This window comes from Simochromis diagramma, unplaced genomic scaffold (assembly GCF_900408965.1).
Source record: "Simochromis diagramma unplaced genomic scaffold, fSimDia1.1 OVJJ01000304.1, whole genome shotgun sequence".
In the NCBI taxonomy this organism is placed as follows: domain Eukaryota; kingdom Metazoa; phylum Chordata; class Actinopteri; order Cichliformes; family Cichlidae; genus Simochromis; species Simochromis diagramma.
Genome location: NW_024387030.1, coordinates 8,135 through 296,492, shown reverse-complemented (window position 1 = coordinate 296,492; position 288,358 = coordinate 8,135). Strand labels below are relative to the sequence as shown.

Sequence of the window (288,358 nt, the reverse complement as noted above, 5' to 3'; positions counted from 1 at the left end):
ACAAAAATGTATGTTTTAAAACTATTGCCTGAGGGGGGAAAAAACCCAGCCCTGTGATGAAAGTACTTTGTGATGGCTTTGAGTCATTGTGAAATTAGATACTGTTTCTTTAGAATACAGTTACCATTACAAACAAAAGGTAATTTACACAGTGTCCATTGTTATTCTCATGACATTAAGGAATAATTGTGCTTCAAAACCTCAGTTGAAAATAGTACATTTCAGTAGGAAAGGTTAAGGGCATTTTAAAATAACAGGCTTAAATAATGTCTGTTAATGCTATTGAAAATTAACTGCCCATCCAAGCTGGAAGGGATTATAATAATACAATACAGATCATATAATAACAATATTCTGTATGCATGATCCAAAAATGGTTTCCTCAGTCATTTATTTTAGCTCATAACTGTTTTGCTAATGTCTCATCCACTGGATAATCTACTGTGGTGTTCTCCGGCTTTTGTCACTTCTTTTTGTATACAAAAGGAAAAATCTTCAAATGAACCATTATAATGGTTCATTTGAAGATTTTTTTCTTTAAACTGTGCATTCTCCATCCCTTTGAAGCTGGTCTAGTCACATCTGTTTTAAGTGGATCTTTCAGTGCCCTTTGGTCGAACTGGACTCTTGCATCTGTGTTGAGAACACACCTCTTTAAAGTATTCAACCTTTATTTGATCAGTTATTTCTGGGATCTGGAGCTGAAGTGAATGTGAAGTCTGGAGAGCGAGACTTCAGTGCAAAATTATCAGTCAACCTGGCATGGCTGGGAAGCGAGCTAACAGATTAACAAACTCCAAATACTAGAATTTCTCTCACTAAATGAAGCACAAACTTTGTGGATATGTTGGCAATGCTGTACCACATAGAAAAATAACACTTTACTATAAATTATTTAATATGTTAAGCTTAGTTATGACCATTATGATAGCTGCTACAATTTGACAAGATGACAAACAAGGACTAATTTAAAAATCTGGACGATCGCTTGAGGATTAGTGTATGCACTTGTATTTCCTGAAAGTATAAACCAGCTAAGACTTATGTGTAGCCATGGTGGGCTGGTTTTCACATGACTATCAGGAAGAAGTCGTTTTCTGGTCATTATATAAAACTGACAACAACAGAGCAAAAAGTCCAGCTGCTGTACTGTACTGCTGTAGGGTTTAAGGAATAACAACTACAGTCTTAAAGAGTAGGGACACTTCAGCTATCCATTATATCTGGTATGTAATACACTGTAGAACCACTCTTGCAACATTCAGTGTGTCCTAAAAAACATTTTCTGGCTAAATAACCGTAATGAGATGAAATGAATTGCCTCTCTCTTATTTTGTTTGTTCTTCCACTCTTCTCAAGCTGGGTCAGCCACAATCTGTGACCTCTCTGTGTGCGGAGATTGTTTCATTTTTTGCTTTGCTCTGACACGCTTGTCTCAGGAATCTAATAATCCCCCAGCAGTGACCTTTAAATTCATTGATAATGATTCTTTAGATTTTTTTTTTTTATTATTATTTCAACATCCCTTGAACTCTGTATCATGAGAGGCTTTTTGTTGATGGCTTTACCTTTACTGCATATAAGTAAGGCATCAAATAAGTAAATAATATGAAGGAGTACTTATTAGTTCTTGAGCTTTGGTTGTGTTTGTTGATTTGTTTAGCAAGGAATCATTAGTGTCTGGTTTCTACAAAAAAAAGCTTAATAAATAAACAATTAGCATCACATCCTCGATGCTAAGATCACTAGTTCAAAATAAGACTGACTCTTATTATGTCTCGATGCATGCTAGATCATCCAGGTAAGAAAATATTACTGATGTTGCATTTTCAGTGAGAGAAATGTTCAATAGCCATGAGTACCATTCATATAGAGTTGGGGAATGGCTGTAATCACAGCACTGTAAGATGGTGAAAGCTGTAGCATCTAAGATAGGCCCCCTCCTGGTTTCAGAGATGGTCTTTCTGACTCCTCTTTCAAACAGCATTCCTCCCCATCCAGGATGTGTACCCTACGCTCTCATCATTGAACGAGTGGTCACTGCCCTGTAGGTGTTAATAGACTGTGGAGTCCTGGCCTGCAGGTTTTCTCAACCTTCAGAAGAGGCAGGTCTTCTGAAGCAGAAGAAAATCATATCAAAAAGGCCCGGGGTAAAAGAAAGACTGTTAACTGTTACCTAAACAAAAATCATTAATGATCCCTAATCTGTCAGGAGTAAGAGAACAGTTGAGCTACATTTTCTCAAAACACACTACTCCACAAACAGGTCCACCCCGAGGATCGGGTTCATCAGAACAGAGTAATTTAGTGCATGCTGTTAAGTGCAGGAGGATGGATGTGATATATACATCGGGGAAACCAAACAGCCTCTGGCTAAATGGATGGCACAACACAGAAAAGCGTTATTTCAAGTTGTTAATAGAAGTGGTTATACAAGCAATGAAATCGTTAGAGGCGTACTTAATTTTTCTAAATTTTGCTTTCCGTTCTCTGTAACGCAGAACACAAAATTCCATAATCTTGGCATATATTTTTGTTTTTTGTGTATTGTGTTACCACCCTTCAAAAACAACACTCACAAACCTCATCTTTTGTTGCATGGTGCAACACTAACCCAGCTCCTCCATATCAACATTCCCAGAGGCTCAAGTTCTCCTTTGCTTGGTTATAAAACAATGAAACACACACACACACAGCATGACCTGAAGGACTACAACATGAAAGAAGGCACAACGCCTCTTGCATCTCATTTAATCCACTCTTCTATCACTCAATTATAGTTGCTTCTCTGCAAAAAACAAAAAAATAAGTCTCATCTTGCTCTTGACTTTTTTTCTCTCCTTAGCTTTGTTTTTTCCCCTTCATCCTCTCCTTTTGCTCGATCTCCTAATTTACCCTCATCTGTCCTTTCCATACATTGTTCTCCTTTCCTCATCCCCTTTACATCAACGCTCTGCTCTAATCTTTCCTCCACCCCTCTGCCCTGCTCTCATCACCTCGCCACTATAGTGTCTTCTTTTTCTCCTCCAAAGGCTCGTGGTCTTGTTTAATAATTGATTCTGGCTGTCACAGTGTGCTGACAAAGACAACAGCAGGGCCATTAAAAGTTCCTCGCCTGTTCTTTCTTCCTGTTTTTTTTCCCCTTCACTTTACAGACATACACACATACACACCAACTGTCTCTCGTCTCCCCCTCTGTTTTCTCACTTCATTCAGTCTCCTTTTCATCCTCCCCTCTTTCTCTCCACCTCCTCTCCGCCTCTCCATCTGCTTGTTCAAAACAGTCGAAGCTGACTACTCCCTCTGATCCCCTTTTCTCTCTTTTTTTGTCTTTACCTCCATCATCGCCTTCATAGCACGCTTCCCAGTTCATCCCTATTGTTGCACCCTTGGTTATCTTCAGTCATGTTAGTAACAACTGGGTGATGCTCTTTTTGATGCACAACAGGCGGATGACACTGTAAATTGTACAGAAGCACACTCAACCACTGTTGTTACACATCACACAGAAATACAAAAATATACCTGTCATTCTCTTTTGTACTCGACTTATGGAGTCACTGATTCAAATTTATTTTATTTTCTGTACTTCTTGGATTGTGCAGTTGCACAGTTGTTCCCTTTTCCTTCTTCTTTTGGCTTTTCCTTTTAAGGGTAGGTGGATCCTCCACCTCAATCCTGTCCTAATACCCTCTTCTGTTATACCAAAACTCTGCATGTCCCCCTTCAGAACATTTATTAATCTTTTCTGTCCTCTTCTTTTTTTGTTGCAGCCGGGCTATATCTTTCTCCCTCTCGTTGACGGACACATGTATTCTATCTTGTTTCTGCTGACTTCCATTCCCCTATTCTCCAGAGCATACCTCCACTTCTCTTTTCCACCTGCTCCCTACTCTCACTAGAGGTCCCAATGTTGCCTGCAAACATCATAGTCCATAGAGACTCCTGCCTGACCCCATCTGTCAGCCTGTCCATCATCACTGCGGATGTAATGGTGATGGACAGGATGATTAGCATGAAACATGAGAGAGCGAGAGAGAGCGAGAGAAAATTCAAATTCAAATTTTATTTGTCACGTACACAGTCATACACAGTACGATATGCAGAGAGAGAGAGAGCTTATTTGACCACATCCTCCCATCTCTAAAAGTCTTTTTTGTTCTTTTGCATTTCCTCCACTTGCTAATACCTTACTAATGTTTATTAGTGTGAGTGTGACATTATTATAAAGTGCTACCCCCAAACATTTACAGGCTGTTGATAAAAGAAGATGAGCTGCTCCAAAGTGGTAAACATGGTTGTGCTCCAAGTTTTTTTTTAAATTAATTAATTTTTTTTTTAAGTATTGCTGCCATCGAATTGAAAATGAGCTAATGTTTTCTTAAAATAACAAACTTTCCCAGCTCAAAGAGTTAATGTGGCATCTATGATGTTTTGTGAATAAAACATGGGTCTATGAGATTTGCAAATCATTGAATCTAGTTTGTATTTCAGGCAGCATCACAACATTTTTGTAATTGGGGTTGTAACATTTTAGTGATATATGCACTCGCACACACATACACAACATTTTACACTGATACAGTATACACTAACATCCTCGTAGGGCTATCTGCAGCCCATTTTAACCACAGCTTATAGTGTTTTATCCATCCAGGGACTCCAGATGGAAATTAGCTACTAGCCAAAACTGGTACAAAGCATCTTTTTCTCTTTTGTGTGATTAATGCATTTGTAACTAGTCCCTGAAAGAAATACGGAATAAACAAACAAGCAAAAATAATGCACACATGCTACACACACCTGTCTCTTCTTATATCCGGACACAAACACACGCAAATGCTGTAATACAGACACAGACACACACTGACTGCCTTTTATACACACTCTCCCCACAATTCAGGGAGAGGCGTAACAGCACTAATCTGTCACGCACTGTCTCTCCCATTCATTACAGACACTATAATCCAGCACACCTCCGATGTGATCAGCCTCCAATTAGAAATCCATCAAGCCCAAGGTGCGTTTAATTGCCTTGTCGGAGCCACACTTCCCAAGCCACCACCTTTCTCTTGCCCAACTCTTTGCTTCACCTCACCGTGAGGTGTACTCCTCCCCAATAGCAGGATGTAATTTCACATTGACAGTGTTGCGCTATTGCTGACAACAGTGTTTATCTATCAAATGTTTGTACTAACAGATTGAGAACTGAGTTCCCTGCAAATGAGTTCACTGATTGAGGTAATGTTGATACTCTAATGTAATTGACTCTATGTCTGTCTGTCGGTATGTTTTAAATAGTGACATGAGAAACATTAGCGTTCTCTTACACATAGTGTTATAGGACATTAATTTGAATGCCTTAAGTTTGGAGTGATTAGGATCGTGTTTTCACATTAGCGTGCAAAGTTTAAGCTCAGAACACAATCAACATTTCTGTTTCTTTTTATTTAATTATTCAAAGACTGCACCCTGTGTAAGCCTAAGAAGTTTAAAGAACCTTAAGATAATAGATTAATGTTGTTTAGTGAAACATAATTTAAAAAGTGAACACATTTTAGTAAAATAAGCATGTTTTGGAACATCAGGTGCTTCAGTTAATGGACATAAATGTCATTCAAATAAACCTCCACAATACTAAAGGACTTTGAGTTGTGCGTGTCCATCCCGCTCAGATGGTGCCTGATAATGACGTGAAAATCTGCAGCACATTTCAATATTTCTCTTGCTGAAATCATCCATCAAATCAGCAATGTTACCATGTTATTCAGAGATCTGAACCACAGTGGATATTTTTCCAACCATGCTTCAGTTTTTGCATAGATTAGCTATGTATTTTTACCCAGATGTCTTGTACTCAAATAATGAAATTAGTCAAAAAAATTATTATTTTTTTTGTCAGCAAAGTAGAGTCCTTGTTTTTTCTTTTTTCTTTTTTTTTTGCAAAAAATGTTTTTGCAGCAAAAAATAATTCTCTATAAACAAACTGCTTCATAACATTATGTACATTTTGTGAAATGGCAGTAAAACACAACCAAACCTATTGCCTTTTCCAATAAATAGAAAAAGATAATTCCCAAGAAACATAATAGCCAGAACAATGAAGATATAATGTGATTTCCCAAATTAAAGCACAACCAAATGTGTTAAGCAATGATTGCGTCAACTGCCTTTAAATTCTTGACCATAGGGCAGCAAATGCTAAGTACATCACTGTGAGCTGAGTGAAAATACAACAGAAAGGTACTTCGATCACCTCTTAGAAAACCACAGAGTTAAAGTCTGCTGCTGTCAGTCAGTCAGTGATGACAGCAGAAGGGATAACATTAGGGATGGGTATCGTTTAGGTTTTATCCGATACCGGTGCCAAACCGGTACTTTTGAAATGGTGCCGGTGCTTAAAGAATGGGGAACACAAAATTGGTCCCAAAAACCTCCCATGTTCAGCTGTTTTTTTTGTAAAAAGATAACAATGTTAGCCTTTTCTGCAGCTATGGGGCATATATGGTATCACTCTTGGCTGGAAGCAGTGCTTAATCAATGGAAAAAACACAAACTTTGTCCAAAAACCTCTCATGTTTAACTGTTTTCCACTTTTTCTTTGGTCATTTTAGCCTTTTTGGCCAGGGTGAAGGGAGCATCTGCCATCAAACAAGAAGACAGCCGCATGTAGCTATGATGATGTTTGCTAGTTCACCTTACATGCATTAATGTAATAACGTGGTTAGCCTACTCAACGTAAATTACACACGAACAACATTAAGCTACTCACGCAGAGAAGAACGGCTGCTGCTGCCGTCATCATCCGTCATCATTTCTGCCACACTGGCAGGGCTAGGGGCCAGGACTGGCCATCATGGCACCGGATACCGGTACCCATCCCTAGATAACATGCCCCTGGGGGAAACACCTATGTGGCTCAGTTGGCAAAAACACTGTTATCTCAACATTTTATTGGGGTTTGTATTCAACGTGGTAGCTGAGTCACATATTATTGTTGTTTTTACTGTGATCTGTTATTTATTACACATTAGTTTCACAGTGAGATAACACACTGCAAGAGCATGCACACTGTCCAGTTAAACCCATTACTGGAAGCATGATACCTGCTGGACAAACCTGTAATCATTCCTTAAACACTCAATGAGCTTATTAGCAGTTAAAGCCTTTGCAATCTTGACACATACTAGCTTTGAACTTGATGTTAAAGAATCATACATGGGGATTTGAAATTAATCCAAAACATCACAGTCACTTTGATACCCACAATAAAATGAGGCTGGTTTTTTTTATTCATTTATTTTATAAGGAATTTCATCATAACTTGTTTTAATGTTTTAATGCATGAAAAATGACAGATTACCACTAGCTTCAGGAAATCACTGAACGTTTAGATAAAACCATAATACCTGATATGTGTTACTGCTTTCTTCAAGGACTGTTTGTATGATTAACAGGAAACAGAAAAACTATTTTTAGAACATTTGTGGAATGTAAAATAAGAAATACCCACCTTTTTAAACCAAACTGGGTAAATTACTATGAGTCTAACAAAGCATAACTTCACACCCTTTCTCTAACCTCACCTGCTGACTTGTTTGCTAGCTACCTTAATAAATAAATGATCTGTCAGTCATGCAATGTGAGGTGGGACAGTGTTAGTTGCTAGTAAAATTTTTCATGATGAATGTTGGTTTACAACTGGTTTACAACCACTTTTCACAAATTCCTAGAAGTTTAGCAAAAGAGCAAATTTGCATGATTCTATCAAATACTGTGAATATTAGGACCCAAATCTTTAAGATACACAACTGGCAAAACAAAAGACTGGAAACTACTTAATAAAAAGGCAGCAATAAACCCTCCACCAATACATACCAAAGTGGGAAACATCTTAAATAGTACATTTGTTTTTATTTCTTGCATTAATTCAGTCAACGCAAATCTAAATTTCATCTTTTTCCTTATTATCTCTTTGGGGGTGTTGAATTTGAATCAGATTATTAAGCAGCATGATTGATGTATATCGTGATCTATGTACTGAGTCTATTCAAGCTGTAATCTTAGATTTGTTTGTTGTTATTGATAGACCACTGTTTCATCCTCAGCTAAGCTTTTACAGAATACTGAAGAGCTGACGTCAGAACTTTCAGATGTTTGCTACAGCATTTTTAATATTCTTTAGATTAAGTTTATTTTGATTTGAGGAAGTAAATATTGCAGTAACAGTTTTTAAAATTCCACATTGGGGAAAAAAAATAAAAAATTCTCAGCCTTGTTAATAAATTGATTTATAACACAAAGCTTTAAGCAATCTATTCTGTGTGAACAAGCTTGGAACTATTTGTGAATATCGTAAAAAGAACAGTGGTTGGCTTATCTTGCTATGGCAAAAAAAATATCAAGAAAGAGAAGATAAAGTTTTTCAGATGTCATCCATATACTCACTAAGAGTCCTTCTGGAAAACAAGAGGGAAACGACCATGGGAAACAAAGAGAAAAGCAGGGTGAGTGGCAAAAACAAAGAAATGAATAATTGAGAGGTATTGACATACGGTAAATAAGAGGCCAGACAGGAGAAACACGCGGACAGGAGAATGAAATTATACACCTGCATCATGAAAATCTTTGAGAGATAGATTGCATGTTTCACTTCTATTACCCATGGTGTGCTACAGGATTCTGTTTTAGGGGCCTTATTATTTATGTTATATGCGGCATTTGTTATTGCTGCTATGCATATGACTTTCATCAATATATCTATTTTAAGCCCCCGGATGTTTCTAAGCTGCTTATCCTTAATTGGTGCTTAGAGTATTAAAAGTTGGATGGTGGACAACTTGTTCAATGTAATTTAGAAAAAACTCAAATCCTCGTTTTTGCCCCTTTCAGATTTTTCAGAGGCAATGGAAACTCTTGGTCCCCTGGCTAGATGTGCAAAATCATGTATCAATTCTCTAGTTCACCCTTGTTTTTTATCCATTAAGAAATATTGCCCCATTATAAGTCCTATTGTTTAAGGCTGTGACATTTAAATAGTTATTCATGCATTTATTTAATCTCATTTAGACTACTGTAATTCAATATTTGCTTGTCCAATAAAAACTACTTGGAACGCCTGCAGTTTTTTCAAAACACTGCTGCTAGTATTCTGACAAAGTCTTCCAAATACTCTGATATTACACTGTTGCTGACCCAGCTGCACTGGATCCCCACTGAATTCAGAGTCCATTTTAAGATTCTGGTTTTGACCTTTAGAACTCTGCATGGACAAGCAACATCTTACATCAGTGAACTTTTACATCCATACGTCTCCAGCATGTCCCTGAAGTCATGTGATCAGAGCCTATTGGCTGTGCGTCACATGAGGCTAAAAACTGAAGGAGACTGAGCTCTTGCAGCAGTTGAACTTTGGAACTCTCTCCCGCTGACCTTGAGATCTGCAGACTTTATGGCCTCTTTTAAAAAATATATATAAAGACAAGTCTTCTTTTTTTTCACTTTTTAGAGAGTTTTTTTATGCCCTGATGAAGAACTTTGTGATGTTTATCTTGACAAGTGTGATTACTATATTTCCATTGCTATGCTATATTTTCATTTTAATACTGTATCTAAAAACTTTATAGATATATTTTTCATCATAGATGATGTTTTTTGAACTGTGCAGTGATTTTAAGCACCATGGTCCCTCTCCTGCTTAGCTTTAAGCACATTTATCCTAAGATTTAAAATAAAAAAAACTTTGAAATGCTGATTCACTGGACTACACGGTGCCCTCTTACATATAGACATATCTCTTGATGATATTATGTAGAACAGACTCTGGTCAATTTTACCTGAGAAATGTTCTGAACAACTTAACCATGCTGTATTTCACAGAGAGAGAAAGTCCTTCACATATTTTTCTTTTGAAAGACTGCTGATCAACAGATCAAATGCATCACTGGCTCACTGCTTTTGCTTGATCATATTAAGCTCTAAAGAAATGCTCATGCTTTAAGGAAGTGTGTGCGTGTGTGTGTGTGTGTGTGAGCTTGCCTGAAGTCAATAAATTGGATAACTACTCATCCCTTTGTTAGCCTGAGAAAATGTGGAAATAGCCTTTTTGTTCACTCTATTTAGTACAATGATTTGATAAATCTCTACTTGCATCTCATCAATGTCTAATCCACCTTAATTAGATTAATTTATTTTCATGAGCTGCTGTAACAAAATTTGTTTTAAAAAATATTTCTTATGGTGTTATATGGTGGAGTGACTGTTTTGTTGAATATACTCCTATGGCTGTCCAACATGAGATGGAGAGGGTATGAAGAATTGTCTGATACTGTCCAAACATTGGACAGAATCCTCCATTTTAAAAACTCAGTGTCAACTTCTCACACCAAACCCACAGCATTAGAAGATGAGATAAGATAAGACTTTATTCATCCCACGGCGGGGAAATTTGTGTACTACCACAGCTCAGGTACAGATAGCAGAAAAATATAAGAGTATACCAAGAATATAAAGTCAATTGGACTTGCAGATCAGTTTATTGAATCTATATTATTGGTAGGCAAACTGGAGGGGGTCTGTCACTGTGGCCTGGAGCTTGTCCAGAATGAGTTTATCCAGTGTCTTCATGATGTGTGATGTAAGTCCCATGGATGCATAGTCCTTAGGGCCACTAGGATGTGATTTCTTCAAAACAGGCATGACCTCTTCCAAACCATGCAAATTCAGGCTCATCCTAAAAATGTGATCAAATGCTTCACTTGCTGGGGGGGCACAAGCTGTGAGAACCCTGAGGCTCATGCCAACAGAGCCTGCAGACTTGTCTGAGCAGAATGTCATCATGCATACAAAGTCTGGCAAAAGCCAAAAAAGATGAATGATGTAAAATATATATACCAAATATAATCTGTTTTAAAGTCAGTGTCCACAATTTGAATGTGACATATTACAACTACATATTCAAAAGGAAAGATTATGGAGTAAGGAGGAATCTATAAATATTGAAAGGTAACTGATGTGCAGAGGGGATTGCACTTTATTTTATATTGTCCTCTATGTAATGATGTATATGTAAATATTGTTTTAAAAGTTGATGTTCTTTAGGTTTATATAAGTTTTAAGAATTGATAATTAAATATGTATTTGATAAAAAAAATTGAGAAAAGAGAAACGTAACATCTTATGTAATCGAAAACATTCTGTTGCTGCTTTAATGAGAAGTAGACGACTTTTTGAGATTGTTGCAGATCATGAAATAAATAGACCAAGAATTCAACTCCAAATTTAACATTACCACGTATTGTTGATCAGGAATCTAAAGTACTTCTAAGGTACTATCATCGACCAACAGATAACAGGAATACCAGACTGCATTCCATCAGAACATTACAGCATTTCTTTGATTTTTTTGAAGTGTGCAGTTGTGGTTGTTTGAGGCTATAAAAGGACAGGAGTGCCTTGACCTTTAATTGTATATACATATACAACCAGTTTTTGCAATCAAATCTTATTTTAATTTTCATGGTCTGACCTAAAGAGAACCAATATGGGGGAGGGATACAAAAAGGAGATACAAACCTTTTTTTCCAGTTTCTCCTGTTTCCATTGTCTCATTTGCTTATTCTGGCCTATTGAGTCACATCGACACATAAACAAAACTGGTTTCAGGGATGACATATCATTTTTATAAAATGAAAGGCATTGTCAGAATTCCCTGTGATACTTCCGATTAAAGAGCTATATTAATGTGAATATGATAAGCAGATTTCCACTGTGACAGCTTAGGTATTGTCTGTCAGATTGAAGACAAAATGAAATCTGCTTTCCATCAGCTCACATTTCCCTCAGTTCTTACTGTTTTTTATGTCTGTCGAAGAAAAATTGTAATTTATTATAACTCACAACAATTACACTAAATACTTGTTACAGTACACCTGCCCCCAGATACAGTGGTTGGCAAAAGGTTAGAAAGAGGTTATTTCCTGCTCATTAAAGCCTAATAAATGTCCTGTACATATCATTGGGTCATCTGATTAATACTGTTGAATTGAACCATAATGTTAACAGTACTACACTGTATATTTTATATGCTTAAAAAAACTCAACTTAGTCTTCCTAGATGAATGCACAGAAAATAACTCTGCTACACTTTTTTTTTTAATTTTAGTTCATCTTTACACTCGTTATTTCACTTAAGGAGAAATTGATTTGTGCATTTCTTTCTTGATTCCATTGTTCAGTTCACCTGGACCTGTCACTGTTACTACTTATGAAGCAGTGGTAACAGCAGGTCAAGTGGAGGCTTCAGCTTCATGAGTTAAACCAGACCGTTGCCCTTTACACCAGAGCTTTTCACATTGCTAAACCAAAGGATCCTTTAAACTGCATCTGATCTCTGCACTACTTTGGAAGCAGAAGGGAGAATACTTGTGGAGGAGGGGGTTAATGGACCTCGCAGGACTGAGTTAGCCACCATGGCAATAGTTATGGCATGCTTGACAGGGTTGTTAGCTGATTGTCTGGTCACAACAACTCCCTATGGCAGAAGCTGATTCAGCTGAAGGTGGTGGCAGATCCCTGAGGTTGTACCCAATAGCAACACTGGAGACTGCAGAGGAGCTGGAGGTTCAGATCAGACTTCCACTAGTTCTGTCCCCGCATGAACACTAACATCCAGGCCACTAATCGACAGTGTTGGGAAGGTTACTTTTAAAATGTATTCCACTACAGATTACAGAATACATGCCCCAAAATGTAGTTTGTAACGTATTCCATTACATTACTCAATGAGAGTAACGCATTCTGAATACTTTGGATTACTTAATATATTGTCATGCTTTTTACAACTACATGAATGTGATTTTGTCACGGACCCGGTTCCGGGGACTCGGGGTTCGTGAACAGTGTGGACCTTTTATTGTTATTAGTGTATTGGATGTATGTTTGCTGCACTGTGCTCTTGTGTTCCATGCTGGTGTGTAGTGTGTGTGTGTGTGTGTGTGTGTGTGGCTGGAGGATGAAGGACAGCCACCTGCAGGCTTGATGGGTGTGGCCCCGCCAGCTGCTGGTCACGCCTAGCTTCCCACACACCTGCTTTTGATCAGGATCGTCGGGGGAGCTACTTAACAGAGCGATGGAGCTTCCTCCGGCGCAGGATCGTTGAGTCAGACTCCACGTCAGTGTCTCTAGTGTTGTTAAGTGTATGCCTGCCGGAGTTGGTGCCATAACGGCTGTGTCTGTTTTTCCTCAGGAGGACAGCGGAACACAGGACTGCAAGACACACGGGGTGTGTGAAGGCACAGGGGCAGAGAGCACGGGATACCAGCACTTGGGAGAAGACACGTCACGGGAGTCGAGGGAGCACTTTGGAGAATTATTGTGTGGTGTACATTTACCTCACTGTAAATAAACCCACTGTTCATTCCTCTAAGTCCAGCGTTTGGGTCCTTTCTCCAACACCCCCCACGATCTGCCCCCCAGACCGTGACAGAACGATCCTGCCACTATGGACCCAGCGGACTCACCGCGGAAGCGCAGCTCCCGTTTCGACGGGACCCGACTAGTGCTTGGAGGGCCTCCGTGCTGCCGTTCCTCGCTGGCAGCCTACCCGTCGGCCCACTCGTCTGTTTCCTCCCCGCGGACGCCTCGGTCTCGCAGAAAACGCTCCAGCCGGTCCCGGGAGGATTACTACGAGCCTGCAAGCAATCTGCTTACACCTGCACAAGCTTTTTACAAAATGTTGGGAATTATCATCGTGCCACCTGACTCACCCAGCATTTCCACATCACAGCAGGAGCCAGGGATTCAGCTCAAACAACCGCCTAGGGTGAGTGACAGAGCCTCCCTTCATTCACCTTTCGTGCCTAGGGATAAACAGACTGTTTCCCCCAAGGCTGTGAATGCCAGCTCCGTGAACCCTAGAGCTCGTGTTTCTCCTGTTTGGGAGAATGACAATGTTAGTTTTGAGAACGAGTATTTTCCTCCTGGTTCAAGAGACTGTGCTCCTGATGTTCCTTCGGACCCAGGAGTTAGGACCGTTTTATCTAGAACTGTTTATTCTGGGGCTATGTTTATACAGCCAGTTGCCCGGCCTGTAGCCGTACCACAACCTATCGCCCGGCTAGTAATTCAGCCATCACCTGCTGAATCATTCCCCGTGACGCCTACCTCACCGCCTGCCGTCTCATCCCGGTCACCATCCACATCACCCGCTCAACCATCTTCTTCACCTCCGGATCACCAACTGTCTATAGCCGCTCCGCAGTCGGAGGAGCGGCTCGGCGCGTCGCCAGCTGTGGAGCTCAGTGAGCCGGAGGAGCTCGGCGAGCTAATGCTGGAGGAGCTCGCTCTGCCCGAGCAGGAGCTCAGCGAGCGGGAGCCGGAGCTCAGCGAGCGGGAGGAGCTCACTCTGCCCGAGCAGGAGCTCAGCAGGAGGGAGGTGACAGACAAAGTAAATCGCCTATGTGAACTGTGGCTGGAAGCGCACGCGGAGAGTTTACGTTGTGCTGTGGAGAAGCGGTTGCAGGACACACTGACTTGTTTTCCCTGGGTGTTGGACACTCTTTTTCCGATTGTGGCGGATTTCCTGCTCAACACCCTTCACCTCCGCTCTCCGATCCAGGCTGCCCCCCTACTCGGCCAGCCTGAGATTCTTCAGCCTGATACGCCGGCCTCGACGTCTACCCGGAAACGACGTTCGCGCCGCCGGCGTTCCTCACCGCAGCCGCCCTCCCGGACTTCTCAAGAATCGGCTGTGGTGAGTGATACGGACACTTTTTCATTTCTCACCCCATCTGCTTTTTTGTTTTCAGTGAATGGTGACACCGCTGACGCTGCTGCAAGCCGGCCTACAGTACGACTAGCGTCGCCTCATTCGGCGGTCTCCACGCCGCTGGCGGCTTCACCATCTGCGGTTGTAGCGCCGTCATCATCTCATCCGCATGCGGTCACCCCTCAGCCATCTTCTTCACCGGCTCTACCTTCACCTTCCCCGCCTGCGTACACCGCATCACCATCTTCGCCTCCGGATCGTCCGTCTGTGGCTGAAGCGCTGCCGGAAGTGCCCGCACGGCCAGCTGTGGAGCCCTGCGAGCCGGAGCAGGAGCCCAGCGAGCGGGAGGAGCTCGCTCTGCCCGAGCCGGAGCCCAGCGAGTGGAGGAGCTCGCTCTGCCCGAGCCGGAGCTCAGCGAGTGGGAGCCGGAGCTCAGCGAGCGGGAGCCGGAGCTCGCTCTGCCCGAGCCGGAGCTCGGCGGGCGGGAGGAGCTCAGCATGCCCGAGCCGGAGGAGCTCAGCATGCCCGAGCGGGAGCTCAGCGAGCGGGAGGAGCCCGCGTCGCCAGCTGTGGAGCTCAGCGAGCGGGAGGAGCCCGCGTCGCCAGCTGTGGAGCCCAGCGAGCCAGCGAGGAGCCCAGCGAGCAGGAGCAGCTCAGCGAACCACCAGCAGAGGAGCTCGGTGAGCGGAAGGAACAACCGGCGCTGCCAGCCGAGGAGGAGCTCTCGCTGCCAGCCGAGGAGGGACCCGCTCAGCCGGAGCCGGAGGTCAGCGAACCGGAGGGACCTCCACGTCTAGCGCGGCCTCCACGCCATCCACGTCCAGTGCGTCCACGTCAGCGACCGGCGCGTCATAGACCATGTGCCACGCCTCGCTGTTGCTCACTGGAGCAGCGACGTTGCCATCGGACCCGGGGCAGGCCGCCAGAACCGTTCCGCCGCCGCCACCGGACTCGTGGCAGACCGCCGGAGGAGCAGCGCCACCGCCGCCACCGGACCCGTGGTAGGCCACCAGAACCGTTCCCCCGCCGCCACCGGGCTTGTGGCAGACCGCCGGAGGAGCAGCGCTGCCGCTGCCACCGGACCCATGGCAGGCCGCCAGAACCGTTCCCCCGCCGCCACCGGGCTTGTGGCAGACCGCCGGAGGAGCAGCGCCACCGCCACCACCGGACCCGTGGCAGGCCACCAGAACCGTTCCGCCGCCACCGGACCCGTGGCAGGCCGCCGGAGGAGCAGCGCCGCCGCCACCGGACCCGTGGCAGGCCACCAGAACCGTTCCGCCGCGGCTGCCGGACCCGTGGCCGCCCGCCGGAGCTGCTGCGTTTCCATCAAGGGGTTAGAGGTAGGCCACCTGAACTGTTTTGCCGCCACTGTCTAACCCGCAGCGGGTCCCGCTTGTTTTGCCATCCTGCAGGTCGGCCGCCGGAACTGTGTTTGCTGCCGCTGGACCGGGGGATTGGACTGTTGAACTGTGTTTTTCTGTTGTTGCTTTGTAGTGGCTGTTTAGCGGAGTGGTTTTGGGGCCCTCCGTCCTGGACCTCCCACCGCCCGCCCTGGGTTGGTTGTACTGTTTTTGGTTTGTGTTTTTGGGTCGTCGGGAGCCGACCCTTAGAGGGGGGGTACTGTCACGGACCCGGTTCCGGGGACTCTGGGTTCGTCAACAGTGTGGACCTTTATTGTTATTAGTGTATTGGATGTATGTTTGCTGCACTGTGCTCTTGTGTTCCATGCTGGTGTGTGTACACGTGTGTGTGTGTGTGTGTGTGTGTGTGTGTGTGTGTGTGTGTGTGTGTGTGTGTGGCTGGAGGATGAAGGACAGCCACCTGCAGGCTTGATGGGTGTGGTCCCCGCCAGCTGCTGGTCACGCCTAGCTTCCCACACACCTGCTTTTGATCAGGATCGTCGGGGGAGCTACTTAACAGAGCGATGGAGCTTCCTCCGGCGCAGGATCGTTGAGTCAGACTCCACGTCAGTGTCTCTAGTGTTGTTAAGTGTATGCCTGCCGGAGTTGGTGCCATAACGGCTGTGTCTGTTTTTCCTCAGGAGGACAGCGGAACACAGGACTGCAACGACACACGGGGTGTGTGAAGGCACAGGGGCAGAGAGCACGGGATACCAGCACTTGGGAGAAGACACGTCACGGGAGTCGAGGGAGCACTTTGGAGAATTATTGTGTGGTGTACATTTACCTCACTGTAAATAAACCCACTGTTCATTCCTCTAAGTCCAGCGTTTGGGTCCTTTCTCCAACACCCCCCACGGTCTGCCCCCCAGACCGTGACAGATTTATTACTATTACTGAAGGATGCTCGCCATACCAATACCAACTTTTTTTAAAACTTTTAAATCTTAAAATTAAATGAGCAACAATAGGGTGGACATTAGGTAAGGCTGCACTTTTTGCAGAGATCTCGTATAGAAAACTATTCTGTGCGTATATAAAACAGGTCCACGGCTCTGGACTGTAATAAAAGGACCTCTGGCTAATACGTCAGGTTCCGTGTCGGGCTCGTAGCCGAAAAATAGCTTTACTTTGTTGTCTGGGTCAACTTTGCTACCGAGAGACAGAGCGGGGCGTTGAAAGGCTGCTCCAATGGAACTTATTGTTTCGGAGGAAAACACGAACAAAGTAAACAGTCGAGTCTTAAGAGCTTACTTAAAACTGGGCTACACTGCCCATGAGGCTACATTCTTTAAGGCTATGCCTGTAACACTCTGCCTATTGCCTTCATATTTAATAAGTATTTGAATAGTAATTTCAAAAAATATTTCAGTCACGTTATTATGCAAGTAGAGGTGACGTGGGCCGCGAGATTGAGACAAAGGCATGAGAGCCTCTTAATGCGTGTTTTGTTCGGGTTTCCAACGGCGTGGAATTACCAACAACAGAGAGGGCATAGCATAACATATGAAACAGGACAAGACAGCCGTGTAATCCCTTGATTACAAAGTAACTGTATTCTAAATACCACCTTTTTAAACGGTAACTGTAATGGAATACAGTTACTCATATTTTGTATTTTAAATACGTAACACCGGTACATGTATTCCGTTACTCCCCAACACTGCTGATCGAGATAGATTGGCTGTAAAGGGCTATGTAACAGCCTAAGAGTATATATCCAATATAATTTGGACATATTCCATTCTTACTGAGAGCAGCAAGAAGTAAATCTTGTTTAGGATACAACAGCTGCTGTTTTTTGTTTGTTTGTTTGTTTGTTTGGCTAAATCACGATATGTCTTGAGCCCCAGCGCCCCAGGGTACTGGGGGCAAAGGGGGTGAGCTGCAGTTTAAGCCTCAGTGAAGTCCAGTTTTTTTTTGTTTTTTTTTTATGTAAATATGTGTGGTATCCACAGAAACCTCAAAATCTCAGCTAAAAGCTGATATAAACAATTTCTACAACCACCAAACACCGCGAAAGCAACAAACAATTACAATGGCAGTTACAAAATTTTGCAAAATGTGCCTAAACACAAACAATGACGCCACAAACTCACTTATCTTTATGTAGCCAAGCAAACGACACATTGTCTAAAAGCAGAGATCTCACAGATTCCAAAACTCTAAGTTTCATCACGTCACGACCAAAATTCACTGAACCAACCGCAAAAGAAGACCACAAATATACTTCATGTTCGATAAACAATAACATGGACTCAAACCTCCCGTGCCGTTTCTCTTGCTGAAACTCGCATCATAGCTGGTTTATTTAGTTTACGTTCACATGCGAAGTTTAAAACACTCTTAATTTTGCAATGGATGACTTTTCACCTGGTGGAATAATTTTGTGGTACTGCTGCCTTTTGCGGCAATACTTTTACGGCATGATTTGCAAATTACCGCATTTTGTTCTACATCTTCCTTGTGAAATCCAAACAGCGAGTCTCATTCTCTCACTCGTCTGAAACGCCCACTGTCACCATATTTTCCTCTATTTTGTAGTATATAAACACAGAAGAAAAACAAATGAGAACTATGACTAAAGCCTGTTTTAACATTTTAGCTATAAACAAAGTTTTTGAGCAATCGACCTGCTGGCCAGTCTTTAACAACTTCAACATTTCTCTGATGATGTCACAATGATCCAAGATTTGACTTTACACTTTACACTCTGTTCTGATTCACAGCTACACTAAACAAACAGAATCTACTTGACTTGTAGGTGTGTGGTAGCTCTCAGTTTGGTGTAGGCTGGATAATAAACAGTTAAAACTCCATGATAAGCATGTGTAATTATTTGTATCTTCCTGCTTCTTTCTCCATCTGCGTGTGTTTGTCTTCTTTCAAAATTCTTGCATGCCAGTACACTCGCCTCTCTGGCTATATGTGTGCACACACGCAGCATCTGCTCAAATTAGCAATTCAACTATACATTGAAAGCATACAAACACTGCAACACACCCATACTCAAACACACCTGCAGAGTGCATTCTCTGACTCTCACATGAGTGATTGGCCACCAAGTGATTAATCAATTCTTGATCTTAAATGACATGTTTAAAATGTAGGATTGAGACTATAATTAAAATGCATATGTTAATCATAATATAACTGCATTTAAATGTTAATGTTTAACAATTAGAATCAATAATTAACATCTGCATGTCGAATCGGGATGTTATCGCATGCAAAAATGATATTTAAATAACTGACTGAGAAACTGACTATAAAATATGTGATTTTGTACCAGATATGGAAATTTAAAAAAAAAAAAAACATACAGTAGCATAGCACTTAATATTATTTTGTATTTTAATTCTTGCAGTCTGGGAAAAATGATTAGTACTGTAAATTTACCACATATAATTAGAAATGACAGCGTGAGATTGGTGCATATTGATCTATCAAGTGTTTTTTGAAGATGAAAAGATTTAAATGCATAATACATGCAACTGGTAGCATCTTCATAAAAAAGACATAATTCTACCACATGATGTGAAATTAGCCAGTAAAATTGTGTACAAACAATTAGTTAATTGAGTAGCGCCATCTATGAGATGAATACAAATATGCAACTTTTACACACATGCTGCGTGCACATTAAAGAGAAACTTTGAACGTCAATAACATGCCATCTTGACACCCAAATACTAGCTTTTTCTAGCTGGTCACTAGACTGATTTTGTCCTACCACAAATTCCATTTTCAATGCATAGACACAACATCAAGATCGTTATCGTATTTTCTGAAAGAAAACAAACTGTGGCCTATTACACGTGAAAATAGAAAAATAATAAATCAGGAAACTACCAGACGTTTTGTCTGTTGTGCTTTAAGGACACACCTAACTTGGGCCAAACATTCTACTGTGCATAAATTGCTAAAAGCTAATTTTCAGCATTTCAAATTTCTTCTTTGGAAAGTTGAAGAAGCATTTTTGATACTGTGATTGCAACAGAAATCTAATCAAAGTCTAATTTGTCAGAAAATGACAAGATAAAATTGATGGATAAATGTCACAGATGTGCTTTATTTTATTCTTTTCCTTTTTTCAAGAAGCTTGTACTTTTCACGAATACTCTGACTTATGATTTTGGTGTGATTGGCAGCATCAGAACTCGTGGCAAATCTAATTCTAGGGGAAAAAAACATCATACAGAGTGAATTCTGATCAGTCCTGTGGTTAGCCGCTAACATGCAGCATGGTTGTGTTTTGACAAACGTAACCTGGAAGGATTTCTCTCCCGATTATCAGGAACAATTCACCTTACAGAGGTTAAAATGGTTTTAATTACATTTTAAAATCAGCAAGCAAACACCGACCGAGTCGGTTGCACTGCTCCACATACAAATGCATCGGACCAGGTTTAATTTGACTTAAGGGCCTGAGGGAATAATTTAGAGTCAGGTTATTCAGCACACATTGCCTTTTGTGTGTTCAAAATAATGAAGCTGATAATCTAAAACGTTTTTCTGTCTGCCCGGCGGTAATGAAAGGCTGTGTATGGAAGAGTAGGTTTATACATGTATGTCAACAGGATTTGAATTTGAGCAGGGAAAACTAGCTAATCTTTTCTTTCCTAGATGCAAATTTATTTACTGCATAGCATCTACTCGCATGTTGAGACGGAAGAATGTCAATGAGACTCGTGTCTGTGAGTATCATGTAAACATCTTACCATGTCCTGAGGGCAAAATAGCTTGGAGAGGGGCTCTGTGTACCTGACAACAATGTCAAAGCACACTCATCCAAGCAAAGTGAATTACCATCATGTGGCTATCTGGTATTCCATGTTATCCATAGGGAGACTTAAATATTCCCATTACAGCATATTTTGCTTTCATAGGCGTAATTTGCAATGCGCCGCTGCTACTTATACTGCAGAAAGAAAAGACGCTCATGTAATTCACCTGCTCATTGCTATGCTGATATTATGCAGAGTGAAGGAGAGTGATTGCTCCGCCAAACATATAATTTACTGGATGCTTTTAGCCAACGTAACTATAATGATCCTAATGTATGGTTTTTGATGCGTGCACTGCAAGATGGTTCTTTGCACTGTAAATGAATTCTTTATGGTGCTATGAAAATATTTTAGCATAAAGAGCATTTATGATGGCAGAAGGTACTACACTAAAAGCATTCTTCTTCTTCTTCTCTTTTTAGCCGGTCCCTTTAGGAGTCACCATAGCAGATCTGCGTCCATCTCACCCTATCCCTAGCACCCTCTTCTGTCACACCAACCCCCTGCATGTCCTCCTTAACTGCATCTATGAATCTTCTCTATGGTCTTTTCCTCCAGCTTGGCAGCTCCATATTCAACACCCTTTTCCCAATACATCCACTGCACATATCCAGACCATGTCAGCCCTGCCTCTCTAACTTTGTCTCCACACTGCCCAACCTGAGCTGTCCCTCTGATGTATTCATTTCTACATCTGTCCATTTTGCACCTTACCACTGTTGCTGTCCTCATAGACAGACATGAGGAGCACACTGCCTTGTGTCCCCTTTGCTAGGTTGTTGTTGTTTTCCTAAAACTAAAAAAATGAAAAAGCATTTGCCTTGAGATCTATTCAAGTTAGTCTTTTGTGCAACTGACTGGTATTTGTTTTTTTGTTTTTTGTTTTGTTTTTTGTAAACTCACTGTTTGTGCATGTTTCTATTGCTGACATTGTTTGGCACCACTTTGTTCCACCAAACAACTTTTAGATGAATTGGAATTTGTTTTTGCTAACCTTCATTGTCTTCAACTGAATGAATTCTACTGACTTGTGTTCCACCGTGAGTTTTTTTCACAGTATGCCTTATTCTTAAAGTTTAGAGCTAAATGATTTCTAAATGATTTGCACTAAGTGTATAAACCATAATTTAAGTAAAAACATTACATGAATGGAAAAAAAAAAAAAACAGTTGTAAATTGCACTTGTGTGTGTGAATGGGTGGATGACTGGGTGTGTAAAGCGCTTTGGGGTCCCTAGGGGGGGACTAGTAAAAGTGCTATACAAATACAGGCCATTTACCATTTACCACTTTGAAAATTTGTAGCATGTGCTTTTTGTAAATGTTGCATTTCCAGATGATTTCCACTAACGTTTTTGCACCCAGTCTTGTATGTGCTTTGTCTTGAGGGGACACTTTGGTAATACAAGATTAAGCTGAACAAAGTGTGTACAAAGTGTCATTAGGTCACACTGTTTATAGCATTTAGCTCACAGCACCACACTGCATGCTTGTATCATTCATTACCTTGTTTCCAAACAGCAGGGAAGCCAAAAAACCTCACATCTTGTGTGCCAAAAGAGTTTTCTTTAGGCACTAGGAAGGAACAGGTGCCATGTATTTCCCTGTGTCACTAGCTGGTATTTCCTCATTCTCTTTCCATCCAGGTACTCCCCCACATTTCCTCTGCACTTCTATTTCTCATTTAATTTTTTTTCCTCATCCTTTGTTTCTGCTTTTCTTAACTCAATTTTTTCATCCACTGGAAGTTGTAAATGAAGCCTGGGTAGTTATACAAGCATGAATAACCTACTCCAGTTGTGGTTTTGTTTTGTTTTTTTCCTGTGCAAAAGCACCCACAGCTTCTAATCTCCATTCACAAAACAAACACACACACACACACACACACACACACACACACACACACACACACACTGCCTGTTACGGCCCTAGCAGGGCCTCCCCCTGAAGGTGCCTGTGTGGGCGTGTCCTTCAATCTCTTCTGCCTGAGGTGCCACCCTTTCTCTTTTACACAGCTGACTCCCATCAGTAATTAAAAGTATTTAAGCCCAGGGAAAGGTGAGCTTTGGGGCAGAGTGCCATGTGAATGGTTGCAGCTAGTGAGCGTTCTGTTGCAGCTTGCAAGCTGTGTGTTTGCAGCTAGTGAGCTGCTCTCTCTTTTTGACTTACGTTTTACTTTATTGACCAACGCTTGAGTTTTGTTTGTTTCCTTAAATGGTGATAGCGGCTTGTCAGTCTCTTTTAGTTGAATATTAATAGAAACTTTAATAAAACTCTTTCATTTAACCATTTTGCCTCTGTCTCCTTTTTCTGACCCGGACACATTTTGTTACTTCCCCCTCACCGCCTAGACCCCTCAAGGGAACGTAACAATGCCACATAAGCCATCTGGTGCTAATACACAATTATATGAATAACAATGTGTTACGTCCCTCTGCAGCCTCTAATCTGCTCAGTGTGTTCAGCTGGTGCTAATTGGCCACACCTAGTCAGGTGTGGATAAAAGCATACCTGAGGCAAGCGTCCGGGGAGCTCACTTGTCTTTGCCTTGGTAGCATCAGTCATTTGAGCCAACCTGCTATTCCATTTTAAGATAAAACCTCTTCTCACCCATACTCTGGTATTCATCTCCTTTTTTATGTTGCGGCTTTTGAGCCGGGTCGTAACAAATGGAAACAACATCTTGATCAGATTTATGAGCTCTACACACATTTTCTTCTGTTCATCACTCTTTCCTTTTCTATTCTTGGCCAGAATACAAGAGGTCTCCTGGCCTAGATTGGCTTTGGGTCAAAGCGAAACAAGGAAACAGAGAGCGAGTTAAAGAGTAAAGTTCCCTCAACCTCTCTTTCTTTATCTCTTCTGTTGAAAAGTCTGTGAGTCTATGAGTGAAGTCTATAACGATGTAAGCCAATGCCAGTTGTCGTAGTTGTAGTTGGCGCATATTTCTGCTTCTGTTTTGAATCATTATATCATATCATGTCACTGTTCAAAATTAGTCCCAGAAGAGCCCCTTACTTCTAAAATGAATATCTTTTTATTAATTTTCCTTACCAGCTCCTTCCTGCTCACTGTCACTACGGAAGAAAGCTCATGCTGCAGTGAGAAAGCTGTGACATTCTCTTGACAGGGTCGCAGACATATTTACAAGCTGCTAAAAACAGTTTAGATTTATTTGTACAAACATACAAATCAGTAGATGATGAATAATACAATTAATTGAACCCTTATCACCTGGGTTAAATTACACTGCAATCATACATTTCTTGCAAAACTAATCTAGCTTGTGAAAAATAAAGTATTTTCATCAATGCTGCACAGACAGACCATTAAGCATAGCAATCACCAACTACACACTCAAAAGTATAGATGAAGAGTACCTGTGGCTTTTGCTTATTCTGTATGTACGGCATAGCAGTATGCAGCAACCTTTAATCAAGCATGAAGTAAATGGACATGGACACAAGTACCAAACTGTCGACGCACAGATTTGTATTCAGAACATTGGGTCAACTCGTGAGATATTGCTGTTCTTGCATTATTGATTTTTCAGTCAATATTATCGATCATTTAAAATTGAATCCCATGTGGTCCGACTTTCTCTTTATATTCTCCTAAGCACCAAAACTTGCTTTAGATGTTTTTAAAAATCTGCAGCACATTCTTTAGTTTTAATGACCTTCTTTTTTTTCCTGCTTTTTTTTGTTTGTTTCAGAATCAGATATTTCAAGTCAGATACGACAATATTCTATAATTAATTGTATAAATGTAACAACTGACTTAATTATGTGATAATTAATTAAACCATAGCGAGAATGTATTGGGGAAGAAACTGAAATACCAATTTTCCCGTGTCTCCTTAAAATATAAACATCCTTTTTCTTATGTTGCTGTTGTGGATTATGGAGTTGCTCACTTCAGTGGTAATTGAGGCTCAGTTAGGGAAGAAGCAGTGTAAATTTAGACTTGGGAAAAAAAAAGGAACACAAGTGACTTCCTATCATTTAGTCATCCAAAGGAACATGAAAAGTTATATTTATTTCTTCACTCTGGAGCTCACTAAATGAAGCAGCGTTATCCTTGTCTGAAAAAGTAGAGCAGCGAAAAGTTTGGTTGTAATAATCGTATCAGACACTTCATCAATGTCCTCAATAATTGGAGTGAAGTTTAATTTGGAGGTCATTAAGCATTACCAAAGTAGGACAGTCATTCACGGAGATGTGATTGCTATTTTTAATGCAGTTTCCACAAAAGCATCGCTGGCACTTGTCAGTTGATATCAATGAGAAAGGTGAAAACAGAGCATCAGACGTAATGATAGAAGATTGATTTGTACTGATGACCTCAGAATGTTGACCTTGCTTGACCCAGTTACCTATAACGGGCTTGTTTTATTCATATTGTGTGAAAATGCAAAAAAAGGTCCACAATGCACATGACACAGAATGTTCAAAAGAAATTTTATACACAACATAATACCGTCAATAATGCTTGACACTGTGTCGAGTGTGAGTATTTCCTTCTGTCCATTTTTGCATCTTTAGGAAAGTGCTTCATCACTCTAAATGATGTGGATTCATACAAACTGCTTAAACACCATCCTACAGGAACGGATAGATGTACATAACATGATACTGAATGTACCACCACTCGACTTCTTGCATTGTGCCTCATTTCTTGCCTGATCTTTTTTTTTTTTTTTTTTTTTTTTTTTTAGATGCTTCATTTGAGTTTTCTAGAGAGCGCTCAATGATTAGTAATGATCAATGGAAAGTGTAACTAGCATTAATCCTTATTTAAAACTCTTAATCCTTAATATAACCCAAGTTTGCTTGTGCCCGGCGATATTTTTTGTAATTCTTTACCTAAAGACTGTTTCTTTTTGCTCCTGATTTGATTTTCTTTCCACACAGTTATTAACACAATCCAACAGCATCATAGAAAGGCCTTGTGAGCCCTCACCATGCTCATTGCTTAGATCTTTTTGGGTTTACATGAAAAAAGCTAGAAAAAATGAAGGTCTGGAAAAAAGCCATTTGCACTTACATTTCACTGGTCCATTCTCTCTAGCTGTCAGAGAAACTCAATTTTGCACATCTATGAGGCATTTAGTTCAAATCAGAATAAAAAAAAAAACACTCAAGTATGATTGCGTTCATAATTATTATACTATGAAGGGAAATTACTTTGACTCATCTAGGCTAAACCAGGTCTGGCAACAAAATTCACGTCACACAAAGGCAGCTGAGAAGCTTTGTTTTGTTTTTGTGATTTTTTTTTTTTTTTTTTTTTGTTTGTGTGTGTGTGTGTGTGTGTGTGTGTGTGTGTGTGTGTGTGTGTGTGTGTGTGTGGTTTAACAGATTCACGCAGCTCTGCGGATAAGAATTAATTTTATGTCATATACTGGTCAATTCCCTTTGCGAAATATAATTTCAAGGGATTTTCCGTTATTTGATTTTGCAATAATAAATTCCTTTCTGCAGCATATCCAAAAGTAATGTCAATCTTAAATTAAAAATAAAGGCCTCCTGTGGAAAGCTGAGAGAGTTACAACTCAATAGAGAGTCTAATCAGCAACAGAAAAAAGGAAATTGGTGTGTGTGCGTGCGTGCGTGTGTGTGGGAGGGGGTGAAGGAGTGAGGGGGGACGACTCCTTTCAAGGAGATGAAAGAAGAAAGAGAAAGAGGGAATGGGGAGATGAAGAATCAGCCACTGTTTTGAAATGTGCCCCATGCAGAGTTTGTGATGGGCTGTTACTACATGGAGCAAGCTTATACAGCAGGCAGACCCTGAATCAAATATGAAAACCTATTCTACCAATGCAACTTCCACACTGACGCTGTCTTTATCAAAACTCTGAGTTCTTCATTCAGCTCACAGAGACAGACTGCAACATTATTATACGTGCTGTCAATACTTTTGAAATCCAGTCTTTCCTCATATAATTTCTTCAGCTTTAGGTCAGTTAAGACCAAAGATTACCTTCTGATGATGACAGTAAATGTAACTTCAAAGCAAAAAACAACATGTATATATCTAAGGAGTGAATTTAATGAAAAACTTTTAAAGCATTCATTTGAGATCTTACTATGGAAGCAGAGAGCTGCCACCCAGACAAAAGAAAAATAGAGCTATATCACATTATAACATGAAAACGTTATTGTTCTAACAATATCCTTTTCATGTTAGAACAACATAATATCACATTATTACAATATACATAATTATCACGTTCGTACAATATAATATTTATATTGTAAGAACGTAAAATGTTTTTGTTATAATGTGATAATTATGTATATTGTAATAAAGTGATATTATGTTGTTCAAACGTGAAAAATATATTGTTATATTGTTGTTGTTTTCACGTTATAATGTGATATATGTAATCCGTTCATGTGTTACGCCTGTCTATGCATTGTGTTCTGGCATGAAAGTAAGAGTCAGGAGACACCAGTGGGTCTTTGGCTCTTTACTGTACATCTGCAACACAGAAATAAAGGTAGGCAGCTCTACACTTCTGTATGTTACTTTCATTTTCTCTATGAAACAATATTTTCTTTATGGTTAATAATATAGATTTTCGTGAAAAACATATACAAGCCCAACATACAAAACTTAGAGTTAAAGTAGTCCATTTTTCAGGTTTGTAGCTTGAAAGTCTCCGGTGGCTTTCCCTTCCTTCTCTGACAGAAATAGTTATAGGCTTCTTAATAAAGTTTGGTACTAGGTTCAATTTGACTGATTTAATGAGCTGTGAGTTTTAAGTGCTTTGCTGTGGGGTGCAGATTTTCTGTCACCATGTACTCTTGTTCATTTAGCAACTTTTAAGAACTTTTCTCTCTAACTTTTTCTTTAATAGAAATCTTAATAACCACATGAAAGCTTCACTTTTTTGTGTTAATGTAATTCTGCTCTGGATTATGCAGTAAGCTCAAACGAAGCTGTTTTATAAAATGATGCAGATTAAACATTTCATTCAAAAAAGCTCTTTAAAGGAAATAGGACAGCAATTCAAAAAAAAAAACAAAATGTAAAAAAAACCCACAATGTTTTACCAGGAGCAGTTTCAACTTCTGCTGCTGCAAACTGGACAAAGTGAGAGGTAACTTCAAAAGAAAGCCAAGAAGCAAAACGGCGCTTCACATGCAAATTACTTGAATGTGATGTATAGAATACTACAAATTCTAAGCCAAGCGTCTTGTTGCTTTCATTTAGACTTGCTGTTATGGACTGCACAATTCTGTGAGCTGATTCTTTATAAACTCCAAGCAGGAAAAACACTTTACAATATCTATCATTTGCCCACGCATAATCATACAGCCTGGTTCAGGTTCTCTGAGAAGAAGGCAAGCGCACAAACCCACACAAAAAAAGTCAGGTTGATGTTTATGCTGTATATGCTGGATTTCAGCACTACTTATTTAGTCTTTATTTCTTGCTTTTAAGACAAACAAAGCCCACTTGTTTCTAGTTTCTCTAAAACCTTTAGGAGTAAACTTGCAGGAGCTTTCCTCTCTTCAGGAACTCTCTCTGCAGGAAGGGGAGATACAGGAGAGGTGGAGGAAGATCTCAGCCTGGGCGTCTATTGTCTTATGTAGTCTGGAAGATGAGTGGATGGTGGGGTGGGTGCAGTTTTCTCTGTGGTGGGGTTGGGTGGACTGTCCCGGGCGCTGTGGGGCCGGGAGGCGCTGCTGCACTGGGCCCCGGTCTGGATGGGCCTGGGCCCCCTTTCCCTGGCGGGTCGCGGAGTATGGGGGTGCCTACTGGGGCCAGCGGGGGAGCTGGCCCCAGGGAGGGGTCACTTGCCCCTCCCTTCCTTCCCTCCCCATCTCCAGCTGCCTCCCTCTTCCCGCTCCACCACAACCACCCACACATGCAGGGCCTTGGAGTAGGGGTATGTCACCAGGGTGCAGAGGAGGCTATCCCCCCCCCCCCCCCCCCCTCTGTCCCCTTCTGGCTGCCTCTGCCTCAATTTTATCCCACAACTTAGACATTCACATTACTCACACTCTCATTACACATACATATAGGATCTTGGGGGTGGGCACGATACACATTGAGAGTTGCCCACCTCTCAATTTTAAATACACGTAGACATTGAGGGCTAGCAGGAGGGGCTATGCGCTTACCTGCTGCTCTCTGGCAGGTAGCTCCATGCCCTCCTGGGTTTTAAATGCACCTTAGAACACACATGCATCAACACTACAATGAGCGGGTGGAGGGAGGTTTGGAGTCTTCTCTCACCCCCATTCTCTGCGGCCTGCTGGAGCGGGGGGGCTAGGAGGAGGAGTTGGCCGTCCGACTGCGGTCTGGAGTGTGGGGCCTCCCTGCTGCTGCGGAGTCGGGGAGGTCTGCCTCTCCCCACCGCAGGGAAAAGGGTAACACCACCTGGGTCTGGGTGCAGTTCCCCCCTCCAGGGGCAAGGGTACCTAGACCCGGTTCGTAGAGTACGCTTGGGGAGTGTGATCGTGTGTACAGCGTCTCTTTATGTCTGTCTCCACGTTGGTTGAGTGTGGAGTAATTGCATATGAGAGCATGAGGGTGGGAATGGATGTTTGTATATGTGTGTGCCTGTATTTCTGTGTCTATATGTCAGGTTGGGTATCAGGCGCCACCTCCCTGGGGACATCTCAGGCCCTCCAAGGTTTGGAGGCCTATCTCCCCCCACCACCACTTCCCCTGCCGGTGGCGGACTCCCTCAGACGTCGGTGCGTTGGTGGTTCTTTGTGTCCGGGGATGGGTGTCCAGGTACACACCGGCTCACTCCTTGGCGGCCGCTTATCGGGGCCTGGAGCCTGGGGCTCGCTCGGGCCACTTCGGAGGTGGGGTGCCCCCAGGCCTCTCGGCCTGGGGCTCGGTCACTCAGGCACGGCTGGCTGCCGGCGGAGCTCACGGGTGCGTCACTGCAACTCCCCCTGGCTTCTGCTCCGCGGCTGCTGAGTGAACCCTCATCTGGGACTCTCCTCAGCTCTTTCTGGGACAGTGGCGCGGCTGCCCCTCTGTTGGTCTTCCTTGGTCTCTTGTGTTCTGGGGGCCTCTGGATGTCTGGAGTTTTGATCTCCTCCATACCTGCTTCATGCCCTGGAGGACGGGGCTGTGGCCCCCCCACACCCTCTAGCAGATCATTACATGAAGGAACCTTTTAAAAAAAAAAAAAAACAAGCGCGTCCATGCTCACAGGTGTACACACGGGTGATCACACCCACAAACTACACCCTTTTTGGCTCCTACCTCAAAGCACACTGTGTTCTGTTGATCTTATGTGCTGCACAATAATGTTTAATATTTAGTATTTACTGTCATATTCCCATATATCATTGTGATGTTGTTTATTCTATTACTCTTGTTCTCTTCTGCTTGTTTTCTTTTTTCTTTCTCAACAGGTGATCCAGGTGATTGATATATGCATTTTCTTTTTCTTTTTTTTTCTGCCCATTCTGTTGGTTTTTATTTTTTGCCCTTCTCCCCCGTCCCTCTTCTCAGCTGTTTCTCTTTCCCTCTTTCTTTCTCCCCTTCTTTCCCCCAGTCAAGTCTATCCCGTATTCAGCAAGTGAAAATAAAATAAACAATAAAAGGTGAATCAAATGGACCATTATGGCAAGGCTGGGATGGTCAATTTGGTAAAGTAAATCCGTTGGGCATCTTTCTTTGCCTTTAGACAATAATTCTGATGGCAAAAGAGCCAAACGGGACAGGCAAAAAAAAAAAAAAAAAAAAAAAAAAGGAGTAAACTTGCTCATGGAGGAGTAAGCAAAAATACGCACGTGTTTGTTTGCTTCCTATCTGTGCTATGTGTACTTGACCCCTACTGTCCTCTTCACAGTTTAGTTTGGCAGAATCTACTGAATGATGGTTGTCCTTTGAATGCTACTTCACTTGTGTCACTCAGTGGATTCTTAGAAAACTGCTCGACACATTTGTCACACTGTAATGTGGTTGACCGTGTGGCATATGCAAGTGACCTTTGCAGCAACACTTTTGTAGATTTAATGAAGCAGAGCATTGCCAATATCAGGATAAAACAGTGGCGTGCACTCTTAGCCGTCAGACAAGGACATAAACATAATACTTCATTGCTTTCCAAGTAAAGGATAATTGCTTACAAGAACCTGCTTGTCATTCTCAATCAAAAAAAACACTTGTATTTTTTGAAGGTTGTAAAGAACAGATTTTTTTTTTTATGTTGAGTGGGCCATTCATCAGCCTTCACACAAATATACTGTAAACCAGAGCTAACACTGCTGCTAATGTTATTTTCCTACTCATACATGTTTTTCTGTATTATCATATTTTTAGTCCTCAAGAGAAATGTGTAAGTTGATACAGATAATGCAAACACTTGCAAAGACATTAAGTCTGCTTTTTTTGTCATATGGCCTTCTTTCTCATCTCAGCATTACTCCATCATGATAACAATGGTGTTGCTGCGATTTTATGTGTTGTATTACTTATGTAACAAAACACTATCAAAATGCTGTATGGGTAAAAGATAATTGAAATTCAAGCAGCACATGGTGTGCAGGGGGGTTGCTGGCTCTATCAGTGTATCTCATTGTGGAGTCTGTTGCAGCATCTTGCAGTGGAGTCTATTAGGAGTCATTTATTTGAGCTGTATGGCAGATTGATGCTAATTGTAGCTCTGAATCCATTTACTGTCAGTAAGCAAGAAAGACGGGGTGAGAAATAAAATGGGAGAATAACCCTGATATCTGGGCAAAGCAGCTCAGTGGTGTAGACTGTGTAGTTAAAAAAAAATAGACTACCTTTTTTTTTTTTTTTTTCTTACCCAAACAAAACTTGTAAAACTTCACTTAGGTGACAATGCAAAGTTCGAATGCAACCTTATATAACAACAAGATTGCCCTGTTACATCATGCCAGTACAAATCATTATGTACAAGTTATGCCCTTTAAAAACTTATAATTTTTGACCTTTGGAACATTAGAACAGAGATATTTAAGGTCAGGAGGGATTTTGTGAGTCATTGGAAAAATGGCACCTCCACAGCATGTGCTATCTCACAGGAGAGAAAAGGATGAAAACAAACTGATGTCAGGTTTGTAAGATTAAGTAAGTCTGAATACATTGAAAGAAAACTAGAATGGCACAAAGAGAAACTGTGTCGTCTAAGAGAATTGTGTTTGAAAAAGTGCCTTTTATTATTAAACATCTATAATATGATGTTCAGTCAAAACTATCAAGGTGTTGAGGTACTAAGGTACACATGTCAATAGCAGATCATGATGTCTTAAAAATAGCACAAATTCCCTCCTAAATAAACAAGCCTTTGAATAAACATGCTGCCCATCAGTATGCCACAAAAGCTAAAGTTACAAAGGATTTATTCGTGTCACTCACTCTAAATAAGCAATAAAGAAACAGAGGTACTTCATTTAACACTAATGAAAAATGACTGGATTAAATACTTTAGATTAATAATATGAATTCAGCAAAAGCACAGTCTCGCTTTGGAAACTTGTTTTAAATCAAATACAATGTGAAAAATAAATAATAAGTTAAAGAGCCAAACTGTGTGCCTGTCTGTATTTATTGGACCCACCACTACTACAGCTATCAGGACTGAATGATTAGCTGACAGTGACTCTTTCATGTTTGTGATGGAGTACAGCAAAGCCGGCTAAAGATGCAGACTGAGAATCAGAAAATCTGTGCACACAAAAACAATCAAGCATTGAATGCAATCATGAACAACTAGATTTTCCAATTTTGTAAATGCTTGTTATCGTCACTGTTTGCAGAATCTCTCAAAGCTACGTCTAAAATTGCAGTTTATTGGACAGTTTCTGTTCTGATGTATAAACTACAAATAAACAATGTAATAATTTGTCCCAAATCCTCTTCCGGCAAACCTCTCAGCTGTGAGGTGAAAACCCCAGATCAGCACAGCCAAACAAGCCTGGAGGTGTGACTCCCAGTCAGTCAGCAGAACCTCCACCCTTATTGATGCCTTTGTTGTAAACCTAGTTTTTGATCTTTAAGAAGAGTTTCTTGTATACCTAATGTGGGTTTTTTTTTTTCAGTGGTTTAAAACAAATGTGCCATCCAGAAATACAGCTTAAAACTGTGTCATGCAAAGAATAAGTGAGATGTTAACAGGATCGCAGCTGTCTTTTCTGGACCACAGTTCAGTAAAAACTGACTGAGGCAAATGGACACTTGTGGTCAGTCTAGTTGAAATTTTCAATTCTTTTTGGAAAACGTTGATGCTGCATCCTCTGTTTTAAAGAGGAGAGAAACTACTCAGTTTGTTATCAGCATTCTGTTGAAATACCTGCATCTCTGATGATATGTGGGTGCAGTCCCAACTTTTATGATGTGCTATCAAATTAAATTCTTTTTTGCGTATTAGCTCAGTTTAAACATCTGAAATGTATTAATGTTTTATTGCGAATAAAATATGTTTTTGAGATTTACAAATCATTACATGCATTCAGATTTTATTTACATTTTACACAGCATTTTTTGGAAATGGAGTTATAATAAATATTTATTTATAAAATCATAAAACCAAACCAAAAATGCATAAGCCCCATCGGGGATGTTCTGTAGTGAGATTAAAAAAATAAAGAAAATCTACAAAAAAAAATAGTAACACATTAACGAGCTAACAGCGCTAACGCGTTGACGCCGTGCAGCCCTCGCACGGGGCGATCCACGTTAACTCGCTAACAGGGATTTGCCGCGTTAAATCGGTTATGGCATTAACGTCGTATTAAAGAGATTAACGCTGACAGCACTAGAAAAAAATCTAACTAAAATCTAAATCTAACTGTGATTACAGAAATCTAAAAGTAGTAAAGTTTTGTTTCTTTGGCCATATTTGCATGTCAGTCGGAGCACATGTACAGTACAGTGTCCGAGGCACAGATATCTACTGGGTGCTGTATGACAGATAAAAATGACAGCATGGCTGCATCAAGGGATCACTTGTCTTTGTGTGTCACATGACTGACAACTATCACTGAAGCGGTGCTCTCTTTGCAGTTGAAAGGCTTTGCTGTCATGATTGGTGACCAGCATCGATGAAGAGCTAGTCATCGTCAGTCAGTTATTTACAAGTCTTTTATATAGTCTGCTGTTCAGTATCCACATTCTGAGAACTGCTGGTGAAAGAGTTCAAGTCCAGCAGCATGCATGAATATTTTGCTATAGCACAGTTATTTAATAAAGTGCCAAGAACTTCAAATATTACTTTACCTCTATTGAGGCAGGTAGGCCACATAAAAATTACAGTGGAAATAAAACAATATGCTTCATCATCCAGAAAAGATTAAGCTGTAGTCTGCCTGCATCACCCAGGCTTGACAAAGTCTGTGCACAGCCAGGAAATGTTTCCGCATGCAAACAAATAACCAGTGTTGGGTAAGTTACTTTAAATTCGTAACTTAGTTACATTACTAGTTACTTCTATCAAAAGTAACTAAGTTACTTCAAGTTACTCGTTACTTTCAGAGTAACTAGTTACTAGGGAAAGTAACTTTGGTTTTACTCAGAATTCTCTTGTTAATGTGTTGCATCCGTAACTGGATACCCAGCAAGATTGCCAGTCTTCTAGCTTGCTTACTTGCCACAAGTGCACTGTGCCACCTACCAATAGAAAGGAAAAAATAATGTGCACATTTCCACGAGAGAAATCCCACGCCTGATTCTATCCTAGCCTGCTTTTTACATCCAACACAAAAACTGCAGTCGTGGTGCTTTCGATTGTACTCAGAACTTGGAAATTCTGCCTTCTGAATAGGAAGATGTAGTACAAAAAAAATCGTCCCGGGCATTTTGACTAGAGACCGGCCCACCATTATAGGAAAAATCATAAAGCCTTTGAATGAAAATAAACACTGTTGTGACAGTGATGTACACTGTTCTGATGGTATATATGTATCAATCTATCAATTGTTTGTTGTAAGACTCAGATAATTATTTTTTTAAAAGTGAGACATTTTAAATAAGAATAAGAAAGAAAAGTATTTCCTTGTGCCCCCCTTTCCCTTTTAATTCCCTATATGGACCCCTGGCAACACTTTGCTAGACCCGCCCCTGCACAGTTACCAGCTGTCAGCTACTTAGAAAAGGATCCTGGTGTTATTTGTCTCTCAGAAACAGTCCATAACTTCCCTTCAACTCATTCATGTCACCTAAAAGGTAAACCTGTTTCTCCATCACCTGTTCAGCTCTGATGATTCAGTAAGGACATCTCCTGGTTTCATCTTCATGTTTCCCTCTCACCACATAACCAAACCATATCATGACCAGCAGCTTTACAGCTGTGGCTCCAGCAAACATCAGCTGATACTAGAAAGTAATATTAAATAAATTCTAACAACAGCTGATCAAGCTTAAAAGTGCTGCTGTTGTTTACCGCGATATCCGCTGGTTTCCTCTTTCTGGCGCAAAGTGGGCGATAAACAAACAAGAGAGAAAAGCCGATCAGCTGATCATTGATCAGTTTCATGATTGAAGTAGAAACAGGAGAGGGAGGGTGAGAGAATGAGAGAAGAAGAGGCAGCTGTGCAGCAAAGACACAGAATAACTCCAGCTTTGTGTCTTTTTCATTGTAGCTGAAGTCCGGGACAAACTGTGTTCCTTTTCACCTCAATACGAAACCCGTAATATTTTCACTGAATATGAGACGATTCCGTTTTTTACGGGACGGTTGGCAACTCTAATAATTAACCTTATGAACAAAATAAAGTTCAACATCAGTAACATAGCACCCACCCAGCTGTATAGAAACTCTGTCATGCTAGCTAGCACGCAGTACGAAAAAGTCAGCATAACGAAAATAAACTCCACCTAAACTTGGTTCATATCTGACCCAGATAGACTGCAGGTCATAACTTCTTACCTGAAGTTCAGTTCACCTGACACTCGAACCAGCGGCCGCTTCGGGTCTCTCCTCTTGCCTCCCTTTTCCTTCATCCACCTGCTGGCTTCCACCACTTGCTAATGTTATTGAATCTGTGGAAGCTCCGCGATAGCCACCACACGAAGTAACGAATAACGAGCCTATCTAAAGCCCAGTAACGAGTAACGCGTTCCCGGTTTTGGCATAATAACTAGTTACCGTGCTCGTTACCACAATAATAACGTAGTTACTGTAACGCGTTACTTAATAACGTGTTAGTCCCAACACTGCAAATAACTGTACTAACTCTAGTACATGAATGGCAACCCTTGAAGCTCCTTAGTGGTCTGTGAAGGCCATAAAGCATGTATGTAATACTAAATGTATTACCACTAGAGTTTAGTCTTGAGATGTTGGCTCAGAGTCGGTTGAATCCTGACAAAAAGTCCTTTCAGCTTTTGTCATGCCATGCTTCTTTTTTTTTTTGCTTTTTTGTTTTTGCACATTTTACCTGAAGTAGAATTTAATGTTCGTTATTAGAGACCAAACGACCATTACAGGGGCACTACTATGGATGTTTACTTAAAGCAGACTGGGAAACTGGTATAATTAGAACAACTTTTCATCCACGGTGTTCACAGCTGTCCACATGGGTCTTTACAAGGCACAGAAAAACCCAGCTTTAATGCACAGGGTTTGGCTTAAATTGCTAATGACCTTTATTAGAATGCTCGTGTGTCCCTTGCAGGCCAGTGATGCAATGTAAAGATGTCAGGCATCATTGTGGATGGTAATCTGACATCTCTTTCAGTATGACATCATTATTATTGGCTTAAAGAAAGTAGGAAGTGCAACAAACCTTCAGAGAGAATTGAAGCAGGTACAGGTCTATGGAGTTTTTCAATACCTTTATTGATTTTTTTGAAATTGCATGAATATTATGTTCTATATGTATGTTTTGTTCAGATCTATGGCCTGTCTGATCTCTGCCTTTTTATCAGTGTTGTGCTAGTGATTAGGTCATCTTTAAACATAGTTCTTTATCTGCCATCAAATTGACCAGATTGCTATCTGCACATTGAAGTCCTGAGCAATGTTTTCCTGTGGATTGCCTGGTATTAATACTCAAAAAATACACTAACCCAAACTATATTCCAAAAATATGTCTGAAAATGTCTGAAAAAGTAAAGTTAAACTTTTATTTGTGTTACAAATAAAGTCTTCTGGATTTGTTTTATCATTTTCATGAGTCCTGTTTACTTATAAATAATACAGAGGCATTTGGACTTGCACCTTCTACAGCATCCACTGGCAGAGGGCATAGATCTGTAATTTGGTGTGCAGATGCATCAAGTCATCAAAATGCCTTAGGCAAGAGATTCAATGATGTGCTGGCAATGAGGATAAATGGTTCTTATTACCTCTGTGAGTTGCATCTCCAAGTTAAGGATTCGTCCCTAAAGTCAAGTCTGTGAGCAGGAGTCCATCCCCCTCCTGTGAAAAGTCACACAGGGGCTTTAAGCCATATGAGTGCCTAAATATGCCTCCTGAGGAGATACTGTGTTTTATAACTATTCACATAGAGACTATGATGTGGAGATTTGAGTGAAAATTAGTTCAGGTTTAGGTTCATCATGCCCATTATACCATTGCTTGTCATTCAATGAATCTCCACATTGTCAGGTCACTGTCCTCCCTAAATACCCTCATACATAGTGATGGATGTGGCCAGTTTCCAATAAGTTTACCTAGTCCAGAATGCATAGTCAGGAGGTGCCATTAATCTGAGTAAACTCCATTCTATTGATCTGCTTTGCTCAGAGAGCACTATTTGGGAGGGCAGTAGTGGTTTCTGTCTGTCTAAAGCACTATGAAAATGTACACTCAGACAATAATTTAACATTAGGGGCCACACGAATACTTATTGTTCACAAAGTATTTACAAATACTTACATATACAGTATTTAGGAAACATTATCATTCATATATTATGTGCTGCAAAGTCTTCACTTAAATCCTGTGTTATTATTGCTAGCAGGTTATCTGAGATCCATGCAAACTGCAGAAGTGAAATCACGAACAGAGTGAAACACAAACCGGAAACAGCCACCGTTTGTCTTCAAAGTCAAAGTTGCTGCTTTTGAAATGTGTTGGATTTATCATTACAGCAGAACTTATACTGTAAAGTTAAACATTCTGTTTCCAGTTAACGTTGTAATATTTCAATTTTTTAAGTATCAGTACCACTCTGCTGATTGAATAAATACACATTTTTCCCTACCACCTAGATATTTCTCTGGGGTCACCGACCCATCTCTAGGTCTGTGTGACTGAGGCTGCGGATGAACTATTTTTAATCTATTCTCATAGCGTAGCTTTAAGGTTAGTGAATCAGGTAGCTGTCGGTAGGCCATTTTGATCCAGACTGACTGTCTTAATAGATATTGGATTAATGTGGAATCGCCAATCCCTAGAGGATGAATCTCATTTTCTTTTGTCTATTAGATGGCCAGCAACAAAGTACTGATTACAGATCCTCAGACGTTTAAACTAGGACATATATTCATTTAACTAAAATCCTTGTTTTTATCAATCTCCTTTTAATGTTGTGACTTTTGATTGGGGTCATAGCTGTTTTTATATGTGCTGATACAAAGACAAAGAATCCTAACTGACACAGTCTGCAGCTTGTGTGTTACAGATTTAACAAGGATAGTAAAGAATAAATCAACCCCCTTTTTTGGCATCTTTTATTTTTGGTAATTATTGCACTCACTTGCAATGACTGTCTCATTTGCAACCTGGTAGTTGTTGAAATGAACCATAGTGACTGAGTGTAATTTAAATCTCCCTGTATTTAAAGCTCACTGTTAGTGAGGTCGTGGATCATTAGCTGTTCTTCATCTTCAGTCCTGTCTATCACAATCTAATGAATTATAACAATGTATAAATATATACTGTGCCTAAGTCATATTTTAGATCCAATTATAGAATTGTCTCATGAGTTCTGACACCCTTATTAGTAACGCTCAGTGTAAAAAAAAAAAAAAAACAACAAAACATTTAAGTAACACCTTTTAGCACCTTTAGCTGGTATTGTGTGGTGCTTATTGTCTGGTGCATCACTTCATAACAGCAACACTGATGTATGATTAGAGTAAACTGAAGTTTACTGTAATTCTGCACTCAAACACAGAGCCTTCTTCAGTCAGAACCATCAAAATAATCATCATATCATGGAAGAAATTAAAGTTTTAGTTTAGACTCTTTTAGTTTAGATCAATGTAAACAAATTGTGAACCTTAACGGAAGCTTCTGAAATCATAAATCCATAAACCATAATTTCCAAGCCCTATAAGGAATTCAAACTTCAAACAATAATTAGGATAAATGAACCTTTCATTTAACCCAACAGTTACAGCTTAGAGGACATGGTGTTATTTTCTTTTACAGTACACTCAAATGTAAATTATCTATTTAAGAATTCAAATCCATTTTTGGGAAAGATTTTAGGATTTTAGGCATTTATGCAGGGGCCAGCTGTTAAAAAATGTTTTTACCATTCCTCTGTTTTACATTGGATCCACAAATTTCATTTAATAGTTATCTCTGTATCTCTACATTAGCTTAAAATTGTGATACAAGAATGCTAACAGAGAGAAATTACTCACTGTAATTTTCTCATACTTTTGTGTGCAAATGTTTACTTTCTTTTTGTTTTCATTTAAAAGTTAATAAGAGTAACATTTCCTAAATTCCTAAATTTAGTGTAAGAAAAGAAATAAACAAGAAGTGAGATGGGGGAGGCTACAAAGATCCCTGTCAGAGGTGTCAGAGGGACAAGTTGAGAAAAGCAATGGTGAACAAGAAAGAGATTAGAAGAGAAGTTCTCCAGGTTTAATTTACTATCTGCCTTTATCCTGTAATGACCCCGCTGGCTCTCTTTCTGCTGTGACTTCAGCTATGAATATAGACAGACCTTTAATCACTGCCTCGTGTATCCCACTGCAGATAATGTTCATCCGCTGAGTGCAGTGATAACAGTCGCAGGGCAGAAGCTTACGCGAGAAGCTTTACCCAAAATGTTCATTCATACATTACATTTACTTCACAGTACACTTTTTTGACTGTGGTTAGCAGCAGAAGCTCATAGCAGAAAGTTTGTACCTGTAAAGCGTGATGCTGTGGCAAGTCCAGCTGTCAATTGTGTTATCCAATACCAGTGATAAATCAATGAGCTCCCTCTGTGAGGAGCAGCCTGGGAATTATTCATTTGTCTTTAAGGCAACCTTAAGTTGAACATTGCTTCTCAAACCTTGCAGCAATTAAATGCAACCAAGAGGATACATTTACTGAATTGGTATAAATTAGTAACGGACCAAATGACAACAGAACAAAAATGGATAAAAATAAAAGCTCATATTCAAGTTATTTACCTAATTTATGTGCACTAGTCTCACTTAAGCTCAGTGTCATAGGCAACATCATGCTGCTGTTTACGGTCACATTACTTCTTCCCTTCCTTTTTCTCAGTCTGAGTGCCCCTCCCTTGGCTGTTCCTCGATACACACACACATCATGTAAAGCTGAACCGATAAGAGATGAAGTGAAATATTAATGGAGCTGGTGAAAACACATAATGTTACTGCACATGAATGAAGTGAGATAGACGTCCCTGTTTTTCCAGTGTGAACTCACTTGACTAAAACTGCTGAAAACATACAAATAAGCTTCAGTGAATTAGCAAAACGCTGTGCTTTGTTATTAGCTTCCTCTACGCCACATTAGCTTTTGTGCTAGCTACTGGGATGTTGCTGGAACAGAAAGAGAGAGAGAGAGATTATTTTTATTTCTTTTTATTTCAAGGAACCCTGAAATGATTAATCAACACCCGCAACAGAACAGATGTGCATCATATGAATACATCATTTTATGAAGAATAATGAATAAACTCAAAAACATATCTCAGCAGCCACAGTGACAAACATGTAATGAAAAATAAACCATATACTTTTTATAACATCAGACTATCCCTTTCTTAAGACACACTTGCAGGCAGCCACATTGACAGCACTGCATTACCAATGTAAACAGTTGCTCATACTGATGCAGGCACATGACAAAAGTAAATGGAAAATGGGAGCAAAAGGAAATGCTGTTCAAAATATTTTATTTGGCACTTTAAAAAATGGCGGTGTTGACATTTGCTGCTCCTGTTTGCTTCACAAAGATATAGTTCAAATTGTGCTGAATTTAAATGGTTTCAAAAGAACAGTGCAGTAACCGAGGGCCAAGTGTATTGAGTTCATAAGCTCGGGAAAGTCTGCCTGTTTACATTAGTTTTATTTGAATACTGCACTACTGGGTAGGGATGGGTATCGTTTAGGTTTTATCCGATACCGGTGCCAAACCGGTACTTTTGAAACGGTGCCGGTGCTTAAACGGTGCTCAAACCGGTGCTTAAAGAATGGAGAACACAAACTTTGTCCAAAAACCTCTCATGTTCAGCTGTTTCCCTCTTTTTCTTTGGTCATTTTAGCCTTTTTGGCCAGGGTGAAGGGAGCATCTGCCATCAAACAAGAAGACAGCCGCATGTAGCTATGATGATGTTTGCTAGTTCACCTTACATGCATTAATGTAATAACGTGGTTAGCCTACTCAACGTAAATTACACACGAACAACATTAAGCTACTCACGCAGAGAAGAACGGCTTCTGCTGCCATCATCATCCTCATCATTTCTGCTACACTGGCAGGGCTAGGGGCCAGGACTCTATTCTTCGGGTTTTTGGGGGATGTTGCTCCAGGGTCCGATAACAGGCAACCCACCCGCAGTAGATGCGCTCGGTGTGAGGTCTCGCAGCAAGCTATCAAATACGGCGCATTTCTCGGCTTTTAAAAAAAACGCTATGCGTCGCCAGGTGTTTCATCGGATTTGAGGTGTTACCTCCTTTGACAGTATCACAGTATCACCTTAAAGCACTTGTTGCAGGCTGCTGAGTTTGCATATTTTGCTGTGAAGTACAGCCAGACTTTTGACCGCTTCGCCTTGGGCATTTTTAATCTGTAGCTCTGCTCTAAAAGAACGTATGTACCTGGACCCGCCTACTATCCTCGGAAATGTAAAATGATTGGCTAGAATCTAAAGTGTATCACAGCGCAGGAAAAAAAGCACAGAAATAAAGCACCGAAATGTGCGCTGCTTTTCGGTCTGGTTACTACCGTTTATGTCAGAACCGGTGCCATGACACCGGTACCCATCCCTACTACTGGGTGTTTTTTTTTTTTTTTTTTTTTTTTTTTTCTTTTCTTTCTTTACCACTATAGTGTTGTCATTCTGAAAACGCAATGTTGGTTTGTCAGCTCATGCACAATTTTGGGAAGGATTAAAATATACGTAAGATAACCATCTATTGCTTTACAAACTCCAGCTCTAGCCAGAGGTTTAAGTCTGCATCTATGCTTTGGACATCCTTTTACTCCTCCTAAAGTGTCGCCAAGAAGTTTATATTCACCAAGGGCTGCTAGAGAATGCAGCATGATAATTTATAGGTCAGAAGTTTTTCATGATTTAACATCTACAGTAAGGCATGGATGAATGGATAGACAGACAAACAGATGGTCGGGCAGGCGGACACATAGATTAACTTGGATATTGTATATGCATTTTATTATGACATTCACTGTTCTCAGGGTCTATTTGATGTGTTTTGAGTCATCGTGAAGATTACCATGAAATCTGTTAATACAGAGTTTGCATTTCAGTTATTTTGCCAATCCTCTGACTTTTCATCTGCCATGTAAGAACTGGATAGTGAAATCAGGTATGCATAGCAGGTTTTTTTTTTTCTTTTTTTATATCAATAAATGATCGAGAATTAGGATATACATTTTATTGAATGAATTTCTCTGTGTTACATAGGCTTAAGCAGTTTACAGTGATCAGCAAATAGAAACATAGTGATGCATGGAACCGTCATGAATGAGAAAAGATATATGACATTCATGTAGTACGAAAGAGGCTGCACAATTTTGTTTAGTATGTCTTGGTTCTGAATAGTTTGCTCCAACAGCTGACTCACCCACTCCTGTTTTCCCCTTCTCCCACTCACTGCCTCTTCTATAGTTCAGAGTTTCTGTTCAGTGTCTAGTGAAGATGTAGAAAGCATTCTGTGGCATCGTGGTCATGCTCAAGTGCCTCTTTTATGTGAGTGTACTGAGTTTGAGATAGATTACATATTTTTTAATCTGAATATACAGGATCGAATCGAAAAATGATCTATAACCTCTGCTAATTCTAAGCTTGTGTGGACGCAGTAAACATGATGATGTCTTAACATAATGTATACGCAACAAATGACATATTACACTTTCATTATTTATTTATTTAAGAAATATATAATATAAGCCAAAGTGCAGAAGCAGTGTGTGAAAATTACATACACTCAATGATTCACTAGCTCGTAAAAAAGATTTTATTGCCAATAATTTGAAGCAACTTGAAGTAAATGTTTTCTGCATGACTTTATCAGTCACTCACATTCTTCTGAAGGAATTTTAGCTCACTCTTCCTTAAAACGCTGCTTTAGTTCATTTCGGTTTTCAGGCATTGATTTATTCACAGCTTTCTTTCCCACCACATCATTTCTGGTATGCTGAGATTTGCACTACTGTGACTCTTTTCCTTTGTGGCTTTTCTTTTTCTGTAGTGGATTGTGCTTGGGATCATTGTCCGGTTTCATGACTCAGTTTTGTCCTAGCTTTAGCTGTTGGACAGATGGGCCCACGTTTGACTCCAGAGTACTTTGGTATAGAGGAGTTGGTAGTCAACACGATGAATGTAAAGTGCCCAGGTGCTATGGCTGCAATACAAATCCACATCAGCACCCCTCCACCACAGTACTTCACAGTTGGTATGAAGTGATTGTGCTGGTATGGTGCTTCAGTTTTGGCTAACGTGGTGCTGTGTATTATGGCTAAAATCTCCACACTACTCTTGTTTGACCAAAGGGGAATTGTTCCAGAAGTCTAATGGTTTGTCCGGATGCAATTTTACAAAGGTAAGTCACATGAAACGATAGAAATAATCTCACCACATTGCAGAACATGAATTAGCAAATTCAAGATTCTTTATTTGTCACATGCATGGTTATACAAGTACAACACGCTGTGAAATGTATCCTGACACACTCCTCGACTGTGCAAAAGGGGAAAGAAGAACATTATTTACATTAAGTGAATATATATATGTGGGGGGCATTATGTGCAGTAAGTGGCACTATGTGGAACAAAAGTCGGAACAGTTTGTTGCCAGGATGGGACGGGTCCTTTAGTATCTGAGCTGCTCTAGTCCAGCATCTCCTGGTGTAGATGTCCTGAAGGGGGAGAGCAATCCTGCAGCAGTGTTCTGCTGTCTGGATCGCTCTCTGAAGAGCTTTTTGGTCCTTAACACAGCTGTTCCCAAACCAGTAATGGATGTTCTGTGTGAGGATGCTCTCCACAGCGCCTATATAGAAAGTCCTGAGGATCAGTGGCAAGACCCTGAACTTCCTCAGTTGTCAGAGGTGGTACAGGAGCTGCCTAGCTTTTTTGGACTGTATCTGAATGTGGGCAGACCATGTCAGGTCTGAGGAGATGTGGACACCGAGATACTTGAAGGACTGCACCCTCTCCATTGGAGCTCCATTGATAATAATGAGCTTGTAGTCCCTGTGCTGACTGAAATCCATCACTAGCTCCTTGGTCTTGCCGACGTTCGGCTGGAGTTGGTTATCCTGGACACAATGATGCTAGATTCTTCACTTCATCAATGTAGGCCGCCTCATCGATGTTGGAGATGGCCCCCAACACCACAATGGTGTTGGAGCCATGGGTCTCCACACAGTCTGAAGTATAGAGGGAGTAGAGCAGTGGCGAGAGTACACACCCCTGTGGTGCTCCCGTGTTGATGGTGATGCTGTTAGAGACGCATGCTGTTAGAGACGGATGGAGGAGGATATAATGTTCTTCAGCAGCCTCTCGAACACCTTCATTACTACCGAGGTCCGTGCAACTGGCCGGTAGTCGTTCAGGCATGAGGGCTTGTTGTTCTTGGGCACAGTGATGATGGTGGATCTCTTGAAGCATGTGGGGACCACAGATTTTTGTCAGGGACTCATTGAGGATGGAAGTGAACACACCTGCTAGCTGGTTAGTGCAGCAGACGGCCGGTGTTGCCTTCTGGCCCCGACACTTTCCTTGTGTTCACTCTCCTCAGAGCCGCTCGGGCGTCGTGCTCCGCGATGCTGGTCACGGGTCTCTTGCTTATGATGTCACTGTCCTCAGTTGTCAGGCGGTAGTTAGCATTAGCCGCCTGGCTAATCTCGAAATGGGCGTAGAATTTGTTCAGGTCATTGGTGAATGCAGAGTCTGCGTTGATTGGCGCAGTGTCCCTGGTTTTGTAATGCGTAATGGTGCGTAGTCCCTGCCACATGCTTCGTGTATCACCCTGGTGGAAGTGAGCCTCCACGCGCTCTCACCACCAGCATTTTGTATCTCTCACGTGCGCCGCGTGCTTAATGAGGCCGCTTTGTAGGCGCTAATATCGCCAGTGGCGAGACCCGCTTTGTAGGTGGCGGTCCTGGCATTCACTGCAGCGCAAATCGATCTGTCCACCCACGGTTTCTGGTTTGGGAATGTGGTGACTCTCGCAGTGGGGATGATCTCCCCGCTAGCATGTTGACAAAGCTTACTGCTACTCCCGTAAACTCGTTGATGTCGACTGCGCATGCTCTGAACATGTTCCCAGTCTACATCGTTGAGTGCGTCTTGTAGCTTAGCTTCTGATTGGGCAGACCAGCGTTTCACCTCCCTCATGGTTACTTCTTCCCTCTGTATGTTTTGTTTATACTGAGGAATGAGGCATTGTGGTCAGACTTCCCAAAAGCCAGGTGTGAGACAGCTTTGTAGCCCTGCTTGTATGGCGTTACTGTACAATATGTAGGAAACGTCCTGAAAATGTAGTCCCAAGCCTAGATATTCTCCAGCTTTACTTAAACATAGGCTGGACAATTGTTGTATACTGTTTTTACTGCTTGATTGATACAAATTGGTTACTTCAGTGGCCATGAGCGTTCAAAACACTGCGATTTAGGAAAATATGCAAAAACACTTTATAAAATCCCTTTCCACAATTAGTAGTGCTTTCACATTCAGGCATTTAGTCAGCAATTATTAAAGCTGAATTACTCTCAGGAATGACACAATTTGAAATTATTCTAAATAAGAACCAGCTCCTGATTATCTCTTGTAATTATCAACCCCATTTTTGGCAAATGAACATTTTGGTGTCATTCATTGTGTCATGAAACATTATTATGTCAGTTTTAATGAAATATAAAGTTGCTGTTTAAAGTGCTTTTACAAGGTAATTACCCCAGAAATGGACACAGTAGTCATAGATTCTTTTATTGTGTCCATGTGCAGCCTCTGACAGAAATGGAAATCAATGGCCTGTTTTTACTTTATGCTGTATAGGAAATTATTTCCACAATAATATTATTTTCTTGAGGGTGTAAAGACTCAGACTAATTTTCTGACATTTTCTTCCCTTTTACTTAGTCTCTCTCATGCTTATGTCTCTCGTGCCAATGTTTTGGAGCTTACAATGTGTCAGCCATGCCCGTATGAGCCTCTTTGAGAAACTCTAAATTCGTTGGTCATATCAGAGCATAGAGTTTATTAGTAATGCCAGCCTTGCTGTTGTTCAGTGCTGAACGAATAAGAGGCTTGCAGGGGAGGCTTATCTGTCAGGGTGCACACGCAGCAACAGACACATAGCCCCGTACGCAAACACAAAGTCAATACAAAAAGGCAAATATGTCGGCAGAGGCTCAAAAAAGCCAAAGGAGCATGCATGTAAGCACAGATAGTAACACAACTGTTGGCATATGTAATGTATGGCATGTAAAGACAAAGGCACACTAAACATGCAGACACACAGCTCCCTTTGGTCATGATGAAGTGTAAACAAGTAAAAGACGGTTTCAGAGTGATTGTGGCCTTGTCTTGTTAGGTACAGCATGAATAAGAGGCTTGCAGGGAAGGCTTATCTGTTTGCCAGCGCACACACACACACTCTTTTCTCACTCACATGCGCACAAACACACATCTATCCTAACTCAGATAAGGCTTCTAAAACTGTGTAGATAACATTGCGAGGCAGCGTATGGCACAGATTTCACCATGAAAAGAACATGTATATGGCAGCATACACACACAGACACACGCACGCAGACGCACATTCCAGTGTTTCATGGTGTCATGTTAGGACAAAATGTTCAGGACTGTTCAATAAAATAACACATTCAGGCAGTTCTCCTTAACTTTTCAACATCTCTTATCTTTTTGTTAAGAGACTTTGATCCTTAAAAGAGTATTTTATAAAATATCACAAATGTAGTGAGCTTTTATAAAGAACACTGGGTTTGCCATCTTTGAAAAACTTTATTTTCCATTTTGCAGCCACTTCTTTTGCAGCTATTGTGTAAGAGGTTTTGCAGGCCAGTATATTCTGCTGATAATTTGAGCTGTTTTTTGTTGTATCATCGTTTACTACAATGGGCTAGAAAGTGTGACATTACTGAAAATCTGTAGCTCAACACTAGGATCCAAAATGCTTAGTAATTACAATTTCATTATTACACAAACACACACACACACACACACGCACACACAGAAGGGAAAATTATATTTGTATAGAAACTGTGTGGTGTAATGTTTGCATCTAGCTTTATTGCGGTAGTGCAAAGATAACTCTAAGAGTCTGCTTCCTTAAGTGTGTGTGCGTGTGTTTGTGTGTGTAATTTAGTATGGATAAAAAGTGTTTCTCAGCCTTATTATTTTCTAACAAAGCTGACTGTGTCAGAGCTGTCAAAACTTTGGCTGATAATGAACCTCATACTGTAGACTGTCTGTAGATGCTTCAAGCACTATAGATGACTCAACAGTATAAAAAGCCTACTTTAGTGCCTTAGTGTCTTACCGATAGAATTTTTTTTTCAGGCTTAACACTAGAATTACTGAGCCTTTTTTTTCCCTAGTGCAAGTCCCTACTACTAGATTTACTAGCCCTGCGGAAATTTGCGGAAATTCCCCTGACCCTAACATAGAGATTCAGGTCTTTCCTTACCTGTAAAGCTACTTTCCTTCCTTACCTGCAGCGTACAATACACCATGGTAGTTTCTATGTGCAATATTTCTCATATGCAATATTAGCTCTTGTCAATCCTTGTCACTACATTGCATGCCTGTCCATAAACATATATACACAGAGTTGTACATATATTTATATTGCCACACCTTACATAATATACATAAAGTCTAGTTACACACACACACACACACACACACATATATGTGTGTGTGTGTATACATACACCAATATTTTTCAATACACGTGTCCATATTTATGTTTCCAGATTGTTTGTATAGTGCACTTTCTATACTGTGCTCTTTGTAACCATGTAATAGTTTTATTTAATTGTATTTTATAGTTCCCATTAACCTGTCTTCCACCATATTGTGTGGCTATGTATGTTTTTAAGCAGGTTGGTCTGTGTTCACATACTCTAAATTAAACTGCAATATTAGCATACAGCTATATTTTTAGCAAGAACATCTGTTTTCATTTTTAAATTATTCTTTTATCCCCTTTCAAACAATAGCAATAACATAGTATATTGGAATATACTGTCAGTGAAAGTATAGACCAAAAAGAAACCACATACTGTGGACACAGTAATGTTAACTGTATAAAATAGGGTTGGTTTTTTTTTTGGATACTAGTGGGGTTCGGTTCACTGTTTCACTAATGCTGAGGCATCTAAGACTGCAGAACCAGCTGACTGAGTCCCTGCATTGTGCTGAAATAGTTGAGTTCTTTGATCAAAGCTCTCTGACTTGTTTAAAAATGTAGTAAATATCAAAACAACTTACTTTTGATCTCATTATAAGTAATAAAATTCAGGCAAGTACTGGTGTCGTTCATTTAATAAGAGCATCAATGCAGTCTTGTTGTGACTCTAACACTATCCACTGTATTGAAAAGCTCTGATCTAACAGCCTGAAATGGCTCTGCTGCCTTTTTTTTTTTTTTTTTTTTTTTTTTTTGACTGCTAACTCCTTTGCACAGCAGGGCTGTCTGTCTGCGCTGGCATATTGTCCAAGATGCTTAAATTACCTCCAGTTTTAGCAGCTATACTGAATTTAATGAGGGTGAACTCTCATTAATTCAAGTTCCACAACAGAATAAAAAAAGGGCAGGCAGGGGATTACTCATTAGTCTGCTTTCTGTATTAATAATATGCAGCCCTAAGTCGTCAAAGTATATTTCTTTTTTGTTCTTGCAAGTTGCAGTTAATTATCAGAACATTTAATAATGTCACAAATAATTACATTATTTCTTAGTAGTGTTGTGTACTACCATCAAAGCATCATGGCTTCAGAACTGAATGAAGCAATGTGGTCAACAGGACCCTGCAGAGGAATTTCAAAATAAATCCCTAAGTGTAACATTTGTTTAAAATTCTATCTTTGTAACTTATATTCCTAATATGTATAATAGAGTGAATATGTGGACACACTCACCTGTATAATTCAGGCTTCATTGTGTCAATTAACTCTGGTGTTTAACAGGAACACTTCCAGCTTTTGGTTGTGTTCGCTTTCTAAATTTGGCACACAATGATCCAATTACATGATACCAACCAGCTTGAAATTTTCATATAAATTCACCGTACTGTAGGGGATTTATGTTCACTCGATCAACTGTATTATGTGAAGGTCATGCTGCACAGCCACTTTTATCATTTACAAACGAGATTCAATCATAGCTATAACCTGGTAATAAGTAATTTTACAAGACTGATCAGAAACACAGTATCTAATCCTATTTTCTTTATAGTAGGATATCTTATATTCACCTATATAATTATAATAGGGATAAAATACTGTTTAACTTTTCAAATTACTGAAAATTTTCAGCGGTCTGATTCCAAAAGCATCCCAGGGCTAAGACGATCAAAAAATCTGTGTTATCAGTCCTCCTAAGCTTAAGAACCGTTTCCCTGCACCACTATAGCTTAAGATGCGCTTAGAGATGATACCAAACCTGCAGGAAGCGGGAACATTACACTTTCATTTGATTCATCTGCCAGTTTCTCCCCTCGTGATCCTCAGCTCCCATTTCCTGCTACTGTAATCATCCTTTCTCGATGAAATACCACTCTCCCAATACGTTCTATTTTCTTTTATTGGGTGTTGCACATTGTATGCCTACAGAATGTCATTTACAATGGATGAAAAGCATACTCGCAAAACTCACACCACCACTGCTTTTAAGTATTTTATGTGCAGGAAGGAAATAACTTCCTGCAAGAGCAACTAAACTGATCAAAGTTTTCTGTCTTATAAAAAGCCGTAAACAGCAGTAAGCTGAAAGCTGCTGAGATACAAAATGTGTTTCCCCGTGTGCAATTAGACATGCAGTTTGTGATCTATTGTCTTTTTTTTGTTGCTGTTTTGCTATTTTACTAAAGCTAACATATAAATGGCCTGCATTTGTATAGCGCTTTTTTTGTCTAGTCCCTAAGGACCCCAAAGCGCTTCACACTACATTCAGTCATTCACCCATTCACACACACATTCACACACTGGCGATAGCAAGCTACATTGTAGCCACAGCTGCCCTGGGGCGCACTGACAGAGGCGAGGCTGGCGCCACCGGGCCCTCTGACCACCACCAGTAGGCAAACATGGGGTTAGTATCTTGCCCAAGGATATTTGGCATGCAGCCAGGAGGCAGCCTGGGATCGAACCACCGACCTTCTGATTAGTGGCTGACCTGCTCTGCCACCTGAGCTACAGCCACCCGGCCCGGACACGGAAAGGATTGACAGATTGATAGCTCTTTCTCTATATACAGTACAGTAGCTTTTTGTTAAAATGCTTAATATTCATGTTGTATAGTACATACGTTGTAATGATTTGAAAGTTTTAGTTTGATTAGTTTTGTCCATTGGTGTACATTAGTGCAAGTCCTTTTTCCTGTTGCCTTGAGCAGGGCATCTAGTGAGATCATTATGCATGCTCTAATTGTTTTTATTTAATTTGTAAAAGAAAAAAATCCTAGATTGGGTCACTCGTGAATAGGTAGGCCTACACCCTTGACCACTCATCTCATCTGTGTGCAAACGGATTGCAGTCAGTATTACCTGCTGCCATCTGCAAAAGCCATAACAGCTAATCAATAGCTTGATCCATAGTGACAGAAGGCTAAAGCTTCGGCAGCTTATGTTGATACTTACAGTGTTTTTGTGCTCCCATCACCAGGTTTTGCTCCAGTGGATCGAGGATGACACAAACAGTACTTGTCCTGGGGATTTTTGTAGCTTCAGTTACAGCCAGTTCTATGAAAATAATGTGTGACCAAGTCACATTCTGGTAAATGAAGAGAATTTAAGAGATTATCTCAAGAGTCTACGCTGACAGCTACAACAGGTTGGACTGTTCTAAAAGGCTATATCTGAAAAGTAAATGTTCTGAGGTGATACAGAATAATAATACAAATATCACTGAACTACAGCTGCTTACACAGCCTCACACCACATCAGACCTTATCTTCAATTGGTTACTGGATGTCTACCTCTGTGATCACTGATCCAAGTCTCAGTGAGCGGATTTTTATCTAGCCATCCAATTATTTCCGTCTTACCACTGTTTCCAACATGGTCCCCGGATGATCATACAATCAATGCACTGATCGGCACTACTGGAAGTCTCTGCTTTTCTGGCTCAGTGTCAAGAGGATCGGTCAGTGACTTTCCTTATTATATATGAAACTGCAGGTAGGACTGATTTTAGTTTCAAATAAAAAGGACAGAAGATTAAAAAAAAGAAAAATACTGTCTATAATTTGACAGGACATTTGTCAAAATTTGTCCTACTTTATCCAAATTCACTCATAAACCATGTCCCATGGTGATTACCGGTAATGAAAATAACAACATCGCCACCATCTAGAGGGACAGCCAAAGGATTACTAAAGTCACGATGATGTGTTTGTCAGGACCATAAATGTGTATATATTATCCTTGTACAAAACTAAATGGGAATTTTATCTGAAGGTGTTAGCATTCATTTGATTATACTCATAAAGTTAACCTAACCACAACAAAGTGACACTTCGGGATCTATGCCATCACTGCATAGATTATCATGATTTTTAAAAATGCCGTAGTAGATGAGTCTGATTAGGTTTCAAATGATTAATCGATTGTTGATTTCAAACATTTGTGGACTCTTGGCTAACAAATGGATTGTGATTTCAGCAGGGAGCAATCCCATCAGCCAGCTGACAATGTCTCACTGATTTTAACATCTGTTAAGAGCTAATCAATAAACTGATTGGCAGCAGCAGTAGCCTGAAGGTTAGACTTTGTCCATTTATTGTCACGGCCAGTCAGTCTGTGGCACTGAGGTCACACATGTAACGGTAAACATTCAGCTCTATTAAGCTGACATTCTGGAGGGATGTAAAGTAGTTAGTGTAGCTGACATCAGCAGTTCTTAAGTGCTATTTGAGTCATAACAGGAAAATGACCTTATTTAATCCCTCAGATATGACTTCCGTCTAACAGGACATTCCAATTCAGCATTTTTTAATAGACTACAGCAGTGTTCACTCATAACAGCTTTACAACTCTTTAACAAGTAAATCACATAGAAAAAGATACTTTTGCACAACATTTTGGGTTATCGCTCATTCACCATGCAAATTTAGCATGGCCAATAGAGACTAAATAGACAAATTATTATGGAACATGCCAGGTTAAATGAAAACTCATTAGCCTTCAAGGCACCTAACCCAGCAACCCTGTTGATGATTTGGAAAGACTAGCCCACTGATTAATTAAACATTAATGATTACAAAATGAGAGAATCCATTAGTCAGTAATGACATCTTGACTGTATGGCAAAGCTACACAGAAAACTGAAAGTGCTCACTGATTTATTCATTTATTTATTTTTATTTCCTTTCTGCTCCAGCAATCCTAACCATAGACCACCCAGTCTCTGATTCCATGGACCACCACCATTTCTTATCAGTGTCCTGCAGAAAAGCCATATCTTAAATTTTGGCTTTTGTGGAATGGAGAGCTGATAAGACCCCATGCATCTGAGCGGATCCCCTGTGAACCACTGAATCTGATATCCCTGCAACCTAGCCTTAACAGCTTTAATATATTTAAGGTATGTGACGCTTTGCAGTCTGGATCATGTTCTCAGACTACATATCCACTTGTCTCAGAACATCATGTCGACTGTGAAGTGGGTACATAAAAATCAGAGAAGATCCACTTCAAACTGTATAAATTCTCTAATCTCTGTCAGCAGCTTCACCTCTCCCTTCCATGTCCTTATTTTCTCAGTGTTCTGCTTATCAACCCAGAGAGGGGTCACTTGATTACTCACTTCTTTCTTTTCTTTAAGCCACAACCATCTGTCACATAGAGACATAGGAACAAGGAGAAAGTGAGTTGAATGACAACATGACAGGTGATGCATATTTGATGTTTAGCGTACTGTGGACTTCCAAATGAGCCAGAACAGATTGACGACCACCGTCAAGACTAACTGGCACGGGAGAGGGAGGCATAGACAAGAAAAATAATTTTGATAAAGAGGAGAAAAATATATGCTCGTGCGCTCCACACATGGAATAAAAATGTTTCAAATAAGAACTTCCACGCACCTGTTCTGAGCATTGTAAAATACCACAGGGTTATCGGTGGGTATTCCGGAAGTATAGTCATTTTATTTCAGAATAAAAGCACAACAATTTCATACACAACCATATTCTGGTACTCTGGTCATCAGCGTTAACGTTGTTGAATATTATGGTTAGAAACTAACAATCACACCTACCAGGCTCTCTTTTGCTCTCTCTTAAATTGATAGCATTTTGTTTAAATACAAGTTAAAGTTAATTTACCATATTAAACAGATTATTTTAGTCTAAGTGACTTAATGCGTTTGTTAATTGGCCCACATTGGCTAAAGATAACCCTCAGTTCTCTGCATTGCATAGTCTGCAGTCCCCTTAAAGCAGGGTGGGCAATGAATTTTCCCAAGGGTAACATTTGAAAATGGGACAGAACTCAGTTCTGTTCAGTATCTATTTATGTCTTTATAAGCTTGTTGGCGCAGTTCTCCACAACAGCCTGGTTTATTGTGTAAACCAGGGGTGTCCAAACAACTTACTCCGGCCCGCGGTCCATTTTTAATTGGCCCGCAAGTAATTTTATAAATAGAATAGAATATGGCCCGCACTTCAACTTTTGCTTGAGTGTATTGCACTTCTTAGTTTTAACACCAGGGGAAACTACTGTTGATCAAGGCAGTTGCTCCACCAAAAAGGACAATCACAGAAGAAATTTACCCCCAAGTTACTAAACATGGCAGAACCAAAGAAGCGAAAGGTAGAAAGTGAATGCAGAAAATTTCAGACACGGTGGGAGAGTGAATATTTCTTCAAAGAATTCAAGGGGAAGTGTGTCTGTTTGATCTGCACTGAAACTGTGGCAGTTATGAAAGAGTATAATGTACGACCTCGTTATGAAACCAAACATCAGGCCTATGCATCCTACACTGGTGCTGAGCGAGAGCAGAAATTAAAACAAATGGTAGCTGTCCTGCAGGGTCAGCAACAGTATTTTTTTTTGTGCTCAAATTGTCCAGTAAAAGGCTCCAATAGCCAGCTATGAGGTCGCCCAACTCATCGCAAGACATGGCAAGCCTGTTTCAGATGGAGACCTCATAAAACACGGCCTCGTTAAAGTCACCGAAATAATGTGCCCGGAAAAAGTGCAGGACTTCAACAACGTCAGCATGTCCAGAGATACAGTTGTGCGAAGCACTGAAGACTTGTCAGCCAACATTAAACTGCAACTGTCTGATGAAGCTGTGCTTTTGATTTTTACTCCATCGCATGTGATGAGAGCACCGACGCCACAGACACCGCACAGCTGCTAATTCTTTTGCGGGGAGTGGACGAGAGCGCTTTAGGTGAGTAAAAAAATATATTCCACAGTACCCGTGTGTTAATAAGCATGCATGTGCAGGTACACATGCTTCAAATATCAATAATGCGCATCAATTCTGTCACTACCCTGCTTTTGCGCACCACTTTCTTATATGCACAGCGCACGCATACGTAGTCAGCTGTTCTCATCTGATGCAGATCTGCTCCTTGATCAAGTGACATTTGTCCGGATTTTTGGCACGAGTGGCGTACGATCAGCATCGCAGCTGGATGGCCCGATTTACATACCCAGCGCAGCTGATACTCACCAGAATAATTTACTAAAATTATATACACTCCTGTTATTAAGTCCAGTTCAGTCTGTTAATGTTGATAATCATTTCAAACGAACGTTAATAGGTGTGTTGCTAAGCCTAATAACTTAAATAACAAGCTTGAAATGTACCCGTCCCATTTTCCCCTTTATTGTTTTTTCTCTGTGCTGTAAATCTTCTAAGAAGAAATCTGAGGCTGCTGTTCTGAGAATGAGCTACCAAAGCTTTTTCTGGATAAATCAATAAATTTCTATTTCCATTTATGGAAAGCTGTGATGAAGGCAGTTTTGTCTTTAATTATATTCAACAATATAACATATTTGACCACTTTTAAGTGATTTTTCTAACTTTAATACACTAAAGTTAAGGTTATATACCTAATTTCTAGTAAGTGGCCCAGCCCCTCCTATATTTTTATGTATGTGGCCCTCAGTGAAAAAAGTTTCGACACCCCTGGTGTAAACCCTTGGGAAGATTCATTAAGTGATTGGTAGCAGAATTCATGTTTACATAGGAACATGGTGGAAGCAAAGGGATCTTCTATGGGCAGACAATGACAATCAGACACTTAAGGGCAGCCTCAGACATTTTTATATGACTACTTTATCAAGAGCGGATGTAAATTAAACTTCACATTCATGGTATGGAGGGTGCCTGGGGGGGGGGGTTCTATTACCATTCAAAAGTGAAGACTTTTAGGAATTTGGGAAATTTTTGGAATGCATTTTAAATGACATGCAGACTTGCATGGGCGGATAGATTCCTCAAATGGTATTCCAGCCATCTGCCACTGTAACACCAGTGGTGCAATTTTATAAATGTTCCTATATCCAGTCACACTGTCAGATTCTGTCCTTATCCTAAAAACCAGTCCCATGTGGTTAAAAAAAGTACTTGAAAAGCGCCACTCTCTGCTTTTATTTTGAAATCTGTATGAGGAAGCGATGTTCTCCTCTCAGATGAAACATGGCACTTGTCGGACCTGACACGCTCCGGGGATTAACGGTAACAGAGCAACGACCTGCGAAGAGGATCGCGAAGCAGGTTAAGCTTTCAGTGAGCGAGTAACCGGGCGGCAGCTTGGCCGGGACGTTACTGCTCTTTTTATTGTGCTTCATTTTCTGCCCTTTTATACATTTTCCTCTTCTCTTTAACTCCTGACTGCAGCGGAGACCCACAGAGTTGAGAGAGGGTGAGCGACGGGAAGAGAGACTCAGAGACAGAAAGAGAGAGAGAGCGAGAGAGAGAGGACAGCAAGAAAGAGAACGGGAGGGAGTGGGTGTAAAAGAAAATCCCAAATTCGATATTAAAAGCTTGTCGAACAAGCCAGGAAATGTACTGGTTTGGCTTTTAAGTGCTTAATAACCAACAAACTCTCCCTAACCCGCGGAATTTTTCTGGATTAATTTGAGTTTTCCACCCCTTTTTTCCTACCTGGGATATTTTCTGCCTTGCAGCGGAATTCTCCCTGTTTCACCTGCCCTAGGTGAAAGAGGGAGGAGAAGGAGCGGAAGAAGAGGCGAGAAATAGAAGACAAAAAGAAGGAAGATAGAGAAGAGGAATGAGACGGGCGGAGGGCTGAGAGAATCACTCCAGTTTTCTCTCGGATGGGATTCTTCCCTTACCAAGCGGATGGAGGGATGAAACCGGGAGAGAAGAAAACGGGGGAGAGTGTGAAAGAGAGAGGAGCGAGAACAAGAGGAGGATGTAGTCGTCGGGCGCTGTGAGAATGCAAAACGGACGCACCCCTCCGGAAGATCGGATTGAACTATAAACCTAAACGGAATTTACAGACAACCAAAGGATATTACGCACATTTGCTTCGATATATACGTATATGGGGCATATTTTCATATTTGGAGCATATTTGTGTGGAATTACAACTATAATTGCCACTATCTTCGCAATAATGGGATTTGGAGAAATAATTGCGCGCTGACAGCCGGTGAACGAAGAAAACCTATCCTTGAAAGAGGTAAAGTTTAAACTCTTTTATTTCTTGTTTAATGCACAAAATGAAGGCTCGGCTTTCTTTTGCCCTCTCTATCTATCCACCTATGCCTCCAACTCTTCCTTCTCTGTGCCTGGGTCTGCTGGAGCCGGGGAATGGTCGTCTGTTGAGGGGTAAAAGAGTTATTTCTAGACTCCCGTGCGCTGACATTTAGTCTGGATGCTGATATGCTGCGGGAAGGAGGCAGAGGGGGTGTAGTTTGATAGCATTGGGTAGGTGGCTGGAGGGCACAGAGAAGGGGCTAGTGCATTAAAGAAAACCACCACTGAGAACATTGCAAGGTCAAAATTGAACCTGGCGTAAGTTACAAAGGCTCTGTGTGAGTCTGTGGAGGTAAAGCCTATATTTTGAGCAGCAGCTCTCTCCGTGTGTGTGTGTGTGTGTGTGTGTGCGCACGCGGGCGTTCGAGCCCGCGAGCCCAACCAGAAAGAATGAACAACTTGAGCGTGCGCGCAACGTGCGTCTCCAGCGAGAAGAAAACCCACTAAAATGTCCATGCAGCGGTTATTAAAGCGCGCAGGTATCTGCACTTCAGCACGCCTTTTTGTGCAGTACGCGCCACACCTTTACCTGATACCTGAAAATAAATAAAATTAAATCATGCATCAGTGTTTGTGCGCGTGCGTAAAGCAATTAAACCCACACACAATGTAACTACAACACCACAACGATTTAGCTTTAGTATCCACCGTCTGTCAGTTTCAAATAATGACAGGGATGTTTTGTGTATGTGTGCGTGCGCGGGCACGCGTGAGACAGCGAAAGGGGGGGGCGCTACCGCTGAATAGCATAGGCCAGTATAGTTTGTGTGCACAACATAAAAAGTACAATATCTAAATAACAAGAAATTGTATCCATTTATTGATTAATTTCAAGGTTTCTTGCATTTTCAACCCATTGCGCTGATCTTGACTCTGCATCAGAGCAGATTCTGTGCTGGCCCATCAAAAGCTGCTCGGCTGCTGTAAATGTGCTCTTCGAGCTGGAACTGTGGCATCCACAAAGATATAAAGTCTACAGTGTGATAGTAGATATGCTTACACAACAGAAGCAAACTGCTAAAACCACAAGCCTTACACATATTTGCTCAGCTCTGGAGTGTGGTCCACTGGCGCTCCATGTAAACATGGTCATCCATGCCTGCAGTTCAAAAACCATCAGTTAAGTTTAATGTTTGTTTTACGTATCATTTTTGACAGTGTGTAGCTGGAAGGTTGAATATCCCTCCAGCCCACAGGAAGTATTTGTATAAAGAAATGAAAGCAGTTTTGAGCTGGCATTGTGCTCCATCCCTTGGCTGAGACTCATTCCTGCATTATAATGTATGAAACACAGAAAAAACACACACAAAATGGCTGCAATGAAAGTGGCTCTAATAATAAAATAACGTTTATGATGGGATATGCTGTTGTTTGTTGCTGTCATTCCAAAAAAAAAAGAAAAAAGAATCCTGTCCACAGATGTCCTTTCAGGGGGTTCATTTAAGGCAGAATGAAAATTATTCACCAATTATGTGTATTTTTTTTTTAATTAATTATGCCCGTCATAGAAAATTTTACTAATCTAACCAAATTTGTTCCCATGTCATCATTACTCTGTCTGTGGGGTTTCTTCTTTTGTCTTTCCCACGGTTCTGCATTTTGCTGGATTGGAGTTTCGTCAGTTTGTACTAGTACAGTAGCTTGCATTGATTGATCAAGGCAATAAATTTATGCACACGAGCCACTCGTGCTGGTGCTAATGGCCCGTGGATATGGAGGCATTATGCAAATGCATCCCCTGCTCTAGAAAAAGAGTGTGGGTGAATGAGCGAGGAGAGAAACTGGTGATTTTTGGTCCATTTTAGTTGTGTTTAGCCTCCTCTTTATGCCTGAAAGGAGTGGTTTACCATGCCATTAGGTTTTGGATAAATGACACTGCATGTGTGTTACAAACTGAGTTTTCGTTTTGAAAGACTTGGAATGAAGAGTTTCTATTAAAGCTACTTCAGAATAGTTGCTGAGGTTTGATTTACCTGGGTTACATCAGTGTAAAATTTGTAGCATTTGATGAGCATCTGATGGGCTTGTAAGGCTTGGTTTATGCTTTTGTGTGTGGTGATGTCTATGAAATTTCTCTCAGGCGTAGGTGTGATTCAGAAGCATTATTCTTTACCTTGCATTACCACAACCCCAAAGCGAGGTGGTGAGGCTGTTATTTATTCTTTATTAAGCCCATCTTTTTTCCCTCTGTTTATCTGTCTCCAACTTTTTTCCTCTCTCTTTCCTCTCTCTGTTTAGCTATCTGACAGAGGGCTGCAGGATCCTGCAGAGTGGGTGGTGGAGCTCTAATTCAATTTATTCTACTGCTCAGAGACAGACAGAGAGAGCAGGGGAGATAGTGAGAGAAAGAGGGAGAGGGATGGAGACCACAGATGTTAGGGAACATTTCCTATTAGCAGAGGAGAGGGAGGCCTTATAGGGAGCTGGCCTGACGATGTGACATCTGGAATGCTTCTGCGGCTGTCTGAAATTATGTGTGCATGAGTGTGTGGTCATTATCGAGTGAAACAACATGTCCTTAAAATGCCATCAGAGTCTGGAGGACCAAACAAAAAAAAAACCCTATTCTTCTGTCTGCTGTTCACTAAACTGTCAGCTGAGGCACGCATGAGTGACAGCTCAGAGCTGTCAGACAAAGTGACCGGTGACATTCACTGAGCTCGTTTCTTCCAGTAAAAAACAAGCAGCTGAGATCCTGTTATCTTACAGTATGTTGTCAAAATACCGCGTGGAAAATAATCTATTAAATGACTTTTCTGTCATAAACCACAGAAGTAAGTAAACTCCCAGTCAAGACTTTTTATTGGATCTTAAAGTAGCTCTTAAAAAGCCAGTATGACTGTGTCAGAGTCACTGTTTCCTAACTGGTTGAGATGTTTCTCATTATGTAATTAGAGCTATTCTTTCTGATTGGTATTGGAGTCTCACGTGGCATTTGTTTGCATTAATCTTCGCTGATAATACCTTATCGCTGAAGTGTGTCTGTCTTATTGCCCCTTAATATGCCCCATAATTAAGCATTTTTCTCAGAGACTGTCGGTGTTCTCTTTATTTTATTAGAACATGTCAAGTGTCAAGTTTAATTAGGTGCATTCAGCTATGTATCTGCAATCAGCGATGATGTGCCTCACGATTTGATTTGGGTCCTCATTTCTTGTGTATATGCTTCCATTAAGTGAATTATTATGGAAAGCGGCTGATATACAAATAACACAGCAGCTGGAGGAAGCCAGAGGGAGTGTGGGTTGGAACTGTGCCTCACATATCATATATTTCCATGTTTTTTTTGTTTTGTTTTGTTTTTTTATCTCACCAAAATATTGTTGTTTTTTTCACTCTGACATTAACCACAAATTTGCCTACAATGCATCAATCATTTGTTTGAAGAATATTATACATAATTCCTGAATGTTAACCCAATTCAGTGGTTTCTGTTTGAGTTTAGAAATTTAGCATTTCAGCTCTTTAACTACAAAATTCACTGCTCCATTTGCTTAGAAACAAAAGCAAATCCATAAATAATAACTATATAGAATTTACCAGTTAACTAGTTAGCTTCTAAGTTACTTAATTAATAGTCTTTCTCTGTAAGGCAGGATTAGTCTTTGGCTGATTGGTAGCTCTAGTTAAGATCCTGATTGAAACTCATTACAAGGTCTGTAATTATTGTTGAATAGATTTGTATAGATTTGTAAAGTTATCTCATCAGCTTCTTAAGTGCAGCTTCAACACACCGTCTTTGTTTGTAGTAAAAATGTACTATTTTTCTTCTCATATGGTCTCTTTCTTTCTTACGTAAGTTACATAATGTTCACACCCACATTAGCCACCCCACCCCTCCCCATGCTACCTTTTTCCACACACCTGCTGCTTCACAATCACCTGTGATGTGTCTGACACTGCATCCTGCTTTAGGAAGCCGGTGGGGAGGGTGTTTGGGTGTACGTTTGGCTGTGCGTGTATGATGGTGTGAGCATGAAGACTGTGTGACATGACAGATGTGAGGCATGTTGGGCAATAATGAGCTGTGTGCAGCACAGATAACTGAATGTGACACAATACAGATTTCTGGCTCAGTGCCTACAGCACTGTTACCATGTCTGTGTGTGTATCTGTCAGTCTACTACTGTGAATGACACATATGCATTAGGTACAGGCTGATTAAGTAGACATTCACATTAACCTATGGGCCAGATTTGTTAAGTGGGAAGCATTGGAAAAATGTGATTCCACTCACATGGGAATGCAAAGTTGTGATCTACTTAAAATGTGCTAATTTATAAGCGAGTAATGTAATAGCCAGCATTCAACCAAGACCAGGGGGCAGCTAAAGAAGAATTGATTTGTTTTTGATTTTAAATGTAAACTGTTAAAAATTGCTTGAGGTTGTGTGTTAAGTGTTTGTGCTCTTTGGGTAAATCTGTCTGCTCCAGAGGAACTCAGGACTTAGCCATAGGAGGGCATCAATTACAGTACAATCAGATTCTGACCCATCCATTTATTAATCCAATTACTGTTATTGTAAATCTGTGAATCACATTCATGTACTTGGGTGATGAGGGCGATGATTTAGTGAAGAGCTGCAGAACAAAAGTGAAGTTTTGCCACTTTGCTCACAGCTTCAAGCCATCCATATGTGCTGATTATGCATCTATCCAGCAATTGTTCCCCATCTTTGAAAACACCAGCAAGTGCAAAAACAAGACTTGTTTTTAAAAAAAGATTCAACACAGTAAATACTGAGCCATGAATTTAGTAAATCACGCTTGTGAGATTCATTTAAATGCTCTTCTTCTAAAATTTTGTATACTGAAAGCACAATTCTTTATTTCTTGTTGAACGCATATGTAATAAATCCTAAAATTAAAAGCTTTAAACTATTAGCTACCAAGGAGTAGCACCATTAATTCATTCTTATAGGCTTAAATATTACCAGGCTGTTACACATTAACATTAACATGCTGTAAACATTAAACAGACAAATTTGAAATCACGCAGGAAAAATTGATTAATAACAAACCCCTAATGTTTTATTTCCCAACGTGCTGATCACCTTTAATCAGCTTACAATCTCTTGAGTCTGTCATTTCTGGTTGAACGACCAATCCCCCAGCTCCAGGCCTCTGCTGCCACCTATCAAAGATATGTCTCTGCAATTTAAAACTGTGAAAACCAAAATTCCAAAAGCATTTCTGTCTGGAGAAATGTGTGTGTCTTCACTAAGTGGGCATTTTTAAATCTTCATTTTAAATGACTTTCTGCTTCCTAAGTTAAAGAGCATCCTTTGTGGTCCTGTGATGATTAGATATTGTGAGCCCTAAGCTCTTACTCCTGAACTAAGTTTACCCTTGTGGATTCTGTTACTGAGTATTTTCAAAATTAGAAACTGCATTTTCAACATTTTGCCTCCATCAACCTGATGTACATGACAAAGTTAGTGATAAAGTTCATTATCCGGAGTAAATGCATGACTAATTATGTAAACTAATAGGGTACATAAATTAAATAACCAGCACATGCAACCTCATTTTCAGTAATTTGAATACAGTGAGAGAATTGCCAAGTTGCAGCACAAGCATTTTAGCATATGCATAACTGTTTTTACTGTCAACACAAGACTAATTACAAATATTGCAGAACTGTTTTTATCAGGACACTTCAGCAGACATGCACTCCATCTGTGAAACTGGACCACACGCTGTAAAACACTGCATTAGCTTAACACAGTCCTATGCACAGTCCTATGGTATAGTAGCTTTCTGAACAAGTCCCAATAGTGAAGTGTGTGGAACATTTGATAAATCAGGATGCTTTGTAGCATTTTCTTTTCAAAATATTATGAAATTTCTTCTCCAGACATTGACGAGAGGATAAGACTGAGACACAGATATTTGATAACATCTTCTGACCTATAGCACCTTGGAAGTAATTTTTAATGTCAGTTCAGTCAGATATTACCTGGACTTAATGATTTCCCATGGAGCATTAGCCATGTCCAGCCTCACCATCCTCTGCCTACAGAACGGCTGACAGAATTGAGTTTGTGCAACTCAGTCCTCAGCCTCCGATAACAAAGCATTGAGACAATGTGTGCGTGGTTTGTTTTGCTAATCCTGTTTTACAAATTTGTATTTGCATGTTCTCCCCAACTGTCATGTCTTGTGTACCATGCAGGAGTGTCACTTCAGTGTCTTACATAAAAAAAAAAAAAACTTCTTGCATGAAAAGTTTCTTTCATGACAGTACCACTTTTTTCACAATAGAATACACATCAGAAACACAGAAAATGATGATATATTTTGTTTAATTAGAAGCATGTGTAGTTCCCCAGCAGACTGTGCTTTTTTTAGTTATCCAAAAACACACTTACCTGAAAAAAAGTATACACTTGCTTGATATAGAATCATGAAACGAGTAGCCAAAAGGTGAACAAACAACACCAAACACTTGGCATTTAAACAGGGACCACAATCCACTGCCAAAGACAACATTTGAGAGCACTTACTCACACTGTGTTGAAAGAATAGTGTTTAAAGTGGTTAATTACTCCACAGCCTCATCCCCTTTCTGCGTAAATGCTTTCATCAAGGTGGATTCCTAAATATCAGCTTTTGCAGTATACAACACTGCATTGCTGGCCTAACTTGGTGTATTTTTTTTAAACGTGAAGTTTATATCTATCCTGAAACTTGTTGGAAAAGTCTCTGCTAGGCCATTCCCCTAAAAGAGGGATTTCACAGTTAGCTTATCAAGTAAGATGAAAGTTAAAACCACTATGAATATTCCTTCCTGTTCACAAAGCTGGTTGTGAAAGTTGGAGATTTCAGAAAATGAATAAAATGCTATATGCTGTGTTGGACCTTGAAGATCAGATATATGCTATATTTCCACTGGTTTACATAGACCGATCAGGCATAATGTTATGGCTACCTACCTAATATTGTGTTGGTCTCCCATGTGTTGGGGGAACAACACGTTATGTGCCAAAGCATCCCTGCCCTGTCAGGAGCACTCCTTCACTAGACCCCTGAACGTGTGCTGTCAACATGTTAGCAATAGACCCTGGGACTTCCATGGATTGGACTTGTTTATCCAGCTCATCCCACAGATGCTCGATTAGATTGAGAGCTGGGTATTTTGGAGTCAACACCACAAACTCTTTGCTGTGCTCCATTTCTCAGCCATTTTTACTTTGTGAGTGGGCTCTTTATCCTGCTGAATGAGACCACAGCCACCAGGGAGTAATCTTTCTGTGAAATGGTGTACATGGTCTGCAACAATGCTTAGGTAGGTGGTACGTGTCTTTGTCCTGTCTTCATCCGCTCACCCCCAACCGCCCCCAGATGGTCGCCCCTCCCTGAACCTGGTTCTGGTGGATGTTTATTCCTGGTGAAAGGGAGTTTTTCCTTCCCACTGTCGCCAAAGTGTTTGCTCATAGGTCATATGATTGTTGGGGTTTTCTCTGTTTTCTTTGTATTGGGTCTTTACCTTACAGTATAAAGCGCCTTGAGGCGACTGTTGTTTTGATTTGGCGCTATATAAATAGAATAGAATTGAATTGAATTCAGTTGAATTAGATATCAAAGTAAAATGCACATGGATGGCAGGACCCAAGGTTTCCCAGCAGAACTTTGCTCAGAGCATCACACTGCCTCTACCACTTTGCGTTCTTTCCATAGGGTATCCTTGCGCCAGGTGTTCCCCAGGTAAGCAACGCACATGCACACAGCCATCCTCGTGATGGAAAAGAAAATGTGATTTATCAGACTAGGCCATCTGCTTCTATTGTTCTGAAGCAGGGTAGGCAGTTAGAGCTAGGCCAGTCTCCTCGCTACTGGCTAAAACTAGTTTCATAAGCTTAATTACAGAAGAAACAACAAATACATCCAAAGAAGATATTGACTACTTGACTGTCACTTCTTTTAAAACTAGATTATAAAAAAAAATTAAACAACTTTGTGTAAAAGTACTGAAGCCCACAAGTATAGTTTGTTGCTCTTCACATGTATACCAAGGGCTATAAAGGGCTACAATTTCTACACTGTACAGAAAGGTGGATGGCTTAAAACAGCACAGTCAAAAGACAATGCAATAATGCCTTGCCTTCTTTATGGCTTGTGCTACACAACATTTAAAGCTATATTATGGAGCTACACCTTTCAGGACAATGGACGTTAACATGAAGCAAGTAGTCATTTCAGCACCACGGACAGCTCAGTGTGTGCCAGTAGTTTGACTGTTTGAGGCTACAAACAGGTTGTAAAGGCTTTAAAGAGTTCAGTGATGGTCAACTGATGTTTTTATTTGTTTGTTTATGCTTTTCTCTCTCTCTCTCTCTCTCTCTCTCTCTCTCTCTTTGACGCAGGGCTGAAAACCGAGTAGATTAAATGGTGCATTTAATTAAGAGGCTTGGGATCAGGAAGTCAGAGATCAGTGTTGGTTCTTGCCAACAATAGCTACATTTAGCCTAGCTTGTTAGTGCATGCCATCTGTTCACACGCGGATTAACGCTACACAGCAGGCCGGCCCCTAGCAATAGGTGCATTTTGCAGTGCGGCAGAGTATAGGTTGCTGTTTAGCAGACTTGAATTCCTTGGGAAGTCTTTGGGTTAAGTGTACTAAAAGGTCACCTTTTTAAGTTGTAATTATTAATACAATACAATGGAGGTCATGACTGTGTTGTTTCTTCCTTTTGAGCTATGACATTGTGTCTCATTAAAGTCCCCAACTCCAAGTTAATAAAATAAATGCTTCTTCTGAAAGTGCAGAGCTGAAAATATTATATTCAATGCACAGTTAAATCTCATTTGCATCCATATGTGCTGGTTGTTGTTTAGGGTTCCATGCTGATTTGTTTTCTTTTACTCTTATGTGAAGCCTGCACATAATAGTATGTTTTAGGGTGCTTTTGCTTTCACTTGAGGTTTTATTCATCTGCTTTATAAGCAATAACGACCTCCAAATCACTGCATCCCACTTAGCTAGCTTTTACACCAAATACTATAAATAGCACCCAGCTAATCCTAGTTGCTGGCTATATCTTTATTTATTTTTTTACTCTTTCTGCTTGGCAGTAACCTGAGCTTAGCAAGCTGCATCCCAGCAACAAACACTTCAAAATCTGATGACTTGATATGTTTGGCTAAGGGATATTGATATGGTTAGAGGCATTTTCCAAAAACTTTGAGGATGCTGAGCAGTTAATTATTTTGGGGGAAAAAAACAGCTGGGGCACAGTGTAGCAAGTCTAAAACAGATTGCTTGGACAGCGACTGAGCTGTGCGTTTGCATTAGATTAGAAAAAACTGTACATATAGAGGTTGAAGTTGTGGAAGCATTTTTGCAAGTATTTTGTAGGATTTAAATCTCCTTCAAGGAATGTGATTAAGCATATTCGCCCTGCACAGTTCACTTGACCATGTTGCAATCTTCAAAAATACATATTTCTTTAACTTTGTGTTGTTAGTGTAGAAGACAGTAAGGCAGGATTCACGCAGTCTAATGCGTGTTTGCTCTCACTTAGTTTGAACAAGGTGATATTGTGTGTTGTCGAAATGAATCATTGATCCAAGACTTTGTCTTGCATGCTCTGCTTGCACTCAAAGTTGAAGTTTTTTTAGGCAGCTGCTGCTAGCCAGTCAAATTACAGAATGAAAATAACGCCACAGGAGCAGGGCTCCTGCAGTTCAACAGAATATGTAAATAAGCAAATAGAGAGCTGAGACAAGATACTTAAATATTTAAAAATGCCATGATTTTTTGTTGACAACAAACTATTACAGCTGCTCTTTTTGGTGGTTAGATCAAATGAATCCATAGACCAGCAGATACTCTTTATGGTCTCTCCCCCCGCCTCTGTGTGTGTGTGTGTGTGTGTGTGTGTGTGTACTCATAGCCTTAGGGGCTGTTTGTCTGTGATAATGAGCTGTCATTTTGTCAGTCAGAATGGCTTGATCTAGCTACCACTCTGCTTTCTCACAAACATAAGCACAAACAGAAACAGGAAAAAAAAAAAGAGTTGTTTTAACATGCTTCTATCTTTATAGCCTTATCTGCACTTGTGCTCTTAGTACAAAACAGACAATTTACACACAGGGAGCCGTGGCTGAAGTTTCGCATTTTGCTCTTGGTCTTAATTATTTGGACCTGAAGAGCAGTGGGATCAGTATTTAGACGTTTTATGGTTACATAAGCTTTGAGGGCCAATGAATATTCTAATCTTGCAGAGTAACAGATGTGAACCATGTCCAAACGTATTTTAAAAACACTAACTTGTTATTAAGACACAACAGTTGCCAAAGGGCGTAGAGTGTGGCTAGACAGCTTCCAGAATGAGGAAGCTGTGTGGTATTAAGAATGGGTTTACTATTCTCATGCTTTGTGTCTGTTGCATAACATTTTGTGGAATAACAGATGGGAATTATAGTGATTTATTCGTTGGCAGTTAATGCTGTAACATTAAAGCTTACATATGAATAAACACAATTTGTTTTTCCATTAATGCAGCAGACTTAAAAAACTGCTAATAATCTCCACTCCTTGAAAATGGTAGACCGCTCTGCCTTTTATCTTTTGCCATACATGATATCATGAATCCTTTAAATGTAAGTGTACTTAATCTTTTTTCTCATTATGCCAATAAAGTTATGTCACATGTGGCACAATGCTTGATGAGACACTTTGTATGTAAGAACATTTGTCAGGGCTCTAGACTAAGTTTTTGCCACGGTTGCACTGGTGCACCTAAATTTTTTTTGTTAGGCGCACCCAAATTTTTCAACCGCATCGCTTAACATTGCAGTTTTACATGTGCACTTTCCATGCAGACAAAATTGATTTGTAAATGATTAAGTAACAATCTTGTGCTTGTGCTTAAAGTGCTTTAACATTGCCTACAATATTGCCAAAGAGTGCCAAACCTAATCATAATCTCGGCCTCCTCTGATGACCTGGTTGCTGCTGCCTGCCGCTGAAAGGCAGTGGGGAGAGGGGACACTTGGGCAGTGCATTTATCGCAGCAGATAATGTGTTTTCTGGATACACTGTGCTTTTTCAGCGTTCAAAGATTGATGGCACCGTGTCAGAGCACTGGCTATGAATTTCAGACGTATTAGGCCTTAACAAAAAAGTTATCAATCGTTCTTTTCATCTTTTCTCATTACCCACAGCTACATCCACTTCTGTCGGGCCTAGGCTGCTCACTAGGGCTGGGTATCATCACTGATTTCTATAATCCATTCGATTCTGATTCACGAGGTCCCAATTCAGTTCGATTCAATTTTGCCTCAGATAGTCAGAGATATTATAATTCTGATCATTTATCAACTGACACTTGTGAGACTTCATCAGAATTGTGAGCATCACATCAGATGCCTTTGTGTCAAAGTAACTGAGAATAAATCACAGAAAAACATGAAGATTTTCATGGCCTGGCTTTTTATAGCAGATAACCTTAAAAATAGTCTGCAATATAAAGAAAGTATAAATTTCTTCAGTATTGAACAGCAGAAATTAGGCTTTCTGAGGTCATTTAAGTAAAAAAAAGATAGCGGTCGACAGCGCTGTAAATAATGTTAGACTGGTGGGTAATAAGCGAATGAATAATGTAGAAAACAGAGATTTGAGATGGGAAACTGTTCTTGAAGTACACACAGAGAAAGAGAGCTGTGCGTGAAGTGCGATTTTTATCGTGGTGGAAGCAAGACAGCAAAAGTAAGAGGGAATTCATGACGATGTTTATCAAATGTGAGGCGTAGTTTGCTGCTTCTTTTGCTGCTGGTTAAGTGAATTTTGGTTGGAGAGAGATAAAACCTGCAGCTCAGAATCTAGCGCAAAAAAAGACGCAAACACAGCGCGGACCCGACGCATCAGAATCAGTGAGCTGTTGACTTTCAGCCCCAATGGCGTGTCCGTGTACGTGCCGTCGGGTGAGAAAGCCGAGAAAGAGAAAGCTGATTCTGATGCGTCGGGTCGGCGCTCTGTGTCTACGTCTTTGTGTGGAATCCGTTTATCTGCTCTCATTTGCTGTTTGGTGGTTGTTGAAATAGTTTTGTGAGCTTTAACCTGAGACTCTGGTGTTTTTGGCAAAATACATTTATATTCAGCAGTCGATTCACGATTTAATGAATCAATATCGCTTTATTCAAGATACTCACTCTCTCTATTCGCCAGCACTTTCAAACGTACAGACGGACTACATGAATATCTGGACCCCAACCAATCAGAGAGGTCCCGCCCCTGACTATCTCTGATTGGTGTAGACCACAATAGGGGCATGTGTCTGTTGTTGACCACACAGAGACGTTCAGAGTTGCAGAGACTTTTTTTTTGGTCGCACTCTAGAGCCCTGTTTGTACATTAAAACAGCGGTCCCCAACCCCCGGGCCTCGGACCGGTACCGGTCCGTGAGTCGTTTGGTACCGGGCCGCGAGAGTTGAGGCTCAGGTGTGAAATGTATAGTTTTCAGGGTTTTTATCGGTTTTCAGCGTTATTTTGTTATCGTTTACTCGGCTTTCCTTGGTCTTTTCACGTGTGGTATGAATAAATTTTCTTTTTTTCGGTACCGGTACTAGTCTTATTTTGTTGTATTTATCCGCGACACCTTAAAGGCCGGTCCATGAAAATATTGTCGGGCATAAACCGGTCCATGGCGCAAAAAAGGTTGAGGATCGTTGCATTAAAACAAATATGTTATTATAAAGGAATTCATGTTAGGGAACTGCAACATTGTGGTTTGTATGAGCAATCCACTACTATAGTTTGCAAACATTAACTTGTGTGCAGACTTGTATCACAATGCCCAAAATAGATTTTCACTTTTTTCAGATTAAATCAGTAAGGTGCTAGTTTAAAATTGATGGAGAGGCCTTGTAAGATTGATATCATGACTTGCAATCTGTATCAGGAGTGTCTGTTGTGCAGGAAGGGCTGAAAAAAGCATGATTAATGGAGAAGATGCAGGGAGTAGCAGAGTGTGGATTCATGAAGCACAAACACACATTCTTTCCTGCAAGTGTGTATACACACACACACACACACACACACACACACACACACACACACACAAAGCATCTACTTATGTAGGCAACTATTTGCACACGCACAAACATAGCAAGTAGGCTGATAAAAGGATGTACCACATTGCTGCAGCTGTCCTCTGGGAACTAAAGTGGAGGCTTGATTCAGCCATTTACCATCACCACACAATGACTCAGCACATTTACAAGATATGGACTGGGCACACTTTTTCGCATACATTAAGAGTAATCCTTGGTAGGTTTTGATCTCAGTCTTGATTACAACTGGGTGTGGTTATTGTAGTAGACCAGAATAACATCTAATGATTCAAAGTTGTGGAAGGGTCGTGTGTTTGCTGGAAATGCAAGAAAGTGAAAATCTTGTTCTGGTTGACCTCTGGTGGTTTATCCTTTCCCATCTGTAGCACTGTGGTGATAAAGTTGCTACGTGACATTTTCAATTGTGGAAAACAGTAAAATACTGATTTTCACATTGGTCTATCTACCCTGGAGGTCCTTTTATTGAGACCAGGCCTGTGTCTCTCAATAAAATGTAACCCAACACCATTGTTAGATGATTTCTATGCTTAAACAAACTAAAGTGAGTATAACATCCAGTTCTTTATTTCTGCTGCACTCAGTGCGTGGTAGCATCAACTAATCTGGCTGATAATAAATGAGGTGTTGAATTGAGAATTTTTGCACACCGAGGTTTCATTTTGGCCTCACAATTGTGATCACTGATTGAATGTTGAAATGTTTTTCAGGTGGAAATTAAAATTCCTGAAGCTTAAGGTTTAGCAATGTTAAGCTTTTCTTTTTCCTTCACGAAAAAAAATCTCAACCGGCAGTCTAATTCCTTATGTGATGATTTTGATCGAACTCTCAAGGTGTCAGATTACAATCTAATTTTTTGGTAGTTTTAAGTAAATGCTTTACAAAACAGCATTCTCTCCCCTTCACAGTTCTTCAGGGCTGCATTCAGCCCAAACAAAATGTATCAAAACGTAATCTGCTTTACGTTCAATTCAATTTCAATTCAGTTTTATTTATATAATGAAAAATTCATTTATATTCTAAGGTAAAGACCCTATAAAAATGAATAGTTTACTATTAACTTCTATTGATAGTAACTAGTGATTGAATATAGTTGTGGTGTATAAACACACAGGGAGGGAAAAAGAAATGCTCAGTGCACCCCCAGGGAAGCCCCCAGCAGCCTGAGCCTATTGCAGCATAACTAAAAGATGGTTCAGGATCACCTGGACAAGCCGTAACTATGAGCTTTATCAAAAAGCAAAGCTTTGAGCCTAATCTTAAAAGCAGAGAGTGTGTCTGTCTTGAAAATCCAAACATACAGTTATGTTGCCACAGTCTGAAACCCATCTACTGCTCTCTTGACCTCCGCTCTAATGGCAGTGCTCACTACTTTCTAGGCTTCTGTGCAGTCAGTGATATCCAGGCCAAGACCTTCTGTTCTGTCTTCCAGTCTCTATTTACATGACTTATAATTCATGACTCACATGAATTATAAAAGCTTGTAAAAATTAAATGGTTGGCATACAATTTAGCCCATGGTGTCAACATTGTCCTTCTTTGTTCCCCACAAAGAGTTTTGCATACAACTTGCAAGGTCAAATATACGTGATTAGTACTACTTGGACTATAAATTGAAACCAGAAAGCTTCTATGTACCAACAATGTTGTTTATTCCTTCTGATTTATATGCAAGGAATGCAGATCATGCCTGCCAAGCAAGCTTTTATGTTACAGTGTTTTCATACACACCACTTTTGATAAAGCCTATTTTCTACACTTACACCATTTTGGCCCGATCCCATTGAAAAACGCAGCTCATGGTTGCAGATTCAATGTTCACGCTCTGACCTTTGGTATTGGAATGCTACTTTTTCCTTAGCTTTATGCACATTTATCTTTTTGTGGAAAATAAGTTAAAAAAGTTATAGTATACATCGTGGTCTGCACCGTCCTACGTTGACTAATGGCTACATTGCAATACTGACCTTTGTTAGGGTTTGCTGAGGGAGAACCTCAGCATAACACAACAATTTACATCTCCTCGTCTTGCTCCCAAAGACAACAAGTGGCAAGACAGAGCTGCAGTCCACAGAGATTTGATTTAATTGTTAGTGTGAGGATCGACCAAAACAAATAAAACGAACTCAGGTTTCATGAAATGAAAAGAAAAGAAAACATCTTACCTTCCTCAATCCAGAAAAAAGAAAATACAACAAAACAGGCTTCTCACTGCTACCAGGATGGTTCTTTTATAATGTATTTACCTTATACACTACAGATGGCTGTCAGTGAGCTTTAAAAGGGCATCAGTGAAGCTTCAGTTTTAACTATTGTAATAAACACAACATACTCATCTGGAATCACAAATCGCTCACAAATAAGCCTACATTTGGATAAGCCGTTAAGTTAAAGACTAACTGCAAACTTTCATTGCTCCATATACCGAGTAAACCAAAATGTTTGACAGTAATAATTGCATAGCAGTGGAAGTCAGAGAGAGCTCTGTGCTGACGCCACTTTGCTGGGTTAGTTTTAATGAGTCCAGGTATATTGCAACATACAGTGAGTCACAGCCTGTGACCCAGTTGAGCTTTGTTGCTCAGCATGACCTCATTCTGACTGCACAGTAAAAACAAATCTGATGCTACTGCAGCTGTTTGATTTGGCCGTAACACAATCTGGAGAAAGCTAAGAAGTTACCTGAGCTTTTCAAATGAGTTGTGCCTAATTTCACAGATCTTTAATGTGCTATGTAAAAATGTCACTCCTGCTTTCAAGCAAAGCCATAAATGCATTCAGTCATTTCTGGTGTCAAAACAAACTGCCCGACTTTTCAAAATGAATATACAGCTCATGTATTCCCATATGGAAAAGATATATATATATATATATATATATAAATCTTATAAAGTTTGTATCTGTCTTCTGTGAAATTTGTATGAAAAACATACAAGAGTGAAAACAGATATAAGATCCCTTGAAAAATTACATAAATGAAACTTGTATGTTTTGGATACTTCCTAAAACAATATATGAAAGTAATGAGAAAGTGGCCACTTTCATGAGTAAATCATATAAGCCTTAAATGATTTACTATATGAAGCAAGCTAAAGCGGATGCAAGTCTTTTATAAGTTTTTTCTATTTCTTTTCCATATGGGTTATATGGAAAAAGTGAAGTGTGTGTGTGTGTGTGTGTGTGATCTCAGGTGATGTTGAGCTAACAGAGAACAGGCTAGTTGGCCTTAATCCTACCCTGCATGTGTGTGTGGTAGCATTAGATGTGTCATACATACAGTAGCGGGTAACCAGTGCTCACAAGACCACACGCATATGCACATACACATGTTCATAGCGTGCATGATGAGATAAGCTTGTTAGCAAGGCTTTGGCTCAAAGGAAATATCTTATTGTGCCAACAGTATCTAGGCAGGTTTTATTTCCTTGCATGAGTGGCAGTAGGAAGCAGCGTATACGATCACAGCCATCACATGAAAAGGAGTGAAAAAGTATGTCTGATGTCAGCTTAAAAACAAGTTTTAATTAAAGATTTACCTTTGACTTATATTAAAGTAAGTTGGCAAATACTTTAAACCATATACCCATTTAACATCACTATGACAGCATTGCCAGTAGCAATGTCATTTGAAACTTGCATGGGCTTAACTATAAATGCCAACCCATTTCCTTACATGGTTCCTAACATGTTTGCTATGCTAACCCAGTCTTGGTGGTACATCCTCTAGATGTCAAAATCAGGTTTTTCATGCATTTGTAATCCTCTTCCCCTTTCTTCTTTTTGATGTTTTTTTTTTATGCTTTTATGTTTTTCCCTTCTTTCAGTGTGAATGTGTGTGATCATTATGTCGTGATCTCAAGCCATCTGGGTTGGCTGGCTTGTTTGCATATCTGGTGTTAACTGTTATACATATTCATGACCAGGGTCTAAACTGGCATGAATATTCATTTTGTCTCCGGGCTGTAGACGGGTGGAGTGGGTGTGATTCCAATCAGCAGAAAAGAAATTAACTCAACCTTTTGTGTGGTGGACAAGAACACTTGATGATTGCCATGGGCCTGTTGGTATGCCTGGTGAGCGTCCCGTGTATGCGGGCTATTGCATTTATTTAAGTCATGTGGCGGCCATTGGCAAACAGTGTCTTTGATACAGGAGAAGATGAAAGCAGAAACAAAACAACCTCATGTTATGACACAAACATTTAAAGAGACATATCCTTCCCATGAAAGGGTATGGAAGCTGCTGGGCAGAGTTAAAGCAAAGTCCACCTCCATTTATCCAGTTTTGGGTTGCAGGTGGGCTGGAGCCTGTCCCAGCTGTTATGGAGTGAGAGGAAGGGTACACCCTGAACAGGTCGCCACTCTTTCGCAGGGTTGATGCATACAGACAGACAACCAGTCACGCTGGCATTCACACATAAACACTTCACAACCACATTCATTAATTAGTAGACTGTTTACTTACTGTTTGAGGGGATACGCATCTACCGCACTTGTGGACTATTGTATAGATGACAAAAAAATAAATTTCAGTTGGTTTATATCAGCCGAAGGGCATCCAGAGCTGATGTTTTCCTTTATTCCTCTTGCTAAAGCCTGCGATTTGGGCCTTGACATCTCTGTTCGCTGTGGCAGTATCAAAGGAAAATTTGTTTCTATATTTAATGTTACTTGATTTTCATCCAATGTGCCTGACGTGTTTCTGTCTTTGATGTACTCTTCTCTCACAAGTTTGGATCCTCACTTCTGCCTTTGTGTTGGAGGAAAAACTGACAAACCCAATGATGATAAATGTGTGTGAAAATAGCAACAAGCAATGTTGGATGAGTAGATATCACCAAGAAATGTGTGATTAATTAGCAATAAAAACAAGTGTATGACTGCGATAACCAAAAGCAGGGCTGTATCACTTTGAAGCTGCCCAAACTTGGACCCTGAAGTATAAACCCCAGGAGACATATTCTCTCACAGGACTACACATTCAGCAAAGCACAATATCAAAAAGAGCCTTCGACCCTGTTTGAAGGAATAAATTATATTATAATTAAATACATTTTAAAGGTTAAGACAAAACTGATCAAAGAAAGAGAACCTGAGTGACACAATGCTAAGAATAACCCAAAGCCAACGTTGATAATGTGCCTTTCAATCAAGCAACAATGCAACACTCAAGTTAGAATCTGTAGGATTGTAGTCGTATCAAACAGAATCACTTATACTAAATTAAAAACGTAACAGCTGGGACAAGCTCCAACCTACCTGCAACCCAAAACTTGATAAGCGGAAGAAAAAATGGATGGATGGATGGATGGATAGTTCCAGGGTCTTCAATTCCTGTTTTAGTGTTGCATGGCATGCACAAGACATTTAGAGAAATGCAACATTTATGCTCTAGAGGAAATTTGTAAGGCAAGAGCTGGCCCAGGCATGTACCGAAAGCTTTCAGCTGTTCCTTTATTCACAATGGTTCACCAGACTGGGTAGCTCCATGTGGTGTTCTTTTGTTTTTTTCTTTGGTAGATGTTTACACTGGATGCCCTTCCTGACCCAACCCAACAGGTATTTGTGTCTCCTCTTAGTTCCATTCAATTCAGTTTTATTTATATAGCACCAAATCACAACGATAATTGTTTCAAGGCGCTTTATATTATAAGGTAGAGACCCTATAATAATACAAAAAAAACAGAGAAAACCCCAACGATCATATGACCCCTTATGAGCCATCACTTTGGTGACAGTGGGAAGGAAAAACTCCCTTTTAACAGGAAGAATCTTCGAGCAGAACCGGGCTCAGGGAGGGGCGGCCATCTGCCGAATGTTTAAACCAGTAAATTTGTATGGGTACAGTTATAACTGAAAAATACTTACATTTTTACTGACATGCGCTTTAATTTACCTGATATAAATGCATAGGCAACTGTAACGTATGACCATAAAGTTTTGGGAATGGTTCTAAATAATATCAATGTATGTGTGCTAAATCCTTTCCAGTGTGTCAAAATGATCATCCTTGAACTTAATTTTTATTTCTGCAAAGTGGGCCAAGTTGCTGGGAGCAAATCTGGAGAGTGGAAAAGGTGGTGAGCTAAGATTGTGTTGTCAACACACTCTGTGCTGGCACAAGCTGGCACACACCGAAGGGTGTTTCCATCAAGTGTTCTTTCTCAGATGCCTCAGGACATTTAGGAGAATTTTGAAATTACAGTCCAGCCTGGGGGACAAATTGAGGGTTCAGAACCCCTGGAATGTTAAAGAAAACAATTATAGTCCTTGCTTTGCTCAGCACCTGGAAAAAAAATGCCTTTGGGCTTGGAAACTGTTGGACTGAAAAGTGCTTGCTCGTAGCTGGAAATCCAGCGTCCATTGGCAGTGATGATTACTTCAAATAAAATTCAGGCCAGTTTGAAACAGAAGTTGATGTTTGTTCACCGCACAAGTTTGAGGTCCACAGTGGCATTGCAAAGCACCCAGTGCAATCTATAAATAGTAGCCTCAATGGGATCTGTCTAGACATGCACAACAAGATCATCTTGAATGTGAGAATGGCCAGTTTTAAATTAGGTCAGGTGTTTGATTTTTGAGTTTTGATTACACCTCATATTTCTAACATGGTAGCTGAAAGGAGTCTTAACACTATGTTGCATTGCTTTTAAAAAATGTGATTGAACGGTTTAAATAATTTCAAATTGTGGTTAACTTTAAAATATGCTAATAAACTGAATCAAAGGTTTTCTATATCAACTACAAGTGGAATGAGGGAATAACTAGATGTAGCTGTTTAATGGCATAATATTTTATATAATGCCTTTTTTGGACAGTACAACAACAACTGACTACTGGTTATGAGCTGTTATTGTAAAGTTAAACATCTAACACATGCATACACTGTAAGGTAAAAACACTGTTATAGGAATTTTAATGCATTCATTTACTGCAGTGAGGCTCTTGTCCTCAGTTCAGCTGATGATTTAAATGTAAAAGTGTCTCTGAGTGTGTTTAAGTACATACATCAGTATGCAGGACAGAGGGTTTAGATAGGGATGAACTAAAACGATCTCTCAGGTTCTGTAATGCATAACCAAACTGCATTGTTTTCTAATGCTGAGGTGAATACTGATAAAAACCATATTTTAAGATGGTTTCTCCCATTTGGAGAGAAATACTCGTTTACTCAGATACACAACACACTCACTTAGGCATGCTTTATAGAAGACATAATAGTAAAATGCACACTTTTATGTGCTTTCACGCTCGCAGTGCATACCCATATTTGCAAGAGAACAACACCGGCAAGCACATCACTAAGGCACACCCACACATTTACCAGCATATAGAATTCACATTTGATATTTCTTTCTTGTTTGACAAAAAAAAAAAAAAAATGTTTTCGGAAATATGACTTGGTTTGTTTTCTGTGTTTGTGTGTGTGAGCATGCATGTATGTGAATAAAAGGGAAAACTCAGAGTTTAGCTTTGTTCAACCACACAAATGCTGCACACATACACACTATCCCAAATGCTTTAAAAGAACACACCAGGAGGGAGAACAAAGAGCCTTCTTGAAGAATAGACATGAATTATTCACTCAATCAGATAAGAGGACAAAAGAGAGAATGAGAGAGAGAGACATAGAGAGAGAAATGGAGATGGAGTGTGGGTGATACAAAGAAAGAGACAGACTGATGGATTGACAAGGACAGTAGGATTTTATGCTGTATTACCAGTAATGACAAGAAGGCCCTCAGGAGATTTGAAATTAAACAACACGGCTTGCTATCGTCCTCTAAACTGCTCCCAAAAAACCACAAGGTATAAAACTAATAAATGGCTTTAACTAAATAAATAGAATAACTCCTTCTTGAGGTACATTGCAGTACTTATCAGTAAAAGCCAGATGCTTTGGAAATCTGGGTCTTTTTCTTAGCGGTGAGGTGTTTACTTTAAGGAAAAAGTTTATCCAGTGTAAATCCACAGGCAGCAACAGCTTAGCTGTAGAATCTTTGCTGCTTTTCAGCCAGATATGCTTTATCAGATCTAATATGGTGCTTCTTTTGTGTTCTACTGCTAATGCAGTGAGGCTGTAGTAACTTCAGTAGCAGCAGACAATTCATCTATTCTATCTAAACTAGTGACAACAAAGTGTAGCTGCCTTATCAGCTTAGCACAGTTGTTGCCTGTATTTTAGTGCTGTGGTGGTTTTTCTGGTGCAGCTGACTTGGCCTATTTTATGTGCTGGAGAGTAAATACATATTTAATTAGGTTACAGTCTGTTTTTACATAATATTAATTGTTGTGTAATATTCTTGGTTGTTAGCCCAGTGTTACATTTGCGCTTATAAAACATAAATACAAGATTTATTGCCAAATAACTATCCTGGCCTGTGTAGATACATATATAGGTCAATATACAAACATTTACTAAGTACTAAGAGGAGGACTAAGGGTGACAGAGTTTTTGCCACTGTGGCCCCGAGACTGTGGAACTCTCTCCCCCAAGCATTAAGAACTGTGGACTCAGTAGCTGTTTTTAAAAAACAACTCAAAACTCACCTTTTTAAAACTGCTTTTGGTTAATTTTATACCTGTTTTATTTTCTCTTTTTAAATCTTTTATGTCTTGTAATCTTATGTGCAGCACTTTGTGATTCTGTCTTGAAGGGTGCTATATAAATAAAAATAATTTTATTTATTTATTTAATAGGATAAAACAGTAAAAGTTAGACAAAAAGTTAAAAAAGCTCACATGCGACTGAACGCTATTTCAACTTTAGTCATTTAGCTGATGTGAGGAAAAAACTCTTAGGAGGCAAGAAACACAGACTCAAAGATTTTACATGTAAATGGACGATGCCCCGACACGTTCCGATCTGCTCTGCACCAACGTGTGCACTATGTGTGTGTCACAGAGGAATCGCGCGGGGCGTCAGTACTTCCTTTATTTTATACTCAAACAACAACAGGCGTGGCATGTATAGAATTCAATAACAACTCCTAAAAAGGAAAAACCGTTAGCTTATCTGTTGAAACAGGAGGTAGCTGTTTAGCTGTCACAGCACATATTTTCTGCACACAATGTCTCACTTCCCTTTCCTGCAGTTGTACAACTCATAAGCTCTTCTTCCTTTAAATGAAGCTACAAATAATGTCAGGCTCAGGAGGGACTCGGAGGCAGACCGTCACTAAGGTTCACAATTTTATTTACACGTAGACACCAGGTGCGGGTATATACAAGTGAGGGGGCACAGGAAGAGGGTCTCCGGGGAACACAGGCACGGGAAGGGAACGGCTATATACACAATCCACTGAAGCTCAGGTAGCTCGGGCTCCGGTCTTTAGGTCACCGAACGGCGGTCCTCAGGCTGGCGAGAAATCTGGCACAGAGAGGAAAGGCAGGTAAGTAGTGGCACGACAGAAACTCGGAAAAAGGGCTCAGATAGGTGATGACACTGACGAGTGTTACACAATAATCCAGCGAGGAAGCACTCTCAGCAGCTGCCTTAAGAAGTGAGTGAGATGATTGTTTGCAGGTGTCCGAGCCAGGGGCTGGAGCCGTCATGACTCCGCCCTGGTAGAGCGCAGTGCGCGGAAGGGGAGAGAGGGAGATGCAGCACAACAAAAACACTTGTAGCCATACAGAGTCAGCCGAGAAGGCACAGGGTCATGACAGTACCCCCCCCTCAACGGGAGCCCCTCGGCGACCCACCCGGCTTACCCGGATGCTGCCGGTGAAACTCGCGGAGCAGACCAGGAGCCAGAACCGCTGACCGGGGCACCCAGGAACGTTCCTCTGGCCCGTAGCCCTCCCAGTCCACCAGGTACTGAACGCCCCTCCCCCGCCGCCGAGAGTCCATAATGCGGGTGATGTTAAACACTTCCTGCCCATCCACGAGCCGGGTGGGTGGAGGGGGCCCGGAAGGAGGGCACAACGGGCTGGAGAGCACGGGCTTGACCTGGGAGACATGGAAAACATTATGGATACGCATGTTGCGAGGCAGCTTCAGACGGACGGATACTGGATTGACCAGGGCCTCAATCTCGAACGGACCGATGAATGCCAGGGAAAGTTTCTTTGACTCGGCACGAATGGGAACAAAGCGTGAGGAGAGCCATACCTGTTGCCCGACTGTATAGGCAGGTGCAGGGATCCGGCGGCGGTCGGCGAGCACCTTATTGCGCTCCGCCGTCCGCAGCAGAGCGGCTCGGGTGGACCGCCAGGCCCGGCGGCACCTGCGGAAATGATGTTGCACTGACGGGACGGTATGCTCACCTTCCACGGCCGGGAACAGGGGTGGTTGGTAGCCCAGCGAGGCTTCGAACGGCGACAGTCCAGTGGCTGAAGAGGTCAGGCAGTTGTGGGCGTACTCAATCCAGGGGAGCTGCTCGCTCCAAGTGGTCTGGTTGAGAGAGACGACACAGCGGAGTGCCGCTTCGAGCTCTTGGTTGGTACGCTCGGCCTGTCCATTGCTCTGAGGGTGGAAGCCCGAAGAGAGACTGACCGCGGCGCCGATCTGCATGCAGAACTCCTTCCAAACCCGAGAGGTAAATTGGGGTCCCCGGTCGGAAACGATGTCCATCGGAATGCCATGAAGCCGGAAGACGTGGGTGGTGAGCAGCTGGGCGGTCTCCAGGGCTGTAGGGAGCTTCGGGAGGGCGATGAAATGAGCTGCCTTGGAAAAACGATCAACGATAGTGAGGATGGTGGTGTTACCTGATGATGGTGGGAGCCCCGTAATGAAGTCCAGCGCTATGTGGGACCAGGGCCGTCCTGGCGTGGGGAGCGGTTGAAGAAGCCCAGCGGGTGGTCGGTTGGGATGTTTGTTCCGGGCACATGTGGTGCATGCCATAACGTACTCCCTGGCGTCCTTCTCCAAGGAGGGCCACCAGAAAAACCGCTGGAGGAAGGTGATGGTGCGGCGGGCTCCTGGATGACAGGTGAACCGGGCAGTGTGGCCCCAGTGGAGCACCTGAGGTCGGACAGCACTAGGGACAAACAACCGACCGGGGGGGCCCGTGCCCGGGTCGGGGTCAGTATCCTGGGCCTCGCGCACGAGAGCTTCGATCTCCCATGTGACAGCGCCAATAACACAGGTAGCTGGAAGAATCGGTTCTGGATCGGGGTCTCCCTCCGTACTGGAAAACTGACGGGAGAGTGCATCGGGCTTCACGTTGCGCGACCCTGGTCTGTAAGTGATGGAGAAGTTGAATCTTGTGAAGAAGAGGGCCCACCTGGCTTGTCGTGAATTTAGGCGTTTGGCGGACCGGATGTACTCAAGGTTCTTATGGTCGGTCCACACGATGAACGGGTGTTCTGCGCCCTCAAGCCAGTGCCTCCACTCCTCCAGGGCCAGTTTGACCGCTAGCAACTCCCGATCACCGATGCCATAGTTCCGTTCTGCGGGTGAGAGATGACGAGAAAAGAATGCACAGGGATGGAGCGTACCTTCAAATTGCTGCGACAGAACTGCTCCCACTCCAGAGTCCGAAGCATCCACCTCCACCACGAACGGTTGCCTGAGGTTGGGCTGACGGAGGATGGGGGCGGTAGTGAACTTCTCCTTTAGCAGGGAAAAAGCCTCCTGAGCAGAGAGGCCCCACTGAAAAGGAACATTGGGGGAGGTAAGTGCAGTGAGAGGTGAGGCAATCTTACTGTAGTCCTTTATGAAGCGTCGGTGGAAGTTGGCGAATCCTAGGAACCGTCGGAGTTGCTGGCGGTTCGGCGGTTGAGGCCAGTCCACCACGGCCCGGACCTTCTCGGGGTCAGGTTTGAGACCCCCCCGAGAGATGATATAGCCCAGGAAGGCCACCGTGTCGACGTGAAATTCACATTTCTCCGCTTTCACGAACAACCGGTTCTCCAGGAGGCGCTGCAGGACCTGCCTCATGTGGCTCTCGTGCTCCGCCTGGGACTTAGAGAAAATGAGAATGTCATCTAGGTACACAAAAGCACATCGATCAATAAAATCCCTCAGAACATCATTAACTAGGGCCTGGAAAACCGCGGGCACATTGGTTAAGCCAAAGGGCATAACGAGATACTCATAGTGTCCAATATGCGTATTGAAAGCGGTCTTCCACTCATCTCCTTCCCGGATTCTCACCAGGTGGTAAGCGTTTCGCAGGTCTAGTTTGCTGAACACCGTGGCCCCCTGGAGTAGCTCGAAAGCAGAATTCAGGAGGGGAAGAGGGTACTTGTTCTTTACAGTGATCTTGTTGAGGCCGCGGTAATCAATACATGGCCGGAGCGTCTTGTCTTTTTTTGCAACAAAGAAGAATCCTGCCCCCATGGGGGAGGATGACGGGCGAATTAACCCAGCAGCCAGAGAGTCGTTGACATATCTCTCCATGGTTTCCCTTTCGGGCTGTGTGAGGCTGTAGAGGCGGCCAGAGGGGAGAGGCGCTCCAGGGAGAAGATCAATGGCACAGTCATAGGGCCGGTGTGGGGGAAGCGAGCCCGCCTCATCCTTACTAAAAACTGCTGCGAGGTCATGATAGACGGAAGGAACCGAAGATAGCTCCAGCGACTTTGAAGGCTTCCCGGGGGGGGGGAAGAGGGAGCAGACGGCGTGGCGGCCCGAAGGCAGGTCATGTGGCAGCCCATACCCCACTCCATAACTTGCTCTTTCCTCCAGTCGATGTGTGGGTTGTGTTGTGAAAGCCATGGATAACCTAGTACAAGCGGGGTCACTGGTGCCTTAAACACACAGAAACAAACGTTCTCAACGTGGTTACCGGAGAGAGTGAGTGTGACAGGTAGGGTGATGTGCGTTATGTCAGGCAACCGGTGACTGGACAGGGCGGACACGCGGAGAGGATGAGGCAGTGGCCGTGTGCCAATGTTGAGCTTGGAGACTAGCGACACATCAATGAAATTCTGTTCTGCACCAGAGTCAATTAACACAGAGAGGGAATGGGACAACGACCGGAGGGTGAGTTTTGCAGGCAGCAAGAGACGGGGAAGAGGCTTGTTGCTGGACAGGTCGCCCACCAGTACCCTCTCAATTACTGGCGGGCGCCTCCTTTTGCCAGCGCCGGGCAGGCAGAGATGAAATGCCCCTTGCGACCGCAATACAAACACTCACCCGCGGAAAACCGGCGTTGTCGCTCCGCAGGAGTGAGTCGAGAACGCCCCAGCTGCATGGGTACCTCCTCCTCAGTTCCAAACGCTCCAGCCTCCCGTGCGTCGGGCTGGGGCTCCCGAGAAGCCAGAGGCTCGCGAAACTGCCGCCTTCGTGAGCTCTGGCGCGCCCGCAGGCGATCATCCACCTGAATACACAGGGACATTAATGCATTCAGAGAGGCAGGAAGCTCCCGCATCATTATCTCATCCTTGAGCTCTTCGCAGATATTATTTAACAGAGTGGTCTTCAGAGCCTCAGGTCCCCATTTGGTCTGTGCAGCTAGGGTCCAGAAATCAACAGAAAAGTCAGCCATGCTTCGCCTACCTTGCTTCAGATTAATCAAACGATAGCCAGCTGCCTCCGTACTAGAGCCTTTATCAAACACCGACTTGAAGCGCGACAGGAAGTCGTCATAAGACATTCCGGGGCAAGCCTGCAGCTGGGCCTGGGCCCAGGCCAGGGCTTGATCACGTAGTAGCTGGGTGACGTAAGCGATCTTAACCCCGTCAGAAACAAACACATGGGGCAGTAATTGAAAGTGCATAGAACACTGCAACAAAAATCCCGCACATTTTCCCATCTCCCCAGAAAAAGCCTCAGGTGAAGGCAAAAGCTTATCCAGCGAAACCGCGGAGGCTACTGAAGCTACCGCGCTAGCAGCCTGGGTAGCTGTGGCTGTTGTAGTGACGGCAGGAGCGTGTGTTACCTGGGGAGAGGCCGCGGGAGGCTGGTCCTCGGCCAGCGGAATCCGTTGGGCGAAGGCCTGCGTTAGACACGCCACGTCTCCGCTGAGCTTCACCAGCATTTGTTCGTGTCGGTGCAGAAGCTCCTCCAGAGACATGGGGGACTGTCGCTGCCGAGGCTGGGCCTGCTGAGTCCATAGCGGTGGCTGGATTATTCTGTCAGGCTCAGGAGGGACTCGGAGGCAGACCATCACTAAGGTTCACAATTTTATTTACACGTAGACACCAGGTGCGGGTATATACAAGTGAGGGGGCACAGGAAGAGGGTCTCCGGGGAACACAGGCACGGGAAGGGAACGGCTATATACACAATCCACTGAAGCTAAGGTAGCTCGGGCTCCGGTCTTTAGGTCACCGAACGGCGGTCCTCAGGCTGGCGAGAAATCTGGCACAGAGAGGAAAGGCAGGTAAGTAGTGGCACGACAGAAACTCGGAAAAAGGGCTCAGATAGGTGATGACACTGACGAGTGTTACACAATAATCCAGCGAGGAAGCACTCTCAGCAGCTGCCTTAAGAAGTGAGTGAGATGATTGTTTGCAGGTGTCCGAGCCAGGGGCTGGAGCCGTCATGACTCCGCCCCGGTAGAGCGCAGTGCGCGGAAGGGGAGAGAGGGAGATGCAGCATAACAAAAACACTTGTAGCCATACAGAGTCAGCCGAGAAGGCACAGGGTCATGACAAATAAACATAACACAAAACTCAAAATCTCCCAACATTCCCTCCTGTTGTAGCTGCATTTAAAATATACAGCAGATACATCAATGTGTTTCAGACACAGACCCTTCATTGTGAATGCTTTCGGTCTAGTTGTCATAAAATGTGTATCATTCAAACATAATCATTCATCATATTAGTTTCATACTCATCGTCTTCTCCTTCTTCCTCGTCTGGCACAGTGACATATGCAACAAGAGATTGGGATATCATTCTTGATACCATTCCTCTCACACAAAACTCAAAATCTCCCAACAGCTGACATCATTTCCCCTGCCTAGTCATTCATCGACATGTGCAGGAAGTTAACTGTGATTCGTACATTTCCACAGGCAAAGTGTGTGTTTCTCTTTGTCTTTATGCTTCATGCAGCACTTCCCCCAATCTGACTTTGTCCACATCAGCAGCAGTATGGCTACACAAAGTTAGTAGTGAGATTTCCATATTCACCACAGGGCATGCATTATGACAGGTGAATACTGATACAGCTCAAACCCCTACAGTCATGACTGCTAATGGGCCATTGGCCTATTACAACCTACATAAACAATTGCATGAAAGACTTCAAAATCTCATCCTTTATTCAATTGCTGGAATTAGGATGAGAGGCAGTAGCACAGAGCGAAAAAGAAAGAGAACCAACAGACTGGAGTGATTGCAGAGTCAGATTGAATTTCATGATTTATTCAATAGTCCCGGAGAATGAGAGAGAAAGCCAGGACGGTAAAGTGAGAGTGATTCAGAAAAAGAGAGTGAAAGAGCCTAAGAGGTTTTAAGAGACCCTGTAAGAAGTTTAATATCAGGTTTCCTAATCGTCTTTCTCCATTTCATCCATCAGCCCCATAGCTGGCAGAGGGAGGACGGCAGATCTTACACTACTACAAACAGGTAATCATGTTAATGGTAAACAGGGTGCACTTTCATTGCTGCAGGATGAGGCAGTGTCACAGGATTATGATGTTAGGTGGCACAGGACACCACATCTCTCTCCTTTAAATTCTGTTAATGCAGTTTAACTGCACCCCTCTCACCTGTCACACGCAGACATGAAAATCATATTGTGGTAGTTTACAGTTTCAAAATACGACGTATATGTGGAAGTGACTCACGTTGCAAGTTTTTAAATGGAAACTCTGAACGAAGCAGTTTTGGCCAGAAAGCTACAATCCATCGAGTTTAGCTGTGTGGCACAGTTATACTGTGTCAGTCGGGATTCAAAGGTATCTGGTGGGTGGCTGTGGCTCAGGTGGCAGAGCAGGTCAGCCACTAATCAGAAGGTCGGTGGTTCGATCCCAGGCTACCTCCTGGCTGCATGCCAAATATCCTTGGGCAAGATACTAACCCCATGTTTGCCTACTGGTGGTGGTCAGAGGGCCCGGTGGCGCCAGTGTCCGGCAGCCTCGCCTCTGTCAGTGCGCCCCAGGGCACCTGTGGCTACAATGTAGCTTGCTATCGCCAGTGTGTGAATGGGTGAATGACTGAATGTAGTGTGAAAAGCGCTATACAAATGCAGGCCATTTACCATTTAATTCGTGACACACACTTAACCCATTCAGAAAAAGAAAATACACTAGTTAGTATCTGAGTTAGGGCTTACCATTTGTATCTGTAGGACAAAAGTAGTGAAATTATGTAAAAGGACATATAGATACAAATTCACGTCACTCCATTGGGAACATAAAAGGCTTTCTGAGCAAGTGTAAGCTCAAGCCAGACTTGCTTTAGATTAAATAGATTGGATGTGTGAATGAGCAGCTGGACATTTAGTTAATGGAAAAGGATACATAATTATATCCACAATAATAATATAATCATAACTCACGGGGCTTTAATAAATCTGATGCAAAATCAGTAGGACTTCTTCATTTTTGGCTGTCTGTTTCATGATCCACACGTCTGCAGTTTTTAGAGTTGCTGATTGGATAAGATTGTGATAATTCACCAACACGCGGCCATTTGTTTCATCTGAGGCTCCGGGTGACACAGGAAAGGTCCTGACTGAATAATGTGACTGCGTTCCTACAGTAATCTGTCTCCAAATCTACGGGGAAGCCAGCTACTTGTTTTCCGTTAGCAGCTGTTCAGTTCGGAATGACAAGAATCCAGTGGAACACAGATGAGGCACATGGTCCACAACAGCTCCAAACACACACATACCCACACACTGGGTCAGGCTGCCAGATGCTGCCCAGACAAGGTAATTGAGAGGAAGAATGGAAGGACAAAAAGAGCAACAAGGGGAAATGAGAGAAAAGAAAGTGCGAAAGAGAGAGAGCAGTGCTCGTTAAGCCCTGAGGAGGAAGGTGCGAATGTCAGGAGAAAAAGAAACAGGAAACACAAGAAAGTCATATTTGAGAAGTGTGAAAGGATGGAAAGGGACTGAGTGACACGGGAGAGGAGGAAAGTCACATGGGGTGGCGCAGTCAAATGGAGAGAGAGACTTCGGAGGAGGAGCTCCAGGGGTCAAATTAGAACAGTATGCATCATACTGCATCACCCATGAGGAGGAGTAGGTGAGTACAAAGAAGGTGACAGGGGCACTGCAGGATGACAGAAAGCACAGTAAGTCGTGAGGAGTAGCTAATTAATGTTAAATATATATTTCAAAAGTGATTTTTAAAATTTGCCAAATAAGAACATGCAGGGATGTTAAGGAGAAAAAGAAGACAGGGAAAGGGCGGAGAGACCGCAGAGACAAAAAAAAAAAAATGCATACTGATGTACAGGTTTGTATTTGCTCAGTAGATCTACTTGTTTGATTTATGATTTTTCTTTATTTATGATGACTAGTAGGGGGTTCATTTAAGAGTTACTATATTACTTTCTACAATTCCATTCTTAATTTTGCTGAATGTCAAATGAATGAATGAAGTTGCATTATCAATCTTAACTTAATGAAATGCCATACCTGTTGTCTGTACTTGGCTCTTGAAGGATGCCATTGTCACAGATCATCCATCAGTTTTCTATCCAAGTCAGGGTCTCGGGGGGGGGGCTACAGCCCATCATAGCTGTCACTGGGCGAAAGGTGGGATACACCCTGGACAGGTCGGCAATCTATTAGAGGGCTAACACAGAGGGACAGGCAACTAGACCTAGCTCCAGTTTAGAGTCTTTGGACTGTGAGAGGAAGCTGGACTACCTGAGAAATAAAAGGTTCCAGCTGGCCATCAGATTCAAACCCTGGAACCCACCTCTTTTTTATTGGGCATTTCACAATGAATTAACCATTATTTTATTGAGAGCAGTGTCACGTATAATTATAATTTTTTTTAACCAACTAGTGGGGCAAGTGGCTGAAGTAAAGTATCTTCCCCTGCCTTCTTTTTCCTCCTTCCTCGTTTTTCCATCTTAAATAATTATGTTCACCAATTCCTTCTTCATTCTTGGTGCTTAAACGCTCAACACTGCACATCATATTTGTCTCACTTCCAAAGACATAATGAACACACACACACACGCACATGCTCACGCGGGTATAACCATCTAAACGCTGTTTGTACAGCTCAATTCTGCTCACAGTGGGCAAGCTGGGAGCAGCCTCACAGCCAATTCTCTAAATGCTCCTACTGTGTGTGTGTGTGTGTGTGTGTGTGTGTGTGTGTGTGTGTGTGTGTGAGACTGTTTGCTAATGGGAATATGGCTGTGGGTTAACTTTGCCACCAGTCTCTTCATTTGGGTTGTAATGACTCAATTGAGAAAATGTTTAATTGTGTTCCTGCCGTTATCCTTACCAAACTTTTAGCTGGTCGGAGTGAGAAAGCATCAGACATATAAGAGAAAGCAGAGTGATGAAGACTGTGAAGTAGCTCTGCTTTCATTCAACGTTTCAGCACACACATAAATGCGTGCAAAAATACTTAAATAGACACAAAAGTCGGTTTGTTACCTCCCTTGTTTGCATAAATTATTAATTGAGCCCCGGCAGTTAATTTCATCATGATTTAGGGGAAAATGTGACAGAAAAAAACAAATTGCCTTCCTACTATTCCCGTGTTTTAGTCTGAATAAATTTTCCTTTGAGTGAAGCAAAAACACCCACACACATGGATGCATTTGATAGGTCTCAGTCTTGGCACTGAGCCCTGCCTCTGTGTTCCTTGACAAACCGGGGCCATAATAGATCTTGTGTAACACCAGCACTCACACTCAGGGGACAACACACAACTAAGGAGCCATAATTGAGATGTTTCAACGTGAGATAGGGAGAATCAGTGCATGGTGGTATGTATGCAAATTCAGGCAAACAAATCATGCTCGTAGACACACAGCACACAGCATACACACAAAACAAAGCTATATTAGCCCAACCATTAGTCTCTTCAATAAAGAGATGGGAGCTTAATTTACAAAGGCTTTTAGTGATTATAACCATGGGAAAATGTTAAGTGGATTGGGTGTATGTTCTCTATTTCTCAGTACTTAATGCTCTTACAAAATACAGAGTGCTTTTCTAACATTTAACAGATACATCAAAGCTTGTTTTGTTTGTCTTTTCAGCTACTATGCCCCTTAGAGCTCGGTAGCCCATAAATCACATTGCACCTCGCAATTTATGCCAACTGTTCTTTTTTATGCTCACTTTATGTTGAGGTGTAAAGTAAGCTAGTGGAGGTCATCATGATGGATCGGTGCTTAGCGCCTCTGAGTTTTATGTGTGTCATATGACTGCAATTATAATTCAGTCATTTTCTAACCCACCTTAACTTTCCTAGCATTGATCTTACCTTTACAGCAATGTATTTGACCATGACACTAATCCTTTTCTATCCTAAAAAGGTGTGCTTTAGTAATTTAGCACTGTGCCAACATATTTCTATTAGCCATTTAGTTTTTAGCCCTATGCATGATTAAAGTTTAAAAACTGTGGAACCTAAACTTGCCAAACAAGACTTCATTCTTGCCATTCTTATCAAACAACTAGTTTGGAAAGGGTACACAAATCTATAGACTACAAACTCTTCTGAAGGCTGCATCTTATGTATAAAAGTCTTGCAGTACTCTTTTAAGGTTAACTACATTTAATGTGGTTAGATGTGGAAATATTGCAAAAACCACATTTATAAATATTGAACTCAAACTGAAAACAAAAGAACATTTTCTAGAAACAGGAATTACCAAGATCAAATGCACTAGCAGTATTAGAAATCCTATTCTGTCGATGTCTGTCTCCTGAAGTCATGTTTCCAAGTAATAACTTTAATAATTTACAATTCTTTTAATGTCTTTGTGTCACCCAGTTGCACTGAAGTCAATTATTTTAGGCTAGCTTCAGGCTTCTTCACTTTCCCTCATCTCTCTTTTGTGGTTATGAAGAAAGTAGAAGCAATGTTCTGCAGTTCTCAGACATAGATGAACAATAACAGTTTCTTTTGATTATTGCAGATTTGGGTCACAGGAGCGTCCCGCAAGCCTCGCAGTTGCTCTTGACCAGACGTCTGGCCACAACAATGTTGAGAGTTGACTCGAAAAATCAAATATTTGCTAAATATCTTATCAGATGGGGCCAGATGTTATTAAATAATCACATTTTTGGTCAATCTATTGCTGAACAGAGACCTTTGGCTTATTTATAAATATTATTGCTGCATTAATATAACATAGGCCCCTACAATCAAACATTTGGACACACATAAATTCAAAGATTTTCCTTCTTTATGTTTACTACTTTCTATTTTGTAGAACTATACACGAAGAAACAAAAATGAGTTTAAGTAAATAAAATAGTTTAAAAAAAACCCAAATAAATGTTTTATTGTTTAAAGTCCTCAGTGTTGCACACTGCTGGCAATATCTAAACATATCCCATATGAAGTATGTTAAGATATTCCCAGATTAACAGGTGAATCTTGCCCTGTCGTCAAATTGCTTCCCTCCAGTTGTCTTGTGTCCATGTTATTTAGCAATTAGCATTATTTAGATACTGTTGTGACCAGTATCATGGCAACACCCGCTGCTACAGATAAGTTTTATTTTAGTTACCAGCCTTGAATTATTTCAAAATCATCGTATTTCCTTCTGTTATACTTCTAGCCTGTTTTCAGATTTCAGTTGCTAGACACCCCTGAACCCCAGACTGGACTCTGTGTTCCCTGAATGCTAACACATCTTTCCCAGCCTTTACTTCTCACAACAACTACAACCTGTGCTGTCATGTTTATTATAATTTTTTTTCAGGGAAAGTGTTTTTTTGCTGAGCCATGGTGTTCTTTTCCAGCAAATGTTGTGACTTTCATTCATTCATAGCACTAAAACAACTTTTACACTATTCTGCTAGCAGAATGGTATCCAAACACTGTTAAGTATCTTGCTCCGTGGATTCTTAACAGTATTTATTTTCTTCCATATCAAATATGACACTTTTGTAGTCTACATTAGGAGAATTTTAAACATGTTTTTTATTCCCCGAGTAGACCCGCGATAGATCCGTAAGGTTACTTACTAGGTATTAAACTGTAGAGCTGTTTAAAACCGGTGAGCGTGAAATCATTCTCTAACCCGTATTTTCAGTCTTGCTGATTTAGGCGCCACTGTGTACAGAAAAGGATGAGTTCAGTGGAGGAAAGGGGGAGTATATGGCAGAGTGTTTGTGAAGTTGACAGGTGTTAGAGTTACAGGGTCATTAGCACCATAATTACCCAGTAATGACACAGTGAAAAGGATGTGAAGAAAACACTAACCTTTGTCCTTTTCTGTCTCTCTACATCTCTTCACCTCTCCTCCTTGACATTGCAGCAATCAGTCAGTATGCACGATCCCTCCCTGCGTGCACGGCTGTCTATGCATGACATAAAATAAGTGCAGAACACTATTTGGCGATTTTGAGCTTCGTGTGAGTGTGGAAGCGACTGCTTGAAAGTGCATGTTCAAGTCTATGCCTGATGACTCAAGGGGAAAGTGGTTGTGACATGTGGCATGCTTGGTGGGCAGCAGCGTGACAGTAAGTTGCTAGGAAGTTGGACGCACACAAGTGCAGCGAACAACCTGTCAGCATTGCATTAAGAGCTTTTAGCACTTCTTAGCAAAGCAATCTTGCTTTTGACTTTGAAAAGACACATGGAAAAAAAACTGCATAGCCACACACACGTACTGTGTTTGGTGGGAACAGAAATGGAGTTGGAGTCAGAAAATGTGTTTATGTTCAAATCGACTTTTGGGTTCAGTACCTCAGCTGCATTCAGAACAGAGTGACAGAAGTGTTTCCTCAAAATAAGAAGGCTCTCATGTTCTTCCAGCAATTTAAAGTGACTTTGCTGTGGAACAAAGCTGCTACAACTGAAGACAGTCAGACAACATTTTACCAAATCTGAAACTACTTCCATTTGTTTATCAACATAAATGATTTTGAATCCCATACTGAACCATCCTAAATGTTAATTGGCAGATTGCCTTGATGTGTTAAAACCATACTGCTTTCATTTAGCTCAGAGATATTCAATTCAATTCAATTCAGTTTTATTTGTAGAGTGCCAAATCACAACAACAGTCGCCTCAAGGCGCTTTACATTGTAAGACCCTACAATAATACATACAGAGAAAAACCCAACAATCGAATGACCCCCTATGAGCAAGCACTTTGGCGACAGTTGGGAGGAAAAACTCCCTTTTAACAGGAAGAAACCTCTGGCAGAACCAGGCTCAAGGAGGGGCGGGGCCATCTGCTACGACTGGTTGGGGTGAGAGAATGAAGACAGGATAAAGCAACCCGTTCTCACTCCCAAAGCGTAACATTTTACGCTAGGTGACAAATCGTCACCATATTACATTTTCGGCTACCCACCACGTTCCTAAATGACGACCTTCGGAAAAAGAGGAAATATGAGAACCGTCTGGACTGAACCTACACATGTTCACTCTTTTTCTTGAAATCGCTTAGAAACACGCTATTTAACATCATTAAAGTCATGGTTAAGGTCAGGAATAAGGTTATGGTCAGGGCTAGGGATAAGGTTAGGTTTAGGGCTGGAATACAGGGCTGGAACGTCTACTACCGCGGGAGCGTCATTGCACTGGATTCCAGCCATAACCCGCCGCGTACCATAAGAACGCCGAAGGTCTCCTTTCGCGTTCCTCAGGAACGCCGCGGGACGTGACAAAACGTCCACATGTTACGCCTCGGGAGTGAGAACGCTCTGGATAAAGACATGCTGTGGAAGAGAGACAGAGATTAATAACAAGTACGATTCAATGCAGAGAGGTCTATTAACACATAGTGAGTGAGAAAGGTGACTGGAAAGGAAAAACTCAATGCATCATGGGAGTCCCCCCTACGTCTATTGCAGCATAACTAAGGGAGGATTCAGGGTCACCTGGTCCAGCAATAACTATATGCTTTAGCAAAAAGGAATGTTTTAAGCCTAATCTTAAAAGTAGAGATAGTGTCCGTCTCCCGAATCCAAACTAGAAGCTGGTTGCACAGAAGAGGGGCCTTTAAACTGAAGGCTCTGCCCTCCCATTCTACTTTTTAAATACTCTAGGAACAACAAGTAGGCCTGCAGAGCGAGAGCGAAGTGCTCTAATGGGGTGATATGGTACTACAAGGTCATTAAGATAAGATGGGGCCTGGTTATTTAAGACCTTGTATGTGAGGAGCAGGATTTTGAATTCAATTCTGGATTTAACAGGAAGCCAATGAAGGGAAGCCAAAACAGGAGAAATCTGCTCTCTCTTTCTAGTCCCTGTCAGTACTCTTGCTGCAGCATTTTGGATTAGCTGAAGGCTTTTCAGGGAGTTTTTAGGACATCCTGATAATAATGAATTACAGTAGTCCAGCCTGGAAGTAATAAATGCATGGACTAGTTTTTCAGCGTCACTCTGAGACAGGATATTTCTAACTTTAGAGATGTTGCACAAATGGAAGAAAGCAGTCTTACATATTTGTTTAATATGTGCGTTGAAGGACATGTCCTGGTCAAAAATGACTCTAAGGGTCCTCACAGCGTTACTGGAGGCCAAGGTAATGCCATCCAGAGTAAGAATCTGCTTAGATACCATATTTCTAAGATTTTCAGGGCTGAGTACAATAACCTTAGTTTGATCTGAATTAAGAAGCAGAAAGTTAGAGGCCATCCAGGTCTTTATGTCTTTAAGACATTCCTGCAGTTTAACTAATTGGTGTGTGTTATCTGGCTTCATGGATAGATAGAGCTGGGTGTCATCTGCATAGCAGTGAAAATGTATGCTATGTCTTCTAATGATACTGCCTAAGGGAAGCATGTATAATGTAAACAGAATTGGTCCTAGCACTGAACCCTGTGTAACTCCATAATTGACCTCAGTGTGTGAAGAGGACTCTCCATTTACATGCACAAATTGGAGTCTGTTAGATAGATATGATACAAACCACTGCAGTGCAGTACCTGTAATACCTACAGCATGTTCTAATCGCTCTAATAGGATATTATGGTCAACAGTATCGAACGCTGCACTGAGGTCTAGCAGGACAAGCACAGAGATGAGTCCACTGTCAGAGGCCATAAGAAGATCATTTGTAACCTTCACTAAAGCGGTTTCTGTGCTGTGATGAGCTCTGAAACCTGACTGAAGCTCTTCAAATAAGCCATTCCTTTGCAGATGATCTGTTAGCTGTTTGACAACTACTCTTTCAAGGATTTCTGATATGAAAGGAAGGTTGGAGATTGGCCTATAATTAGCTAAGACTGCTGGGTCTAGAGATGGCTTTTTAAGTAAAGGTTTAACTACTGCCAGTTTGAAGGCCTGTGGTACATAGCAGATTATTAGCGATAGGTTGATCATAAATAAGACTGAAGCATTAATTCGGGACTTCTTTTATATATTGTGCTATGCTTGCAAATGCTGGTTTCTGACTTTCATTAACTCTTTAAAGCAGGGGTCCCCAATCCCAGTCCACGAGGGCCGGTGTCCCTGCAGGTTTTAGATGTGTCCTTGATCCATCACAGCTGATTTAAATGGATAAATTACCTTCTCAACATGTCTTGAAGTTTTTCAGAGCCCTGGTAATGAACTAATCATGTGATTCAGGTGTGTTGACCCAGGGTGAGGTCTAAAACCTGCAGGGACACCGGCCCTCGCGGACTGGGATTGGGGACCCCTGCTTTAAAGTCTCTGCTATTTTAATAGGGGAAAAAAGAAAAATCTCTAATGTCAGTAAAATTTCACAACTAAAGTCAAATGATCTGCTGCCTGGCACAATAGAAACAAATAAAGTCCTGGGATTTTCTTGCCTCTACTTGACCCCCACTCTTTGTTATGGTAATTTTTAAAAAAGATTATTATGGCTTAAACTGAAGTAATGATTATTATTTGTTCACTGATTAATTAAAAAATGAAGTAGTCAGAAGTGCATAGCAGGACCCAGTGATACTGAACATGCCAATCGCAGTAGACTGTGTGGTTACATTTCCAGGGAAGTGCACATGAGGTTACACATCGGAGAGTTTTTGAGGTTGGTTCGTACCTACAATGTAGAATTCCAGCTTAAGTATAAATTGTCCCCGGTATGTTAAGAAAGATTTTCATCTTGAATATTTCATTCATCAAGAGCCAATGTGTGATTCAAGTCTTTCCTTGATTTTTTTGAGCTGTATATATTAGCACATCAAAAGTGTGAAAAAGCAGATTTGAGATTTGTAAATGAGTTTGTAGAGCCGATACTGAAGGAGGCAGTGAGCTCCAGCAGTTTAGACTTTTCCATCAGCAAACTGAGCTGTGTTCTAGTGGGCTTTGACCAAGTTTGTCCTCTGCCCACAGCTGTTGTTGGTCCATATATTATATATATTTTCATGAAGATTGGAATGATACAAACAATAACAATGATTACAACACTATTTTTCATTTGCCTGATGTAGTGAAAAAATACAGTATAAGAGCTTTTAATTCTCTTTTTAATTCTCTTTGATAATACCAAAAAACAAAAAATATTTTAAGGTTGTTTGAGGTAATGTTGTGCTTTTGGTAACTTTGCATCATATTTTGTTTTGATCAAATAGTTGCTACAGCAGCCTGACACAGTTTCTGCCTACTAGCTGGAAGATCTTTCTCAGCTTCAATCTGGGACTTTAAGATAAACATAACACTTTTTAGACACAAATAATTGTGTTATCCTGTTACTCTAAAATTGTCTATTAACATAACAGATGGGCAGGGCTGATAATATTTGCTACCTAATTCCCATATTATGATTTTATTTCCAGCCATAGCCTCTAGCTGCTACCTTCATGATAACAGACAGCTAATGTGGCTTTTGAGTAGTTGGTGATAGTTGAACTGTTAATTGTAACATGCACCGGCCAGGCTGACATTTATGATAACTTTAAAACTTAAATGTTGAAATGGGAGCCTTACTTCCTAAAGAAGTGCTTGGGTGGCTTGGCTGCCTGTCTGCAGTGGTGCTGTGTGAAGATGGCACTGTTGGCATCAACACTTTTGAAAATGAGGATCAAATCGCATAAAAAACCCCAGTATTGATTAGTATCTGAATATTGAGTTTTTGACGACGGCTAAAAAAAGGTAACAAGAAATCCAATGGAGGCTGTTACTGGGCTGAACAGGACTTATCTCCAACAGCACTGCAGGTCTGTTATAAGAGTGAAAGATGGCTGGCTGTTACTTTCTTGAGGTGAGGAGAATCCTTTTGATCTTCCAAAGATAAATCCTGGGAAGAGCACAACTGTGTTTAACTGCCGCAGGAGAAATGGTAACATGGGTAAACCAGTTAGACAGACATGGTGTGGCAGAAAGAGATTTAGCCGGAGATTGCTTATTTTCACTGACGGTCACATTCTCTCATTAAGATGCACTTTAAAAGTTATGCTCAGTGATCTGTTTTGGGACTGTAGCAAGGAAATTCTTTTAGTGTGGAGATTTACAGCTCAGAGTGGACTGAAGTCATTGTGTGGATTGGGCATAAGTACACCAGCTATAGTAAAATCACACCAGTCTGTGGATTAAATCGCTCATTACTCAAGCCAACAAAGGAGACTTAATTACAACTAAGATACTAACTAGTGTATTTTCTTTTTCTGAATGGGTTAAGTGTGTGTCACAAATTAAATCCTGTTAGTTGTGGATATACACAAAATGTTTCAACACACCTCCTCGTTGAAGCGCTGTCTTTATTTTCACGCTGTAGAACAATAAGGAAAACATGAAAATTACACAGCAACACATGCGGGAGTATATAGTGAGCCAAATATGTTTTCATTCTTTGATTTTTCAAAGTAGCCATCTGCTTTGCTTTGATAACAGATTTGCATACTCTTCCCATTTTCACTGTTGGCTTCCTGCGGCAGTCATCCTGTATTGAAGAGCTCCTGCATATGCTGCTTTTTTATTCATTTTATGATCCAACTCATCCTAAGCCACCTCGACTGGGCTTAGATAAACATTTCCACTTGTCAAATTTTCATTCCTTTTGTTTCTTGGGTCTAGCGAGTTTTTTCTTTTCAGTCTTGATCCTCAGTTAAACTTGATATCAAGGTAAACTGGTGGCGCTTTGAGGAACTTTGAGGAACTGTACTACATCATTAATAGTAGAAAGCTGTAGAAATAGAGAAAAAGCACAAAAGAGGAGATATTCGCGCAGCATAAAGTAGTACTCTGAAATTTAGGACAGCTGTGTACAGTGTGTGTTTGTGTGTGTGTGTTTATGTAAACTGTGTACGTCTGCTCTCGTTTGTGTGTGCATGTTTGTAGGGCTCATATATCATCTGTGGGCTGACAAACTTCTCTGATTAATCACCTATACACACATATGAACATAAACTAAAATACCCTCCCCCAAACACACACACAGACGAATAATGTAATTCAAGGTTGTGGTCCAGTCATTTTTACCTCTGAGTACATGAGAAGGTGACATTATATTTGCAGCCTGCTGTGTATGCGTGCATATTTTTCCCTGCAAATCTGTGCCTGCTGAACATTCTGTGGGCAAACATCAGTAATGACATATTACTGATGTATATTACTCTCATAAGCAGTGTACTTATCTTGTACCTTAGTTTCAGCCTAAGGAAAATTGGCTTCTGGTTGTATTATGTTTAGAATGAAAATGAAAGCGTGGTAAGAAGCAGAAAGGTCAGTGGAACAATAAGTGCTCAATCCTACTAAAGAGGGTCACACTGAAAATCTGAAGCTCGGCAGAAAAGTAAAGAACACCACAATCTGTTTGTTTTTTCTGTGCTAAAGACAAGGAGGCAGTTTTCATTGACATAGTGATGTAGAGTAGGCAATAATAACAGAACAACAAACTGAGAATTTAAATGGCCAATGGCTTGCTGCTCTGCAGGAGCAGAGTAGCACGAGTTTTAAATTTGGAATCTTACTGCTAGATAATCCTAAATGAAAGCCCTACCACAGGAGCCTTTCAGGGTATACAAATGCAATTCATTTTGTGTGAAGTAATGTAGTTCACATAAATCAGGGTGCAGGGGTGACACAACAGAGACACGGTTTGCTGTTCTTTTTCCAGAAACATTTTCACACTACAGGAGTCAAAGATAAGCTTGCAGTGTTGTTTGTACATTTTACAAATGTATTTACACACATTACTGTAAAAAGATTTTTTTTTTTAAATTTGAATTGAAAACCTCCTCATTAATTTTACAAACATCAACCCATAATACTTGCAAAAGCATGTTTTGATTTTTTTTTCCTTTTTCTAAATTGCTGAAATCTCTGACTCAAAAGTTTGTTTTTAGGGAACTTTTAGAGCAAAAGCAAAATAATTATCCAGTTTGATGGGTCTAAAACAAAACCATGCAGGCAGAATTTCCAGTATGATGTTTGGCAGACTCCAGCATTGCTCATGATTTAACTAATCCATTGAAACATGCTTTGAAACATGGTGGTAGCAGCATCATGCCATTGAGATTCATCTGTGCAGCAAAAATATATAAATATTATAAATGAGGGCAATGATGAAAATACATCAAGGCCCGCGAAGAAAAACTTCTCTAGAACTTACTGACTGAGACAACAGATTACCTTTAATCCTACAATGACCTACAAGTATTCTGCCGAGGCAAAGCTGGAATGACTCCAGGGCAAGTCTCCGACTATCCTTGGATTGTGTGGCAAAATCTTCATAAATCTGCTACAGACCTTAAGCCTATAAGGTCTGTAGCAGATTTATGGAGTGACCAGGGGTCCGTTCTTCGTACCTCGCTTACTACATCCAAGATCAAATGACACATCCAAGATCAAATCATCGTGCCAACTTTGAGCTCGCTATTCCGGTTCTCCGAACACACCTGTTGTTGACGATTAGTATAGCTGGATGAAGTAATGTGAGATCACTGGGTGGCTTAACAGGGGCTACGCATCGATAGTAGAAACAATGATTGGCAACCCTTTGATTGGTCGGCGAAAATGTCGAAGGAGCGCGCTCAGTATTTTTCGGCAGCAGAGCAAGAACTCTTGATTGAGGGATTTCAGGAGTTTCAGAGTTTAATTAAAACGCAAGGGAACACTGCAAAGGCTGCAAAAGCAAGGAGAGAGGGCTGGCAGAAAGTTGCTGACAAATTAAACTCGTAAGTAATTTTATAATAATAATAATAATGGATTGGAATTATATAGCGCTTTTCAAGGCACCCAAAGCGCTTTACAATGCCACTATTCAGTCACTCTCACATTCACACACTGGTGGAGGCAAGCTACGGTTGTAGCCACAGCTGCCCTGGGGCAGACTGACAGAAGCGAGGCTGCCATATCGCGCCATCGGCCCCTCTGGCCAACACCAGTAGGCGGTAGGGTAAATCTATTATATTATATTACATTATATCATATTATATTATATTACATTATATCCTCTTTCACATTAGAGCCACAACAGGAACCACTAGAACATGGGAACAAGTAAAAGTGAAATATAAGAATATTCTACAGAATGGTAATATTTATCACTTATATTGCTTTTAGTCTCTTGAAAAGAGACCCTGAAATAATCTGTTTGTTTGTTTATAACAGCAACCAAGAAAAGGGCAGAGCAAAAAAAGACAGGTGGTGGTCCTGCACCCCCTCGTCAACAAGTTGGTTAAGTAAATAATACCCTCACGGGAAAATCGCTATCTCTCTATGAGCACACTGTCGCGCTGAGCTAAAGGATCCTGTCTATCCCGCAATATACGCTGAATTCTGAGAACTCTCCTTATCAATCTTGCTCCTTCCGCAATGGGTGGCTCGCGTATACGGACAGGACATGGCTGCGACAGGCTTCCCAAATCCACCTTAGTTTTTATAGCCGTGGTCTCCCATCTTGATTACACGAAGTAATTTACTATTACAACTCTAAAATATGAATTACATCTGAAATAACCAAATACATGAAATAGAATGATTAATAGTACATTTCCCTTTTTTTAGGAAATGACCTGTATGCATCTGTATGAAATCAATAAAAGGATCAAGTACTGCATTAACTTTAGTTACATTGATAATATTTATTTATGGAAAAACAGTGGAAAAATATCGCTGTTGCTTTCGTATAGATGAAGCGGACATACCTGAGTGGCCGCGATCTAATCCTGTTTACATAAAGTAAGCCTGCTCCCAAGCAGGTTTACGCTTACGGATCTGTTGCTATGACAGCAAGTCCTGGATGAGCTTCGGAGAACCGAACGATCCAAGATCACGCGAAATCGTCAACAATCAAATCCAGCTAACTTACTTAGCGAGGTACGAAGAACGGACCCCAGAAGATGGAAAGATCTCATAGAGCTTCAGAGATTCTGTCACAAATAATGGGATAAGCCAGCAAAATCCTGCTTTCCAAAGCTTCTAAAACTCATATCTGTAACTACTGACAAAGGACTAGAGTAAATGGATAAATACTTACAAGTGTAAGTTACAAATGTTTACAAAACACTTCTATTGAAAGTCATGTAGGGGTGTCACTATATATATTATATAATATACAATATATATATAATAATATTATATATATTATGTTCAACACCAATAAATAGTCTTTTTGTATGTTTATCTACATTTGTAGTTACAGACCCCTCTATGTACTTATATTTTGAGTTTAATAAATATGCTATATGCAACACAATGCATAACAGATACAAAATGTAAATACATTACACAAAAATAGAACAAACAAGTGAAGTGTTCAATAAATCTAAATATAAATAATATAATAAGGAGCTTCATAATTCAAATCTAACACATAAATCCTGGCATAGTTCAATTCAGGTCCTTTTTATTTATATCATGTCAAATCACAACAGCAGTTGCCTCAAGGTGTTTTATTTTGTAAGGTACAGAACTGACAATAATACAGAGAAAACCACAACAAACAGATGACCCAAGCACTTCTCACTGCTGCCAAGCGCAAGAATGGGAAGAGAAAAAATCAGTTTTAACAGGAAGAAACCTGCAATCGGTTGGGGGTGAGTGAAAGAAGACAGGACAAAAGACACACTGTGAAAGAGATCTGGAGATTTATAATAACTAATGATTAAATGCAAAGTGGTGTAGTGATGTATTGTGGCATGAAATGATAACGATCTATCCTTGTGGCAGTGGAGCTAAAACAGAATCTCCCACTGCCTGTTAAGTAAATGGTGCTGAGGATAGTCAGGATTCAGCATAGCAGAGTCACTTGGATGACCTCTGTTAGCCCGTGGAGAACAAACAACTGTATTCAAAGTAAATTCAGACTATAACAGCAATGATGGAAGAGAATTCTGTTAGTGAGTCAAACAGCCACATTCTACAGTTGAAGTTTGATATTCAGGGATTTCTTTGTAGCAACATATCTCTTTTAAGATTTCAGATATAATCTACAGGGTGGGCCATTTATATGGATACACCGTAATAGAATGGGAATGGTTGGTGATATTAAAGTCCTGTTTGTGGCACATTAGTATATGTGAGGGGGCAAACTCCTCAAGATGGGTGGTGACCATGGTGGCCATTTAGAAGTCGGCCATCTTGGATACAACTTTTGTTTTTTCAATAGGAAGAGGACCATGTGACACATCAAACTTATTGGTAATGTCACAAGAAAATGGTGTGCCTGGTTTCAACGTAACTTTATTCTGTCATGAGTTATTTACAAGTTTCTGACCACTTATAAAATGTGTTCAATGTGCTGCCCATTGTGTTGGATTGTCAATGCAACCCTCTTCTCCCACTCCTCACACACTGATAGCAACGCCACAGGAGAAATGCCAGCACAGGCATCCAGTATCTGTAGTTTCAGGTGCTGCACATCTTGTATCTTCACACCATAGACAATTGCCTTCAGATGACCCCAAAGATAAAAGTCTAACGGCGTCAGATCGGGAGACTTTGGGGGCCATTCAACTGGCCCACGACGACCAATCCACCTTCCAGGAAACTGTTCATCTAGGAATGCTCGGACCTGGCGCCCATAATGTGGTGGTGCACCATCTTGCTGGAAAAACTCAGGGAACGTGCCAGCTTCAGTGCATAAAGAGGGAAACACATCATCATGTAGCAATTTCAAATATCCAGTGGCCTTGAGGTTTCCATTGATGAAGAATGGACCCACTATCGTTGTACCCCATATACCACACCAAACCATCACTTTTGTTGTTCCAACAGTCTTGGAGGGATCCATCCAATGTGGCTTAGTGTCAGGCCAATAGCGGTGGTTTTGTTTGTTAACTTCACCATTCACATAAAAGTTTGCCTCATCACTGAACAGAATCTTCTGCGTGAACTGAGGGTCCTGTTCCAATTTTAGTTTTGCCCATTCTGCAAATTCTGTGCGCCGCTCTGGGTCATCCTCGTTGAGATGCTGCAGTAGCTGGAGTTTGTAAGGGTGCCATTTGTGAGCAGCTAATATCCGCCGAAGGGATGTTCGACTAATGCCACTCTCCAGTGACATGCGGCGAGTGCTACGCTGTGGGCTCTTGCTGAATGAAGCTAGGACAGACACTGATGTTTCTTCATTAGTGACCGTTTTCTTGCGTCCACATTTTGGCAAATCCAACACTGAACCAGTTTCACGAAACTTAGCAAGCAGTTTGCTAACTGTAGCATGGGAGATGGGTGGTCTTGTAGGGTGTCTTGCATTGAAATCTGCTGCAATGACCCGGTTACTGCGTTCACCAGATATCAACACAATTTCGATCCGCTCCTCACTGTGTTAACCTCTTCGACATGTCAATGGCTGTGAACAAAGAGAAACTTGTAAATAACTCATGAAAGAATAAAGTTACGTTGAAACCAGGCACACCATTTTCTTGTGACATTACCAATAAGTTTGATGTGTCACATGGCCCTCTTCCTATTGAAAAAACAAAAGTTGTATCCAAGATGGCCGACTTCTAAATGGCCGCCATGGTCACCACCCATCTTGAGGAGTTTGCCCCCTCACATATACTAATGTGCCACAAACAGGACTTTAATATCACCAACCATTCCCATTTTATTACGGTGTATCCATATAAATGGCCCACCCTGTAGTTGAATAATGACTGCAGTAACAGCTGCAATGTTTTCATTGTTAGTAACAGAGTAAATATAAACATAAATTGGTCATCGTCCATTGGAGAGTAACAGACTAATATTATTACACCACTGAAAAAATGAAAAGAAATGTTAGAGAAGTGTTGTGTAATAGCAAGACGGAATACAAGCTGACAGCAGTGGCAAAAGTTGAAGGCAAATTTAATGTCACTGGGACAAAGAGATGCACAAATTAAAAAAAAAAAAAAAAAACGTAAAAAGTTACAAGTCAATTCCCTTAAAACAGACACAGTCACTGTCACCCTGGCAAGACTTCAGTGTCTGCCTTCATGACAGAGCGAGACTGAGAGAGGACAAGAGTAAGAGCTAGGTAGAGCGAGTGTAATGTCATCTCTGAAAGTGAAAGAGGTAAAGGCTACAACCTGTGTATAGCTCACAGTACCTGACACAATGACTGTTAACAATGTAATTACATCAGTCTCTGGCAGACAGCCCAGCTCTGCCTAATCCAATAAAACAGAACCAGCATGGTCAAAGTAAAGTTTTGCTAGAGAAACACTGGGAAGACAAAAAGTGGAAATCACAGCACTGCAGTTCAATACCAACACTGGTTCAGGAAGATTTCTGCTTCCTTGTCTGGTCATCTGCCATGTGTGCGGCCACAGGAATATACAACAGACTTGGGGGCTTTGGGAAAAAGTAATGGTGGACCTTCTAAAAAGAAACATCAGTTTATTTAACATATCCATCATGTATCTTTGATTAATAGAAGGTAATACTCCTCTTTTTGTGAATCATCTCAACAGTGATGGAAACTGAGCTCCCTGGCTATCTGAGATCCATAAGTTGCCTAAAACTAAATGGGGTTTTTTCTAGGAAATGTGCATTTCACATTTATAGTACAAGTAAACCCATTTAGTTACATGTGTGATGATGCAATTTTCAGTTTGAAGTCAGGTAGCTGATGTCAGCTTTTAGTCAATTTACTATATTTTTCTACAACTTTGCAACCACAATATCTTCAGCATGTGCATGCCCTTGTATATCAATATATAGTTTGTTGCATCATCACAATAATTACACATTCTCCAGTAAATGTGGGTTTCACATTTGCAAATCACTAAGACATGTGATACTGTGATATCTGGATTGCTTTTGCTTATTCTTTTATTGTAGGGTCTCTAACTTAAAATATAAAGCGTCTTGAGGCAACTATTATTGGGCACTATATAAATAAATCTGGATTGAATTGAATTCAACTGAAGATAGTGAAAGATGGGATACTGTGTTGGATTCAATAGCTGGAGTAAGAAACAAGTTGACTATTAGTTACTAACGTCATTGTAACCAGATGGTTGGTATTTCCATCATGATCTTATGTAATGTAGGTACTGTTGGCCTCTATTATTGTGCAACATTAGTGCATGGATTAAAGAGTCATCTGTCACAGAATTTGTTGTAGATTTATGAAAACCATGACGGTGGAAGCCTGAACATAGGCCACTGGCAAAACAGACATATTAGCGGTTAGTGTTAGCTATTAAAACTTAAAATTAGTGACGCAGCATTCTTCATTTACGTTAGAGGCAAGACGATAAAGTTCACTAAAGATTAGCAAAGAAGTTGATATCATACAGTTTTCTGTCACGGTCAGCGGGGGCGGACCGTGTGGAGGGTGTTTGGAGGACCCAGGTGCGGACAGACGAAGGAGGAAAGGGTTTTACTATACTCAAAGCGAGCCTTTATTAGGGCCGGTAAACAGTAAAGCAAAAAATAGCCAAACATAAACTAAGGCAATGACCTAAACAAAGAGCCTAAACTAGGAAACCGTTTAGGCTAAGGCAAACTAAGACTCTGACTTGAACTGTAACTATGAGCTATGAACACAACATGAAAAAGCTAAGAACAGAATTCTGGACTGGTACATGAAAGACTATGAAAACATGACAGGAGCAGATTACTATGAACATGACCAGTAACAGAGTCTGAAAAACTATGAATCATGACATGTAGCTAGAGTGACAGAAATGGTAACAGATGACACGACACAGACTGAATGAAACACAGACTAAATACGCACAGGGATGATCAGGGGAAGTGGAAACACATGAGGAAGAACAGCTGACACACATGAACCTAATGACAGGACAGGGGAAGTGAAACTAAATACAATGAACAAAGAACACCAAACTCTTTCAAAATAAAACAGGAAACATGGAGACATAGACATAACAAGGACCACACAGACATGAAGCATGATAGGTAGATGCATGGACCAGGGAGACAGTACAGGGGGAGATGACAGAAACAACTAAGAAACAAAGGACTAAACTGCAACCTAGAAATTAACTAGATGAGCTAAACTAGAACACAAATGAATACAAAAGATACATAAAAACTCAAACACTGGGTCACACGACCCAGTAACATGACAGTTTTCCACTAAATAAAGAGCACGAGGTGTAGCTGACACGTTTTGAAGGTCAAATTCCAATTTAGGTTAATTGCCCCCTAATGTGGCTAACTCTGGACACACACATAAACGTGGACATCTTTTTTTTTTATTTACTCTGTGCTGACGGAACCAAGATGAGCAGTAAACAGGAGGAGGGGGTCTGGCTGTGTTTGTAAATGATAGATAGTGTAACACTGGGCACTTAACTATCAAAGAGATGGTCCACAGTAAGGACATTGAGCTGCTAGGTGCTAGCATGAGGCCACATTATCTACAGCAGGAATTTACACGTTATCATGATGATGATCTTTGCTGAATTGTATGTGTGTGTGATGTGTAAATAACTGAATTGGATGCATCCATACTGAACTTGAACCATACTGAAATTATGTACAGTACCCAGTGAACCTTTCCAGTCCTGAACAAAAAGCCCCAGTTTACAGTAATTATAACAGTTTTTATAGCATAATAGCATCATTTATCATGAAATAAACATAATTCTGTGTGGTCATTCATATGTAATGAGTCATTGTCATGCATTTGTTTCATTTTGTTCCCCATTCAAGCACTTTTACTGAGATGCACTGACTCAGAACAAATTCAAAGCTATATTATTTTTCCCATGGTGCCATGAAAAAAGAACTAACAATGTTAGTTGCATATGGAAGTTAACTTGTTTGCTAGATGCTCACTCAGATTTAGCATGCAACTGATTTCACACCATATAGCAGCTCATGAGGCAGTTGTTTTTTTTCAGTTTGTGAACATAAACAAAGCAATACCTTCTCATAAATGCTCACAAATCTCAATGTAATTGTGCAGAGTTGATAATGACTAAATGGGAAAATTCTGTGGTGTATTTTTCCCCTCTGAGTATTTTAATATGTATGGGCCTGCTGGTTTATAAACGAGATGCAAATGCAAGTGGAAAAGCAGTCAGAAGCACTTTAACTACTAATGAGACTTGTGAGTATTGGAATGTTTGGAATGGATTTCTGGCTCTAAAGTTAAGCATTTTCCAATGGTCTTGGTTTAGAAAAAAACATATCCTAACTAATATGCAATAACTCAGAGATTTGGTCTGTTGCTTGTGAATTACAGAATTGAGTTAAGATTGAAGTAATGAGTCAGTATGTGAGAAATAGACTATCAGCTGTTGGATCACATTTGCAATCAAAAGCACATTATGCATAGAAATTGTTTTCATTGGGCTGTTGCTTCATGTTGTCTGTGCATTTGTTAGGAATATAGAACAAGCAGGGGCCATGAGTTCAAAGTTTTCAACTAGGTTAACTAAGTTAAGTTAATCAAGAAAGGTGAAAATCAGAATCATTAGAATTAGAATACTTTAATAATCCCCAAGGAAATTATGTGGCAATTATAAAATTGCTGGCAATGTTGTTGTACACTTGCAAAGGCTGTGTTTGAAGCTCCACATATATTAATGCAGAAGTATAATTTAGGCGTAACTGCAGATGCTTCTCTAATATGAAAAATTCCCATCAGCAAAAAATCCAAAGGCTTGATTGGAATTTCCCAAAAAATATAGACAAACCAGAAGGGTTCTGAACCAGTTTTCTTGACAGATGAGACCAAAATCAACAGAAAGTCCAAAGTGTGGAGAAAGATAGGAATCCAAACAATTCAAACTCATCAGTGAAACTTGGAGAAGGCATGGCCTTGGCATGTGTGGCTGTCTCTGGCAACTGGCTCAGTGTCTTCATTGATGATGGCAGCAGCAGTTGGATGAATTCAGAGGTGTACTGACACATTTTGTCTGGCAAATCCTTCAGTCTCATTGGCCAGACCTTCATCGTACAACAAGACAATGAGCCCAAAGACACAGTCTGCCAGCTGAGGCTTCTGTGATACAAACTGGAAGATATTAGACTGGCCAAATCAGTCATCATATGTAATCCCTATTGAGTGTTTTAAATGCGGAAAAGAAGGCTAAAAACACTGAGCCCCTGCTGACTTCAAAAGTGCAGGCAGGTACTTCGAAGGGCTAGAAAAAATGAATAAATTCTGTTTAGTAATGTAAGTGGGTTGTAGACTTGATACTGTTATTATGTTGTCTGTAACTATCTCTTACATTATTCCCTATGTTTATTCAAATTGCAATGTCATTTAGCTCATGATCACAAACGTGTAAGTAATCAACAATCAAAGAACCAGAGTGATGAAACAATGTATGTCAGAGGTGTCAAACACCCAGCCTGGAATATAATATCGCATGATAACCAAGATTTCGTTTAATGTAAAGAAGTACAATTTACATTTAATTTAATGAAAGATCCTTATATAAAACAGATGAGGAACATACTGAAATATATGTATTTTTAATGAGTACGGTTTTAATAATGAGTTTTTATTTTTTATAATTCCAAAAGTTTGTCAAGATTCATGAATACTTTCTGTACATTTTCACTCAAGTGAAGAAACACTGGCATCACCTCACCAGAATGGCGAGTGTATTTTATTGAAAAATTTAAGACATCCCTGCAATTTTTACACTTACAAAGCCATCTAGTAGTCTAGCTTGGACTGTTGGGCTGGATTTGGTTCCCTATGTTTTACACCACAGGTAGAGATAACAATAGATAGTTTACTGTCTATCCCTGTTAAAGGCTCAGTTCAGCTTTAGAATTGCCTGACAACTGTAGATTTTTTCATCTGTTGCCCAAATTTCCAATAAACTCAGTTATGAACAGGAGGAAGCTATTGATTGTGTAAATGGCACCTTTACGGTTGTTTTAACCCTTTAAAGCCTCTAGAGTTTATCATATTAGATACATAAGTTTTTGTGAATTTTTGAGATTTCTACATCATCAGTGTGATTTTATTTTGGTTTTTCAGGGCATCATACTGATGATTTTTAAGGAAAAAATATTTTAAAAAATGTTGTCACAAATATGAAATATAAAACTCATAGATGCAAATCAATATTTATTTATTTAGTTTCAGAAGGTTCAATTAACACTCCATTTTTCCAAAAAAATGAATGTTCATGGTTTAACATGGCCTCTCTTAACACTATCACAAGGTGATGGAAAGTTAGTGGTGGTTTTCTTTCATAAACTGACAAATGACACTTTGCATTACAGCAAAAAACCATTGTTTGATTAACAAGATTGGTGGCAATCTTTCTGTATGACTCTCAGTGGGTGTTCACCGTTTTCTATGGATGGATAGAGCTTATGGCCCCTCCTTTCTGACACACATCAGCTCATCCAATTATAGCTTTTTTTTGCAATTGTTCTTGTTGATTTATAGACTGCTTCTCACAGTTTTGTCTATTTCTGTTTTGAGACATAAAGAATTCAGTGATTCTCATGGGACTTGACTTGCTGCCTAGCAACCGGCTTCAAATATATCGTATCTATTGCCAAATGTGCATTCTACTCTCTTTCTTTGCTTGGTTGTTGATTGTGTGCTACTTCCTGACAAGCTGTGCAAGTTGGAAGAATTTCGTGGTTTGTTAATTCTGATCCACTTTAGTCAAATTATAAATGACATACCCTATGGAACTTGTACTATGACATCAGCATGTAAAACCTGGGGTAATGAATCTGTGTATGTCATTGCATCAACTTTCCATTCTTGAAAATGACTTTTTTTCTCTTTGGTAAAAGATGGAAACATAACTGGAATACAGACACTAATTCTGTCCTAGATACACACACGGACACACACTCACATCACACACCAGAAGAGTATATTCTGGGCTATTTCACAAAATAATGGGATATGCAATGTGTGTGTTCTGTGTACTTGTCTGATGTCCTTTGAAGTCCACTGACATTTTGCAGAGAGAGATACATAATTATGCATAACACAAGCACACACACACACATCTATATATGTACCCATGCACTACAAGGGTGTAAGATAGGCTGGCCAGTTTCATGGGGCTACAGATCAAAGGCATTTGTGTCTCTGTGGTGAACTGTCTTCTCCCTGTTTCCTCTCCAACTATTTGCAGTATATATATATATATATATACACACAAACCACACTCTTTTATTTATTTATTTATTTTTTCAAAGGGACCAACCAAAAGTAATTGACTCATTGATAAAGCTATTTCATGGGCAGGATGGGCAATTCCTTGATTTTGTCATTATCAATTAAGCAGATAAAAGGCATGGAGTTGATCTGAGGTGTGGCACTTGCATTTGGAAAATTTTGCTGTGAACAGACAACATGCAGTTAAAGAAGCTCTCCATGCAGATGAAACAAGCCATCCAAGAAATTGCTACAATAGTATGAGTGGCAAAATCTACAGTCTGGGTCGTTCTGAAAAAGAAAGAAAGCACTGGTGAACTCAGCAATGCAAAAAAAAAAAAACCATGGAAAACAACAGTGGTGGATAATCGCAGAATCATTTCCATGGTGAAGTCAAACCCTTTAACCCTTTAAAGCCGGTCGGAGCGGGCACGCTCTGTTTTGCGTAACTATTTTTAAATCCCGGTAGCACTGCAACCACGTAAGCTAGCGCAATAATTTTTTTTGCATATGAAACCGGAGGAGTTGTACTTACATCTTATGCCATCAGCTTGTCCTTGGTCACAGTTTCCTTCCACATATAGCTTTGCAAAAACTGCATAAAAAGCGCTTGCAGCAACAAAAACATAATATTCCAGAAACACGCTTTGCCGATCCGATCAGCTGTTCATAACACTTCCTATGTTGGAATAGACGTCAGCGCAAACTTTTGCATGTCCGCCATGACCTGCCCGAAACCGGAAGTGACGTCATTTTCGCGGAAATGTAGTTGTTTTTTTTTTACCACCAGGGCCTCATGAGCCTATACTGGTGTTTTTAAAAGTTATCTTTGACTTTATGACTTTCTGTGTCGTTTCTGGGATGCTTAGAAGTCATATTGCACTGCTGGAAATAGTTTATTTTGATGCATATGCTGCTTTTTTGCAAATTTATTTATAATATTTATTTTCGTTTTTCCTGCAGTATATAAAAATTGGTGTATTTCAAAAATAAAACTATGAAGACACTCAAAATAAATTTCCTGTGGTGGGAAACTATTTTGTGCAACTTTTTTGTATTTACAGTTTTGAGGGATAAGCCTCTTAAATTTCTCTAACTACAAATATATGTTAAAAAAGCAAAAACGATTTTCAATTTTTTTGTAGTTTATTGCACTTTTTTGCAATTTATGTAATTACTATGCACTTAATGCATACATATTATTAAAATCTGGGCTATAATGGTTGTATTGATGTATAGCAACTTGAAATGCTCCCAAAAATGGCTCTACAGCATGTAAAAATATAATATAAGCTCTGGCGGACTTGGTTCTATGGTAGATCTTAAAGGGTTAACAACAGCCAACCGATTGAACAAAAATCTCCAATAGGTAGGCGTATCGATCTCCAAGTCTACCATAAAGAGAAGAGTGCACGAAAGTAAATACAAGAGGGTTCACTGCAAGGTGCAAGGCACTCATAAGCCTCAAGAATAGAAAGGCTAGATTGGAATTAATCTTGGTCCTTCAAGGTCATCATCCTTCAAGCTCTGTTCCTGTGCCGTATCTTTGCCGCTGTCTTCTGGACAGAGATCTTGGATGTTGTTCCTGGCCCACACCCGAGTTTGAGAGACACTGCCCTGAGTGCTCCAATTACCACAGTGAGCACTGATTCCTTGACCCTCCACATCTTCCGGACTACCCGTCTCTGCCCTTGGTATTTCTCAAACTTCTCGTGTTCCTTATTCTTGATGTTGCTATCACTCAGTATAGCTACATCTATTACTACGGTCGTCTTCTTCTGCTTGCCTACTACTATGTCCAATTGGTTAGCCATCACCAATTTGTCCGTTTGTATTTGGAAGTCCAACAGGATCTTAGTTTGGTCATTCTCAACCACCCTAGGAGGTGTCTCCCATTTTGATCTTCACACTTCCAAGCCATACTCATCAGAGATGTTCCTGTATACTATGCCAGCCACTTGTTTATGGCGTGCCCTGCCTGCTAACATCTTGCACCCTCCTGTTATGTGCTGGATTGCCTCAGGGGCATCTTTACACAGCCTGCTCCTGAGGTCTTGCCTGGTGTGGTAGACCCCGACTGCTATGGAGGCTGTGCTGCCATGATTAGTGTATCTTTGCTTTCTTTAAGTCCAGCTTTAATAGTTTTTGACATCCTGGCTCCCCCTTGCCCTAGAGTTTGTGTTGTACTTCATCAATCTCTAGCTGGGATAGCAGTCGCTTCTTTCGAGTTTGAAACACTGAACTAGTTGTTTTTCTTTTGGTCTTGATGTTGGGTATGGAAGATTCCATAGGTTCCATATCCTCTTCATCTAACTCTTTCTGCTGGGATTACTTGGTTAGTAGCATATCAACAGCACTCCATTCCTATTCCTTTCCCACGCATGCCTTTTTGTTCCGGTAACCCACTTCTCATCAGTGTGTCCTGGTTCCTTCACCACCAGACGCAGACCTTGTTAATCTGGGCGATGTCCGAGCCGGTATGGCTTCAGTTATATCTCACTTTCCCATATCCAAGGTGATGCTGGACAAGAAGGCCTGGCTTGCGTTATCTATCAGGGATAGAACATCCCAAAGGTGTTCTGTCCGGTTCAGATCAGGACTCTATGCACCTTGCTTTGTACACTGGCGCGCAGTCATGTTGAAACGGGCCTGTTCCAACATGTACAACTTGTACATTTTTCTTATTGTTGTTTGTTGTACATCTTAACATATGCAGTCAAGAGTAATATTTTTCTAGTAATATTTCTAGCAACAGCATAGCCTAATAATAATGTGCATACAGGGAAAACTAATTGTAGAAACTGTAATGTGTCTGGTGACTTAAATCAGCCCTGCACATTTCTCTTAATCCCCATGTTCCTGCAATAAACTCTTAACAAATCTAACATTTTCTTAATCTAATTTGGAAAAATTATTCTTACTCTATTTTTACCCACAAAATTTGACTCAAGGTAACAAAACTTAATCACTGATTTTCTGTATGCAAACATCTGTGGAATGCCTTAAAAATGTTCTACATTTATGGTTTACAATGCCACTCGGCTCCGTGTTTTTTTTTTTTCTTCTCATTTCTCTGTTTTGTGTGGACAAACCATCTGTTTGGTGGGCTGTGAAAATGTATTCAGCCTGAAATATCACTGAAATGCAGCTCAATGGACTTAACGGCCTGGAACAAATAACAGTATTATTCTGAGTGGATTACTCTTAAACATGGCTGGACCACCTGTTTCGTGAAATCAAAATGGCATAAATCCCCAATGAAATAAATAAATTTGAATTAAATAAATAAATAAAACTTTGTTTCACCATGGGAGATTAAGCCTATGTTGCCTTAGAGAATGAAATGAAAATACTCAACAGCTGTTTGTCTTGCTGGCGGGTTCATAGGTTCGCAGGTTGGCTTTCTGGCGTTACTGTTTTAACATAGGGTATGTTCCTGACAGCACAACCTTATTTACTGGTAAATTCCCAACCTACCTGGTAAAAGAAGTGTGGTTGTGACTGCACTAAATTTGTTGACTGCAAGGGCTTTCCTGATTCATCCATGCTTCAAATGAGTCTGTTTCAGTTTGAAGAGCAAAGATAAGTCACTCTCTGAAAGAGATATAAGAGGCCATGTGGTCAAGTTCCCAGTCTGCAGGAAAATGAGCCTGCTAGGCTCATTTAAACTGCTTTTGTTTTAGTGAAGAGTATGACGTGAATTTAAATGCCAAATACTTTGAAATACTGTATAAGATGATTTCCCGTTATTCATTATGGTAACTTATGCAGGAGGTTTGTAAGACAAATTTCTAAACAATTTGTTACCACCTACAATTTGCATGCAACCAGCATTCACAAATTACTCAAAAACGGGTATCTGATACAGATGTGATACCCCCCACTTCTATTTGAACATGCCAGATTTCAAATTCAAGCTAAATCCTGAATGAATGCTAGTCATCACAACAACTTGGAGGATTGATTTATTATCAGTTAGTTCACTGAGACTTTTATCTAAGTACCAAAACATAGGACAAACAAACAAAAATATTCCATTAAAATTAAAAACTTCCAATTTGTCTTGTTTTGCTTTGTTTTAAACAAAATCAAAAAACTGAACATCAAAAATATTCAGTTTCTTTATTTGGAACACCAGCTTATTAATGCATCCAGCCAGTCGTGAGGTAAAAGTGCAGTGCAAAACGTCCTGTAACAGCAGATCAGGAAATTCAGTTTAATGTGAGAAAAATAACTCATAATTGTAGGGACAATATTATTTAAAAAGCAATCCTTACCAAGTCTGATTTTGTAGTTGATTTGATGTCTACCACAGAGCAGATTACTGGGATAAAGAGACTAGAGTTACTTATTATTTTGATATAAATAGTTCAAATAATTGGCAAGGCTTTTTAATCAGGACCTTTAATCCAAGAGATTTAACTGACTAATCTCTTCTTTCTGCAAAAGCATGGAAAACCACAGCCTCTATGAAATCAACATTTGTGCAAATAATCCATCCAGATATTGAGCCCAGTGTCCAATTGTTTAAACTGAGGTAGCTTATTGGAGAAGAATATCAGGGATTTGGAATTTCTTTTCATTCTCATCGGTGGGAGTTTATTGTTCCAACACGCTGAATACGTCTCAGATAATGAGTTTCTAAAAGCTGACGTCTCAGCATTTGGCCTAGAAATTGTTGAGTCACTCTTATTGATCAACCTTACACCTCCCACAGATTATTGTGTGCTGTGTAGCCTCTTTGAGTGCAGTACAGTGCATCTCTGTGCATCCACTAGTGATGTACCACATGCAATAATTTCATGGAGTTTTGGATCGTGAGAGATTGATAGAGATGTCTGCTAGTGATTTATCAGTTACTCTTCAATATTTGCGGGTTGTGTTAATAGAATCCTGCCACCAAATATTTAAGACTGAACTGTTCACTAACCTGTATAAACATAATTCTTGAAGCTCTTAACTCAGGAAGTAGTCTTCTTGTAAACAACAGCTGCTGTCAATGAGAAATGAGTCAATGTTACTTGTTTCCTTTGTTTGTACATAATTTGCAGTACAGAACATACAAGTTCCCTCCACAACTCCAAGGTCTAAATATACCTTCCTTTCATCACCTGCAATCATCAAACTTGGATAGTGATCTGGCGTGTGATCTCTTTCTAATTCAGTGTAACGGGTAACATATAATGACATGATATGACGATAAGCAGGTGGGATGCTAAAGCATACTGAAAAGGCTTCAATATCCATTATTTGCTCAAAACGGACTCTTTGAAAAGCAACCTGCATTAACCACGCAGTCTTAACTTTTCATAATGACACCTTAACGACAAAACCTTTGACCAACATGTTCTGTTCAGTGCAGAAAAAAAGGTATGCAAAGTAAAAACACCAAAATGGAGTCCCGACTTACACACTTCAAATTCCAGTTTTCTTAACAAAAAGATGTAGCAGCATTTTGCTGTGCTCTGAGGACGCTGAAAAGCACTATAACCAGGAAGGTGGCCTTTTGCAGCGTGTCTTTTTTGCTGCAGGTGTTAGTGTGAAAAGAGCTTAAGTGGAGATAAGTCACTAGCAATGGGATTTTCTAGGAAACCCTGCTTGCATTCAGAGCAACTTTTTTGCACGCGTGTGTGTGTGTGTGTGTATTGGTGCTGAATGTGCATCTGTGTAGGAGTGATGCTGAAGGTGTAAAAAGAGTGCCCACTTTCTTTGTCCTGCTTCTGTTCTTTCATTATCAGCCTGTAAGTTTGTCTTTTCATGGAGCCACTGGTGGAATATGAGATATGTGTGCATGTTGTGTTAAACAAACTATAAGCAGATGTGGTCCATATATCATGGGCTGTTCACTCTTATTACACTCTTATTACACTTATTACACTCACTTATTAGATAACATTACTAACTATGTTGTAATTCTTCACCACAACATAATGATGCGCTTTGGTAATACATAGATGGTTTCTCTAATAGTTACTGGAGCAAACTTCTGATGACATTCATTATCATCTACACACATAGTTAATGCACTGCTTTACAGTACCTAGATGAGGTTTCTATCCCTACTCAACAGCAATGGTTAATTTCCAGTTACAGTAACATGCTCAAGTTTAAGCTCATCAGTGATGTCACTTCCAGCCATCTTAAAGTGGCAGGTGGCACCCAACCTGAGCAGTGTTTGGATCCTTATTCACAGCACTGTCTGGCCAGATCACACCCTCTCTCTTCAAGGCTTCCAGTTGATTTCTCACTTCTATATCAGAGCCAAGAGGTTCCACCCAGGTCACTCCCAGCCATGGGTTCACTGCAGTAGTTGTCAACACACTGTTACGGCCCTGTGTGTCTTTTAAAGAGCTTTCTGCCTTGTTGATTGCAATGCTGGTGGCCCACCTCTGCTCTGTTATTACTTTTGTTCACGGTCTTGGCAAATTTGAAATTGCCCATGGTGGTGTGGCGGTGCACTGGTTACAAATTACCCCTCACAACAAAAAAAGGCTCCAGTTTTGACCCTGTTGAGAACTGTGTCGAAAGTTGTGTGTGCAAACTAAAAGGTTCTTGACATTTCTTTGTAGGGCCCAAGACAGACTGGTGCCTGTCTGTGGTTTAAAAATAATGGATGGGGGGATAGTGTGCGCAATTTCTGTTATGTATCAAAATGTGTCTTTTATGATTTTTTCTTTCCTCCTTTTCCACATTATTTTTTTCAGTACCTTATACATTGTGTTTTGCTAGATATAATTGATGGATGCATTTGCAACTGTAACAGCTAGTGAAATGGCATAACTCTCATACCATTAGGGAAAGGTGGCATAACATGCATTGAAAAGAATTAGTTTTAAATGTTGACACAAACAGTGAAATCCAAACACAGTCTTGATCTTACTTAGCTGAAAACACTTATTTCCACCATGACAGAACAGCGGAGGGTAGACCATCATCCCTCAGTACACGCTGCTGTACTAAGGGATGATGGGTAGGACAAGGGACTTGGGTGGGCAGAGATGGATGGATATACAGATCGACAGAGAGAGGCAGAGTTACAGAGGGCGGAGTGGATAGCAGTCACTGAGATGAAGGGATGAGGTGGTAAAGAATGACAGGTGCAAGGATGAAAGATTGCCCAGCTGGAAGCACCACACCCCACCCCCAACCCCCTCACAAAACACACCTCCCCACACATGCACAAGATCCTCTCATGTTGGGTCCACGATTTTACACTGAGCTGTGGTTTTGTTTTCGAGTGGTGTTCTGAATATTCATCAGATTTCAAATTTAGCAGTGAAAAAGAAAACCAGAAACTTAAGTGAAGCCACACCCCATTTTAAGAGGCCCAGAGCTACAGAAATTATACAGACATTTACTGCTGCACTCAGTTACTGCACATATAAAAACACAGATGCGGGACCTGCTGGCTTCACAGGCTTCACATAACGAATACACAACACATAACAAATTACAATAGATGGGCGCACATATGCTCATTGTTGCCAAAAGCAAAAACACAATGAAATGGTTGACATTTGTAACAACAGCCATACATTCACAGATCTTTGTCAACAGTCACATTGTCCATATTACGCAATTTAATATTGTTTATTTTCCTAATGGTAGTAGTACAGCTGGGATAGCTTACAGCCCAATCACAACCCTGAGTTGGATAAATGGATGGATGATAGTGATATTTGTCTTCTGACATCATAATTAGGACGCCGGATTTTATCAACAACATTAATGTTGAGAAAATATGAAAAATGTTGTTAAATCTCAAAGTTCTGTTAGATCTATTTACTCTTTTGCTTTGTGCAAAACATGATTAATATGATTGTTCGGGGGTGACCATAGTGGTTGAATGTGTTGATATAAAGAAGCCATTGCAGTCTGGGCAGATATTAGAGATATTATCATCAGTACAGGTCAAGTCCAAAACAGCTACCTGTTTTTAAAACCCAGAGTTATTCTCTGAGAATATGCAAATCTTAATTGCTCACTGGCTTCATTTGAACTTGGAGACAGACATGAAACACACAAAAGCAGCAATGAAGACAAACAATTCCCAATTGTGGCTGAGTGCTTGTTCTACAGGCGTGTGGTTTATTTGCACGGTTTCACAGCTGGTGAAAGTAGCATCACAGTAGTGAGACATGCTGCACATACGCTTGCTTGCTAAAATACACTCATCGTTGCTGAGTTGTGTAACCGCAAGTGACTGACCACACCTCAGTTATACAACTGCTCTCTGTAGTACACTACCAGCTTTTACAGTGACTGGATGAGTTAATGCGTATAAATGTGTGGGAGCATCAATACTGCGCTCTATTACTACTGAGTGGGTTGGACTCTAAGATAACACTGCGCTAATTAGACTTACTCATTTTCCAGTTCACAGTATGCACTTGTGCAAAGATAACATGGTGCATTTGTAAGATAAGCTGAGTCAGGATGGTCTTTATAGTCTCCTAGGGGGCATGGGGGTGTGCAGCAACAAAGAATACAGATGTAAATTGGAGAATAAAAGAAGAAAGGAAAGCATATAAATGCACGCAAAGAAACAACAAACAAAAAGCATCTGTATTGTAATAATAAAACAAGAGTTTCCAGGGCAAGAATAGTAAGAAGTACTGATATCCCTGAACTCTGAACACAGCAGCTGCACTTCGATGGTTTTATTTGTGTATTACTGTCTATCTATCTAGATCTATTTACATTTAGTATTTTCTTGCCAAAGTAAACAGCAGCAGGCACACCAGATTCATTTCTGTTAAAATATCAGGTTTATGCGATGTGTTGATCATTGTTTGTTTGTTTGTTTTTTCTTTTACTTAAATTCAATCCTTTACTATGTTTTAACTAAAACCCAAACCAATGAGAGCACATTTTATTAAAAGAAGGGTTACATTTTTACTTTCCTTTTTTCCAGGACAAAAAAAGCCAAAAACAAAGTCCAACAACTTGTTTGTGCATCTGTTCCATTGGTGCGTTAAGTATCACAGCAGCACAGATCAGAAGTGCTGTCTGGCTTCTTTATATTTATCTCATCTAGGAACATTGGTTACCCTTGGTATTTATACTGCTGCACTATTTATTTTGGCTGCTGTTTGGTTGGACAGAAAAACAGCACAGGACAACAACAAGAACAGAAAAGAGCACAGCTGCTCTGAAGCTTCTTCTTGTGAATTTAATGTGACTGAGAAATATCAGCATTTTTAGGTCATCCCAGGTGTTTTTACTTTCCAGGCAAATGTTTTCCGATAGAGCTCTGTATTCAAGACGTCTATTTTCAACATACCTTATCCTCTGTTTGCAGCATTTTGCATTTGTTAAAATGTTGACTTGTTTTCTATTTATAATCTTAGTGAATAGAAGGCACAGCCATTAATTCCCTCTATAGAAGACAGCAGAAAGCTTAAGCTCTGAATTTGCAGTGCACTGCTGTGCACAGACAGACAATCACAAACACAGACGTACAGACGCTGTTCTCCTCTTGCCTACTGACCTGTTTCAATAATTCAGAAGAGTGACTTGCTGGCTGGCTGGCAATGGGTTCTATCCATGGACTCAGTCAAGCGTTACACACACACACACAGACTCACGCACACAAGTAAACTTGCATAAACAGGGCTTTATTATGCCTGGCACTTTTGCTTCCACAGTTATACTCACTGGAAGCAAACTTTAAAGATTTGACCACAACCTGTCTGTGCATACAGAAGTCTATCCGACCCAAAACATCTACCACACATCATCCATAATGGGTAAGTGGAGTGTGGAGTTGCAGGTGTAGCTGGAGTTAGTGTTTAAATGACGAAACACATTATTTGAACAAACATTATGCCCGTCTTTATTTATTCTATATACTGATTCAATGATGACAATACAGTGATTGAAACAGTTACCAATAATAAGATCGGGGTATTTACAGTTAATTCCTTTGAGCCGACAGCTCAGGCTACAGAGTGCTCTAAATGCTCAGTCTTTATTTTTTCTACTTGTAGGTTTGTATGATGTCAGTGAGCAAAGAAATCCAGCTGTTCAAACCTTTTGTTTGCAACAATCAGCTGCTTGAAGGCAGGCTAGGAAAGGAACTAAAACTTCTTTAAGATAGTGGATGAACTGAGGGGCTGCACCAAGGACCGACGTAAAGGACAAAAGAAGAATTTTGAACCGTGAATCATGCAAAGCTACTCTAGTAGAAAGGGAGTTGGAAAAATAACATCATCGGTCCCATTTCAGAACATAACAGGAAATAATATTGTTTAACGAACAAGATCCAATTATGAGAGTCGTGCTGGTAACTAAAAGATGTACGTCTGAATCAAGTAAACTAATATGCAAATGAATACTTAAAGCTGTGCAGTTGTCAACTATGAAACCATAAAGACGTTTTCTAACATTTTTTCCACTGTGAATGACATCATGACATCATATTGCAGTGATTTGCTGGTACACACCTCCTGGCTTTGACTACAAGAAATCTTTCATGTCTGTGGTATCTCACTATGCTGCCCATACTGTGAACTCTAAAATACAGAATAAACAAACTAACTCCGAAGACATCCTGTGGCTGTTCAGCCTAGTTATGGCATTTCCTGGTTTGGAGTTACATAAGATATTGAATAATAAAAAAGCAAATATTTTTAGGATCCCTTTTTCTCTTGACAAATTGGAATTCTTCTTTTCACCTTGGGATCATTCAAAGCTTTTAACATCATGGGGAACCCATGTTGAACAAAGTTGCTATGGCACTTCACCCTGGGTATCCAGGCCTCATTAAAGATAAATGCACCCATGCAAACTCCAGACTAAGGTGGAGTTAATGTAGTCTCACCAGGATGCAGGCTCAATGAGCTGGACTGGTTGTCTTGTCAAGCTTGGAATCTAAAGTAAATGTATTGATTCACAGTTTGTATAATGCTGTTCACTGGAATTTTTAAAGGTGAGTGAGAGAATTTTGAAGTTAGTCGTAACTGCATATCAAACTATCCTTTTGAAGGAACCTTTTTTTGTTTGTTTGTTTGGTTTTTTGGGGTTTTTTTTTTGCAGAATTTGGTACCGATCACTATTTACACTTTTAATTTTAAACTGCACCCATTTGAAACTGTAAATGAAATCTTAATAACAGGTTTATAGTCATGACTAGGGTTAAATTATTCTCTGTTAAATTGGCTGGGGACTGGGACGGTCAGCAAGGAAAGGGTTAAAGTAAGGTGAGAAAGTCCTGACTCCATAGATGACTTTTATTTGTCTGTTTGTGTCTGTAAGTAGCTGCGCTAATAAGTTTAGTATGAAGTTACATAAGAGCCTTGGACGAGATTCTGCTGCACAAGCAAATTAATTGGAACACTTTCCACTCTGTATTCGTAGTTGTGCCTCCCTCTGGGTCATTTTCAGGGTAGCAGAATTCAGAAGTTGATTAATAAATGAATATTTCGGGGAGGAAACAGACAATGAGTAACACACTGAATCAATCATTCAGTAATTTGTTTTATTCAGCAACAAAACATACAGTATAAAAAAAGGATCAGAGATAGATGATACTGTGTGCTTACTAAAACATGCGTTTTTTTCCTTCCCCATGAGCCCAATAGATAGGGCTCATTGCCTTGCATGCATTGGAGGGTGCGATTGTGCATGTTAACACAAGTCAATCACTTTTGCTGCCAGTGGCAGATTTGCTGACAAAGAGACTTTATCTCTCTACAGAAGTTTCCTTTTCCTTTCCAAGGTCATCTTAAGAACTGTGAATAAAAAAATATATATCTGTCTTCGGTGTATCTGTACAGTAAACATTTATGTCAATGAGACAACAATGATAAATAAATAAATTGTGTTGAAACCTGTGATAGCAATCCAATGGGTTGATTTGAGAAAGGTAGATAAAATGAAGTACATGTGTTTGCGCTTGTGGCAGATTTGTGTGTGAGTGTGTTTGTGTGTGTGTGAGAGAGATCCTGCTGATACAGACTGATACACACTTTTGATGTGAGAGCAATCTCTCTCCATCAGTCTCTGTCTTCGCCTATCCTTCATCTTTTCTCTTTCACATACCTTTTGCCCCCCTTTTTTTAAAACCTCCATCCCTGCTTCATCACTCTGTCTCTTGGCACAGCCTGCACCCCTCCCCCAACACACACACACACACACACACACACACACACACACACACACACACACACACACACACACACACTTGTGCCTTCGTTTTCTTAGCCCTGTCCTACACCCCTCCCTTCCACCTTCTTCCACCTTACTCTTTGCCCTCATTCTTTCCTGCTTGCCTCACTTTCATCCCTTCATCCTTCCATCCTTCCCTCCTTCCCTCCATCCTGCTGGCTCAGCTGGTATACAGGCAGCCTTTGTTTCAGCTGTGTCCTCTGTCCTTTGAAGGAGGAAAGCTGAAAAGCAAGAGCCACAGAGGGAGGGGGAGGATAGAGGAAAGGAGTGAAGCAAGGGGCAAAAAAGGAAAAAAATCCATATGGAAAAGCAGGATAAAAGACAGAGGAGAGGAATTTAAAGAGAAACTGGGAGGGGATAAAGCAAGCAAGGAAGGAAGGGAGAGAGAGAGAGAGAGATATCTCTGGATCAATGGTCTGGGTTGTTCAAGTCATTGATATCCAGTCACAGCAGCGTATGAGAGCACATTTCCTGTGTGGTAGGATCAGTCTATGCGACACGGGCACTCACCTTAGCACACTTCCTCCTGGTTCAGTGGTGCACAATTGCAGCTCTTTAGTTCTCAGTTAAAGGCCAGCCAAGCAATTTATATAAAATTAGACTGTTTTGGAAGCCAATCATTGGTGTGGAACTCTGTACGCCACAGCTACACTGTAGGCCAAAACACTTAAAAAAGCCACTAAAGATCTTAAAGGCAAAATATGGCATGGAAACCCTCAATTCTATTTATATTCATTATTTTTCAAGTCCAGTAATGATGTCTTTTTTTTTTTTTTACCTCTATAGTGAGAAAAACCCAGGAGAAAATTTTGGACCTGTACCTTCATCCATGATGCTGTAGCTGTAGTAGCCGTGGTAACATGTGAATCCTGCGGCGTGTCATCAGCATTTACATCTCTAAAGGTAAGAAGTATTTTTGTAAAATACATTTTATGTTTTTTCTTGCCATGAGCTTGAAATTGCTGCCATCCTCATATAAACTAAAAGGCCAGTAATTTGGCCTATCATAAAGCCCGAACAAAAAGAAACAGTTGTCTTGCCAAAATTTTATCAGACGTACAGGAACAGTTTTATAGGAACAGTTCTAGATTGATAGCCATTATATAACCACAATTAGTTGATTTAAAAAATATGTCCTTTGTATGGTTAATATATCCTGTTGGACACATTCTAATGGTATAAATATTTCACGTGTCAGCAAAAAGTAAAATTCCCCAAAAAATGAATTTTAGAATGGGAACAAAAATCCTCTTAGTTTTGTTTGCTACAACCAGTAGTGGTTTTTGATACGGGCGACATGGGCGGTATCGTGGTGGGGGGCGGCATCACGGGCATCGGCAGAAAAAAACAATTGCTCGTACTCATGCTGCCCCGATATCAGCCAGCGCATATTGGGAATGGTACAGGCACCGATCGGTTTTCTATCGCCCATTTGCTGAGAGTAAGGGCGCCCTCTGTTTGCGAGGTGCGCCTGCTGCTTGGGAGGAGAGGGCGGGGCGGCGGGGGATTCACTGGCTGGAGCAGCATCTAATAACCAACTCTCAAAATAAAAGAAAATAAAAACGAACCAACAAAAACGAAAACACCAGACATCATGATACAGACTTATCATTTGCACTGATGTTTTTATCGAAATTCTATACGCGAAAAGTGAGCGCGAGAGCCCTTGGTGCGCTGCTTGCTGCTGAAGTCAAAGTAAACTTTACTGTCATCTCTGCTACATACAGTCCAGTATATAGAGAGACGAGACGACGAGGCTCCAGTTACAGCAGTGCAAGTAAACAAACAATAAACATAAGAAGAGTAAGAAAATAAATATACACTTTAGGATCAATAACAATTTAAAATTTATAATTTACAGTTTGGTGATTTAAAGTCTCACACACAACCTGTTGAATGTGGAGAGGGCCGTCTGCTTCCAAATAGAGCACATTTCATTCATAATGATGTAAATCCAAGCCCATCATGTATTCATGATTTGAATCCTGGGTTGTGTGAAATCCCAGAAATACACCCTAGACAAAGTGAATCTGTGAACTAAGGTGTAGGTCTATGTTATGTTGTGGTGATCCTCGGGTTGGGGGATTTGTGTTCATACTGGAGTGCAAAATTAAAACCAATGGAAGATGGACAAGAAAAGTTCAAAACCATCAGGTGCTCAGTTTAGAAAAAAGAGAAAAGAAGAGGAGGAGAAACGAGCAAAAGATACAGGTAAGCAGGTGTGTCATTGGATAATGGCAGGTCATCCTGAAACAGTCAGAATCAGAATACTTTATTAATCCCTAAGGAAATTATGTGCATTACAGTTGCTCCAAGAAGAAATGGTAAAAATAGTAACAGTAACAGACTAAACTCCAAACAATACAGTATGTTACAGATTTTACACATTTAAATAGCACGAATATATGCAGATCACTCAATTATAAATATCAAGGATTAACTGAGGTGATTATAAATAAATATCAAGAAAATTGACGAGAATACTCCAGAGTAGAAAAGAGCATGTGTAAAAAGGGTGTAACTATTGTGTTAGATGGAGTAGTTGTACAAGGAGATGGTTTCCTGTGTCGGTCAGTGGTGCTTTTTGGTAATCTCAGTCACTGAACGTGCTTCTGTACAGAGAGAAGGAGTGTTTGCCCAGGGCGCCAAACAGGCTAGGACCGCCACTGGCTACAACAGAGGCTTAGTGGGAGGCAGGCCAGTCTCATTTCCGTTAGCAGACACCAGGCTTTGAGTTACAATAGGAAAGAAAAGCTGGTGAGATCTGGGTCAACCACCATGTTTTGGTGGGTCACTTGGATGCCAGGTTAGCTCAGTTTGATAGTCAACGCTACAAGAAGTACGGGGGCCAAGGTACCTTTGTCCCAACAGTCCCCATTTGTCATATCAACACATTTGAAGCATTCGCTACCTTATTTCAGGTTATTTTGTCCTCATTGAGAAGAGATTACCAGCCATCACAACCAGTATGTACAGAGTGTGGTGGCTAAGCTCGTTAAGCTCCTGTTTATAAAAACAAGATCAGGCATTTGACTTGTGGGCACAGCGTATTATACAGTGACCATCTACACACTTTTTTAATGAATCCGATGCCCTTGCTTGTATTTGAAATGTAGATTCAGTGAAAAGCAGCTAAGCCTTTTGGCATTTTTGTGGTGAATATCAGGAAGGTGTTATCTCATTGCCTTTGAGTTTGCCTTGGGGATGAGTTTGGCCCTGCAGTGGAAACAAGTAAAAACAATGCTATACTACAGAAATTAGTAGCCCCACTGGACTTAATAAGTTGCATGATTGTTCTTCTTTTTAATTAATAAGTCCTCACTTATTTTATTTCCATCTGTTTTCTTCTTTCGGTCCTTATCTCTTATCTCCGTCATAATGTTTTCAGGCTGAGGTGTAGTAGCTTCATCTTCATATTAGGTTTTTTATGTCAGAAATCCACCTCCAACCTCCTTAACATCAGAGACTTTGTTGTTGATTCCCTCTCCCCATTGCCCTCGCTCTCTCTATGGCTCACTTTCCCCTGGCCTGCTTTTCCTTTCCTCTCTTCAGCTAGTTGTTAGATCTACACTTATAACCTCAATGTGTCCCTCTAGGGCGTGGCTGACTGCTGAACTCAGCTGTACAGGAGGCAGGAAAAATTACAGTGAGGAGACAAAACAAAAGGGTGACGTGGAGTTTGGGGTTATGAGTTTGTAGTCTCATTGGATTTGAGACAGTACATTGATTGTTGACTAATCTTTAAAGGAAATTTTATTTAAATGTCCCAAAAAATAACACTACATAGATAATTGTGAAATTAAGCACGTAATTCAACGATGAGGTACCTGCAGCCTTAATGGTGTCCCCATGTGTATGCTGTGGTGTAGCTATTTTCACAGGTTAACTACCACTCTTAGAGTAAACTGTAAAATTAATGAATCAGTAATTTCATATTGTGACGCAAGAATTAACTGCATTGCTCTAAACATTAATTATAATAATTCTATAAGCTTGGCATTTTATTGAAATATATGATAATTTTGTTTATTCCGGTGTAGCCAGGAGGTATTTAAAAGTGCTGTAGTTTCCAGTAATGCAGGTACTACAGTGCCAATCATGGTATTACCCTTTGTGATCACCTGCAAATTTGACAGAACCTGGACAGACTGAACGTACAAGCTTAACATACGCACCTAAAAATATGAATTTGACTTCATAACAACAACGAATTTGGTTCTTGCACATGGATCATTCACACACGCACACTTACTGGTGCAGATTTCTGCAGAAGGATCTGTCTTGGAAACAATGTTGATTATAATATCAGGGAAACTTGTTATTAGGTTTAGATGAAAATGACTTTTTCACATAGCAGCAAGGATCGTTTGGATGCCCCCCACCCCTTAATAAATGAAATCATCATTTAAAAAATGCATTTTGTATTTAACCATGTTATCTTTGTCTGATATTAAAATTCGTGTGATGATCTGAAGCATTTAAGTATTAAAAATATGCAAAGAATAGCACAGCAAAAAGGGGTCGAATAGCTTTTTAGAGCCCTGTACGTTCAGCTATTCACAACAGATCACCACGGCGGGTTCTGTAGCATCACATGTTTGATTTGTCAAATTTTGATGCTAAATGCCCTACCTATCATATTCCTCAAGGGATTTGTGTCTCCTCCCAGGAGGAGGACTGAAACCAGGAATCAGTCAAACCATCTTTTTTCTTTATAGGCAAATGTGAAATCCACTGCACTATAGAGCCACTCCTATACAGAAATAAAGAACATTACAGTACTTTCACCAGCTTATGCGTTTCGTTTCACCCGACTTGTCTTCTTCCTCAGCTTGTGTCAGTCGTTAACTCCTGTGAATGTGCAGATAAACCAAGAGAAGAAATTGTGGTGATTTTATGTATTTATTTATTGACCATTTTTTTTCTCGGGGCTTTAGGGGGAAAAGAGTGAGAGAGGTGCATAGAACTAGTATGAGATGAGAGATCAAACAGCAGCCTGTGTTTGTTTTATCTTCTTAATGAACAAAGTGCGACACGTTCCAGTTCTTTAGAGTTCACTCAGAGGCCTGTATGCCAGCTGGGGAATTCAACCTGCAACCGTGCAGACTCTTGTGAGCGACTTGAACGAATGCTTTCCTTAGAGATGGATCACCCTTGTGTGTGTGTGTGTGTGTGTGTGTGTGTGTGTGTGTATCTATTTGCACTGAAGCCCTCGACTTCTTAGCAAAACAGATCAAAGTCAAAGTCGAGTCTGCCTGTCCCCTGCTCACTTTGATGAATGGAGACCTGGCTTGATGGAGGGATGGGGAGGAAGGAGGAATAAAATGGGGAATGAATATATGACTGAAGTATAAGAAGCTCTGAATGAAGTGACAGGTTGGAAGGATAGATGGGTTTCACCTTTCCATCACCTTCTTCAATGATGTTCCTGTAGGGTAAACTTTTAGTCACATGTTCTCGTCCCCCCCCTCAGTTGTTTTTTCTGTAATGGACATCTTTCTGCTCTCTTTATGTGATGCTTTTACTTTTTTCTTTTGCGTTTTTCCTTCTCTCATTTGACATTTCAAGTCTTCATCACATGTTTTTTTTTCCCCTCACTTTCTTTTTGTGTAATCATACTGAATTCCTACTGTTAACCTCCTCCTTACCTTTCTGTGTGATGGCCTTTTAGCATATGTGTCTTCTCTCTACTAGAGAGTTGAAGGACTGCCCTTATCCCAGGGGGACATTTGGCAGCCGAGAACAGCTGAGGGCCAGGCATAGTCTGGGTCACCCAACTAACCTATTCCTTCCTTCCTTGCCTCTGGTCCTGTAGGATAATAGGTGTGAGGAGGAAAAGGGAGAGGACAGGGAGAAGAGATAAAAGAGGAAAAAAACAACAGGAGGAGTATAATTCATACATGAGAGGAGACGCAGGTACATAGGACGCACACTCTAAGGTAATTAATCATGTTTACAAATCCCTGTTTCTCTCTCTTTGTTTTGCGTGCAGCTGTTAGTCATGCTGAATACTTCCAAACTGGTTTCTGTGTAATTTTCTTTTAAATGAACGAAAAAAGAGATTGCAAGAACATTTCCTGCATAAGATAAATGCAAATTATAAACTGTGAATAGATGTAACATAGTATGAGATTTTATGTATGTGTTTAAAATAAGGATCTGATCAAGGTTGGATTAAAACAGTTTAATTTTTTACTCGGTTGACCTGTTCATCCACCATCCTGTTACTGCAAACAACCAGACTACCAATTCTGCCAGCTAGTCAAATGGCAGATCAGTAAATTGCCACTCGGACCCCTGATAAGCTTTCTGGCAAGCGACTGAAGAGACAACCAGTGAGAGTGAAGTATACGTTTGACATATGACCTGCTAGTAAACACTTTAGAGGGTTGCCCAGGTGACCCGAGCAAGGCATGTCCACAGCGACCAGCAGGCAGCTTCATGACAAACAAATCCTTTTCACTGTGTATGCAGCTTTACAACTGAAAAGATTTATCTTCCCAATACATCGTAAAGCAGTAAAGGCTTGTGAATATGTCCATTTATAGCCAACCAAGGGAATGATTTATTGAAAGTACACAAGCAAATCGAAAACAAAATCAAAGAAATCTCAGCTGTGACACATGTTAAAGTGTGTACTTTGTTCTAAATGAATCAGTTATCAAAAGAAAAAGGCTATCTCTATATTAAAAAAAACAAAAAAATAAATCATATGGGTGTAATGAAGAACTGGAACAGGCACTTACTGTTAGACTATGTGCAATAAGATGACTTTAATCACCTTAAAGCTTCTTTATGGACGATGGAAGGTGAAACCTGGATGTTAGAGAGTTTATTTTTTGAAGCGTAAAGAAGATAAAGCTGCCACGACAGGTGCCAGCAGTCACGCTGCCTATATTGTTCACTGAGTTAATTTGGGAGTGATTTCTGGATGTTTAAAAGTGGAACATGTTTGTTTGGCTGCATACCGAAGATTAAAGGATGTATATCAAACAGAAAAAGCTTCTCATTTCCTCTTTGTATCTGCTTTATTAAGGCCATTTCTTTTTGTTTATGAGATTTAGAAATGCCGTTCGTCACAAAGAATGCCTGTCAGGATTTGTTATCTTTCGTACAGGAAGTGAATTCCTGTCTCTATTGCTACCTCGTCACATCGCACACGGTCGTATTATTTCTGACTTCTTTTCTAAAAGTCTCTGTCTCTCTGTTGTTCTTGTTCACCGTAGGCAGAAGCAGGAAATGGAATATGTGAAACTAGACGTGAGGGTAGCCATACTTATGTATTTTAAACGGGAAGCCCACAGGCTGGCTAGAAACCAATGATGGATGACAACGATGGACAGAGACAGTGAGGTTAGGGACAGACACTGGTCCTCATCCTGGTTTCCTTCATGACAAAGTAAAAATAACTATAAAATAAAAATGTATAAGTTAATCTCAGAGATGGGCAGTAATGCGTTAGACGTAACGTCTGTAGTCCGATTACTTTTTATCAAGTAATGAGTAAAGTAACGGATTACTATTGCAAAAAAGTAAATAGATTACTGTTGCTTTCCCATAAGCACGGTGCATTACTAAACCATGATTTTGTTTGTAAAAGTGCCTCATGACAATGACGTATGATTAACAATGGATAATATGGAGTGCAGGAGAGAGTACGACCATACAGCGTTTAAAACGTGGAAATACTGACCTTAGTAGTAAAAAAGTGACAAAAACATTAGCGTTAGTTTACTCTGTGTGGGAAGAAAACGTCTTTCTACAGTGAAAAATTAAATTTCAAATATGAGCAAGCACCTAGCACGCCCCACAGGAATGTGAAATTCACAGAGAAACCCCCGGATCCCCACATTGACATGACTGCTGCAGCACCGGGCAAACCTCCACCTACCCCACTCCCGCTAAACAGATGAGAAGATATTTAAGAGAGACAGGGCTTAGTGCTGCTGAATCTTTCATTTTATTTATTTTTTGCTGTGTTTTACTTGCATCTATTTGAAAGAGTGAGTGTAAAAACTAAAAATAATTTTATTTTATATGCTGGAATATGCAGAAAATAGGTTTAAATGTTAAACAATTTCCGTCAAGTCAGTAATATCGCATATAATTTAACTTTTGCTTGATGCAATGTGCATAAAATTAATCAGTAAAGTAATGGGATTACCTTCCTGGAGAAGTAATCAGTAATTAGTAACTAATTACTATTTTCAAGTAACTTGACCAACACTGGTTAATCTACACCTTAGAGGTGGTCGACTTACATATCAGACAAACTGAAGACTCTGTTATTGGTGTGTGGGGTTATCCAGCGCCAGCATGGTGGTTAGCAATTTTTCCCTGACAGCAAAAAGGTCTTTAAATCCAAAGTGGGGATTTTCTGTACTTGGTACTACAGTCCAGGACAGAAAACACTGAGAGTTGGGGTAGGCTTCTTTGACCTTGAACTGGATATATTATACTTTAATATATTATATTAATTATATTATAATTAACAGAATTATTAAATAATTAACTGAATCTTTAAACAACAACAACAACAAAAACCTTTGTAAAATGTTGGCCACAGTACTTGATTCTTAGGTTTTAAAACTGCATATTTTTGACTTGACTTTGTGAATTTGTTGGGTGGATATGCTCTCATCACAAGAACAACGTTTAGTGTTGGCTATATTCCCCAGTGTACTTTTAAAATTTGCTGTTTCCTTTCTGCACATCAAACTCCACATTTCTGTTTCACTCAGACGCTCCGTTTACTTTTAAAACCAATGTGTTCAGGCAGACAGCAATCCTACCTTCCCTTGAGCTAAATGTGCCTCTACCAACATATCTGGCTCTGTGTTACAGCTTCGGCCTCTGATGTGTACTCTCTTTTTTTTTCTCCTCTCATATTTCTCCTTCCTGTTCCTGCTTGGTGCATCCTATCTCTTTTCATTGTCTCTAAGTCCCATTCGCTCTCCCTTATTTCTTATTCAGCTGAGCACCCAGAGATTACAAGGTTTCTTTTCTCTTTCTCTCATTGTCTTTCTTTCTATTTCTTTTTCTGTTTATTTCACTATTTCTTTTTGTTAGAAATCTCTTTCTCTGTTTCTGCCTCTTTGTGTAATCCTTCACCTCACTCTCTCTCCAGATGTAGAAATACATTCAAGAACATGCTGAATTCTTCATATAAAGAGTGCTTAGTGCATGATTTTGCGTTGATGAAAGCACGTTCTCTTGTGGAGATTTAAGGATAACGTGGGTGTTTCAGCAGGTCCATTTTTTCCCTGTACTCCACTTAAAGCTGCAACTTACTTTTGCATACTGCATAATGATGTGTTTATCCATTTTTACTCTGGTCTGCATTTTGGTGTGCACTGACAATCCCCAAACTAGTTAAAAAGACATTTCTGTGGTACTGATGTGTGAAAAACAAGCCTGAGTTTGGTATACAATACTCAGGTTTGTATCTGTAACAATATCCAGAGGCTAGCAATCAGAAGATCATCATCACTTATGGATAGCCTAAAATATCTGAGAGGAGACAACACAAACAATAGTTCACCAAAGCTCTTCTCCATACAGCAGCTGGAAAATTTTGGATTTCTTCCCAGACTGTCTAACAACAAACTTTACAAACTTGCTAAAGCAAAATGCACTTAGGTGTTTTGGCTACTTTAACATTGGCTGGAAGTTACCTCTCTCTGTCTTTGCCTGTTTGTATTTCTGTATGGTTCCTTTCTTTTATTGACTGTTCTCTGTCCATGTGAGGTGCGGGAACAGCCTGGAAACCAAAATGAACCATATATTTTTTTTTCCTTTCAAAGCACACAACCTGGAATTTTAAATCTTTTAGAAGCTCTTCAAACTTGATCACACATCAGTGGAGATCTCATGTTACCTTATTTTATTGACCTTCCTTTTTCCAATGACTGGTTGATCACAGTAAGGGTTTCGGGCTATGGCGAAATCATTTTGTATTACTACAAAAATCAGTGAAAAGAAAATGCTGCATTGATTGCTTGCTGCTTTTCTCTGGATACGTAGAGCCCATCTCTGGTCCAGATTAAAAATGTTTGAGTACTCCTTATGATTTTAAACCAGATCTGATGTTTGTATTGCTCATCTAAATGTCAAAGTCCTCTTCCTAAACTCAGTTTGGTGAAGATTTGAGTGAAATCATCAGCTAATGATATTCTTGTTTGAAGCTTGGCTTAGAAAACTAATTATAGACATTGCATTAATTTACAGAATCATTGAATTACAGATTCAGTCTGTTTCACTGTGACCACCTCAGAAAAAGGTGGTGGTATTGGAATTTGCGTACAAAAAAAACAAATGCTGTGCCACTATCTGTTAGTAAAGAATGTAAATTTTCTGCCCTGAAGAAGCCAGCTCACAAGTCTTTCAACCTTAAAAAGGTCCTACCTTTCAAAAACCACTTAAATAAGAAATTCTTCTTACTCGGATGCAACCACAAATGAGATTCCAGCTGTTGTTGGAAAAGATTTACGTACTTTAACTGAAATGGGGAACATTCTCAACTGCATTAATGAACATGTCTGTCTGTCTGTTTGTTAAGTTGTACAAACCCTCTGTGCTTCAGTCCCATTTAACACAACTTAAGTTGATGTTAAATCCAAGTTTATATGTTTCCCAAAGAGTCGTCATCTAAAATTCATAGGTTCAACAGCGCTCAAAGGGCAGAAACAGTCATACTGACAAAGTTCTCTTGGTCAATATGACTGTTTTTGATGTTGCTCTTTTAATGATCTGTTATTCAGGTTTCTTTGGTCTCTTGCCTTTACTGAATATCAGTTGTAATTCGGCCTTTACTTATTATGTTGATTTGTGTTCTGGTTTTTGTGTTTTCTGTAGCCCTCTTGGCCAGTTTTCTCTTGCCTGCTACAACAGATTGTCAAACTGTAAACAGATCGGAGGCAGTGCTACTGGAATTTAAAGGCCAGTTTAGATGCATATAGAAAGTAGCTTTTCAGTTCTGCTTTGGTGAATTATGCGTGAAGTCTCATATTTAATTAGCTTCATGTTATTATATGATTTGTTTTTTTTACTCTGACATTCATCAAACTATGTAGACTTAACTGTCAAGATGTACTTGATAGCTTTTGCTGTCATATGCATGGTTTTACAGCACACACACACACACACACACACACACACACACACACACACACACACACACACACACACACAGTTCCTTCATTAAGAAAGTGTAGGAAGTGTATTTTCTGTTCAGGGAGTTCACAATACATTTCTCTAAAGAATAAAGTCATCTACACCCATACATGTGCAGCAGCAGAGCATCTCCTGTCTAAATTTTCCACATACATCAGCAATTAACAAAGCTATCATGGGGCAGATGGTTGAATAGAACGACAGCCAAAGAATCAAAAGGAATAAGGGATGGGAATGAGCATAAAAACACCTAATTTAACTTTTTATTTTGCTTTGCTGCATTCATTAATCTGTTTATGTAATGATCATCTATTCGGGGTTAAGGGATTTGGGGTTTGCTAAAATGACAGAAAGGCAAAAGGCAGGATGCACACTGGACAAAAACAGCTTTCAGTGTCATAAAAATATGATGCTGTCTTCTGCTGCTGTGCTGATAAAAATGCTGACGATGAGCATTAGTAGTGAACATTTTAGTAGTGTCCATTCACCAGGCTGGAACGCGAACAGCTTAGAGAATAAAGGATGTCGATGTGAGATGCTTCAACTATACGGCCCACTCTCATACTGTTGTATTCTCTACATACTAGCAATACCTTGATGTATTAAATATATGGACAGAAGTGACAGAAAGGATAAAGCATTTCCCGTAGCTTTAGGACACTGATTCAGTACGTCTTTCACACTGTCCAAGGATGTATCTGTCACCACCAATTGGAGACGCATCACTTGCTTCGCTTCACTTTCACTGCTGAATTTCTCTTTGCTTTCCAACCAGCATAAGGCTAACCATAGCTGCCTGGAGGCAACCACCATTGTCCGTAGGGAAGTCCTTGAGCTGAACTCCAGATCTGAGAGGCACAACTTCATTGGGCACATTTGCAATGGATCTGCTTTTACTGTATGGACTTGTAAAACCACAAGGCCTAGGAGAGAGAAACATAATCTGCTTGCTATCATGACCTTCCAGCCCACCACCTCCACACCTCTCTAGCTTGAATGGTGAGAGTGTGTTGCTAAGTGGCATATGCAACTTCTGTGTGAGTATCTACAGCCTTGGAAGTCTTGGAATCGGCCACTAAGCCAATAATCTGCATTTCTGAGAAGTCTCAGAGGTGAAGCATCAGTGTAGAACCACACTGTGGAGCCGCTGAGTGCCACAGCCTCCAAAGACACTATGCTGGACCACAAGCATAAATCCAAGCTCTTCCTTAGGGAGAAGTTAAAAAAATAAAACATGCTGAACCTATGTTTAACCTTCTTTGCTGCACTACATAAATCATCACTGCCTAGCCTTTCAGAACAGTTTTACTGCTTCAAGTATCTTGATTTCTTATTCTCAAGCAAAAGTCAAAAAGAAATGGAGTGATACCAACAGTAATGCAGAGGATCTACTGGACCATTGAGGGAACATTTAGGGGCTCATTTCAACTCTCACTTGCAGTTGCTAGTGACTGAAAGAATCGGATGGGGATCAAACCAAGCCTCCTCCTTTGTGTGGAAGGACTCATACTAAAGGGGAAAGTAAGAAGTTCAGACATTTGGTCAGAGATCAGAAATTTAAGAACATTTAGCCCTCATGTGGCCTGAGAGTGGCTTGAAATCCCTCAAAAGAACCTGTAAAAGGCTGTTTGTGACAGGAACGGCCTAACCGATTTGCTTAGCTTGCCTCGTGTGCATTCGAGCCCAGGATTAGCTACAGATAAAGACTTTCTAGGAAGATTTTCTAAGTTTCAGTTAATGAAAAGAAGGAAGAATGCTTAATATCTGCTTCTAAAATATACATTTGCTGACAAAAGTTAAATTATGACTTCTCAAATGGTATCGCTTACCGTACCTTACATAGCTCATGTCAACCTTATGCTATTGCAACTTAATGATGGATAAGGGTTGCTGTGGGCATATAGATGTATAGGTAATACCTCACCAACTGTCAGTCCAAAATTAATAACCTTAGGCTCTATGAATAAGAGTTGCTTGGGAGAATTTTCAGATATAACAAATCTACTTTTTCTTGCCCAGAATGACATTCAGAAAACCACAGGAAAAACATGATATATATTTTTTGCTTCACCTTAATCAAAGCTGCTAGATGCAGTGAGTAAACACAGATGTTGTTGAATCAGATCTAAACAAATATACTTAGACAAAAAAAACCCCAAAACAACACATGACCAACCTTCTGAAAATGCTTATTTAAACATTTTTTAAAGATTTATTTTTGGTCAATCAACCTGTTTAGCTGTATGTGCCATTGCATATGGCCATATAATTGATCTATATCAATTTATATAAAAGTATAACTACTTGGTAAAGCAACTTATTTTTCTTTTTATTAATTAATATGGGCAAAAGTTAACAAGAGATTGCTTCACAAAATAACAGTAGTAGACAACAAAACAGTTAACTCCAGTAATTATGGGGCTGTCTCTGACATATATTCTAAAAGATGTGAGATTTTTAAGCTTTTTCTTTTTTGCACACACAAACATCATCATCATCTTTCACCTCAGTCACTGAATCATTCTATGACTGTGAGCTGACAAGTAGCTTTTGATGGATAAATTTAGATTAGTCACACTCTCAGATGTTGTGAAGTGTGTATAAATCCTGGTATAAAAATAGGCGTGCATGTATTTTTATGCCACAGCTAATGTAAGCACGCATACGCACAAACACAAGCTGTATTTAGTGTAATTGTTGATTGTTTGTGCATATTTTTATATGTACACACATGAAAACAGACACACTGAGACTCACACATACACCATTGATCTGTATTTAACCTAGATACTGAAGTGATTAGCCAGTGGCTCTTGATAAGTCTGTCACACATTAAAGGCAACATAGCACATCCACTCTCACACACACATACACACAGTACATGCATATCGACTATGACTTGAGGCCTTGTTGTAAGATGTTTGTAACTCACTTTTCATATTTTTCCGTGCAACTTTTGCATCTTAGTCCAAAAGTAAAATAGAGCACGTCAGAAAATTATGGCAATATCAATGTTAATCAACCAATATCATTTAAAGGGATCCATTATCTAAATATAAAATCTATAAAAAGTATAATGAAATGTGGTGGATATAGATAAGGCATTATCAATCATAGGTAATTTCTGTAACTATTACAAAGAAGTCCTATATGAATAACTCTTAATATTAATTGTAACATCATTAAGACCATTTTAAACTTTAAATTAAATGAAATTAAATGAAGTGGTTTTGGGAAATGCAACAAACAGCAGATAGCTATTTTCAGAGCAAAGAGTGTATTTCTTTTCCCTTCAGCTAAAAAACCTACTTTACATTTACACACACTGACACCTGGGAAATGGCTGGTACAACCACATTAAATGCTGGTCTCTGTATGGCTAAGTCAATTCTGGAATTATATTTAAAAATTGTTGCTTGTGTACTATCAGCTTTGGGGAAAAAGAAGCAGTGAAAAACCACAGATGACCTGACCACAGTACTCTCACCCCCTGTTCACTTTGAAGTACTCTACTACTATTTTTATTACTATGACACGATGGGACACCAAGGAGCAAGGTAAACACTGAGACAAAGGTCTGTGCAAGTTTAATATTTTCCTCACATGGCTGATTTCCTCTGGCCATGTCTCTTACTGAGATTCACCTTTAATCTTTCTTTCTTCCTTTCGTTTTTCCTTCTTGTGCCTTTCTCTTTGTTGCTGTACACTTACCGTGCATTTGTTAATATTTCATCTCTTTCACTTTTTTTCCCAATGCAGAGCACATTAAATTTAGCGTTTCTGTGTGATTGGGTGTTAAATGTACTGCATGTAAATAATGTAAGAGTGTGCTCATGTTTGGATGACTATAAATTATTTATCCCACCCGCAGCCCCCACACAGACAAATACAATATCCACTGCGACAGACTGCTTGCACGCTACAGTCCTACCTGTTTGTGTCTATCCGTCCCTCCTCTCTTGCTCTCTGTATCTCATTTCTTATTGAGAATGTTAGTTAAAAATTACAAGAGCGAGAGAGCTTTTTTTCCATGAAGTAAACATCTCAGTGGCCTGGCTTGAGACCAGTATTTAGCATAGTCTTTTTCAAACTTAAACTGTGTCTTTGGTACATCCTCCAGCTACACTCACAGGGGGGAAAAGAGATATGAACATTCTTTATTTAGTAACTTGGATAACACCAAGATGCAGGATAAACTAGGTAGTCCATTGGTTATATAACCTCTCACTGTGAAGTATTTTAGCTCTGTATTTTCATTTATATTTTATATACCTTTTAGCGAACCAAGTAACTCTACTTTGTGCATTTTTTTCCCAAATAGCTTGTGCTGAGGTACTGCGCATAAACAAAACTTAAATTGTCAGCTTTCAGCTTTCCTTAAAAAATCATTATTCAAATGACTAAACGGCAGAACCTTTAAGAAAGTAAAGCACAAAAGGTGCAGTCCTATTTAACTCTTAAGTAAATCCTAAAATCAGGCAGTGACTGAATAAATTAGTGTGATGGATGTTGCCCTTAATTCTTTTTGTATTAACCTTCTACTGTACAAGGATTACATGCCAGAAAGTGTGCAAAAGAGAACGTCATGAAAATGTCAAAGAAAGAAATGTGTTATAAGGTGAAAGATAAGACCAGCAGGAAGATGACAGGAAAGCAAAGCGTGGCTACAGAAATCTAATTAAAAAAAAAAAAACTGAGGTGTGTCACTATGACAACAACCTAATAAGTATAAAATATATAGGCAGGGCATTATTTATCTTTTTAAATGTTGCCTAAATAATAGGGGTAACATAGAAGTATAGATGAGAAATGAAACTCAGTGACTAAATCTGAGGTATTTAGGCAGATATAATTTGCAATCAGCTTTCACACTGATGACTGACAATAGCTGGTTTGACTATTGACAGAGATCCCAGTATTGTATTATTGATTCCCCCGGGGATGTAAGGTAACTAATGTCTATAAATGAAAACATAATGTTGGTAATTACTGGGCTATACACAAATAATACAAATAAGACATTCCTATTCAGTAAACACTTAAATTATGATTATTTTTATTTTGTGTTGTCAAACTAAAAAAAAAAAAATAATGGCATTAGTAACCATTACTAATTACCCCACTTTGTCATGTAGGTAAAAAGTAGTATAAAACACCACACACTATGAACGAATCACAAAACAAACAGTTCTGACAGTAGGCATACAAGAGTGAGGGTTTGCTTTCTTGAATGTGTAACTCACTTAAGCATTTGTAGAATATGCTTGCAGTCGTGGTTAAATATTTTCTTGATTATGTTGCCAAATAACACCGAATCATTGCACAGATGTTATTTAAAAACCAAATCGCAGCTTTGCTCAAAGCTTCATTTGCTAGATCTGACAAAGTCTTGGAAACATGCATACTATATGATACTAAGAGTTGCACATGTAAGATGCCATTTTGGCATTTTGTTATGGAATAAAGCTTAAAAAAAGAATAAAGTTACAATATTATACTAAGTATTATTCATCAGCATAAACCAATTAACTGTATCTGAACTGCTTGGGTGAAATAAAATCACTTTGTGGCCAATTACATATTTTGTGGTGTAGCTTTGGATATTTACTATTATTCGTTCCCTATGTGATTAAAGGATGGAGACACATCCATATTTGCAATATAATAAGCTGAAACCTGATTATCTTCTTTTAAGATGAAATTATTTTTTTAAAAATGAAGCAATCGACGTTCAAGGTTACATTCAGAACTGCAGAGGCTGTTGGTTTGGGGATTGTTAAAGGCTGTGGCTGTTTGATTGCTTCTGCACCAACACAGAGAAAAGTCAATAGTTGAGATGTGAGGGCCTAGTGCTGGGACGGAGGAGAATTTGGGAAGAAGAAGCTTCTCCTCCTCTAGGAAATATCCTTTCTGTTAGATTTGCAAGCTGTGGTTTTCCAGCAAGAATATTGCTGTTTTATCTTTAATTCCTTGGAAGACTAAAGTTGACTGCTTCTCGATTATCATTTTCAAGTGCCTTACACACATGCACACATGTGCACAGAGAAATACACACATGCACACTTTCTGCAATCTTAGCTGTCAAATGCACTAGTGCAGTGCAGTAGAAAATAAGATGAGAGACAGACAGGCACATGCGATATGTGAGACCAGAGTGTAATGCTTCCACATTCCACGTTGTGCTCTCATGCAGGCTATTTTCAGATACCACACACACACAGGCCGACAAAGTGTCATTACAAGCTAATGCCATAATATGTTTGCCATGCCCTCCCACAACATTTTGCTCTGTAGGCCAGCCCCATTTACTGATCTGCATATAAACAAACAAAAACAATGTTGTTGTGCGCATTCAAATGCATGTGTGTGTGTTTTGCGTGTGTATTCTTATATAAGCGTGCAGCCTCCTCTTGCCTGGAGGATGATGATGGAAACTGTTTGTCATCCTCCCACCTTTTTCTGTCTTTCTCTCTCTCTCCCTGCTCTGTCTTCATCCATTCAAATCAAAGGTACTTTATTGGCACAAAAAAAGGCATTTCCAGACTAGCATTAGAGTGCCGCCATATTCAAATAGCCACTTAATTATGAAATCTGAACGCATGTAATGATGGAGAACAAGTGACTGCTAAAAGTGAGTGAATGGTTCAACGTATGTGTGAGTGTTCCGGGCAGCCTTTCAATGCATTTTAGTAATGAAAAATGCAGCTTTATTGCATTTTATTATTCCTTATGAAATGATCAGTTTCCTACGCTGCTGTCAGATAACACCCATGCATTCATTTAAAATTATGCCCCATATTGCAATGCTTTCAGTTGCTAGAGTAACGGAAGAGGAAATAGTCCCGTTCAATAAAGCTTTCTCAACTAAGTGTGTCCATTAGGCATCTTTGACAGGACACTCTGCAGCTGGTGCAGCAACTTCTGAGTGATTCCATGTCAGCTACCGGACCAGCTGACCAGGAGGGGAAGCTGGACGGTTTAAAACATTAGAAGAAATTCAAAAATTAAACACCGTAAAACAAAGTGTTTTATTCTTCTATGAAGCAGACTGTTTTATGGGGCATATTGTTGGGAACCCGACACGTATCACAAAGATGGTGTTCGCAGCTAGTCGGGTAAATGTGTTCATTGTGTTAAGCTTGAAAAGATTCCTGTGATCAATAAAACAGTTTTGTTAGCGTTGCTGTGCATTTTAAGCTATCTATATAAAAATATATGGGGAAAGAAAACCGAGCAAAACTTTGACTGTGATTTTCTCTAAACTAAAAACGCTAGTTGTGCACACGGTGCTCTCAGACACTACAAAAGACTGCTACAATATGACTTTGCTACTAACTCCAATTCACCATGTCACTTTGTATATATTTGTGGCTAGGTTATGTGAATATGTATCTGAAAGTAAATTCTTTTCCTTTTATAGTGTCAGAGCACTTGATCAAAGAAAAAAAGAGCTCACTCCTTAAACAGTCACCCAATGGTGGAGACCAAAACAGAGATTAGGACTTAAATCAAGCCAGAAATACAACTCCAAACAAATGTTAATGTTGCTCTGTTTCTGATGATTGTGTTGCATTTTGCTTATTAATTATTAACTTTCTGAAATCCTGTAGGTGGTGCGTTCATGATTAGTTTTAATACCCCCAAAACAACCCATAAAATAAAGTCATTCTACATCAATACTAAAGAATATGTGAATATAGTCAGAAATATTTTGTAATTTCTAGATAAATCTAATGCCCATAATTAAGTACTTTTTTCTAGTTATTTAGCTATATTAAAGCCATTTTGACGTCTTAAATAAAAAGACTGTCCCTTTCTTTTTTTTTTGTCTTTCTCTCTTCATTTTATGTTATCCTACTTACCATAGTACTGTATTTGAATCCATTACTGCCAGTTTCTATCTTTCATTTATTCTAATATAAAGGAGGCTGACCCAATTTATAGTGCTTAAATAAAATATTCATTGCCCCTTTCCAATTCACCATTAATACTTTTTTCACCCTAGAGACCTAATTATGAAAATAAACCCTTTCTGTGTATCGTTCCCCCTCCGAGTTTCTTCAAATTCATCTCAGTAATCCCACTTCCTTTTGCAGAAGGGGTCGATTCACTTGTTTTGCATTTATTTATGTCAGAAACAGCGCAACATTTTGCTTGTAAAATAACCCTGCTGGTTAAGTTTATCATTCCTTCTGGTTTTGCTCAGTTTGCTTGTAAGTGTACACTCACTTTGCTGCCATATTGACTTCCAACCGTCTAAACAGGGTTAAGACATTTACAGTACATAATTTTTTTAGCAATAAAAGTGTATTACTGACACGCGACTATTTTCTAATTAAGCATGTTATCAGTATTAATAATGAGAAAGACACATTTTTAAAAATGTTTTTGTATATTGAAATAAATGTTACACCATAACAACCTACATGGTTTTAATTTGAATTTAATCTCGCTTCCATTTTAGTCCAAATCATCCACCTTTGTCACTCCAGTCTTCTCTATCCTCTATCATTACATTTGTAAACCTCTGAGTTTTTTCTCCTGCCTGGGAGCTCCATTTTCACCGCCCTTTGTTCAGGATATCCAAACTGCTCAACGTGAGCTGTCCCTGTGATATACTCCTTTCTAACTCTCCATCTCCATCTCTGCCTGTTTCCTTTGTGTTAATGCCACTTTCTGCAAACCATAAATCATAGCAGGTTTCCTAAGTGGGGGGAGTGGATGGAGGGCGCTCTCTTCTTTGCGTCTCTTGTGCATAGTTGATTGCGTTGTATTGTTGACCCCAGGTATTTGAACTCATTCCTCTTCTCTCCAAATCATATCTCCACCTCTTCAAGTCTCACTATCCTCATACATGTCCTACACAACCCTCACCAATTTATCTGCCACTCATGACAGTGCAACAGTTCGTCTTTTGGGACCCTATCATGTGATTTCTCTACATTTACAAAGACACAGTGCAGCTCATTCTGACCTTCTCTACACTTCTCCGACAACACTCTCAAAGCAAACATCACATTTGTAGTGCTCTTTCTCGACATGAAGCCATGCTGCTGCTCACTGTTGTCACCTCTCTTGACTCGCGTCATGGCTCATCTGGTTTATCCCTCTGTAGTTACTACAGCTCTGCACATCACCCTTGTTCTTGAATCCTCAAATATCCACTCTCCCTCCAATATTGTCGACACTTTTTTGTCTATATTTCCTTTGTGCCATTTTGTAGGTTAAAATATCCTTAATTTTTTTTTTTACGTGTGCTTGCTTGAATGTAACAGAAAGTCATAGTTGTAGGCAGCAGATGCTTCCCTTCTCTTGGTTTGCCAATCTTCCAAAAGTTGGTAATGGCTCTCATTTTAACTATATTGGGTGGGACTTGTCACAGTAAAGGGACATACATAAGAGAGTTTAGATATGTTAGGTGTGTCCTTCTAATTTCTTCTCATATATACATGTACGAGTATATGAAAATGAGGTGCATCTGTAAAGGTGGTATAGATTAATAGAATGAAAGAAACATACATACCTGTGCTTCAAGTATGGGATGCGTGTGGTATGTGATATAAAAATTTAGATGACAGTGAGATAAATGGTACTCTTTATTTCAGCGTAAAAGTAAACACCTTAATCTAAGGCTGTTATTTATGCACTGTTGCAGTTTTGATTAGGCAGAAGCTATTAATGAGTCTTTTAAGCCTTACATTTTTGGAAGGATTGTTAATTTTTTTTTCAGTTAAAATTAAACAACCAGGAATTTTGTTCTCAAGGTTAAGAATTTCCAATTGAGCTAGACCTCATGGCCATGAGCAGGAAAGCAGGTATTAAATATGAATTGATGAAATTGAAGTGAGCCCTTCTTTGCTTCAATCCACATCGTTCTGTTATCATATGTATTCACAATTTTAATCTAAAAGCACCCTCATCTGTGTGCTGCACTAGTACAGAGAATATTTTTCGAGAAAATTCTTCATACCGGTCTCCAAACTGCCTTTATTCAAAATCAAGGGAATGCTTTTCAAAGGAGACTCAGTCAGTTTTCATACTGTGACTATGAGTCATAAATGCTTCTTTTATTCACCTGTTGTATGCACTCAGGAAAAATGATGCCCAGCAGAAACAAAGCTTGTTAATCTTAAGAGAGCTTTGCAGAAGATCACCAAAAGGCCTTCAAGCTATACTCAGAGCCATAAATAGCAATTATTATTTACCAACCCTGCATTAAACATACAGTAGCTCTGGGCATTTAGGAACCATTATTGTTTTTATATTGTGAAAGCCTAGATTTTTACTGGGTGTACTCAAAACAAATTGCTTGTTTTGAACATTCACGACTATTTTAACACATGTTAGAGGTTTTAAAGTGTTTCCTGCGAATTGATGGAATAAAAACATTTTTTGTTAGGATGACAAAACAAAAACACCCAAAAATAAATCACTGTGCTAAATCACAAAATGTTAAATTGCAGACATTGCCAACAAAAAGTACAACTGAGGATTTTGACAGTCTCATTTCTTTTATGGATGTTTTTATGTTTTAAAATGTTGAACAGACTTGGCCCAATCCTGATGCTGCATCTAAATCCAAGGATCGCCTAAGCTAAGGATACTACAGTGAACATCAAGGCAATCCATGGGATGCTTTATCATTTCAAATGCAAAATCTTAATCTGCATGTGAAATAAATGAGTAAAACGATGGTTTAACATATCAGATTCGAAAAATTCAGGACATCACCAATGTGAGTGGGATTCATCTTCTGGGATCAATTTCTGAGGTATTTTGTTCTGAATATGCGGTGAACAATCCAATTAGCTTTCCAGTTAGTTTCCAGTTAGCCTCATTCAAGATTTTATCTTAATACAGAATGCATTCTAATCTAAACCACAGTCACCAAACGTCATTGATACCTCATGAAACAATGAGCTGAGACAGTTTTACACAGTGTCTTCAGCCGCTTTGATGTATGCATCTGTGTGCATTTTGACAGATTTTATGGCATAGAAAGTGTATTGTGAACATGAGGGTGCATCCATTCAGTGATAGATGTACTTTGCTGTCTCTTGAAAAATAGTGGTGTGATGCAATGTTGCAGAAATAGAATTGTAGACCAGATATTACACAGCTTCTCCATGAATCAGGCACTTAAAGCACCAAACCGCCAAGATCTCATGTTACAAATCTTACTGTCTCACTGCTTTCTTCCTTTTACTGCTTCTCTTCTGTTCTCAGTCATACAAAAACAGAAGCCAGTGCATTTATAACTGAATCTAAAATCAATACATGTCTCAGTATAGTACATCTAATATACATTTCTGTGTGCATGCATTAAACATGCTTCCACATCAGTGTGTAGCCTATGGCTTTTGGGCATGTGTGTGTTCTCACGTTCCACTCCTACCAGAATGACCTTGGCGGTGATCATCTTGAATTTCGGGCAGCTCGTGTACTCCTATAAATCATCCAGCTGGCTGTATCTGCCTTTGATTGGTTTGATTTGAACCATTAAATCCAATTCTGTCATGAAGCGGAGATTGTGATGCAGGACAGGAGGCAGGCTTAAGGAGGATTTTTCATCCTTAATGCAATGAAAACATGCATGTGCAGAATGAATTCAGTATAAAGTGAGGTGGAGAGACTGAAATAGACTGTTCAGTAAACCCCTTTCTTAACCAGCAGTTGTTCTGGTAATACATATAGCTGGGAATGAGAGATATTTATATACAAAACCCACGTTTTTTAAATGCCACAAAGACCAGAAGTATAAAAAATGGATTGCACAATGTGTTCACCTGCTGCAAACAGAAGCATACATCGCTTTCTTGAACACTGTTGCAGTAGTAACGAGTATCCAGCGGCATTTGTTTTTTTGTTTTTTAGGTAATTTTAGGTACTCGCAGTTGAAAACTGTACCTGCTCCATATTATTTATGAACATTTATACTCTAGTTTCCATGACTGTTGTTACACAGATTAGTCCTTATCCCAATACCAAAATATTAAGCTTAACTATACAATTATGGATTAAAATGGACAACCTGAATATTACCTGCAAAGGTGGCACTCCATTCAATCCTGATATAAGTTGGTCTTATTGGTTTTTTTTTCTTTACAGTATATAAAAAATATTTATATTACAGCCTTTCTTTGTTCAAGTTATGCATTCTAACAGTCTTTTCAGGATAGTGTTTGTGGGAACTGTGGTGTTAAACCTGCTTCACTGCTCAGCTCATCTCATACTAGTACCAACAGGCTTCTCAGATAAATGCATCACCACAAGTAGTGGTAGTTTGTATTTTAGTGATTGATAAAGCCTGTTTTTTGCACATTGACCACTGAGATGAAAAGGTTAATTAAAGAATGTTTTAACACATTTTTAGGTTAGGTTGATATTTTTTTAAATTATTAAGTGGAATCTTTAGCAAATCTATCACTGTTATAATTAATGTGTGTCTGTATGTACACAGAAGGTATTGAGTATCTGTTTTAAATGCAAAGCATGCATACAGATTAGACTTAAGTCTTGGTGCGGCTGGGATTCATTTTCCTGTGTGTGTGTGTGTGTTTAGGCCTACTCAGCGCTACGTTCTCACAGTGCACTAATTGAATAAAGAGTAATTGTGATGTATTTAGGCAGCTGCTGACCCCTGTTGTTCAAGTGAGTAAACCATTAGCTTAAGCATAAGGTTTACTTCAGTGGACGCACAGAAAAACAAAGCAAACGGTGCAGGAGAGAAAACACAAAGCCAGCAGGTTACGTTAAGTCAGGGGTGTCCAAACTCCGGCCCGCGGGCCAACTGTGACCCGCGGTCCATTTTTAATTGGCCCACAAGTAATTTTATAAATAGAATAGAATCTGGCCGCACATCAACTTTTGCTTGAGTGTATTGCACTTCTTAGTTTTAACATCATGGGGAGCTGCTGTTGATCAAGGCAGTTGCTCCACCAAAAAGGACAATCACAGAAGAAATTTACCCCCAAGTTACTAAACATGGCAGAACCAAAGAAGCGAAAGGTAGAAAGTGAATGCAGAAAATTTCAGACACGGTGGGAGAGTGAATATTTCTTCAAAGAATTCAAGGGGACGTGTGTCTGTTTGATCTGCACTGAAACTGTGGCAGTTATGAAAGACTATAATGTACGACCTCGTTATGAAACCAAACATCAGGCCTATGCATCCTACACTGGTGCTGAGCGAGAGCAGAAATTAAAACAAAGGGTAGCTGTCCTGCAGGGTCAGCAACAGTATTTTTTTCGTGCTCAAATTGTCCAGGAAAAGGCTCCAATAGCCAGCTATGAGGTGGCCCAACTCATCGCAAGACATGGCAAGCCTGTTTCAGATGGAGACCTCATAAAACACGGCCTCGTTAAAGTCACCGAAATAATGTGCCCGGAAAAAGTGCAGGACTTCAACAACGTCAGCATGTCCAGAGATACAGTTGTGCGAAGCACTGAAGACTTGTCAGCCAACATTAAACTGCAACTGTCTGATGAAGCTGTGCTTTTGATTTTTACTCCATCGCATGCGATGAGAGCACCGACGCCACAGACACCGCACAGCTGCTAATTCTTTTGCGGGGAGTGGACGAGAGCACGAGCGCTTTAGGTGAGTAAAAAAATATATTCCACAGTACCCGTGTGTTAATGTGCAGGTACACATGCTTCAAATATCAATAATGCGCATCAATTCTGTCACTACCCTGCTTTTGCGCACAACTTTCTTATATGCGTTTTTCTTGTTAACACACAGAGTACACACCGCTGTGCACAGCGCACGCACACGTAGTCAGCTGTTCTCATCTGATGCAGATTTGCTCCTTGATCAAGTGACATTTGTCCGGATTTTTGGCACGAGTGGCGTACGATCAGCATCGCAGCTGGATGGCCCGATTTACATACCCAGCGCAGCTGATACTCACCAGAATAATTTACTAAAATTATATACACTCCTGTTATTAAGTCCAGTTCAGTCTGTTAATGTTGACAATCGTTTCAAACGAACGTTAATAGGTGTGTTGCTAAGCCTAATAACTTAAATAACAAGCTTGAAATGTACCCGTCCCATTTTCCCCTTTATTGTTTTTTCTCCGTGCTGTAAATCTTCTGTCTAAGAAGAAATCTGAGGCTGCTGTTCTGAGAATGAGCTACCAAAGCTTTTTCTGAATAAATCAATAAAGATCCATTTATGGAAAGCTGTGATGAAGGCAGTTTTGTCTTTAATTATATTCAACAATATAACATATTTGACAACTTTTAAGTGATTTTTCTAACTTTAATATACTAAAGTTAAGGTTATATACCTAATTTCTAGTAGGTGGCCCAGCCCCTCCTATATTTTTATGTATGTGGCCCTCAGTGAAAAAAGTTTCGACACCCTTGCTTTAAGTGGTCTGGGCATTGGTGCATTTTGTTATGCATTAGATGCTGGTATAAGCCATGAAAGGTGCAGGCTTGTAGCCACAGAAGACCATGTAAGCTATTAATTTGATTGACAAAATGAAAAACAGGAGCTGAAAGGTATTTCCAGCAACAACAAGTATAACCTACAAGCTTTAATTCTCTTAAAGTCTGTGAGCATGCAAACACTAGTGCTGGATGTTGTTGCATTTAGCTTAAATTTTGTTTCGATTGACCCAGATCCTTCTTTAATAGGTGGGTGCATTTCCTGCAAGTGCTTAGTTGCATTAATGAGTGAAATTAACAGGGAAGTGGGAGCTTTTTTCCAACATGCTTTTCCAAGTCAAAAAAGAACGCACGGAACACAACAAATCTTTTTTGATTCGATCTGACATCCTTATTAACGTGAATAACCACAAATAAGTTGCATTTATTGTCATTTAGTGTGTATGGCTCATGTCTCGTGCCGAGCTAAAGAAAACACAGGGTCCACATATTAACTGCTCTGGAGCTCTCAATCATGTCACATGAGCTCCCAGTGGCAATATCTACGAGCACTTTAACCCTTTCCACCCTGGTGATTCCTGTACAAGGTTATGTTATTGACCCGCTGCCACTTTTAGAAAGTTTCCGAGGATGGCCCATCAGTAAATATTAAAGTGGATACAATGCTTTGCTTTATTTCTGTTGCATCCCATTCGGTAGGGTTGCAGCTGAAGAGGCTTTGGAAGAGGCTAAAATAAAACCTTTAAAAAAGAAAAATCCTTCTCGTTTAGTGTTTAGGACAAAAATTCTCACACGTTTTTTATCCACAGAGTTCAAGGTTATTATTTTGAATTACATTCTGAAGACATGTCTTGCTGGAGTTTGGGGCTGTTACTTTAGTTGGAAACTTCAAAAGTAGGGTAGAATCTGCTGGGCTATATTCTCTTTAATGTGCTGAAAAAACAGAAAATTAAATGTGATCATTTCTGTGTCAATAATCTGATGCAATGTGGTTAAAAGCTACAGAACAACTCTGAAGTCAACCTCTCTTTTTTTGTCGTCCTCGAGTCAGCTTGAAAACTTTAAATGATTAAAAACGTGAATTCATCCAGATCAAACAAAAAATGCTTGCTTGTTCTTACCTGGTGGCTGTCGGAGGTGGTGCAGGTCATCGACTAATCTGGAAGGTTGGTGGTTCGATGCCTGGCTGCTCCAAATATTGGGCAAGAAATTAACCCCAAGTCGCTCACTGATGCATCCATTAGAGTGTAAATGTGTATGAAAGTTAGATCAAAGCACTTTAACAGAAAGGAAAAAAAACAGAAAAAGTGCTCGTATGAATGGGGGAACGAGGCGAGTTGTATAAAGTGCATTTACGATAACTAACACATGTAACAGCAACAAATTCACTGCAAGCATTTCATTATAATATCTGATGTTGATGTTACAACGCAAGGGAAACTTTTAAAACAGGGGTACATCATAAGATACTTCAGTTATAATAACTCAGGGATATTCCAAATGAACGAAAACATTCAGGAAAGGCCTGTGATATAACATCTTGCACTTACTTTTTTGAAGAACTATGAGGTGAGTTATAAGCCACAGATAACTAAAATGCGAGACTCATTATCTGCAAATGATACAAAATCAACAGCTTTATTGTAATGTCATAGATTAGCTTGAGCTTCGCATGTTATTTTCCCTAATAGGTGATTGAGATGCACCTGAACTAATGCTTAATGTTCTTAAATGTAGTCCCTGCGGTAATCTAATTTTCTATATCACTTTAATATCTGGAGGTTGTAAGCTTCTGTGTATTTTTTGCTGTCAGGAAGAATACTTCGCAGTAAACAAATGTCACTCTCCCCAACGAGAGCCCAGTCCTCTCAGACTGTGGGAGGACCCTTAAACGCGTGAAGGGTTTTCCTAACACTGACATAAATAATCTATTTCAACACAACAAGTGCTGTAGTAAACTACCTTACACTCCTCAGTAAAGAGCCCTGCAAAACCACTGGATGACACTTTAGGATTGTCAGAGTAGTTTCCTACTTCTGATGCTACATCCACGTCACGCGGTAAAGATTGTTGCTACGAGCTCTCGACTTACAACAGTCACTCAGAGATGAATACCAGCGGAACAGGTGCTGTTTTATTTAACGAGTCACTTTAAATAATGGCAGGTAGTTTTTAATTTTCATCTTTTGTGCATCACTTTTGCAAATTTAGCCAGGTTTTGTGGTAAGTCACTGGAGAAATAGACTAGGCGCTTAGTTCCTACTTTACGTGCAAGCTTCAAATGATGGGCAGTCTAAGGTCTGATTTAGATTTCTGCGGGGAAACTTTGTTGAACCTTTGTTTGACCCTATGACGTAACCTATACAAGCGGTTGAAATTGTTGTCAGCATGTATGCTTGTGCTAATTGCTATTATTATTATATTGCGTATTAATAACTGTGTGGTCGTGGTGAAGCGTTGGGGGTTGAATTAGTTTGTTGAGAATAGAATTTGCTAAGGTGACATTTAAATGGTTTACCATAAAGTGCATGATCACATTTGTATCACTCGTTTATTAGATGTGTGAAAAAGCTCATCAGGAGTAAAAAAACACTCAAAAAATCTTCAATGGTGGCTTCTACGCAACTTCAAAGAAGTTTGAATGTGCGAATACTTCCAAGCCACCGCTCTTAACTGCCAAGTTGTGCCTCTGGTTATCCCTGTGAGATTTGAATGCAGCCCGAGATCAGTTTCAGTATATGGAGCGTGTGGAGAATCCATTTGAGCTGTCCGGGGAAGCCGGTTGTTCATCAGTGAGCAAGCCAGGGGTGAAACTGGCTTTATGGGAGACCTTCGGGGGAACAGGGTGGATGGATTTCAAAGAAGTGGATAAAGCAGCCTGCACACATGTGTGAAACAGAATCGTATTTTACACATCGCTGCAAACAGAGCTTAATTTGTCTTCCTTACCCATAATCCCTTTGGTTAATTCACCATTCCATTTGATCCCAGTGGTCCTACATGTCACCTCAAGCTACATCAGGTTGCGAGTGAAGAAGAGTTTGTGTGAAAATTAAGTTCAGTGCTGGTGAAATGCTCACTTTTATATGTGTGTGACATATAACCTTATCCCTCCTGTATAGCGGATGGCTTTACGGTTTGCATATCGCATACAAAGCGTGACAGAACAACGTCCTCTTCATCTATCCTGCCTCGTCTCCTCTCTCTAAATGAAATTCGTCCCTCTCCCCCTTTTTCTTTCACACCTCAGCACTCATTTTAATTAGCTGGCTCTCTGATCGCTCTTTTTTTCCTCCTCACTCTCTCTGATAATTCTCCCCGTTTCCTTTCCATTTCTCTGTCTCACTCGTTCATTCTCATTACAGTCACTTCTCAGAGTAATTAATGAGGTGATATCTGCTTTCGTGTCAGAAGGGTCAAGAGCTGTCTCTCGCTCGCTCTCTTGCTCTTTCTGTAGCACCAGAGCATATGAGTCATCCGGTGATCTATTTAGCTGCTGCTCCATCTTTCTGCTCTTCTTTCTCTGCACTCAAACAGAGAGGAAAAGAAAAACAGGAATTGTACGACCTCTGACATCGTAGCAAATTTCATGTCAGTGATTTCACACAGATGTAAGAAGTACAGAGAGAGGACCTCACAACTAGACTACAGATTGGTGAATGGTTTCGTAATCAGTCCTGGGTAGTGTGTTAATATTACACGACTCTATATAATTTATTGAACTCTGGTCTTAACATACAGGTGCCATTTACAGTAGTTTGAAACTCTAAAAGTTGCAAATAGTAGGATACAAAAAATACTTTTGATCTCCAGGTAGGTTATGTAGTGGCCAGTGCTCCAAAGCCCAGGAGCCTGACACTCACCCCAACATTAAATGGCCATGGAAGGATTACTGAACTGAACATGGACACAGACCCAGGCATGCAAAGGGTCAAGAAGACCTGGCTCAGATTTGTCTTTTCCAGTCAAAAGACAAGAGAGGAAGGGATGCAGAACAACCTAAGTAACACACATAAGAAAAACAAAGGAAAAAGCAATAAAATATCCTCAAAGTGATGTGATAAGATAAGATAAGAAAAGATAAGAGCTGCAAAACAACCATGAAGAGGCTAAGTATGACAACAAAATGATAACAATGGAATAAAAAACAGTGATACACAAAAACAAAGCCACCACAGAGAGACTGGAAGTGGTAGGATCTTGTAATTCTTCTCCAGGAAAAATACATCTGACAAAAACAAAATGTGGTTCCAGTTTGGAATAAACAAGAGAACTATGAGGTTAGCATGAGCAGTGTTGGTTGTACTAACAGTCTATGTCTGGGAAGTGCAGTGCAGGAACACCACAGTGATGAATTCACACCACAGATGGAGGCAAAATTGAACAAAAAAGCATTTTGATTTTAACACCTTCACTGTGTGCTTGTTAGTGATGGGAATGACATCCAAGGACTGATGAGACGTGTTGCTTTCTACAAGACATTTGGTTGCGCGGCTCCTTTATTACACAGGGACTCGGGTAATGGTATGAACACCAGCTACGCAAGTTGGTTAGATGAACCGGCCGTACCATGTGCTTTCTTTGCAAATACTCTGGCTTAAAATTCATTTTTTTGTTGAAATGGCTCCAAATGCTGCTGCTGTTTCATTCTGCACTCATGTCCTTTCCACTAACTGGCTGCTTCTCAGCAAAGACACTGATTGGAACAAATCAGTCTCCAAAGTAATGACATATTATGGGCAATTCTCTCAAAGCAGAACAAACTAAGACTTTATTGTTGAGGTTGAGGTTTATGTTTTTACCCTTCTTGGATTCTCAGAGTGTAAAAATCTGTTTTGTGGGATATTTTTCCCTTTTTGGTTTGGATTTGATTTATAAAGCAGTAGCAGGCCATGAATAAAACAGTTTACCTATACATATGCCATGGTGTGTTATTTATAATAGGTTATCTTATGAGAGAGTGAGCATTCCCAGTTGTAACTTTAAAACGTCTTAACAAACCTATTATGGAACACACAGCATACAAGTTGTTTATATTGTTTTGCTGCATTTTTGTTCAAATAAAAAGTGTGAGAAAAGTTCACAGAGACAAATCCTCAACTTCTGTTTCACCCTCATTATGTCTGTGTTGTGTTCTTCTGTGAATGCGTAGATGTTTGCGTGTGCATGCTTGTTTGTACTGTGATCTGTTTAATGGTGATTCTCCCATGTCCTTCAAACCTGAAATCAAGGTTGCCATTAATGAGGATTTTCTCTCTCTCCCTGACCACCCTGCACTCTCGCACTAACACTCTAATTAACTACAAGCACTGCGGCTTGTTAATGATGACTGAGTATGTGTGCCTTTTCACTCATGTTCATGCACAATAACACTGCTGAGCAATAAATGAGACTAATAAAACCCTCTTCTTGTTTGGTGGTCATAGTCATGTTTGGTTATAAAGTTTTTTGGGTTTTTTTTCTGATCACCATGACTGATCACTTTATTCTTTAATGTGCACAAAAAATCCACCACAGATGATTTTTAGAGGCCCAGCCACCTGTCTCCTTACTGCACTCATCATCATATCTACACTTGACTTTTAATATACATCTTTGCATTCAGTTATTTGAGTTGATATCAAATGTGCAGTTGGTGATAAATAATGTATTATTACAGAGAAGCTTGAGGAAGTACATCCTTCTCCTTTTAAAAAGACTTTTGAATGGGGAAGCATGTTTTATCTCAGTTTCTTTGTCACGTTCCATTTGTTTTTAACATTTTACTTTTACCATAAGTTTTTCCTTCTTTCCTACTAAATATCAAACAGATCCAAATGGCCTCCAGATGGCAGTAACAAGTGTATGTGACTGCAAACCAGGAGCCAATTGATGGGACCAGTTCACTTAGTTATATGCATCTCATTTCAAATGTCATTAACATCTCTATTTCTCTCTCTTGGTCTGTCTTGTTTCCATTTATTTTAGGTGTTGTTTCCAGGTACGGGGGGGTAACCATGGAAAGGCTGGTACTGTGTGTAATGCTGGCCGTCGCCATGGCTGTGCGGGCACAGATATGCCCAAAACGCTGCGTATGTCAAATACTGTCACCCAACCTGGCAACCCTCTGTGCCAAGAAAGGTCTACTATTTGTCCCACCCAACATTGACAGACATACAGTGGAGCTACGACTGGCTGACAATTTTGTCACAAGGTGATCGTCACATCAATAATAACGATACTCATGAGACTAAACCATTTACATTAAAACCCTTCGATAGCTGCTGTTGAAACTCTACTGGTAGAACGTCTGCATTACTGCAGTAGATGTTATATGAGTTGCCACTCTCGCTATACTGTATTTTATAAGTGTAATGTGGGTCACTAGTATGGCAGTTACCTCATTTTAACGATATTTTATTTTTGTCTCATCTTTGCCCAAAGTGTGAAAAGAAAAGATTTTGCAAACATGACACGTTTGGTGGACCTGACATTATCCAGAAACACCATCTCCTACATCACACCTCATGCCTTTGCTGATCTGGAAAACCTCAGAGCCCTGCACCTCAACAGGTATGAACTAAAAATAATTTCTTACAATATGAAATCTTATTTATACGTTTTCTCTGAAGTTTTATTTCTCTTCAATTTCCCACAGCAACCGACTGACGAGGATAGGCAATGATACATTCAGTGGGATGTCCAAGCTTCATCACCTGATTCTGAACAACAACCAACTGGTCATGATTCACCAGGGAGCATTCAATGACCTGCTGGCACTAGAAGAATTGGATCTTAGTTACAATAACCTCGACTCTATTCCATGGGAGGCCATCCAGGTTAGAACCTCTTTAACATGCAACACTACTTTGAAGCTTGTTTGGCTGGAGGGCATTGAAAAAAAAAGCATCCCGAGGCAAAGTCCTTAAAAGATGTGGGTGCATTTATTTTAGACTTAAATGAGCTTTGGGACTAAGCAGAGGTCATTATGTTGACAGTTCAATAACTGTATATGCAGTTTCACTGATAGCCAAGATGTGTTAGATCTGGGGTCGGCAACCTGTAGCTCTGGAGTCACATGCGGCTCTTTAGTCCTTATAGTGCGGCTCCGCGTGATTTGGGAAAATAAATTAGAAGTATTTAGCTGAAGTGTATTTTATTTATGTTAGTTCTTTTTTAACTTGTAATTCTAAATTGGAAGATTATTGTGATATTGAAATATAAAAATAAAATTATATTCTATTATTTTTTCATCACTCAAAATAAGCGTCACACTCGCGGAAGCCGGTGTACCCGCCGAAACACCGTGCATTTATCGAGACTTTCAACCCCAATGTTAGGCCAATTATGTGATCTTCGGATCCACATTATGTCAGCAGTGTTCTCCACCGTTGGACTATGTTAAAACAAACACCGCTCACGCCTCACAGATGACAGCTTACAGTCCTGCGTAAAGATGAAAGTGACTTCATACAGCCCCGATTTGCAAACGCTTTGCGCAGAGGTTCGGGACCAGAAGTTCCATTGTAAACGTATCAGAATCAGAATCAGAATACTTTATTAATCCCGAGGGAAATTAGGGTTACAGCAGGCAGCACGCTAATGGCGCATGCGCACAGCAGACCCGACGATGTTTGCATGAACACGCTTTTCAGCATCTCTTTATTGACAACTTTTCACACACGGTTGCTGTACGCATACAGCCGGCTGTAGCTCACAGCCCGACATACACCAACACAACAGCATAGATAGCACAGACGTAAAGGCAGCAAGGCGTGATTGCGGGTGCCGCTCAGGTGCGTCCGCCTCCCCTGCAGCGGCGCTGCAGACCACGCCCCGCCACACACATTAACCAGGTAAAATACATATTAGGCAGAATTTTGCAAATATCTATTTTTCATTTTTTAGCAGCATAGTGCTTTTTTCCAATTATTTTTTAAAAGTCAGGTCATGGCTCCAAAAGCCCAAAGGCGATATAAGGATGGCAGCTCACAACAGTTTTTGTTTGCTACATGGATCATTTTAGTTCAGCTGGGTGTCTTTCCTTTTGTTATATTTCTTTAAGAGTTCAAAATGTGTTAATTGCATAAATAAAATGTAATTTTCTCTGTAGCACTTCATGGATTTCATAAGCAACACATACATAAAGGTAAAAATCTATATATACAGTGTTATCTTCATTTTTCAATTCAATTCAATTCAATTCAATAAAACTTTATTGATCCTGAAGGTTGACCCCGAAGGAAATTGGGTGTATTGGATACATTTTAGATGTCAAAAAGTATTTGCGGCTCCCAGTGTTTTCTTTTGCGTGGAAACCGGGTCCAAATGGCTCTTTGGGTGTTAAAGGTTGCAGACCCCTGTGTTAGTAGGTAATGTCAGTACTGTAATGCTTGGTAACTAAGTATAGTCAACTTTAAAACTTTAAAAGAGGTTGTTTTTTTCACCACACATTTTGTTTCCTTGCTCTGTTCCCCTTATCATTATCGAATGTGTGAAAAATTAACCACATTGAAAGAAACAATAATAAATGTCTCTTTTATTCTGTTATTTATCCAGCGGATGACAAGCCTCCACACGCTGAGTTTAGACCACAACATGTTGGAATACATTCCAGAGGGAACCTTTTCACTTTTACAGAAACTAAACCGGCTGGATGTCACCTCTAATAAACTCCAAAAGCTACCACCTGACCCACTTTTTCAACGAGCACAGGTATTCTTAGAATTTTCTTTCCCACCACATTCAATCAAAAACATTAAACACAGCCTACCACACAATACCACTGTATTTAGGCAATTAAGTCCTTGGGGAATTCACGCAAAATAAAATAAAAACAGGTTGTGAATCAGCAGGCTAAAGCTGTTTATCTATTTTTCAGTGCAATTATTAAATCAATTTATTTTACTGTAATGTAAAAAAGCTGCAAATCAAATGCAATCAAAGTAGGTGTGACCACCTCTAAAAACTGTTAGTATGTGCATTTTGCTGGGCTTGATCACACTGAATATCTCAGCAAAAGATCAGACCATGCAATGCTCAGACAAACTGAAAAAATCCAGCAGCTGCATCTCAGACTCTGCAGCCCTTATTTAGCATGTTAAATGTTAAAATTGCAGTAGTACAAATACAAGGAAAGTGAAAAGTATGGTTTGTTTGGAAGATTTGAAAGAAGGAAACCTTTCTTATCTAAAAAGAAGAGTCCAGAGTAGAAGTATTGATGGCCATAAAGCACAGTGCCACATTTGGTGATCACCAGTCACAGCCTATCTGCACAGACACCCCATACCAACTGTCATGCATAGAATCGAGAGCCCATTATTTGGACTTGTTTTGCAGCCTCAGGTCCGGGGCACCTTGCAATCATTGAGTTGACCATGCTTCTTTGTATACCAAAGTATTCTAGAGTCAAATGTAAGGACAAGTCTCCAGCACTCTTAATTCTCATTATTAAGTAGTTTATGTTTATGATGGAGCAAGGAACCACACATTCAACTGACCAAACTCGACCGAACGTAGTGGAATTGTCTATAAAAATGTTGCTGTTCTAATTTTCAATTTTTTAAATCCACTCCCAGGTTCTAGCAACGTCAGGGATGCACCTCTCTTCTTTTGCACTGTCATTCGGTGGCAACCCTCTCCACTGCAACTGTGAGTTACTTTGGCTGCGAAGGCTGAACAGGGAGGATGACCTGGAGACGTGTGCCACACCCCAGCACCTGTCTGGCCGATACTTTTGGTCCATCCCTGAAGAGGAGTTTCTCTGCGAGCCTCCACTCATCACCAGATACTCTCACGAGATGAGGGTCCTTGAAGGCCAGAGAGTTGCTCTCAGGTATCAGTTCTTGCTAGAATTGCATCTAAACATAATATGGTGGTTATGAAATCAATAATAATTAGGGAGTAAAGTTTTTATTATGTGGTGCAGTTTTGCCATCATCCTGTAACCACCTGACTTGCACAAACATGCAAGAATATGAAAAGCCTCACTGCTTACTGATGCATAAAACATCAGAGACAGACACAAACATTACCAAAGACTTTACAGGACAAAACTAAATCAAGACAACAGCTTTTCTATTCAGTTCGATTCAGTTATATTTATATAATATAGCGCCAAATCACAACAACAGTCGCTTCAAAGCGCTTTATATTGTACAGTAGATTGTACAATAATAGATTCAGAGAAAACCCAGCAATCATATGACCCCCTATGAGCAAGCACTTTGGCAACAGTGGGAAGGAAATACTCTCTACTAACAGGAAGAAACCTCCGGCAGAAGAGATGGTGATTATTTGGTGGTGAAACATTATCATCCCCTTTTCTTTCATTCTATCTTGTTGTCATTGTCATATAAAAGGTATAAGTGGACAGTGTGGGCCAGTCTATTTACATTTGTAATCTTGTGCAATACAAATTTATTTCATGAAATTGAAAAAGTGGAGAAAGTGTATGGTTAGGTAATTAGGTGTCGACAACACATTTTTATACCCAGCACTTACTTTATCATAGTAATATTGTTACTCAAAAGAGTGACCATTATTTGTTGCTTTTAAAAAAATGGGGGAATTATTTTACACACTTTTCACCACTCAAGTTTTCCTCTGCAACATCTGAGGTGCGCTGTCACATAATTACCAATTAACTTTAAAAACCTTTGGTAGAAAATGTCAACAAATGAACACAAATCTTTAGTAATTAAATTTGAAGAAATGCACTGTGCACACAGTGCAATTTGCATATCTTTACCCTTTAAAAAGTCTGGGGTTATGGTTGAAACAGCTTAAATGTATGTGTTTGTGTCACTTTCATTTCTCCCTTTTTCACTTCAAATGAACTTCACATCCCAGGAGCCCTTTTTAGTTCATTTCTAACATTAACAACCATGTGTGGAGAATGTGTAGTGTGACTCCAGCTAAAAATGTGATTTTTGTTAGCTCTTATTCTATAACTTTTGAAGCACTTCACAGTAATTGTAATTATCTGCAGAAAAGGGGAAAGCTAAATTACCCTGACAAACATGGTCCTCACTTTGATTGTTTCTAATTTGAATCCTTCAAATTGAGTCTGCTTTGTTGCGAAACCATTTTTTGTTTGATGAAATAGAATATTATGAACATTGTTTTTTTCTGACTCTTCCTTTTTGGTTTATAGCATGTGAGACACGAATTAAGCTATAAAATTTGACTGATTGATACCATTTCTGGCTGTTTATTTGGATCTCTGTCTCAAAAGAGCTATGAACTATGACACAAAAAAAATTAATAACTACTTTTTTAGTATCTTAACATACTAATTTTACACCAAGACAAGGAATTTTTAAATGTCAGCATCGAGTTATAATAATTTTATTGACCCAGAAACCTTTTAATATAGAAGTAATACTACTACAACCTAATACTACTCCATTATTAGCTAACCAACTGTAGTACAAAGGCTATCATTTGTACTCTAATTCAAATGTGCTCTGTCAACATAGTAGATAAGTTTCAGCCTCTTACTTTTCACCCAAGTCTCAGAGGAAAAGTAGCAGGATTCCAGAAACCATTAAGCATTAAGCTTTGCTTCTACTGTACTGTTGTCCCTGTGCTGTCTTATTTCAAGTTTCAATTCACTGGTTTTCTGTCTTTTAAGGTGTAAGGCAAGAGGTGACCCAGAGCCAGCCATTCACTGGATCTCTCCTGAGGGTAAACTGGTCTCTAATTCCTCCAGAACACTTGTCTACGCTAACGGGACTCTGGACATTGTCATCAGTAAGGTGCAAGACACTGGCTCGTTCACCTGTATCTCCTCCAACCCCGCCGGCGAGGCTCACCAAACAGTGGATCTGGTTATTATCAAACTCCCGCACATTTCCAACAACACAAACAACATCCAGGAGTCTGACACGCGATCGTCGGACATTTCCACGTCAACCCGAGGCGGCGCCAACGGGAGCAACGTGACTGGTGATGTGAAGAGTGGTGTGGATAAGAGGGTGGTGACAGCTGAGGCCACGTCATCAACTGCACTGATCAAGTTCAACTTCCAGAGGAATATACCAGGAATTCGGATGTTCCAGATACAGTATAACGGAAGCCAGGATGACTCACTGGTTTACAGGTAATCTTGACAGCATCACTACATAACATTCATTACACAGAGTGAGAAATTGAATATGATGTGGCCTACTGAGAGAATGAGCCAAGCCTGAGCAGCATAGATCAAATTACATCAGAATAGATCTAACTTTAATAATCCTCTTGGAAAATGTTTTCATTCGAAATACAAGTGGAACAGCTGGAGAGAAGTGAGAATGTAAGGCATCTGGGCACTGGCATACCTACAAGGCTGATATATTGGCACTGCAAGGTGACTATAAGGGAGTTATTAGACCACTCCAAGTGGGCTACTGGGGCACTACGAAGAAAGAATGCTGGCCGTGAAAGGGATACATGTGGGAGTTGTAAGGTCACTATGAAGCCTCTGTATGAGCTTGAAGGTAAGTGAGATTTATGCACATGGGCAAACCAAGGCCATGACCATGGAAATTCTAGGTTAAAATACCCTAAAAAACAAACAAAAAATGTGTATTTGCCAATTCTGTTTGATCATGAAAATGATTATGTATTCACTTTGATTTTTTTTTTCAACCTACACACTTCCTTGTCTGAAATTTGCATAATTAATCTTAAAGTGGAAGACAATAAGCTTGGTTTTTATCAGAGCATATGCACAGACAATCCGTCTTTATTTACTCCCTTACAGGACAGACAAAAAGTTCATATCAGGGCAAGTTAGACTAACAAGGATATGAGACGAGGATGGAAAGCAAAGAAACATGAGAGTGTTTGACAACCTCGCAAACGAACACAAAACAGTCCAGCCTGCTGACTCAAACAGGATGGCCTTGACGGCGAGGGCTCTGCTGGCCTTTCTTGACTTTTGTTGTTTGCACAGGATTACACAGATTAGATCAGTCTCACAGGGAATGATTGTTATTTGAGCCAAATATTTACTCCAGTAAATTAGGGGGGAGAGGGAATTAGCAAACACCTCAAGCTTCCATAGGGAAATCTCTTTCCTATCGCTACTAATCCCTACACGTACATCAATATGCATAATGGTCAACGGGAACACCGGGAATGACCAATCGGGTCATCATGACCGTGACCTTGGTTTCCAGGAAAGTCTTCTTTCTTCATAATTCTTCGTCGCTAAACCCCGTTTAGAAAGTGTAACATACAGAGACGGGACAAATAGGATTTATAGCTGTCCGTCTTTTTAAGATAACATTGCAGCTGTTCTGTTGCTCTCGCTTAGATTCACAGCACAGAGTCTGTGCATTTAGACTTTCACCTTGAGACTTCAAAATACTACATTAAGTACTACAAACAAGCAGCTTTCTGTGGGGCCACAGAGGAGGAGTGATTAGACAGCCTATCACGACCCACGCTGATCATTCCTCTCTCCGTTAGATCACTTATTCTTTCGTCCTGTCCTTTCATATCCCCCACTTCCCCTTACTCTCCCTTTTTTCAGTAGGAAGTTGTTGGTGTGTCTGTGTTATTTTGCAGTTCCCTTGTCTTTAGGTAACAGATTGATTTCCATTCAACACCTCTGCTTGCACAAAGCAGCAGCCAATTGATTCTGCTTTTTCATTACCTGCACATCAAAGACAGAGAGGAGGGACGGAGTGGTAAAAAGAGAATAGTAAAAGAGGGAGAAAAGAGAAGGATGAATGGAACACGAAGGGAGATGGCAGGAAAAAAATTGTGACTGTAGGCAGGAACGAGAATGATAGACACGGGAAACATGGCCCCACTGTCACTGTCAGGTGGGGCTCTTACTTTTCAGGTTCAATGCCTGTGCTTTACTCCCCACCCGCTCAACATAATACCATTGGGTGTTGGATGGGTTCTGTGTTTCCTTCATACGTCGAATGCAGTGAGTGACGGTTTAAATCTTCACAAGTCTACCTTTCATTTATGTTAACCTTATGACCCTGCTAGTTGCTGCAAAACTGAAAAGTAAGAGTTATAATACTTGATTCTGTATCGATTTGTGCAGGGAAACCTAAACCCACTACTTCTTCCTCAGGGAGATTGGGGTCAGCTGCAGAACAGAACCCCTGGAGCTCATGGGGATTTGGTGCCTTGCTCAAGGACACTTGAGACCGGCAGATGTTCACTGATACAGTACTGCTGTTTTAACACCAGTCCTGCTGCTTAAGGATTGTATTTCTATTGCAGAGTCCGGTCTAGTCCATAGTAAACCTCTCTTCAGAGAAGCAATCTCACTGCCATTCTAGTTTTTATTAACATGAGTAATTTCTTTGTCTTTAATGTTAGAGAGATAGCCCAGCAAACTGCATGGCTTTAAGAGAGAAAAAATAAAGATGAATAGCCACACGTTTGTCTGATTATAGACAGTATGTCTCTTTTTTTTTCGTATGGGGACTTAGATTAGAATCTGGAACATGCATCTCTCAAACTGTCGTCTTCCAGCTTGGCCTGACAGTGCTTAAATGATGGAATTCTCAGACTTGACTACCACTAGACAGTATATTCAGGGTACTTGCTATGAATGTCATGGAGTATGATGTTTTCAGAAAGCATGCTCTGGAAAGAAAAGAAATGAAAGTCAGTAGAAGTAAACAGAATACATGTGTGTGAATGAGACAGGTGGAAAGATGCTGGAAAGAGTAGAGGTAGTCAAGGTAGCTGAGTTTAAATACCTAGAGACAACCATCCAAAGCAACGGACGGTGCACAAGAGAGATAGGATGGAGTGGGTGAAGATGAGTGGTGACAGAAAGACAGGAGCAAGAGTGAAAGGAACAGTTTATAATGTATCATTTGGAGACAAAGTTACAGAGGTAAAGCTGAGAATCGTTTAGACATATGTGGAGGAGGGATGGTAAATATATAGGACCAAGGATGGTGAACATGCAGCTTACAGGCAGGAGGAAAAGAGAAGAGGGTTGGTGTGAAGAATGATGATTCTGGGAATAGGGTGAGATGGAGGGAGGTAATCCACTGTGGTGACCTCTAAAGGGAATAATGAAGAAAAGGAAGTGCACCGTGATTAGTTTTATTTAGGGTGGGTAGCATTATGGTGAGTGGTTAGCAGTGTTTCTAAAGTTTTGTCCTGCTGGGGATTTGTGTGTAGGCCCCTTCTGTGCCTGTGTTCAAACACATGCATGTTAGCTTATTTGTTTAAGGATATTTTCTATAAAACATATTCACCTACATTATTGTCTAAATGTTGTCCTCGAGCTATCTCTTCACAGGAAGGTACATGGCTTTGTTGGAGATGAGTAAGAGAATAATCTCCTGGATTTATTCCATAGCCATTTTAGTTACATTGAATTTTGGGAATCCCAAAAATGGCAGTTGGACTGCAACAAAATATAATTTGACATTATATGTCAATCTGAAAAACATTTGATTAATGACCTATTGTCCTGATTAATAACTGCAAAGAAAAAATACATATCAGTTTCCTTTAACTCAAAGAAATCTTGCAAATCTTTGCATATTAAAATATTAAACAAGATAATATTTTGGTTTGTCTTTAAAATATGACTAAATTATCGGTCAAAGATCTGACATTCTCCAAAGTTCTACAGAACATTTGAAGTCTCGAGTTGTGATTATTAGTCACTTCTCAGTCCATTTGGACCAGTGTCCAATGAAATAAAGCTGATCAAATTCTGATCCTTTCTGTACTATTTTATCTGCCTGAGCTGCTTTCCACAATTAAAGGCCTGCTCTATTTCGCGGGGTATAGATTGCTGTTAAATTGGATTCTTCACATATAACTTACATTCAGGCAGAAGTATCTTGGATGTTTTTTTGCTGGCGCTCACTGTCACTTTTATTAAGTAACATGATAAATGGTGCCAACAACAAGCAAGGTCAGCTTTGCTAATTAATGTGAATTATTGTTTAGGTGGTGACAGAAGCGTCACTGTGAACTCATGCTGCAGAATTTCTAGTCTAGTACTCATCAAAATTTTGATTAAGTAGTTAGCAGCAAAATTAAGGTGTGTCATGTTAATTAGGTATTTACAGTGTGTCTGATACTTAATCAGCATGTATGTAAATAGAATCACATCATACCTGATACTGGCAAATATCTTATATCACAGAATTAAGATTAAAGCATAAACCAAGATATTCCTACTGGCTATGACCCCAGTTTGTAGTGATTTTTTCCAAAGCTTTATCAATGCCAAATTGTCCTCCATAAACTTCATTGTTCATCAACCACAGTGACCAAAAATAAATTTGGTACATTTTTTTCAGGGAACTTTTAAGAGAGCTGTTTTGTCTGAAAGCAAAATGAATCAACCTTATTTTACAAGGTACTCAAGGTCTTAATCGAGAGTACCAAGAGCGCCACACCATTTAATTCAAGCCACTTTATAATGCAGAACCAACTGTGGATTCAGTAAAAAATATTTGTAGTTAAATTATTTAGCAGCTGTTAAGTTTCATCATCATCTCTTGTCATGGTCTCTATAACTCTAAACTTGGATTTGTATAAATAACTGCCAGAGGAAGTAAACTGAGTCAACAACACAGCTCATTTCCAAATTTCAGCCTGATATTTCAGGGTCATGTCAAGTAAAGAGTGGTATTGAGTAAATAATGTGATGACCTTTTACTCATGACTAGAGCAGAAGCAGCACATGTAGTCCCTGGCCTTAACACCTCACTGGTTTCATCGTGGAGGTCAGAGCCACGTCGATGATGATGCTGAAGCTCACAGTGAGCGTCGATACAGACGACTGCAAAATGGCCACAAAGTGTAACACATTCTTATCACAGTGAAGAACCAATTTCTGTATTTAATTAAAGGCTTGGATGAATACAACCTATTATTGGATCAGAGAAAAAAATCAATTTGTAAATTATAAGATGAATAGGTGTCTTGTTTAGTCAATGAGCAGCATTTTATAATGGTGATGGTAAAAGGCTTCTTAAAGACATGTGTGCACTGAACATAGAAAGAAATGTTGATGAATGCTGTTTTCCAGTGAAGTGGAGCAAAAGCAAAAATAAAGATAATGAATTTTGCATTAAAGGTCTTCCCAAATTTAAAACGTTAGACTCGATCACAACAATCTTGTGTAAAACCTAACTGAACCTGATGTGCATACATGATGTTTGAAACTTTATGAAAAAAACATTTTCAAAAAATTCCAGAGACACTTGAACATAGTCACATCCATTAATTAAAAAACAGTTTAGAACAACAACTTACATCGTTTGAAACGACGTGCACAGTGCTCCATTAATATCCACTCAGATAACAAGACACTCTGTCCCAGTATATCCAGTTAAGTCTTGGTTCCTCAGAGCAGAAAAAACAGAAATTTACCTGTCTATAGAGAGGGAGAGAGAGACGGAGAAAATTGACATCATAGCTAAGAGCGAAACCAAACTGACTTTTGAAAATGACTAAATAAAAGAACTTGTGCTGTACTGTATATACCCATAAACTCAAGCCCTGGAGTAGCAATTTATTTAAAGCTACAACAGGTCCAGTGACATAAAGACTTCAAAATATCTGCCAAATCTGAGGCTATGGCGTATCAAAAGACATTAACTCAGCGTTGACACTCTCTAAGTAATATAGAAATGCACACAACCTCTATTGTGAACTGTGCTGCCATTTGTTCTTTGATATATCTTTTTTCAGCTGTTGTTTTCCAGTCCAGCAGATCCATCGAGCTACAGGGGCTGGTTGCCATTTGCCAGAAAAACTACACATCAAGCAAGTTGTGTGGCAAGCTTTTTTATGAGACCACACAACGGGGCGGGGGATGAATCCAAGCTTACATTCACTCCCTCTGTTTCTCTCTCTCCTCTTTCTGTAACAGGAAGTACAGTAGTTTACCCTTGCCAGTGGTCCCTGTGGCCCAAGTATACAGTAACACCTAGCTCAACTGCGCTTAAGACATGAAAAAGCATCCGCCTTTATCCTGCCGTAATGTTCCAGTTCTGATTTTATAGTGCCATAAACATATAGCAGGACTAACATAACACTTTTATTGCTGTAAGTAGTCTATTGGGTTTTAAGCTAACATAAGAAGTACAAGGAAAGTACCACAGCAGTGAGGATGAGTCTAAAGGAAAGAAGTCATGATAAAAGTGAAACAAGGGGTAGACAAAGGGAACATAATGATTTATATGCCTTGGTGCAGCAGAGAAAGGCTGAAAATGTGGAACATTTGGGAAAAGAGAAGGAGGGAGAAAAGGATGGAAAAAAGAGGGTAAAATGATAAAATAAACATGGAGGTATGTGGTAAAGGGGGTGTGAGAAGGGGAGGGAACGTGAAGTTGTTCAGAAAAGGAATGATTTAGGAAAGAGAGAAAGAGGCTGAAAAAAGAAGGCAGCAGAGATGAAAAGCAAGAAAGTAAATGACAAAGAGGGAGGATGGAAAGGAGGCAGAAGGAAAGGAAGAGAAAAAACATGAAAAAGCTAATAGGAGATCAAAACAACAGATTCAAGAAGTAACATTATGCAGGAAGGATATATAGAAGCAGCCAGCCACAGCATTAAGGAGGTGCAGATGACTCAGCGAAGCTGGAAGAATGGAGCTGAGCTGGGCAGATGGAGGTCTACGGCTTGCAGCAGATAATGCTGAAACATCTTTTGAACATCTGGGACAGCTTTAGCTGCATGACACTTTGACATCTAGTCATAACTATAATGGGATTCAGCTAAGACTTTTTTACATTATTTATTTAATAATTGTTTAGTCTCACTGCAGGTTGTTTATCTTATGTAAGTTACTACTTTTGTTTTCCTCACTCTACATATTTTAAATGAAGTCAGTGGTTTTGTATACTTTACTTATATAAATGAGTTTATTCACTCTTGTGTTACCCGATCCTGCTCTACTGCCTCGTTTGGTTTAGGCAGTAGAGCAGTCTTGGGTTTCATTCACCATCATATTTCTGGTCAAAGGAGCTTGCAAAGAAACGTGAATGTTTTGCTTCCCACTGACGTCACACAAAGATTTACGGTGTCTTTTAGAGGCTATCTTTGGATGCTCTTTGGTAATTTGCGGCTGTTTCATCTGGGCTGTTTATACGTTAATTTCTTTGAAAATTATGATGATGAGAGAAATCATCCAAAATACAGTATTAAAGTGTAGCAGGTGACTGCGGCGCAGGAGCTAGAGCAGGCCATTCTTCAGTCCGCATGTTCCTTCTCAAGTCCTTTGTTTTTGGCAAGCTTCCATCTCCAAATTACCCTCATCCATATGTGAGGCCATGTTACCACTCATGCACATTGCAGCACTGCATGAGTACAATTAGTGCTGTATGAAATGTGCATAAGTGGGTAAGTCTAGCTCATAGTGGAATGTGTTGTAAAAATGCCAAAACTATAATAAGCAAATGAAAAGCTGCACAGTTTATTAAGAGGTTTTCTGTTAGTCTGACACTGTAGGCAGAAATATTTTAATGTACTGTTACAATAAACATCTCGACTAGAGCAGTTTTTGAATTAGGAACTTTTGATCACAAATAAACTCAGTTTGGTCCGCTCTGTTACGTCACCCCTAAGAGTGTTTTTAATATTCATAAAACTAATTTTAGAACTAAACTTCCTTCATTCATGAAATCTTTTATTGATGCTCACTGCAAGCAGTAATTCACATTATGATTTCTCAAGACCCCTAAAATGTCGTCTTTGAAAAGATTGAAATTTTTACAGCCAAGTGAGAACGAACACTGTAAGCTACTTTAATTTTTCACTAATTTAGTGTGTAAGGATGATTATCTGGAAAGCAATTTGAAGGGTTGGGATAATTATAGTTTTTAGATAATGCTGATACACTCTGACATTTAAATGAGGTGGCAGTGTGTTTTCTTGGGAACTGTGATATTATGACTGTAATTAAAGTAATTTCTTAACACTTTTTGTAGAAATGTTTTCCAAAGCTTTTGTTTTATTCCTTTGCTGCCGACAATCTGAATGCATACAGGGTTAAATGGGAAAGAAATGCACAAGTTGTTAGGAGTGCCCACCTGTCCTTGTCCCACCTATGACTACAAGCTGCGTAGGTGCTTGTTAACCATTAGTTCTGGTGTCAGGGGCACTATGCACGGTAACACAGAGATATAAAGCTCACTACTGCAATGTTTTCTGTCTGCCCGAGAGACTTGGACCTATTAGCATGGCATGGTGCCATCTGCTGTGTAAGCTACATTAGCTTTGAGGTTAGCAGTAATGCAGCAGATGTGGAGCTACCATTAATCTTCTTCACTTTGTGTATATAAACCTGTTATACGTAACTGGTTTGATTGTATTTGTGTTGTCAGATTGTTTGCTCAATTGTTTAGAAAATTAAGTTGAAGAAAGTTATTTTCAGTAGCCTGTGAAAGTAATGACTAATGTGAGTGATTGCTGTGCAATGCAAACCGTTTTTACTGCACAAAACCAAAAAAAGTATGTAATAAAATTAAGCTAAAGCATGTTTAAAAAGTGCTATGTAAAGAAAGGTTTTTTAAAACTTACAACTGCTTTTGCAGGCTATTTTTCTGAGCTTATCTGACAAAGTTTTCCATGTTTCGGGCTATTTAATCTAGAGTAGCTTCCATTGCAGTAACATGGAAAGCTCTAGCCAGAAGCACTGCATACAATTTTCTGAAATAATTGGACAACCTACTTTTAGATATCTGTGACCCACATTTGATCCTTTCTCTGTTTGAGTAACACTGCTGTGCAGTTTTACTGTGTTTTTCTGTTTAAATGTAGTTTAAGGAAAGAAGATAGTGGTTAAATACAGCAGGTCAAATAATGAAAAATTAAAATAAAATTCAGTTGTAGTGCGTCATATCACATGAACTCCATCAGTATTGTGATGAGATGACCCGTTCTATTAATTTTCACTCTTGGTGGTTGGAGTGTCATGGGTGGTCATTTATGTGCATACACTGTTTTGTTGTCTCAAACTTTTTACTTTTTTGCATGGTCACTCTCAAACTTAACCACGTAACCACAAGTAAATAAAGTATGTAAGGAAGTAAATCACAAAATCCAGGCTTCAGGCCCAATGTTGTCCCCTCTTCTCACATCAAACTGACATCAGATCATCCATGCATGACCCCAAACAGTGCCTGTTTTGTTGTTGCCAGAGTTGCTCAGCTTGCATTCACTTGCAGACTTAAAAAAAAAAAAACCTCAAACTCTGAAGTTGGAAAAAAAAATAAAAAGGCAGGATTTTGCAGGTCAGAAACAGGGAGGTCTTAAAGGGACATTTCCACTGTGGCTCGCTCATATAGTGCTATGGCTTTCACTTCCTTTTTGTTTCAATGGCCAGCAATGCCACATACCTAACTAAGTGCAAAACTAGAAAACTCTCTCTCTTCTCTGAAATGGAAAAGAAAATGATTTCCCTGCAGATATCTAAAATGACTAATGAGCTAGACAAAGCAGTGAAAATAATTGTGTGTTGTTCACCCATGGTGTCACATATGATCTAACTGGACCGTGCTGCTCGGGGCAAAGACTACAGCTGAGTTATTAGAAGTCCTCGGCCCATATTGCAAAACTCCAGCTTGACCTGAAGGTCTTGGTTTTGTGTGTTGCACCACTGCCATGCATGCCTCCAAACCTCCTGAAAGACTGCATATCTGTGGCCTTTAGGCTTTCTCCAATGTTTAATCAAGTGAAAATGTCTGAAACAGAACAATCTGGTATCAGAGTTCACTGTTCCATTCATGGATGGAAGCATTTGTCATGAGACAGAAAGCAGGAAGCAACAAATTGAGATGCTTGCTTTGACCTGGACCGGGGCGAGAGAAGTGAAACTCGATTAACATGCACTCTAATACAACGCAGAAGCCACAACCGTGCACGTGCAGGCTTCTGTTTACAATCATATAGTCGTTTCAGTGATGAAGTCCAGGAGTCCAGGTATGGTGACAAACAGCAGGAATAGTAGACTTGCAGTGGAAAAGAATATTACTGTAATGGAACTCACACACATAATTACATACATGTACAGACACATATAAGTACATAAATGGATACTCATAGAGAAACATCCAAGCTGACATTTTCTCTTGTGTAATGAAAGTGTAATGAAACCCTGAAACACACACACACTCACACAGAGGCGCCCTGGGCTGAGGGCTTGGCAGAGCAGAGTAGATAGATTAGTGTAATAGTCTCGGCCAAGGCAATCATCTGCCCACTGTAGGGCTTCAAAGACTGGCAGCAAGATCCAGCTCAGACACAAAGAAATTAACCACAATGAATGAGTCACTTTGGATGAGTTCACACTGCTAACAGCTCGAGAAGGAATGTAAGGGAAAAACACAAAAAATAAGAAAAAAAACACATAAAAATGTGAAAAAAATGTACTTTTGTGTGCTGAGTAAAGCTCAAACAGATTTTCAACATCTTGATTGTTGATTGTATACATAAATTATAAATGGTGATAGCTTTGCTTGCACACTGAAAATGAAAAAGTTTTTCCTTATTTCATTGGCCAGAAAGTGCTGATATTTTAATGAAGAAACATTCTGATTTAGTACCTGTAAAAAGGAGGGTTCGTGCAGCTAATGGTTTCTTGGAAAGATTCATGTATGGCAAAGAAACAAACAAGCCCTCGAGCCCAGTGCATTATTCCTCCCTATTCTTTTCCCGGTTTGTTTTTGACAGTAGAAAATGCTTTTTTACTATTTAAAATCATATTTTTTCTGCCTCCATTGTAAAAGCGGAAAATGTACATTTCCATCTTTGGAGCAACAAAACACCAGACTGTTTAGGAAGAACAGCAGTTCCCCTACAATATTTTATTTTTCTGTTTTAAGTTACATTTCTAACAGACAAAGGTGGACAAAAACTGTTGATGATTATGATAAATATGCTTAAACTATATTTAAACAGCCTAGATTTTCTGATCCAAGAACTGGACTGAAAATGACTGGAGCAAAAACAATGTCCAAAGCAAAACTTTGAAAGACCTCAGAAGGCCTGAAGAAATATTCCTCAAAACCATTATAATAAATAAATAATAATTAAAGTAATAATACTACAAGGAAGTCTGACTATTTGAAAGCAAATAAATGGGGGCTAGAGACTTTTGAAAGATTCTATAGTATAAAACTAGAAACACAATTTCCTACATTGCCATTGAAAGTTGATGACTTTTTAAACCCGCATAACCTTGAAAAGCAATATACACTACCAGTCAAAGGTTTGGACACACCTTCACATTTAATGGCTTTTCTTTATTTTCATGACATTTATTTTCATAACTTTAAAACATGTTTCATATTTTAGATTCTTCAAAATACTCACCCTTTGCTTTGATTACTGCTTTGCACACTCTTGGCATTCTCTCGATGAGCTTTATGAGGTCGTCACCTGAAATGGTTTTCCAACAGTCTTGAAGGAGTTCCCAGAGATGCCGAGCACTTGTTGGCCCTTTTGCCTTCACTCTGCGGTCCATCTCATCCCAAACCGTCTTGACTGGGTTTAGGTCAGGTGACTGTGGAGGCCAGGATATCTGGCTCAGCAATCCAGTTTCGTCATAGCAGTTGCTGGTTTTTGCAACTTCACTTGGAAACTCATTCAAAATTTTAGCTATTTTCTGGACTGACTACCTTGAGTTCTTAAAGTAATGATGGACTGCCATTTCTCTTTACTTAACTGATTGGTTCTTGCCATAATATAATTCTAACAGCTGTCAGCTGTGTACCAACCTGACTTCTGCACAACACAACTGATGGTCCCAACCCCATTAAGAAGTCAAGAAATTCCACAAATGAACCCTGACAAAGCACACCTGTGAAATGGAAACCATTTCAGTTGACTACATCTTCAAGCGCACTGAAAGAAGGCCAAGGATTTGCAGTGCTGTCAAAAAGCAAAGGGTGGCTACTTTAAAGAGTCTAAAATATAAAATATAAGACAAGTTATTTATCAATTTTGTCTTTGCTACATAATTACATAATAATAATAAAAATAATAATAATAATAGATTTTATTTGAGGGCGCCTTTCAAAAACCCAAGGTCACCTTACAAAAGAACAAAATTAATAAAAGAAGCAATAGTCATAAAATACATAAAATTAAGTGATTAAATAAATAATTGCAAAGCAGAACTTGACAACAGATAAAATCAGCACTAAAGCGAATACGTTTGAACAGATGTGTTTTGAGCTGTGACTTAAATGCGGGAAGAGAGTCATATTTCTTATGGCTGGAGGAAGAGAGTGGCTGGAAGAGCAGAACGACTGAAGGCTCTGTTCCCCATAGTGGTAAGACGTGCGGATGGAACAGTAAGATGAATAGCAGATGAGGATCGGGAAACAGTGGTGATATGGAGCAGGTTACACAAATAGGTAGGAGCAGATTTATGGACACACTTGTACGTGAGAAGTAAGAGTTTAAAATTTATCCTGGCTTCTATGGGCAACCAGTGAAGCTGCTGAAGAACTGGCGTAATATGAGCCCTTGACAGAGTACGAGTTGTGACCCGAACTGCAGAATTTTGAAGAAGTTGGAGTTTATGAAGGGACCTTTTAGGGAGACCAAATAAGAGGTAATTGCAGTAATCAATGCGGGACGTAATACGACTATGGACACGGATGGCAGCAGCATGGGGAGTAAGGAAGGGATGGAGTCGGTTAATATTACCTAAGTGGAAGTATGTAATTAATGTGGGACTGGAATGAGAGAGAACTTTGATCGTAGGTAGGTGAGAGGGATAAATTGGGTTTAGAAGAAATGTAGAGCTGGGTGTCATCATGTATCTTGCTTCATATATTTGATTTCTTCATTATGTACAGGGAGTGCAGAATTATTAGGCAAGTTGTATTTTTGAGGAATAATTTTATTATTGAACAACAACCATGTTCTCAATGAACCCAAAAAACTCATTAATATCAAAGCTGAATGTTTTTGGAAGTAGTTTTTAGTTTGTTTTTAGTTTTAGCTATTTTAGGGGGATATCTGTGTGTGCAGGTGACTATTACTGTGCATAATTATTAGGCAACTTAACAAAAAACAAATATATACCCATTTCAATTATTTATTTTCACCAGTGAAACCAATATAACATCTCCACATTCACAAATATACATTTCTGACATTCAAAAACTAAACAAAAACAAATCAGCGACCAATATAGCCACCTTTCTTTGCAAGGACACTCAAAAGCCTGCCATCCATGGATTCTGTCAGTGTTTTGATCTGTTCACCATCAACATTGCGTGCAGCAGCAACCACAGCCTCCCAGACACTGTTCAGAGAGGTGTGCTGTTTTCCCTCCTTGTAAATCTCACATTTGATGATGGACCACAGGTTCTCAATGGGGTTCAGATCAGGTGAACAAGGAGGCCATGTCATTAGTTTTTCTTCTTTTATACCCTTTCTTGCCAGCCACGCTGTGGAGTACTTGGACGCGTGTGATGGAGCATTGTCCTGCATGAAAATCATGTTTTTCTTGAAGGATGCAGACTTCTTCCTGTACCACTGCTTGAAGAAGGTGTCTTCCAGAAACTGGCAGTAGGACTGGGAGTTGAGCTCGACTCCATCCTCAACCCGAAAAGGCCCCACAAGCTCATCTTTGATGATACCAGCCCAAACCAGTACTCCACCTCCACCTTGCTGGCGTCTGAGTCGGACTGGAGCTCTCTGCCCTTTACCAATCCAGCCACGGGCCCATCCATCTGGCCCATCAAGACTCACTCTCATTTCATCAGTCCATAAAACCTTAGAAAAACCAGTCTTGAGATATTTCTTGGCCCAGTCTTGACGTTTCAGCTTGTGTGTCTTGTTCAGTGGTGGTCGTCTTTCAGCCTTTCTTACCTTGGCCATGTCTCTGAGTATTGCACACCTTGTGCTTTTGGGCACTCCAGTGATGTTGCAGCTCTGAAATATGGCCAAACTGGTGGCAAGTGGCATCTTGGCAGCTGCGCGCTTGACTTTTCTCAGTTCATGGGCAGTTATTTTGCGCCTTGGTTTTTCCACACGCTTCTTGCGACCCTGTTGACTATTTTGAATGAAACGCTTGATTGTTCGATGATCACGCTTCAGAAGCTTTGCAATTTTGAGACTGCTGCATCCCTCTGCAAGATATCTCACTATTTTTGACTTTTCTGAGCCTGTCAAGTCCTTCTTTTGACCCATTTTGCCAAAGGAAGTTGCCTAATAATTATGCACACCTGATATAGGGTGTTGATGTCATTAGACCACACCCCTTCTCATTACAGAGATGCACATCACCTAATATGCTTAATTGGTAGTAGGCTTTCGAGCCTATACAGCTTGGAGTAAGACAACATGCATGAAGAGGATGATGTGGACAAAATACTCATTTGCCTAATAATTCTGCACTCCCTGTATCTACAATGTAGGAAGTAGTAAAAATAAAGAAAAACCATAAAATGAGAGGGTTTGTCCAAACTTTTGACTTTTTAAAAGAAGAAATGCTGGTATGAGCTGTCAAAAGATAATCAAGAAATACCTTATTATCTCTTTATGTTATAAATGCCTATAGTTTAAGTTAAAATGCAGAGACCTACCAGGAGTTGTGAAAACAAACGCTTTTTATAGAAAGATATTACTGCTTTAAACACAGCCACACATACATTCATGCACACAAACGAATCCCAAAGCAAGCACAGCAGTTAATAGAGAAATTAATCCCTGTCTGTGGATGCATGTGTATCCAAATGCAGCTGCTTGTGTTTGAGCTTGTAGGTACCAGTGACTTTCATTCCTGTCATTAACCTGCTATCTTCAGCATCCTTGTATGTGTCCCACCATAGAACTAATGGCATTTTCAGGATGTGTGTTTACGTGTAGTCAAGGTTCACCACTATTGTGATAAAACCATTAAGAGAAGCAAAGGGTAGAATTCTCATGGTCATCCACTGTTCAGATGATCCTATTAGTATTCATAGGGTCGTATGAATACCCTTCCTCACATGCATTCACATTCATTTAAAGCCTTGTGCTGTTATTCCATAGAGGGTATAGTCATGACCTGCCATTAAATTCATCCCCGAGCTCTTAATACTGACCATTAAACCTTAACATGTCTTCTAACCTTCGCTTAACTCGAACTCGAAACCAGATGCTTTAACCTGGCCAAAGTAGCCCTCTGCTGCTCTCAGTGCGCGCTCGACCACGGGCTTGTGAACTAGCTGCCCTCTTTGGATTTAATGAGGAATTTCATTAGCATTTTAATGACAAATTCCAGGACCGCTGACAAGACTTTATTTTAGAGAAACTGAAGGACAAATATGCAAAACCTCCAGTCAATGTGACAAGTGTCCAGTAAAGAGCACCAAATTGGACTCAAAATGTCCGAGTGTCCAAGAGAATATCCAAAATGATTCATTGTTTATTCATCCTTATTGTCAGAACTGATGAGGAAAGACTGAACGGTTTAAGTATACTTGTGCATTGTCGCAGGTCCATGCTGTCAAAGGTTGTCGGCTCAAAACTTCTGTGCCATAATAAGTTATTTAATTATCCTTTATTTGAGGATTCAGCATCCAATGGAGCGGAGTGTGTTTACTCTGTGTCATTTCATTTCTTTCTTCACTTCACTTTTCGTCACTCTTGATTTTTTTTTTCTGCATTCCTGTCTTCTTTTAAAAATACACTGTACTGTTTTATTACTCTGGAGGATGGTGTCACATGTTTGTAGAAACAAGGCAGTGGGTATATTCATTATTTAGATTGTGCATATTTTCTGCACAGTGTTTTCACTATGATGACATGAGGAGCCCATCGTCTTGCCCGTCTTACAGTCGTACAAAAGAGAAATGACAGAAGTTCACCTGATGTTAGAAATTTGTTTAAGGTTATGAACGATGGTTCATTTGAAATAAAAAAGAGTAATGTTCTCCCACAGCAATTATTTCATGTACTTTTCATATTTTTATGAAAACCTCCCTGTTTAGTTCGACTTTATTTTTAACATTACATGGACAGAATAGAACAACTGAATATAGCGAGGCCACTCAGCTTTGTTGCATTTTGTTGCAATTGTGATACTGCACCTAAACTATCTCTTAAAGTGCTAATTATTTTAATTTCCTTCAACTTACAAATGTTGAATCTCCAAAACAGCCACAGAAAGGGAATAGACTAGGCTAATTAACGCCGTATGTAACTGCTCATGATTCTTGCTATTCTGCCTCTTAGGCACTATTGCTACTCCTTTAGTTCTTTATTTGTCGGGAACCATGCATAGAAGCATTTAACTAGTATTGACTTTCTATCTGCACTCCTTAGGCAGGCAAACACAGCATTAGTTATGAAATCCAAATAATAGATGTTGAGTCAAATATAATTACTAGTTTATTTGTTTCTCTATGAAGGCTACTGTTTTCCACTAAGGTAGACTATATTAGCCATCTCAAAAAGGCTTCAAGAAGCTTGAAGCCAAGAAACTGCTGACACACATGTTGAACTGTCATTTTGCCTTCCCTGTCTTCCTGCCACAGAATGATCCCTCCATCAAGCAAGAACTTCCTAGTCAACAACCTGGCAGCAGGTACCCAGTACGACCTCTGTGTCCTGGCCATCTACGATGACGTTATCACCTCTCTGACAGCGACGCGAGTGGTCGGCTGCGTGCAGTTCACCACCGAGTCAGAGTACATGAGATGTCATTTTATGCAGTCTCAGTTCCTGGGTGGGACCATGATCATTATCATTGGAGGGATAATAGTGGCCTCGGTTCTAGTTTTTATTATCATCCTGATGATACGATATAAGGTGGGTCTATCTCTGTCGCTCTTGTCCAGTCTAGACATAAGGCAGCAGGAATGAGGCAAGAGAGCTTTTCATTTAGCTGAATGTTTGTCGTTATGGTGATCATGTAACAAGAAAAAGTCACAAAGTGATCTAGTGATTTTTTTTTATATCTTTTGGTCTTCTTTGTATCTTTCTAATCTTTGACTCACTTTCTGTAAATTAGAGCTTAAATAAAAGCATTAAAATGATTTATCTACATAAACTGATATTTTGAAGCATTTTAAAGTATCCTTAACTGATGCAAAAGCTACATCTGTTATAGTCATAGTGGTATTAGGTCTCCTGTAAATTTTTTGTAAATCATAGCATGTTTTGTTTTATTTACAACAGCAACTTAGTCCTGATACAGGGACCAACAGGTTGGACTCAACGTGAATTTTAAAAGGGAAGAACCAGGTGAAGACGTAAAGGACTAAACGTGTGCCTTACAATGCATAAAAGTATAACTCAAAAAGTGTTTTTCTTGTTACTTGAAGGGGTTCAAAGGGAGACACTCAGGATGAGAAAAATTGGATCTAATTTTCCCTTTTCCCTATGCTTTTTCCTCAGGTGTGCAACCCTAGTGAGGGTGGCAAAGGCATTTCAATGTCAATGACCAACGTTCACTCACAGACCAATGGGCAGCAATCTCAGGGTTGCACCGTGACTCCAAGCTCCTCTAAACACGGCTCAATCGGATTAGACGACCTCTCAGGAGGCACAAAGAGGAGTGGTGCTGCAGCAGCGGGAGGTGGGAGAAAGGATACAATAGCTCAGGCCTCTGAGTCTTCCCTGCCTGACTGCTCCACAGCCACATCAGTTCTCAGCCAGGCTTGGTCGGCCAGAAGCCCAACAGCTGGAGCCGAGGAACGAGAGAAAACCGCTGAAGAGAGAGCTCAAGCCGGCATTGCATCACCCACCGCCACCACAGGCTCCCTACACAAGCCAAAGCGAAAGCCCGCCCCAACTAAGCCTGGCTCTGCTTGCTCCAGTGGCCAGGGGATCATCGAGAACCTCCCAACTGCCTCCTCGACACGGCCACCTTCCTCCACTTCCACCGCCTCCTCCGCCCTCCTTCATTCCTCATCCCCCGGTGCCCTGGAGAACCTCAACACCAACCGAAATAACTCCACCGCTCTCTCTCAGACCCCACCACCTCCCTTTGCCTCTTCCCCTTTCTTCAGCCCCATCGCCACACCGAGCCCAGTCCCATCTGTGCGATTCAGAGAGACGCCCATCCTGCGCCGGGCTCCTCGCACCGCCTCCTCTTCTGCCAGATATCAGACTCTTCCTGTAGAGGAGGGAGGAAGGAGCAGAGCTAGGAGGAGGTACTCACTCAGTGAAGGAGGCTCAAAAACTCACTCCGCCCACCAGGGAGGAGGAGGAGCACCCAAAATAGGGCGCGTAATACGGAACAAAAGGAGCCAATCAATGAGCGGTATGCTACTCCCAAAAGATGGGGACGAAGAGTCGGACAAAGGGCGGTGTGACTCTGACTGGATCTTAGAAAGCACAGTTTGAACTGGAATGAGCCAGCGACCATAAAATGAACTTTGGTTTATTCATTGTTTGTCCTTTGTGTGAGTGGATGCGTGCAGTGTGAATCAAAGTTTTGTTTATAGGCGTATGCGTGAAAAGCCTGCTTGTGTCACGAAAAACTTTGCGTGTTGTTACTGTGTGTTTTCCTGTTTGAATTTTCTTTCTAAACGTGTGAGAGGTTGACTGTGTTTCTGGTAAACGTGTGTGTGCTTTTTTTTTTTTTTTTTTTTAAATAATCAATCTTTTCATAACTTTTCTCCACAGTTATTTGTACTTGATTTACAGTTTACAGTTTTGTTTTTTGCTTTTGTTTCCACTTCAACGGTATCCATTTTGCAGTCGATCATTCAGCGAGTGGATAACTTGCCTTGTCTCGTAGCGTCCTCGAGTTGTCTCGTTGGTTCCACTTTATAGCACAAAAGAAAAACAAGACAATGGACTCGCCACGTCATTTCCCGATTCACTATCACCTTATCTGAAAAATACCACAAAAAGGGAATTAATACAGGAAATAAGAGGAATAAAAAAAATACAAAAACAGGAAAAGCACACCATTCTTAATGTTCACAAGCTCACAGAGATGTGCATCCATAATGTGGCAAGAGAATAGCAGTCGGTGCCTTCTTTTGCACTAACAGACCCTCACTAACAGATACTTTAACCGGATTTAGGACTCCACCATGGCTCCACGAATGAGGGGACGGATTAAGGAAGAGAGATTTCACACATAGCCTTTCTTACCTACTGCGGAGTACAGACCTTTTCTGGACATATAAAGACAAAATGTTACAGACAGATGAAGACTTTAATGAACCTCTTATGAAATTGATATTTTTTAAAGCGAAGTATTAAAAAAAAGCAAAGAAAAAAAGCAACGTGAGAACCTTGTGAGCTTTTCACTGACACTGGTATAATACAGCCTGTGTTGGTCACAAGCTCACGGAAAGCTTCTGTACAGAAAAAGACAACATGTACTGTTGTTATGTTGTGTAAAATAAAAAAGGGATAAAATGAAAATGGCAATGTTATGGGTGTGCTTTACAGCGAATATACAGCATGTCAAAAAATGTACTGTGCTGGCATATTGCTCCAGTTTTTCATACCATTATTATATATTATATTATCTTTTAAATTGGAAAATTGTTTGAATGATGCGGCTTTTCATTCATCTATTGATAATTTGATGTTTACCTTAAAACCTCAGGCATAGTTACACACACACACACACACTCACACACAGACGTAGTCTGGAGGTTTATTCACAGCACAGAATCTGATTTCCATACCTCCCACCTCTCACTGACTGCATTTATTAGAGGGAAGCAATTTAGGAAAAAGTGCTCCCTGTGAGGCTTTGACAGTTTGCCAATGTGCCAATGAGTAAGGCTCACGTGACCTGTTTTTAAGTGCTTACAAAACAATCATAGCACTCACAAGAAAAACAGACAGGGAAGCCTGTTGTGTAGCACGTGAGAAATAAGAGAGGGAGCAATAATTCAGCTCCATACAGTGCTTTATGATTCTCATATAGAGCACTCTTCTAAAGTAACAGGCACTTCTTATAACAGAAGAGCTTCTATCCTCCCCACTCAAAGGAAACCTTCTGTTGTATCTCTGTCTGTGGTGAGTTTTTAAAAGGTCTTATGCGTGGACCAGAATGATATTCAACAAAATCTACATCCAAAATCTGAATGCGGTAACAAGGACACACAGAAGCACAGCACAGTTGCCAAAGAAAATGATTTTTGTTGACTTGCAGGCAAGAACCATAAAAATCTTCACTTGTGTACAGAAGACAGGAGGGTTAATATTACGTGGATTCAAAAGGTTGCAGTGAAGGCTACAGTTCAGTTCTATTCTATTCTGTTCTATTTTAGGCCTAATACAGCATAACTAAGGGAGGGTTCAAGGTCACCTAATATATCCCTAACTATAACCTTAATCAAAAGGGAATGTTTTAGACCTAATCTTATAAATAGTGAGGGTGTCTGTCTCCCAAATCCAAACTGGTTCCATAGAAGAGGACCTGGAAGCTGAAGGTTCTGCCTCCCATTCTACTTTTAAATACCCTAGGAACCATGAGTAAGCCAGCTGTCTGAGAGCAAAGCTCTGTTGGAGTTATATGGTACTATAAGGTCTTTAGGATAAGACTGCGTCCGGTTATTCAAGAACTAAGTGAGGAGCAGGATTTTAAATAAATTTAACAGGCAGCTGATGAAGAGAAGCCGATGTGGGAGAAATACCCTTTCTTTCTATTCACTGTCAGTAGTGTTGCTGCAGCATCCTGAATCAACTGAAGGCTTTTTATGCAGCTTTTCGAGCAAATTGAGAATAATGAATTACAATAGTCCAGCCTAGGTGTAATAAAAGCATTATTACTGAATTATCATATACTGGGTATATTTCTGAACTAAAACTGGTGGACTTTGCAGGACTCTGTGTTACAACAAAACGTTTAAACCCAGATTATGTCCTCAAAAGAGACAGTAGAGTTGAGGGGCTGATGATTCCAGGTGAATGGGGTTGTGATGACATATGTCGCTGATGCTAGAGAAGCCGGTGAACAGTGGCAGTCTATATTTGCAAGCATGAGGTTGATTTGGTGGTGAGTAGAATTAACAGATGCCTGTCTTGCTGGCACACAAAGGAAATCTAGGGCACAAGAAGAACTTGATTACAAAACTGGAGATCAAAACGAGAGCAAGAAAATTAGAGAGGAGCCTGGGTGTTGTTTCCCACTCCAGCTGACAAACCAGACATCAAACATCAACGTCTTTTTCATACTGACCCAAATTTAAGAATCATCACTGCTGATGAGAGGTTGGGCTACAGCTACAACCAGACAATTTTCATTTGAACAGTCCACAGCTGTCGAACCATAAGGCAGCGCTTCAAATGATACCAGTGCACAGTAGTTATTTTTTCCCCCAACATTTACTGGGTTGTGTATTTTAACATCAAACATGAGACTACGCTACTCAAAAATGAAAGTCGGCAAATTGGCATTTTGACATCCTGCTTGGAGGGCTAACGCCCATAGCACAACAAAGGGCTCCCACTGGGAGGAGGCCTTGGGTAGACCCATGCAGGACACACTGGAGAGATTATATCTCTTGGCAGTCCTGGTGTTACCTCGACACTAAAAGCTGATTTTTCTCAAACATTCTGTTGTGCAATTTTGTGCTAGTAGATTTGTCGATTTTAGAAATATTTCAAACGGACAAAAACCTCCATAATGTAGCCTGTAAACTCCACAATCAGAATGTGCCATATACTCACGCAAAATAGGAACACAAAGAATTTCCAAATAGAATTTCCACATCAACAAACACAAAGAGTAACGAGGCTGTGGGCCACACTCAGTATGGGTGAAGTCGATATTAGTTAACATCAATGCAGGAAATTGATTCACTTTTAAATTAAATTACCAAAAAATTGTTTGACATGAAACTGTTCTGACAGCCAATTTCCAATTGATGTTCTCACTTCAATTAACAGATACTGTTGTTTTAATTAAGTAAATTGAATTGACAGAACTAATGGCGAGTCATTGCTGACCTTTACAAGCAATTTGAGTTTATTGTGGTTCTTCTTCCCGCTCTGGGTGGCATTTAGGTTAATATATTAATATTAATATCAATGAAAATTATGTGTTTTATTCTGATAACACAATTTAATTAGAGTGAGAGTCTTCAAAACCAAAACCCTTCCCCCCATCACCATATCACTCCCTGGTGTTAAATTACAGCAGCTGATGAGGCAAGCAGACATGGAGTAAATGTTTAAACAGGAACTCGAGCCACTGGAGAGTTACAGGAGAAGATGAGAGGGGAAACAAAACCCCTTCCTACAACTCTCCTTGATTAATTTGTGTAAAAAGTCCACGGTAACTGGTGGACAGCTGTCCTGTTCATTCACAAATGGGAATATGACACGAAGCTCACTCATTCGTAGGTTTACCGCCAGCAAAGAATGCCAACCCAGTTCTACGGTTTCTCACAAACACTTTCAGCAAACATGAGAAACACATTAACAGAGCTTCTTTATTACAAGCCCAACTCTGCACAAGCTTTCTTAACAGTCCTCTTTTCCTTGCTAGCTACGTGCACCACCTCTGGAGGCCCGGCAGAGGAGGCAGTACTGAAATATGGAGAGGGACTGATTAGAATCTGCAGAACAGGTGTGTCACTCACCTCACCTGAGCTGTCCCATCGAGCCCAACCTCTCCCATCGGCAGCCAATCGAAGAGCTCACCCCACCAACACGGGGAACACATTCATAAGCTTCCTCTCTTTAAAAGCATATCTCCTGGTTCACACCTCCTCAATTGACCTTCAAATGCCTGCCTTAAGCTGTGAATGCTTAATGGTAAGAGGCTTTGGAGGAGAATATCCCTCCCTGTATCCTTCTTCCTCAATTTCTTTCCCTTTAAGCCCAGCTCTCTTTCCCTTTCCACCCTCCCACTGTGGTTCTTTCATTTCTGATTTTATATTTTGGGGATTTAAGAGCAGATTTTATACAGTGAATGATCGGGGTTTTTTTAACAGAGAAGTAGATTAAAGTAATAATCTGAGGAATTTGCAGTATATTTCTGTTAATATTCTGAGTAAGATGCTAAATGAATAAATAACTGTGGTGAAGAGTGATCCATAGCTGGGGAACAGGATATGGAAGAGCAGTCTAATGGAGACCATCTGATCAAGCACCAGCTGAAGTGTGAGTCATCTGGAGGAATAAGGGGTTGGCTAGAAGTGTGCCTTGGAGACATCACAGTGAAACTGTGGAAAAAGGTGAGTTAATTAGAAAAATATGAACATCTGTTGGACACTATAGTACAAGATCCAGTTGCTTTCCTTCTAAAAGAAGGACAATATCCCAAATTCTTAGACTATGTATAAAGCCTGACATCTAATGGTGAAAAACAGGCCATGTTGCAAAGTAAAGGACCAGTCAGGGTGGTCTTGGCATCAAACACACGGGGTACAGGGGATTGTTGCATAGACTTGAACAGAAGTCCCTCTGGAAACTGCAGCTAAAATGTTTCTTGTGGTGAAATCATTCATGCTTAACATATTGTGTTATTCAACATGTGTTAACATGTGTTTTTAGTCTCTATCTTTAATAATAATCTCATCCTACATATGACGAACCAGCTTTGTGACAATGAGCCATTATTTTCTTTTTGGTTAGATTTTTTATTTTGGAGTTTGTGCCATGATATTGATTATCAAATAAAACAGAACCATAATCTTTGGCACACGATTGCTATCCATCTTTTGCTCCTTCCACACATCCAGTTTCACAGTGTACAGTTTCTTGAGTTTTTAGGCAAGCAAATTAATGAATACTTTGAGCACAATTCAGATCAAACATCGGCAAGTGTGAGTTGGGAAGCCTTCAAGGCATACTTAAGAGGGCAAATCATAAGCTATTCTAGTAAGAAAACAAGAGAAAGAAACCAAAGGATAAAATATCTGGAAGAAAATATAAAAATGTTAGGAGAGACAAGCTTTCAATCAGGCCAAAATAATGAGGACAATGTAAAAGAATTATTACTATTGAGAACGCAATATAACGAAATGACAAGCGAAAAAGCAGCTGTAAATTTATTGAGATTAAAGCAACAATTCTATGACCAAGATGAAAAACCCAGCAAATTCCTGGCTTGGCGTATAAAACAGCAGGAATCTGAAAAGGCAATTACAAAACTTGAAACTTTAAATGGAAATATCATAGTAGACCCATTAGAGATAAACAATGCATTTAAAATGTTTTATGAAACATTATATAATTCCGAATTCAACAATGCAACTCGAATACAATCTTTATTTCTAGATAAAATTGGTATACCAAAAATTTCAGACGAGGACAAAGAAAATGTTGACAGGCAAATTAGTATGCATGAAATTATTGATGCTATAAACTCTCTAAATGCTGGTAAAACAGCTGGCCCAGACGGATTTCCAATCGACCTTTATAAATACTTTCAAGATAAATTAGCACAGCCCCTCTTAGATATGTATATAGAATGTTTTAAGACTGGTAATCTTACTGACTCATTAAGGAAGTCCCTGATAATACTGCTTCCTAAACCTGGAAAATGAAATAATAAGTGTGAAAATATGCGTCCTATAAGCTTAATTAACACAGACACTAAATTATCTGTAAAATTCTTGCCAAAAGATTAGAAAGTGCTCTTCCAGTTATTATAGGAGATGATCAAAATGGATTTGTTAAACATAGGCAGGGTTTTCATAATGTAAGACGAGTCCTCAACATTCTTCATAATCAAAGTGAACAGGAAGATACAGCCATTCTTTCCCTCGTCGCGGAAAAGGCTTTTGATAGAATCGAATGGCCATATCTCTTTGATGTCATTGTTAGATTTGGGTTTGGTAATTTATTTCTGCATTGGATCAAGCTACTACACTGTCAGTCTGTTGCTCAGGTTCAGACAAATGAGATCATTTTTGTACCATTTGACATTAAAGGAGGATGCCCGCAGGGTTCACCATTATCTCCACGTTTATTCCTTTTAGCTATTGAACCTCTGGCAATAGCTGTTAGAACCAGTGGACAAATACAAGGTGTTAGGATTGGTAGAAAGGAGCATAGAATTGCTTTATTTGCTGATGATGTCTTGCTATTTTTAAAGCAACTAAAAACTTCTGTGCCTGCTATAAAGGATTTAATAGATCAGTTTGGGGCCTTCTCAGGGTATAAAGTAAATGTAACAAAATCATCATTAATGTTACTTAAACAAGGGTATAATCAAAACGTAAGTCAGAATATATCTGGCTTTACTGTTAATTCTGAACACACTTATCTATGCATTAAAATAGTTCCTTCACTAAAAGATGTGGTGGTACTTAACTATAATACAATTCTAAAGAAAATTTCCAAAGATTTGGAGCGTTGGATAAGTTTACCTCTATCTATTATTGGAAGGATTAATGTTCTTAAAATGAATGTATTACCTAAACTCTTGCATATGTTTCAGAATGTCCCACTGGCTCCTCCTACTGGATTGTTTACCAAACTAGAGAGTTTATTTGGAACAAGAAGCATCCCCACATTCGCTTGTCTTTGTTGTATCTTCCCTTTGATGCAGGGGGGTTGAAATGCCCCAATTTTTACTGGTACTATCTGGCTGTTCAACTAAGGACAATAATGTTTTATTTTTCATCCCAAAATACCCCATCTTGGGTGGGGATGGAAGCAAATTCTCTTAAAATGCCATTAAACTTGTACTTATACTCTGCGCAGCCAAAACAATTAAAGAAAGAAACAAATAATCCCATTGTCCGAAATATGATTAAAGTTTGGTTTACAATAAAAGAAATGATGAATATTAAGAATAATCTCTCTCAGTTTAGTCCTATTTGGGGAAATGCCTTATTTGTACCAGGAAATTTGGACGCAGGGTTCCAGGGTTGGGCAGAAAAAGGTGTTAGGAAAGTGGGTGATCTTTTCTGTGATGGAATAATTGTCATGGCTGGGTCTGTGACCCAGCATTTTGAGTTCATTATATATTGTGTATTTGTGTTTTTAGTATGGGGATATGTTAAGTTGTTGTTTTTGCATTAGTTAGAACTTGAGTCTTTGTGTTTTGTCATTTATTGTTTGGGTTAAGCTCATCCACCTCTCTTAAACCCCTAAGTTGTTCAGCCTTAGTTCTGTTTATTGGATCTCCTCATTTCCCCTTCCCCTGGATCTTAGTCTCATTTGCCCTTTGTGTTCCACGTCTCATGTTGTCAAGCCCATGTTGTTTGGTCTGTCTCATGTTTCCTGTTTTATTTTGAAACAGTCCTCTGTTCTTTGTTCATTGCATTTAGTTTCACTTCCCCTGTCCTGTCATTAGGTTATGTGTGTCAGCTGTGTCCTCATGTGTCTCCACTTCCTCTGATCACCTCATGTGTGTATTTAGTCCTCAGTCTTGCTGTGTTCAGTGTCGTGTCGTCTGTGTTATCTCCCCCTATCCCTTGTCACAGTTTCCCAGCCATAGTTTGTATGTTGTTTAGTCATAATCTAAATCTCAGTAGAGTCATAGTCTATGTTCAGGTTTTCCCTCAGTTACTTTTCCGTGAGCTTTCGGCCCTAAATAAAGGCTCGCTTTTTGTTAAGTCCAGTTTTGTGTCCTCGCCTCTGTCTGCTCTTGGGTCCTCTAATCACTCCACACGGTCTGCCCCAGGCAGTCCGTGACAATAATGGTTTCATTTGAGGATTTAGTTCCAAAATTTCAACATTCTATAACTGGATTGTCTCTGCCTCTCCAGAAACATCAGTTTCTAAGTTAGAAGCTTGGAGAAAAGACCTAAATATTGATATTTCTGAGGAGACATGGAAGTCAATTTGCTTAAAATCACAAAAACAATCGATTAATAGTAACCTAAAGTTATTACAATACAATTGGATCATGCAAACATATGTAACACCGGTGAAATTGAACAAATATAATAGCAGAATTCCAGATACATGTTTTAAATGTGGAGAAGCCTGTGGAACATTTTTCCACTGTATATGGGAATGCAGAATTGTCCGTGCATTTTGGCAGGAGGTGATGAACAAAATAAACCAAATTTTGAATACAAAGATTGCTTTAGATGTAGAAATATTGCTATTACATGTGTATTCTAAAAATCTTAAACTTAAACTATGGATTATTGTACATTACAGGCAAAACGTATGATTGCATTAAATTGGAAAAAAATCAGATTCTCCTGCTATTTGTGCTTGGATAAATTCTTTGGCACAGTGTATGGCAATGGAAAGGATAACGTATTTTCTCAAAGACAAGTTAACATATTTTGATGAGATTTGGAAGCCATTTAAAAACTTTATAAAAGAAGTAAACATTGGACAACTCCTGCAGGAGTGTGGATGAGGGGAAAATTGTTTAGTAGCTATTTCTGTTGTCTATTTTTTTTTCTTTCTTTTTTGTTTCCTTTAATATGTATAAATGTCACATATTGTACGAATGTATACATATTTTATGTGTTTTTTATTTGATGGGGTGGGAGGTGGGGTTCCTATTACTGCAGCATATTACTGGGAAAACAAACCTTTGTATGCTGTTGCAAAAAGCAATAAAAATATTGTTTAACACAGTGTAATTATATAGGTCATGTAGTTTTGGCATTTCTCATATGTGATCTAAAGTTTTCAAGCAGAAGTATCAAACATAAAGCCCGGGGCCAGAGACTTTTTCTCCAACAGATTTGTCATGCACGTTTACTAGTCCAGCCCATTTAAGATCAAAGTGTGGCCCATGATGTAAAATCTAAAAAAATAAGGGCTTAGTTTAACCCTGACTTGATATTCATTTATTTTTTATATTTAGTAGAAACTTATTCCAAAAATATTGAATTTTTTTTTGTCTCCTTCAAACTATTAACACTGTGCTGAGGACAGATGTCTCCTCTAAGTACTGCTTTGAACAGAGACATGAGAGTTATTAAGGGCATGATGTTCAAATTCTTCAGAAAGATGAGTTCTCTAAATGAACACTAGTAGTTATAACATGTTGCAGTTTCAAAAATACTTTAGACATCTGCCAAGACATTACGTCCATTTTTTTTTACGTTATTTATTTATTTATTTTTTAATGACATAGTTTCAGTGCTTTTACATTCACTTGTTCTTGAATACATTTGAAGACACAAGAAAAAGATACTCTTCAGAATAGACAAAGGGTCCTTGAGATGACGCAGCTTACGTAAATGGTTGTGCAAGTGGATACCACATCATTTACTGCAGAGACTGTGTGGCCATGTGCAGTTCTGAGGTATTTCTGCATAATATAAGCAAAGCCATCAAATATTTTGTTTAACAACGTGGACACAGGTGAAAAGAAGATTGATGTGAAGAAGAAAATGAAGAGCGGGTGAAAAAAAATCTTTTCAAGGAAAGAAGACAATAATCAAAAGGTTAAGCAATATCCCATCTGACTCAAGACAAGGTGACCTTGAATATTCAAACAATGCAAGACACTGAATTGTGTTTTATATTTTTCTCATGTGAAAAACTCAGGGCAACTTTAGGGTGTAGATTTCCTTATAAAATTGTGGCCTGTTGTTGAAAGTTCAACACATCACTTAACCAACCTGTCTGTCCCAACATTTGAGTTTGTGGCACAGCATGCCAAAAACATGTCTAAGCTCTGTACAACAGATGTGATGTAGAATCAAGGTGAATGGCATCAGATGACCCATCTGCAATCACCGAACCTTCAGAAGATGGTTAAACCGTGGTCATTAAGAGATAGATATGGTCAGCAATGATACTCAGGTAGGCTGTGGTATTTAAAATGCTCAGTTTGTACCAAGGGGCCGACAGTTTGCCAAGAAAATATCCCCCATACCTTGACACCACGAGAAGCAGTCTGAACCATTTATACAAGGCAGGATGGAGCCATGCTTGCATGTTGTTTAAATCAAATTCTGTCCTCTGAATATCAAAGGAAAAATCAAGACTCATCAGACCAGGCAAAGTTTATCCAGTCTTCTGCTTTCCAGTTTTGGCAAACCTGTGCAAAGTGCAACCTCACTTTTTAGTTAACAGGAGTGGTCCTTTGCTACTGTTGCCTATCTGCATTAAGGTTAACCATGATGTGTATCAAGAGACTCTCTTCTGCAAACCTTGGTTGTAATGAATGGTTGTTTAAGTTAGTGCTGCCTGACCTGTTGTCTGACCTCTAACATTAACCGGGCATTTTTTCCCAGAGCATTTTTTTAACACTTGATATTTTCTACAACACATCACCATGGCGACTTTACGTTATTTGCTATCAATCACAATAATTAAATAATAAATCAATTCATCCATCAATCTGTCCTCCCATTTATCTCATTCACTCTCAAGAAATAAATTGCAACATAAATGAGTAGAAATATAACAAGCATGCAAGTTTCATCTCAATGAATCAGGTGAAAAAGTGACATCGACAGCCATGCATGGACCAATAAGCAAAAAGCAACAATCCAAAACATACACTCAACATTAATATTAATATTTCCATTGTTTTCATCTGTCTCAAGATTGGCTGCTACTCTTACATGCACGATCTTAAATGTCCCCTCTTTTTCTGTGGTTGTTGAACGTTACACTGCTGGAGGTTGAGCGCTGCTATCTCCTTCATAACATTAAAAGCCGGGTATGGGTACATGCATTAATTACAATTTCTGTCACATCTTCAAGGAATTCAGTTAAATATCAGATCAATTTAGGTTCCTGTCTGAATTCATTTAGTGTCACAAATGATGCTACTTCAACCACAGATACATGTTGCATATAAATTAGAAGTGTTTTCTTTCTCATGACTAGTCACAGTCTAATTTTGCCACTTCCTTAAAATACATCTTGGCATCCAATTGTGCTACTACTGTGTGATTGTAGGTTTTATTCACACCTCTATTTTGGATTACTTGTAAACAAAGATAAAAACAATACATTGCTGCACTGTAGTTTATTGTCTATGCTCATTCATTTATTACATTTACTGAACCAACATGAACCAAGAAAAAAAGAAACATTTAATTAATTACACTGACCAAAAGCTGGCCATGCGGCACTTCACTTCAGTAATTGCTTCGCTGAAGTTCTTCCTCTGTCTTTTATGCGGTTCCTCTGGATGTGGGTTGTTGTTTGCCAAGAAAAGTAAAAGCACGCCAACAGAGATAGGAAAGAGTAAGACTGTTAGTGTTGTGGAAGTTGTCACGTTTGAAAGTTGCTGATATTCTGAAAAAGGGAAGAGTTAGTGCTATGAATCAGATCCAATTTCATGCAGCATGGGAGAAAGAGGCACATAATTTTAAGTTCAGCCCCTGGGGCGCTGGGTTTGTTTTTTCGTGTGATTATGTTTGTTTGAGCTCATTTTCTCACTTGTATCTGAGCCCACACCTACATGAATAGGTGGGGTGGTTGAAGAAGACAAGACTGTATTTTTGAGTACCAACTGCATTTATGGATTTTCTTTTTTGTTATCCCTCAAATAGAAACAGTATGGTTTCGTTGATAGCATAATTTCTGTGGATTGTATGGAATAAACTCACATATATATATCCACAAATGTTTATCCTTCTCTCAAATGAAACTTGATATAATTCAGTCATAAATTCCTCAGAATATAGGCACCTCTTAACCATCATAGTGGCACAATACTAGCCGGCAAGCATAAACAATAAAAATGACAAACTACAGCCAAGTTGGCTGTAAGTGATCCTGAATCTAAATTACTTTTTTTATTATACACAGCTCAAAAAATAAAGGGAACACTTAAACAACACAATGTAACTCCAAGTCAGTCACACTTCTGTGAAATCAAACTGTACATTTAGGAAGCAACACTGATTGACAATCAATTTCACATGCTGTTGTGCAAATGGAATAGACAACAGGTGGAAATTATAGGCAATTAGCACGACATGCCCAATAAAGGAGTGGTTCTGCTTCTCAGTACCTATGCTTTCTGGCTAAAGTTTTGGTTACTTTTGAATGCTGGTGGTGATTTCACTCTAGTGGTAGCATGAGCGGCTCTTCCTAACTTTTTTCCTCCGACTCTTAAAACGTCTTCCTAAAAAGCTCTGCGAGAGTGATGACACTGCAGTCGAAAGGCTGTTTTAGTTCCAGATTGTGCGCTCTGGAAGTTCTCCTGTCCTGGAAAACAAACAAGCAAAAACAATCATTTTGCGCTGTGTTGCTTTTACTTCATGAATTTGACTTGCCAACCAATTAGTCACACAGCTGAGCTTTAAACAGAACAGGAATAGCTGAAGTAAGAGAACAAACACCTTCCTGCGGCCCCGTGCTGAGCTGGGGATGTCAGCCCTGCTCACTTGCCACGAAATGTTAAAAATCAGAGACAGAGCTGAGCGCCAAGTACACATGAAAGGCTTTGTGTGGTAAGGGACTGGAAAGACGGATGAAGGGATGAGGGCAGTGCTTGTACAACCCTCACACTACTTTTTCATCCATTTTTGCCACCCTTCCATCCTAAAGCACCTTAAGTGTGCACTCTCCTGGAGCACTCTCCTAAGGGGGCCAGACTAATTTGAATATCCCATGCTGTCTGCCTTTTCATGTGATGCCCCTCTCTTTTTTTTTAAGAGGCATAGATGAAAAAGCCAAGAGGGTGGAGTATGGGGTGGCGGGCTGCGCCGAAAAGGAGAAATGGCATCAGGGTACAAGGATAAGTGAGGTGTGAGAGGAAGAAGGGAGAATGTAAGGAGGTTTGAATCCATGTTTATTAACTGTGAGGATGAATTGTTGAGAAGACAGGCTGCACTGCTGAAAAGGTATAATTTCTAAAGTGTAAGCATAGTGTTGTCAAAGCAGCATGTGTTAAAGCTGCAGCATAACAACTGCATACAAACAAAGCACAGCATGCCACTCTACATCTTGAGTTGAGAAGCTACAGCACAGTGTAAGTGCAGAATTCTAAACACCTCCTAAAGACTTCAATCCACAGTAGGCCCCATATGGAGACGCAAATTCTCTTTTCATTTCAGAAAAAGACACAACAGGGAAATTCAAAGTCAGACAATTCAAGAACTTGGGGAATAAGCTAAAGTGCTTTCTTGCTGGGAATATGTGGTACTAATTTAGGTACACAATGCAATTACATGTAGCTCTGGAAGTAAAATGAGAAAGGAAAAGCAACTAGCCTCTACATGCTGGCACATGCCAACTGACACTTGCTGGCTGAAACCATGCAGCCCTCAGTGAGCACTCAGCAGAAACTGAGGTACAAAATTTATATTCAAACTTCACACTGAATTAATGGAAGGGTGCGTTTGACAGATGAAAATGATTGTGTGATGAAATGAGAGCAAACGTGGTTAAACATACTTTACTGTGGGATAAATATGTTGTGAACGAAAATCATTGGGTAGATAAGAAACCACTTTCAGTCCAATCCAAAGTTCACCATTCTGCTTTCATTTTCCTTTTTGTCCTCTCTCAGTCCTTCTCCTCACCCGTTCCCTCCATCCCAAAAGGGCAGACATGGTTTACCAATTTACTCCACTCTGCACTGTGAGCACATGTTTCTATCTCTCTCTGCAGATGGATGAATAACTGCTAACTGGAAATATGTTTTGGATGAATATGTTGAATGTTCTTGTAGACTGACAGAGAAGGAGGAAAAGATCCATGAATGCATGTTGTTTTTTTGTTTTTAAGTGAGATCTTGAGTAGAGAGGATGAAAGAAGGAATACACATTTTTTATTTTATGTTTTGAAATGTGTTGACAAAGAGAAGTTGCTCAGGGGCATTAGATAATGTGTCACATAAAAACATCAGAATCTATGCAGCTTTTAAAAATCTTTTTGTACACATACAAAAAAGGAGTACGACTACTCAAACACTACAAGGCTTAATTTGTGTATCTTGTAGTCCATGGCAAGATTTCAACCAAGAAAGCAGAATTATGTCTATGCTTTTACTTTAGAAATTGCTTCTTGCAGACATATACCCTGCGTCTTTCTCTATGATAGCTTGGATAGGCTCCAGCAACCCCATGGCCCATGAAGATATTCATCCAACATTGCATTTGAAGCCAACTTTAGCTTCTGAATTCAGGCAAGTGAAGTTAAGACTTAGATTTTAGAGTGCACAGGATGTGAATCTGGCACAAGTGCCATGACACAACATGTTATTAGCAATATTGCAAGATCTCTCACACTTAGCTTCTCACATTCAGACACTTATTAATAACAGACTGGTGTTCTATAATAAATATGCTTATCTTAAAAGTAAATTTTAGTGGATAAACCTGATCACAAAACCCAAAAACTTCAAAACACAAATGTCCCAAATGGGATATAAACTGCTATTTCCTGGCTTTTTCCACCGCCACCACGCTAGCATCCTAATGTGGGCTTTATTGCTTTTTAAAACAGTTAACTTACAGTTGTAATCAGGAGTTTTCATTCACTCATTATGGGCATGGATATCATGTCAATTTGATGCTTTTAATGATTTCTTTGAATGTTTCTGTTTCCCAAATAAAATGATTATTCAACATACATGTTACAGCCCCTGGCCTTGGAAGAAGTGAGCCAGCCTTCCTGCATGCAAATTCGAGTGTGGCAACCCACACAGACAATTGGCTGCCTGGGAACCTGCAGTTTGCACCTCCAGGGAAAGTCTATGGGACCAGCTGAGGGATGCCAGACCAATCAGCAACTGATTGGGCACACCTGCGTCTTTAAAAGGCTGAAGAACATTCATCCAGGGGCTGCTGCTTTGTGTTGAGTGTGCAGTCTGCACTGCATGCTTCTGTCTATGAGCCTTGTTTGCAAAACCTTGTCTAAACTGTGAGATTCTCTCAAGTAATATTGGTTGTGCTATGGCCTGTGAAGCAAATTTTGATTTCTAAGCAAGCAAGTTGTTTTCTATTTGGTTGTTTGTTGCTATTATTTTTCAGTTCTGAGTTTTTTGTATAACTCAGAGAAAACTTTTTCTATGTCGATCTCCCTCGTGAGAGTCTTGTCACTTCCCCTGTCCCCTAGCAGAGCTGAGTTGTAACAATACATCATTAATAACATAAATGTGTACAAAATTACAATTTATTTTATATTTTCTGTTTTCTGTAATTCATATATACATACACTCATTTAAATCTTTTAAATAGTGCTGAAGGTTCTACAATTTCTTTTAACATGCCAAGGCATATTAACTTCCAGTTATTGATTGATTGACTGCAACTGGTAGTTTTTGCTGGCATAAAAAGCATTTGTTTGAATACACTCATTGGATTGACCAATACTCAGAACTACGGGGAAGTCCAATGAACTCAAGATCTATGAAGGAGAATTGTAGATTTAGACAAGTTGGGACGGTCTTGTGGAGCCATTTTTTTTTTTTTTTTTTTTTTTTTTTTTTTTTAAACAACTGCAGATTTGCTTGACCACCACCATCACAATCCACTGTGAAGCCATTTTACATTGGCATTTGACTCAGAGGTTTCTGGCTAAGAGAGAAGCCCGTGCTTCAAAGTTAACACCTTTAAGTGTAATTGAAATGTGGAGGTGCCTACATGGGTGTGCCGAATACCTTTTTGGAGAAAAGTTTGGGTGGAGTAAAGGTCAAACTTCAGATCACTGTACTAGCTGTGTAGCACAGTGGTGGTAGAATCATGCTCTCGGGCTGTTTTGCAGTAGTGCTGATACATTGCAAAAGGTGGATGGAATAATGATGGAGGAGGACTACCTCCATATTCTTCACTTTCACCTCAACAGCTAGATAGCTGAAACTTGGGTTTCTTACAGGACAGTGATCCCAAACAAATCAAAACTGGTATTGAATGGATACAACAAGATAACATTAAGCTTCTCAAATAGCCTTTCCAAAGCCCCACACTCAACCCTGTGGAAAATGCGTGGACTGTGTTTAAAAGCTGGGTCGGTGCCAGGAAACCAACCAGCTGAAATGAACTCTATTTCTCCCAAGAAAAACAGTCAGATATCCAGCCACAAATGTGCCAAAAGCTTGTTGATGGTAACCAAAAGTGGTATGCTTGAGGTACAACTTCTGAGGGAGATTATGTATGTATGTATTAGAGCCTGTATGTATAATTTTGATCCACAGTGGATTAGAGAAAAGCCAAAATAAATTCAAACACTTCTTGTTTGCTGTATAATGTATTCTGTGCAAACCTGAAAAAGGAACAGTGCAAAAAGCCCCAAATTACCTTGACATTCATGGTGATTTTATGTAAACCTCTTAATATTTATCTCCTGGCAACCAAAATTGCTGTGCCAAGTGTGTCAAGGCATCAAAGCCAAAGGACACTTTGCATTTGATTAGCTTTGACATTGGATGCTGAATTCAATGACCACCCTGTGGTTCACTGACTGAGCATAACACAGAACACCTAGCATGAAAAATAATACCAGATTTCAAAAATGAAAAGGAGACAGAATTGTTGTTGGATCTACAAATTTCTTTCAGACTGGTTTGGATTTTGTTAAAACAATTGAGGCATTGATGCAGAATTGATGCTCTACAATATGCAATTTTGCAGTTAGTAAATCATAATGTTACATGCTTTGTCTTCAATGGCAAGCATTCATCAGCCTCACTACCAAGTTGTGCAAGATGGAGCAAAAGTAACCCTCAAAGCTAACTTGTCCATTATGTACAATACAGAAAAAAAACATCACTAGCTGTAGGTGTTAGTTTGTCATCTTTTCTCACTGAAGAGATGACAAGGCATGGAAAGAAGTAAATGACTTCTTGAGGAGCTGTGGTAGGCAGCAATGTAGACATGAGAGAGATACATCTGGAAAATACACTTGAGGTCAAGGAAGGATAAGAAGAAGGCATGGGAGAGCATGCTGGTAGAGCAAATCTGACATGTGGAGGTGAACAAGAGCAAGATTTGCATCAGAGAGAGAAAGTAGGAAGGCAGAAGGAGTAGAGTAGCTGCAAAGATCAAAGTACGTTGAGCTGGCTGTTTATTTTATCAATCCAATATTTCCTGGTACATGGAGAAGTGAGCGTTGGAGCACAGGAGGGAGAGAAGAGAAAGAGGCGATTCATGGGATCAAAGCAGGGCAGTTAGTGTGTGTGTGTGTGTGTGTGGGGGGGGGGGGATCAGAAATTAATGTGTTTATTTGGAAAAAGGAAAATGTGTTGGGGTTTGCTAACTGCCAAACTTACTTGCTAAATGGTTTTATGACAGAATGTGTTTACATCTTTAAAGGCTATCACCAGAGTTACGTTTTTTTGTTTTTTTTTGCTGCCATTAACATGCATGCATCCATTTAAAGCAACCCAGAGGCATGCTGCGCTGCTCCTCTAACAAATGCAGTTCTTCTGATATCACTTCTGAACGCCATGATCACACTACCAGAATTATGTTTTTACCCAAAATGAAAGAGAAACTCACTAAATCTCTCAGTCATTATTCTCGGCTCTGTTTGCATTGTCACTGTTTTGCACGCCTAATGAGGCAAACCTAAAAAGAGTTTTCCTCAAAGCAAAAACTATAAGTGAGGGAAAGTAAGTAAAAGTTGCATTTCACATGCTGTCCAGCATGTTTTGCTGTAATAGCTCAGTGCAGCACTGTGTCTGAGATGTTTTTAGGCATTTCTGAAAATAATAGGCGCCTGTGACGCCTCTGAGGTAAGTTAATCCTCCGCCAGCAGACAGCTGATGCTTTGTGGTAAACACATCTTTAGACTCCTTACAGACTTTATTAGCTGTATAAAAAAGAAAGGTACACCAGCATGATGCCTTAAACCAGGCTATCTTTTCAATGGCTTTGTGTACTTGTCTGTGTGTGATTTTGTGTGTATGAGTGTAGTGATAGTTATGTAATTACTACTATTGGCAAATGAACAGAGGGAGACAGAACAAAGCAAAGAGAAGAAAGCACAAGACAGAAAAATCCCATCTTGGCAGAGACGCCGTCACCAACACTCAGCAAACACTCTGGACTTCCTATTCTAATGTGACTGACCCAATACTGAACCTGCTGCTGATGCGATGCCCCCCTTGTCCATGTGCAGCACAACTATTCACTCCCACTTAATCTAGACTTCTGAAAATAGAATTATTAGAACAGATTGTTTACTTTGCAAGTCTTTTGGTTGTCTGACCCCACCCCCTCCCCTTTTGGAAACTGTAGAAACTAACATTTCTGCAGTTAGAGGTAGAATTCTTGTAAATTCCTTTTTGCGCACCAGCACAGTAGATTTTAAATGAAACAATCAAAATAGAAGCGAAGTAAAATGCATATTTTCTGGTTTAAGAAAGAAATGCTGTTTTATACACATTTCGTGTCATGGTCCTGGACACATGGTCTGATGACTCAGTTTGTGTTTATTAATATTATCTTATGTTCTTGTTTTATTCTGGTTATGTATTCTGTTAAGATTTGCTAGTAGGTAGGTTTTGATTCAGTACTCCCACTGTTCCAGTTCAGCCTGTGTCTCTGCATGTGTGTTGAGTTTCCTGTTTTACTTTGAAGGTCTTTGTCTTATGTCAGTGTCAGTTTTGCGTGCTCTCCCGTCTCGTTTGTTTAATCAGTGTCAGCCATGTCTCCCAGCTGTTTTCTTATGGTCCTGTTCACCTCTTGTATTTAGTGTCTGCACCTTACCCTGCTATCGTTGTGTCGTCCCTTATTCCAGCGGTCCCCAACCCCCGGGCCTCGAAGCGGTACCGGTCCGTGAGTCGTTTGGTTCCGGGCCACAAGAGTAGAGGCTCAGGTGTGAAATGTATAGTTTTCAGGGTTTTTATCGGTTTTCAGCATTATTTTGTTATCGTTTTTATCGTTAACTCTGTTTTCCTGGGTCTTTTCATGTGTGTTATGAATAAATCTTTTTTTTTGGTACTGGTACTAGTTTTATTTTGTTGTATTTATCCGCGACACCTTAAAGGCTGGTCCGTGAAAATATTGTCGGGCATAAACCGGTCCATGGCGCAAAAAAGGTTGGGGACCACTGCCTTATTCTACACTGCGTGCTCCGTCTGCCAGCTTGCCTACCTGTTTAGTTTATTTGTATGATCAGTTTTAGTTATTTTTCTGGTTTTTTTTTTTTTTCTGCAATCCAGCAATAAAGCTGAGTGTTTTTGAGTTTACGTTTGTCCCTGTGAGTCCTGCTGTTGGGTCCACCATTCCTGCATGCCTTCAAACAGCCATGACATTTTGACAGTTTCAAAAGCAATTGAAACTATCAGTTTCATTCGTAGGGGAGGTCTGTTATCTCAGTATTTCATAATAAATTCACCTAATGAAATTTCTGAGTTGATTTATAGTTTTGATGTTTGCCTTTTCCTTTTTTTTTGCATTCTTTTTTTGATGTAAACTCCACTGTCACTACATTTTTAGGCCAATGTTTTAACCTATCAGCATTTTTCCTAGCATAGGTCAAATGCTGTAAAGTGAAATGCTGTTAGCATTTAGGATGACTGGATGCCCCATAGCACAGGCACTGGCTGAATTTGTAAAATCCATAGTATTATAAATTTGTAAAGAGAAGACAAATACACACAAAAACACAACCTGTTAATCTTGTGATTTGCTTTAGAAATAAATGTATGGTTTCTGGCTTAAATAGTAATATTTGAGCTTTTGAGATTATGAGGACTACTGATTAAAAAGATGGAGCTGGGGGAGGGAGACAGCTAACAGAAACCTGCTGTACCCAGATGAAGAAGCAAATAGCACCTTTGTACTCTCCTGTCATGTCATGCTTTCGACCGCCAAACCCCTTTCTTAACTAAGGGAAACGTAACTGTAGAGCTACACTTGGCAGTACTGTCATTGCTTTAAAGGTCCTGTCAGTCAGCAGAGGGGGAGAAGTAGAACTACAACATCCATAAAAAAATAATGTTAGAGGAATTTTGAATTTGTTGAAAGGGTTTGTTGGCTGAAAGAGTAAATGTCATGTGCACATTTTCTTATTTGAAGCTATGGAATAGAAAGTTAAGTGCAGGCATCTTTATGTGTGGGTGTGGTACATGCTCATGGTTACCCATGCTTGTGTCCTGATGTGTTTTATGTAGGTGTCAGGCCATTTGCAAACTCTCCCCACACAGTTAGAGGGTTGAGTATATACATGCTTGCCAGCACATGTAAGTGTGTGTGACATTTTCTTTTTACCCTCCTGTTTCTCTCGATTTGCTTTGAGTGCTGTAAACATAATGCTTGTCCTGCGTGTTTGTGTGTGGAGCGTGTCCTCAGTCGCACAATTTTGCTTTTCAGGCAGCCTCAGGGATGACTGAGTGAGCAGGCTTCAGGATTATAGGATTAAAAATAAAGGATGACAGTAATTCTGATTATTACCTGGATTATTAAAAAAAACACCTGTATCCAATATCAAATGATATAAACAAAATAAAAATATATATATATAAAAATAAAATATTTGGCTACAAATGTACTTTTTTAATGATTCCATAAAACAGAATTTGGACAGAAGGCAGGGTTATGTCTACTGAACTGCTATATAACTGAGGTTTGAAAAATTATGTGTCCTTCTTGCCTTTCCATCCAATTAATGTTTGTATTCTTGGGTAAACGTAGCCATATTGTACCAGTTTAATCTGGGGTTAATTTTTTTACAAAGACATATGGATTATGAGTGCTCAGCTATCTTAAATAAAATGCACATTCTGTATAAAATCTAAGGTAGGCTTATAAAAAGCAAAAACATTAGTATTTTGCAGACTGTAAATGCTTGTAGTGTCTATTGTTGTGTCCACAGCCAAGGCTTTTTGTTAGATCGGTCTTTTCAATCAACACTGGCAATCTTGTATCTCTTAACTCCATGCTTCTAGGGGGGGAAATGACTCAGGCTTTGACTTGCACTACAATAAAATACACCCACTTAGATACTGCGGTGAAGCTTAAAGTGGTAGGTGTTAGAGCCCAAGACAGTGAGAGTCCCTTTATTAAATGAAGACCTCATTTTCCTCACAGACACAAGGTCAGATCAAACCAGAGCAAGTGCATGAAACCTCCCTCACACCTCACTCTCTGCAACGATATGAGGGGTCTGTCAGGAATTTCCCAAAGGAAATCATGTTTTTGCAGCCTTGATGTATTTGTATTCACCTGGGGCAGACAGGTTTACCACTGATAACAGGACACAGGGGCTAATGTACCCTAGTGCCTGACTGCCACCTACGTGTGGTCACCAAATCAATCTTTAAGTTCTGATCTCTTAAATATGGGACAAAAGATGACGATATTTGCTTTTAGAGGGTTAATTATGAACCAGGTTATATGAACTGTGAAAATTATTATCAGGTCCCAGAGGGCCAAGACATAATTGTGAGGTAATAAATCAAGGAAAATGCTGTAAAGATGCTAAAAATGGCCAGCAACCCTCCAGAAACCCTCAAATGTGTCTGTACGTCCTAGATTCCCCTACAATATAGTTTTCAGTGTGAAGAATATCAGATAAATACCTCTCAAGATTAGACAGCCAAAAATGTAGACTTGTCTGTTAAATAGTGTGATCTACAGCATAAAAATTTAAAAAGAAAATATAGCTCTGACGGGTGTGGATCAAGAACTTAGTGGTTTTACGGCTGCTGATACCTTTCTGATATAGCTACTGCCTTACCTGTGTGTCTTACCTGTGTGCCAGTGTGCTTGCTCCTTATTGTTGCAGTAGCAGTAGGCACTGAATTAGTAAGTCATCAGTAGCAAAACCCATTTTATTGCAATGTGCAGTAACATGTAGCAGGTTATATAAAGCTTAAAATGACCTTATTTAGTTTTGTTGCAATCTGTATTCAAACTTTGTTTAACTTGTGGAGTGCACCACAAAGCAAATTCCATATAGTTAGATTCTATTTGAATTAGCTGGCTCTAGAAAACTTAAAAACCCAGTCAGTGACCGGGGATATCATGGCAGTGACAATCAAGTTTCTTTGTACTCACAGACTTTCTGTTTCAGGCTCAGTTTATGGTTTAACTTGTCTATCGCACATGAGTGGAACACTTCAGTCAGGAGGAAAATGTCATTGATAGTTATGAAGAACATAACAAAACTGCAAAACAGAAGGCAGGTACTGCAGCTAAAACAAGAGATCTGTGCTACAGAAAGCTCTCAGTCTTGTGAATTCATAAATAAATAAAGCTGTGTAAAACAGATTTGGCAGCATATCTGGACCAGTCCAGAGAGAAAAGAACAAGTGAACCAAACAGATCTCCAGATCAAGTTATGTGTTCAGAATAAGTTACATAAACCTTGCTACAGGCTCAACATAACCTGCTAACACATTAATCTTACATATAGTAAACCTCTCAGATAAATCCCACTGATGATGGTAACTTAACAAGGTAGCGATATGAGGCAATGCTATGTAAGATTAAATGAATTTAAATAAAGAATACTAAAAAATTCTGGAATGATTTAAATGGTTTTCATGAAAAAGGCTAGTGCACATTGACTGATGAATGTATTTCTGCATGTTGCTCAGTTCTTAGTGCTTCATCACCCTTAATCAGAAAACAGTGACTGGCCAAATGGTACACTGAAAGAATCAATATTCATCACACATCAGTCTCTTCTCCCTCCTCTCTATCTCTGGCCTTGACTGGTGTTGGCATAGCAACATTGCACTTCCTTTAAATTATGGTGTAGCACCGAATCAGACACTAGCAGTGACCCTGGAGAGGCAGCAATAGCAAATCAGCTTCCAGGAAGAAGTATGTGCGTATATATGTCCTATTGCCAGATGAGAAAATTCACACCTTCATCTTATGTTAAGAAGGGACCTTTGACTCGAGGCTGTCTGAACAATTTTTCATACTTTTGATGGCCTCCTCTGCTTCCTTTCGCTGTTCTTCACCTGTACTTGTCCTTGTCACCTTTGTACCACCTGCCAAGATTTTCTATGGTAACTATTATTGGGATCAGAATCTTTCCCCTTCTACAGAATCAAAGAGAAGATACAGATTTTACAATCTATCACAGCGAAATACCTCAAGGCCTACTTTATTTTTATGCAACATTTGAAAAAATAAACATAAGACTGATAAACTTCTGCATGTTACAAATGTCACCCGCCTGTAGAGTCCAGATTCAGCTGTACATTTATAGTTTGATCCGGGTGCACACTTACACTGGCGGTTTAATGACTATTTGTAACATAGTGTAAACTTTGTGTTTGATAGCTGATATAGAAGCAAACTGATGGTTTGTCAAGGAAAGTGTATTATATACAACAATAACAGATTATCCAGAACACATGCAGGAACTGTAGAAATAAGAAAAAGCACCAGTAAGCCTTGTCAAAAGTGAATTGTTGGGATATCTTTGTGTTCCTGCAGAGCAAATAGCACTGTTGGACTGCTGTAGTAGCCATTATAATGCAAGAACCACAGAACTACATTTGACTATTTAGGGCCACCAAGGTTTATTCCTCAGTAGCCTGTGGTATCACAATAGATGGATTACTGTATGGGCAAAGTGAGTAGATGACCAGGCCCTTAAGACTTCTTTAATGTCTACGCCTGTGTATTGATGTTTTGTAAATTAGCCTAGTAGTTGAGGCCAAAATGAAGAACCTATAGTCACAGCATGGGAGAAAGGCACAATACTGTTGATCATCTTATTTTGTTAGATAGATTAAACCACTGGGTGGGTGTATCGGGTACCGCATTGGAATGGTTTAAATCCTATTTGTCAACTCGATCTTTCTCTGTGACTACCTCTAAGTTCAGATCCTCTCTTGCCTATGGGGTGCCTCAGGGCTCTGTCTTGGGACCAGTATTGTTTTTGTTGTATTTACTCCCTCTTCTGCAACTTCTTAGCTCTTACTCTGATATTTCATATCATTGTTATGCAGATGATATTCAGCTATATATCTCTTTTAGGCCACCTGATGTTTCTAAGCTCCAAATCCTGCAGTCCTGCTTAGATTCTGTTAGAGATTGGCTGGCTGGTAATTACCTTCAACTAAATGCTGATAAAACGGAAGTCATTGTCTTTGCTCCTGAGAAATTTGTTCCCCTCGTGGTTAAAAATCTAGGTCCTCTTGCTTCTTATATTAAATCATCCATTAGGAACCTTGGTGTTACATTTGATCCAGCTCTGACGCTGGACACACACGTTAAATGTTTGGTTCACTCTTGTTTTTACCATTTAAGTAATATCGCTAAGCTGAGTTTTGTTTCATCTCGCTTAGACTATTGTAATTCCTTGTTTACTTGCTTAAGTAATGCCTCCCTGGAACGACTGCAAGGTGTTCAGAATGCTGTTGCTAGGCTTCTGACAAAGCATCACAAATACTCCCATGCTACTCCCCTGCTGATTCAGCTGCATTGGCTCCCTGTCAAGTTCAGGGTCCAATTTAAGATCATAATCATGACTTATAGGGCCCTGCACGGTGTAGCTCCAACTTACTTAAGTGATCTTCTTCTTTCTTATCACCCCAGCAGGTCCCTGAGGTCTTGTGACCAGGGGTTGCTGGTTGTCCCGCATACAAGGTTAAAAACAAAAGGTGACAGAGCGTTTGTATCAGTGGCTCCCAGATTCTGGAACTCACTCCCTTTGAGTTTGAGATCTGTGGACTCAGTCATGTTTTTTAAAAAGCAGTCAAAAACCTCTGTTTAAACTCGCTTTTGGTTGATTTTGTTTTGTTTTAGATTTTAATGTCTGTTTTCTGCCTCTGTAAAGCAATTTGTGATTTTATCTTGAAAGGTCGGCACAATGTAAACTCAAGCCTAAATTATCAACAGCTATGCAGATGTTAAAGTCCTGCCTCCAGTGTAGGACTAGGATTATTTTCTGAGATGAGTGATATTGGTTGGTGTAGCCATGGTAGGGCCTAAAGGACTGGAAAGATTCAGAGCACCATGTGACATTTGCACTAGGAAAAACCAGGGGCATGATTTTGGATTACATACAACATTTTTGTACAGATAAAACTATTTGATGCTACTTGTTGAAGATGGTCACAGAGAACAGTCCTTTTTGGAAAAGTGCAGGATATTATAAATGAAAAAGGATAATGCAGAAACACCTGAATAGCCTATCACTTACTGTCACTGAATCTGAACTGTCTGACATTTACTTAAGTTCTATAGAAATTCAGCCAGACGCATTACCATGTTGCAAATATATAAAAGATGTGTTTACTGCAATACTGGCTGGTTAAAGACATCGAAAAGTTGTCATTTTAATGCCCACTACTGTATATACAAAGACGTTTCCAACAATGCTTTTAAGCCTAAAGTGAACAAAACTTGAACACACAGTTGAATACAGTCTGGCCTTCTGTCATTTGATAGAATGACCTTTCTGAGGTTTTTAAACCAGAGACTATCCTTCAATAACAATAATAGTGTAATTTTCTGTCTGCTATAACTTTCTGTCTAGACTAGCTTTCTCTAATTACTGTTTTGTCAGAGCTCTCTTTTTATTCCCAGTTTGTCTTATTTTAGTGATTTTTCTTTCGTTCTATCAAATCAGCTCCACACTTAATCTCGTTAAAGCTAACAACAACTAACCTGCTGAGAGTTGAAAGTTTTCACTTTCTCTCTGCATATTTTGTCTGACATAAATACAGGGTACTGTTCACAGCTGTAATCTGAAGTGGAAGCCTGAAATGCCGGATCTATGAAATGTAGCATGAATCCAAAAACATAGCAATTAGAGTGTGCTGCATAAATAAGCATTTGAGGATGGAAGTGGTAGTTCTGCTTTTATTGGAGGAAACGTTGATTAGAAAGCAAATGTTTTTTTTTCAGCTTTTTTATGTTTGAGTGTCCTTTACTTTCTTTCTGTCTTATCTCTTATTCATGTCAGTTTTCCTTGATAATATCTCTCTCTTTTCTTCCAATCTTATCAATGTCAGTGTTTATGACACTGATAAGATTTAAGTGTGTAATGAATCCACGGTGTAGTGGTTTCTTTTTCACGGCAGACATGATTACTTGATTAAGATTTGATCACAAACGATGAACACCGTTATTCTGTTTAATTTTTTTGCTTACAAGCCAAAGCTACACAAAGACATGACTATCTAACATGCCATTAAATAACCCAGTTATTAAAGTTATTCCTCGGCTTGTACAGTAACTACTTTTGTTACATGGAATAAAGAAGGTTGAATCAAGGATTTTAAAGAAATCCCCCCGTTTCCCAAAAGTCTGTGTTTTTTTTCAGTGGTCAGAATGGTAAATAAAAATATGATTACAAGTCTGCCAAATCTGAAAGAAATATCATGCAGTCATGTCAAAATCAGCATTCAGCAAACAACAAAATATATTTCTGAGATCCTTTTGTATCCAGACCATAAGTAATTTAGAAATAAGACATGGACTGGGCCGAAATAACCCGCTGGTAAATGACTAGAGCTATTGTTGGTCCTATAATACACCAAGATGAATCCAATATTATTGCAGTGCAATGTGTAACAGCCTGCATCATTATGTCATGTTAGGTTGTAATCTACAACAAAAGCTAAGCATTTTTTCCCTTGCAGAGTCTTTTGAAAGTGCAGAGTCATAGACTGGAAAACTGTAAAGCTGACATAAATGTAGATATAATATAACTTATATATGAAGAGGTGCATGAGACATATTGTCACCTCATTCAAATCAATGTGATTTTAATTATGTGAATAGGCCAAGGTTAGTGGAATACTTTATTAAAATAATTAAAGGGCATGATAATATGGTGCTCTTTTGTTAAAGTGACATGTATTTCCCTATTTCCTCCTAATGTGTTGCATAATGTAATAGGTAACTTGGTGCAGGCAAGTGGCAGCATCTTTTCTGTTTATACAATACATACAGCACACACAAGTCATTGTTTATGCTTGGTTTGTTAGTTTGATTTCACATTTTAACCTAAGCTCCCATTACACCCCATTTAACAGTTACTGGAAACACATTTAGGGTTAGGGTTGAGTTACCTTCCACCTCTGCTTGAAACACCTCGACTTTATCTGAAACATTACATCTTCTAGTTTTCTGAAAATGTGTCTTCTGTAAATGTAACATGTGGACAAAGCAAAATCCAGCCCCAGTGAGTCAACAGGTACCTGGTGGTAGGTAAGAGGTTATATATCTGGCATTCAAAAGTGATGCTTTGCTACTGCCTTTTCATGCTCACAGTTCATGACTTTGTACCAATGAAGGCTCCTGTGAACTGGGCTGTGTAGGGTAAACACACACAGGATAAAACCCTTCATCATCCTGTCACTTGGTCCTTTGAGGTACAGGATGCAGCCGCCCGAACCTCAAATGTTTTCTCTCTGCAGACTGAAGCACGCTTGATAAGTGACTCATGGCTGTGCCACAGCAGAACCTGCAGACTCTAGACTGTATTAAGCTTGTGCTGCAACTCATCAACTCTTAAACTCATGTTGATTTCTAATCCTTACTGCCAGTGTTTGGGCTATATTTACTGGATCTCGTTGCCTTTGAAGACAATTGTGTTTCTCTTATAAACCAAAGAAGCAATAACAGTGTATGTAATTGGTAATTTTCCTGTGTCTTTCTGCTGTGTGATGACTCACTAGCTCTACACCAAAGCCCTAAACTGAGTTTGAAAACTCAGCAAAACAAAAATCAATACAATAGATGAAGCTGTGTACTGCAGAACTTCAGAAGCCGCACCATCATTGTAGAGTTTCTATTTTTAGGAAAGACTATGATGAAGTGTGTGACACAGACAAAATATCACCTGCCATTTTCTCCCCCAAAGAATATCTGTTGACGTAACTGCGCATTTACTTCATTTTTACATTTCTGTTCAAATATTAATTAATCTCCAGGTTAGATTTTTAGCACTAAAGCATTTTTCCTTGACTCGTAAATACATTAAATTCCTACAGTTCACACCTTGATATTATTTAAATGGCTTCTTAAAACTGATTATAAGTTCCCCTTAAATTGGTTTAGTAAAAGTGCCTCTAAGATACAATTACTAGTCTGAAATCAATATTTGTACATTTTTATACTAGTGGAAACTGGAGTTACATGGAAGACATATTTTCACGTACTGGTACATTTATAACTGAAGAAAATTACTATCTCAGTTTCCTGGAATGAAAGGTAAAAATTCGTTATTTGTCATTGTTGTAGTTTTAAATCTGCAATGAACATTTTTTTCATGAATAAAAGTTTTTTGACCAGGTCTGATAGATGCAAACTACTGCAAATTCAAGTACCTCATTCAGTCCAAACGTCTACAAAAAAAAGGATTGCACACAAAACAACAGATTTTATATTTAGCAAAGCAGACTGTGTGAGATTTTGAAATCTCAGCCCAGTATACTGAAACAAAACTAAAAAGAACTAACTTACCATGCCAAGAGCAAATGTCTCTTTCAAGTAAATGTTTTAAAATTGCCTACAAAGGTAATCTTTTCTGCTTCTAGCTTCTGGCTTCTATTCCATTTGCCACTGCAAAAGCACTATATGAATATTCCTTCCCATTGAGACATTAGATTAGATTACATTTGAGGTAAAGCTATCTCTCTCTGAAATTTCACCAAAGTAATGGATCCACAACCACACGATGACAGAATGACGTCATACTCAATCAGTGTGCTAGTTTACCAGCCTCAGCTTTTCAGTGCTCTTGGTTTCTAGCAAACTAGCTAGCATGCTGGTCAGGTTTGTGTTGTAGTGCTTCTGGGTATGAATTGGCTGCTGTCCAGTGTGTCTATCATACCTCTGTTAAATAGATTCTCACTACAACATCTTGGACTGCTGTTAGCAAAGACAGTTCTTGAGCTGCTCTAGAAACCTTCTAATCAGAACCTACAGCAAGCAGAAAACTGTTTACGTGCCGCTATGGAAAGCTTGCCCGGTCTGCAGACCATCTGTGGGATAGGATTACCTTACAGGAAGCCTTGTTCCTTATGTGTCACAAAGCAGTTAGAAATGGAAATATGTGCACAAGAGTACCTCAGAACTGTACTTAGTAAAATTAATTTGAGAAGTGAGAAAAAAACAGAAATAATTTTTAAAAACCTCTGAAATAAAAATCCATTTTGACAAATGTAGAAAAGGAAAAAAGTGAAAGTGAAACTGAAAAGTACCAGTTGAGATCACTGTGTGCTTCACCAACAAAAGAGCTGGACTGAGAGACGTGGAACTAACAATCTGGAATTCAACGCTGTGAATCATGAAAACAGGAGAGAAGAGATAACAAAAGACTTGAGAGACTAATGTGTTCTCAGCTAATAAATAAAGCACATGATGTTCCTTGAAGCAGAGAAAAAAAAAAGAAGAAAAGTAATGTTTTTCTGTGAAAGCAGTGTTATTGCATATACAGTATCATGCTTCCAAGCACAAGGTAAGATACAAGAGGGACAAATAAAGAGAAAAAAAGATTATTCCAGTCCACTGACCACAACTGACAACGTCCTCTATCAGTCTGGCAGTGTGCTGATCCCACTCACTGTGCTGTGCTGAAATTTGAGAAAACAATACAAAAAAAAATCTTAAGACTGTGAAGGATGGAAATAGGCAAAAAGATAATAATAAAAGAACATTTATGTTAAAGAGAAATCACTTCTCTTCCACACCTGTTGTTTTCATTTTCCTTCTCCTTACCTGCATATGGGTAAATATTAGATATCAGATGATCGGTGATGATCGACTGCATAAAGAAGACAGATGTAACCACCATGATATGAGTCATGTCTCAATGTTCTCAAAATGAGCATTTCCTTCCATCGTCATCTTGGTGTTGTGGCGAGCGAGGGGTGGAACTAACTGGAAAAGCGAAACAGACTTCTCAGTCACAGTAGACCCACACTGTTACTAAAAAGTCAAAATAATACGTGTCCAGTTAGACATGAAATCATAATCTGACCACAAGATGCTTACTGAGTTCATGAGATCAAGTGAGTACCAGACATCTAAATTCAGACATCTTCTAACCAGAGTCATTGTCCAATGCTCACCATTAAAAAAAAAAAAAAAAAATACAGGTTTCAGATACACAGTCTGCGGATGCAATGCTGGAAGCCTGAAGCTGAGTGAGTCAGTCGAGTATGATGTGTTTGCATTAGAAAAATACCATCCCCTGAGGCGATATACTATCAGAGGCAGCGATTTTATGGCAGGCACAAATATAATCCACATAGTTTAAAAACAGCATTAATGCTGGTATAGTTTTCATCGTTGGCACATAGCTTCTCATACTTACCAGCCGATACGCTTTCACCTATCTACTTGTCATTAACTCATCTTTGTTACTATCTGAATCATTGATTTTAAGGGGCGATCGTGGCTCAAGAGTTGGGAGTTCGCCTTGTGATCGGAAGGTTGCCAGTTCGACCCCTGGCTTGGACAGTCTCGCTCGTTGTGTCCTTGGGCAAGACACTTCACCCATTGCCTACTGGTGGTGGTCAGAGGGCCCGGTGGCGCCAGTGTTCGGCAGCTTAGCCTCTGTCAGTGCGCCTCAGGGTGGCTGTGGCTACAATGTAGCTTGCCATCATCACTAGTAACCATTTTAAGGTACTAATCAATAACAAGTTTTATAAAAACACTTAATAGTCTACATATTTTATATTAACAACAAATATCCCTTTAAAATGGAGATCCTGTGCACCATAAACAACAATGTGTTTTTAGTTTAGTAGTTCCTAGTGAAAAATTGCATCTGCCATAGCCAAAAATGCAACTTAAGATTTAGAGACAACTGGGGGGTATGTTCACATCCAGAAGAGTACAGATTTTTGTAGCTCTGAGTCCTAATTGAGAGGAATTTAAGTCAAATTTAAGGAACAAATTTAAGCATATCTGATCCTAGGTACACAAAAGACTCTCCAAAACTGTTTTGTTCTTTCCCATATATTTGTACTGTCTAAGAACTGCAATGAAATCCCACTTATAACAAACATTTAAATAAAACCTCATGATGCTTTAATGCTTGATTACGGGACAGCGCCTTAACAGCTGCTGTAAGTATGTATGCATACACACGTGTACCCTTCATATACAAAAGAAAAAGCTATTTTTGAAAGTGAAAAGGCAATCTGTCCAGCAAGTCTGAAAAAACTGAGTTGCACCTACAGTGTAGACTAAGTGCATATCTAGACTGAAATCACATTTCCATACTAGGTGTAAATTAAGTCTCCCTCTCTATTCTCCCTTTCCATCCCTTGTGACTGGATTAGCGCTGAAGTGGACTCCTCAACCTAAAGCTGCTATTGCTCTCCGCATTAGCCATGATATTTTCACTCTGCCGGGTGATATTAACAGGTCACTGGATTATTTAAAGGTGATAGGAAAAAAGAACAGAGCCAGAAAGGCATATGGGCAAATCAAACACAAAACAGCAGATGAGATAAGGAGATGAGAAAGGCCAGTTCCTCTAACTCTTGCTGACCGGTGTGATTTCAAAAGAGATTTGAATCAAAGGTGCTTTGATCTACAAAGGTAAACATCACAACTGACGTATATTCAAAGAAACCTGAACAGTACACTGTCAGTAAAGCGGGGTTTCAATCCAAGAGAAATGAAAAAGTCCCTTATTAACTACTGATTGATAAAAGGTAAGATCTAGAAAATAATACATTTTATTCAAAGTCCTTGAAGACTGAAAGAAGTCACATCCTTCCTGTAGACCATTTCTGTTTAATATGATGTGGTTACATACAGCAAAGAGCACTGGAGAAATTTATTTAGAATAGATGATGTGATTAATCAGATACGTGACCACACATAACTGGCAAAATAGCTGTGGGCTCTTCACACCTTTCAGTAAAGTACCCTGCTATAACCCTGCTACTGTCTACTACATGCTAAAACAGATGACCGTGCCTATATCTATATCCTATCTATATACACATGTCAAGATGGAATGTTTTGAAATCACTCTGTGGTTTGTTTCATGGTTTACCTTCTTGTGCAAGACCACTGCTTTGCATGTTACACTTTGAGCAAATGAATGAGTCAAATCAGCTAAAGGAACAATATGAAAATAAACATTTAAGGAAAAATAGATAAAATGCCACAGAAAAAAAAAGATGCACCAGACTTACCCCAAATATTTTTTTGGAAAAAAACGGGGCTAATGATTTTCATGCAAGATAAAACTAGAAAACACAATGAAATGCTAAAATCATCCACAGGAATAAAACCATTTGGCGAATGTTAAGAGCGATAGGGGAGGCATGCAGGGGTGACTGGCAACTGAGAACTAAGTGTTACAAAACCATGTGACTACAGGAAACACTAGAATTCATATTGCTAGTCTAACTAGTTAACAAAGATTAAAGTGATTAAAGACCAACCAGGTTGGAAATCTATATAACAACAGTGTTACGGAGCTACAGTAGCATTGCTGCTGTGTGGGTGTGCCCTGTTTTCCTCTCTACTCCAGTGCCAACCACTTTCTCCTGTAGAACCAGTGCACAGCTGGCTACACTCAGCAATCACTCACCCTTGCAGTATAAAAACTGGGGAGAAGCGCTTCTTTCTCTCAGTGGGCTAGCCTTAGTACTCAGGTGAGCTTCAATGTCATTTTGGGCTTATTTTGTGTTCCGAGTACTGAGCTGTTAAGGAACACCTATGTTGTCCAGCCCCCTGAGCAGTGTGTGTGTTGTTGTTGTTGTTGTTTTTTATTTGTTTGTTTTTATTTAATTCAGAATCTAGGCTTTGCTTACATGTTTTCAATTCTTTCTTAAAAAGGCAGTGGTGGAGCTGTCTCTTTAACATTTAAATTTATATTGATTACCATGCTCATCTCCTGGACCAATTTACAGAATGTAACAAGCAATTATACCTTATCAGAATAAACTCACAGTGAAGCATCTTCTCACTAGTTCTCCCAAACTCATTTTATTATAGTTTACCTCATGCAAGGTAATGTAGTGTATATTCTAGTGTGGTCTTACAGGTAGCTGTACCACTTGTAACATTGTGACTGATGGGAAGCAATATACAGAGAACGACTGCCACAGTACTTTTCATTTAGTTTAGTTTGTGTGTGTAAGCATGATAAATAAGTGTTTGCGTGGCTGAGTAAGTATGCGGGTGGGCATTTACTCTGTGTGTACTGGTGCATGCAAGCATTTATGCATATCTCTGTGTGAGTGGAAATGGACAATTTGCTGCGTGACACCTGGCCATCAATCACTGTCTCTTCTCAACCCAAATGAGGTAGCATCACTGTTGCCATGTGGTGGTCGACAAGGGGCTTCTAATTTGCTGGCCACATCACAATAACTGACATCTACATGCAGAAGGAAGAGTGCTTTATATTGCCTTTTCTGTCGATAAGCTACAGAGCAGCAGCAAGAACAACTATAAAAGAGGAACAGCAACTGGAAAGTTTTAATGATGTTCATCAGGCCAAATAAGTTTTCTGTTAGAGTACCTGGGTTGCTGACCTAGTGTTTGGAGTTTTGCATTATTATTGAACTTTGATGTTGTTATTATTTATAATTTCTAGTCTTTTGGTTTCTATGTTAGAGTTCTTAATCTTCTGGTTTCTCTCTGTGTGTTGCATGGTTTTCTGTCTCCCCTGTCAGCTGTATCACCTTGTCAAGTCAGCATCTCTGTTTTATGTTTCCTGTTTTACTTTGAAATGTTTCTAGTTTTGCTTCCTTGTCTAGTTAGGTCTGATTTTTCCCAGCTGTGTTTCCCTTCTGTCTCCCATTCCCTGACTGCTCCCTCTGTGTATTCAAGCCCTGTATTTCTGTTGGTCTGTGTGGCGATCTCTCTCATCCCATGCTGTGTGTTCTGTTCGCCTGCCCTGCCTATCAAGTTATTTTGTATATTTAGTTTAGTTATTTTTTTGTACAGCAATAAAGCTATTTTAAATACACTTTTTCCCTCCTTGAGTCTGCACTTCTGGTGCACCATTCCTGCCTGTTGCACACAGTACATGACATTTTCTAAATATTCATAAAGCCTTCATAGATATGTCTGTTATAGGAATTGAAGATGAATAACATTTACCTGACCTGTTTTATATTTAGTTGTAATGCATCTGCTTTACCTAAAAAATTGACCACAGATGCAGATATGAGTATTCATTGTTTGATTTTAGCCCTGTGGCAGACTGGTAAACTTTTCGGGTTGTTCGCCTAAATTAAGTAAGTGTTGTGAATAATTAATAATGTGTTGGAAACACACCTTTGTTTTAAGGTCTCACTTTCATAGCAAAATATTCTTTGTAGAAGTCTGCAGTACAACTGTAGCCTAAATTTTAGGAGTTTTCTAAGGACATAGTGGCCTCAGTAACTGTAAAGTGGAAAAGGTTTGGAAACATCAGCACTCTTCCCAGAGTTAGCTGCACTGAGTAACTGAGAACAAAAAAAGGCCTCTATGGAGGATCTGACCAAGAATCCAACAGTACTCTAAGGGGTTTTCAGAAGTCCTCAGCAGAGATGGGAATTCAGCAGCACTTCATCAATCTGACCTTTAAGTAGAGTGTCCATCCACCAGAAATAAAAAGGCAGCCTGCCTAGTGTTTGTCAAACAGGAAGGAAAACCGACAGTGTGAGGGGAAAAGACTCTCTGCTCTGATGTATAAAGTTAGAATATCCCTACTGTCTGCTGAGCAATTAAAAACATTATGAAATAATAGTTGCATACTTCAAAAACAAGTCACCTTTGACTGCTGCTATAAGTCTGCATCATCTTCAAAGACATAAGGTAGTAGAATGTGTACTCAACTTATATTCCACTTCAAATGTTCAAAATGCAAGAACTATGTGAGGGTTTCGCTCATATATACAACTACAGTCATCTATTGTCCAGTGAGCTTTTTTTTTTCCAAGTAAACCACAAGTTTTTTTTTCTCCACTGTTTCAGAATGTAAACACAAAGCCCTCATACCATCTGTTGCTGATGGAGCTAGTGGCTCTTGTTAATACAAGCCTCACTGCAGCAGATGTACACTGCCCTCAAAAAGTATGTAAATAGTCGAGGGAAAAAAAAATCATGTTTTTGTGCTTCCATTTGGAATTTGAGATCAATGCAAGACCTCAGGTCTCTGAGCAGTTTGTTTAGAGTTGCTGTCTTGCATCATGATAAAGGTGGATGAAGGCAATTCCTTCATCTACTGTTTATTGGTTTGTTCTCCCAAAGAGCTGGAATGATTTATCTATTACCAACACGGTCTGGGTTTTCTGGTCAAAGGTTGGGTGTGTTTTAACGAACTCTTAGTCGGCTATTTCTTCAGTCTCAAAAATCCCTCAGCGTGACTCAACCCTCCTGTCTAATTCATATTCAATATATTATTAATATACAATGTGTCACTTTTTATTTTTAGCTTACTTTGCCCAGTAGGGAGACAGAGACAGAAGATCAGTGAAGGAGAAGAGGGATAGAGGGAGTGAAAAATATGTCAGTGGTAAGAAGGAAGTCGAGGGTGGAAAGACAGGGCACAAACACAGAGACAGATTGATGTGGTCAGGAAGCTAATAAAAGTGACAGTATTTTGCTCAGTCTGCAAACAGGATTGGACTTCAACCCTGTGCAGTCTGTGCCTAGAGGAGGGAAATTAACAATCTGTCTGTTCGTTTAGTGACTCGTCGTTTCCTGACGCCTCCCGGGTGCCTGTTAGGAATCTTAACAAGGACAAGACATGGCAGCACAGACACAGATGGAAGGTGACAAAGAAAAACGGGATGAAACTGACATATATGCTGCACTTATTTCATGTGAGAGGTGGGCTCCTTTTCTGAGATTCAGATACCTTTACAGGTGGTGAACTATTGAAGTTTAGAAAAACAATCTACTTGACTGTTCACTTTACATATGAGAATTTTTTTTTAAGTGTAAGAAATGATTCATTACATATAAATAGATTCCTTTTCAAAGCAGACATATGACTCACCAGTCAAGGAAATGTATTAACATTTAGACTGCACCAAATAACATCAAGCTAATAAAGTTAAGTATAACTTTTTTGTCCCCAGCAGAAAACTCACTTTTAGTCTGTGTGAATCACAGTTAAAAGCAATGTGACATTCTTTTCCTTTTCTACTGAACCCATGAAATACATTATGCAGCTCTACTTCATGTATGAAAAAGCATATTTGAAGAAGCTGTGAGCGAAAGAAAAGTCTACCCTTGCTGTCTCAAGTGCCTAAAATGAGCTTAAATTCATGAATGTTTTTTAGCCTTTGCTTTAAACCTGCTGGACAGTTCCAGCAATACTAGACGATGTGACATATTGATGGGTTCACTGCATTTTATTCCAAAAAGATTTCTTTTAAAAGACTCAAGACCGAAGTAGTCATTAAATTTTTCTCTCACAAGTGCACATTAAAACAAGAGGCAATTGGTTATTTTATTTTTTGAATTCAACAGAAATCCAATTATAATAGTTAGCTTTTTTTGTACTCAACACGTCAATGCAGTAACAGTGTGGCTAGATCTTTTATTTTGATATTTAATCTGTCTTATATGTGTGAATAGAACGATGGAGATATTCTTGACTACACCGCTATATACAATTAATCCAAGGAATAAAAGGTCTGACTGAAATGCTGATTTTGAGCCCTTATTCAAAGTTTAAATAAAAGTATTAGTCATTTTTGATACTTTTTAAATAGCTTATACAATGTAACAATGAACTGTAATACTTGAACCCTTTGCAATAAATGACTGAAGTCTAGAACCCATCAATTTTTATCAAATGCAGTTTCCTCCCTCGTGATGTTTTGCAGTAGGGTTCGATATTTGTGAGAATGCTTGCATTCAATTTTGTCTTCCTTTTCTTTACCTTAAGAAATTCTTGGGTCTTCATGCAACGTGGTTTGATCAGAAGGGAAAACCTTTCTAAAATCGGAAGAGCAGTAGGGGAGCCAAGGCAGTAGAGAATAAAACTAAGTTTTCAAACAACCCTGGCCAGGGACAAGAAGAATTTAAATTTAAAAAAAAGAAAGAAAAAAAAAAAGCGACCTCACACGTCCTCCACTCCTTCGCTCCTGCACCAATTCAGATCGGCAGATCTATTAACTCTGCCCATTGCTGTTCTCTGCTTGACAACCATGGTTTGCATCTCGCCGTCCGAATAGATAGGACCACTGTAATCTCTTCCAGCCATAGTGCTCTTTGGTGGTCATCATCATCATAGAGTCCTTTTGTCTGTTACATTTTGCTCTGGCAGCCATGTCACGTTTCACCCCCCTCATCCTTCCCGCCAGGGCCTCTTATTGGTCTTTAGGTGCAAGCATGGTCAATGGCGGAGTTCTTACATGACATGAACTCTCACAAGTGTATAAAATTAGTGATAAGGTGTGATGTGTCTTCCAAGTCAAACAAAAATATAACAATAAAAGCATACAATTAAACTGTAAGAACAAAACCCCTTAATATTATTAAAAAAATCACAAATAATAACACACGGCAACCCATACAAAAGAAGACAAACTTATAAAAAAAAAATATTTATCATTTATTTAAGGTAATGAATATGAGCTTAGAAAACAATATATGCAGCCTGGTCCTAAATATTTATGCAGTGAGATATTTCCTTATTTATATTTTTCTGACTCTGATTATTATTCTGGTAACTAGCATTGGTATATACTGACTGGCCACAACTGCTATTTGTCTCAAATATCTAATCAGCCAATCACATGGTTGCAACTCAGTGCAATTAGGATCTGAACATGGTTAAAACAACCTGTTAAAGTTCAAAAATATAATCAGGATTGGGAGTAAAGGTGATTTAAATGACTTCAATGACTAGTCTGGGCATTTCAGAAACAAAATCATCACTTTGATTTACAGAAAATGATCTGAAAAAGATAAAATATCTTCTGAGCACCAGTTATTTTGGTGAAAATGCCTGTGTGAAGTCATAAGTCAGAGAAGAATGGCCAGACTGCTTTGAGCTGTTAGGAAGGCAGCAGATGGACTACAGCTGCAGAAGACCACACAGGGTGCCACTTCTGTCGCTCAAGAACAGGAAGTTTGAATAGCTATTTGCTAACTATGTCTTCAGTACACAGGTAAAAGGCTGTAATAGTTAGAAAATTAGAAAAAGCAAGGCCTTTTCTTCACCGCTTCAAGCCTCGCGTTATGAAATTGCACATGATTAACAGGCATGTTGCATCTTATCACTACGCATATTTGGTTTTAGTGTTATTTCTTGAATGATATTGTACCTTAACCTTAACCCTAACCAATATGCATCACATTCAATGCTGTAAATGGCCAAAATGGGTTAACATGAATAGCAAAACTGGCCTGAAGAGCTCTTTATACGTAATCCTAAGATGCTTTTTGACTTTATACCAATTATTTTGGGATAAGTTGGATGTGATATCAGAGTGGGTAGGAGGCTGTGCACTCTGGTGAGAAAAAATAATGATTTCATCATGCAAGAGCACTTTCTTAACTTTAGATTTAATATGTTTTCATGATCCTTTGGACTTATAAGCACCATCACAGATATATTGAAGATTTCTGGCAGTTCATATTCCTTAAGGTTTAATAGTGTCCAGCAGCAGTGCTGTAAGTTTTATCAGCTTTGATAAATGAGGAAAGAAGACGTTGCGGCTTTCCAGCCAGTTACTATAAGCCCATTTCTTTCTTCCAGGACAGATTTTAAACTGAATACATTAACACAATTCTGCTCACTTTTTCATAGAAAGTAGATGTAATAATACGGTCTACCATGTCGATCTGGGATTATATGAAATACCAAAATCATGATTGATTTTGAATATTTATGTGTGTGCATGGTAGTGAGATACTCACATACAGTGGACTTAAAGGTATTTTTGATTTTGGTTGCACCAACCTAGAAATCTATATACTAATGTACTCTTGATATTTTGATGTACTGCTTTTTTACTTGGGCGTTAACCAGTCCTCCCACACAGACCTGATGATGACATCATGGAGTCAGTCTTAAATACTATCAAATAACACTGAGGCAGCCTAAATGTAAATGGACAGAAGGACTGTGGCATCCTCTCTGGTTCTCCTACTTGTTCCACCATTTTTCTGTTAAATTTTGCAAAAACTGGCACGAAAAACTGAGCCTCCAAATCAACAGTAGTTGTGCCAGTAGGAATATTTGCACTTTTTCCAGATTGTTACACACATTTTCAAAACTTAAATCAATCTTATTGAAGTATAATTCTTCCACAGCTCAATGCTGTGTGCATTCTTTCCCCATGATTAAGCAAAACAACACTGAAATGTCCACCCAGAGTATGTTCAGTTAATAAGCACAGACACAAATTAGAAAACACCAGGACCATACCCTTCTGTATCGATACAACAGTGATCCAGTGAAGCTGTGAATTATTGCCTCTGCATGTGTGACTCTTTAATTCTATTAATGTGTCATCTACAATGCCAGCAGACTCCCAACAATGACAGTGATTTATCCTGAACCACACTAATCAGCTAATCGAAGAGCTGCAGACCGGCTGACCAGATTCATTGACTGTGACAATACACAGATCAGTTTAAACACACTGGCACTTGGATGAAGTGGGGAGCTGGAACACCAACCTGGTAGTTGAGTCCAACTAAGTTAGTTAGTTTTGTAGTCCATTTCAAAATAACACATTAAACTCAATCATTGGAACCAATTAAAGAAGATCCCAGCAAGGTGTGATTTCCAAGCACTGGGAGACTCAGAAATTAAATTTCATTATATTTAATGCAGTAGTGCAATGTATTAAAATCTAAAGAAAAGAAATCTAAGAGTGAATGAATGCATACAGTGGAACTTACTGTTATTTTTAAACCAAATTATACACACAGACTTTTTCTACACAATATCAGACATGTTTCTGCATGTCTCCACATTTAAATGACCTATTTAGTGTAAGATGCAACAGCCAACCAAAGCGCCTCATAGAAAGTTGACTCATTTTATCTCCGCATATAAATATAAATCATAAAAGATCATGTCACGGTTCTGGGTCTTTGTGACCCAGCATTTTGAGGTCTTGTATTTTATATTATGGTTTATGTTCTAAGTCCTTGGTTGTACTGTTTTGATTATTGTCATTTCTCTAGGTTTCAGTTATGGTTGTCAAGGGTTTAGTTCTTATGTTTTGTTTGATGGTTTCCCTATTCTCCGTGTTGTGTCTACTGTGCCTTTCTGTCCCATGTTTCAGGTCCCCATGTTCTGTCTTCACAGTCTGTTAAGTTGACATGTCTTGGGTTCAGTCAGTGTGTTTCCTGTTTTACTTTGAAGGCCTGTGTCTCGTGTCATTGCTTCTAGTTTCGTTTCCCTTGTCTCGTCCAGTCTAATTACTCCCAGCTGTGCTCTCCTCCTGTGTCTCATTCCCCTTGTTATGCCCCAGTGCATTTAAGTCCCTGTGTTTCTTTGTCTCAGTGTTGCGTGGTCCCTTATGTTTGTGTGCATTTCCTCGTGTCTTCCCTGTGCCTCAGCTTTAATGTCTCCCAGTGTAGTTTTGTATCGCTCTGTGTGTTCCTGTTAAATAAAGCCGTGCCTTTTGAGTTTTTCCCTGTGTGTTGTGAGTCGCACGTTTGGGTCCTCGCCTGCCTACACACAGCTGCTTCCTGACAGATCATCTTTCAAATGAAAAAGTAGTATCTGTGGTATCCAACTGTGCCATAAAACCAAACCATAATTGTGTCGTTTTATTGATATGTGAAGAACAGGATCCTCGTGGCCCCTAAACACCACCTAATTCAGGACCAAAGTCTCAGTGGGTTTAATATTCTGAAAAGCCTAAAATCCACCCCAATATCTTCACCGAACTACAAATGCATTCAGCACACATCATTTTCTTCTTCACTCAACATAATGTTGCCATTGAAGATAATAAATGTAGCAGTTATATTTCCATCACCATGTTTGTGGCCTAACATCCTTTGATTACAAAGAGCACTGAAATACTTACAGAGACCATTTTTAGGCTCAGTACCCGTGAAACAAAGTCACATTTTTAGGTTCATTGTATTTTATTGCACGTTTGTGACATGGCTTTCATTTACCATTTTATATATGCTCCTGACCTTGTTTTAGGCAACAAGCATGCGTGAAATTTTCTAGGAAAGTCTTTTTCCCATAAGCAGTCAAACAATTCAGTCTTCAGAGGGAAAATGCACAAGGTAAGGTAATATGTTGCCTGACACAACATGTCTACAGCGTGCAGTCTCACTACATGTCAGACTACTTAATTTGACTACTTCTATCAGCGGAAGGAAGCAGTAACATCCTCTCTAGGTGAAAAGCTTCTTATTTTACTCACTATAGCTTTTGACAGTTGATAAGAATTTAACTGAAGACTGGCAATGGTTGACTTTAGTGTTCAGTACTGTTAGTCAATAAACAGCTCGTGCCTGACAACCTAAACGGTGATTCATCTCACTGTATTTTGTGACTATATGAATATGGGGTATCTGTGCTTATCTGATTGCAGATAAGTGGGGTTTTTTATCCTCTACTGAAGCTTTTTTCTTAAACAGCAACCTATCATAGCCTCACACATATTATACATATTCATTCTGCGTCTGAGCTGTGAACTCTCCTACAGCTGTGACTGTCAGTTAAAGCCAAATATCAGGCATGCCATGTTGATAAAACACACGTTATTTGCCATGAAAAAAGGGAAGAATCAAAAAGGGCATATGATTCATGCGTGTCTTGGTCATTTTTTCAGAAATAGATATTCAAAAATTACTAAGGAAAGACCTTTTTTTAAAAAATAAATAAATAAATAAATGAAAAAAATCATGATGTTGCAAAAAACATCAGTTTCAGGACTTACATGCAATATTATATTTTTTTTATGACTGTAACTTATTATCCATATTTATTACACTTTGAGCATGTTTATACTACATACTCCTTTTAAATACACCATTGAGGTTGTTGGTGCTATTGTCATTCAGAGTAAGGGCCATGCTGTCAATCCATCCCAGAAACTCTTGTCAGATCCCAGGAGTGCTACCATGACAACCATACTAATCAGGCTGCTGCTGCCTGATTAGCATCACAGAAATAATTGGAGCATGGAGACAGGCACACACTCAGAGCAACCTATCAGGTCTGGCAAGTGTATTTGTGACTTGCTCTATCTTTATTAAACTTCATCGGCCTCTTTATTATTCTGCACCGGCAACACTAGGTTCTCTCAACACTCCTTTTGTTGATGTATGCAAATATGTAAAAATTTAATTAAGCATTTATGAAAATGTCTAAGTTTGCATCAAGCTACCAAATAAAAATCACAGTATGAGACTTTTCCTATAGTATTTTTTTTTTCTAATTTCCACTAGGCATATCTATTTTATGCCAATAAAATCAGTTTCCATCTATTAGAAGAACAAGTTCTGTACTCATGTATACAGGGAGTGCAGAGTTATTAGGCAAATGGGTATTTTGTCCACATCATCCTCTTCATGCATGTTGTCTTACTCCAAGCTGTATAGGCTTGAAAGCCTACTACCAATTAAGCATATTAGGTGATGTGAATCTGGGGTGCAGCAGTCTCAAAATTGCAAAGCTTCTGAAGCGTGATCATCAAACAATCAAGCGTTTCATTCAAAATAGTCAACAGGGTCGCAAGAAGCGTGTGGAAAAACCAAGGCGCAAAATAACTGCCCATGAACTGAGAAAAGTCAAGCGTGCAGCTGCCAAGATGCCACTTGCCACCAGTTTGGCCATATTTCAGAGCTGCAACATCACTGGAGTGCCCAAAAGCACAAGGTGTGCAATACTCAGAGACATGGCCAAGGTAAGAGAGGCTGAAAGACGACCACCACCGAACAAGACACACAAGCTGAAACGTCAAGACTGGGCCAAGAAATATCTCAAGACTGATTTTCCTAAGGTTTTATGGACTGATGAAATGAGAGTGAGTCTTGATGGGCCAGATGGATGGGCTCGTGGCTGGATTGGTAAAGGGCAGAGAGCTCCAGTCCGACTCAGACGCCAGCAAGGTGGAGGTGGAGTACTGGTTTGGGCTGGTATCATCAAAGATGAGCTTGTGGGGCCTTTTCGGGTTGAGGATGGAGTCGAGCTCAACTCCCAGTCCTACTGCCAGTTTCTGGAAGACACCTTCTTTAAGCAGTGGTACAGGAAGAAGTCTGCATCCTTCAAGAAAAACATGATTTTCATGCAGGACAATGCTCCATCACACGCGTCCAAGTACTCCACAGCGTGGCTGGCAAGAAAGGGTATAAAAGAAGAAAAACTAATGACATGGCCTCCTTGTTCACCTGATCTGAACCCCATTGAGAACCTGTGGTCCATCATCAAATGTGAGATTTACAAAGAGGGAAAACAGTACACCTCTCTGAACAGTGTCTGGGAGGCTGTGGTTGCTGCTGCACGCAATGTTGATGGTGAACAGATCAAAACACTGACAGAATCCATGGATGGCAGGCTTTTGAGTGTCCTTGCAAAGAAAGGTGGCTATATTGGTCACTGATTTGTTTTTGTTTGGTTTTTGAATGTCAGAAATGTATATTTGTGAATGTGGAGATGTTATATTGGTTTCACTGGTGAAAATAAATAATTGAAATGGGTATATATTTGTTTTTTGTTAAGTTGCCTAATAATTATGCACAGTAATAGTCACCTGCACACACAGATATCCCCCTAAAATAGCTAAAACTAAAAACAAACTAAAAACTACTTCCAAAAACATTCAGCTTTGATATTGAGTTTTTTGGGTTCATTGAGAACATGGTTGTTGTTCAATAATAAAATTATTCCTCAAAAATACAACTTGCCTAATAATTCTGCACTCCTTGTATAGAAGGTTTAGATACAGAATAAGTGAACAAGTGTAAGGAAAAGACAACAGGGAAATTCTTGTGGCAGAACAAATTACAGCTTGACTATGCAATCCATGCTTTTTACTTACCTTTGTTCCTCTTACTGAGTTTTGAAAGATTCTCATGTTCCAACATGCCATCATATAAATGGACACCTTGGTTGTGTGAGCATGTGGATTTAAACATCAAGCTTCAAGCATTTTCATTCATTTTTATAAATGTCTCGCTTTGCACATTTGACCTCAGAAATGTTTTTAACTTACATCCACACTTGTAATGGTTGAGAAAATGTCTGAACTTGTGAAGTTAAGCTACCTAAGACCTTCTTTTGGATACTGTTCAAAAGCATTAGGGGTTTTGACTGAATGTCTTTGGGCAAGCTTTTCTGCTAAAGAATATTTCTTCTTTCATATCAGCTAGGCTCAAGCATATTAATGAAAACCCCTGACGGGCTGAATTAATCTGGGAAGTCTTAAATGGAAATACAACCAGAACATTTGAGATAACCCTCATGATTTTATTTTGTATTTCTTTTTTTCTTTTTTCAAATCACAGCAAGAAGGAAATAACAGCTCTGATAGTTTTTCTGCAAAATCTATCACAACTAAATTATTTACAGAAAGCAAGGACAAAATTAACTGTGAGCGCCATGCATGCTGTAATCCATGGATTTGTGTGGTGTCTTTCCTTTGAGCTCACTGCATTACTAAAAAAGCAGCACATAGACAACAATAGAGACACTTTGGACACTCATTCCCCCACTTCTCCCCCCTCCATAGAGCCATCACCACCTTCAAACACTTCACCTACAACACCCCCCTCCTCACCCCACACAAAAGAGGATTTCACACCACCTCCTCCCACCACAACTCTTCATATTCATGAAGAAGGTGTGAGGAAGCAGTTTAAGAGTCTGAATGCTCGAAAAGCTCCCGGCCCAGACGGTGTGTCTCCTGCCACCCTCAGACACTGTGCAAACGAGCTGGCCCCAGTGTTTTCTGGCATTTTCAACTCCTCATCTGCAGGCATGTCATGTGCCTGCCTGCTTCAAGTCCTCTACCATAATCCCTGTCCCCAAGAAACCTAGGATCACTGGACTAAATGACTACAGACCCGTGGCTCTGACATCTGTGGTCATGAAGTCTTTTGAGCGCCTGGTTCTCTCCCATCTCAGGACCCTCACGGCCCCCCTCCTGGACCCCCTGCAGTTTGCATACAGAGCCAACAGGTCTGTAGATGACGCCATCAACATGGCCCTACACTTCATCCTGCAGCATCTGGACTCCCCAGGAACCAACGCCAGGATCCTGTTTGTGGACTTCAGCTCTGCCTTCAATACCATCCTTCCAGACCATCTCCGAGGCAAGCTTTCCCAGATGAATGTGCCTGATCCCATCTGCCGGTGGATCACTGACTTCCTGACGGACAGGAAACAGTATGTGAGGCTGGGAAAGAATGTCTCGGACTCCCGGACCATCAGCACCGGCTCCCCTCAGGGCTGTGTTCTTTCTCCCCTGCTCTTCTCCCTGTATACTAACTGCTGCACCTCCACCCACCAGTCTGTCAAGCTAATCAAGTTTGCAGATGACACCACCGTTATTGGACTCATCTCGGACGGGGATGAGTCTGCCTACAGGAGGGAGGTTGAACGTCTGGTGTCCTGGTGCAGCCACAACAACCTGGTGCTGAATGCCCAGAAGACAGTGGAGATTATTGTGGACTTCAGGAAGCACACAGCTCCACTCCCCCCATCATCCTGACTGACACCCCCATCACCTCTGTGGACTCATTCCGCTTCCTGGGTACCACCATCACCCAGGACCTGAAGTGGGAGCCCACCATCACCTCCGTCATTAAGAAAGCCCAGCAGAGGATGTACTTCCTGAGGCAGCTGAAGAAATTCAACCTGCCAACACGGACGATGATGCAGTTCTACACTGCAATCATCGAGTCCATCCTCACCACCTCCATCACCGTGTGGTACGCTGGAGCCACTATCAGGGACAAACAGAGACTGCAGCGTGTTGTGCGCTCTGCTGAGAAGGTGATTGGCTGCAGACTCCCATCTCTGCAGGACCTGTACACCTCCAGGACATTGCGGCGTGCAGCTCTGATCTCAGCTGACCCTTCTCACCCTGGACACAGTCTGTTTGACCTGCTCCCCTCAGGCAGGAGGCTCCGGTCCATTCGCACCAGAACCTCTCGCCATAAGAACAGTTTCTTCCCCTCTGCTGTTGAACACATGAACAATAACCGTATGACTGTTCCCACCACTAACACATGACCCTACGCTGTGTTCACTGCATCATTCCATGTTTGGCACTGATCACCACCTGCACTCATGTATATATCATTTATATGTCTATATCTACTTAGCACTTTTAATTCTTATTCTCATTTTTATTTTCATGTCTATTTAAGCTTAATTTATAACAGTATTTATAACAGTATGTTTGCACTGAAGCACCGCAGCAATTTCCTAATGTTGTAAACCCGCTCAACATTTGGCAATAAAACCCTTTCTGATTCTGATTCTGATTCTGACATAGAATGTAAGTGCACAAATTCAAACATAAGTAGAATTATGTGTAAACAATGTATATTAAGGATGGATATGGCCAATTAGATGCCACCTAATGGTTTCTATAGTTGGATGTTTGGAGTGACGTAATTAGCTAGTGCTAGTTAATGCAAGTTGCATTCATAAACTGTACGGACACAAACTACAGACACACATAGTGGCTAATTTACAGACTAACAACATTGTGCTTCTCGTTTGATGAGGAACATTCTACAAACTACACAGCATATGTTTATTAGCTACATACTCAAAGTTATAAGAAGTGAACTGCAAATGGAAACAATATCTGGCTCTGCGTGCTTTTCAACAAACCTTGTGGTTATTAGGGGAAGGCAGCTTAATGTAGCCTCACATGCCTACTGTAGGGTGTATGGTGTCTTGTAAACCTTGTGGTGTTATTCACAGAAATATAAGAATTTACAAACTTGCTACAACTGAGGATAAACTATTAACTTAGTAATGATGGAAATAGATTAAAATATAAGTAAGTAATTCATAGAAAAAGAAAATCAGTTGTTGTATGTTAGCGTAAAATTTTATTTTGGGAATTTATTAAATTTGCAGTTTAGACTGATAAAGTCTTACTTGCGTGCTGTGCTTTGCAGTTTCAGTTTGGACCTAGAACTTCAACATGTTAATGAAACCTTATTTCTACAGCTGAGCAGTATTCTGTCAAAGAATCCACAGTGAGACCACGAGAATACAGTAAATTGTCTACCGTGAGGTTTTGGCCACACCAGCATAATCTTCGCTCACCACCTGGCTCCTGTGATTTTTGTCCACTTACCAAAAATGAAAACCTAATTAAACTAACTGCTGTTTTGAGACACTGGGTGGGATCCAGCATGCATTTTAGATGAATGCTGGATTCCAAGTGGAAGGGGACATAACAACAAGATTTTTTTTTTTGTGCTATAAATAGCAGTTTGTGTTAGCATCTTTAAGCATTGAAGTTATAAAATATGATGCCAATAAGGAACACTGTAAGAGTAATAATTTATGAAAAAGTGGCAATCATTAATTAGTAATTGACCGATTATTTAACCTGCTCCCGTTATCAGTCACTGGCTTTTTATTAAACAGGACATGTTGCTCTAGAAGGTATTGTAAGATGTAGCTGGATACAAATACATAAACATGCAACAACAGCTGTTCCTCAATGAATGCACGTGAGAATTAACACTCCTCACAGGTGCACAGTTGCTGCAAGACATACAATCTTTGACATAAAATCTGCATGTGCACATAGACATTCCCACACGGTCGACTGTGATCACATGGTGTTAAACTGTACAGTGTGGATGTAAACACACATGCACATAAGCACACTCTTACACAGCCTCCCCTCAATGCACTGAGCTGAGCACATTCCCATGCATAATGAGCCTGGGTCACATCTGAATAATTGATAGGAGAAAATGGATTTGGGAATACATTGTAATTTCTCCTCTGAGCAAAATAACCACCTTCCCAAAACAAGACACTGATGATAAATTTATACCAGAGAGAGGGTGTCGGGAGATGGAGAGGGTGTGTATGTGTGTGTGAGCAAGAGTCAACACAGTTAAGTGTTAATTAAATCAATATTCACATTTACCTGAAGCAACCCGTGTTGCCCTTCACACTTCCTACCTTTGCTTTTCCTCTGTTTCAAGTCCATACATCTTTCTCCATTATCTTTTCCTACCCACCTTTGTCCCCACTTGCTCCTTTCTTCACCATCAGAGATTCTGTTTTTGCTCTCTGTAGTGCTTTTAACAGATACTGCAGTTATAGACCCATAGTGCTCATCCAGGTACCTAAGGGTATGGGTAATATTCCAGGTCTGGAATTTTTGGGAGCCTTGTGTGGATATTAGCATTTTATATGCTGAGCTTCAGACTTAGTTTGAGCATTCCTTTCAGTAATCAGTTATTCCCATGTAAATGGTTTGACAGCTTTGTCAAGGATGATGATGGGAAACATGTGCCAGGCATGAAACAAACAAGCAGCCCATTTATTAGATCCTTGCAGTAGCTTCGAGTCAAATAAAGAAGTGTATTTAAGGCCCTTCTTATTGTCTCAAAGATCTGGGTCCAAAACATGCCAGCAATTTCTTTGTATAGTGCAAGCGTGCTAGATACCTCAGATCTGCAGAGACTGCTCAGTCAGTGTTGCCCAGAGATCAAACCAGGCATGTGGAAATGCCTTTCAGCAGTCTTCTGGTAATCTGCTGTAATCAGCTCCACAAGGAAATCAAAAATACACCAAATTTAGCAACTTAAACTAAACAAAAGACAATTCTTGTTTTAAGAATTGTAACACAAGTTTTTATGTTGCTTTTACTTACTGTCTGAATTCTAATATAAACTTGTATTTTATAGCTTTTAGGCTTCTTATCTATTGTCTGTAAAACTCAGTTTTATTAAGATTTTAATAACTCATAAACAAAAAGCATTTGGGAAAATGAAAGACAGGCTGAGACATGCATTACTGTGGATTAAGGTTAAAATGTTATTACAAACATAATTATAGTAGCACATCTTTTGTTTTGGATGTATTTCAGAGGTAAAACTCTAAAGCACTTTATATTAGATCATAATGCAGGTTGTAAGCTTTGCAATATGTTACAAAAAGATTCAGCTGCATTGCAAAGGTCACCAAGGTTCACAGATCACAATGAAACATTTAATAAAATGTCTCATGTCCATCCTGCAGCATAATCAATAACAAACTTCCACAAAACAGTGCAAACGTGCAAAGGTATATACTGCGTGTGGATATTCTGCAGTGCTATATATTTGCTTCAATAACTTTGAGTAATTTCATAAATACACGGCTTATACTATACACCAACAATGAACTGCATTCAAAAATATTTAAACCCCTCAAAAGGCAAAATATTGTGAGAAATCACTTCAGCTAAAGCGATAAAAGATAAGGTTGTGTATAGCTCTATAGAGAGAACTTTGAGACCATAATATTGGGCTTTTTAAAAGCAATAAAAATAAACCCAGTTTTCTCCCAAAAGAAAGGCAGTAAAAAGAATTCAACCCGAAAATCAATGTTTTGTGGAGCATAGTTCTGTCTTTATGACCTAAAATAAATCTTTTTGGTATTTTCTCCCAAACTTTAATTTATTTGAAATTCTTGTCCATCTCTTATTATTAAAAAGCATTTAGCCTATTAATATTCTCTGGTTTCCATGGTGTCACTACTTTTTTTTTTTAATCAAATTGGATTCAAATTCAAGATATTGATTTTTGCTATACGTTTGAGATTATCGTCCTTTTAGAAAGTCCAGCGATGACACAGTTATAGTTTACATACTGAAGGCAATACATTCGTCTTCATACTGGTCTGGATTCCTGTCTATATCTATAAAGCTTTCTACATAAAATTCCTGCAGCAGGAAAACTACTACTGCTGATCTGGTACTTTGTTTTGTATAGGGCTCAAATGTTTCCACTTCTGTGCATTAGCAGTTATTGTATTAACTGTAACAGTGGTAGTAGTAGCAGCTTTAATAGATGTATTGTCAACTATTAAATATCTGTTTGTATATTTGTATATAAGTGAGAAATTATTGTTTCATCTAGCAGAATGTAAAGAGTGTCTTGTTGAGTTTTGCTGGCTGATGAGCTGAACTTTTATCTCCATCTTGTCAGGCTGAAGGCTTGTAGGCTGTGATCTTCCAGCTGCTTACCGAAATTATTCATTTGTGAGTTACACAATTATGCAGACATCACAGACATGGTGGAATCTAAATGAATAACTGCCAAGTACTGAAAGTAGGTAAATATTTTTTTACTCAACGAGTCACAGTCAGAGGGCAGACTGAATGTTCCACAATTTGCCAAATGCTTCGTCTAATAAAACCATTTGCCTGTTGGGCTCATTTGCATAAACAGCCTGACAGATCAAACAAAATAAATGTAATTACTAACCTGTAAAATACTGATAAAAATGATAAAAACTGATAAAAAAAAAAAAATAAGCTTACAATTCTAGGCAGAAATATATGACTTATGGAAAGTTCTGTGACATGCCGCCTGTTTTTGCTAAACGTGTGTGTGTGTCATATTTTTTATATATAACTAAACATGTTCTGACATTTAGACATAAGATTTGTGGGGTTTTTTTTTTGGTATATCTGGAAAAACGTGCATCTCCCATTTTTTTTTAAATTGCCGTTTTTATTATTACTATATTTATTATTATACATTTTTTTTCTGCTTATCCAATTCAGCTGTTGTGGAGTGACAGACTGCTCTGTTGCAGAGCATCTGGAAAATCATGTGACTGCAGTAGAAGAAGAAACAGTAAAAAAGCTTAAACAAATTTATGTTGTAAAGTGTGACAACATTGTTCCGCTAGTCCGTTTGATCCGTTAGTTATGCAAGTTGTGAGGTGGGGCCTCAGTTGGTCAGACTTGCTTTGTCCCCACATCCCACAGATGATTGATTGGACTGATAATTTGGAGAAATTTGGTCGCCAATCAACACCTCAAACTTGTTGTGGTGCTCCTATATGCCAATATAATACTATCGGCGTTTATAATGAGTGATAAATGAAAATTTTATAACAAAAAACAGGAGAAACACCTTTCAATCGAGTTACGAGTGTTGATGTTACATAGACTGTCCAACAGAGGGCACCACTAACACAACAATCAGCTAATCTGGTCGAGCAAAACAAAAACGAGAAATCCTAGAGCTGTTGTGACAATAAAACGAGATTATTTTAAACTGCACTTTGAAATCTTAGCATGGACTCATCAATAACTAGACATAAGAAATGCCAGGACAATCTGTTTGTTTCATGTGTCTCAAAGATAAAGCAATTTTGTATATCGAATATTTAAATCCGTTATCCACCAATTCACCAGATATCAATATGAGTCTTAAAAAAATGTACATTGGTCATGCTCTGTTTTACTCATCTCTAATGTCTAACTAGCACATGCTTTGCATTAATTTAATATTTACTTAATGTTAAATAAGTAAACCTCCCACCACATTTTTATGCATTCTCCTTGCGTTTTGTCTGCTAAAGTAACAATTTAATGTGATGACAAGTGAGGATCCAAAAAGTGGATCCATCCCTGTCTGTGAGCTTTATTTATAACTGGAACAACATAGCATCACATTGATATTCCTTTAACATCACTGGTGACATCCCAGATGCTATGCAGCTCTTGCCAATAACTGTTAACTTCTGGCACCCATCGCATGGAAAACACAGATTTCCTTTTAGAAATTGCAGATTTAAGGAGGTGACCCTTTCAATCACATTCTCATTCCTGCTCAAGCAGTCAAGTGCCCTGAATTATGTAGAAGAAAGTGACAGAGAGAGATAAAGTAAGGTGAAGAGAACGTGACTGAGCTGGATGTTAAGAGGCTGTATGGCTCGATATGCCCGGGAACCATGTTTAAATAAACATCAGACAGGCAGAAAAGGTGAGAGCCATGCACAGTCATACTTCAGGGATATTCTGCTCAGCCCAGTCATACATAATTCCTCTTGCTTTCTAGAATATCAGGCTGCCCTGTCCATGTGCAAGTGTCCGGAGCTACTGATATTCATGCATATTCAATACCAACTATAAATCTCTTCCACCCTCCCTTCTTTCTACTATTTCTTGAATCTGCCTACAACGGGGTCTTGCTGCTGGATGTAAATCCTAATCTCGATTTTATTCCTCTCCTCGCTTCTCAGAGTTTAGCCGCATGAGGTCTGCAGCCAAAAGAGAAAGAGACTCAACGAAAGAACCGATCAACCATTCGTATTACATCTTGTGAGGTCCACATGTAAATATTGATATATACATTTTTAAAATGGCATTTTGAAACTCAGTGACAATTTGACTTGGCTAAATAAAAGACACAATAATGACAAAAACAAACACAATTATTTGAACCAAGCAGGAAACAAAATTTTAAAATCATGAAAATACATTTATAAACTTCATTTAATGTTCAACTTATCCTTCCAAATAGGAAAAATGTGATTTCTCAGTGACTTTGAAAGTGCCCCGATTGTTGGTGTCAGACGGGCTGATCGAGTAGGCTATGTCTGAAACTGCTGATCTCTTGGCTTGTCATCACATCAGCCTCTAGAGAGAAAAACAAATCTTTTTGTTAGCTGTAGACCTGCAACTGTCAGCCAAAAAAAGGAAATCTGAGGCTACAGTGCGAACAAGCTCACTTAAGCTGGACAGCTCAAGACTGGGAAAACAAACCTGTGACTTAGTGAATCAACCTGCCCAGGCTCCTGCTGCTGGTAGTCTCCCAGTGTGTGGAGTTCCTCCGTATGACTGTTGACCAGTTGCTTTTATTTAGGCCTCAAATGACTTCTAATATCAGGATAATGCACCAAGTCAAACTGCTTCAATTGGCTGAATATATCCAGCAGACATATGGTAACTTTGATATTTATTTATTTTGTGCTTTGGCAGTTCAGCTTTCAAAACGTGACCACGATGCAAGTATGGAAAATATGGTGAGAAACTTATAATATGAACTTGGTAGTTGAGATTCTTCTCTTCCCGAGTTGTTGTTGTTGTTGTTGTTAGGACACCAACTGGCTTAACCATTTCCATCTTCAACTGCATCTCTAATGCAGCGAAAAGTGCAAGAACCACTCCAGTGTTGATTACAAAGAAATAATGAACTTTGATTTCCTCAAGGTCCAAAAAGTCTTTGAGGAACTTATTTTAGATGGTTGGAAAAAAAAAGGCAGCTTTCAAGGCCATAATTTTATCCACCTGTCTTACTGGAAAGTAATTATCCAGTTCTTTCAGAGGCAAACAGATAGCAGTCTCCAGTGTTTTGGTAAACCATCCATCGATTGGGGTCTGTCTTTAATTGGAGGACAGTTTCCTGGAGCAAAGTTCACATCTTTCTAATGAGCAAACATGAATTATTACAACAGATAGTTTTTAAGTCTCTCCTATGCTAATTACAATTAAAAGTTATTGCCGAAACTTTTCACTTCTCTACAAACATTTGTATATCCAGCATGTGTTTCACCATATAAATGCACTTTTTAGTAATTTGGATTACTGTACAAATTACTGCATCAGAAAACTAAAGATAGATCTTTGTGTATTATTACAGATTCAAAGGCTTCTGTGCAGATCCAAATAATACTGTTCAAATCCCAAATTCTCCTGCTGTGTTTAAGGAAATTATTTTTAAAAGCAGAATATTATCTAATTAAGACTGCTTTGGGGGGGAATTAATGTAATATTAAATGAAGATAAATGAAGATACTAGACTGAAATTGCTGTCGAGAGTCTCCTCTGTGTTGTCTCCTCTCAATAACCTTTAGAAAGGAAGCCCGAGAAAAAGAGATAACAAGGAAGGAGGAAAAGACCAGGAGAGAGATGTGATTAACTGCTTTGAACTTTAACTGATGACAAGTTGGTCGTGTCTGCTAAGCATATGTATAACCTATTCTTTTCTCTAATAAAGCTCCTGTGTTGTTCCCCCTTTCTCTTAGCTCTCAGTCAGGGTGTTTCTGCACCATCGTCTTTTGAAATTGGTTTGAGGAATAAAATGCTGTGTGAATGATCAGCTTGTCTGTGACATGTGACAGTGAGTCACTGACAGGCTGAAGGCAGATGGTAGCAACATCTGACTCTGGATTTAAGTGTTTTCTTTCATCTGCTTTACAATTTTCCTTGTGTTGAGGTATGTATTGATGACTGAAGCCCCCTTTCCTCTACCTTGGACCAGTAGATCTGAAGGCTCAAGGTTCCAAACTACTAACCCAGACTCAGAATTACATGCACTTCTAAACCCATCGCTCTCAATTAGTTTTTTAGTGCTTATAAACCGGCAGATATAGCTTAACATTGCCTAACATTGCATTTAGATATGTAGCCTAATTTATGGTGTGTTTTCCACTAATGCACTCCAGTCCAGTTGTCATAGCTGACCAAAGATCTAAAAGAATATATAACCCATCTTAAAATAATACAATATATTTACTTGACAGTATGAGACTGATCAAGCTCCTATTTTTGATGTTTTAAAAATGCATACATAATGCAAGATACAGTATATAATAATAATAATGATAATAATGGATGGATATGTCACAGGTTTTAACCCAGTGTTTTGTGTATTTTAGTTTTATTCTTTGATTATTTTATTTTCTCAGTGTTTCCTGGTTTCTTTGTCTTCTTCTTTGTCATTGTGTTTAGGTTCACTTCCCCTGTGATGTCGTTAGGTTCATATGTGTCAGCTGTTTCCTCGTGTGTTTCCACTCCCCCTGATTAACCCTTGTTTGTATTTAGTTTTCACCAGTTTCTCAGTTTAGCATTTGTACCATTTTCACCTTAGTTTTCATGTTTGCTTCTGCCATCAGCCCAAATAAAGGTTCGTTTTGGGTTCAAATTGAGTTCCGTCTCCTGCAGTATCTGCTCTTGGGTCTGTTTAACAAACACATCGGCTAACCTCGCTGTGACGGTATATCCTTGTGAACAGAAAGCAAAAAGCGAGGCAGAGGAAGTTCATTAAAAGGAAGTGTTAAGATATGTCGACAAGGTAGAGTTTCACCCCATTCTTTCCCCCAAGTCTATTTCCTGTAAAACGTATGAGTCTCTGTTAGCCCAAGGTGCTTTAGCTTTCCACTGTTCCCCCTGAAGTTGTCTCCTGCAAACACAGAGAGAAGAGAAATGTGACAAAACACTGTGAGACACAATTACAATCTTGCAGAAAACTCTCAGCTATTACCACATCTCACAACACCCCATTACTTTTGGTATGTTTGTTTTTAAGGTTTTAAAGTTGAGGTATTTTTTTTGAAATGAAAGCCTATTTGTCAGATTACACTGCACAATGTGTCAAGAGAGCTGGTGAAAATAGACGCAATCCATTTCAGTTACAGTGGGTGAACTGATGGATTTTATCTAGCTCAGTGGGACCAATACAGTTGCAGCAGCAAAGTCCTATGTTAGTGAAGTCAGACCACAGCAGACACTTAGAGTAATTGGATATACCGCACTTTGTGTATTTTTGGGTGGGTGAGAGAGCAGATAGTAACATTTGAGCATAGACCAGTTCCCCCCCCTTTTTGGAATTTGTGATAATCCAGAATCAAAATAATATTCCATTCATTACTTCAAATTTGCTCTCATTTTTGAGTAAATGGGGGAGTTAAACACATTAGTGTTATTGATTCTGTAAAGTAACAAATCACCAAGCACCAAGTCCATCATCTGGGAACTATCAGTTCCATTAAAAAAAATATCAATGCCTTTTTACGCAATTTCTGTGATAGGAGAAGAATTTCAAGCAATTCCTAAAGTTAACATGATTGATCTTCTTAAGTTCAAGTTCCTCAAAGTTCTTAAAAATCTTAAAATCCAAAAGGATTTTTATGACCTAACACGATCCTTATACCAGCACTGCCATTTCTAGAAACGACAACGAGAGCTCATATGATCAGACTCATTAAACTTCCATCCATTTATCCTCTTTTACTTTTCCAATTAAGGTTCACTGGGGGCCTGGACCCTATCACAGCTACAAACTTAACTTGTTTAAGCAAAATTTTTTGTCACTAACATGTTTGGTCATTTTCCATGTCATAAAGAATATTTATAATTGGTATAAGTATTTTTTTAGAACTCTAATATAGAAACCTCTGACTTGAAATGATGAGTTGTTAGCCAACTGAGAGATGGATCCCCAGGTCTTAGTGACATTCATTCTGTTTCAGGAAAAAAGTTCTTTTGCAGATTCAAGTCAGAGAATGTAGAAGTGGATAGTGATTGAATGATAGATGAATTGAACACTTTACCGATCTGTCTAGCTGCCTGTCTGCACATACAATAGGCCTTGACTGACAGGGGGAAGACGAGCTACAGTGGAAGGATTGGGATACAGAGAAGGTTGCAATGATTGATGAATAGAACCAATACAGATGGTTCCCCAGGTTTATAGAACATTTGGGATAAAAGGATTGGAAGACTGTGCGAAATGGATGTCGACAAAGAACGACTGACTGATAGGAATTTCAGAGAGGGCTCTGGTAGGTTAAGAACGAATTTTCATGAATGTGTCTGCAAGCAACAGTTTTTGTGTGGATCAGATCTGTAACAGTCAGATCTGTAACATTATGTGTTGTTCACTCCATTTATCAACAATCAAGCCAGTCCATAACAGGCAGAACAACTACAGATTATCCCCAAACTAATTTAAAAGCATGGCCTGACAACACTGACTGGAAAGATAAGAACATAATAGGATAAAGTCTTGAATTTTTCATTTTGTTGTCAGTTTTTATTTGAAGTCTTGTAGTGACTTGACATGCAGAGAGGAAACATTGGCTATAGCAGGAAGAGATCCATATACCCAGAGAAGTTCAGATGCTCTGCAATCCCACAGCTCCGTATTCAGCATCAGACATCAGAACAGAATATTGTCAAGGGTAATGTTATCTGATGCTACAGTGAGTTAGCAGTTTCTTAATATGAGACCATAGCAGTTCATTTCACATCTGCTGCATAAATCTATTTTCCTGCCCAATCAGATCACAGCACTTTAATAGCATATAAGCAAGCATTACTTAAGACCTAATGATAAAATATTTTTGTTGGGCAAATGTAAATTTGCTAAATTGCTGCAAGAGTTTGCAGCACCCACTTACAGACACAACATCAGAACATAGCTCAACAAGGCAATAAGTGTGGCAACGTGTGAAATGGACATGTTGGACCGGCATGTCTGTTTAACACTTCACTGTGATATTGGGTTGAGATCTTACATTTAAGCAAATCTGGAATATGAAGACCAAGTCATGAGGAGAACAAACTGCAGAAGCAATTGAGATTAAGTCAAGTCTTGCTCTAACATGACTTTTCTCTCAACTTGAAGACTAAACATTTATGACAAAAAGTCCACAATTAATACAAACAATAAATCCGAAGCAGTTTTAAAGTGTATACATTAATAATTTGAAATACTGTAAACCAGTGGCAGGTTGTCGGGGTGCTTGAAACTCCATCAGCTTAATAACTTGGTGGCATAAACCATAAGGCACCTTCAGAGGTCTTGTACAGTCACTGCATCTTATAAGTCATATCAGTTCACTTTCCTATAAATCTCACATCAATAATCTCACCCGTTCTGCCTACTTCCATCTACGTAACATTAACAGATTGCTTCCTTCTCTTTCCACCCAGTCTACATCCAGTCTTGTTACCCCAAGTTTATCTCCCCCAAAAATCCCTCCATAAGCTTCAACTGGTTCAGAACTCTGCTGCTCGCATTATCACCAGAACCCCCTCCTACCAGCACATCACCCCTGTTCTTCAGGAACTTCACTGGCTCCCTGTGAAATTCCGGATAATATTTAAACTTCTTCTGCTCACCTTCAAGGCCATTCATAACCTCGCTCCTCCTTACCTTTCTGACCTGTTAACCACCACCTGTTCTGCCCGTTCACTTCGATCTTCTTCTTTTATCCAGCTTGCTGTACCTTCCTTCCGCCTCACCACCATGGGAAGCAGAGCTTTCAGCTGCTCTGCTCCCAGGCTGTGGAACTCTCTGCCCTCAGAAATAAGAAACATTGGTTCTCTCCCACAGTTTAAATCCCAACTCAAAACTCATCTGTTCAAATCTGCATATTCACTGTGAATCCACTGTTTGTTAATTTTATCTTGTGCTTTTATTTTATTGTTCTAATTCTGCCATTGTTTTACTAAGTGTTTTATCCTATTGTAAAGTGTCCTTGGGTGATTTGAAAGGCGCTCATAAATAAAATTTATTATTATTATTATTATCATAATCACCATTCTTGCCTTATATGCTCTTGACTTACTAAACCATAGAAACCACAGCCGTCCTGACGCTTCCCTCTGGTTTCAGTCTTACTCTGGCTTTCACACTTGCTTATTTCTCCCACATAAATTGACTTACTTTAGGATATTTTCCTTATTTTCTTTACATTAAAAGGCACAATTCTTACACATTAAATCAAAACTGTTCTCTTGTCCCGTGAGTGATCACAATTGTTTTCTTTATTCCACAGACAAACTGTGACCAATTATAAACAATATGCTGTCTAAGTGTCTACAGCATTTGATGACTAATGACCTGTCTGTACATTTTTTGTGTTATCTGGCATATTTGACCCATGGCACATGAAAACACATGTTTTCTTCCACTCTTGATTACAAGACCCTTTTTTAAAGCTTAAACTGCATAAACATCAACCAGAGTAATCTGCAGCCTTTCCAGAACATTTAGACTGAGAGGAGGTGGTGAGGGATCATCACTTCACTGGCAGGCTGTGAGCTTTACAGCATATCTTAAAATCCTTACAGCAAGTCATTACATGGACTTGCACTCTAATACCCAACCAATTTACTTCAACTTTACACTTGGCTCCAGCAATGCCAGGCTCTTAACCGTCCCTGTCATTTCCAAAATGTGAGCAGGTGGTAGGTCATTTCATTTTATAGAAACAGTCTGCCTTGCCATGTCAAGGAATTAGAAACAGTTTCTATTTTTAAAATGAGAAGAAGAAAAAAGCAAACGCCTGTTTTCAAACTTTGCCCTATACCTGACCCAGCCTCACATATCAGGTCTTTCCATCATTATCATCTATATATCAATAGGTAGGAGTGTATGCATTCACTTCTTCATTAATGACTACCTGCACTACCTAGCCAGTCATTAAAAAAACAGCAGCATGAAAAAAAAAATGATGGGAATGGGGGAAATCTATGCTAAATTAATCATTAGCTATATTTACTCCAGCTGGGTTTGATGGGTCTTCAGCAGCTGCATGTATTAGATTGTGAGACAAAAAGCAGCAGGATTTCAAAAATAATGAACACATAATTGGACATGAAATTAGCTTCAGTGTTGGAGAGATGGAGCAGAAAAGAATAACAGATTGCTAACAATTTGAATGTTTAAAGATAACTTCAACCTGCTAACCGTCCAAATTGCACAAAAAAAATTTAAGGTGCAAAACAGTCAGGTCAAGACACTAGCTGATGCCATTCCTGGCTATTAACAGACAAGAACTAAACATACAATAGGATAATAATCACCGTAGTTACTTTTGCCTGAGGATAATTGTTACTCTGAATAGTCATCCAATCTTCAACATATAGAAGCTGCTTTTCTGACAATAAACATGGCAGACAGGTAAGAATGTAACACTGAAGAAAAAGCTTTTTGTTAAACATGTCTAGTGTTTGCACTGTTTTAAGTTAATTAAATGTCATATCCTCACATATAATACTGCTTATTTGCACCCAGCACCTTATTTGCAAAAGCTACAACTGTTGATGTTGGTGACTCAACTTATGATAATCAAATGACCAACACTGAATGAAAAAATGGCTTTGCCAGTAATTTGGAATTTGGGTTAAAATTGTGGTGTAATGTGACTGGAAACCTCATTGCTGGTCCTGGAATAAGCTCAGAAAAGCTCTTCTGAGTTAGACTGAAATTCCTTTGATTTAGTGCTAAACATCATCAAGTTGGAGCACTAAAAGGTTTAAAAGACTGCTTTTAATGACAGTAAAATTAGAAAATACCCAAGGGTACATTTCCATGTAAATTAAACTGAACTGGGCAAAAAACAACAACAACAATTGAAATATGCTTGTTATTCACACTTTCCGAGCTGTTCTGTTATCCAGATATTAGAAGGTGCGTTGTTGAAATAAGCAGCTGGTGTTGCTTTTCCAGATGATTGTCAAGATGTCCCAGCTGAAAGAGCGCTAGTCAAAAAGTGACAATGAATATAGAAACTCTGTTTAATAATAATAATATATATTATTAATTCAAAATCATCCACGACTTGCAATAATGACATTTCCTATTTCCTTTTCTGGCATATGGCTTAAAGTAAAGAAACATTTATTCATTAATAATTCAATTCCTCACCTCAGGGCATTTCATTTAGTAGTGGTAGTATAGCAGATGTCTGCCAGGTTTCAACAAAGGACAGTACAATAAACTTGCTCTTGGGCAGAAAATGTAGCAAGGTGTTAAAATGTAGGCGTTTTGGGGTGTTAATTAGTCACTGCATGAGAGAAGTAGCTCTAAGGAGGCCAAGCAGGACCCAGCAAGTTGGCCAGGCAGGAGGAAGACAAAGATACCAGTGTCTACTACCACCAGGAGGTGAGATCACTGTCTGTTTGCTGAGGGGAACGATGCATATTCTCATTTGGTCGGCACTCTGGGTGGTCCTACTGAGCAATGGTCATGTGAAAGCTGTGATAAAAGTGTCCATTCTATTAATAGAGATCAGCTGTCAGGCTTTGTGCAGTATGTCTGTTCAACAAATGTTAAGAGTAAAAAGAATTAGACAGTTAAATGAGAATAAATGTCAATGTGAATATAGAATGTATACTGCAGCAGAAAAAAAAGATAAAAAAGTGCATTATAAAAAGGAGGTAAACGATTTGAAAGATATAACAAAGCAAAAACAGGAAAAGACAAGAGTGTTGAACAACTCCTATCAGTCTCATTTGCTGTCCAGCTGCTTACAGTAGGAAGGACTGCAGTGTCCACACACACAAATATGCACACACACCAGACATTCTGCCGATGGCTGACACAGATACTGCAATGCAGAGAGATGAAGGGAAGGAGCCAGCGAGCAAACGAGTAGGGGGGAGAAAAAATGAAAAGAAGAGAAGAGGGGATCATACTGTGACTGAGAGGAGGGAGGGGGAGAAACAGAGTAGGGTTACTAAGGAGCTCTAAAGTGGAGAGGAAGAGTAAAGAAAACAATGAAAAGACAGTGGTTGACAGAGAGGGTGACAAATTAGGAAGGATGCAAGTTGGGAGGCAGACTGAGGGCAGCAAAAGGAGAAACATGGGCTCTGTTAATCAGAAAGTATTTATTTATTCAATTTTTAAGTTTGATTGTGACAATTTAAATAAATAAATACATAATAAATAAAAAGAGTAGCAGGAATGCTTACTTTCAAAATTTTGAGCTTCTTAATTGCCAAGCTCATAGAATGATCATCAACAAGAAGAAGCATGACTTGGTAATAAAATTGATGCATCCATATTATAAAAGAGATTAAAAGAAAAGTCATAATATTACTGTTTGTTTTCCTACATTTGGGGAATTTAACGGATTACTGCCCCGAATAGGGTGTCCATCCATCAGAGCCAAAATAGAGAAGAGCCAACCAGAAGAAACCTTTCTGTGAATGGACTGCAAAGTGTGTAAAATACATGCTTTGTCTCTCCTAAGCGTGAGATGGACACGCATGCAGAAATTGCATTACCAGCAGGGGGAGATAATATATTTAAAGCCACAAAGTCAGTAGTGAGCATAAAAAATATTAAGTACATTCCAGGAGCCTTAATTGTCCGAATCTATTAATCCCTTTCCCGTTATTATTTTCATGTTGGCTTAAAAATAGAACATCTCCCTCTGCTGTTACTGCAGATGACTGCAACTTCTGCATGAGTGTACATTTCATGTTTTGGAGAGGCAATGCATGAAATGGACACAGTGGACCAGCATGTCTATTGTGATATTAGGTTGAGGTGATCTACTAACTACTGGAGAGTTGTTGGTGTATTGTGTCATGTAATCACATTACATTTTTCAGTGTAAAGCATTAGTGTACTTATCTGCACACCGGGCAAATAGAAAAAAACCTAAAATGCCTTTTCTTCTTCTGCATTAGCAGTACAGTTATAGTGGGGTGGGGAACAGTTTAAAGGAATCGGAATTTTACAACTGAGTTTGCTAACTTTGCAATCATATACACAAAGAGCATGCTAACACAAAGCTAGCAAAAATTCCATAATGTATGTACATGTATAAATGTACATCTAAAAAATGTGTTGTTTAATTGATTAGTTGGTCAACAAACAACTGGAAAAAACAAATTGGAACAATTTATTTTGACTATTTTGTAATGTCAAAACAATTTCAGAATAATGTCATATCCATTTTCCTCGGCCAATTCATTAAACATGCCCCACACTCAAGTAAATAATCTGAATTCACATTGATAATGTTATTTATTAAAAGAATTGGTAAACCTTTTACATGCATTGTTAGATTCCAGATTCCACTCAAAGAGCTAAAATAGGGTGCAATGAGTGTGTTTACTTTTATTATTCGACTTAAAGGAGCTGGACAAAATACATTTGATGATTTATTATATTTAGAAGAATGTAATTTCAAGGGAACTAAAAATCCACTTATACTTATGAGAACATTCTCCTATGAGGCGGAGAGATACAGGAAGCCCAAGGTCACAGCACTTAGAAAAATTGCTTATATCCACTATTTATCTACATCTTTTCCCATTCCATTTGTCCTTTTGCCTCTCATTATCTTGGTCTACCTTCCTTTCTCTCTTGCTTCCTGTTCCCTTCTCTCACATGCACATGAACAATAGCACAATTCTTTCCAGGATGCAGGATGATTCACAGATGATGCAACTCCTGCTATTCTGTCACATGTCCTTTTCTTTCTGTCCATTCTTTTTCATTTCTTTCTGTGCTCAGTAGATAGAACTATCATCCCCATAGCTGCCGTGTGATGAACAATAATCTGGTGATAGACCATTTTACAGTGCTGCCATCACCATTGTTGTTGTGTAAGTGGATGTAGTTGTCTGGATATGTGGAATTGTCTCTGTGTGTGTGCATGCGTGCGTTTTTACTGGAAACTATGAGTTTGATTGATACTGTACCTTCCTTCCTCTATTATTGACACTAGTGTGTCTTTCTTCACAGTGGCAGCTTTTGTATGTGTCTGAGATTTATGAACTGCACAAGAAATACTGTAATAACCAACTTTACAATAAGAAAATCACAACAAACATTTATAGACTTGGATTTGTCTCCTACTTTACTGTAGAGCTGTTTAGCAACTTAAGAAAAATCAGGTCGTGTCTACAAGCACAACAGTTTTGCTATTAGTCTATAACTAACTGAAGACTAAGTTTTGATAATTGACACGAGGATTGGCAGAGAACAAAGACCATTTGTTAGAAACAGCTAACCAACTGCGTTCCTGAGATGTTAGAAAAGGCAGTTTGCAGCCTTTGCACACAAGGGCCATACATACTTCCAAAGATGTACTTACTGCCTTTTTACATGGTCTGAAAATATCTTTATATTCCTTAATTTTGATTCACCCTGCCCTATTGGATTTTCTCACAGTTAGTTTTTGCTTGGCAGAGGATTTCCTGAGACTGCTTTTTCCTTTCTGTAGGAGTACTGAGGTGCAGAACAACCATTCACAAATGATTTTCAGTTATTGCAAATCAATTTTCATTTTAACACCCTCCCTGACCATTTTAGATCCCGGGTTGCTGGAGTGAGAGGATGGTGGTGGTGTGTATGTGTCATATTTCCTGTCTATTTTTGATAGTCTGCATCCTACGTCAATATATCTAGTTTTACCTTCCCTCATCTCATTATGTCAGATTTGTCCCAGCTGCGTTTCTTCCGTTCTGGACTGGATTATAGATGTCGTAAACCCCCGCCTCTGTTCAAAGATGGTCGCTCACAGTGGACATAGATGGCTTCTTTCACTACTCTTTCAAACCATCTGTCCTCTCTGTCCAAAATGTGAACATTGGCATCCTCGAAAGAGTGTCCTTTATCCTTAAGATGCAGATGGACTGCTGAGTCTTGTCCTGTGGAGGTGGCTCTTCTGTGTTGTGCCATGCGCTTGTGAAGTGGCTGTTTGGTCTCTCCAATGTAGAGGTCTGGGCATTCCTCGCTGCACTGTACAGCATACACCACATTGTTAAGTCTGTGTTTTGGAGTTTTGTCTTTCGGGTGAACCAGTTTTTGTCTGAGTGTGTTGCTGGGTCTGAAATGGCACCGGGATGTCATGCTTGGAGGGTTTTCTCCAAGCATGACATCCTGGTGCTCCTTTAACTACGATGACCTGGATGACTGAGAACCTTCACAGACAATCCTGTGTTACATTTTCCTTTTTTTTTACTTTGGCTCCAAACTTACCAACAAAAACACTGGAAAACAAATGAATATAATTCATTTGCCATGTCATTTTTTGGCCCTGGCTTTTTGTAACTTATACTAGTAAAACATACATGTAAAACAGGATAAAAAAAATTAAATGGTAAATGGCTTGCCTTACTAGTCCTTAAGGACCCCAAAGCGCTTTACACATCCAGTCATCCACCCATTCACACACTGGTGATGGCAAGTTACATTGTAGCCACAGCCACCCTGGGGCGCACTGACAGAGGCGAGGCTGCCGGACACTGGCGCCACCGGGCCCTCTGACCACCACCAGTAGGCAACGGGTGAAGTGTCTTGCCCAAGGACACAACGACCGAGGCTGCCGGAGCCGGGGCTCGAACCGGCAACCTTCCGATTACAAGGCGAACTCCCAACTCTCGCGCCACGATGGGCCACCCACCCCAAAAAAACAAAAAAAAACCAATAAGCACAGAGACTAAAATGCTGCAGTACAACTGCAAAGTCTGGTGGTATGTTTCTGGTATTTAGTTTATCACAGGAAGTTTGCCCAATTGTGCATTCACACAGATACAGTTTGAAGTAAAGATGCAGTGCTGATCAAGATCCACAAACTATGCATTATAATTGAACTGTTCACGCATAGTGGTTGCTACAGTGGAAAGCTATCCAAAGGCTGTTTTCTTGCATTTGTGTCAGTGTTGATGGTATACTTGCACATAAACCACTACATCGGACACTGTGTCCCTCCATACCCTGCCACCCAGTCAAAATGTATGTTGTCCGCCTAAGTAGACATGTAAAAAAACTCTTTGAAAAATACATGTTTAAAAAAAAATGAAGTTCAGAAATCCTTTTTTCATCCCTGAAGATAAATGAAAATACATAAAAATACTTAAGAAAAAAAACCTGATTGAGGTTGTCATAATTCATGCATGAAAGGGTTAAGCAGCGAAACACCGATTCCAAGTATGGTACAATCATTGCTGATAAAATCCAAAATTATTTTAGCCCCGTATATAACAGCACACAGCATTGTTATACAAGCGTGGCCACATCTCAATACATCATTTTTCACAGCAACTGCGATTATTAAAGATGTCAAACTGATCTCCTGTGACAGATACGTTCTCATTAGATAGATTTCATATAATTTGGTTATCTTATCAAAATATTACTTTCTGGTTATTCCCCATTTTACTATCTGATTGCAAAAACCTTTTAATAATAATAATAATGGATTGCATTTAGATAGCACTTTTCGAGACCCTCAAAGCTCTTTACAATTTTGCCATTTGGTCACATTATACCTTTTTTTTTTTTTCCATCCGAGAAGGGATTTCAATATTTCATGCTTTAAACGGGTGGAGGATAGATTGACAAGTGTACGCCCAAGTTCTGTTGCATGTACAGTAGGGGAGACCGGGGATAGTTGTAACATTTTTGACATTTCTGTCTGTAAATTGGAGCTCTTTTAAGGTAGTGGATTCAAAATGTAATGCAAAGTATTTACATGTCTCTGCTATTAAATAGTGCAGATATTTTCTCTGCAGCACAATTACCCATTGCATGGTATGGCCTCAAACACAAAGAGTGAAATGTTACAATTAACCCCATAGTCTGGGTTAGTTGTAACATATCCTGGGGTAAATGTAACACAATGAAATAAGGGTACTGACAAAATATTAACATGTAATCTTTGTTTATTCAACACATGAATGCACTTAGAGCCATTTATGTAGCTGTGTGTGTGTGACAGAATGCAGAAATCTAGCTTTTGAACATATTCCCACCCCCCAAAAAAGACAAATTATGGAATTTTCTGCAACTGACTATTTCATTAATTTTGGTTGGTCTTCCTTGAGTTTGGCCTCATTGGCTCAGTGGGCATTATAACCTACAACTCTTGCACCAATTTTGAACATAACAATGAAGCTGAAAAAAATGTAGTTGTTCACCAGCATCGCAATTCCATTACTTTTTATCATGGCTTACCTTGGTGTGGTTTTGCAAAGGCTTCAGAAAGATGAGGAATCTTTCTTGCACCCATCCTGATTTATTTCCACTACCAGTACTTCCTACTGGTCAATTCTCTGACACAGTGGTCTGCATAATGTATGTGTGGGGAACACAAACAGTGGAGGAATTGTGTTGTCAATGGCATTAACCGCATATACAAATGCGACCAGTGAACCTCTCTCTGCTGATGTCGTTGCCCCAACTTATTTAATATAAGTTAAAGTAATAGTGTGGTACGTTGTAACATCTGCATTATTGTTACAACTAACCCAGACTGTTGCTGTTACAACTGACCCAGACTCCTATAGCCATGAACCTAGCTAACATTACAGCCAACGGCTAAAACATTAGAACTAAGACCTACACAGAATATATCCCCACAGACATACAAATAACATAATTTAAGTTGATGAGTTTAACTGCAAAGCAGATAATGCTATTAGAAATTGAATAAAGTAGAAAAACGTATACTTTTTGGCATACAAATTACTTTTTTTCCGTGTTAAATTGTCTGTGTTTGACAAAATGTGCTGATTTTTCACATGTGATAGCAGAACTGAATTGGGCATGCACAGGATGAGTCACATCATTTGAAACTTAGCTCTGATTGGAGAAATTGGAAGTGTTACAACTGACCCACGTTACAACTATCCCCGGTCTCCCCTATTCTCTAAAAAGTTATTACACAGACCAAATCAAAAACCCAAAGATAATATTCCACTGAAAAAAACAACTTTTTAAAAAGGTAAAGTGACCCACAGGTGACACGATTTAAATATGAGACGAGCTATGGGCATGCATTCAGTTCACACGGTTTAATGTTGATATAGAAAATGTAAATGTAAAAGCAGCACCAAATAACGCATACAAAAAAAGGTCTTTATTTAAAGAGTAAATACTACAATAAAACAAATTGTGCTGCAACACAGTAAGTAGCCGGACACGTAAATACAGGACAAGCACTGCAGGGAATATAAAAAGAAAAAAAAGGAAAAAAAAGCTTCCCTGTGTCACAGGTGGAATGCAGGCAATCTACACTGCAGCCCTAAAGGGGCAAAAAAAAGGATGTAAGAAAAGTCTTTGATGGCCAAGCAGAAATCCACACTAAGAAAGCAAAAGCTTGGTGATATGTAAATTAAAGCAAGATATAAGCATACTGTGCAGGTTTCCTCGAAAGGAATATCCCTCCTACTCTACCATACAGCTGTCTTTCAATTATCCGTCTCCAGGTTAGAACTCCACTCTGATAAGTATCAAAAAGAGGTGGCACAGTCCACTACAGATATCCCATGGGAATCAAACAAAGCTTTCTCCTAAAGGGTAAAAACTGATTTTAGCATCACACTCCACAGAGACTCGAGCAGAACATTTTTCTATAGCCTGCCTCTCCAACAGGGGGCTATGAACCCCCCACCAATCCACCTTTAGAAAGATTAAGAAGGCTAAATGCCACGACTCACACTACTCGCACCAGGAATTCCCGCACAAGACTCTGGGTTTAAACAACAAGAGAAAGACCCTAATTACCTGCACCTGTGCTTATAAATGGGAAAACAACCCAGTCCTCCCTACAAGGGGCAATTCTCAGGCCCAGATCTCATCTCTCACAGTAAGAAATACTAATTAAAAGCAAAGCCTTAAAGGTATGGGTTTACTGACAAATATTAAACTGTCTACAAAAAGTATGAGGCATCTCTTTGTTGCATGTTTAATGGAAAATCAGCCTTAACCTAGACGTCCTAAAAATTACTCATTCCAGCTTTTCAAACTGTACTCAAAAGGGTTTTTTAGACCATTGTGGTTTCAACTGAATGACAAATGGAGGGAAATGATGAAGAGAGAAACAGCTTTTTCTTTACTCTGGTCCACTCTTAAAACCACATCAAAATCAAAACTTGTACATGACATTGGTGCTTCCTTAAAATGGCAATATTCAGATGAATACATTTGATCCAGTGATTGGTTAGCAAAAACCGAATAGCCTTCAGAGTCTGGGTTGACGGATCCGTCTGATATCAGCCTAGTACTTTAAAGGTTTGTAGTCAAAGGAGGGTTTCTGAGGGTTTTGTTGAGTCACAAGCTGATAAAACATTCCCCACATCATTGCATCACCACCTTCAGCTGTCAGGACTGTTGAGAATTGCAAACTGTCAAAGCACAACCATCAGGTTAACTCTTGTTTCAAGACAAAAAAGTGCAAAAGAGCTATTACTGTGAGAACTACAATCTGCGCTTTCATGTCTATTATGGCAATTTCGTTTTGAAAACACTACAAAGTGGGAGAGCAATGAAATCTGATTTGAGCGTGAATAAAAAAAATGGAGGAAATGGTAAACAGATTCCTGTTGATGATATTTTAACAAGAACAAGGCTGCCAGTTTTTCAGACGCTCAATTTATTAGAATGATTTACTGAGCTCTTGTACACAACTCTGACTCATTCACATTAGCAACTGCACACCTTAATAAAACCTTAGCTGGGTCAAAAAGGCAGCAATTAGCAATTTCAAAGACCATCTCATTAATTAGAATAGAGAATAAGGACACAAACACGTTAACAAACACAAAGTTGCCCTCACGCAGCATAAGAACACATGCACACATGCATTACAGGGATGATGAACAGTTGCTACTAATTACAGTTAGTGTTGGTTAGAAACACACAAGAGGGAAGAAAGAGACAGAAATAGAGGTTTGAAAGAGAAAGACAAATCATAAGAGACAGAGTAGAGTTGGGAAGGTGTAAGCAATAAAAACTTCACCCACACAAGACATAGGAACAATGTTCCCTCTAAGCTGCCCGCGTGCGCAATTGCGCACTGCTGGCACGGTCTCTGCGCACAGAAAATCTGTGTTGCACACACAAAAAAAATCTAACCTGAATTGAAATGAAAATAAATACATTATCAATTCTGTTTTGCAGTGTTAGTCAGTGACTGGCTGCTCCCGTATGGGATTAGAACAATGCCACCTTATCCCATAGGCCAGCCAATGATGCGATTCACATTCGTATATACGCAGCTAATCAACGTCGTTGACAGGCTATGACAGCGTCCTTATGTGCCGACACCGGTGTTTTAGCAAGCAAAGCGCCGTGGCTGATGTGGAGTGAAGCCACGTTAATGACAACGTGTACAACCATTGGAGATGTGAGCAGGACAGACGGAACAATTGACAGAAAAAGTGTGGACTTTATACCAGTTTTTAAATTGTGTTGATAGGCCACGTAAAACCAGAGTTATGATAAAAAAACATGTGCAATGGTTGGTTTTCTCCCTGATTACTATCGTTGTTTGTTTTCACCATTTTTTCCGCAGTAAATATAGCGTTTTATAAGGAAAACGGAAGTAAGGGGGGAAGTGTTAGGAGTGACGGTGGTGTTTTGAGATATGAGAGATTTGCAATGTTTAGCGCAAATCTTGTGTAGTTAGTGTGTAGTGTAGTCAGTAGTTTTGTTGTGTGTGTCAGAGCAATGAGACGACTGCTGAATGTTACAGGTGTTACAGCGGTGGTACATCTCCTGTTGTCAGGCCTGCAGGTATCAGGCTGTTGTTCTCCTTTATCTCATAGTGGACAGAAATTATTTTTTGGAGTGGCACAAATCATTTGTGTGGCATCAGATTTGATGCAGAACAGCTGATTGTTCTGTAAATAGTTTGAAATGTTTATTTAAAAAACGCCTTGGCTGCATTTTTAGGTAAACAGCAGCAAAAAACTTTGTTACTTTTTTGAAGAAGTAACTGCGGTATATAATTAATTGCCCAACACTGGTCATTATTTACTGTATTTTGAAGACAGAGTTACAGGACTCTCTCCCAGACCACAGACTCATAATACAAGTCAGAGCTTTATTTAAAAAAAAAAAAAAAAGTTGTGTTTTCAAAATTGGAGTTCAAGTTATTTTTACTTCCAATAGTGTTAACGTGCTACACAGGTCATGAACAAGATTTTTTTTTTTTTTAATTTTCATTGTAAGTGGGCTAAAGCAGTTAATTAAAAGTAGTCTAACATAAACGCTGTAATTTGATTATTTTAATAAACCATGTAACTTGGATGGATTCGATGCTGGCGTGACCATAGTCTGCTGTTGCTCACAGTGGTCCAAGGGACCGCTCAGGAAGTTTGTGTGTTCGCTCAGACATGTGAAAAATTAGAAGGAACATTGGATAGGAAGTCACAGAGCTAACCCACACACTAATGAGACTCTGTGTTAATTGAGGCTAGTAATTAATCAGTCCCAGTCTGCCATAATATCAGTTTTACAGTCACGCAGCCACCCTCGTTCTACACTGTAGACAACTGCATAAACCACAGCATATTCTGCGGTTGACATGACCCGTAGTGACAAACAAAGGCACAATTCAAAATCTTATCGACTCCAACTCATGATTGTTTCTGTTTTCTCTTGGTTTCATGTTTCATTCCGTGCAATGCTGCAAAGTAAATCTGCTTAGAACCATAACAGTCTTTTATTTTAGTGGAAAGGGTGCACTACACAACTATTTTTAGAAGTAAAGCAAAAAGTTTGCCTCATTTGATATCTAGACTTTTAAAACAGAGAAACCCAAACATCAGAACTGCTACAGAGAAGTCAAGAAACTTCTTGAAAGCTGCTGAGAGCTTTACTTTGCTGCACTGTGTTCTTGTCGCGTTAACAAAAGATCCCAGCACAGTGGATTCATGGAGGCACACGTCTACTACCAGGTTTCTACTTTACACTTGTTCATTTATGGATATAAAGTGGGTACAATTATGTGTTTTTGTTTTTTAGGTTAACTGCTGTTGTGACACATTGTTTCAAATCAGTTTTTTATTTTATTTTATTAATTTATTTTTTGTTTTCTCTAAGGCAGGTCCATGCTTTGCAGTAAAATGCTAAACACCTATAGGGTATGCCAATTTAATTGGGATAAAAATAACTCCCTGAAACTGTCTAAGGCAGCAGAAAAGAATTCCAGACAAAATCCTGTGAGAGTCGCTAATGATTCGTTTTGCACTTTGTCAAAGTTTTCAAAAAAACAAAACAACTTTCCTCTGACACTATAATAAGTTCTTGTCACAATTCATTTTAAGCCAGAAGATACAGCGCATATTCAGAACAGCAAAACACAGTGAGAGGGCTCACTAACAAGCACACTTGTGTAGAGACATAACAATTCAATTAAACTGGTGCATTAATTTTCTCTTTCACAGAGCATAATAAATTAGCAGTGAATAATGAAATGCAATTAAATAATGTGCACTGGGACAGTGAATGACCAGGCAGTGGTAACCTCTAAGAAGGTTTAGCCACACACTTGGGCCTCAGTTTCAGCATTTCAGCTCTTCCCTTAAAGATATTCCTTTCCTATGTTCTAATATGTTCAAGCATTCATTGATTCATTATTTAGTAGTGGACAGTCTATGAAATGTTGCACTAGGTTTTGTGTAGGATAAGACTTTCAAAACAAAGGTGGAGACAAAGGAGAAAATGGAGAGCATAGGGACAGGAAAGGGAAAAACGCAGGGACCTGGACTACAGATGTATTAACTCAAGAAGACAAGAAACCTAGATGGCCGTGGAGAAAGAATATTGAGAAACCAGACAGACACAGGGACACAACTGGAAAGACAGGGATCACAAAGGGAACTAACATCAACCAAGGAACAGAACTGGAAACATGGATATTATAATTAAAGGAACAAACATTAGAACTAGAAGATAAATCACTTCATAAACCCACAAAACTCTAAACACTGAGTCATCGATCCACTGTTTTAAGTTTGAGGAAATTATATTCCTGGGTTATTGTCTTTCATGATTTTCTGCTTGTGTTCATTCTTAGTACCAGTGTTGGTCAAGTTAAGAAATTAGTTTAACATTTCAACCTATTTTCTGCACATTCCTGCACATAAAATAAAATATTTTTGTGTTTACACTCACTCTTTCAAATAGATGCAAGTAAATCTCAGCAGAAAATAAATAAAATCAAAGACTCAGCGGTCCTTTTGCTCTATTTTCACCTGTAAAGCAGGACTAGGGTAGGCGGAGGTTTACCCTGGTGCAGGTGTGCCGCAGCGGTCAGTGGAAGAATCCGCGAGTTTCTCTGTGAATTTCCCATTACGTGCAGCGCACTCAGTGCTTGCTTGGAAGTTTAGGGGTTTTTCCGCTGTAAAAAGAAGTTTTCTTCCCACCCAGTGAACAGCGGACGCTAATGTTTTTGTCATTTTTTACGGAATCAAACTCAAAGTAAGGTCAGTACTTCCACGCTTTAAACGCTGCACGCTCATACTCTCTCCCGTACTCGATATATGATCCACTGTTGATCTGCACACAGCTGTTGTCACGAACGTCACACTCGCTTACGTCACTGTCATAAGACATTCTCGCAAAAAAAATCACGGTTTTAGTAACGCAGTAACGCAGCGTTCCTACAGGAAAGTAACGGTAATCTAATTACCGTTTTTGCGATAGTAATCCCTTACTTTACTCGTTACTTAAAAAAAGTAATCAGATTACAGTAAAGCGTTACAAGTAACGTGTTACTGCCCATCTCTGCTTAGTACTTAGGCTTTAGATTTAGATTAGGCTAAAAAAAAAAAAAATGAAATAGAACCCTAACCCTTAATGCAATGGAGCTAAGGCTTCTTTATAATCAGAAAATAAAAAAAATAAAAAAAATAGATTAGGCTTTAGTCCACGTCTGTTATACTTCCTGTTTTACTTTGACGGTCCCTTGTCTCATGTCAGTGTTTCTAGTTTTCCTTCCCCTTGGTCTAGTCATGTTTGATTTCTCCCTCTTTGCTTTTAAATTAATGATATGTCAACGTTGTATTTATGTTCCTTTGCTTCGCCATGTCCAACCCTGATCAGAAAAAAGAAAAACACTGGTCTTTTCATGATCTGAGTAGTGGCAGGAATAAACTGTTTTCAGCAGACACAAATGCCTCAAAGCTAACTCTCCATGCTAATGAGTGTTCATGTTAATTGATGCTACTAATTAATCAGCCTCACTGCTAAGAAATCCAATTTGGTCCTCTGTTTCATTCTCTCATAAGATTAGCTTTAGAGAAATACATCCCACAGTCAGAGAGAGAGAGAATTCTAAAGCAATTTTATCCATGACCAAGCATGCTCTGAGATCAGGGTATTTGAAATGTATATCTTTAACACACAAATCCACAATTACATTAGTTATAGTGTGAAAGAGTTACAGTGAGACTCTCAGTTGCAGACAGTTTTCATACTTGTTTGAATCGTGTGAAGCAAAGTGTTACTGCATAGAAAACAAATTTTCCATTGTGAATTCAGTCCATTGTCTGATTTATAGTTGCAAATGAATCGATAACTTTCTGTGAAGTAACACAGTGCACAAGTTGGGAAGGTTGCTAGAAGCAACTAGAAGGTGTAATGCTTATTACACACCAGCACAAGGATCATTAAATCGGAATTTTTATTCCGATTTACTGATTGTTCTTTAAGTTTGACTGTGGGAGAACAAATGGCAGTTATTGAAATGGACATGACCTATCCTCAGCTTCTTCTAGGAGCAGTTAATAAAAAAATCAATGAAAAAAATCAATAGGTATGCAAGGTGAGACTCAAATGACAGACAGAGCTGGTACTCCTATGGTGATGTTCTGAAATATTATGAAAGAAAATGGTGCTTCAAAGTAGTTTTTTTTTTTTGTTTTTTTTTTTGGATTCTCACCCAGACCACAACACAATTCATAATCATTGGGGCAATGTTTTTCCAGGCACTAGACACTTTTGAAACATTCAGTTTTCATATCTACACTTTATCAGATACAGATACAACTTTATAAATAAAAGTTAAAAAGGCTAATTAAAAAGTCAAATATTGAAAGCCACTCAATTTAGTCTTCTTGGTCTATCCAAATTTGTCCCTATACTTCAATCTTCTACAATTCCTCCTTTTGAGCTGAATTAAAACTGGTAGAAGTGTAGCCTGAGCCCTTTTTAAGAGCCCTTAAGAGTCTCATGAATTCAAAGCCTGCTCACATCTCTTACACTCTTAACTTGCATGACATACTCTACTGGTGTAAATTGTCAACGTCCATAAAATTTGTAGTTGCATACTGTACTCAGTGCATAGAATATTCACAATGAATTTGAAATGCCACGCACACAGTACAGCAAGACAGGTGACAAGCATCCTCCTAAGCTCAGTTGGTACAGAGCACGCAACTTATTGCTGAGGCCTTATCACAGCATCCTAGCCCGTTGCTGCATGTCATACCCCAATATAGTGACCTTCTCTCTACAGGGGAAGCTGAATTCAAATAACAAATAATGAAATAAGGTAAGCTACACTTTCATTATCCCAAATTTGGGAAATTCCTTTGTGTTTTCATATGTTTGTCATATAATGACATTTAAGCTTAGATTAATTTATCTCAAAACCCAACATTGCAAATCAAATCTCTTAATAGGGCAAAACTAATGTGAGAACAAAAAAAATGCAATAAATAAGAAAATTATCAAGTAATAACATAATTACAAACTGAAATATGAATATGAGATAATGTATATGGCAGTAAAAAAGATCAATACAGCAAAACAGCTTACTAAATCTAATAAAAACACCACAATAAAATTAAAAAACAATAAAATGGCTCCTTATAACAGTGTATAAAGAATGCAATACATGTGCTGCACTGTAGATATGACTTACATAAGATGTGCAAAATTTCCTGTTTCTGTTCTTGCAGCACTGAAGCTCAATCACTGTTAGAAAAAGAGCCACCTGCTCAGTGAGTGATGCAGAGGGTAGTCACGATTATCAAGAGGTGAATGACAGTTTAGTGCCATGCTCTCCACCATAGCTTCAAATGTATTCAGTTTGCAGCAAGAATTCCTCATCAGTTTATTCAGTATGTTAGTATCCCAGTATGGAAGCACACTGCGATAACAAACACACAGAAACAGATGAACATTTAAATGCAAATTACAAAGACTCTCAATCTCACTAGGAGATGCCCATTCCCTTTTTGTATACAGCCTCTCTGCTGGTGTTTAAGTTCTCCTGTTGTTAGTGTGGGTGTCCATGTACTTGTATCCCTCCACCACATCAATATCTCCTCTCAAGAAATGGGCCATGTAGCTGTCCTTCTATCTGAAATCAGTCAATAGACATGTCACCATATCATGGTCTACTGACATTCCTCATAGCTTCTTTCTCAGTACCAGAGGTTGGATTGTGATGAACGCACTGGAGGACCCAAATAATTTGATTATCACCATGCAGACACAGCCATCCTGATGGGAGTGAGCTCTATGGAGTTCTTATGTATGTAATTGCAACATCCACTCCCAGAATTGGTTGATCTGCAAACTGCAGAGTGTATAGAGACTATTTCATTCTCTTGCTTCAGATACAGTTTCAGGCTATGATGGCCTGCAGCCTTGCTTTGGTGCAGTTTTCTCACCTGTCTCCTAAGCTGGTTACATATCGCAGTCAAGCAGGAGGTGTTTGTCAGAGTCAGACCCACAGATTTCATTTGGGGGTGAAGAAGAGGAGGAATGCAACAGAAATATGTAAGACTGCTTTCTTCCATTTGTGCAACAACTCTAAAATTAGAAATATCCTGTCTCAGAGTGATGCTGAAAAACTAGTTCGTGCATTTATTACTTCCAAGTTGGACTACTGCAATTCATTATTATCAGGAAGTCCTAAAAACTCCCTGAAAAACCTTCAGTTAATCCAAAATGCTGCAGCAAGAGTACTGACAGGGACTCGAAAGAGAGAGCAGATTTCTCCTGTATTGGCCTTCCTTCAGTCCAGAATTGAATTCAAAATCCTGCTCCTCACATACAATGTCTTAAATAATCAGGTCCCATCTTATCTTAATGACCTTGTAGTACCATATCACCCCATTAGAACACTTCGCTCTCACACTGCAGGCCTACTTGTTGTTCCTAGAGTATTTAAAAGTAGAATGGGAGGCAGAGCCTTCAGTTTTCAGGCCCCTCTTCTGTGGAACCAGCTTCCAGTTTGGATTCGGGAGACAGACACTATCTCTACTTTCAAGATTAGGCTTCAAACTTTCCTTTTTGCTAAAGCATACAGTTAGGGCTGGACCAGGTGACCCTGAATCCTCCCTTAGTTATGCTGCAATAGACGTAGGTGTCATGGTCTGGGTGGGTGCCTGCAGGTCTCCAACAGTGGCTCCTCTTCCTTTAGGCGGAGAGTGGTTGCTCCTCCCTGGCTGACTACCTGTGGGCAATTATTCCGGCAGTATATCAGACCTGCGCACTCAACCGTTCACCGCCTGAGTATCTGCTATCCCATGTTAGTCAAGTGAAGAGAGATTGCTCTGTCCTGAACCCGTGTGACAACTGACCTGTCTTTCTTGTTCTCAGAGTTAGCTCCTGGAGGTTTTTCTGCGTGCCACTAGCGTGGTGGCATTGTTTTGTGTTTGCTTTTGTTTACTGTGGGTGGAAATAAATCCTTTGTTCACTTACCGTCTCACTTCCGGTTTGGTTTCTGCACTTGTGTCCATCTCCGTTACCTAGTGCCGCTGGGCCGTGACAGTAGGCTGCCAGGAGATTCCCGTGATGCATTGAGTTTTTCCTTTCCAGTCACCTTTCTCACTCACTATGTGTTAATAGACCTCTCTGCATTGAATCATATCTGTTATTAATCTCTGTCTCTCTTCCACAGCATGTCTTTATCTTATTTTCCTCCTCTCACCCCAACCGGTCGCAGCAGATGGCCCCGCCCCTCCCTGAGCCTGGTTCTGTCTGAGGTTTCTTCCTGTTAAAAGGGAGTTTTTCCTTCCCACTGTCGCCAAAGTGCTTGCTCATAGGGGGTCATATGATTGTTGGGTTTTTCTCTGTATCTATTATTGTACAATCTACTATACAATATGAAGCGCCTTGAGGCGACTGTTGTTGTGATTTGGCGCTATATAAATAAAATTGAATCAAAATGAATTGAACATAAAGATAATGAGGGTATGTGGAGGCAGGGTGTTTGCAGCAGAGGGCTGTAAAATAAACCTGTTACCTTCCACAGCAAAACATAGACCACTGAGCTCCCCAGTACAGGGGTGAAGGCTTTAGGTCTCGCTTTAATCTGTTACTCGTAAATCTTACTTGGACAAACTGCATAAAACCCACAATTTTCAAAATGTTAAATTGCTAAATCACTTGACATTTAACACAATCATAGCTAAAGTTGTAGATGAACAGGTTAACTCGGGAGGCAGGGAGAATTTTTTTGTCTGTACTTATTAAATTATACAGTCACAGACAAGCATGTGCACTGACTCACATGCGCACGCACAAACACACACAGCCAGAGAGATGTTATGCTACACTACACAACGTTTCAGTGACAAAAGGAGACAGGTAAATGCAACTGGAAGCCATGTTGTCAACACTGATATTTCATTGTTGTATGTATGAGTGTGTGTATGTGACATTACTCATTTAAGAATTTACAAGAATGTGTTCAAAATGATTAATATGAGATGTTTAAGGTCACTGTGTGGGTGGATCCAATGAACATGACTACAGCCTTGCTGCACACATATACACAGGCAACACCAGAAATACTGATCTATAAATATATCGAGACTTATGCATATTTATGAGACTATTTCATACTGAGAACCCTGTGCGTGTCTTGCGTCTGAGTCAAAATTGTACTTGTCATTTTTAATCTACTTCTCTAACTATTGCTAATCAATAATAAAAGAGCCACTCAGTGTTTGGCACACACAAAGCAAGCTGTTATGGCTTTTCTCAAAGTGCTTCTCACTCAGTTTATATCATATCGCAAGCATTTCCATAAACTTTTTTTGTGGTCTTGTCTTTCTTCTGACCTCTTTCCAAAGCTTCTCCAGCTGACTTATATGTCACTTTTCATTATTGTTAAATAAAGTGCCTCTAATGACATTTCTTTGGCTTCTCTTTTTATATTACGGTCATTAGCTTAACATAATGCGTCTGTAATGGCTGAACATTTGTATTTAGCTGACAGACTCAGTTGAGCTTTAATTTTACAGACAAAACAACTCAAGTAACACACTGACGGTAAAAACAAAACTAAATCAGCTTTCATTTGTAGTCCTCGCAGTCATCTCATAAAATTTTCAAATCTGCCTTATCCATCCACCATTACGCCTCTGCACTCAGAGCACGTTTTTTTTTCCATGTGCAAGTTCCACTAATGTGTTGTTTGTAATTTGTGAGGTGACATCCAGTTTGAGACACAAGCTATTTCTGCAGTATACACAGAGGGTTGGTCATGTCAGTAAATTTGTCCCGGATGAGTTGGCAGGCTGAGGAGTGACTGACTAACAGATTGAGGTCAAGAATGGACTTGTTTGAAAATTGTTCCTGTCTTTGTTTGTTCAAACAAATTTGAATGACAAGCATTAAGGACATGAGATATGGAGCTGCTGTTCTATTTGTGCTTCTGTTTGGAATGGATTAATGTCATTAAAACGTATGCATTCACACAATTTCATAATCAATCTAAATGTGTGTTTTGGTAGAGATTTAAGCATGGATACAGATTTGACTCTACTGAAATTTCCTACTAGAAATCAAATACTGAACATCACAAAGAACTGAAAGTCAGCATTTTTTAACACGTGTAGAGTTGTTTAAATGTACACTGTAAAAAAAAAAAAAAAAAAGTGCTGTTTTTACAGGAAAACAATGGCAGCTGGGGTTACCAGGGACTTCCTGTAAAAAATACAGTAGATAGCCTTACATACAAAATATGTAAACTGATTTACGGTGAATGAAACTCACAACTGTTAAATCTACAACAAAAAAATAAGTCAATTTCACACAACAATTGTTGTATATTCATAGAATATTTCCAGTATTTTTTACATATAATAACTGCTTATTGTGGATGCATAAATTTTAAAATTAACAGGGAAATATGAAACAAAAAACTCATTTAAAACTGGTAAAACAACTGTGAAACTGTGCATTTTACATGGAACTGTTCTGTATATTATACATAAAATCTATTACTATGCTGTATTTTTATGTTTTAATGTAAAAGTATAAATCATAAACCTGCAGACGTCTTACTGCTATGCCTACACCTAAACATGCAAAAATACATCTTGAGAAAAGACTAGTGAGGAAAATATCACTTTTGGGAAATTTATTTTGCAGCCATCATCAATAAAACAATTGACAACAATTGGATGCATTTGTCCAACTTACACAACAGTCACACAATTCAATCAAAATGCTATAAAACTGTGAAACATTCCCGCAAAGCAAGAACCATCTTCATGAAATAAGCATGTGGCACACCCTCTACCAGAAATGTTACATAGAAACCTGTTAAAACAAAAGTTACATATCGTGCGAAAATTACCGTAAACACCATCCCGCGCAACACGCACTCTGCTGACACCACCCTGGTCATAGAAAACACGTGTAGTTACCATACCAAAACATCAGGAAACCACCTGTGGGGAAACAAACCTATAGACACTGCAGTAACAGCACTGTAGAAAAACAAACAAACAAACAAAAAAACTGTGGAACATTCCTTCAAAGCAAGAACATCTTCATGAAACAAGCAGGTGGCGGACTCTTGACCAGAAAAAGTTTCAAAGTACACATTGTGGATTTAACAAAGTAAAAGCTAAAAGTCCACAAAGAGTCAGTATTCAGGCTTAACGCCAGTCATGGTCGGAGAGATCCTGAATCAGGGTGAGGACTCGAGGGTTCTTGTTGGAACGACGCTTTGAGTTGTTCTCTCTTTTTAGTTCCTTTTTCAGAGTTTATGGAGAAGAAACATCTGTAGAATAAAATCATATAGGAACATATTAAGCATTTTAATTGATCAGTTAAAAAATAAGTACAAGCATATACATACACAGCCATGGCCAAACTGCAACAACAATTGGTTTCCCCAAATTCAAGACAAAATATAACCAAAATGCTTTGGGAAGTGAACACTGCACGGTCAAAAGTATTGGCTCCCTTCACAACGTGTCTTTTGCAGTGATAAATCGCACTTTTGCATTTTAAAAATCCAGCGCAAAGTTTATAGGTAGTCAGACGTCAGCTGAGTCTTGGTCTGGCCCCGAGTCTTAGCCAGGCTTGGACCCAGATTCAGACTGTTATTTTATAAAAACAGTCTTAATCCGGGTGCAAACCCAGCCAAGAGTCAGAGCCAGACTCCAGATCCCAGAGTCTTAATAACAATTGTTGTAACGCGAGATTCTCAGGTCTGAGAAATAAGAAAGACATATTTGCTCACCTTTGAAGAACCTCCAGAGTGGAAGCCAGCTCAGATGCTGACGAGGTTCTGATCAAGACTCAGCATTTATCTTCTTAAGCAGGACTGTCCTGTGAACAAATTATTTAACAGGTTATATTAATAAGCACTGATGTACATGACATTCTATAAACAGTGCAATTAAAAAGAGAGAGCGAGCGAGCTATGAAACAGACTTACCAAAGACAATAATAGTGGGTGTCAGAGACACTCGCTCCAGTTGCACCTCATCTGCCAGACATGTATCTTCTACATGGAAACACATGAACTCCTACTTCTCTTCAAAGGAGCTGAACAGAAGCAGGACCGCCTCTTTCCCATCATCTAAGCAGCCACTTTGCGGTCCCCATATCCTCTGAAGCTTTGCATCAGTCTAAAGGAACATCTTGCTTTTGCTGACAACAACTGTGGTCACGCAGTCCAGAAGACCTTTTCCCCTTCAAATTCAAGTAGTCTGTATATTAGAGGCAGGAATCAGCAGCTGTCCTTGCAGTTTAAGGTAAAAGAGACACGTGTTCCTGAGATAAGACTATCATTCTCTGGCGTATCACTGGCTGAACTAGCAGATGACATGGTTTTATGTTTGTTTTCTTAATAATCTTTACTATCATTTGGGGGCTGAGGGTGAGATTGTACATGTCATCAATACCATCTGGGGAACATGCTTTATGCTTCCTACACATTTTCCCGACTTTTTTGTAAACACGTGCATACAACCATTCTATAATACTGGACTTATTTTTCCACTAAGGTTTGAAATTTGAGAGAGTTTAAACAAGAGCGAAAAGTGTGAAAATGTTCATGCTTGTCTGAGAAAACTGAAAAAAGTGTGTAGTGAGGGGTTTTACAGCCTTAAAACATCTATAATAATTGTAAAAAATAAAGCTGGCTACTTTGGATTTCAGCTATGGCGGGTTATTTTTAGAACGTAACAGGGACCACTGTACACAGCCTCTTAATGTGACCAATATCTTTTTACAAATGATGCAGGTGACCATTTTTAGTATTTAAAAAGTTTGCCAGTGCTTTTCAGCTGAACTAGCATGCTAGCGCTAAGTTATCAAGTATTAGTCTAAATATCAACTGGTGCTAGTGATGTTTTGGTCTCGAAAAAAAGTAGCCTAGATGTTAAACTTACCGTGCAAACTTTCAGATGAACCACAGATCCTCAAAAAAACAATTAAAATCGTATATTTGTGATTTGTCCTAAAAATGTCGTTGGTAAAAGCTCGACGTTTTCTAATCCCATGTTCTCTTTCCACTCTGCAGATGTTGCGTGCTGCTGGTTCATTTGCCGTAGCCGTGAACTAGCAGCTCTTCTCCCGCCCCCTCCTGCCCTCACGTCATTATCCAATCGGAGACGAGCTACAGATGCGCATTCAAAATTAGGCGCACTCAGTGCAGGCTACAGTAGCCTACAGCTCTGTGGAGATGAGGCACCATAGACATCCTATGGGAGGCACTGTTAGGTTGTTTAGCCTATGATATGATACATTGCTAACCTAACCCAAAAACAGTAGTCTAGTCTAAGTATCACATTACAATTAAAAGAAACATAAAGAATACATGGATTATGACTGAACAGAAGTGTTACTTAGGCTATCGATAATAATAATTTCTTATAGGTTACTCTACAATAGGCTGCAAATAGCCTGAATGATTAAAAAATTGACAATGTCATTATAATTGTATATCTTTGTATAGCATAAAAATAGAGAAGTAACCTCTCCGGTTCACAATGACATTTTCTGTGAAAAACATTTTTATTAGCCCTATACCTGAATTTGCATAATTTCATCATGTAATCATGTTAAAAGTAGGTCCGTTACAGGCCTACAGTATAAACTTGTAAAGTGACTTACATATAATTCATGCATTTTTACAAACAACTGACTAAAACTACAGTTTTTACAATATTTGTATGTCAAATTAACATAATTGTTTTGTTATGAGTATTAAAGTATTTCACTGTTTTTTGTTCACAATATTTGTAGTATTAACAAATACATTTGATTATAATCACACATTGATGTTGTAAATGTAGCAAAAACATTCTGTTTAATAGTTTACAAAAATTCATTGTGATTGAAACAGAAAAAATGTGTTTGGGGGTTTACTATACATTTCTGAAGGGATTTTACATGGTTTTTGTGTCAATTTCACTGCCTTTTTTTACAGTGTACCAAGCCCTTCTATGTTTATATTTTTTAAAAAGATTAAGCAATTCCTGTAACTGTTTTCCTTGTGCTTGCTATATCACCACTAGGAATTGCCAACATAAATTTCACAGTGGATTTGAAGGTACAATTCAAAATCTATTTTAATCTTGAAAACTGTGACTTCCTACGATGCGCCGACAACTGGCGAGGGGCTCTAGATCCCTTTATTCCATAACATTTAACATAACTTGCTCAGTTGCACATCTGTCAGACACTAGTGATGCATAACATCAACTCAAAATCTTCCATCTTTGGTTCCTGAAAACCTTTATCATTTATTTTTATGTTGTCGCCTTCTGATCTTATGATAGTATGTTACCACTTTGACGTTTTCTTTTATCTTAACTATTTCAAAGAGACAACTAAAACCAACACTTTCTTTTACTCTAAATAATTTATGTCATTGTTTTTGTTTTGTCTTTTTAGTAATTTATTGTGGAAAGAACAAATTCTTTTTATCATTTTCTGAAGCCAAAGTTATCATATTTTTTTTATTTACATTTATATCAAAAATAATACATGTAAATGATATTATAATCTACTTAAAAAAACATATATAAGATGTTTTACTTACATGAAGGATCATATATGAGCAGATATCAGACAGCCTTCAAGTGATTCTGGCAAACCATCAGGTGACCTCAGGGAGGGGAAGAAAGTTCCTGTCTACTGATTCTGCACATTTTTAGGTGCAGTCAAGAAGCAGAGGGTGACTGACTTGGTGGTCTCAGGAGTTTGTCTCTACTTTTTGCAGATGATGTGCTTTTGTTAGCTTCACTGAATGATGATCTCAAAGTGGCACTGGAGAGGTTCATGGCAGACTGTGAAGCAGCTGGGATGAAAATTAACACCTCAAACTATAAGGCCATGCTGCTTAGTAAGAAAATGGTGGAGTGGGTGGGAAATGAGTCACTGTCCTAAGATGAGGAATTTAAGTATCTCGGGGTCGTGTTCATGACTAAGTGATTAACTGTTGTATTGGATGTGGCATCAGCAGTGATATGGACACGACACCAGTCTGTTGTGGTGAAGAGAGTTGAGCATAAAAACAAACTTGCCAATCTACAATCCTACCCTCACATATCGTCATGCCCTCTGGATAGGGAGTGAAAGATGAGTGTGTGGATGTGAGTGGTGAAAATGAGCTTCCTCTGAAGGAGATAGGATGAGGAGAGGCTTGAAGTCGCTATGCTTTGCCATTGAAAAGAGCCAGCTGAGGGGGTTCAGGCATCCTATCAGGATTTCAACAAGTTGTTCTGGGTGCTTCCAACCAAGAGGAAGCTGTGGTGTAGACCTTGGAAATGTAGGAGAGGTTACATTTCTTGGCTGGCTTGGGAAACACCTCAGTGTTTCCCCAAAAGAGCAGACAAGGTGGATGTCAACAGATATGTCAGATATTAGTACAAATACTTACTAAAATAATTTTAATGATAAATTAACTTAAAAGTGTAATGTTCTTGTATTTTCCGTTAATTTAATAATTATTTCAGCTCTACAGTAGTTGTCCATTTCCAGCTGCCCTGGGGAAATATTAAAATTACCATGTATAATAAGGACTTTAGTTATCCCCCCCTCCCCCCAGATAGATTATGATATATATATATATATATATATATATATAGATAGATATAGATATAGAATTTATGAGTGTAAGACTACTGTAGACTTGACATGTAGAAAAACTCTTAAGGTATGCATAGTATAATGTACGCTGCTTAACATAAGTGTCCATGTAAATCTCCAGCTGTCTTGTATTGTCCATTAACATGTACACTTTGAGGAGTGAAGGTGACACAAATCACTGAATTCAAGTTTGATAATAAAGTTCATAAATGATAGAGAAGGAGAGTGAAACACAAGACGTTGAAAGGAGGGAGAAAAGGACAGCTATGTGACTGACAGAGAGACGAAAGACGAGGAAGGCAAAGACGAGTGTGAATGGCAGTCACAGAGGTGAGTAGAAGAGATTAAATGACTGGGTTACTGAAGTGAAGGAGGAGAGGTAACAATCATCTGCCTGCAGCTCTGCGAGGGACACAGATAGGACAAGAAGAGAGAAGCAGAGAAGGGACAGAAAAACAAGTAATACATCTCAAGAAATGTTTTTTGGTATAGGATTTATATTATCACATTACATAATGGAATACATAAGTCTGAGTTAAATCACAATAACAGTGAACGACATTAGCATTTTGTTGTTTATTATTTATTTGCACAGGCCAAATATATTTGGATTTGAGATTAATGTTCTTAGGCGGTGAATAAGCTTAAGTGCCTTTGTGTGTTTATAACCAGTGAAATATGAGCATTTTCATATCATTATTGTGTGTAGTGCTAGAATCAGAAGTGACGAATAAGTGACGATAATATTCAGATTCAGTTTTCAGTTTTCTGAATCCAATATCAACCCAGGCATTGTAACAATAGTCTATTGGAGGACACGGTCCTCTAATCCAAATATTCGCTATCAAAAAGAACAGTTCAAAATCCGTAATGACAGACTTCGGATCCCAGTTTGGTTGTTCAGATAGTTACATCATGTTCCTACAAACAAAATTATTTTTATCATTTCTTAACTTGCACATATATTTGATTCAATTGCTGATGTTCACTGTCCACACTCAAAACTTTATTACTTATACTGCAGTATTAACTATTCAGACAACAATGGGACTCATTTATACAAAGTGCATATGCATATTTTGTGCAGAGTCCAGTGTTTATTAACACTGCCATGATTGTGGTTTGGAAGACACCAAATATCTGAATTCTTTAGAAAAGAATCACTATGAGGCTAAAAGTTCAATGGGTACATGTGTCATGGTCCTGGGTCGGTGACCCAGCGCTTTTAGTTTGTTAGATTTTTTTAGATGATTGTTTAGGTTCTGTGTTATATTCGGTCTGCCTCTGAGTCTGCGTCTGTATCTGTCTGTCTATGGTGTCACCCCATCTGTTTGTGAATCTGTCTGTTTAGTTCAATGTCTTGTCTGGTTCCATGTGTCTGAGTTTCCTGTTTTATTGTGAAGGTCCGTGTCGTATGTGAGTGTGATCAGTTTACGTTTCCCCTGTCCCGTCAGCCCAGATTCCTCCCAGCTGTGTTGCCCTCCTGTCTCTCATCCCCTGATTACTGGTGTGTGTATTTAAGCCCTGTGTGTTTTCCTGCCTGTTGCCGGTTTGTCTGTGTTACTCGGTGTCCTGCTCGTCTCTGCCTCTCATCCCCTTTTGTATCATCTCAGGTTTGTCATTTAGCTTTCCCAGTTCAGGTCTTTAGTTTTGTCTTCCCTCTTGCCTGTTTGCCTTCTCACCCCTGTATAAATAAACTCACCGGCATCTTATCCACTGCCTGCATCTTGGGTCCTTCTTCTAACTCTACACGGCTCGCCTCGGCAGCCGTGACAACATGAAGCTTTAGCAACAGGAAGTTTTCAAATAGAGTCATCCAAACCACGCAGCAGCATATTCATGACTCTCAGGTCTTTTCTTGACTGAGTTTTCTCTGTTCAGAATTTTTTTTCCCTGTCATATGATTGCATCTTAATCGTAGCTCTGCACAAGTTTTTATATTAGCCTAACCATATCTCTGTAGCTAGCCACCAGGTAGCACCCCATTATATAGAAGTGCTAGCCCAACTTCAATAACCATACAAACATTGCAGCTCTTTAGTTTTTTGTCTTCATTTATGTCCAAAGTGATAGTAGAGCTGTTGTTTTAGATTTTCAAAATGTTTAGAAATCACTCAGTTAGCTAACTTCCTGCTAACTTCCCCTTTTCGTGATGTTAAAAAGCAGCCACACTGATAAGTGAAGATGAAAGTATTTGGGCTATTCTTTAACTCTGTGATGGTACAGTGTTTGTTAGAGAACCAAAGAAGAGTTTGGACCTGGAAATAGTTAATGATGTCAGACTTAAGAGGCTAATACTTGGTATATTGAAACCATATCCATAAGTGCATCCTATCTTGTCATCCATTAAAAATTATTTCCGCTCTTCCTTTCTTTTGGGAGATCAGGTGCTCTTGGTAATCCACTTATTTTCTTCTTTGTGTTCTGGCCTGATATTCTTTATTTTTTCATAATAACACTTCCTACTTTGCTCATAGTGGCTAGAATGCAGGAAAGATTCTTAAGTCATTACTGCATTGTAAATAGTGTCTGTATAAGTGAGTTTGTATAACATAACACAAAATGTATAAAACAACTATAACTTTTTTCCCTATTATCTTACTTATTTCTATCCATTATCTTCTGCATAGGTTATACTGATGACAGGTTAAGCAGAGTATTCCAGATGATTCTCCCCAGATTTTCCTGTTCCACATGGTGAAACCTGAGGCCTTCCAAGGTCAGTTGAGATATATAAACACTCTAGTGGTTTCTGTGCCAGTCTTAGAGTCTCCTCCTACTTGGGTATCCCCAGAAAAAATTCAAAAGGAGTGATCCTGTTTATATCTTAACCAGGTGATCAAACCACCTTACTTGCTCCTTTTTGTTACATCCTGTGAGGCTGTGGGCATGTTGCCCTCTCCCTCTCCTCCTCCTTCTTTATTGCTCCACCCCTTGTTTCTCTCCTCCTTCTCGTTTAGAAGGAGGTTGTTCCTCTGGCACCAGTTCTCCAGATTCCTAATCTCCTTCAGGTAGGCCGTCTCGTTGTTATCAGAGATCAGGCCCACCACGACGGTGTTGTCAGCAAACTTGATGATGGTGGTGGAGCTGGTAGTGGCCACACAGTCATATGTGTACAAAGAGTACAGCAGGGGGCTCAGAACACACCCCTGGGGGGCTCCAGTGCTGAGAGTGGTGGAGGCTGAGATATGTCCGCCCATCCTTACTGCCTGTGGTCTGCCAGTTAGGAAGTTGGAGATCCACTGACACATAGATGAGCTGAGTCCCAGATGCTCCAGCTTGGTGGTGAGTGTGGAGGGAATTATGGTATTAAATGCAGAGCTGTAGTCTATGAAGACTTTTAACATATATCTTTTAACATAATTTTAACATAATTCCCCCTTCTAGTGTCCAAGTGAGTGAGTGATGTGTGGAGGAGATGAGAGATGGCATCGTCTGTGGAACGATTTGGACGGTAAGCGAACTGTAGTGGGTCCAGTGTGTCTGGTAGTGAAGAAATGATGAAGTCTCTGACCAGGCGTTCAAAGCACTTCATCACTACTGAGGTGAGGGCTACAGGGCGATAGTCATTGAGAGAAGCAGGGTGGGGTTTCTTCGGGACAGGAACAATGATGGACTCTTTGAAGCATGTGGGGATCACCGACTGAAATAAAGAGATGTTGAATATCTCAGTGAACACAGGAGCTAGCTGGTATGCGCAGTCTCTTAGGATACGACCTGGGATGCCGTCTGGTCCTGCTGCTTTCCTGGTGTTCACTCTTTTGAAGGCTCTCCTTACTTCATGCTCGGAGATGACGAGCACGTTTCCGGTGCTGGCAGTATCTTCCTGTCTGCAGCCGTTAGCGCCGCTAACACTAGCATCGTTGGAGTCCTTAGCTGCAGCCTCGAAGCGAGCATAGAAAGTGTTCAGCTCGTCTGCCAGAGTCACGGCCGCGTTCGTCATACCGGTTGTTGGTGCTTTATAGTCCGTTATTGTCCTTAGTCCCCGCCACAGGCTCCTAGAGTCACTCTGTTGGAGTTGTGACTCTAGTTTCCTCCCGTAGCGCTGCTTCGCCTCTTTCACCGCCCTCCGCACGTTATATGACGCGGCTTTGTACGGGTCCATGTCCCCCGTCGTGAGTCCCGTGTTGTAGGCAGCGGTGCGGGATCTCAGAGCGTCGCGGATGGTTTTATCCACCCACGGCTTCTGGTTGGGAAACGTTGTGATAGTCTTTGTCTCCACGGTATCATCCGCTAGTTTCCCGATGAATCCCACAACCGCTTCCATAAACACGTTGACATCATCATCGGAGCTGTTTCTGAACATGCCCCAGTCTGCGTCATCGAGTGCGTCCTGTAACGCGGCCACCGATTGATCAGTCCAGCGCGCGACCTTCCTCTGAACCGGAACTTCCTGTTTCAGCCTTTGTTTGTATTTTGGCATGAGGAAGATGGCGGCGTGATCAGATTTGCCAAACGGGGGGTGGGGTTGTGCCTTGTAGCCGTCCTTGACCGTAGTGTAGCAGTGGTCCAGTGTCCTTTCACCTCTGGTGGGGCAGGTGATGTGTTGATAAAAGTTCGGCGCTGCGCGTTTGAGGTTGGCGCTATTAAAGTCCCCCGTCACAATAAGCGCAGCGTCCCGGTGTTGTGTCTGGTGCTGTGTGAGTGCCTCATGCAGCTCGCATAAGGCGGTGACCGTGTCCGCTTGTGGTGGAATATAAACGGCACTTATAATGACCGATGTAAATTCCCGAGGTAGATAAAAAGGACGACACATGATGGACAGTAGTTCCAGATTTGGTGTGCAGGAGCGTGTGAGAGGAACAACGTTCGCACTGTTGCACCAGTTGTTGTTCACCATTAAACACACGCCGCCTCCCCTTGACTTCCCCGAGTCCCGTGTCCTGTCCATGCGGTGAACCGAGAAGAACTCGGCCGGCTGGATGGCGTGGTCCGGCACCGCTGGGTTCAGCCATGTCTCGGTGAAGCAGAGGAGATTGCAGTCCCGAATGTCTCTCTGGAACTTTACCCTGGCCCTGAGGTCGTCAAGCTTGTTCTCCAGTGACTGGACGTTGGCGAGCAGGATGCTAGGCAGAGGTGTGCGGTGTGCACGAGCTCTCAGCCTGTTCCTGACACCGGCTCGCTTCCCTCTAGGCTGCCGCCGCTTCCCTTTGTTCTCCCTCAAGATCTCACTCGGCCAGCTCGGATCCAGAGTTAAAAACTTCGAATTGTGAGTACATTGTATACCAATAGAAACAAGAGTGTCACTGTCATACCTAATGTGAACAGAATATACACAGAATATATCCCCATAGACATACAAATAACATAATTTAAGTTTGATGAGTTTAACTGCAAAGCAGATAATGCTATTAAACATTGAAATAAAGTAGAAAAACGTACTTTTTGGCATACAAATGACTTTTTTTCGTGTTAAATTGTCTGTGTTTGACAAAATGTGCTGATTTTTCACATGTGATAGCAGAACTGAATTGGGCATGCACAGGATGAGTCACATCATTTGAAACTTAGCCCTGATTGGAGAAATTGGAAGTGTTACAACTGACCCACGTTACAACTATCCCCGGTCTCCCCTACTGAACATTAAGTCATGTGGTTGGTTGGTGGTTGGGGCTCCAGGATGTAAATAACCTCTATATATGCAGCGTTTCATGTCCTCTTTAAATATCATTCAAGTGTGTGATAAAGTATTAACATAAAAAAGATTTATTCATCCAGCTCACATATCTAGAAACTGGAGCTTTAAATGTTAATACCAGGTTACTGAAACCCAGGGCTTCAATTTCAGACCTGTGTGATAAATCATTACAGCTGAAGGTGCAAACAAATGTTTTAACATACCATTAATCCACATATACTTGACACTGACATGACACTTTTTGGTGGTGATTTATTTCTTTATTTTTCCCGCTGAGGACTGAATTCTACTCATTTTCACTTGAATGCAGCGCAATGTTTTACTCATTGCACATATTTTTACATCTAGTTTTTATCACTCTGCTATTAAATACCTAAGTCTACAAACATATAATACAAAGATGTGCAGACACAGACAAATTATTCTGTTCAGACACAAACAGCTGGCAGCACATACAAAATAAGACATGGTGCCATCCAGTCTGGTTAAGTATTGTTTGGATGGTAGTTGGCGTTTAATTCTCTCATTCTATTAAGTCTACACAGAGAGAGAAGGAGAGAAAGAGCAATTTAACACTAATCCTCACCAAATAATATATTCATTTGTGTGCAGAATGGGAGGATTTAACGCCAGCTCACAACCAAGCTAGACTTGAATGCAATGGATACCAAAATGTCTTTGAGCATGTGTCTGTGTTAGTGACTCCATTACAGATGACAACTGGGGAAAAAAAAAACAACTCACATTTGAAAGTGAGAGACACAACAGTTTAATTTACTGTGTTAATTTTGATACCTAACAATTTAAAATATGTGTGATAAATAAAAGATGCAGTGGTAGGTTGCCATCTCCTTTTTCAATGCAAAAAAATCAATTATCATGTCTGGGGACTCTGAAAGACTAGCTGTTGTAAAAGCAAGCCATTACTATACTGTATGTCATGCTGCTGTGACTTTTAGTCCACATAAATCAAAACACGCGCACAAACACACACACACCAATCATTTATGTTTAAAATTGTGTAGTTAATTAACACTGACATAAATTACATTAACAAAAGGCAGCAAGAAAAAAAAAAAACAGTTTCTGTTTTAAATCAGACCAAGGGTCAGATTTATTAGCAGTCTGTGCCAGTGTAAAAGTGTCTGCTTTGTTCCTGCCAGCACAGTATTTATCTGATTCATGCAAACCTGATTTAATGAGGTTTGCAGCAGGAAATTGACTTAATAAAAATGTATGATCGTTAGCATCATGATTGCTTTTCTTTTTCTTTTTAACGAGTGGTAATTAGCATAGATCGATGACTCAGACCTGCAAGAGATGTACCAAACATTTGCCTTGGTGTTGTAATGTCATACTTGGATGTTTAGAAGTCAGTGCCCTAAATTTCTTGTCTTCTGTAATACTCAGCTTTTGATGAAACGGAGCACAAGTTCTGTAAATGTTGAGCATGATATGGAACTGCATGGTTACTCTGATTACTAAAGACTGGTTAACCTTTCCATAACTTCTCTCTAGAACCAAATTTCTACAAGTTCACAATAAAGAATGTTTACGAGTTTACCATTTTGTAAACATCCTTTGTTGTAAACTTAAAGCAAACAAACAAAAAACAACCATTTGCGACCTTCAGAACATCATACAAGTCAGTTGATTCATAATGTATGTTTAAAATAAGACAGCCCTCTAGTGAGCTGTCAGACCTTTCTGGAGATCATACACATTATTTATTTATACACAGTCACCAGTAATTTCTGCCGTCCAAATTGTGCTTTGAATCAAAAACATTTGGATTCGTCTTCAGCACCCTCTCATATCCTGATCTAAATTGTCATAATGTTTCCAGACAGAAAGTCATCCATAAAATTTAAAATGATTTTATTTGGTCCATTTTTCACTGACACATTAAGTCTGCTTGTTTTTGATGTACTAATTTACAGTGTTGGTAAGTTGTGTAGGTCAGAAATGAACTGCTGCATCTTTGCTTTGTAAATTAGCGCATTTTTAGTCGATCACCCTCAGAACTTTTCGTTCCCGTTAGAACATTTGTGCAATTCTGGTGTTATGGTAATTTGCACTGCTAATTTGACCAAAATTTACAATTTTCTGATTTTTTTTTTTTTTAGATTTTTGTAAAACACTACAATCAAAGATAATGATGGCTCCAATGTGTAGTGGTGTATTTAAAAGAAAAAAGAAAAAAGAAAAAAAAAAAAAAGAACATGCCAAAGAAAATATGCATAGCTCATCACTGTTTTCCAGGTCTTCAGTAAGATTGGTTCCCAAACCACATCCCTGCTCATCCTTGAAATCATACCAAAATAGCCTGTGGCATTATGCAAATGTGTAACAGTCAGGGAGAGATATCACGAAAAGAAAAACAGTCAGCTTTCCAGTTCAGCAACAGTTCTTTCTTTGAGAGATTTCTCTGTGTTTTAAAATGGTGTTCAGCCATTTTGGCTAATTAAAGTTTGTACTTGGTTCTAGATAACCAACCCAAACTCAAATTATCACCTGAGCTACACAATATTTTCTCAAACTCCAGACATACCCTTTATTTTTTGATTCTGGTAACAGTACGTGAAATGTGGAGCCAAATTTAAGTGCCAACAAGAGTCAAGGTCAGCACCACAGTTGCAGTTAAGGCAATAAAATGGATCCAAGTGCAAAAAAAAAAAAAAAAAAAAAAGGCAAACTGGCATGCTGTAAATTAAAGATACTTCAACTGTCTGATCACAAAAGCATAAAATACTGTGTGGTGTAGCTGGGAAAAAAATCAAAATAAAGTTTTCCATTTAAATTAGCAAGAACTAATCAGAAACAGCTGGGAAAAAACAAACAAACAAACAGGAATATTAAGCAACAGAGGAGAAATGAGGTAATGACCTGACTGATAAAAGAATGATTATATAAAAAGATGAAGAAAGATAACTGGATAAAGGCAAACTCAAGACCAAGAACAGAAGGGGGAAATACAAGAGAAGAAATGTATCATGCGTGAAAAGGTAAAACTAATTTCAATGTCATTTTGTCTATAATTGTGAAAATAATTTTTTGCTAAAAGTGGTCTGAAAGAGGACCTTACACCTTTTTGCACATACAGTAATACGTATGGAGGCTCTGTCATTCAGTGCCCACTATTTATAATTCATATTAGCACGTATGATATATGCTCAGATGTCTCAAATATGAGAAATTGAAGGGCAAATAGTGTGTGTGTGGCATAGTACGCGCTTGAGGCAGCTGTCATGATTTAGCGCTATATAAATAAAATTAAATTGAATTGAAAAGTGTGTGTGTGTGTGTGTGTGTGTGTGTGTGTGTGTGTGTGTGTGTGTGTGTGTGTGTGTGTGCGTGCAATTGTTAGAAAACACTTTGATACAGATAAAAGTGCTGTATGATTGTGTGAATGAGACTTGCAGTAGAAAGTGCTTTGATTGCCCAGTTGAGTAGGAAGGCATTATATGAGTACCAGTGCACTTACCATTTATTTTGTTTTCTACTCTCATTTTTTCCGACCAATCCTCAATACTAGGATGTAGAAATCGTCATGACAGACAATCCAATCTTCCCAGTATTTTACATGTTTGATTAATGTGAATGTGACTTGAATTTAAAGTAATTTACAACAACTTTAAGTTTAAAATCAATTGCCCCACAGGCATGCAGTGACTGAGTTGGCTATGATGTTAATTGATACATTTTTGTATAAATACTGTATGGTACAGTACTTCTAATGAAGGGGCCTCACTTCAATTAATGCAAAGAAAACTTGAGTTTTACAATGCCTGAGCTCAGGCCCTTTTTTTTTTTTTTTTTTTTAAATCCCATTTAGTTATGCCGTACATTTTATTCCAGTAGCTTTGGTAGCTAGACTCTTTTTGTTTTTCTTGTGCTGAATTTTACTTCTGTTGTCATTTTCTTAATTAGTTTCAGCTGTGTTGTTTTACCCCAGGTGTTTCCACTCTCCCTAATTCCCTCTTGTGAAGCTTCAGTTACTGCTTCAGTCCTCAGTCTGTTTCCTCTTTCCTGCTTTGAAGACTATGGATTTTCCATTATACTCATAGACTTCACTATCCTATATAAGGGTTGTTTTTAGTTCATTATTGTGCATCTGTGAGTCCTTAATTTGAGTCCTTCCTGCCCACCTGTGACACTTTTGTTGACATAACATTGTGTTCATAGCACATTTATCTGGTCTTTAGCTCTATTACTAACTAGATTTATATATTATTGCACTCTGCTATAACTTTTATTTTACCCATTAAAAAAACTTGAAAATAGCATCCTAAATGGAGGAAGTCGGGGCACACAACCATTCTGCTGTTCTTTGTGGTTAATTATTGAGATGGTAGCGGGATGATGTTTCTAATTGTCTTTCATGAATTAACCACGACAGACCAGATATTATCACTGGAGATTGAGAAGAAAGAAAGATTGTCTCAGCTGCAAAATATCAAAGTATTCCTGCTTTTGAACTTTTATTGCCAAAAGGAGAAAGCAAAGCTTTTAAACTATATCAAAATTTGGCATGTGTGTTTTCAAGAAATTGCCCAAGCAGAGCAAAGAAAGCCTAACCTTTTTCCTCATGGTGATGTGACAATATTAATAAAATCCAGAGTTTCTCTTGCTGATGCTCAGGTGTAGACCAGTAAGAAATAAGTGAAGTGGTGCTTGAGGTAAATAAGGTAGAACAGCTGCTCGGTAGATAAGCCTGCTGTTCACACATCAAAATGACTTCAGTTCATTCCTACATTCCAAATAATTCCAATGGCCCTCTTTTCATCTAGTATTAGTGTGCAAAAAGTCATTTCAATACTGTTCAATCCGACAATGACTGTAACTGTTGCGTGCATAGAAAGTATAAAACATGGACATGGCTTCCAAAAAAGGGAAAATGAAGCCAATGCGGACATACCTGATAGCTTCTATGTGAAGCTATCACCAGCAGATTGCAGAAGTTGTGGTTGCAAAAAGACTCTTTTCTGTTGATCTTATAGCACCAGTGACTCAATTTGGACTATACGAATAAAATGAAGTCAGTTTTGTCAGTATTCGTCATATCATATTTCAAAATGGGCAGTTATCTGTGGTGTGAAACTGCATGGATGTACCCACGTTCTGAGTACGTAAAACCACGTACTCAGAACGGCGGCCTTCCTGATTTCATATGCAATGATACAGAAGAGCTGAGTACGTGGTTTTACTCTGTCTGCCAAACTGCTTTAGATTCAGTGGCCCCCTTTAAGCTTAGGCAAGTAAAAGCCAAATCTGAACCCTGGCTGAATGAAGACACCCGGGCTGCCAGAAGAAAGTGTAGGAGAGCTGAACGTAAATGGAAGAAGGATCAACTTCAGGTGTCATACCAAATGTTACAAGACTACTGGAATTCTTACCAGAAAACTGTAAAAGATGCTAAGAGGAAACATTTTGCTGCTATTATTCAGGCAAATTGTCGTAAGCCTCATGTCTTATTCAAGACTATTGACATGGTCCTTCACGCTCCACAGACTGCTGGTGTCGAGTCTTCTCAGGAAATTTGTGAAAACTTCCTACACTTTTTTATTGATAAAGTGCTATCTGTCAAAGCGCAGACTTCCCAGTCCGTTCTCAACCCTTCTACCCCTGTCCCTAGTTCTGCTGTCTTTGACAGGTTCGAGCCAGTTTCCTTGCTCTGCCTGCAGGAGTTGGTTGCTCACATGAAGCCCTCAGGCTCCCCTTATGATGCTCTCCCTCCTCGATTTTTCGAAGAGGTTTTTCTCACCATAGCATCAGCTGTACAATCCATTGTAAATAGTAGTTTGTCCTCTGGTGTTGTACCTGTCAATCTCAAACATGCGGTGATTCAGCCTCTACTCAAGAAACCTGCTCTTGATCCTGATATTATTGCGAATTACAGACCTATTTCCAAACTGCCTTTTATCTCAAAGATTCTTGAAAAGGTAGTTTACAAGCAATTAATGTCCTTCCTAGAAGAACACGGTATTTTAAAAGTTTTCCAATCTGGTTTTAAAGCTTTACATAGTACCGAATCTGCCCTTTTAAGAATTTTTAATGATGTGTTTTTGGCAAATGACTCAGGTGACTGTGTTATTATTGTGCTGTTAGATTTAACTGCTGCTTTTGATACAGTGGATCATAATATTTAAATTTCCCGTTTAGAGCAGTTGGTGGGTATGCGGAGTACCGCACTGCAGTGGCTCAGATCCTATTTGGCAGAGCGAACTTTCTCTGTGAAACTCGGGGAGTTTGTATCCTCTGTTGCTTCTCTTCAATGTGGGGTCCCACAGGGTTCAGTTTTAGGCCCGCTTCTTTTCTCTCTATATCTCCTACCCCTTGGGTCTATTTTCAGGAAACATGGGATTTCTTTCCACTGCTACGCCGATGACTCCCAGATTTATTTCCCTCTTAAAAAGATAAATGGCTTCTCAGTAGACCCGCTGCTCAGATGCCTTGATGATATAAGGGCCTGGATGGCTTTGAACTTTTTACATTTTAATGAACAGAAAACAGAAGTGATGGTTTTTGGTGGCGCTTCTGAGGCCACTATTATAGATCTTGGTTCACTGGCACAGTATGTTAAACCAGTCATCACTAATCTGGGAGTTAAAATAGAGGCAAATCTTAAACTTGAAAGCCAGGTCAGAGCTGTTGTAAGATCTAGCTTTTTTCATTTGAGGGAATTAGCCAAAATAAAGCCTATCTTATCGAAACAGCATTTTGAGACAGTAATCCATGCCTTTGTTACTTCTAGGCTGGATTATTGTAACGCACTTTATTTTGGGGTTAGTGATGCGTCCATTAGGCGCCTGCAGGTTGTGCAAAATGCTGCAGCACGTCTTTTAACTGGAACAAAAAAGTTTGAGCACATTACCCCAATTTTAATTTCACTCCACTGGCTACCTGTACATTTTAGGATTGTTTTTAAAATTCTCTTATTTGCTTTTAAATCTCTTAATGGCCTGGCCCCCCCCCTACCTCTCGGAGCTACTACAACCATATACACCTCCCCGTTCCCTTAGGTCCGCCAATCAGCAGCTCCTTAAGGTACCAAAAACTAAGTATAAATCTAAAGGTGATCGTGCTTTTGCTGTAGTTGCTCCAAAGTTGTGGAATGATCTACCCTTGCATGTTAGGCAGGCCTCTTCTCTCTCTGAATTTAAAAGTCTTCTTAAAACATATTTATTCGCTGAAGCCTTTGGCATTGATTAGAGGGGTTGACTCAATTTGTTTTGACATGTTTCAATTTATTTTAGTTTTTTAGTTATTTATTTTATCTTATCTCATTTTAATTTTCTTTACTTATGTTTTTAGCATGTACAGCACTTTGTGAACTCTGGTTTTATGTTAAAGTGCTTTATAAATAAAGGTGGTATGGTATGGTATGGTATCTGTATGTGCTTTTACAGTTAGTGCCCTTTCTTATTACATACGTTGTTTTTGTAACCAATATGGTAATGACTGTAAGGCTCATCTTCCGACTTCAAAATGGGACTTGAGAACCCAATGGCAGAAGTCATGGTAGCTCAGCAAGGTTCATCTTTTATATTGTCTATGTTTGCACACAATTATGTTTCCTCTGAGTCTCATACCAACACTAGCTACTAGCTTCTTTTAGGAACCTAATTTAGCTTCAGCTCAAGTTACATTCTACACTAAAGAATAAAAAGACTCACAATGACCCTGTAAGCTTGTTGTAAATAGGGAATGGAAATGGAGCACAACAATCTTATGTCTATTTTAGAGATAATACTACAGTATTTAAACCCATTAAAATCAACACTTGAAAAAGAAATACAGAATAACTATATTTATGTTTGCATGTTTTTATGCATTTACTTTATCAATGTAAAATACATTTAAATGATCTATTTTCCATATCCTTGAAGCTGAATAAATAAAGAAACTTTAAGCAATTAAATGTTGTACTTAATTGGCAAAGAGAGAAGGGATAAGCAAAAAGTTCGGAAGTCCCAGTAAGTAAAGGGATGGCTGGAAAAGTGAAAGAAAAGTGAATTTGAGAGTATATGCAAGAGTCACCATGGGCAGTAAAAAGAGATGTGAACAAGTGAGGAGAGGAAAAGTGTACAAGGGAAGCATGGACTGATAACTAGATGGATGAGTTGAAAAGTGGGAAAATTTCAGCATGACGGCACAAGAGCCGAAATGGCTGAAAGTTATGGGCAGAGAAAAAAAGAGACACACTATATGAAAATGAGAGGAAAAAAGTGACAGGCGACAGATGAACAAAGTGAACGTCCTCTGCTGCAGACAGAAATCCTTTATTAAAGACAATAGCAGAAAGGGAGGTGAAGAATGAAAAAAGGAAAAAAAGATGAGGATGCAGTCAAAAATGGGTCAAGAGAAAGATTACGAGACAGCTCTGCAAAAGTGGAGGGAAAGTGTGTTGAAGTGCTGATGGGGAACAGAAGAAGAGAATGACAAGAAGTTACAGGGAGGAGACATAAATACAGGATTAGAGCTGCAATGGATGAGATGAAAGGCGAGGTAAGAAGGAGAGGGAGTTGCTTTTCAATGGAGCTGCTGATGATTTCCACTTGATAGATCTAATCAATCAGCTTGTCTCACTACCCGTTCATCCTCACACACACACCTTCTCTGACTCATGCTCACTGTGGTGTGCCGCACACAGATTGATGGTCCATAGACGAAACAATGGACTCCCTTGTTTTTTTTCTTTGCCACCCAATGTGTTATGAAAGGTAAATGGTTCAGGTGCTTTTCTTGCCCTTGATTTTCCTTGCCAGGGGGAACACAATTAACATAAGCATCCATGCATCAAGGGTTTGGACGGGTGAAACTACCAGAAGGACATCTCATGTGCGTTTTCAGGCTTCCTGGATATTGTGTAACTGACACAAAAAAGCGGTCAAAAAAACAAAAGAAAAGATTATTTAACACTTCTGATCGGCAAGTCTATTGACACAGGATATTGCTAGCAGTGATAGCTAGTCCTTGCATCTGCTAATTTAATTTTAACATCTTTAAAACATTTATTGAATGCCACACTTTCTTCCAGTTATATAATATGTACATATTAAAAAAGCAAAAGAACAGTGCAGTAGTTATTATAAAGTTTTTAGATATCATTACAAATTACATAACTGAAGATACAGAATTGTAATGACTGGCCATTTCTAAACGCATGTGTCTCCATCATGACTTTATGACTTAGGGATATAAATTCATGTGGTTTGGTACAGGTGTCATGGTCCGGCTGAGTGTGGTGTTTTTCCATGGACCTGGGGCTCCACCTCTGGGAGGAGTCTCCATTCAGCAGTCTCACCTGTCTGCAATCAAGCTAGTGGTATTTAAGACCAGCACACTCAACAAGTCTTTGCCACATCTACAGCTAACCCGTGTTAGGGTTTGGCTGTCTTGTGATTTCATTGAAACTAGTATTCTTATCGTGTGTCTTTCTGTTCTAGTAATCCAGCTGGTCATCACACTTCCCCTACAATACTTACAACAATACTTACCTTCATTAGGACGCCAGTCTTCCTGCAGTCACGCAGTCTGGTTACACCCGCTTCCTCTCTGCACACCGCCTGCCTGCCTCCCTCCCTGTTTTAGTTTCTGGAACTCATTTGGTACAGTACGTTATGGACTCACCCTGGATTGGAACTCGCCCGGATCTTTTGGACTGTCCTCCTTCCATGTCATTCCATGCCTGCAAAGAGTAAGCCATTAGAAACCCTTCAAACCGTACTTACCGTTAATCACTGGAACCCAGACTCTGTCTCCTTTCATTGCATTGACTCTGCACACCTTCACCTGAGCCACAGTCCCTCCTCCCCTTGGCCCTGTTTCATGGACTTCAGTATAAACTTTAGCTCACAGATTAAGCTTCACATTTTGACTTTTCAGGTTGTCTCATTTCACAGTTCATAGTCAGCATCCAAAGGTTTTGTTTCACTTTGTAAATAAAGCACTGTCTCCACTTTAATCTGTGCCTCTGTCTGTGTTTGCATTTGAGTGCTCTCACCTGGTCTGGCCTCTGGGCTGTGACAACAGGTGGCAAAAGATTTGACGCAAATGCGCATATGTGTGTGTACACATGCATTCAAATATATATATAAAAAAAAAAAGTTATGAAGTTTTTTTTTAATTCCAATGTTTATGCTCCACATGCAAGACAAAAAAAGATGTAATGAATAAGGAAAAGATAGAATAAAAATGATTTCAAAGTGAAAAATTTAAGCTTTAACAATAGGACCTAATCAGTACAAAACTCAGCTAGACGCCTGTTATTTTAGTACTGGTGTGCATAATGTATTAATATTACCAATTCAAAACTTCACATTGTTGCAAAGGCAATTCATCATGTATCAACTCAATGCAATTTCTCTCCTCAATTCTTTCACTTCATTTGTTCTGTTTGTGATTCTGAACAAGAGGATAATTCAAGGATATTGGAAGCAAGGACTGTCTTTTTTTTGTGGTTCAATCATGACAAAAAGCATTTCAAAAGTTGTATGGAGGTAAAGAATGAAATATGAAGATAAAATATATGAAGAACACAAATCTAAAACTTGCATTGTTTACTTGTATTTGTTATTGGCTGAAAGAGGTATTTGCATGGACAGAAAAAAGTAGAAAGGTATGGTTACTGGTGCAAAACTGTCCTTCCACAGGTTGTTGGTGCTGTGGCTCTATCAACTCTATAGGTGTGTACAGCAGCTAAAATAAGTATTGAAGAGGTCACCAGTTTAGTTTTGTCAAAGTGCCTTTTGGCCACTATTACTGTTTTCTTTTAAACAATTGTACCTGCTGATTCCAGAGGGTACAGACTCGTTACACTCATTTAGTAAGCAGTATTTTTGCTGTCTTTTTATTGACTATGTATCAGTTATGTGTTGATTCAGCTTCATGATTTTATTTAAATATAAATATATTTATAATATAAAATTTAAATTTGATATTAAACAACAGCAAGGATACTGACAAATATAACATAATCTTTATCCCAAAAAAATATTATTCTTCATGCCTGCATTTAGATACATAGAAAAACTGAATCCTGTTTGAAAAATTGATTCCTCTCCCACATATTAAAACAGCTGGAGGCTACAACTTCAGAAAGCTTAGAAGGACCTTTTTATTTGAATTATCTGTCCCTTCTCCACAAACATTTTGTCACTCACATACAGAAAATAAAGCTATAGATCATCTCGAGTTAGTCCTATTGTACATGAGCGTGTGTGTGTGTGTGTGTGTGTGTTAAGACCAGTGATGGGTAACTGAAATAAATGGCCGCAGTCAGCAGAGGGGCTGTTCACCTACTGGTGTGTGTGTGTGTGTGTGTGTGTGTGTGTGTGTGTGTGTCAGTCCTTAAAACAGTGGCCATTTGGACAACAGACAATGCCATCAGATTTATCTCTCTCAAATACACATCTCTTACCAGACAGCCTGTAGAAGGGATTATTCCTCCTTAGGTGTCTAGAAGAATAGAATGGAATTGGACAGGCACTGATATAGTGCTTTTCTAGTCTCGCTGAAACTCAAAGCACTTTACACAACAAGATGAAGGCTCTCACATCCTCCAGGCCTCATCGAGTTTTGCAGGCCACTTCAGGCCTGTCAAACCTTCTCCAATCCTGTCCTCTGTCAGTGGCTAATTTATTAACAGCTTTCGTGATTATTAACAGCACATTGCATAAAATATTTTAAGAACTTTTAGAGAATGAATAAATGTGTGAAGTCAGATGTTTTCTTTGCCGCTGTGGAGATGTGGAGGGTGAAGGCAACATTGTAGTAATCGGAGCACTTGTGGCAGTGCTCTCCAAACTGGGTGAGTAGCTCCAGGAGCAGTCATGAGACAAAGATACTGTACAGGACCGTAAAGCTCCTCCCATATAATCTTCCAGTATTGCTCTGTCTCCTGCTCTGATGGGGCGGTTCTCATATTGTTGTTGCTCATGTTGTTATTGTTGAGCATACACCTTGGATGGTTCAGTGGAGAACAGCTGGTTTATTCTCCTGGCTTCTCTTTGTCTGGTATACCTCTGGTTTCACACCTTTCTGCAGCTGACTTTCACCTGTGCTGTCTATATCTTGGCCTCTAGTCTCCTTCTCCATGAAGGATCTTGTAGCTGTTCATCTTGCAGCGAAGTATCTCAAGGATAACTCTGCTGTGGTGTAGGTCAGCTGGTTGGTTTTACTGATCATTGCAGTAGAGATTGTCCATAATGATGTGTTCACATATTCTAGTAGAATTTAAGGGGGTACTTTATTTAGTCTCCCTCCCTCTCTCTCTTTATCTATAGGATGAGGAATAAAAATGGGAAATGATGGACTGGTGAAAGCCTCTTAATCAAATTTGATTGCTGCGATTTTCACAGGCATGGCCAGTTGAACAAGTGAAAGGTTTCACACAGCTTCACCTTCTACTGCCAAGTGCATCGCTGTTGCTGCTTTGCTTTCTCCCATTGACATACATGCTATTGAGTGTCAATCAATAAACAAAGGCTGTAAAGACACCTGCTATGAGAGAGAAGGGCACACTGGCATTAAACATTATAAACAATCACTCGAAGACTCTCTACACCAGTACTTGACAGCATTTCAATTTTGCTTTTAATACTGTCTTCCTCTCTGTGGGTGCTTTGAAATGAAAATCAAAATAGATTGTCATGAAAACATTTTTTTTTTTTTTTGTACCTTCTGAAAAACACCTTAATGTTTTTCCATCATTTCTTTTTGTCATGACATGATGACAGCCTGTAAATGTTGTGTAGCGCTGCTGCTCTTAAAATGAGAGCCCTGCGGAGAAGACGAGGGCCTAGCAATCCCTGTTGACTTCTGAATGTGTATTAATGGTGGGAGGAAGTAACCAGGCCAGATAAGTTCTGTTATTAGCTGTGACTAGGAATATGTTTTCAGCCAGTGTCTATCTATCTATCGTGCTTCATGTTTAAGCTTTTTATATACCAAAGAACTTCTGTATAGTTAAAATATATATTAATACACCCATTTTCTGTGCTGTTTGATTATTCCCTTTTGCTACACTTCATTCACTCTGTATATGGGTAGAAACTCCCTTTTAACAGGATGAGATCTCCAGCAGATGCTAATAAAAGTGGACCTACCCCTGAGGAACTTGCACAATATATATCGAAACAGGTTGATTTGTATTAACCTGTTTTTGCAAATTGCTACATTTTTCCATAAGTAGCTCATCACGCTATTCAGTCAAACCCCTCTGATACCTTACCCTTTTCAGTTTGTTGACTAATATGTCAAAAGGGTTTTTAGGTCAAATGTTCCTGCTGCATAACATTTTTTTTTTTTTTTTTTTTTAAATCAATAGAACAGTTGAGATTTGTGGGTTTTTAAAACTTTGTTTGCACTACAAAGTTTTTTTTTGTTTTTTTTTAAAGAAATCTATTGTGTACGTCATTGATAGGCACTTAAGAGAAATGTGGTCTGATTTCCACCAACTATTCAGAGAGAATTACAGTAGCTAAGGCAACAGAAATTCAAAGCACAGAATGTAGGCAGTGCCATGAATGATCAATTTGACCTTTCCTAAGGTTAAATGGTTCAGTTTGCATGTTTGTTTCTTAACAAGATTACTGTAAGTTTTTAATTAATTATCATGAAAATTTTTACAGAGATAGGGCTTGGGAAAACTTTGAATTTGGTAAAATTTGTAGTTAATCGTGAACCAGAGCTCCATGCATGGTGTGGGCTGACTTTATATTTCCTTTTTAAATTGTAGATGCCCACAACTCTCCAGAGAAACTCTTTTGATTGTTTATCAAAAATTATATGAGAATCCAAGTTTTCTTGCGTTAGGCTTAATTTGATTACAGGAGGTTGAGCTTTAATTGTGGTGGCAGAACTATCTATAGATAAACTATAGATGCTTTTCTCTCTCTAGGAATTTACATCCTTGTGACAAAGATCACAAGACTTAAGTGGTGGGAAGCACACCTGGGGAATCAATAGTCTAAGATAGCAGAGTTTCTGTAAATGGACCCCAAAGAAAGGACAAATAGGGAAAAGAAAATGGGCTCTAATTACAAGTCTTGTTGTACTCCATGGGACGAGGTGTAGGAAAAAAAAGAACATTTCATCCAGCCTCTCTGTGAGCTGTCTTGAAGTTAGTAGGTAAACCACAGAAAGGCTTGACCTGAATGCCAACAACATGCAGGAGAATTGTAGACTAAATTTCCTCAACCTTTGTAAAGTACTTACTTTAAGACATGTGCAATCAGTTCTCATTTGTTAATATCTATAAGCTCACCTCAGGGCAGGCTGAAGGCTAAATCAAGGTTTCTCTACCAGGATATGCTGCACCAGGCTATTGTTAATTTGTACTGAATTCAAATGCAACATACTGCTTTTTAAGCCTATATGAGTTCTGCCCCACAGCTTTGTGTCAATTCTGCCTCGCCAAACCAACAGCTGCGCTTTGATAGTTCAGTCTAACTAAATTAAATTAAAATAAAATAAAGCAACATTGTGTGCATAGAGCCCTTCATTTCTCTGTTGCTAAGAAAATGGAAGGTGGAGTGGTTCATTGAAACATTTGCAAACAGACATGGAAATAAAGCATATAAAGCAGTCTGTGTAATTCTTACAAGCTTGAAAGTCAATATTTGGTATGACCACTTTTATTCTTCAACACAGCCTGAAATCTCTTAGGTAAGCTTTCTTATAATATCTTTAAGTAGTCTTCTTTTCTTCTTGTTGACTGCCTTTTGCTCCATTGTCTTACAAGATCCAGCTTCAATAATGTTGAGGCCCCGGCTCGACGGAGGCAATTCCACTATATGCTTTCTAGCCAGGTATGCTTAAGCTGCACTGGCAATGCATTTGGGATCATTGTCATGTTCAAAAATCAAGTCATCTGAAAAGGATCTGATTGGCATCTCTCCTGACCTTCATCCATTAGTAAGAATTATTTTCACGGATTTTCAGCCAAGTTACTGTAATTTGAGATATCTCCTCCTGGTTTCACCGATCCCATTTGGGATGAGACTCTGGGTAAGAATAAATTGATTAACATGAAAATCCAGGTATTGTACCTGATTATGATTTAGGATTTCGGCACACTGTAGCAGTTTAAACGACTGTTAGTCCAAGAGCAAACATAAGTGTGTATTAATAAACTTGAGGTTTATGGTGTAGGTCATTGTTCCTCATTACTTGTTGACTCACTGACTGCAACACTGTGTTGATAACACACCTGCACACACTGTCTATACCACTATTTTGATTCATCCCTTGGTGAGTCGTATATTCTAATGTTTATACAGGACATGAATAACATGGTTGGTCTCATGGATTGCTTTCACAGCCTTGTAAGCAAACAAATTGCAGGGTTGAAAAAGCATAAAAAAGCTTATGTGAGAGGCAGCCCCCTGCAGAGTGCTCCCTCCACACGGTCTGTAGTTGCCATTAGCATCAGATGCTTACTGCAGTGTGAGGAGTGTTTTATTTATTTATATATTTTTTAAATGGATATTAGTGACAGATTCTTATTAGATCAGAAGCAACAACAACAAATTTCCATCCTTCTCTTAGCAGGTCCTCAAGCTAGTGGAGCCTGTAGCCATTATGATGTGCAATGCCAAAAAGGAGCACTGCAAATCATGACTTTACTGTATTTTAGCATTGCAGCTTAACACAAACATTTATAGTAAATAAATGGTGAGCAAATGGCAGGGAAGGACATTTGGGTTTGTTTGACCCCTGCTGCTATTAAAATTGTACAAACCCGGTCAGTTCTGAAGGAAATGGCTTCACAAAATCCACTGGGTCAAAAGCCACATATCTGATCCCAGGTTCAGTTATGTTTTCTCAATTCCTACCATAAAGTGAAAATTAAACTATAAAAGGCAAAGGAGCTAATGAGAGCTAAAAAGAGGGAAACACAGTCAAAAGGAAATTCCACAGAGACTTTGAGTCTTGGATATGGCAGGGTTGATCAATCCATGTAATACCAGGAGAGACAAACAGTCACTCTCAATGGAAGTGTCAGAGGACTAGATGAGAGAGGACAGTTAGCCAAATGTGTGTTGTGCCAGCTGTGTATGTGTGGAGGCCTTGGCTAGCACAAAGTCACTGTGGGTTTATAACATTTTGCCAAGGACATGTGGGGTTTCTATGATGCCATGTTTGTCTCACACACAGATGGATCAAATGAAAGATGAGTGAGTACACAAAACATCACTTATGCATTTTTGGCATTGAAGGGCAAACTGGGAACAACATTGATGAAACACACTCATGCACACTTGGCCTGAGGGGAGGAGGACTGTGCACTGGACTAATACGTTACATCAAAAGGCACTGGAGAACAATTTCAAAACATTTAAATGGCAAATAATATAAAACCTTTAAAATAACCTTTAGCTTACTTTGAAAATAATTTTAATGACAGGTAGGGTAATTTCATACCGTATAACCCATCTCTCAGATTTGTGAGACAGACAACATAATCATATCAACACAGCTGAAAGTGAAAAAGAAAGTTGTCTCAGGACTTCATACTGCTTCCATTAAGAGGCCAAATAGCAGCTGCTAATGAAATCCACATGACATACGAATTAGCAAGTATCACCACCTTCATGAAAACAGACGTGGATCATTCACATTCACACATTATTTAGCTGTCACAATATTCCCAGGTGCAGACATCTCAGCAATGTGACCCCAGTGCTCAATTACAGGAAAATGGTCAATGCAATGCTGAGAGAAAAAGAAGCAAAAGACACGAGAGCTACATTTTGGAAACAGCATTTTGAATGTCAAACTTCATGATACTAGAATTAGCAAAAGACTGAAAATCACAGCTTGTTTTGAAGTGTTGCCAGGTAAAGCATCTTCTCAAAAAACAAAAAAGCATGCCAGCATGCAGGGCTGGACTGGTGAGTACTGGGAATATGCCCAGTGGGGTGACACACTTCTGGGTCAATATCATTTTTTTTCTTTGTCAACATAATTATACAGGTTACAGGCAGACTTTAAGGGCTGCTGGGCACCAGCCCTACAACCACTGACACCAGATTGCCCAATCAAATCTCTTCTAACCAGCACCTTTCCTGTGAACTCATGCAACTTGTAGAACAGAGTTTATTGTGGAAAAAAATGTTGATGAAGATAGACAAATAAAATAAAAAAGGTGGAGCTGAAGTGCTATAACAAGAAATCTGTAAAAAATAATCAGCATGTCAGCTGTCAGGGCTGCTGCAGCTGCACCATCAGAAGTAGCAGCAACTAGTAATTTATTTTTTCACAATTCAGTTTATATAGTGCCAAATCACAACAGCAGTACCACCAGTAGCATATTAGTCATTCATCGTTTAAAAAGAAAATAATGTGACTAATTACTATATTTACTTTTTACATTTATGGCTTTTTCATTGCTTTAAGGAACTGCACAAATATGTGCGCATATTTATCTGCAGTGTTTTGACCAATCATGGTTGGTACCTTGGACCAAAAATGCCCGGACCAATTTTTATTTTTATTTTTTATCCCACTCGAGACCTGGAAGCAATTGATAAAAAAGTAGCATTTGATAAAATCACAAGTTTTCTGGAACGGATTCAGATTTAGAGATATGGAACCAAAGAGGATGCATAGTGCCACATATAACAAAACGTAAACGCAGTATATCATTTACTTCTGGTTTTGGTAGCAACAGCACCTGGGCATTGTACAGTCAGAGAACAGACTATGTGGCTCCTCTGTATACCAACGTACAGTGCTGGGGAGTAACAGAATACATGTACCGCCGTTACGTATTTAAAATACAAAATATGAGTAACTGTATTCCGTTACAGTTACCGTTTAAAAAGGTGGTATTTAGAATACAGTTACTTTGTTGAAATAAATGGATTACACTGCGGTACTTTCCTGTTTCATTTTGTCGCGGGTCAGGACTGTTTGGGTTTTGTTTGACAGCTACGTTCTGTTGTTCCAGGCAGCAGCGTTACGGTTGCCATGGTTACAGGGCGACGCTCTCTCTCTCTCTCTGCGACTGTGTGTTTCTGTCGTTGTTGTTGTTGTGCTAAGCTAACAGGCAGAATGCTACAAGCATAGCTCTAAAGAATGTAGCATCATGGGCAGTGTAGTCCGTGTTGCAGGGAGAATGGACTGCCATACACGTTATGGGTCTGTGAGCGCGAGGAGGGAGAAAAAGGGGAGTGGAAAGGTACGAGTTGTCATCGAGGAAAAACGGGAGCTGGAAGCATGTAAATATAATAATAACCACTTCAGCCAAGAAGAGTGCCTGACGAGCCCAGTTGTAAGTAAGCTATGAAGACTCGACTGTACACCGTGTTCGTGTTTTCCTCTGAAAACAATAAGTTCCGTTGGAGCAGTCTTTCAACGCCTCTCTCTGTCTCTCGCAAGAAAAGTTGACCCACACAACAAAGCAAAGCTATTTTTCGGCTACGAGCCGACAGGGTCCCCGCCGTATTAGTCAGAGGTCCCTTTACTACAGTTCGGAGTCACGGACCTTCAGTAATAGTAATAAATCACACAGCAATAGTACATTCACGTTGTTGTAAAAAGCATGATAATATATTAAGTAATCCAAAGTATTCAGAATACGTTACTGTCATTGAGTAACGTAACGGAATACGTTACAGAATACATTTTGGGGCATGTATTCTGTATTCTGTAATGGAATACATTTTAAAAGTAACCTTCCCTTTTTTTTTTTTTTTTTTTTTTTTTTTTTTTTTGTTTGCCTGTCCCGTTTGGCTCTTTTGCCATCAGAATTGTTGTCTAAAGGCAAAGAAAGATGCCCAACGGATTTACTTTACCAAATTGACCATCCCAGCCTTGCCGTAATGGTCCATTTGATTCACCTTTTATTGTTTATTTTATTTTCACTTACTGAATACGGGACAGACTTGACTGGGGGAAAGAAGGGGAGAAAGAAAGAGGGAAAGAGAAACAGCTGAGAAGAGGGACGGGGGAGAAGGGCAAAAGACCAAAACCAACAGAATGAGCAGAAAAAAAAAGAGAAAAAAAAAAAAGCATATATCAATCACCTGGATCACCTGCTGAGAAAGAAAAAAGAAAACAAGCAGAAGAGAACAAGAGTAATAGAATAAACAACATCACAATGATATATGGGAATATGACAGTAGCAGCAGGGAGGCCCCACACTCCAGACCGCAGTCGGACGGCCAACTCCTCCTCCTAGCCCCCCCGCTCCAGCAGGTCGCAGAGAACGGGGGTGAGAGAAGACTCCAAACCTCCCTCCACCCGCTCATTGTAGTGTTGATGCATGTGTGTTCTAAGGTGCATTTAAAACCCAGGAGGGCATGGAGCTACCTGCCAGAGAGCAGCAGGTAAGCGCATGGTCCCTCCTGCTAGCCCTCAATGTCTACGTGTATTTAACATTGAGAGGTCGGCAACGACGCCAGGGGTGAGGTGTACACCCTGATGGTACTTTGGATTCCGTGTATCGTGCCCACCCCCAAGATCCTATATGTATGTGTAATGAGAGTGTGAGTAATGTGAATGTCTAAGTTGTGGGATAAAATTGAGGCAGAGGCAGCCAGAAGGGGACGGGGGGGGGGGGGTAGCCTCCTCTGCACCCTGGTGACATACCCCTACTCCAAGGTCCTGCATGTGTGGGTGGTTGTGGTGGAGCGGGAAGAGGGAGGCAGCTGGAGATGGGGAGGGAAGGAAGGGAGGGGCAAGTGACCCCTCCCTGGGGCCAGCTCCCCCGTTGACCCCAGTAGGCACCCCCATACTCTGCGACCCGCCAGGGAAAGGGGGCCCAGGCCCATCCAGACCGGGGCCCAGCGCAGCAGCGTCTCCCGGCCCCACAGAGCCCGGGACAGTCCACCCAACCCCACCACAGAAAAAACTGCACCCACCCCACCATCCACTCATCTTCCAGACTACATAAGACAATAAACACCCAGGCTGAGATCTTCCTCCACCTCTCCTGTATCTCCCCCTCCTGCAGAGAGAGCCCCTGAGGAGAGGAAAGCTCCTGCGAGATGTGACAATCTTCCCCACCAGTTGAAGAGCCCCCCAGGTGGCTCGATGCACCGGCGGCACCCTGCTCCAGGGCTGG

The 288,358-nt window shown here is 39.6% G+C and overlaps 1 protein-coding gene and 8 long non-coding RNA genes across 14 annotated transcripts; 5 read left to right on the top strand and 4 right to left on the bottom strand.

The window, feature by feature from the left end:
* The first annotated feature begins 12,893 nt into the window (after positions 1 to 12,893).
* Positions 12,894 to 13,426, top strand: LOC120740447. Its single transcript, XR_005697369.1, has 2 exons — positions 12,894 to 13,171; positions 13,247 to 13,426. It is a non-coding gene; the product is annotated as an uncharacterized LOC120740447 (long non-coding RNA).
* A 3,194-nt stretch (positions 13,427 to 16,620) lies between these two features.
* Positions 16,621 to 16,989, top strand: LOC120740454. The gene is made up of 2 exons (XR_005697377.1): positions 16,621 to 16,733; positions 16,809 to 16,989. It is a non-coding gene; the product is annotated as an uncharacterized LOC120740454 (long non-coding RNA).
* A 39,206-nt stretch (positions 16,990 to 56,195) lies between these two features.
* On the top strand, positions 56,196 to 178,839 carry lrfn5a (leucine rich repeat and fibronectin type III domain containing 5a). 6 transcript variants are annotated; one of them, XM_040042807.1, is made up of 12 exons: positions 56,196 to 57,192; positions 85,754 to 85,803; positions 122,756 to 122,872; positions 127,785 to 127,908; positions 153,505 to 153,730; positions 153,961 to 154,089; positions 154,175 to 154,355; positions 156,076 to 156,231; positions 157,095 to 157,351; positions 159,152 to 159,619; positions 175,992 to 176,265; positions 176,854 to 178,839. In XM_040042807.1, the coding sequence occupies exons 5-12, from the start codon at positions 153,534 to 153,536 to the stop codon at positions 177,802 to 177,804; spliced, it is 2,613 nt and encodes an 870-aa protein (XP_039898741.1). In that variant the 5' UTR covers positions 56,196 to 57,192; positions 85,754 to 85,803; positions 122,756 to 122,872; positions 127,785 to 127,908; positions 153,505 to 153,533; the 3' UTR covers positions 177,805 to 178,839. The 6 variants fall into 6 exon arrangements, with proteins under 6 accessions (XP_039898741.1, XP_039898739.1, XP_039898740.1 ...); XM_040042808.1 differs by lacking the exon at positions 56,196 to 57,192 and adding an exon at positions 79,050 to 79,524 and having other exon boundaries at positions 84,400 to 85,803; XM_040042805.1 differs by lacking the exon at positions 85,754 to 85,803.
* On the bottom strand, positions 73,311 to 86,926 carry LOC120740445. The gene is made up of 3 exons (XR_005697367.1): positions 86,915 to 86,926; positions 76,450 to 76,455; positions 73,311 to 73,464 (listed from the first exon to the last, which is right to left on the bottom strand). It is a non-coding gene; the product is annotated as an uncharacterized LOC120740445 (long non-coding RNA).
* Positions 79,521 to 79,899, bottom strand: LOC120740453. Its single transcript, XR_005697376.1, has 2 exons — positions 79,792 to 79,899; positions 79,521 to 79,711 (listed from the first exon to the last, which is right to left on the bottom strand). It is a non-coding gene; the product is annotated as an uncharacterized LOC120740453 (long non-coding RNA).
* A 26,027-nt stretch (positions 178,840 to 204,866) lies between the features above and the next one.
* Positions 204,867 to 218,410, bottom strand: LOC120740452. Its single transcript, XR_005697375.1, has 3 exons — positions 218,170 to 218,410; positions 216,887 to 216,889; positions 204,867 to 204,877 (listed from the first exon to the last, which is right to left on the bottom strand). It is a non-coding gene; the product is annotated as an uncharacterized LOC120740452 (long non-coding RNA).
* Positions 218,411 to 245,343: 26,933 nt separating this feature from the next.
* Positions 245,344 to 259,604, top strand: LOC120740455. Its single transcript, XR_005697378.1, has 3 exons — positions 245,344 to 245,354; positions 248,621 to 248,713; positions 259,593 to 259,604. It is a non-coding gene; the product is annotated as an uncharacterized LOC120740455 (long non-coding RNA).
* LOC120740450 lies at positions 256,019 to 260,464 on the bottom strand. The gene is made up of 4 exons (XR_005697373.1): positions 259,943 to 260,464; positions 258,985 to 259,258; positions 258,787 to 258,875; positions 256,019 to 258,321 (listed from the first exon to the last, which is right to left on the bottom strand). It is a non-coding gene; the product is annotated as an uncharacterized LOC120740450 (long non-coding RNA).
* A 7,965-nt stretch (positions 260,465 to 268,429) lies between these two features.
* LOC120740477 lies at positions 268,430 to 274,408 on the top strand. The gene is made up of 3 exons (XR_005697384.1): positions 268,430 to 268,440; positions 271,402 to 271,406; positions 273,888 to 274,408. It is a non-coding gene; the product is annotated as an uncharacterized LOC120740477 (long non-coding RNA).
* Positions 274,409 to 288,358: the final 13,950 nt, after the last annotated feature.

What these genes read in the sequence shown, in the direction of transcription:
- lrfn5a (XM_040042804.1), top strand. Translation starts at nt 153,432, where the DNA reads ATGCATCTCATTTCAAATGTCATTAACATCTCTATTTCTCTCTCTTGG. An exon ending in AGAGCCCTGCACCTCAACAG is followed by an intron (nt 154,090 to 154,174) that starts GTATGAACTAAA and finishes AATTTCCCACAG; the next exon opens with CAACCGACTGACGAGGATAG. An exon ending in CACTTTTTCAACGAGCACAG is followed by an intron (nt 156,232 to 157,094) that starts GTATTCTTAGAA and finishes ATCCACTCCCAG; the next exon opens with GTTCTAGCAACGTCAGGGAT.